This window comes from Callionymus lyra, chromosome 11 (genome assembly GCF_982586985.1).
Source record: "Callionymus lyra chromosome 11, fCalLyr1.hap1.1, whole genome shotgun sequence".
NCBI lineage: Eukaryota > Metazoa > Chordata > Actinopteri > Syngnathiformes > Callionymidae > Callionymus > Callionymus lyra.
In genome coordinates this window covers 7,139,788-7,362,287 of record NC_141828.1, presented here as the reverse complement: position 1 = coordinate 7,362,287, position 222,500 = coordinate 7,139,788, and the positions used below count along the sequence as shown (strand labels likewise).

Below are 222,500 nucleotides of genomic sequence, written 5' to 3'. Positions count from 1 at the left end.
CGTTTCTTCACTTCTAGACTATTTAAAGATTAATCGATGATCTTCACTGCAACATTTTTAACTGAGGCAAAAAAAACAAAAAACAGATCCACCAAACTGTCCTCGTCATGATCCTCTTCCACGTCACTGATCAGGTTCTTCAAAAAGATGAAGTTGAAATTCTTTTATTGTCAAATCAGGAAGAGAATATTCATTGTGCGACTGTGTTCCACAAAGTTACTTCCAAGAGCTGTTAAGCTCTTTCTTATCAAGAATATTTCAAATTTGTTTCTGTTTTTAAATCTATCAATTATATATTTTTTAATGCTTTGATGTTGTATACCTTGTCTTTGTTTAATATATATATTTAGCTCTTTCTTAATCAATATTTTTACGTCTATTTTTATGAATAAGCTCGACAGACGTTGAGTTTTTTCCCATTTTTATGATTCATTTTTCAACAGTGGTCCCCATCCATGGACCCAGAACCGGTGCAGGTTGGTACCACACGGCATCATTTTTTATTCTATATTACTGCTTAAAAACGTGTTTTGTTTTTCTATGAAGTAACATTCGTGTGTAGCTTGTTTACTAGAGAAAGAGTGATTTATTTTTTAACGTTTTTTTATTGGTCGGACCGTGAATTTAACATGAAACTCATGGTTTCATGTAAATGTTTGGGAACCAGAAGTAAGAAAATGTCTGTGTGTATTTGTGTGTATTTGTGTGTATTTGTGTGTATTTGTTTCATAGATAATCTCCAAACCATCCTCTGTCCATTCATCTGTCACCGCCCTCCTCAAGAACCTCACCTCAGTTCTGTTGTACCTGGACAGGTGTTCTTGGTGACGCCGGCGTGGACACAGGTGAGAAGGTCACCGGATCCTGGAGTCCAGACGGACTTCGGTCCTGCGGCTGGAAACGTGACTGAAACGTTTTACGACACGTGAACCATTAGGACCTTCGGCGACGTTCAATCTCGTAAGTGATCCAGGCGTGGACGAGATGATCTCAGCCTCCCTGGAGAAGTGACTTTTTACAAGTGTGCTGGTCTCGTTAACGACTCACTTCATCAAACCTCAGCTGGAGCCGTTGATGGTGGAGTAAATATTCCTAATACGTCTGTGACTTTTACAAGAAACCCATTCTTTTGTTTTGATGACACTTTAGCAACATCTGGACTGTTTTATCGTCTCGGCTGAAGGAGTTTTAATTCTCCTCGCATCAACATGCTCGCTGAATTATGGCTTTCTTTTGGAGCGAGCGATCAGAAGCTGCAGAAGTCCACCACGAGCTTCTTTCCTCAGGTCACTGAGGAGTGTCGTGGAGCTGCACCACGTGACGCGGCTGTCACACGCAGGACAGCAGTGGCCTCTAGTGGAGCTTTGCTGCAACTGCGGCCAGATGTAGCTAAATAATGGAAGTTAGGTTAGGTTAGGTGTAACTTTATTGATCCCTCAGGAGGTCTCCTTCGGGAAATTGTTTTTTCCAATTAGCCACAGCCATTCAGCAATTATTCATAAAAAATAAATAAAAATAAAATAAGAACAAGAACAAAGAGAAATAAAGAAAAGAACAAGATGATACAATCTTAGTCTAAAGATAAAGAACATATTAAAGAATAATAACAAAGACATCATGATGCCTTTACTCCACTCCTGCCCCCGAACTCAGAATTGTATATATTGTTTATTGTTTATTGTTACATTATTTATATACACTGACACTCAAATGCGATTAATTCCCACTCAGAAAAGTCAGTGGAATTTTTTTCAAACGTTCTTTAAAGTCGATACCTCATTCGAATTCTTCGTATCCATTGGTATTGCTTTTTTTATAAACGTTTTTATTCTTAAACACATTTTGATATGCTGTTTTTCCTATAATGTGTTTAATAAAACAGCTTTATTTGTTTTCTTTCTTGCATGCATTTGTGTAATTACTTAAATTAACAATATGTTTTGATTGTGTGCTTTACTGTATATTCTTCAACACGATTTAAAGTGATTTTTTTTGTGATAAAATAGCTTCCATACCCTCCTTACCACCGACCAGACCCTCTCCCTCTCTTGTCTCGTCCGCCCTCGTTAGATCTGGCAACAAGATGGCGCCCTCGGGCCTGGGCGCCACCTGATGCAGATCGAGCGAAACTGTGAACCCCCCCCCTATGTCAGTCTCCGCCGTCCCGCCACGTCCATCCATCACCTCCCATTTATCACTCCGGTCGACTGGCAGGACCATCCGTCAGAGCCTGAACGTGTCGGGCTCGCCCCGAGGACTCCACACGGCGAGGTTCCAGATCGAACCAGGTCCACGTCCCCCGTCGGAGGAATGTCTGGAGCCTCTTATTTTTAGTCCTGACCACGGTGGAGGGAGAGCGTGACCCCTGACCCCGAGGTCCCGCACTGACATTCAGTGTGACATTTTTTTGCAGAGGGACGTCACGACTAAAAGGTCGCTGCCGTTCCCGGGTCTGAACGGTAGACTCGACCCCTCGTTGGAGAAAGACAGAAGGAGACTAGCTTTGGAACGATCTTCTCTCTCTCTTTGCGTTTGATGATCTACTGACTCTTTCAAGAAACATCTTAAGACGTTTTTATTTGTTCAGGCTTTTCCTTGATTTTCTGGAACTCCTGTTGTGTTATCAGTTTCATCTTGATCTTTAAAGTATATACTTTATTTAATATTGTTTTGATTGTTTAAGCGCTTTGTGACCCTGGTCTGGAAAAGCGCTATATAAATAAAAACGACTCACTTACTTACCAGAAGAAACGGATGAGGTGCGAGCGTCGCCGTGTCTGGTTGTTATTCTTGAACCACTAAGAGACTTTAGGCATCATCTTAAGAGTCAGTAATTTAAGCAAAACATTGACAAGTATCTTAAAACGACGGTCTTTCGTTGAGCTCCGCGCAAAGGAACTGGACTCCGCCCTCCTGGAGGGTACAAGAAGACGACGACGACGAGGATGATGACAACCATGATGATGACGACGATGATGATGATGGTGATCTTCACAGCTGCATCGCCGAGGACATCTGGGACGAGCGACACACTCGCCTGCACACACTCTTCTTATTAGCAGCTCCAGATTGGTGGTCCCGAGGCCCAGATGCCCGTGACCTCCCCGCGCCCCCTAAACACACAGTCTTTGTGATTAAAGCGTGATTGGCAGCGCCGGTTATTAGTTCTAATCTTGGGCACATATGCGAGGTGGTGGGCAAAGGGCAGGCGGCGGTGTGTGCCAGGCGGACGCCACACGGAGGCTAATTCACTCTGACACACGATCAGAGCACAGTGTCATTCTCACACACACACACACACACACACACACCTTTAATGCACAGGAGAGATTATCCTTTGGCAACACACACACACTCGCTCTCATGCAGCACTTCAACACAAAAGTGGCATTACTTAAGCGTCGCTGAGGAGCGGCACTTCTTCACCGATCAATTGAATCTCAAGACTCCATCAAAGGTCTTAGATCTGAGCCTCAGGAAGGTGCGGAGGTTTTTCTACCTCTGGCGTCGTCATCGAGACATGTTGGACACGTTTGTAATCATTAAAACGCTTGTGTCCGTCGCTTACGATAAGGCGGCCGTATGACTTGCAGTCTCAAGTTCAAACAGGTTGTTTTCAAATACTAGCAGAGAAATATGAAATTCTTTCAAGCTTCATCTGTAAATATAAATGTAAAACCGTTTCAAGTTAGCTCTGTTAGCTTGTTATCTGATGCTAGCAACAAAAGACTTCATATAGAGAGTTAAAGTTATCTCAAGACACTTGAGAGTTTCAATAACACAGTGGCAAGGGAAAAGCTTTTAACAGGCAGAAATCTCAAGTAGAACCAGACTGTGTGATTTGCAGACGGTTGGGAGGAAGGAGAGGGAACCGTGTAGAGAAGGGAAACGTGAACTCAGTGCAGTCAATAATCGAGGCTAGCTAGCACTGGTACTTCCAGTAACTCTAGTCTACTTTTTTCTACAAACTTCAAGTTCTTGGATGTAACTTTTAATGTCTTGAGGCTCTTTTTCTTTAACTAAATCTTACAACAACAGACACATTTGTTTTTAAAAGCTAAATTAAAGTGCTGGAAACCCAGCTGCAGCTAACAAGTGCTAGCTAGCAACTGCTAATTGTTTTGTTTTTTATCTCCATATTTCTGGAATACACTAACACTACCACCCCAACTCAGAAACATTGACTCATTCCCCCATTTCAAATCAACAACTCAAAACACATCTGTTTAAAACTGCTTTTTCCATTTGATGCTATTCCTCTACTCTTTTCTGCTACTTTTTATGTATACATATTTTATTGTTGTGTTTTAAAAGTTTTATGTATGTAGCCTATGTATGGTGACCTTGACTGCCAAGAAAGGCGCCTTTAAATAAAATGTATTATTATTATTATAATAATAATAAATATAGCTGCCAACCCATTAGATTTTGCAACTGATTGATTTTCTACTCTTTTTCTGCCATTCTATTCTCTTTCTATTGCTGCTTTAAGGCTGTTTTAAATGTATATTGCGGTGACCGTGAGTTTCCAGAAAGGCATCTTTAAATAAAATGTATTATTACTGAATAATCATCGTTCTCTCCTGGTCCTAAACATAAGACAATTCAATTTAATCTGCTCCTTGTTATATGCAAGTGACATCTTGAGAATCGGGAATATGGAAGTTTGTGAGCTCAAAGTCCAATATATCTTTTTATTATTGTTAAAACAAACTTTGTGGAAATTGGGAGGAGGTCCTGGTGCCGGCACATGACACACCTAACAATTAAACAATCAAACAATTTCCCGAAGGAGACCTCCTTAGGGATCAATAAAGTTCTACCTACCTACCTCTGGGACTAGTTTGAGACGGATAAGGAGAGAGTCTGGGGCTCTTTACATGTGCCGCTGCCCCCATGACCTCGGTGAAGAAGAAGATTATCGTAATGGATCAGCATTTTCTTCACCTATAACCCCCCTGAGTCGAGGTGCTGACCACTGCAGGATGAGCAGCAGAAGTGGCTTGTAAATATCATCAGGCGTGCGGTCATAATGTAACGGCGGACCCGCTTGTAATGAATCCATCATTTGGTTTCGGCTTCATGAGGTTTTAATGTGTGTTTTCTTCTGAACGATGATGGCGTCGTAAAAGCGTCCCTCTGCCGGCGCCCCTCCCTGCAGTCACACGAAGGTGCGGACATATTGCGGCGGCCACGTTCCACCGCCTCGTTAATATGCAGACTCTTCCTCTAATTGCAGCGAGAACAACAAAACAACATATGTCAGGCCCTCGGAGGTCCTGCAGGCTCCGCAAATGAAGAGTGATGCTTGACAAATGAACGTGAGATGGCCCACATAAATCAGCTTCTGTCCTCACCCTGCAACAACAGGAGCATCTATCAGGGGGGACGCGGGAGGGGGGGGGGGCATTAAGGACCCTTTGTCTCCTTCAGGTATCAGAGCGAGAAAGAAATACCGTTGACTTGATGCTTCTTTCTGTCAGAGTTCATCAACGTCCTCCTTCATTTTAACAGTATGTGTGTTGGTTCTCTGGCACTTCAAGACCCGGACCCCCCGGAACTGTGATCCGATTTACATGCATTATAGACAATTAATATTTACACTGTTTATGTTTTCCCTGCAGATTTCAGGACTTCCTCTTAGTTGAGTTCAACGAGGAGGAGGCCCTGGAGCAGACCCAGGACTCTCAAGTCATGAGTGGGCTCGTTTTAATGTTTATTTCTACACAGTATTCTCTGTCATTTCCAAATGTTTGTAGGTAAAATAAATGTTTGCCTGCAAGTTACAGAAGTAGATGTATAGTAGTAGAAGTACTGACCTGCATAGAATACAAAAATAATGTTTATTTTATTTTAATATGTTATTTTGTATTTATTATTGTATTAACTATAAATAAAACTTGCCTAAGTGATTTGTTTAGGACTTTTTTTCCATTTTTCTGGGCCCGCAAAATTATTTTGAAAATATTAAGAAAAGTATTGTCTTATTTCGGTTTTTATATTTTTACTTGTTTTCATAAAGGTTTATTCATATTTTATTCAAATAATTAGGCCTCTCGTTTCGAGACTCATTTTCCCATCATAATTCATTTAGGCTTCTTTAGGCTTGACAGCCCCTGACAACAGTGGCAGTATATATATAACGTGGCCCCTTTATTTCTTACTATTTTTCTCGAAAGGTTTATCAATATTTTTTTCACACAATTAAGGTGATTTTGTGTTTATTTAATGAATTTTTTTTAAACGTTTTTCCATCATAATTCGGCTCTTTGTGTCTCTCTTTACGCGTGACGGCCCCTGACAACAGTGGCAGTACATAATGTGGCCCCTGAGAAAATGTAAGTGCCCACCCTTCCTCTAAGTAATATAATAGGTGACGTTATTTTATTTTGAAGATGCTTAGATGTATATTTTATATATTTTCTCTTTAGTTAAACAACTGTTTGCATCGCTAAATGACTTAAATATATTCTGGTTTTATTTTATTTTAAGAGCCTGTCTCATAAACTCACCCACCAAGGTCAAGTCTAATGTCAATCATCTCAGAATCTATTTGATTTATTTTGGTTCTCACGCCTGTATAAATACGCTGTACTTTTCCCAGTCCGTCACCAGATGGCGTTGTTGCGCCGCGGCCCGCCCAGTCGAAGCAAGTGCGTAGAAGAAGTAGCAGCTATCAAACGTGTACCAGCTGATGAGGCAGCTGTATTTCTCTCAAGTCGGTCGAGAAACTCACTGAGAGCTGGAATGGAGAATGACATTCTCGTGTCTTTGGAAGATTTAGGGTGAGAACGAACTTTGATTCAAAGCTGTTTCCAGGCAGATCTTGTCCGAGCAGCTGCGAGCCGGTATATTCGTGTGTAGCTCCTGTTAGCATTGGAAGCTAATGTGACAGCTCAGGGTCTATTTCTGGACTTGTGTCTTCTTGATAAACATCTTCAAAACCAACCACCCCGATGAGTACCACAATATGAGACTGTTATATGAATGTATTCAGACTCTCTGGAGGACGTGGTTGCGTTTCTCAGTCTAAAGTTCTGGTTTAAAACATAAAAAAAAAACCATAAATGATAAATAAAACTTTCATCTGTGCTGCAGGTACCAAGGCCCCCTGCTGGAGGACGGGGCCCTCGATTCTGCTGTGAATGGAGGTGCAACGTCACCTGAGTTCACAAAGCTGTGCAGCTGGATCGTCTCCGAGCTCAGACTGTACTGCAAGCTGGAGGAGAACGTCCACGCCACCAACTGTACGGGCGTCGATAAGTGTAGCCTTTGACCTTTGAGAGTCCGAGTTCAAACGTGCTGTATTCTGTTTCGCCTGCAGCTCCTGCTGAAGCCGAGAGCTTCCAGCTGGAGATGAGCGGCCTGTTGTCCGAGCTGGCCTGCCCGTACGCCGTCCTGACCAGTGGCGACGTCAACAAGAGGCTCCTGAGCAGAAATGACTCCCTGCTGCTCGTCGGTAATATATAGTCACACGTGCATCTGTTTTTATTTTTATTACTATCACAGAGAGCCAGTTGTTCAAAGGTAGGTCCTCTAAGGGCTGGGGTCGGTGCAGGTTTAATGGACAAGACCTTTTAAAATGGGTTGTTCAGGAAGGAAAGAAGCATTTTAAATCCTAGATTTAATCATAAAGTTGGATGTAGATAACTATGATTTAAAAAATAAATAAATAGGTATATCCATATGATTTAAAGGTAGATTTCACAATGTAAATGTAGCAAAACTACTAAAAGGGGTTGAATATCAACTTGTATCATTTTGTCTTATACTTTTTTTCATATTTATGTGTTCAACTATTAGCGTGGGGAAGTAGATAAAGTAGACACTACAAGTAAAGTAAAAGTTAAATAATCAATATGTATGTACTTCATCACTGTATATACATTCGCATTTCCAACACTATTTGTTCATGTATATATTTTTTATCAGATGAGTGGAAGTGAATGTTTATTTTATTTTTGTGTTGTGCCTCATTAAAAAGCACGCACGCACGCACGCACGCACGCACGCACGCACGCACGCACGCACGCACACGAAGGAACACCACTATCCATTGTTTTCTTTGCAAGTAGCCCACATGGTAAAATGTTGCAACTACCATGCCACAGGGATCTGTTAAGGTCCGTGAGGCATGTGTTACTGGGCCACACAGAACGAAAAACTAATGTATATCATTTCTGATCTATCGATTTATACTGTCTGAAATGTGTTTTGGTTTGAAATTTTGTTGGTTTTTTTTCCCCTCTGAAGTAAAATTATTGCGCGACTCTTGACAGATCAGTCAAGTTTACTCCAAAACCTTTAAACAAGTAAAAATCAGTGAAACACAATTTATTTGATTTATTTTTTGTGTTTGAAAATAATGTAGGCATTTAATAGGTCCAAGGTGCAGCAAAGGTTGGGGACCCCTCATTAAAAGCACCTAATAGTCATGCATGTGGATCAGGGTGATCCATAATTGAGATCATTTTGATTGAGATTACAACTGGCCAAGAGTGAATCACTCGTATATTTCCAGTCTTATGTTTTAAACGCTGCTTCACTCCAACGACGGCAGGTTTCCTAGTGTCTGAGTTGGAAGCTTCCAGGATGATCCTGGTCAACACGCCTCAGAAAAAGGCCCAGGAATCAGGCACCCCTGTGTTCCAGGAGCTGAAGAGCATCTGTGTGTCTCTCGGGATGTCCAAACCTCCAGCCAACATCACCATGTTCCAGTTCTTCAGTGGGATCGAGAAGAAGGTTGGTGAAAGCGTCACGACTCATGGTTGAAGGTCGGAATAACAAACCATGTTTCCAGCTGAAGGAAGCCATCGGCAAGGTTCCGCCCACTCACGTCGGAGAGCCGCTGATGAAGAAACCTCTCGGGCCGTTTCACATGGTGATCACTGACGGTGAGTCCCGGTCTCGTCACCAGTGGCTGACTCTGGTTGTCCCTGTCAGGAGACACTGGAACCCATCAATCAAGCGCTGATCAACGAGTATGAAGTGAGGAGGAAGATGTTGCTGAAGCGTCTGGACGTGACGGTGCAGTCTTTTGGCTGGTCGGACCGAGCCAAGGTGAGGTGTTCAAACCTGATCCTTCACCTTTTGACAATCAGAATCATGGCTGTGATCAAAGGGGTGAATGTTCTAAAAAAATGTTTTATATTTAAGAGTAAATGTCAAGAAATTGAACAAAATGATCCTTTTTAAAAGGATGTTCTGATCCATTGTGGGTCATTTCCTTTCAATGGCTTGCATGAGACCCCAGACCTATACAGTGGCCCCTTACAACAGCCACTGTTTATAATGTGCACCCTGAGTAAAGATCAATTGCATTCAGACTTGTGATTGGTTATTCCTGGCTTTGTCTTCACCATATTCCTCATCAATTTTCCTTTTCCCGACAGAGTCGAGCAGAAAAGTTGGCGAAGGTTTATCACCCCCTGCGCTCCAACCTGCTCACCAAGAGCCAGATCTCAGTCGCACATCTTCTGGCCGCCCGACAAGACTTCTCAAAGATCCTGAGAACCAGCAGTGGAAAGATGCGTGAGAAGACCGCCTGTGCCATTAACAAGGTGAGCTGGAACTTTTCCGCGCCTGTTGATCCGTTATCTTCCACCAGGGGGAGCTCTTGGGTTAACGGGTTTTGATTGAGGTATTAAACATACACATCAAATTAAGACGGAGTACTCATAATAAGAATTAAATCAATAATAAATATAAATAAATGGGCAAACAGTGATGCAATAATAAAACAATGGTGATAACATTTGATAAACACAATGATAAATAAAATGATAAGTATATCAGCAATAATAAAAGTACAGAAGAAAAAAAATTGGGGGAGGAATTATAAACGCCTATCAATCATTATATATTTTTATTTAATGAATTGACTGCAGTGGGCAGCATCAGAATCTCCTGTGGGTGCGAATCTGGCACCGGGTTCACTCCTTGTCTGTCTGTTTTCCCCGTCAGGTTCTAATGGGTCGTGTCCCGGATAGAGGAGGACGGCCCTGTGAGATCGAGGCCCCTCCTCCAGAGATGCCCTCCTGGCAGAAGCGGCAGGACGCCCCGCAGGGGGGAGGACACTATGGCGGGGGAGGACATGGAGGCGGCGGTGGTCGCGGTGGCTACGATCAGTATTCGCAAGGAGGCCGAGGAGGCTACGAGAGAGGAGGAGGAGGAGGAGGAGGAGGTGGAGGAGGAGACAGAGGTGGACGAGGAGGACGGGGTGGGAGAGGACAGGGGAACTGGAACAGTGGGGGCCGAGGTGGCTTTCATCAAGGTCACTATCAAGACACTGGAGGTCATCAAGGAGGTGGCCGGGGGGGCTACAGGGAAGGGGGCAACAACAACAACCACGGAGGCTTCCAGGAGCCGAACCACCCTGCAGCAGGTGGAGGAGGTTACCATGACAACCATCAACAGGACAGGGGAGGGGGTCGTGGGGGCCGAGGAAGAGGAGGACGAGGAGGCGGCTGGGGAGCAAGAGGAGGCCAGAGCTTCAACCAGGGCGGACAGTTTGAACAGTTCTTCCAGCACGGCGGGCAGCACTACAACCAGGCCGGCTTCAACCAAGGTCGCCAGTTCTCCAGTTGAAGACGGAGCGGGACATCACGGCGGAGCTCGGCTGCAGACCAACCGGTTCTGCTCCAGTGCGACACAGCGGTGGTGTCGACTCTGGACCGGACTCTGCTGTTTTGACCCGTCGGGACTGTTTAGTAGATAATAAATTCTCCGGAGGGTTCGAGTGTGTTGCGGCTTTCTGTGTTTCCGACATCGGTGTCGTGCTGCTGAAACCCTCAGACGTCTGAGAACTTCATCTTCATTTAGCTCCTGTGTTTGGGAACCTCTTTATTTCCTGGTTTGCATGGACGTGGGACTGAGAAATAAATGTTACAAATGAGTCTGCCTTGTTGAGCAGTTCTTGATCAATCTAAGTGTTGATGAAGCAGGAGTGTAGCGTATTTGTGTCTAGTTTTTTTTCTTTATTATTGAATAGGAAAATATCTCAATCAAAAGAAACTTTGCTTCAAGATTAGATTTTTTTTTGTCTGAGGATCTAACCACTTTGCCACCATTGCTTTTTTTAAGCAATGAAGTTGCTTAAAAAAACAAGTGTTTAACTGGTTGAAATGGTTTTCTTGGTAGTAATACTTTGTGTCTAGACCATATTATGATAGGACATCTTTTTAAATAAAAGTGAAATGTTAAATAGTTATTTTTAAATACATTTTTAATTATAACTTTTTTCCCTAAATTATATTTTTATTGGAGAACTGTATGGATTGGCGCATTTTGCTTGGATTTAATTTAACTGAAGCAGCTTTTTTTTTTTATTGAAGCTATATTTATGAAAGCTATCAATAAAGAACGATTCTAACGTCCATACACTACTACATTTTAGTATTTGTGACTCGGTATCTTTTTTTGAGAGTTTATCATAATTACGAACAAAATAAAAACCTTCAAAGAAATAACATATCGTATCTTTAGATTTCTTATTTCTTAAACTATTAAGACAACCTTTTTTGTTTGTTTTTTTTCCCAAACGAACATTTACAAAGTCTGCCCAGCAGGGGGCAGTAGAGTGTTCACAACAAAGGAAGTGACGTCAGCGGCGCGAATGGCTGCCGTCGTCCGGTGTTTTGGTTGAGAATCGTGTACTTTAGATAAACTGCTTTATTTCATGAGAAACTCCTGATGTTCCCTGGAGCACCGAGACGCGGCCCGCCTCCCTTTGGACCTCCGCCTCAACATGGAGCTGCCTTCGGTCCGAGCGGACTGTTTCCGAACCAGGCGGCGGGACATCAGTACCACGGTGGCCCGCAGAGAGGACACTTCTTCGGAGTACGTACCTGTCGGTGCTCCAAACTGTTAACCAGTTAACTAGTTAACCCAAAAACAACATCAATACTTCAACTGCTCACAGTCACGAGCGTGTTTTTTTGTCACAACTTCAGAATGACACGAGAAACTAGAGTGTAAATGTAAATAATGTGGTTTAGAAAATCAAAATATAAATAATACTTTTAGTTAATGACATCTCCATCCAATAATAACCCATTTTAACTCGTGCTATTTACGATATAAAATCTCTTCGATTTTAATAATACTACTAATAATACAATTTATATATTTTTTATTAAGTTTGCCGTCATTCATTCATGTTCTATCACTTATTTCATTTTGTGGGGGGTGGAGCCTATCCCAGGTTCTTCAGGTGAGAGGCAGGGGACACCCTGGACAGGATGCCAGTCTGTCCCGGGACACACACACACACACACACACAACCTATGGACAATTTTCTCCAAGTTCCTCAATAACTCTCTGAATATTTCTGGACTGTGGGAGGAAACTTGAGTGCCCAGAGTAAACCCACACAACACAGAGAGAACATACAAACTCAAACACAGAAATGTGAAAAGTTGCCTCCGTTCCGACTCGGAAGCGAACCTGCAACCTTCTCGTTGTGAGGCGAAAACCACCATAACCACAATTTGAAGCCGAACAACGTCTTCCACCAGGAGGACGTCAGGTAAGTTTTGATTTATGCTTTATTATTGTATTCACAGTTTAGTTTGCTATGGTTTTCTAATCATAGAATAGTCATTTAAACACAGGAAACGATAACTAGAGACATTGTCGGGCGTTAATGCATCTATAATAAGCACTTTAAATGATAAAGTCGTGGACAACACAAAATCATAAAGTTCTATGGATCGCTTTAACTATTGTTGTCATTTTCTTTCCTGCAGATATAAAGGACAAAAGTAAGGATTTTACCTGAATAAATGCTCGCCTGCGTCCACGGATTAAAGATTTGTATCGTAAACTGTTGATAACATGTAGAGCAGACCATTGTGAGTTCATTAAAAAATATGGAGGTTGGGAGGAAACAAAACTCAAGTGTGACAAAAACGGACGCATTTTAATGTTCACATCGTAAACGACATTATCATCATATTTTTCTTTGAGTAAATGAAATCCAGTCAGTGTTGCAGCCAATGTTTACACCGAGACCATCGTTGTTCCAAAATCCCTAATCATACGATAGTTTTCTCTGCAGAATCTAGAAGCTCAGTCATCCAGGAGCGACTCAGAGTAGAACCTCTGGTCCTCCAAGAGATGGCGGCTGCGCTGGTTCATCTTGTCGTGATGTCCTCTGGGCTAGTGTTCCTGTGAGAGGAGGTCTCGGGTCAGACTCGAAAGAAAAACCAAGAGAGGAAGGGAGGTGACTGGATGGAAGGAAGTCTTGGCTCTCTTTACTGCAGCTGCTGCCCCCCTGACCTCAGGTGACGGGAAGAAGATGACGATGATTGTTTTCATGTCATACATGTTTTTTGACTTGTTTTATAAGCTCTGTGTAAGGTCTTCATGAATGTTGTGTCCAATAAAATGTTGCTACTGTACGTCAAGTTTTAACAATCAAAAGTGTTTTTTAAGCTTTTCTGTCGGCCATTTTCCTTTTTTTTAGTAATGCTTTTAGACACTATTGCTGCTTACAATAATCAGTCCTGCAAGTCTATATGAATAAATGTAATTATTACCAAATAATTTGACACGTATCCCCAGCAGATGGAGCACCTTAGATACGTTGTTTAAGTGCGGTATGTTATTGACGCCCATTGCATCAGCTGCCTCCTCAATCCCTGAAGCAGGGGTGGGTAATTATAAATTCTTCAAGGGCCACATTAAATTCTGTCAATGTTTTTAGGGGTTGTCGAGCAAAAAGAAAGACGAGAAAATACCTCAAAAAAGGACATTCATCATTAGGCCGTGACTTTTATTAAGCTAAATAAGCTGCAATTTTATTCTTGTATATAGTTTTTTTCAAAATATTTCTTCAACTAACTTAAAAAAAATGGGGATTAACATATACTTGAAAAATTACACAAGAAAGAAGGGAAAAAGTAAATATGTGTGAAAATGTAAATTAATAATAAATACAAAATACATTTGTTAATGCATTAGAACCATTCATACATGATCATACTTTGACATTACGAGGGCCGCTTAAATATAGTTCAAGGGCCGCATAAATACAGTCAAAGGTCTGCCCTTAAGGAAAAAAAAAATCCCAAACTGGGATTTGGACTCAATTCGGTAGAAGTCCCGGGTGGTTTGTTGACCCAGTGCCTCTGGTATCCTTCAGGCCACAATGCGTTCAACGTGAGTCGTCGATTTGCGCCACACGCCACCGTGTCTCCTTTTTCAAAAATATTTAAATTGAGATTTAAAAGGAAAAACCAAGAGTAACACCTACCCTGACTGTGTGGGGCAGTATGTAGGTTCTAAGTCACAGTCGCTCCCAACAGAAGGAAGACGCCCACTCTGCTGTGATTGGTCAAGCATGAAGGGGCGTCATCAATCCAAAATCTCCACCTCCAAGGGACTCGTTGTATAAACAAAGCAGGGGATGATTACAGCTGGCTCGAAGAGAAGTTTAGCCATTATTACATCATAGTGGACTCCGCTCTCGTAACCTCTCGTCCGCCGATATTCCAGAGCAACTTTATAAAGTAATAAGTTCACAAAATGGTCTTGATGAAGGACTTACTGTATCTTGAAGAGAAAGACTTGAACATTTGAAAAATGTGAGTGAGTCCAGAGACTGAGAGAAACTGGATTTAGTTCTGCGGAAGATTGAGTTGCTACAGAGATGTTCACCAGTGAATCCTAAACTGTCTCTTAATTCAATTGGTTCATGAAAGTTTTACAATATTGATTATTCTAAAACAATGATTGCTTAAAAGCTGACAAACCAAACAGGCACAGTGGCCAATAGTTAAAATCACTCAGAACCCTTTAATAAGGTATCCTGCTGTGCTAATGTTAGCTTCCAACAACAACAACAACATCATGGACAAAACAAATGAAGAGAATACACTTTGGGACTTAAGAGTTTACTTTTAATTTTTTAATTTTGCCTACTTACAGTTGTTACCGTGGTTCTAAGAATGCATGCTCTGCCCCCTACAGGCTGTCGCCACACATTGCCTCAGGAGGTAATACCTATAGAGGGCAGAGCATGCATGAAGTGCAGCTGTTGTTTAAAGTTAGATAAAAATAAAGGACATCGTAGCACAGTTTAACCATTTTCAGTATCAATCAAGACAAAACTAACTTAACTTAAATCAAATTGATTTAGGAAACTCTCCGTCAGCCCAAGTGTCTAAATGATAAATTTGCGGCTCTCCGATTTGACCGCGAAGAGAATCTTGGTTTCCACTTTTATGGCAGGTTTTTAACTTCTTCAAGACGTCCATGTTCATGTAAGTAAAACGGTTGGCGTCACATTTATTTCTCAAGGAGCTCCTCGAGAATCTCTGCTGCAACATTCATCCACTGTTGTCGTTCTCATGATACAAAAATTAAGGTTTTTTAAAAATGTAATGTTTCATTCTTTCTTCTGAAGCAATTTAACAGCCAGCAGAGACCGAATCTACAACCCACCCCCCGGTGGAGACCCCCTCCAGTGGTAGCTCCTCCTCCTACAGACAGGTAAAGGTGTTTTTTATCTTCCAGATGTTCCGTTACCAACCGAGTTTGTTGTTGTGTTTTTAATTAAATTAATATTTCCAGCGAAAATCCTGGCGACGTGTTCCTGAGATGTCTCGCCGCCAACAAGCCGCTGCCCGACTACCTGAAGAGAGACATGATGTCCAACTTGGCCGACGCCATCAAGTCCGCCTCGGACCTGAAGGAGAAAATCAAAACGGACCCCGGCTTCCAAAAGCACGTGACGAAAAGCAGGAGCAGGAGTCGAGGGCGGAGCCGCGCCAAGTCTCGGGCCAGGAGCCGCAGCAGCAGCAACAGGGGCCGCAGCAGCAACAGGGGCCGCAGCAAGAGCCGAGTCCGCAGCAAGAGCCGCGCTCGCGCCAAGAGTCGAGCTCGCAGCAGGAGCCGACAGAGGAGCAGGAGCGACAGTCGGGACCGGAAGAAACGCCATCGGAGCAAAAGTCGAGCCCGGAGGTCGAGGTCGAGGTCGGGCAGCGCCGAGCGGAGTCGGGGAAGGGGTCAGATCCCTGGGAATGGCACCGGAGCCTTTCAATCACTGACCAGCACCAGCCTGTTGGAGGGACTGAAGCTGGTGCTGAAGGAAGATGTTCTGGCTAAGAAGGTAACTGACCTTCATACAGACGCTTGTCAATTATATAAAATGGGGAGAAAAACTAAACGCAAATATGTCTGTAGCTACTGCTTTATGTTAACCCCACTCTAACTGGTGGGGGTCTTTGAGGGTCGTACGGGCAAAACTGCTAGTTGAGCTTCAGACGACAGCAGACGAAGAGTTCACACATCGTTACAACTATAAGAAGATCCACGTTTGACCTCTGACCCCTCTTATCTCCAGGCCGACTCTGACAGACAGAGAATACACTTTGGGACTTAAGAGTTTACTTTAAATTTTTTATTTTGCCTACTTACAGTTGTTACAATGGTTCTAAGAATGCATGCGCTGCCCCCTACAGGCTGTCGCCACACATTGCCTCAGGAGGAAATACCTGTAGAGGGCAGAGCATGCATGAAGTGCAACTGTTGTTTGAAGTAAGAGATAAAAATAAAAGACATTGTACCACAGTTTAACCATTTTCAGTATCCAAGAGATTTGAATCGATTCAAACCTTGTGAATTTAACAAATTGATTTAGGAAACTGTCCGTCATACCTAGTCTCTCAGTGTCTAAATAATAAATTTGCGGCTCTCCGATTTGACTGTGAAGAGAATCTCGGTTTGCACTTTTATGGCAGGTTTTTAACCCTCAGACGACAGTGTGGCGTCAACATACGAAAAGTTCACACATTGTTACAACTATAAGAAGATCCACGTTTGACCTCTGACCCCTCTCCCCAGCTCCAGGCCGACTCCGACAGAGAGTCGCCCGCGGCGCGAGCGGCGCCGCACACGTTTGCGTCGGCGGAGGGCGACACTTGTCTGCTCCCGCACGAGCGAGTGGGCGCCGACTTCTCCTGGCTGCACGCCGGTCAGGAAAGCGTTGTCGCCCCAAAGCCCGACGAGTTCGACGAAGAGTCGTTCCTGTACGGGAGCCAGAACCTCGCCAGGAACCATCGGCACGAGCAGGAGTCCGAACCGCCTGAGTCCGAGCAGGCGGCGCGGCAGGGGGGACACGAGATGTTGGGCCGACAGTTGACCTCCCTGTTCCCCAGTCTGGTGGACGACAGAGAGTGCGAGAAAATAAAACAAATCTTGAACGGTTTAAACTTCAAAAACTCTGAGGAGAAGGTCCACGACGATAAGCCAGAACCGGCACCCGGAGAGCCGGATCTCAACAACCCGACTGTTCGAAACGCTCTGGAATCTCTGCAGTCGCTCATCAAAGGTTAGTTGGTTCATCATGTCAGTTCTCTTCCTGTCACATGACCTTCTGTGGTGGAGCAAGAACTAGGAAGTAGCGTAATCTACCATAGTAGTACAGATTCTGACGGTAATGTGATTTAAAAAAAAAAACGTTTTAATATAGAAAGTGTTTTTGTTTCTCAAAGATATGTACCACGATCAATGGGCTACGATATACTGTAGGAACAAGTATATACAGTATGTGAAGTATTGCCCCAGAACTTGACAGAATTTACAGACTGCTGCCATCTAGGGGCCAGAAATGTAATTGCAACACAATAGAGAACAAATGCTGTGAACATTTGCATGTGAATTAGTAGTAAAAATGATGGTAATTGAAATATAAACCATTAATAACTGTAACAAAAATAAAATGTGATTTAAAAGCCCCCAAAAATTTAAATTGATACAGTGCTGTTGAATATCTATACGTTATTGCAAAGTAAATAATGCAGTATTCAAGTAAATAATGCAGTAAATTATACAGTATTCAAGTAAATAATGCACTATTCAATTAAATAATGCAGTAAATGATGCAGTATTCAAGTAAATAATGCAGTATTCAAGTAAATAATTCAGTATTCAAGTAAACAATGTAATATTCAATTAAATGATGCAGTATTTAAGTAAATAATGCAGTAAAAGATGCAGTATTCAAGTAGATAATGCAGTATTCAAGCAAATGATGCATTGTTCAAGTAAATAATGCAGTATTCAAGTAAATAATGCAGTATTCAAGTAAATGATGCAGTATTTAAATAAATAATGCAGTTAAAGAAGCAGTATTCAAGTAGATAATGCAGTATTCAAGCAAATTATGCATTGTTCAAGTAAATAATGGAGTAAATGATGAAGTATTCAAGTAAACAATGCAGTAAAAGAAGCAGTATTCAAGTAGATAATGCAGTATTAAAGCAAATGATGCATTGTTCAAGTAAATAATGGAGTAAATGATGAAGTATTCAAAGAAAAAATGCAGTATTCAAGTAAATGATGCAGTAAAAGAAGCAGTATTCAAGTAGATAATGCAGTATTAAAGCAAATGATGCATTGTTCAAGTAAATAATGGAGTAAATGATGAAGTATTCAAAGAAAAAATGCAGTATTCAAGTAAATGATGCAGTAAAAGAAGCAGTATTCAAGTAGATAATGCAGTATTAAAGCAAATGATGCATTGTTCAAGTAAATAATGGAGTAAATGATGAAGTATTCAAAGAAAAAATGCAGTATTCAAGTAAATGATGCAGTATTTAAGTAACTAATGCAGTAAATGATGCAGTATTCAAGTGTCTATATTTTCTTACTTTTCTGAGTTTGCATGTTTTCCAATCAATAAATGACAGCATTTAAAGTACCACTTTGTCACTAGTATCAAAAATACCTTTATTGATAACTCATGGATGAAATGGAACATTTAGTTTCCTGCTTCAGTTTCCACTCTTGTTTTCCAGCTACAAAGGAGAAGCGCTCACATAGTGACTGCACAGCATCGCAGCCACATCAGGACAAACGCAAGGTAGAGTCGACTTTTTCCACAAACGTTCCCTCCTAAAGACCTGTAGGGGGCGCTCTGACCATCATCCATTTGTTCAGCCCTCCGAGCAGAAGGAGAGAAGGAGTGACAAAGAGATGAGGCTGGAAAGAGTGAAACAGCTGATGCAGGAAGTGGACGCTCTGATGAGACACGAAGGTAACGACGCTCGAGTCAAGACGCTCCAACATCCGTCCAATCGTGTGCGTCGTTACTTCCCTTCAGGGTTCAAGTCTCTCACCCCAGTGATCGGCTTCTACTGCCAGAGATGCGACCAGTTCATGGAGAACTTGACCAAAGCTGAAGGTCACGCGGCGAGCTGCCGATCTGACGACCGTCGCACGGTGAGTGTGGTTTGTGTCGCACGAAGATGTCATTGTGTGACCAGGAAAAAATGTCAATGTTGCTGTTGTACCTGTGCAGGTGTGTTTGTTGTTTGTGTGTAGGTGTGCGTCTTTGTGCATGTGTGTTTGTTTGCATGTGAGTGAGTGTGTTTTTCTCTGGTTTGTGTGCAGAAAAGAGTGTGTGTTTTATTATTTGTGCATGTGTGTTTTATTATTTGTGCATGTGTGCTGAGAGATTGTGTTTGTACATATAATACAGTATTCAATTAAATAATGCAGTAAATGATGCAGTATTCAAGTAAATAATACAGTATTCAAGTAAATGATGCAGTATTCAAGTAAATAATGCTGTATTCAAGTAAATAATACAGTATTCAAGTAAATTATGCAGTAAATTATTCAGTATTCAAGTAAATAATACAGTATTCAAGTAAATAATACAGTAAATTATGCAGTATTCAAGTAAATTATTCAGTATTTAAGTAAATAATGCAGTATTCAAGTAAATAATGGACTAAATGATGCAGTATTTAAGTAAACAATGCAGTATTCAAGTAAGTGATGCAGTATTTAAGTAAATAATGCAGTAAATGATGCAGTATTCAAGTAAATAATGCAGTAAATGATACAGTATTCAAGTAAATAATGCAGTATTCAAGTAAGTGATGCAGTATTTAAGTAAATAATGCAGTAAATGATGCAGTGTTCAAGTAAATAATGCAGTAGTAAAGTAAATGATGCAGTATTCAAGTTAATAAAGCAGTATTCAAGTGAATAATGCAGTAAACTATGCAGTATTTAAGTAAATAATGCAGTAAACTATGCAGTATTTAAGTAAATAATGCAGTATTTAAGTAAATAATGCAGTATTCAAGTGAATAATGCAGTAAATTATGCAGTATTTAAGTGAACTATGCAGTATTTAAGTAAATAATGCAGTATTCAAGTTAATAAGGCAGTAAATGATGCAGTATTTAAGTAAACTATGCAGTATTTAAGTAAATAATGCAGTATTCAAGTGAATAATGCAGTAAATGATGCAGTATTTAAGTGAACTATGCAGTATTTAAGTAAATAATGCAGTATTCAAGTTAATAAGGCAGTAAATGATGCAGTATTTAAGTAAACTATGCAGTATTTAAGTAAATAATGCAGTATTCAAGTGAATAATGCAGTAAATTATGCAGTATTTAAGTGAACTATGCAGTATTTAAGTAAATAATGCAGTATTCAAGTTAATAAGGCAGTAAATGATGCAGTATTTAAGTAAACTATGCAGTATTTAAGTAAATAATGCAGTATTCAAGTGAATAATGCAGTAAATGATGCAGTATTCAAGTGTTGATATTTTCTTACATTTCTGAGTTTGCATGTTTTACAATCAATAAATGACAGCATTTAAAGTACAACTTTGTCACCAGTATCGTAAATACCTTTATTGATAACTCATGGATGAAAAGGAACATTTAGTTTCCTGCTTCAGTTTCCACTTGTTCTCGCATTTTAGCAGGAAGTAAATGACTCGGTCAAACCTGCTGTGACTAAAGGGTTCTTGTCATTCGAAGGAAGCAAAGGTGAAAACTGAGGCGACTCAGGTTCACGACCATCATCATCATCACAGCAGCAGCAGCAGCAGCAGGTCCAACCATCACCACAGAGACGAGCCCAGTCGTGACAGGCAACCAGAACGAAAGAACTTCATCCTGAAGGAGGAGATGAGTCGAGAGAGGATGCTGATCACGGTGCCCAACGGACTGGCGGACACCGGCAAACCCAAGGAGGCCACGAAGGAGCCGCCGAAGGACAAGAATCACCCGCCGAAGAAAAACCAGGAAGAGAAGAACGACAGCAGCGAGAGCAGCGACTCGGACGACGATACAAACAGAAAATCGCCAAGAAAGAAGAAGAAGAAAGACAAGAAGAAGAAGGACAAAAAGAAGAAGAAGTAGGATGTTTTTGTAAAAGGTTTGATCCTGGACTCTTCTCTGGACGGTAAGGTAAACCCCCAGAAAGAAAATCTTTTCTCAGTTCTCTTTTTAGTCCTTCGCTGTTTCATCAAATGAAAATGTCTCTTTTCCATCCCTCAGTCTCTTTTCTAGGAGGTCGTGGTTGGGTTGCTATGGTAACCCAGCGCTTGTACTTTTTGAAAACATTGAAATAAATTTGTGTTTTTTTTATTTTTATTATGTCTCTGAAACGGTTGATGCAGCTTCAGTCTGTGGTGTGTTGCTCAGAGGAGAGAAGCTTCATCACATCATCATCACCTTCCACGTGTCAAATGGTCAAGAGATGCTGAGGAGGGAACTCTGCACCCCTGAGGACCTCATCCCTGATCTTCTGGACACTTCATGGAGCAACAACTGTCAAGAGAACGACTGAGAAACTCTCTGTGATGAGGAGGAAGTTTGATGATGAAGATCTTAAATTGCTGGACCTCAGGAAGTGTGTTTGTTTATATAGTTTTCAGTAATTCAGTTTATTTTCATACCTACTGTCTGTTACATCAAATAATTCCATTCTATTGTAGATCTTCTACATTAAAATGTGTCCTTTGTTGATGTTTTGCATGAAGAGCTTTTTTTGTCGCTTCACAAAACACTTTTGTTAAGTAAATTGAATGTTATTTTACTCTTTTAAACCTTCTAGTACAGCTATTTTATGTGCTTTAGAGTCCATCCCTTCAGCACGTTCAGTCATACACACACATTCATTAAAATGAAGATTTTCCTCGAGTGTGTAATTGCGATCGTGACCAGCAGATGGCGGCGTTTTCTGAGAAACTGCGAGACTGACATGGTTATGGCGGGTTGTTTATTATATTCCTTTACTCTTGCCACGTCATTTCAAATGATTCATATTACAGTCGTTTAATTGTGTACTTTTTCATTTCGACTTATGAGAGTTGGTTGTCTGTCTTTGTGTGCCGTGCGACAGACTGGCGTCCTGTCCAGGGTGTCCCCTGCCTCACCCTATGATTCTGGGATAGGCTCCAGTCTCTACCGTGACCCCGTGACCCCGGGATAAATGGGTCGAAGATGAATGAATGAAGACATTGATAACCGTGTTGTGCGATTGGTTTTTTTTCAACAGTTTCAAAAACTGATGAATCAGCATTTGTTCCTGCTTTTCCACATTCACCCCTGTGTGTGTCAGAAGAGAACATGTTTTCCGACGCTGGCGGTGGAGGTGTGTCACTCAGAGCAGTTAATGTGTGTGAACACTGGTGTGTGACCTTCACTGCTACTTTCATCTGCAACCACAGCTCAGATATTCAGACTCTGCAGCGTTTGTGTAGTTAAACATAAGGTGTTAGTGAAAGGGTTTTTTTCAGGGGGTTTTCTGTGTGTGGTTGTGTAAGAGGTTGTCTTTGTGTATGCATGTGTGCGTTTGTTTTGTTTTTGCGTGTCTATTTTCTCTTTGCATATGTGTGTGTGTGTTTGTCCTCGTGTTTTTTATTTTTTAACGTCTGAGTCTAAATCAGTATTTATTTCTGTTTTCTATTTTTTACTCTGTTTGTCGACGTTTGCATTTGTGTGTGTGTTTATTTTGTCTGTGTTTGTGTATGGGAGTGTGTGTGTATAATTGTGTATACATATTTATGTAGGTGTGTATATGTTTTGTATTCATGTGTGATTGATCAAGTTTGTGTATATTTATTACTTTGTGTGTGAAAGTGTATATTTGTGTGTGTAACCTCTGTCTTGGTGTGTGTGTGTATATTATGTGTAAATATTTTTGTATATTTGTGCACAAATATTTCTGTTGGTGTGTATACTTTTTGTATATGCGTGTGTGTGTGTGTGATCAAGTGTGTTTATATTTTTTACTTTGTGTGTGAAAGTGTATATTCGTGTGTGTAATTTATATTTAGTGTGTATATGCTGTATTTCTGTACGTGTGTATAGTTTTGTATGTGTGAGTGTGCGTTTGATCAAGTGTGTGTATATGCTGTATTTCTGTACGTGTGTATAGTTTTGTATGTGTGAGTGTGTGTTTGATCAAGTGTGTGTATTTCAGTCTGTATGTGTGTATAGTTTTGTATGCGTGAGTGTGCGTTTGATCAAGTGTGTGTATATGCTGTATTTCTGTACGTGTGTATAGTTTTGTATGTGTGAGTGTGTGTTTGATCAAGTGTGTGTATTTCAGTCTGTATGTGTGTATAGTTTTGTATGCGTGAGTGTGTGTTTGATCAAGTGTGTGTATATGCTGTATTTCTGTACGTGTGTATAGTTTTGTATGTGTGAGTGTGTGTTTGATCAAGTGTGTGTATTTCAGTCTGTATGTGTGTATAGTTTTGTATGCGTGAGTGTGCGTTTGATCAAGTGTGTGTATATGCTGTATTTCTGTACGTGTGTATAGTTTTGTATGTGTGAGTGTGTGTTTGATCAAGTGTGTGTATTTCAGTTTGTATGTGTGTATAGTTTTGTATGCGTGAGTGTGCGTTTGATCAAGTGTGTGTATATGCTGTATTTCTGTACGTGTGTATAGTTTTGTATGTGTGAGTGTGCGTTTGATCAAGTGTGTGTATATGCTGTATTTCTGTACGTGTGTATAGTTTTGTATGTGTGAGTGTGTGTTTGATCAAGTGTGTGTATTTCAGTCTGTATGTGTGTATAGTTTTGTATGCGTGAGTGTGCGTTTGATCAAGTGTGTGTATATGCTGTATTTCTGTACGTGTGTATAGTTTTGTATGCGTGAGTGTGCGTTTGATCAAGTGTGTGTATATGCTGTATTTCTGTACGTGTGTATAGTTTTGTATGTGTGAGTGTGTGTTTGATCAAGTGTGTGTACTGTATATGCTGTATTTCTGTACGTGTGTATAGTTTTGTATGTGTGAGTGTGCGTTTGATCAAGTGTGTGTATATGCTGTATTTCTGTACGTGTGTATAGTTTTGTATGTGTGAGTGTGTGTTTGATCAAGTGTGTGTACTGTATATGCTGTATTTCTGTACGTGAGTATAGTTTAGTATGCGTGAGTGTGCGTTTGATCAAGTGTGTGTATATGCTGTATTTCTGTACGTGTGTATAGTTTTGTATGTGTGAGTGTGCGTTTGATCAAGTGTGTGTATATGCTGTATTTCTGTACGTGTGTATAGTTTTGTATGTGTGAGTGTGTGTTTGATCAAGTGTGTGTATTTCAGTCTGTATGTGTGTATAGTTTTGTATGCGTGAGTGTGCGTTTGATCAAGTGTGTGTATATGCTGTATTTCTGTACGTGTGTATTGTTGTGTGAGTGTGTGTTTGATAAAGTGTGTGTATATGCTGTATTTCTGTACGTGTGTATAGTTTTGTATGTGTGAGTGTGTGTTTGATCAAATGTGTGTAATTTCAGTCTGTATGTGTGTATAAACTGTATTTCTGTACGTGTGTATTGTTGTGTGAGTGTGTGTTTGATCTCTGATCACTTCAGACCGACTGCAGTTGTGTGAGATTGTTGTTTACCGACGGCTGTAATTGTGAGTCTGCCGCACCTCCAGCCAACAATGGACGGCTGCTCAAACACACACACACAGGGATAAAGACGGGTTGAGGTGCTGGGTGTGGTCGCACTGATTAAACTGCTTCGGCCCTGTCCTCAGGCTTTCCCCTCAGGTAAGTGGGGGGGATTAAGGCACGACAGGAATTCAGCTGCAGCTCCTTCCATTTCATGAGTGTTGAGTAGACGAGCTCAGGAGTCTGAGCCGCGACAGCTTCATCCACTCGACACCACTGTGGAAACATGGTTGATGAACGGATGAATCAGTCAATGGAGTGATAGAGGTGAATAAATGAACATGTTGTTTAAAACTAGAATAGATGTTTTTGAGGCTGTTAAAGGATGAATGAATAGATTCATCTATGGATGGAATAATGGGGATGAATAGAGATGAGAACATTGATGGACGGATGAATCAGTCAATGGAGTGATAGAGGTGAATAAATGAACATGTTGTTTAAAACTAGAATAGATGTTTTTGAGGCTGTTAAAGGATGAATGAATAGATTAGTCTATGGATGGAATAATGAGGATGAATAGAGATGAGAACATTGATGAAAGGATGAATCAGTCAATGGAGTATTAGAGGTGAATAAATGAACACATTGATTGAAACTAGGATGGCTGGATTTGAGGCTGTGAAAGGATGAATGAATAGATACATCTATGGATGGATTAACGAGGATGAATAGAGATGAGAACATTGATGAAAGGATGAATCATTCAATGGAGTGATAGAGATGAATAAATAGCTTAGGTTAGGTAGAACAAATTGTTTTTTTCCAATTAGCCACAGCAATACAGCAATTATTCATCAAAAAAAAACAAAAAAAACAAGAACAAAGAGAAATAAAGAAAGAACAAGATGATACCATCTAAGTCTAAAGATAAAGAACTAAAAAATTAAAACATTGATTGAAACTAGAATGGCTGGATTTGAGGCTGTGAAAGGATGAGAACATTGATGAACAGATGAATCATTCAATGGAGTAATAGAGATGAATAAATGAAAACATTGAGTGAAACTAGAATGGCTGGATTTGAGGCTGTGAAAGGATGAGAACATTGATGGATGAATCATAGGATTTAATAACGGAGATGAATAAATGAACACATTGTTTGAGGCGAGCGTGGGTGGATTCGAGACTGAAAGGATGAATCAGCAGAGGGATGAATAAATGAACACATTGATTAAAGTCAGCCTGGAAGGATTGATGGCCGTGAAAGGATGAATAAACGAGTGGATGGAATGAGAGAAACGAACAATTGTACACGTTAATTGAAGCTTGACTGGTTGGACTGGTGGTTGTGAAAGAATGAATCCATAGATGGATTGAATGTAGGGATTGATTGATTGAAAGGATAGAAACTGGTGAATGAATGAAGATGACAGGTTAAGGTTTAAGTCATAGTCAGTCATAGTTCCACTTGTTCAAGTTCTCCCTCAGATGAGAAAGTTGTTGATTGTCTGTATGATGAGCAACATGTTCCTCTGCAGCGGTGAACACATGAAACCACTTCCTGTCTCCCCTCCTCCTCCTCCTCCTCCTCCTCCTCCTTCAATCTATTTTTACATGAGAACCATTTCTGAGTCTGAGATTTTTTTTGCTTGATGATCTCAAGCGTCCACGTTTGGTCCGAAAGGACAAGTGGTGGAGAAATGACTGTTCACCAAAAATAGAGGCGACAGGAAGTGACCTCTGCAGAGAGAAGTGAGACAGAGACGGCGAACGCATCACTTCCTCTATAGAGTCTTCTTTGTCTGGACGACATTTTTAGAACCTTCTGATCAATTATTACTATATTAAATACTTGAAAATACTGCAACAATAAAACATGTTTGACCTGAAGATAAAATCCTGGATACAGATCCAGAAATCAAAGTACTGTGTACACGTGTATAAATACACTGTTGTGTTGTTACTCTCTCATGTGTGTGTGATCAACAGAACTTTTAAGATCTTCAAATGAAGTTTTCGCTTTTTTAGACCCATGTTTTTGAAGTATTCATCCCTCTCGTTCATATTGTGTTTGTTTCTTATTCTCCTTTCTTGTCTTTTCTTTTCTCTCCGTCAGATGTTGGAGAAGTATTTCTGGGTTCAGGCCGAACGTCGTTCACCGGCTTCCTAAAGAGTTGCTTCCATGACGTCTCACTTCCACGTTCGGTTCCTCTTTTCAATGAAAACATCCAGAGACGAATGAGTTTAGTGAGCTTATATTTGATCTTTGTTTGACCACAGATGACATCCCTGACCTTATGTATGGTTTGTATATTCACTTATTCATTTTAAATTTAAATTGTTTTTATTTATTCCCAAATTAATCTTGTGTATTGTATAGTATTAGAATAGTACTACATTTTAACAATGTTTTACTTATTTGACAAAAAATAATCTAATTCTATTCTTAATATAATTTCTGTTAACAGAATCAATATTCTTTATAAACATTAAAACTAAACATATATGACTTGCGTAACTTAATAGATAAGATGTACTTTTTCAATGATTTAATTTTTCTCCAAAAATCACAGGATGAACTGTTTACGTTTGTAACTATATTTTTGTCATGTCTGGAAGATTTCTTGGTGCTTTTGTTGTTTCAATAATAAAAAAGGAGAATTTTTTGATAAAAACAATGTTTTTGTTTTGTTTTCTATAAAGTAAATGTTTAAATACACATTTAGGTTGAAAGATAAAAAGTGTAAATCATTTTGTTTAGCTATGTTCCCACAACAGAGGCTATGTTAGCATGATGCGTGCGCTCATGCTAGTTAGCAATGCTGCTAATGCTAGCTCCAACACTGTGATGTCATTTTCTTACACTACGAACTAAAGCCTGAAAATGTGTCTCTATTTATGTGAAAAACAATAACAGTATAGTACTAAGTGTGAGTACACATCTCTATATTCAGCGTCTGGTTAAATACGAGTTTTAATGTTGCGCTGCAGAAGCTAACAGTGATACTGTTAATCCAGCTGTTAACTGGATTATCTAAGTGGTTTATTGTTATTTAATTCGATCTCTCTCCCAGGGGTCGTCTAATGTGTTTACGTCGATCTTTGTCAGAGTCAGTAAAATCTTCTGAGTTGTCGTGTAAACAAAGTCACAGTTGAAACTGACGTTGAAGGATCATTCAGAGAAGAAGACGAAAAGCAAACAATCGTCAAGTTCCATTTGTGTAACAACAGGACGTCACGGCTGTGACTCAACACACCCGAACAGCAAGTATCGCGTTGCCCGAGGACACACAAACGTAAACACACTCACACACACACACACAGGAAGGAGGCGGTCCGAAGGATCAGAGTTTCGGGTCGACACCAAAACTGAGGTTGACACAGTACCTCAACTCTTATCTCAGAAAGGTTTTGCAGGTTAGCGGAAATTCAACCTCCAACTTCTCAGGTGTCAAAGCTGCACAGATGTGCAGAGCTGTGTCTCAAATCGCATACTTGCGTACTCAAAGTTAGTATTTTTAGTTCACAAGTGCCTCTCAATTCTTAGTATGTGAGATTTAGTGCGCCATGCACACTAAATTGTCACTAAAACGCCCATAAAACTGAGTATGGTTCAATGGACACTATCTACCCTAAACGGCCGCCATCTTAGTGACGTTGTAAATGGAAGTTACGTAATATATATATATATATATATATATATATATATATATATATATATATATATATATATTCATATACTTACAGGTGTATTTTCAGCAGCAGTAGAAGGATATAAATAGTAGTAGAAGAAGAAGCTGTCGCGTCATTTCCTGTTAGTGCGTAGCAGCAGAGTTTGATGTGAGACATACTATCTGTTGATAATTTGCGTACTAGTTAGTACGTACAATATCCTGACGCATACTAACTTCTAGTATACTAAGAGAAGTATGTGATTTGAGACACAGCACAGGTAAATCTCAACCAACATGGCCGCCCGCCGTCACAAAGAGTCAACTAGCATGGTAGCAATGAGATCACATTTTGATGGACATTAATCCCTGTAGCCATTAGCACAGTGATGGCAAAAAGTAAGTTAGCCGCCAAGGACTTGTGGGCTGCGAGTCCCTTCCCTTCCATCTTCTATTTTTTATCATATGTTGTGTTTGTAAAGTGCCTTTCTCAGACCAGGGTCACAAGGAGTTTAAACAACAAGACAGTACGCGGTTAAAATACACAAGAAATGTTAGCTGGCAGCTCATGAGCAAGACTGACTGTGTTGTGAAACAGCTGGCAACATTTTCTGAACATTTGTGGGAAGTGATTCAGTCGTGTTGGCATCATTGCCGAAAAAAAAAAAACCCTGCTTCATCTTGACTCATTTTTAATCTGTATCACGAAACTTTTATTACTAATATTTAAGATTTCTCGTCTGCAGTTGATACAAAACTCTGCAGACAGAATTCCGACCTGCTCTAGTAGAAGAACTCACATTTCTCTGATCCTTAAAACTCTTCACTGGCTTCCAGTTTCTTTCAGGATCAACTTTAAAATTCTGGTTCTTACTTTCAGATCTATTCATGGTCAGGCTCCTCCTTACATCACTGATCTGATCCAGACTTACACCTCAGCTCAGGCTCTGAGGTCTGTGGATCAGAATCTACTGATGGTTCCTGAACACGCTTCAGGACCAGAGGAGAGAAATCCTTCCAGACTGTTGCTCCTAAGCTTTGGAACCATCTCTGTGTTTGATGATCTACTGACTCCTTCAAGAAACATCTGAAGACACTTTTATTCGTGCAGGATTTTCCTTGATTCTCTGGAACTCCTCTTCTCAGTGTTATCTTGATCTTTAAAGTATATATTTTATTGAGTATTGTTTTGATTGTTTAAACGCTTTGTGACCCTGGTCTTACTTTAAAACACAACATCTCAGGATGAATGCTCTGCTCTTTGGAAATGGCGTTCGTTTTTTCAACCAGGTGTCGTTCATGAGCATAAGTCGACCAAACAACCCCTCCCCCATCAGACCTCCTCTTTAATGAGTCTTCAGGTGAATCTGCTCACATTCCAGGAAGACTCTCAGGACCTCCCCCTCCACACACACACACACACACACACACACTGAGCAGAGAAGGTTTGAGCCGGTGTAGACGCCCCGACACGCCGGGTCACGTGACTGTGAGAACGAAGAGAGTGAAAGCGTCCATAAAGACTTGATGGGAACTAAAAGCTTGCGATGATGGGCTTTTAGCAGCGAGATACTGGAGGCTGGAAGTGCTCTAATGCTCCTCAGACGCTGGACTCCAAGGCCCCTCAGGAGACGGAGCGACAAAGACGAAGGTCTTGATGGAGGTCTTTTAGTCTGGACCTCCATCTCCCAGCACTGTCCATGTTCCGAGCATAAAGCTAGCGTCCAAGAAGCTCCAGCGTCTCCAGGATCAACCTCAAAGTTGTTTCCTCGAACACATCGATCAGTGAGATGATTGTGTTGTTGTTGTTGTTGTTGTTGTTGTGTTCCATCTTCTTCAGACCACGATACATTTGTCTGGATCTTTTTTTAACAAAGTCTGCGACTTCATCGATTAAAAACCTTCAGTAATTCTTTCATTATAATGAGGAGCAAACGTTTAAAAATGTCTTGTTTTTCCACCATTTTGTGCAATTCTTTATCCTTCTCTAGGCAGCGTGTCGTTTTCTTGTTTGTTGCATTGGCGTAACAGTGCCTCCCACAGGCCTGGCATGTTACTACATTGGTTTTCCAGCGGCTTCGTGTGGACGCTTGAAATTTATGGAAGTAATATATCAGTGATCAGTTCCATCGTGACTTTATTTTGCATAATTTAATTCAATAATTTGTATATTAAGAAGGTTGAATTCATTTACATTGAATTTTTGTATTTTACCATTTTAAAGTTGTATAAATTGAACTGTGTAATTCGTTTTTTTCAAAAATTTTATAAAAAGCTTTTACTTTTTAATAAATTAATTAGTTTTTTACACACAGTGATATTCAAATACCAATCATTTAAAAAAATTTTTTTCTAAATTCAACACTTTTGTAGCCCTTGAAATGTAATATCACATTTTTAATATAATAATTCAACCAGACAACAGAAAAATAATAACAAGCTTCTTCGATCGAACCTTCAGCGAATCACGTGACGCAAAGATGATCACATGACTAATCGATCTGTTCAAATTCAATACAGAAATTATTTTATTCAATTATGCAAAACAGAAATTAAATGCCAATATGTTCTCCCAGTGTTACATGGGTTTACTCCGGGCACTCCGGTTTCCTCCCACAGTCCAAGAACATACAGAGGTTGATTGAGAATTTTGGGGAAATTGTCCGTAGGTATGAGTGTGCTTATGAAATGGTTGTCTTTCTTTGTTTGTCCTGAGGCAGACTGGCGTCCTTTCCAGGGTGTCCCCTGCCTCTCGCCCAAAGAAGCTGGGATAGGCCCCACCCCCCTGTACCCCAATTAAGTGGCATAGAAAATTAATTAATATTATGAGAATTCCTTCATCTTTACCTTTTAAAAAAACAAATAAGACTTAACTACTGTCCTTCAAACATTCTCGTCGACTCCACCTGTTCATTCATCTTCTTTGCAGTTTTCCCGTCGTTTATCTCTCCTGTCGTGTGATTTAATGTCTCGCCTCCTCCTCCTTCAAAGGGAACTTTCACACGACAAGACTCGGTCTCGGGACAAAGTGTGAAATGGCCTCAAGATTCAGTTTGAGCGTGAACATCTGAAACATAGTGACTTTTTGAATGACTTTTTCATCTTTTATTTTTGCTACTAATCAGGCGACTCCCTTCTTCGTGACCTCGGATGAAGTCTTCCGCCCGACCTCAGTCACCTCCTCCGCTCGATCACTGTGTAGCGGATTATGACCAGGAAAGAGTCATTTTTTCCATTTAAAGAAATATTTTTTCCACAATTTCGCAACAGATTTTTGTTTCTCTTTTACTTCCCCGAGCAACTGTTTTCTCTCCCACGACATGTTGACTGTGTTACGACTTCTTTCGTCTACTGACTCCTTTAAGAAACATCTTAAGACGTTTTTATTTGTTCAGGCTTTTCCTTGATTTTCTGGAACTCCTGTTGTGTTATCAGTTTTATCTTGACCTTTAAAGTATATATTTTATTGAATATTGTTTTGATTGTTTAAGTGCTTTGTGACCCTGGTCTGGAAAAGCGCTATACAAATAAAAATTACTTACTTACTTACTATTATTAAACACTTTATTTATCCAAATATTATCCTCTTATAGCTTCTTACATTATTTTGTTGATTTATATTTCCATTCTTCTTTGCCAGTTATTTAAAGTTTATATTCTTATACATTATTTCCATCTGTAATGAATGCATCACCTCTTCTTTTAGGGCGTCATGTCTTACAAGTTTATTTCTCTCTTGATTTAATTGTATGAAATAAAACAATTAAAAAACAAACCGACCGATCCTGCCGCGTCACCTGCACAGAAGGTGTGGAGCAGATCACATGTGAACCCGCGGGCGACGGCTGTCAATGATTTACCGTCGAGTTAGTGATTACGGGACGAGAATGTTCCCGGTAGAGAAACTGCAGCGACCGCAAACCACCTGGAAACACACAATGATATTATTGTTTGTTACTTTTTGTGTTATCTTAAGAGTCAAGAGCATTAAAAACATCTGTACGGTCGATTTCCAGATAGTATTTGACTTTTTTTTGTCCATCGACGTATCTTTAGATCAAAATGTTTCTCTGTGCGTGCATGTGTGTGTGTGTGTGTGTGTGTGTGTGTGTGTGTGTGTGTGTGTGTGTGTGTGTGTGTGTGTGTGTGTGTGTGTGTGTGTGTGTGTGTGTGTGTGTGTGTGTGTGTGATAACATTGAGCAAACAGAAAGTGAGACTAGTGTGAGAAGATATCTCAACGTTTTTATAGCTGCTGTTTCAACAGAGAAGCAGATGGAGCACGAATGCTCCTCCCATGATGCAACACTAATAGACTCAGGGACTCATTCCTTCCTCGTGATATAAGATGGTTTAAGTTTCAGTTTGGGGTCAGGAGTGAAAAGATGATATTCCATGTTATTCTTTGTATCCTTTTTCTTTGATCTATGTTCTTTATCTTCAGATGGTGTCATCTTGCACTTTATTTGTATTGCACTTTGTTCTTGTTTTATGAATCAATCGTCTGTGTTGCTGTGAGCTGGAAAAACAATTTCCCGAAGGAGACCTCCAGGGGGATCAATAAAGTTTATCAAACTAATCTAACAAGGCATTCGGCTGAGACTCGAAGCAGAGCCATCGAAGCACATTGACGCGTCACACCCTCACGGTCGCTCACTCCTCACTTCACTGAAGAGAAGTCAAAGAAAGCGTCAGAACTGTAACAATGTTGTTGGTGAAGTCGTTTCTCTGTCTTCTGTCCACATTCCACCGTGATAGTGGAACAACTCGGTCCGGCCTGAGACGCATGACATTCCTGCGAGGATAAGAACCCGCCTCGGAGCGCACAGAGATGCTGAAGGTCAGCGAAGTGTTTGTAACTTCTGTCCTCCTGTTTCTGGACGGAGAACCTGAGAACATTTCTCAAGAGGAACTAATGGTTTCAGATGTGAGATGTTCTGGTCCATTCTAGTCAAATGTGGACTCACCCTAGACCAGGAGCAGATCCTGATCCCAGTGTTTTATTAGGACTTAGCACTCCAACCACACTGCTAACACACACAAAAAAACACAGTGTCATGATGCCGGTGTTTGTGCAGGTTTCCAAAGAAATGGAAATTGAAAATAAAAGTAGCTTCAAATCGAGGAAACTTGTTGGAAAAATCACAAAAACTAAAAAGTTGAGAAAAAAAAATCAGTTTTAAAAGGTTCTGAAAAAAAACCCCACAAATAATAAGAAGGAGATCATTTGAGGAGATCAGTGAACAAACTACTGTCCATCATGGATGATGACAGTCATCCTCTGAACACTGTCATCAGTGAGCAGAGAAGCAGAATGAGAGCACGAATGCTCCTACCCAGGTGCAAAACAAATAGACTCAGGGACTCATTCATCCCTCGGGCTATTAAATTGTACAATTCTGAGTTTGGGGGCAGGAGTGGAGTGAGAGTATCTGGATGTTCTGTTCTATGTTAGTCTTTGTACCCTTTGTCTTTGTTGTTTTTCTTTGACCTATGTTCTTTGTCTTTATCTTTAGACTTACATTGTATCATATTGTTCTTTCCCTTTATGTTCTTCTTCTTGTTTTATTTTGTATGTATTATTTTTTATTGTTTATGAAAGATTGCTGGCTACTGGAAAAAAACAATTTCCCTAAGGAGACCTCCTGAGGGATCAATAAAGTTTTACCTACCTACCTACCTACCTAAGAAAGAGTTGGTTAAAAGAATCAGGTGAACAAATATAAAAGTAAAAGGTAAAAGAACAAAAACTATTTAAAAAAGAGGTAAATCAAGTCATGTGATTGAAATAATACAAGTAGGAAAAATAAATAAAAATATTTAAAAACTATGGTAAATAGAATCAAGTGAACAAATATAAAAGAAGAGCTATTACTTTGTCCATGTTTCAACAATAATACTGTGTCCATGTACTCATACTATTACTGTGTCCATGTTTCAACAATAATACTGTGTCCATGTACTCATACTATTACTGTGTCCATGTATTAATAATAATACTGTGTCCATGTACTCATACTATTACTGTGTCCATGTTTCAACAATAATACTGTGTCCGTGTTTCAACAATAATACTGTGTCCATGTACTCATACTATTACTGTGTCCATGTTTCAACAATAATACTGTGTCCATGTACTCATACTATTACTGTGTCCATGTTTCAACAATAATACTGTGTCCATGTACTCATACTATTACTGTGTCCATGTTTCAACAATAATACTGTCTCCATGTACTCATACTATTACTGTGTCCATGTTTCAACAATAATACTGTGTCCATGTCCTCATACTATTACTGTGTCCATGTTTCAACAATAATACTGTGTCCATGTACTCATACTATTACTGTGTCCATGTTTCAACAATAATACTGTGTCCATGTACTCATACTATTACTGTGTCCATGTTTCAACAATAATACTGTCTCCATGTACTCATACTATTACTGTGTCCATGTTTCAACAATAATACTGTGTCCATGTACTCATACTATTACTGTGTCCATGTTTCAACAATAATACTGTGTCCATGTACTCATACTATTACTGTGTCCATGTTTCAAAAATAATACTGTGTCCATGTACTCATACTATTACTGTGTCCATGTTTCAACAATAATACTAAAAAAAACAAGTAAGGTTGAAATAGAAGTTGGTGAAAATAAAATAAAACAAGACAATATAAGATAATAATAAAATAGGGTAATAATATTTAGGCGGGAAAAAGGCACAAAATGTAACCAGTTTCGACAAGTTGGGGAAACAATATATTTTCTAATTAGGGGGAATAAATAAAGGGAAACAATAATAGAAGTGGGGTAAAAAAAAATTCAGGTGAAGAAAAAAAATAAGTAAAAGAAGGGTCAAAAAGAAAAAAAATGATGTGTAAAATGGGTAAAATAAATAAAAGAATACAAATAAAAGTAGATTTAAAAGCAGGTGAAATACAAGAAGAAAAATAAAATAAAATAAAAGTAGCTAAAAAGGTGCAAACTAATGTGAACCATTTGACAACGTGATTTTAATTAATTGTTGCCCAAATGTGTAAAATGTTGTTTTCTGAGGCCTCAAAAAATGGTAAAAATCGACCTATTTTTACTAAAAAAAACAGCCAAAAATTGTCCAAACGTCTCTGAAAATGGAAAAACCATGTTGGAAAACTTAAAACTTAAAGTTATTTTCCCTAAACCTGTTTAGAAAAAGATGGTTCTGTCTTGTTCATTAAAGCACTTGACTTCCATAGAAAAGAAGTGCAGAACAAACGTGTCGTGGGGTGTTCTTGTCATGCCTTGTTGTCGTGTCAACGCGAGGGAGCTCAGAGCACGGAGACCATAACATCCCGACAGCTGCTGGACTGGAGCAAACGTTTGGTCACCGTGGCGACCTCGGCCAAGCAGAAAAACCAGGAACTGTTTAATAAGTATCCTGGGGGGGGTCAAGGTCAGTCAGAGACGTTTGACGAGACCTCGGCGATGAAAGCAAAGAGCTTCTGTTCTGGAATGTGGTGCATCAAGTTTTGGTCGAGGGGAGGAGGGGCAGTAATGGGGGGGTGGGGGGGGGGTGCTGTTCCTGATAACGCCATGAAGCAGAAGTTCACGATGTTGAACCTTCATCTGGATGAAGAATGGAAGCTTTGCTTTCGCTCACGAGGTGTTAGTGTTCTGCTCCAGCTCACGATCTTAAACAGTCTGTCCGGGAAGAAGTGGCATCGCTTTGTTTGGATACTCGCCTTACAAGGTGAAGACGATGGTGGAGGCCGACTCCGCCCCCCCACAAACATTCTTGTAGTGACGACGACAGAACCGAGACTAATGGGCACCGGGATGCTAATGGCTACAGTGAGCCGCCCTCAGATGTTCTTCTTCACGCGTCTCTGGACTCATTTGTTTTCCGTCATGTGGTCACAAGTCGAGAGCGAAACCTTGGAGTCTGATGATCATCCTTGTCATCTGAGCTGAAGAGCTTCCCGTCGTGGTGTCCTCATCTTCTCCTCCTCCTCTCCTCCTCCTCTCCTCCTCCGACCCACATCAGCAGCTGAGTGCTGGTCACTGTAATTGACCTCTCAGGACCAGATAACATCTCCAGCAGGAAGTCTCTCACTTCCTGGAGATCACACGTCCAGTCATGATGACATCACAATCACACGACCACCGGCTCTGGTGAGGGGAACGTAAAGTCAGGGCTCCGAGGTCAGAGGTCGCGCCGGAAACCCCGATTACTAATACTACTGACCAGAACCAACGTGGTCACGTGACCGCGATGACGTGAAATCAACTGTGATCGTACCGTGAAGTTCTCCAGACGACATCTTGTCCTTTTTTTCTGGAACTCCTGTTGTGTTATCAGTGTTATCTTGACCTTTAGAGTATATACTTTATTGAATATTGTTTTGATCGTTTAAGTGCTTTGTGACCCTGGTCTGGAAAAGCGCTTTATAAATAAAAATTACTTACTTACTTATTTTGTCAAATTGACATCAGGGTTTTTTTTGGAAAAACTGGGAACCACTTGTTGACCCTTGACCTTTGGCAAGAACACTGAATTAAGTGCACCATCAGCTGACCACGGACAATGAGGCGGAAGAGAAGGATGGAGGGATGAAGCCTCCCTCGCCAATGAATTATTGATGGAACGTCAGCGTGGAAAATGACCTCAAGAGCACATTAAGGCAGAGCTTCATCAACGTCTCTCAGCTCGTCGTCCATGAGGTCTTGAAAAGGAGCTGGACTTGTGTTTCACAGAGTGACGAGAACCCCGGAGATGGAGAACTCTAGTCCACTGGGTTTTTGAAGACATGTTCTCTTGATCATGTTTGAGGGTCCGAGCGTTGTGAGGGTCACACTCTAGGCCAGATTCTTCACGCACCACTTTATCGTTTGTTTTCTTTTTCGTTCTGAATCACCACGTGTCATGTGACGCTTTTGTTTTCTCTTTACGACCAAATTCCCCTTTTTTTTATACACACCAGTTACCATTCTACCTTCTTCCTCTTCGGCTCTCTCCCCTGGTCAGTGGTGCTGAAGGACTGAAGACACAGAACTGTTGCATTGAGAGTATTATCTTGACCTTTAAAGTATATATTTTATTGAGTATTGTTTTGATTGTTTACATACAAATTACTTACTTACTTAACAGTTAGCAGAACAAACTCCCAGACCTGGTTTAGCACGAGACCACCCACACCTCTGCCAGTGAGCTCTTGTCACATGACTTTAAGAAACAGCGAACAAATAAAACAAATTAAAGTTTAAGATTCTTTTTCCCACACAGGAACCTCAACTCACGTCGTACAAATATTTTTATGAATTATTTATTTATTAAGAGACACAATTAAAACCCCCACAAATGTTATGAGACACATTCTGATAAAATAAACAGTGAAGATGTAAATAATAAGTATTTAAGTGAAATAATAACAAAAACCCACCGTTTTATTATCTTATCCTTAACCCAGTGTAACAACATGATCAACTCTTGCTCATGTACATATTAATATTTTGTCTCTCAGATTAAATTCTGGCACTAATGTTTGTTTTGTATATTAAATAAGATTATATTTGACTGTTTTCTTTTTCCTATTTTGCTTTTTTTTTATTTGATTTGACGTATATATCTATATACGGCTTTTCCTTGATTTGTTTTCAGTGTTATATTGACCTTTAAAGTAAGGTAAGGTAAAACTTTATTCATAAGTCTTACAAATTACTTACTTACTTATATATATATATATCTATAATTAAAACGTTTTGGAAACAAATGTCATAAAGAATTAAAGAATACATGTTGAAACCTTGTTCTCTCAATGGTTACCTTTGAAGGTTCCTTTGATTTTTGATTATATGACGTCACGATTCCTTTTGTTGTTGTGGATCATGAAAGGCAGTCATGAGTTTTAAGAGGGTTTGGACTAGTATCTGTGTTAGTTTTTCTTTTTTTCCTCTTCAACTCACCTCGTTTTTTATTTAAAAATGTTTTTTTTATTAATAATGTATGATTTTTAGGGACACAATGGTACAGCGAACATGTAAATAACAATAATTATTTAAATAAAATTTAAACAAACCCACCGTTTTTAACTTGTCCTTAACCCAGTGTAACAACAAGATGAACTCTTGATCATGATCTTATTCTTTATGTTATTTTCCCTAAGATTAAATTTGTTTTTTACATCTGTATATTAAATAAGATTATATTTCTTTCACTGGCGTTTTATTTTGCTTGTTTAATGATATAATTAACAACGAAAATAAAGAATATATATAATTAAAAAGTGTTGGAAACAAAGGATGTTTTAAAGAATACATGTTGAATCTTTGTTATCTTTGAAGATTATTTGATTGTGCCTCTATGACGTCACGTCCCTTTGTGGTTGTCGACCATCAAAGGCAATCGTTTAAACAAAAAGGTTTCGACTGTGTTTGAGAAGTTATTCGACTTTTTGGTTCTGGTTCGATTGTGAAACATCGCAGTCAAGAGCTCAGTGAAGGAAGTGGGAGCGCGTGAGTGTGCGCGTGAGCGGGGAGTGTTCGCGCGTGTGTCAGACTGACAGTGGAAGCAGGAGGACGAGAAAAAAGTATCGGGACCAGAAGTCCATCAGAATGGGTCCCGGATCGGGCTGGTGAGTCACAGGCAGAACCGCGTCAAGAGAGTATCGAGCTCCTCCAGGTGCGTCACTCCGCCTCCCCAAACACGGAAGCAGCGCACCTGTGTGTGTGACGTCACTGAGCGAGAGAACCTGCTCGGGCTCGTCCGTCGAAGTTTCTCACTTTTCCTGAAGCTCCCGCGGGAGACGTGGACGCACCGCCGAGGATTTTCTACAGACTTACCTTCATTTTTCACCTGTTTTCACCTGGACTTGTTCGCACACATGGGGGCGGCTCGGTTCGCGGTTTGGGGAGTTTTTATCGTCTTGTTCCAGGTGAGCTTTTGGACGTTTGTTCACTTTTTTTTACGTTCTTTACTCGTAACAACATTCCAAAGAAAGTCTGCGAATGAAAGAAACGACTCTCGTCCATTTTGTTTTGACATTAAGTGTTTGTTAAATGAATAACTATTAATGCTAATTGAGGAGCTAAAATGGAGGACCTGACCTGTCCGTGGGCCAACAAGTGCAAACTACCGTTCCGTGTTTGTCGTTTAAAAACGCCTTAACTTGGTCAAAGTAGGTTAAATAAACTACATTTTATTACCTAGTTTTTTTTCTAATTCACACTTAAACGTTTTTAAACGCGGAACACGGCGGGGCCTCGCCCTGCTGGCCCGTTGATGACGTCACAAACGGGTTGAGTCGTCGCCACCAGTTTGTCACGTCAACAACTATTTATCTTTAATTATTAATTGATCTTCATGTCGACGTTGTTTGCCAAATGTTCGCCCTTTAACGAAAACAAACGCGTCACTGAAATAAGTGAAACACAATCAAACTTGATCTTTGTGTTCTTTAAAATTTAAGCTCAGACTTCAGATTTAAAATAAATGTATTTCTGTTTAAGGTAAGGTAGAACTTTATTGATATTGAAATAGTTTTTTTCCAATAGCCACAGCAAATACAGCAATCTTTCACAAAAAATAAATCAAAATAAAATAAGATAAGAACAGTTTGTTAGTTTGTGTTTCTGTGAGTCTCTTCTTCTAATTGACGTTCTTTGCTTGTGTGTTTCCAGGCCTGGGTTTCTGCTGAGGACCCGCCGTGTGAACCCGGATTTCAGTCGAAAGAGTTGGTTTTCAAAGTGTCCAGGAAGAACCTGACGGCTCACACCCGGCTGGGCAAAGGTACGCTCGATCGATCCAGGAAGTGATTCTGAGTCACCACCTTAATGCACATGATGAGACCGCGCAGGGTTTTTTTCATGCTCCCTCGTAATCTTTCGACTGGAAGTTTATCATCGGAAAGTTAATTATTAATGTTCGAAAGGGTGTTTGTTTCTGATTGTGGCGTCCCCAGGAAAAGGGTTAGAAGACGGTGTCGGTGGCTCGAGGGTGAAGTGTTGTCAGAGAATGGCCGACTGCAGATTGTCATCCCCAGATTAGACGCACTCATTGTTCAAACATGTTGCCCAAACAAGCTCAGGTCTCAGCTTGCACTCCGAACCTTTTAAAAAAAAAAAAAAAAAAAAAAAAAAAAAAGCACCTCCACGCCGTAGAAATGTCCCCGAGCCTGTTCTGCGAGATCCACTTTGAAAAGAGTCCCCGAAACAGCCAACGGGACTATAAGAAGGAACAAGTAATGGGGACTTAAACCATATAGATGGATCGATATAACTTTTTTGATCCCTCTTGAGGTCTCTTTCAGGAAATTGTTTTTCAGCACACAGCAACACAGACGATAGATTCATAAAAATAAGAACAAAGGTCCTATAAAAAAAGTACATGATGACACAAAGTCTAAACATAAAGTACATGGATCAAAGACAAAGGATACAAAGATCAACATAGAATAGAATATCATGCTTGTTTAAATTCTTGTCGGCGTCCTCGGCGTTAATTATTTACCTTTTGTTTGAATTATGGCTCCTTCTATGAAACCACAGTTGTTTCCACCTGGAATCCTGCTTTAATCTGACTCTTGGGTTTACTTGGAATTCTGCAAATGGACCATTCCTTAGCATTTCTGAGCCCATTAGTTCTTCCAAGGAAGAAGAGATGTTGACCAGCTGTGGTTAATGACTAATAATGGAGAAATACCTCTTTCTTCGTAATGGCATGAACATGTTACTGAGACAGGTGAGAGTTTTGAATACAAGGTTGTTGGTTGTTTTTGGTGAAGTCGAATCGTAAATTCTGCAATATGAGGACTGACAGTCCTTTACTCAAAGGGCAACAGTTCAACAAAATAATCGTAATAAAGGGAGAGAATAAAGCCTAAACAGTATAAAGGTATTCTAAGTTAACGTATCAAAGATGACACTGACATTGGGTAATATCAAAAAGAAAAAAGCTTTTCTGACATGTTTTGTGTTAAACTTTCACGTGTCCATGTTGTCTAAACAACACGCCAACATATTTATTTTAATCAAATCCCTTTTTTACAATTTAGTTTAAATTCTCAAAGTTATGAGCTCGAGTTTTATCGACAACGTTTGAAGCTAAAACAGTTTCATTTATAAACTCCTGATATGATGGAACTTCGCTATAATGCTTTGTTTACGATGTGTCGGCCATTTCCAGTGATATCTTGATGTCTTGAATGTTGCACAGCAGCACTTCCTTGTGTTAAGACACAATGTTTTCTGTTAATGACCATAAAAAGGCCAATCACCAGAACTTATTTTTCATAAATGATCAGTTGCTGTGTGACTGTTGTATGTGCGTCACTTGTCTGGATTGTTCGTGACTCGGCGACGCTTTGCTCAATATTGGACAAATGGTGAAGCAACCCTACGGTCTGCCCATCATCGTCCTCATCTTTTTCTAAAAAACAAAGTTTTAATAAAGAACAAAGGGAAAATAAAAAGGTCACAGGCAAGGAGATAACAAAGTGCAAATGTAAAGAACATGGCTCAAAGGAAATAATGCAAAGAAGAGGATGCAAAGATTAACATAGTTAGGTAGAACTTTATTGATTTTTTTTTTTCCAATTAGATACAGCAATTATTCATAAAAATAAGAACAAGAACAAAGGGAAAGAACAAGATGATACAATCTAAGTCTAAAGATAAAGAACATGGATCAAAGAAAAATAACAAAGACAAAGGATACAAAGACTAACATAGACTAGAACATCATGATACTTTCACTCCACTCCTGCCCCCAAACTCAGAATTGTACAATTTAATAACACAATAGAATAGTCAGATTCACTGATATATTTTTGACCTCGTCCTTTTTTGAGCCTAATTTTACTCAGTTCTGTGACTTGGTTACTTGACATCAGTCATAAGTTGATAACCATATATCATTTTTTTAACTTAAACCTCATCAACCGTACAAACCTAATTTTTCATTGATATTCAACACAACACAAGTCTTGATGTACGTGTACAGTTTCTTGTTGACTTGACTCAAACATTTCCTGGAAACACCACACATCCTGGTACTTAATGTGTGTCGTCTGGATGAAATCATTTATTTGCTTGACCTCGAAAACCTGCTGATGTAAAGATACCGCCTGATATTTAGACTGTGCCTTAAACATTAACTCGCTAAAACCACAAGAGAGAGAGAAGTTATCGACCCGGCTCATAGTTGCAGCTTCAGGTTTTCGCTACCATGTATTTTGTTTGTAAATTAACTGCTTTCCATGAAAAGTTCAGGATGGATTTTCGGTAAACTTAACAGGACATTTGATAATTAAACGATGCCAAAGTGATGAGAGGATGTTGGTGATCTGGATCAGTGTCGGAATATAAGGTTTTCATGGATTGTTGTTGGTTGTGAACAAGCACTCAGATGGTCGACCAACCTCACCTCAGTTGACCATTAACCCATTTATTATTTATTTATTTTGTTTTTTTTCCATGTCCAGTGTAAAGCAAGAAGTGTTCATAGATGCAGATGACAAGGTTTCATTGAATTGGCTGTAAAGAAAGTGCCATCTAGTGGCCTTTGATAATAAGATCACTTTATAATTCTGCATCTTAAAACCTCATCCAAACTATGACTAAAAAGCAACACAAATGTTGGTGCTCGAGTTCGGTATTATTTTGCCTGAAAAGTTACCTAAAACTGAGACATTTAACATGTATTTTTAAATGATTTGTTGAGAAAAAGTGCACGTTTACCTTTTTTTTTAACACAGTTTCAAAGTACCTATTTTTTAGCAGCAGTATCGGATAAAAACATTGCCCAGGACAAAGATGTCCCAGTCAGTCTGGTAACGGTTAATTTCTCAGCTGGGGGAAAGAGAAAGTTTTGCGTCTATTAAACTGTGTTTTAAGCTAGTGTCGTAGTTTGTTGAGCTGAGGTTGAATTAATTAAAATAAAGCTTTTTTTAGTGTGGTCTACCTCATCCACCCATCGAGCTGTAATGGAGCTCTGTTTCTCTCTCATTCCAGTCAACTTCAGCGACTGCTCAGGTCGCTCCGTCCACCTGTTCTCCTCGGAAGACAGTCGCTTCACCGTCCACAGGGATGGCGTGCTGGTGGTGAGTGCATTGAAAGACTTCTGAAACTTTTTTGATTTCAGGTGTAAACCTAGCAGCAGCTAGCATTCGACCTGTCGTGAAGCCTTCAGTCAGATTCACAACAGTAGATTTAATGACCGTCTCTTTCACCTTCAGGTCAAGCGAAGGGTCACTCTTCATAATGGACATCACACATTTTCCATCCATGCCTGGGACTCCAATGGCCGCAAGATGACGGCTCTCGTCAATATAAAGAACCAGAGACATCATCACCATCGTCATCGTCATAACAACGGCCAGATGCAACACCAACACGGTCACCAACACGGTCACCAACATGGTCACCAACACGGTCACCAACAGAGTGATGGTCAGCCAAGCGGACACCCTCATCGTCGCCATGACACGGAGCGTGACAATGAACATGGTCATGGAGGTCATCACAACCATGGCCACAGTGACGACCAGCTGAATGGAGAGCATCACCACGGCGGTCACCAAGGCGGTCACCAAGGCGGTCACCACAGAGGGCACCATGGAGGCCACCATGGAGATAACCAGTTGAATGGAGAGGGACACCATGGAAATCGCCACGGAGGTCACCATAGACGTAACCACGGAGACAACCAACAGAATGTCGAGCATCCTCATGGAAATAAGCAAAGTCATGAACGTCATCATCAAACCCACGAGTCTCACAGCAATGGCACACAGGTAGGACACACTTCCTGTCTTGACTTGACCTGTTCAAACTGTCTTCTTGATAATAGATTTGTCATTCAGAATGATGCTCGTCCCCAATAATCAGTAGAAAATGAATGAACAATGTTGCTTATCCACCTGCACACATGATCATGGTAGTTAAAACGCATTATGTGACACTACTGTTTGGAAAGAAGCAGGAAAAGTGATCCTTTCACAAAATGTAATTTATTAAACATATAGTCTAATGATTTCAGTTTTTTGTCATTGATAAAAGTAACTTACCAGACATTAATCAAACAAAGACTTGTACGAGCAGATACAAGTTATTTTGTTTTCATAGTAGTAGTACTACTACTAGTAGTTATGTCTTGGATTATCTTGGGTTCTATCCCAAATCTCTCACTTCCTCGGCACATTAAATCGCAAGATCCATTCATATGCACCAGGATTAGCCTCTTCCATAATCTTTGTCATATGACGGAATAAAGTAGTGAATTCATTTTCTAACCACTGCCCCAGGTGCACCCTATATGCCAAAATATTTTAGTTTTATTCTTGTATTACTACTTGCATTTCCATAGAGGGGTTTAACACTAAAAGTATAACCATTTAAATAAATTCTGAACTTTATTTGAAGCCAATTTTGTTCACTTATGCATAGGTATCAAACCAACTGGCAAATGTTTCATGCCATTGTCCTCGCCATCGAGGAATGACTAAAGGGAATATCTGTCAATCATTGTCACTCGTTCGTACACTTGATATTGACTGCTTTGGTTTGTGGCCTCCAGGTTACAGAGACTCATGACGTTCCAGTTCTGTATTTCCGCAAGTCCACCCAAGGTCTGAGCCGGAGGAAGAGGGACTGGGTCATCCCAGATTTGAGTGTTGTGGAGAATGATCGAGGACCCTACCCACTGAAAGTGTCTCAGGTAGATAGACCTGTGATCTCATTGAGCCTCAGGTTGGATAGTGTTTAACTCAGAACTACCGCGTCCGTTTTAGATTCGCTCCAATGAAGATAAAGCGAAGAAGATCTACTACAGCATCAGTGGCCCGGGTGCTTCTGACCCTCCTGTGGGCATTTTCACGATGGACAGATTCACCGGGCTCTTGTACCTCACGCAGCCTCTGGACAGAGAAGAGACTCCCCAGTTCACGGTGAGTGTTTAGGCCTTTGTTTGATGTTCAGTTAAAGATTTGTGCGTCCTGAGAAGAAAATGATTTTTCTCAACTTTAAGATGAAAAAAATCGATGAATTGGACAGAAATGTTCTTCAGTCTTCTCCCATGAGATATTTGTTAATTGAAAGAAAACTACTTCGGAGAAACGTGAAGACAAAGGTCACTAGGAAGTGGCGGGGAGCTTTAATGCAACCTAGGCAATCCAACTGACTAAATAATCTGTCCCGCAGTTCCAAGCGCACGCGGTTGCTGAAGGTGCCGGAAATGCAGAAGCCCCGATGGACATCACTGTCAATGTCATCGACCAGAACGACAATAAGCCCATCTTTGAGGAGAGCACCTACCTGGGCGAGGTCGCGGAGGCGTCGATAAAAGGTAGACTTGCTAAAAAACACGTTTTCCCATCACCACTCTCTCCTCATCTCACTCCACTGTACTGTCATCCCACATGTATGAGGTCGCATGTATACACCCTCATTGAAAATCACTACTATCAGTAACTATACCAATCTGTACCAAGAAGCCCGTGTAACCAGTGAATCATGTACAGGCTGGTCGGGTCGGTCTTTGGGTGCTCCTACTATAGAAGTTTCAGTTTTCTGCTTTAAGATAGATTTTTCTGGCTGAAACAATTGCTGCCGTCTCTTTCCAGGCTTTGAGGTGATTAAGGTGGTGGCTATCGACAAGGATCAGGAGAACACGGACAACTCCGACATTCGCTACAACATCATCAGCCAGGATCCAGCGTTGCCTTCTCCTGCCATGTTTACCATCAACGCTAACACAGGGGCCATCCGGGTGGAAGCCGGTGGTCTGGACCGAGAGGTGCGTCGTACAGGGGTTCACTTCAGTGAATGTCGACTGAAGAAACGGCTCCTCCTTGAACTGCATCCGACGATCACGACGAGCACAGACTGATCGTTTCCTCTGCTGCTTCTACAGAAATATCCAAAGTACACTCTTCAGGTCCAGGCAGCCGACATGGTGGGCAACGGCTTGACCGGATATACGAAGGTCATCCTCACGGTCACCGACAGCAACGACAACGCTCCAGATTTCACTCAGCGCACGGTAAGTCCTGCTTACTTACTCTCCGCAAACCCCCAATTCTGAAGTCGTCTCCACCATCCCTGCACTCTCTTCTTCACCTCCCTTACCTGTCGATCATCAGTTGTTCTGAACTCATGAGTAGCAGGAGAATTGGATTAAAAAATATTATATTAAAAGAAACTAAAAGGAAATTTCCTGTCAACAATAGATTATTATTTTGTAGTTGAGGGAAAAAAAACCCTATAGAGTTTGACACACTAACAGACTCTGCTTTTTCACTCTTCTTTGCTCCTCAGTACCAAAAATCTATACCGGAAAACAAAGCAGGTGCCGAGGTGGTCCGGATGACCGTGACCGACGGTGACCAGCCGCACTCTCAGGCCTGGAACGCCAAGTTTAAGATTGTGGATGGAGATCCAAATGGCCTTTTCTCCGTGAAGACGGGCCCCAACAAGCAAGAAGGAATCATCAGCACGGCCAAGGTGAGCGTCCTGCTGGTTTCTCTTGAGCACAGAGGCTGACCACGTCCATCTCATCAGGGTCTGGACTTTGAGAAGATCGGCAAGCACACTCTGCTGGTGGCCGTTGAGAACGAAGTCCCGTTTGCTGTTGTGCTGCCGACCTCAACCGCCACTGTGGAGGTCACGGTGCTGGATGTCAACGAGCCGCCCATCTTCGATCCCAAGGAGAAGGTGGTTTCCAAACGGGAGGATCTGGCGGTGGATTCTGATGTGGTGCAGTACACGGCCTTTGACCCCGACATCGCACGAAAACAGACCGTCATGTAAGGTCAAGCACTTTTTAGAAGAACTTTCAGTTGTTGAAGATCCTCACCCAGACCCTGTGTTCAGGTACAAGATCCTCAGTGACCCGGCAGGTTGGCTGAACGTCGCCAAACAGACTGGCATGATCACGGTGAAGAGCAAGATGGACCGAGAGTCTCACTTCGTCAAGGACAACAAGTACACCGCTCTGATCGGAGCGTACGACAATGGTGAGCGAGTCGACCTCTGCGCTCTTAACCGGAGCGTCGGTTTAACTCCGGGGTCTCTCTGCAGATGAACTTCCCGCCACAGGAACCGGAACTCTGATGATCCAGCTGGAAGACGTCAATGACAACGCGCCCACCATCGAGGAGCGCTCCATCAGGGTACGTTCTTGAGATAATATGCTACGAGCTAACATTAGCATTCATCAATTAAGTCGAAGCTTTGATGTTCATTCTTGCTGAATAACAATTTTGTTCCTGATGTTTGTGTCTTCAGGTGTGTAACAAGAAGACGGTTCAACAGCTGCTGTCGGTCACGGACAAAGACGGGCCTGGCTTTGCTGCCCCCTACTCGGTGTCTTTACAAGGCCAGTCCAAAAACAACTGGACCGCCAGGATGAACGACACCAGTACGTAAAAAAAAAAAAGATCCTGTCATGAAGGGGGTTTATGTTTATGTCGCGAACCTCACCGTCTCCTCTTGCTCGTTCCAGAAACTGGAATCATCTTGACTCTAGTGACGGAGCTGCCGCAGGACATCTACACGCTGGTGCTGCGCGTCTCCGACAACCAGGCTCTGTTCCAGGACAGCACGGTGACGGCCGAGGTGTGCGACTGTTCTGGAGACGAGGTCCACTGCAAAGACCTGAGGGTCGCCGCCGCAGGCCTTCCCATGATCCTCGGCATCCTGGGTGGAATCCTGCTGCTGCTGAGTAAGTCTGAGACCACTTCTTTCAAGTCCTTTAGTTTTTAGAGTGAAGCATGCCCCCCATAACCCATTTCATCTGATGTGACCTCCTTGTTTTGTGTTCACCTCCACCTCTATATATATATATATATATATATATAGATATGTTCTTTATCTTTATTTCTCTTTGTTCTTATTTTTATTTTTATGAATAATTGTCTAATTGCTGTGTCTAATTGGGGAAAAAGCTATTTCCCGAAAGAGACCTCTTTCGAGAAATAGTCCTAACCTAACCTAACCTCCTGGTTATAATGTTGTGAAGTGACCGAGTTTTTTGAAAGGCGCTTTTAAATAGAAAGTATCATTGTTGGCTCAAAAGCTCATGATGCTGCAGGATCAAAACAAAAAGGCTTCACCAGCCAGTCCTTCTAAAGTTCATGACCTGGTCCCTCAGTGCTGCTGCTCCTGCTGCTGCTGTTCGCCCGCCGAGGCCGGAGGGAGAAGAAGGAGCCTCTGCTGCAGGACGACGACATCAGAGACAACATCTACTATTACGACGAGGAGGGCGGCGGCGAGGACGACCAGGTAGCTTTTCTTTTTTTTTTTACGCCCGTTATACTGACATTTCTGTGACAAAAAGTCCTAACTGAGCCTTTGTCAGGACTACGATCTGGGCGTTCTCCATCAAGGCCTGGACAACCGACCGGGCGTGTTCAGGGACGACGTGGTGCCGGTCTACATGTCGGCGCCGACGTACCGACAGCGGCCAACCAACCCGGATGAGATCGGAAACTTCATTGATGATGTAAGAAGTCACATGTCACAGTAATGATTTCCCAATGACTACAGCAGCACCAACCATTGTGTTCTTCCTCAGAACCTAAAGGCCGCTGACAACGACCCGACAGCGCCCCCTTACGACTCCCTGCTGGTTTTCGACTACGAGGGGGGCGGCGCCTCGGACGGAGGAAGCCTGTCCAGCCTGAACTCGGACGGCAGCGGGGACCATGACTACGACTGCCTCCAGGAGTGGGGTCCCCGCTTTAAGAAGCTGTCCGACATGTACGGGGGAGGGGAGGACGACGACATGCTGTAGCGATGAACGCGTGCACAGCTCGAGATACATGGACTGATTGGCGTGGACTGTTCTCGCGCCCGCCGCTCGGAGCAGTTGCTCAAAAGCCAAAGTTTGTTTTTATGTCTCCACGCTCGCCCGCTCGCTCGCATTTCAGCCGGGGAAGAAATACTAGAGGTTCGTTTATTGTTGGGAGCCAGTCCTCGGCGAGTGGAAGCAAAGGTCTGACGAAGACCTGTCGGGCGACACGAAAGACTCGTCTGCGGCACAGTCGCCCGGCTGGACGGTACTTAATGTTTGTTTTGATGCTTGGCTTTCCTGCTTGTTTGTTTTCATGAAATCACATGTGACCGGAAATCAGTCTTTTTTTTACTTTGTCTTTTTGCTGTTTTTATAAAGTTATATTATTCAATCAACACTTGGAATGTGACTCATCATTTCCTTATACCTTCGTTGACTAGCAAACAAGTCACAATGGCGGCAGAAACACGGTGAACAACCGATCAAATGACTTAAGCAGTTTCCACGGACGCCGCATCGACTGCTGTGATAGAGCGGTGTGTGCATACAGGGCGGCCATCTTGGAACACTCGCTCTTACAGTACATTACATCTATAGAGGAGTGATGTGTTTACACTATCACTTAATCACTCTTTTGTTGAGCTATCACAGGGTTTGTTTGCTAGACGAACAGATGTAAATAAAACGAAAATAACCCAGAAAACATTCAGGTCTTTATTGCTTGAAGTTCTATTGCGTTTGAATATATTCCTCTTATTACAGAAGTTCCTATTTCAGCTCCAGCATGTCTTCAACCTCAGTCTACGGCTGGGGAAAGTACCAACTCTGTGGAAGACTTCCTGTATCGTTCCAGTCCCTAAAAAGATCCGACCGAGTGTGCTGAACGATTACAGACCGGTGGCAGCTGATGAAGACACTGGAGCGGCTGGTCCTCAAACATCTCAGGCCACAAGTCCAGCACGCGCAAGACCCCCTGCAGTTTGCCTACCAGCCAGCAGTTGGTGTGGAAGATGCCATCCTTCACCTCCTACATCGGACCTACTCCCACTTGGATAAAGGAAGCGGTTCAGTGAGAATCCTGTTCCTGGACTTTTCTAGTGCCTTCAACACTATCCAACCCACTCAGGCTGAAGGACATCAAGTCTGACACTGTGGTGTGCAGTACAGGAGCACCTCAGGGGACAGTACTGGCCCCTCTCCTCTTCACCATCTATACTTCCAACTTTTGCTACAACTCAGAGCTGAGTCTCGTCCAGAAGTTGCTGACGACACTGCCATTGTTGGATGCATCAGGGACAACAGCGAAGACGAGTATAGGAGTCAGATACATGACTTTGTGGACTGGAGTGAGAGGAACCACTTGCAGCTGAACACCTCAAAGACCATGGAGCTGGTCTTGGACTTCGGGAGGTCCAGGACAAAGCCACGTCCAGTGTCCATCAGAGGTGGAGATACTGACAACTATAAGTACCTCGGTGTGTGGCTGGACAGTAAACTGGACTGGTCCAGCAATACAGACCATGTATATAAGAAGGTTCAGAGTAGACTGTACTTTCTGAGGAGGCTTCGTTCATTTAACATCTGCAAGAAGCTCCTCTGCATGTTCTACCAGTCTGTGGTGGCCCGTGTCCTGTTCTATGCTGTGGTGTGTTGGGGTGGAAATGTGTCCAAGAGGAGTGTCAACAGGTTGGACAGGTTGATCAGGAGGGCTGGCTCTGTGGTTGGAATGAAGCTGGACTCACTGGTGACAGTTGCTGAGAGGAGATCATTGAACAAACTACTGTCCATCATGGATGATGACATTCATCCTCTGAACACTGTCATCAGTGAGCAGAGAAGCAGAATGAGTGCACGAATGCTCCTTCCTATGATGCAACACTAATAGACTCAGGGACTCATTCATTCCTCGGGCTATTAAATTTTACAATTCTGAGTTCGGGGGCAGGAGTGGAGTGAGAGTATCTGGATGTTCTGTTCTATGTTAGTCTTTGTATCCTTTGTCTTTGTTGTTTTTCTTTGACCTATGTTCTTTATCTTTATCTTTAGACTTAGATTGTGTCATCTTGTTCTTTCCCTTTATGTTCTTCTTCTTATTTTATTTTGTATGTATTATTTTGTATTGTTTATGAAAATTGCTGGCTACTGGAAAAAAACAATTTCCCGAAGGAGACCTCCTGAGGGATCATTAAAGTTTTACCTACCTACCTATTTGTCAACAACTTTGTTGTGGCTTGTTTTTTCAGAACATTAATTTCCAACAGCAGCTTCTATGGCCAGGAACTATCCAAGGTCTAGCCATAGTTCAGGGTTGGGCAATTATAATTCTTCAAGGGCCACATTAAATTCTGTAGATGTTGTTAGGGGCCGTCGGGCAAAAAGAAGAGACATTCGTCATTAGGCCATGACATTTATTAAGCTTAATAATCTGAAATTGTATTCCTGTATATGATCTTTTTTCAAAACATTTCTTCAATTAACTTTAAAAAAAATGTTTTGAGGGATTAATATATACTCGAAAAATTACACACAAAAAGGAGGGGAAAAGTAAATTTAATGTGAAAATGTAAATTAATTAATACAAAATACATTTGTTAATGCATTATTACTATTATACATGATCATACTTCCTGCCATAGTTGCTAAATTATCAGAAGGAATCTTTTTATTATTATTATCCAAGCACGCTGTATCATAGCTATATCTATGACGATTTAAACGGACCAAACCGTTTGAAAATCGGTCCAGGATTCAGCGAATAATTGTATTTTAAGATCGAGAAGTGACTCCTTCCCTGCAGCTGTTAACGCGCAGCTGCCTCTGACGACACTGTACCAAGATGGCGGCGCTCTATACACATTTATATATGTCTGGTTCGCTCTAGCAGGCGCCCATACTTGAAATGGCCTTACCTCCTTCCTGACACCAACGGAGACGGACACTAGATGTCGCTATTCTTTTTCTTTTTACCTTAGGATCATTTTCACTAATGTTGGTTAAGCAGTGCTTAATTCTGTGTTATAGAAAAATGACTGGAAAGGATAACTTAATTGAATTGCATTTTCCGTAAATGGATAATAGTACAGAGAACTAAGTCACCATTAGGATTAGTCTTGAGTTAAGTGGCTCTACTGCCCCCTGCTGTCTCTTTATTTCAATTGCTATCATAAAAGATAAAAAGTTGGAGATATAAATGACAGTATAGATGTAAATTGTGTTTTATGTTCTATTTCTATATTTCTTTGCTGTGTCTCAAATCGCATACTTGCGTACTCAAAGTTAGTATTTTTAGTGCGTAAGTGCGTCTCAATTCTTAGTATGCGAAATTTAGTGCGCCATGCACACTAAATTGTCACTAAAACGCCCACAAAACTGAGTATAGTTCGATGGAAACTATGTACACTAAACGGCTGCCATCTTAGTGACGTTGTAAACAGAAGTTATATACTTGTATATGCATATATATATATATATATATATATATATATATATATATATACTTACAGGTGCATTTTCAGCCGTAGAAGGGTGACACGTCTTCGGTACTGATACCAGCTTAAATATCTCGCGAATATTTCGAATCTAAAATTTTTTCTTTATTTCTTTTTCCAAACTTCCTACAGCTGGTTGCAAGCATCGTTAAATAGTAGTAGAAGAAGTAGCTGTCGCGTCATTGCGTCAAGTGTGTAGCAGCAGTGTTTGATTTGAGACATACTATCTGCGGAGAATTTGCGTACTAGTTAGTACGTACACTATCCTGATGCATACTAACTTCTAGTATACTAAGAGAAGTATGCGATTTGAGACACAGCACGAGTCTTCCACGGTCTAACAATAACCTACACTTCTGATAATGATGGTCCTCGAACAAATCTTTTCTTAACCCGCTCACGTCACAGACCAATAGACTAGAATCACCAGTGGAGGGCAGTGGGTAGTATTGGATCAAATAAACGCCGAGACACACCTCGGTTTTTACAGATGCAAGAGCCACCGACGAAGCGCTGAATACAACGACCAGAGTTTGCAAACCATCGGTTTATTTCTCCTTGATGCATAAAAAGAGTCGGATAAATGTAGAGGAGACCACGAGTCTTTGTTCACGATTCCGTTAGTGTTCCGTTTGTTACGGGTTCATAAATAGGTCGCACATGTTTCTGGGGGAAGGACCTGTGTAATGGGGCGCCACAGGACGACTACAGCGCTGCGATTTGCACTGACAAGGTTTCCAGGAAGTGATCAAAGCAGATTCTTGAATCAAGACGTTTAGGGAGAGTCTATTTACAGCTTTATATATCCAAACATCCCCCGCTAGGTTAAAAAAAAAAAAACACCTCTTAAAAGAACCACCGTCCATGAGCAGGTTTGTCGTCCGGTCAGACTCCGGTGTAGAGTGACAGGAAGTAAATGTACAAAAGGAAGATGGGGTAAATGAGAAGAGGCTTCTTGGTTTTAAACTCTTCTCCGACGAGCAGCGAGGCGGCGCTGTAGGCGGCCCAGAACACGCCGGACAACTGGAAAGACAGACAGAAGACCGTCAGAGCGACGACGACGACAGGAAGGCAGGTTTGGAAACTTACTTTGAAGAGAATAGAAATCATCTCGAAGCCTCCGATCACGAGCAGCAGGGGCGCGATGACGATGAGAGGGAGGAGAGAGTAGCCGATGACGCCGAGCACCTGACCGTAGCTCACCTGCGGCGGCACGACCGAGATCATGGATGAGAAGCTTTAAGATGGACTTATTCAACAATTATTATTATTAAACAATTTCCCGAAGGAGACCTCCTGAGGGATCAATAAAGTTTTACCTTACCTTACCTTATTCACGAGTAAACTATTAACAAAACACCAATCAAGTTGAGAGAACTTTTGATTTCACTTAATCATATTAATCCAAAAGAAATGGAAAAATAAAACTCTGAAATATACGATGAAATCTAAAACTGATATATGGTATTTGGTATTTGATTTTACAAAAAACTAAATGATCTTGCTAAAATGGAAAAATAATGAATATTAATAGAAATATTGTTTTTATTTTAAAAAGATGAACATTTATATTAAGACTAAATAAATATTTGAAATGGAACTTTTAAGGACACAAGAAGACCAATTTATTGAAAAATGGAAAAAGTGGACTCTGACAACAACGACACCTGTGAAATACTTGGACTGTATCAGTGTGTACTTTATATATTGAAAGATGCATGTAAGAAACATGAACAACCCCCATTTTTATTTTTATTATTTTTGTTTTGTGTTTTTGCGTTGTTGGTTTTTTATTTTCTGTGATGTATGTGTGTTTGCCTTAATGTGGAAAACTCTAATAAAACTTAAGTTTGAAAAAAAAAAGACTAAATAAATAAGTCTTTTGTTTAGTATTGAAATAAATAATTCTATTCTCAGAAACGAGGCTCTGTGTCGTCTCGGTCCACAGGACTCACCTCTCCACCCAGAACTCGAGCCAGAAGAAAGATGGTTAATGATCCAAATATCCAGATGGTGATGATCCAGGACACAACCTGCCAGTGACGTCACAGGAAACACTTTAATTCCTCCTCTTCAAATAAACAAATCCTGACGGTGACGTTCTCACCCTGAACTGTCCGTAGATGGAGATCATGGAGAAGAGCAGGACGACAGCCAGAGGGCCCCAGAAGTCCGGGTTGTCCCGGACAACCTGCCGGTTGAAGCCCAGTGACGGCATCGGCATTAGAACGCAGCGCACCTTGTAGTAGATGTCCTTCAGATCGATGTCCAACTCCTCGCTGAGAACGTAGCAGAAAACGGTAAAAAACATCCAAGGAATTTGATGGTGTAGTTAATTGGACAACCAGACAAGAGGTTATGTGGCTTGGAGCTCTCAGAGCTTCATAGAGATGATCTAGATCTGGAGGAAAACATACTCACAGCAAAGGTTTGCTCCCCTCGCTGTCGTCCTCCTCCACCTCCAGCAGCCAGCCGTACCCTCGCTGCCTCAGGAAGGTGGTGGCGTACGGGTCTCTGCCACTGTCGGCGCCCATATCCAGTTTGACATCTGGAGTGCTGATGGTGCCGCTGAGCTCTGTCAGAGAGATCCATTAACCATTAGTCAAAACTGCACAAGCAGAGAAAAATATCAAGCGGAGAATATAATGCTGAGCTCAAAGACTGATACCGAACACGAAAACATCTTGAAGAAGTGTAGGTATGTGTGTATTTTCCTCTTCCTGGTTATGGAGAGTGGTCAACTAGTGTAACTCTCACTTATCTATTATTTCCTTATTATCTACTCACTATCACTTACTCACTGAAGAGCTGCAGGATCGATGTATTCGCTGTCAAACTGCGTTTGCTTTGTTGAAATCACCAATATTTATTAATACTGATGACGTAAAAGACACGTCATAGTTTCTGTAGAATATTGAAACTCCTAGATTGGTCCAGTACACTTGCCACAAATCGCAGATAACTTTTGACCATTTTTTCACTCGACAAAACTCCCTCGCAAAACCTCTTAGGCGAGTAAAATATTTTTGGAAACCCCATTATATAATAAAGTATATATTTACCTGTAGGTTTCCCAAATATCTTCTAAATTAATCGATTCGCACATCGTTTTTTTTGGACCCCTCAATTTCCTGATGTTTACTGACATTTTCCATCACTTTTCCATTACTTAGTTCATGAAGTTCATCAATTCAATACAAATGAATTTGAATGTATTACTTTCCACCTAAACAATTTATACTTAAATTATACGTATACAACTATATCGCACTTATATCTATCTATATATATATATATATATATATATATATATATATATATCTCACAAAAAACATATATCTTTAGTGATTTATATCATAACAGTCATGAAAACAAAGCAGAAAACGTATGTGATTTTTATGTGTATGTGTGTGTGTGTTTGTGTGTATATATGCTGCTGAGAACAAATGTATATTATATTTTACATAATCTGGGTTGTTTACACTCCAACTCCAAATATCTCTTATTCTGTTTGAGCAATTGGGGTCACACCTAAAATATTGACCCCCATTGATTAGTATGGAGGAGGTTGACCATAAATTACTGCATTTTCAAGAGTTATATTAGTCCATAACTTTCTTAATATTTATCGGAGAAAAAATATACTTGTATCACTGGAATCGTCTTTACAATACATTTTATATGATACTGGTTTCATAAAAAATAATTAATATTTACAGACATACCTATGAAGTTTTTACGCAATCTAATGAATGTTATTGTCAACAGTCTGTTGATAGTCTGTTAACAATAGAGTTTATTGTTAACGCTATAATACTTTTTTTTAACTAGGAGTAACTCAATGAAACTACACGTCGATTATCCAGTTCAAACATGACAACAATGATCAGATGTTTTTAAACCACATACGTAAACACACGTGCCTCGCGATGACAATCCTTTTGACAAACTGCGATAGTTAAGATTCCCAGTTTAACACCTTCCTGTGGACGATCTTGATGTTGTAGAATATTAAAAATCGAATGACAAAACCACAAAAAGCTGGCAAAGAGCTACTTCCGGGCCCGCAGCACTAGCTACTGTTAGCTACTGTTAGCCTTAGCTTACCTTCAGCTTCTGTCGACGAGACGAAAGTGAAATCTCCGTTGTTGGGAGGAAACTGCATGTTTGAACAATGTCACTCGCTCACAACAAACACGACACACATTCACTTGAGCTGGTCGTGTCGAACCGATATGGCTGTCATTGGTCACAGCTTGACTTTACAAGTCAAACTCCTGCATATTGTTTTCCTTCTCTGCGCGATGAGGCGGAAGAGCAAAGCATTCTGGGAAAAATGCGACACGTCCGAAAACTCGGCCCAGACGTCAGTCATTCGTGACGTCAACACATTTCCATGTAATAAAGAACATTTAGAATCGTTGTTGAATGGTTTTGCCGGGTGTTAAACTCAACCGAGCTTTTGAGAAAATGAATGGGGAAGAAAATAAACCTTCAGTTAGTTCTGGTTGTCGGATGCGGCAAATGACGTCATCTGCGTCCAACGAAATCATCTGACCTCGTGACGTAAGAAAGTCAAGCGCTGACGCTCCCTGTCGATCACATAATATAGACTAGGTGTGACTGAGGGCAGGTGCGTCAGAAGCACTCGACTTTTGAAGGACTGGGAGTCACTTTGTCAACGTTAAAGTCGTGAGAAGATGGAGGAGAGTTGATGATGATGATGGTGATGATGATGATGATGATGATGGTGATGATGATGATGATGATGATGAAGATGGTGTCATTCATTTCAAGTTGAGAGGACATTAATGGTCCACCTGTAATAGAAGTGTGAGGAGCAACTGTAACCCATCATCATCTATGCTCTTCCTTCCTGTCCTTGCCCAGCCTCGGCGGTTCCTCGTCCAACAGGGATGCTCTCGGCCACCTCAACTATTTGCAGCCCAATACCGGGCGGTGATAAAAGATGCAGTTTGATGGAGTTGCACGGCAGCAGTGTTGGTGAGTTGTTACACTCCGAGATGCCTTTAAATTGAGGCAAATAGGGACGGGCTGAATAAAAAAATGGATGGAGAGACTCTTATCTCCATGTCAATCCTATGAGGTATCTTTTGTGTTTAACACAGATTATCAATCTTTAACATCAATAGACTCATTTCTGACAATTACAAAAATCTGATTTGAATCGAACATTGGATCAGACTTGGAAATTAGAATTAATGCAACTGTAAGGTGTTGTTATTAAGAGAGATTCTTTACCCTCTCTTAATATTAACAAATAACTACTTATGGGTCAATCTTTTCAGATAATGATCTACGCTATTTCACGACTAATATAATTTCTTACATACTTCTTTTAATCAAAATCAGAAAACGTTTTTACCAGTATTAAAGAAAAACACAATAATTAGTTGTGGTGTTTTAAATACAAAATAAAGAAATAAATATGAATTTAATAAAATTACATCAATACAATAAAAACAATTAAATAACAATACATGAAAAAACAATTAAATAATTTAATCAATTTAATTAATCTAATCTTTTAATACTAATATATTTTTGTATTGGATTTGATCTAAACATATCTGCTGCGTAGACTTTATTGAATGGAAGCGTTTTGCATTCACTTTTATCTTGTAATAAGTAAACCATTTTTCTCTACCCTGTATTGAATTATATATATCTTCCGCCCTGTTTAATGTAAAAGTATACCACGCAATTTTAGGTTATATTTTTGTCCGCATCTTTCTAGTTATAATTTCCCTTAACTTGTTTTTTTAGTATCTTGTTTATTCAGCAAAAGATATTTAACTTAAAACTTATTTATTTTCCAAGTAAATGTAATATACTTTCGTAATATGGTCTTTATATAAATTTCTGAAATATTCGCTTTGTAAAATGTTTTTTTGTTGCTGCACTGTTATATTTATTATATTTATATAATGAGATATTTATATAGTGAGAAGCTGGACTCACTGGTGACAGTTGCTGAGAGGAGATCATTGAACAAACTACTGTCCATCATGGATGATGACAGTCATCCTCTGAACACTGTCGTCAGTGAGCAGAGAAGCAGAATGAGTGCACGAATGCACCTACCCAGGTGCAAAACAAATAGACTCAGGGACTCATTCATCCCTCGGGCTATTAAATTGTACAATTCTGAGTTTGGGGGCAGGAGTGGAGTGAGAGTATCTGGATGTTCTTTTCTATGTTAGTCTTTGTACCCTTTGTCTTTGTTGTTTTTCTTTGACATATGTTCTTTATCTTTATCTTTAGACTTAGATTGTGTCATCTTGTTCTTTCCCTTTATGTTCTTCTTCTTATTTTATTTTTTATGTATTATTTTGTATTGTTTATGAAAATTGCTGGCTATTGGAAAAAAACAATTTCCCGAAGGAGACCTCCTGAGGGATCAATAAAGTTGTACCTACCTACCTACCTATATTCATGTCATTCGTCTCTACTGTTCCCGTCACTCGCAGTGTTCTCGCGAGAGTTGAGGGGCAGCAACGCTAGCTGGTTCACCTATCATGTAAGCGAGAGGAAGCCGAGCCTGGAGTTCCTCAGCGCGGATGGTGAACGGCCACTGCTGCGGTGACGGCCGGAAGACAAGACACCGCAGAGGGACACAGCAGTGGCGCAGGGGCCACATTTCCCACCCAATCTTTTTTTAATTTTGCCATACTAGGTGGATTGAAGGATCATTACAGAAGAAAGAAGGGACGGGGGGGGAATACAGAAAAATGGCGGCCGCGGCCTCGCCGGGCTCCGGCTCGTCCACCTCCTCGGACTGGATTGTCCTGAGAGACGGCTGCCTTCGCTGCGACGAGGAGGGACTTCGGAGTCTGACCTACCACCCGGCCCTCAACGCCATCCTGGCTGTCACCAGCCGGGGCAGTATCAAAGTCATTGACGGCACTTCGGGGGCCATTCTCCAGGCTTCAGCACTGCAGGGTGAGCTGCTGTCAAGACCCCAACACACTCCCACCACTGCCATCCACACACCTCGAGAGTAGGGGTCAAAGGGGGTCGAAAACCTCTAAATAACAAGAATAAGAATCACTTTTAAAACGGACTTTGTCATCAGATTGGAAACGTGTGAAAGCGTCGCTTCCTATTCCTGTCAGACGGAAACTGTCGAGAGTTAAACATGTCACTCTGTCGTGTCGCGAGGAAAATAACCTTTATTTTTAAAATATAAACAACTCGTCTTGGATCTGATCCGTCACTAGAACGACAGCTGTGTTGGAAGAAAAAAAATCATAGAAACACCCGAACGTTCCGAATAATGACCGATCCGTGGTGACCTTTTTTATTGTGTTTTTAATCCCATTTATTCAAAGAAAGTACATTACATTTGTGATAAAAGATGCGTTGAGATCCACATGCCGGCTAAACACGCAGACATCTCCACTTTGACAACAAACAGGACCAGGAAACCCTGGACCGGCTAACGTTAGCACCAGCTGTGTGTTGTGTGTGCGGGGGGCCCTTTGCGATGGGATTGTTAAAGTCAAACGTAAAGTGGTCTCCGGACCCCCCGTGAGGGCGAATAAAATGTCTTATCGACGAGCTTTGCGAGATAATAACTAAACCCGCTTCACTCCTGAGGTCAAGTTCGATTCGCAAGACATCTCGTCAAGTGGTTGTAGCATCGTGGCTAACGGCTAGCAACTTAGCACAAAGCTAACTAGCTCCTCGACATTGCCTATCACTTTCGGTTTTATTTACAATTCTTATACAATATACTTTTGACCCCCGAGTGTCGACGTTTATCAGACGTTAACATTGGAATAAAAAGGCGGGTCTGAAATGTGCTGTACAACACGGTGTTATGATGCTAACGACAGCTAAGCTAGTTGCTACTGTAACTTATGGATCAGGGAATGTCAGACGCTGGAGAATCTGGGCACGATTTTTTTTAAAGACCTGCCGCGAAGGATTGTCGTTTATTCTTGAGCTGGACTGACTTGACGGATTTATATAATCATTAGAAGGACTACATGTCATCTCTGTGTGCCCTGTCCCAGCCAGCTGACAGACTACAAGTGACTGCGAGACACTACTTTGTGAAACCCATCGTTGCTTTTATTATATTGATATATATTTTCTTGATGCGTTTAAATATTGGTGGTTAGTCTTTTTTGGTTGCAAAAACATATGATCCTCATTCCTGGTCCAAGGGAAGTTTCTGTCCACTACTGTATGTGTACTGTAACAGTGGGAACACAAAGATTAACTATATTATGAGACCGATTTCTCCTTCTGCTTCTTATAAAGATAACCGCACACAATTTTGAACTCCTGACGAGTCAGCCGGAGGAATATTCTACCTTCTGAGATGGATGGACTACTAGCTAAATAAACACTGCTGCTCCTGTCAGAATAGAAGCAGAATTGGCTGTGAAACACAAAAGCACCATAAAGTCCCCGCTCACCTCCCTTAAAACAATAAACGATAAACAATAAAAACTTCATACAATTTCGATCAATAAAGTTTTTACCTTAATCGGTGTAAATTGAACCGTTTAAATTGTTTCGAGTAAGTCCGTGCCTTTAGATGTAATTGCTTTGGTCTTTTTCCTCAAAGTATTTGCTTCAAACTACAAGTTGAGAGGCTGTGTTTACAGTAGTCATTGAACATGTAGGCAGGAATGAGATTCTTCGATAAAGCTTTAAAACCCCAGAATGATCTTAATGCGTTGATTTCAGTATCTCTTAAATAGATCTGGGACTTCTATTGTACTCATCGGTATGTGTCTCTTTGTCCAAAACTCTCGCAATTTAAATATTTACATTAGAAAATGATCTTAAGCCCTGCCCACTGAAGACACTTTTTTTTTTCTGTAAGTAAGTAATATTTATTTATATAGCACTTTTCCAGACCAGGGTCACAAAGCGCTTAAACAAACTAAACAATACTCAAAAAAGTATATACACTTTAAAGATCAAGATAATACTGAGAACAACACAGGAGTTCCAGAAAATCGAGGAAAAGCCTGAACAAATAGAAACGTCTTAAGATGTTTCTTAAAGGAGTAAGTAGACTCCATCAAACACAGAGGGAGAGGAAGATCGTTCCAAAGCTTAGGAGCAACAGCCTGAAAAGATTTCTCTCCTCTGGTCCTGAAGCGTGTTCAGGAACCATAAGTAGATTCTGATCCACAGACCTCAGAGCCCGAGCTGGGGTGTAAGGCTGGATCAGATCAGTGATGTAAGGAGAAGCCTGACAATGAATAGATCTGAAAGTAAGAACCAGAATTTTAAAGTTGATCCTGAAAGAAACTGGAATCCAGTGAAGAGTTTTAAGGATCGGAGAAATGTGAGTTCTTCTACTTGAGCGTAGAGTGTAGATTAACTCTTGTTTACCCCAACCTCGCCCACTCTGCTGTGATTGGTCAAGCATCATGGTTTGTCACCACATGTCATGAATCCCTGAAGTCTCCACCTCCAAGGGACTTGTTGTACAAACAAAGCAGGGTGTGATTACAGCTGGCTGGAGGAGGAGGAGTGAAGCCATTATTACGCTCTTATGGACTTCACTCTCGTAACCTCTTGTTCGCCCAGATTACAGAAAGGGGAGATCTTTATAAAGTAATGACTTCAAAACATGGTCATGCTGAGAAAAGAAAGAGACTGAAGAGAGACAGAAAGCAATTCATTCATGAATCAAGCTTAGCTTCCTACTGTGATTTGGCAGGAATAATCTTAAGGCTTCTGACAAAATATATATATTTTTTCGTCCCATTAAAAATCTTTATGGAAAACTTGAAAACTAAAATAATTCTCCCAACTCCTTACCTTTTATTTTATTTTTTACATTTAAATTGTTGAGTTGAAGGTGAGATTGAACCTAAAAACCTGTTTTGTCAGAACGGGTTTCTTGTGACTATTATATGTAACGGTTAAAGGCCACATGTGGTGCTTCTCGGTGTGTACAGTTCTTTAAGCATGACTTGAGAATAATGGAGGATTGTAGTTGAATTGCTAATGTTGTAGTCTATGGACAAGAATGTTTATCTATGCGAGATATTTTGTGTTAATGGTGAGTGGATTTGCTTATATGGTCATAATTTACGATATATATACTGTAGTTTTGACCCACCCTGAAAAAATCAACTTAAAACAAAACAAGGAGCTAATCTTTGTCCAACAACTCCGTAGCTTGGCATTCTTTTTCGTCGCAGAAAGCTTGTCCAGCTCTTTGACCTTTACTAAAGTCAATATAGTTCATGTGATCTTTTTATTGGTCTTCATTTTTGTATCAGTCCATTCGATACTCCCACAGAAGTAGGCCAGCGAAGTTTGGAAGTGCCAGAGTTGTCTTATCTGCATCTGAGGTGAACGTTGAAATGACTCCACTGCAGCTTGTGACTGTGGCTTTGACTCGAAAACTGTGCATAGGTGTTAATATCTTTGTTGATTTAAGCTGAGGAAATAGTTGGACCTCTCGTGGTTCAGTTTAGATTGTTGATATTGTGATTGAGGTCTTTGAAATGTTTTCGAATGATTCAGGAGTCCATGTTATAAACTTAATGAAAGTGGTCAAAACAATCAAAATGAAACGATTCAATTGTTCAACCGTCATGTGGCTCAAAGACAAATATCAAAGACTATGTATTTTCCTCTTCAAATATGCACTGTGTATGACTTTTGATTGTGTATTAAAAAAACCAAAAGATTGACCAAAAACCTTTAACTGACCACATTTGTCAAGTATCATTTGATCCACTGAAAAGCTCAACGCAATATAATCTTGCATTCTAGATAAAGCACCTTGTTTTGACAGCTGTTGGCGTCACATTTTCACAGTACAGTTAAATAACTTGTGACCCACAACTGTTGAGTTCTCAGCCTCACTCTGATGTCTCTCGTTTCCAGCGAAACCTGGCGGTCGTGTAAGGTGTCAGTATTTCCCTGCGGTGGACAAGGTGCTTTTTGTGGACGACTATGCAGTGGGCTGCAGGAAGGACCTCAACGGCATCCTTTTGCTGGACACAGCCCTGCAGCCTCCAGTGACCAAGCCCGAGGACCTGGTCCAGCTGGAGCTGCCAGTCACAGAAGTAAGACTTAATGCAGTCACAGTCTATCTCACGCACAAGATCTGTAAAAAAAAAAAAAAGATCGCAAGTCACTCATGGATGACGGCGTTCCAACTCTTCCCTTTCCTGTCTTCAGGCCCAGCAGGTGCTATTGGCCTGTCAGGACAAGATTGACGTGTCCAACACGGAGGGCTACGAACTCTTCATCACGCAGCTACAGGAAGGCCTGAAGAATACCTCACACGAGACTGCTGCCAGTCACAAAGTGGCCAAGGTGAGTCCCTGAGTGGGATTGACTTGCTGCAATAAAAGCTTCATTGTGTTCACACCCTTCTCTCCTCTAGTGGGCAACGATAACCTTCCACCTTCCCCACCACGTGCTGAAGCTGGTCGCCAGTGCCATCGTCAACGAGCTGATGAAGGTCAACCAGAATGCCGCTGCCTTGTCTGTGGCCTCGTCGATCATGGACAGACTCTCCTACCTCTTGTCAACCGCCCGGCCTGAGCTCGGGGTGGGCCCGGGCCGCTCCGTGGATCGGTGAGTTTCGACGGATGCACGACTGCTTCTGATCTAGAGATCCTATCCTCGCTGCTAAACTGTGTCCACGATAGGACCATAGAGTCTGAACCAGTGGTTCTTAGCTGCCTACTAGGACTGACGATACGATATATCGTCATATATTGTGTTACTGTAGTAACGACGGTATATTGTTTCTTTGAAAGATCTAACACTTTTTCTGGGTTTTGAAACAAAGAAATAAGCAAATACTTTCTCTAATCAAATGTGAAAGTGTTTCTCAAGATATTAACCAATATATAAACGTATATTAACAATAATGAAGTGCATTCACAGTCTCAAACAACCTGGATCAACATGCAATATCCAGTATCTGTCAGTGTTTCATTTCAACTTTAAACTTGGTTTTAAAGACAAAATCACCAAAATACAAGCATCAGATTTAATAGCTTAAATCGATATTTAACCTTTGAGATAAAATTTTACTTTAATTAACAACATACGATTTAACATTTATTTATTTTGTTAAAAATCATTTGATCTATGATCAACATGATTTAAAAGTAAGTTAGTAAAGTGTTTACCGGTGTTATGACTAAAGTAAACTTGTTAAACTTGTTCCTGAAGTTTGTGAAAGTTAAATTTAGCCAAACTGAGGTCACACACAAAAAAACAACACACTGTCAGCCTTTATTCAACCAGTATTAAACACACACTCTCTATTTGTTGGATTTAAAGCAAATTCCAATAATGAAGTCAACATTAACACTAGAACTTTTGTTATTGTTGACTTTCAGAAAGTTTCTTTCGTCTCTACGGAACAGCAACCTCACCTGCTCCGTTTTGTTTCGCCTTTCTTGTTTCTTCGATCTTCTTTGCTGTGATCCTTCTCTGGATACTTGATAAAGTCAGTAGTGTTGAATTGTGTGGAGGGATTTCTCCTCCAAACATCTGCTCAGGTGTTCACTGCAGCAGAGCCACTGTTGTTGGCAGCAGCTGCTTCACTGGCGCGTATCGATATTTTTCTAAACCCCTACTGCCTACAGTGGGTCACTGCCCTTCATCTGTTGAAAAATAGAACATTTTCTTTTCTTTTAATGTAACATTTAGTTTAATACGAGGTTCAAATATCATTTCTCTTTTCTTGAGTATATAGATGTAAATTACTGCACAGTGGTCCATTGTTTATCGTTGTTTAAATTCTAAAATATCTACTCTGACGGCTAACCTTGAATCTTCACCAGATCGTTGATGTACAGTGAGGCCAACCGACGGGAGACTTTCACCTCGTGGCCACATGCTGGCTACAGGTGGGCTCAGCCTGATCCCATGGCTCAAGCTGGTTTCTACCACCAGGTGAGTGTTTTTTTTGTTGTTTTTTAAATGGGATTTATTTTATCTTATCTTAAACGATGACGACTGTGCGTGTCTAGCCGGCGTCGACAGGAGACGACAGAGCCATGTGCTTCACCTGCAGCGTGTGTCTGGTGTGTTGGGAGCCGACGGACGAGCCGTGGTGAGCTAGCGTCACGAGAAGAGTCGGAACCGTCGAACGATGCTGAACTCACTTTCCATCACCCTCTCTCCGCTTCAGGTCCGAACACGAGCGGCACTCTCCCAACTGCCCGTTCGTGAAGGGGGAGCACACGCAGAATGTTCCCTTGTCGGTGACCCTGGCCACCAGCCCCGCCCAGTTTCCCAACTCCAAAACGGACAAGATCTCCTGCTTTGGTTTCGGGAGCTGCCCGCAGTTCCTGGCGGCCGCCACGAAGAACGGCAAGATCTGCGTCTGGGACGTTTCCAAGATGATGAAGGTCGGTGACGGACTCTCGTGTCGCGGCAAGATCGTTCACTGACACTTTGACATCGATCAGGTGCACCTTAAGTTCGACATCAATCCCTTCGACCCGGCCATCCTGAGGCAGCTGATCCTGTGCGGAGGCGAGCCGAGTCAGCAGACGCTGACGGAGTCTCGAAGACCAACTCTGGCCTGGCTGGAGGAGTCGTCCTCCTGCGCCGACCTGCCTAAGCTTGAAGGGGACAGGTACGAGTCCCCACTATGGGACGGTTACTTCGGGGGGTGAGGCGGGGGAGACCCTGGACAGGACGCCAGTCTGTCTCAGGGCACACAAAGACACACAACCATTCACACTCACACTCATCCCTACGGCCAATATCACAATCAAATTCTGTATGTTTTTGGACTGTATTAGTTCCCTCCTGACCTGGAAGCGAACCGGCAACCATCTTGCTGTCAGAACCTTGCAGAGCAAGTACTGCTCGGTTTTACGATATTTTCTAATATCGTAAAACCAATATTTCTTAGTGTAGAAAATCATGTCAAATCCTCACTGGATCTGGTATTCATGGCCTTACATCAGTGATCTGATCCAGCCTTCCTCTCCCTCTGAGTTTGATGATCTACTGACTCCTTCAAGAAACATCTTAAGACCTTTTTATTTGTGCAGGATTTTTCTTAATTTTCTGCTGTGTCTCAAATCGCATACTTGCGTACTCAAAGTTGGTATTTTTTAGTGCGTAAGTAAGTAATTCTTATTTGTATAGTGCATTTCTAGACCAGGGTCACAAAGCGCTTAAACAATCAAAACAATATTCAATAAAGTATATATTTTAAAGTCCGTCTCAATTCTTAGTATGCAAAATTGAGTGCTCCATGCACACTCAATTGTCACTAAAATGCCCACAAAACTGAGTGTGGTTCAATGGACACTATCTACGCTAAACGGCTGCCATTTTAGTGACTTTGTAAACGGAAGTTACGTCATATATATATGCATATATATATATATATATATATATATATATATATATATATATTTACAGGTGTATTTTCAGCAGCAGTACGAGGATGACACGTCTTCAGTGCTGATACCGGCGCAAATATCTCGCCAATATTTAGTTTCTCAGATTTTTTCTTTATTTTTTTCCAAACTTGAAAAACGTGCTGCCAGCAGGTGTCGATAGTGTTCCTACAGCTGGTTGCAACCATCGTTAAATAGAAGTAGAAGAAGAAACTGTCGCGTCATTTCCGGTTAGTGCGTAGCAGCAGAGTTTGATTTGAGACATACTATCTGTGGAGAATTTGCGTACTAGTTAGTACGTACACTATCCTTATGCATACTAACTTCTAGTATACTAAGATAAGTATGCGATATGAGACACGGCACCGTTTTTTCTTACATGGTCTTTGTTTAGCTTTTGATTGTTCAAGCCCTTTATGACCCTGGTCTAGAAAGATCTTTACAAATAACTATGACTTACTTACTGTTTTTTTTACCACTTGTTTTGTTACACTGGTCGACAGTTGGTCGTCTTCTCACTCATCCTCCTACGCAGACGCTTCTTCTCCAAGTTAGTCGTAGTCAGAAAGTCATGTTGTGACTCACGGTTGACTTCTCCTCCCCCAGTGACGACCAGTTGGAGGATTCCGACAGCGATGAGCATTCCCGAGCCGAGTCAGTAACGGGTAGGTCATCGTTGTTATGGTTTTCATGTGTGTGACGCGGCGCTACAAGATCTGTTCAGTTTACAAATGTATCTGATACTGGAGGGAAGCAGGTCAGGTCCTTTTTTTAAACGGGGCTTAAAGAATGAAAACAAAAACTTCAAGTTTATTTTTCAAGCTTAACAGGAAAGTGTTTAACAATTTGGGACAGTTCAAGGCCATCCATTGTGAAATGATTAAATTGACACCACTTGATAATTGATTGGATTCAATAGAATTGCTGTTGCAAGATGTACTGATCCATCATGACTGATACTGTGGAAGACTAAAAATATGTGACTAAAACTAAAAAGATGCTAAAAACATTTATCAGGGTATACGGAAAAAAAAAAAAGTATTTTAAGAATTGCGAAATCGAGTCAAAAAGGGTTTATGAAGATTATTTTGGTGTCATTTACCCATAAACAGTGTAAACTTAAATACTTCCAAAATTCCCTTTTTTTTTTCTATGTTCTTGAACGCACCATATAAAATCCCGACACATTTTGCGTGCAGCGGAAGTTAAGAGACGTGTACGTGTTTCTACCAGTACAACTCATCAACTAATTCATTGTGGATCGAAGGGTTACTGACATTAAGTTAGTCTATCATCGTATATGAATAATCATTAATCTAATAAATCAATATAGTTTGTTATATGAGCAGCTGATCAGTATGACGTCAAAAATGTCGGTGCAGCCCCAGCAGTACCGATCTCTAACAACCCTCTCCTACTCAGGCCAGCCGCCCCACCTGGAGACCGTGGACGTGACGGCGCTCAGCGTGCTCCAGCAGCCAGAGAAGCTCCAGTGGGAGGTGGTGGCCAGCGTGCTGGAGGACACGGTCAAGGACCTGGAGGAGCTGGGAGCTAATCCCTCTCTCAGCCAAGCCAAGGCCCACAGCCAAGCCAAAGCGAAGGACAAGGCCCCGGACCACCACAACATTCCTTTCCCCTGCCTGCTCGCCGGCGGTCTCCTCAGCTACCGCTCGCCAGTGGGCGCCCCAGCAACGGGACCGCTTTCCACATCCCAATCTGCATCACGCAGGGCCACGGAAGGCCCTCTCAGGACTCAGGCCCCTGGACCCCTTCAGGACCAGGGACCTATGGAAATAGAGACCTGTAACCCTCAGACTGCTGCCCAGGAGCACAACTTCTCTAACAATGCGGGATCTCAACCCTCAACCCCGCCCTCAGTCGCGTCCGTGCGCAGGATCCCCATGCTGCTGCTGTTCAGTATCAAAGAGGCGGACGACAAGTCCTCAGGGCAGGTTTTTGCACAGATGAACAACCTCATGAGCAAGGGCCTTCACGAGGAGGGCTTCACGGTTCCGCAGATCATCGAGATGGAGTTTGACACCCAAGAGCAGCTGCTGCTGCAGGACCCCCCCATCAGCTACATCCAGCAGTTCGCGGAGGCCGCCGCCACCCTGGCCGGCCTGGACGGTCACGTGGACAAGTGGAGCACGCTAGCGGCCGCGACCCACTCCAACCCACCTCGGCCCGGCGCTCTGGTGCAGTGCCTGAGGCTGCCCAAGCAGATGGAGGACGAGAACATGTACGTGGACTCCATCACGCCGTGTTGGGACGGCGTGCATCTCCTAGTCGTGCTGCAGCCCTGCAGGGCGGAGTCTCTGACCGCCACCAACCAAGTTGAGGCACTGAACAATCTCAACCGCCTGCACTCCGCCCTTTGCAAAGGTGACCCACTTCATCATGTGGCCAACGGGGTGGAAGGACACTTACCAGGGGGGTCACCGCCTCAAACAACCCTCATTTTGCCTCCGGGAGAACAGCAGCAGCCCCCCAAGTGTGTGAGTGGTGGGAGTGCAGCAGCAGCAGGAGGAGGAGGAGGAGGTTATCTTCTCCTCTACAAACTTAACTACTCGACCCACATCGTCACCCTCGACGAGGAGCCGGTGAAGGTGCAGCAGATCTGGGACTCTAGTGATGCAATAACCTCTCTCATATTGCTCCCTCCAGATGTTCTGGACAGCAGAGAGGACGACGGGGACGATGCTTCCGACGAAGCTCATTCCTCTAATTCAAAAAGTAGTTCATCAGGGTTCGGAGCCGCCACAGCAGGTTCTGCCGGCTCCAGCACAGGGACTACTACGTGTCCGGCGGCCACAGCCAGCAGCAGCTGCAGCAGTTCTGCAGAACCGGGCCCCTCCACCTCAACCTCTGCCTCCACCTTCGCCTCCACCTCCACCCAGAAGGAGAGCAAGAAGACGGAGGTGACGGGCCTGGGCCACCTGGTGGTGACGACGCAGGCCGGGTACATCATGATACTGGACCTGTCCACACTGGAGGTCCTGACCAAGGTAGAGCCGCCGAAGAAGGAGGGCTCGGCAGACGAGACGGACCCGTTTGTCTCGGTGACGTACTGCTCTGGTACGGACCGCCTTTGTGCCTGCACCAAAGGTGAGTGATGGATCTCTGAGAGGTAGCAGGCTGTTATGATGGACTTCAACAACTGTCTATATATTCACATCAGAGGAAAAAACTCATTTAAAAAAAATGATTATCTTACTTTTAATTTTAAATTTTTCTTCTTCTAATACAGTGCTGCGCTGTTAAATGTTCTCAGGTGCCATGGTTTATACAGTGGTTGTGAAATTTAACATCAAAATAGTGTTCTTTTTTTCATCTTTCCAAAAAAACCTTTTATTAAGAGAAGTCTTTCTCCCTTTTAAGCTTTTTAAAATTAATTTATATTTTGTTTTGGAAGTTAAAAAACCCTTTCTTTGACGGATGATTACTGTAAATTCCGGAGTACAAGCCGCTACTTTTTTCCTACACTTTAAACACTGCGGTTTATACTACGGTGCGGCTTATTCTTTTTTTTTCGTGGCGGGAAAAACATTTTACTCAGCAACAGTAGACCAATAGAATGAATGAGTAACTTTGTGTCAGCAGCTCCCTCCCGACTACGAGGAGAAACTTACTTCATTCCGCACATTCACTCAAACAAAGATAGCGGAGAATTCCATCGGGCCAGATGAAATCATAAATATGGATGAAGTACCTCTGACGTTTTGTAACGGACCTTCTCACATAACTCCTCGAGAGATCGTCACACACACATTCTTCATGGGGCGGAGCTCTGGTGCGGACTTGGTGACGCTCCAGAGTGACGGCATTCATTATAACAACACTGACCACACATGAAGCCGTTATAGAAGTTAATCATAATATATTTACTTAATAACATTTGACAAAAAGCGCTCCTTAAAGGAGGATCAATCAAACATGAACAAAACAACGAACACCCACGACACCCCACAGTCAAATCCCCGCGATCAGTGTCCAATGTTCAAGTCCATTATTGTCCAGAAAAAAGGCTGCGTTAAGTGAATCCTAGGTGAGGCGCAGAGACGCAGGACGGCCCGCCGTGAAGTCGCGTTTATCCGCGCAATCACTGCGTTACGATCAGGTGGAAAAAAGCAAACTACTCATCCGTGTTGTCGGCGTGATGAAGAAATAATTCCCCAGGACACGGACAGTTTGTCCACCTGCCTCGTGCTTTTGTCGCTGGTTCCTCGGACTGTAAATATCTGAACAATGCTTAAGAAGAATAACACAGTGCTTTATTTATTTAAGTGTAAGAAATGGACGTGAATTACCGGTAGTTCATTTTTTTGGCTGTTTAAACCTGCGGCTTAAAATCCGGTGCGGCTTGTATAATTACAAAATTGATTTTCTTTCTAAAATTTGAGCATTTCGGCTTTTAATCGGGTGCGCTCTGTAGTCCGGAATTTACGGTAGTTTCTCTGTCAATCCATCGTGGGCTGCTGTGTCGTCCTGATCCGTAACTGACTCTTCTATCCTGTCCTGAAGGTGGAGAACTTCATTTCCTTCAAATTGGAGGCGTGTGCGACGACATAGACGATGGAGACATGTTTATCGATGGCCCCCTTTCTAAAGGGGCTGAAGTGTTGCTCGAGGGTCTGAAGCCCTGCTCCAACCCATCCAGTCCTGGAATCACAGGTAACAGACTCACAACCCATCTGCCCCCCCCCCCCTCTCAGGGCGGCTCCTCATGCGGCCCCTCTGTGCAGGAGTGGACCTCCTGGTGGACCAGCCGCTGACGCCCGAGAGCCTCACGTCGTTGGTGGAGCTGACCTATTTCGAGACGTTGACGCCGCGCTTCTCGGCCACCGTGCCCCCCTGCTGGGTGGAGGTGCAGCAGGAGCAGCAGCAGCGACGTCACCCGCAGCACCTTCACCAGCAGCACCACGGAGACGCAGCCCAGCACACGCGCACCTGGAAGCTGCAGAGTGACAGGTGGGTCTCGTTGACATTCGTAGGGCGACGCTCTTGCTGTGGGAAAGCTGGACAGAACAACGGTTTAATTTTAAAATGATCAGAGGAACTGAGACGCGAAGACACACACTTGTTAAGATGCATTTGTAGATGTTGATGTATGGAAGTCTATCTTTGCCCTCAGAATAATAACTTTTCATTTTGAAACTTTAAATGTTTTTATTTAATGTTGTTTTTTTTAAGCATTGAAGTTAAAAAGAAAAGAATCAAGTTCAATAAAACGTATATCAAAAGGTTGATTTTTCTTATTTATATAAATGAAAGAAAATTAATTTTTCTAAATTCAATATTTTTAATTCATCGTCTTTTAAATTTAATATAAAAAACGTTCAGCCACTCATGGTGGAACTTTTATATAAAGATTAATTCAAATATTTGCAGACAAATTCAAATTGGACATTTCAATATACAAAATATCAAATTTAATTATTGATTACAAATAATTAAACCTTTCAATTTACAAATGCTTGAATTATTAAAAAATTTAATAAAATATTAAATTCTTTAAAAAAAATTGAAATGCTAAATTCAACTTTTCCATATGTACGTGCATACAGTACGTGTTGTTGCCACAAATGACAGACAGACAAACACAAGATGCGCACAGAAGCGAGACCCATATCAGCAACCAGGTAGAGGGGAGTTTGGTGGTAATATGCAGGAAAAGTAGACCACTGGGTCTGCAATCCTGACTTCACCACCACGTGGTTCTCCACACAACCCTGGATGTTTTCCTGAGCTGATGCCAGTGAGGAAACAAAAGAGTGAACACTTGAGGGAGATGGATGTGACAAGACTCTACAATTTGGAAGGATTTGATCCACCAAATGTTTGTCTTTGCAGCTCCAGCTGGGATGAGCACGTGTTCGAGCTGGTCCTGCCCAAGGCCTGCATGGTGGGCCACGTGGACTTCAAGTTTGTGCTGAACGCCAGCATCGTCAACATTCCTCAGATCCAGGTCACTCTGCTGAAGAATAAGTCTCCAGGACTCTGCAAAGTCAACGGTGAGCTCCACAGATTCCCTTCTCCCCGGGACCTTCTGCAACTTCCTTCTCACTCGGGTCTTCCCACAGAGACTGCCGTGGACAGACAGATTCCTTTTCCCCTCACGGCTCACCACGCCAACGGGGAGAGAAACGGGCAGCCGGTGCTGCACGACTTCACAGAGGACATCCAGTTCATGGACATTGAAGAGACACCAGGTCAGAACTTTTCATAATCCCCATGATCTGGACTCCTTGATTCACACCGTGTCTCCTCGCTACAGGTTCAGTGCTCTGTCAGTTCCTAGAGGACCACAAAGAGGACATCCTGTGTGGGCCTATGTGGCTGGCCAGTGGACTGGACCTCTCTGGCCATGCAGGCATGATCAGCCTCACCAGTCCAAAGCTAGTTAAAGGTCGGAAAGAAATTCTTGCATTCAGTTGTTTTCATTGGTGTTGGCAAAATGTAAACGTAATCAGACATTCGCCGTGTTATTCTAGTATTTTTTATATTTGAAAATTTAAATCTTTTGTGATATTTGGCTAAACGTATTTGTCAAGAGAATATTTGATTCATATCAAGTTTGAAACACCATGTTTTATAATCGGCTCTTGACTGTTGGTTACGATTAAAACCGAGATGTTTCATTGAGGCAGAAGGGCTGTCAACACCTGAACATGATTGATGACTAGCGGTGAAAGAAAATACTCTCATTATCCTGATATGTTTTTCACTATAAATATATCGATATTCAACAGCACTATCGATTTGATTTATTGTTCAATTTTCATCATAGTTTAGTTTATAGCAAGGTTTATATTTCAATGGTGTTTACAATATATATATATATATATAGTTTACTAATAATTATCATGCAAATATTACCAGCGTTTGTTCATTTTTATGGTGCAATTAAACACTCAGTCCCTAGATGGCAGCAGTCATTACGTGCTCCACAGCTAAAGAACCATTTAAGTCCTGCAAGATCCTGCTGAGGACAAGAGGATACAGTGGATTTTATCAGCCTTAAAGGTTCATGTTGGACATATTTTGGTTTAAAACAAAAAAAAAATAGCAGTTACAACTTTGTCAAGAGTCATTCAACTGTAAATTCTCCAATGCCAATGTGAAATACTCTGACAATAATACACGCATATCTTTGTTCCTACAATATTGCAATACTTGTCCCTGTATTGTGATACTATCACATGGCCTGATTTTTGCCAATGCAACCCCTATATAAGACGGTTCATGTTTTGTTTGTTCTGGGACTGCAGGGATGGCGGGAGGGAAGTACCGCTCCTTCCTGGTGCACATCAAGGCGGTGAGCGACAAGGCGATGGAGGACGGCCCCAGACCCGTGCTGAGGATGTCCAGTGCCAAGCCACAGAGCTCCAAAGCTCACTCGCTGTCCATCCTGCTGCAGAGGGCTCAGGCCTCCAAGGTCAGACACTTTGTGAAAACCACAACACCAAGTTTAGTGTTGGTCATGTGACCCAGTCTCACCTCATGTTAACTGTGCGCAGGAGAAGGTGTCTGTGAAGAGTGAAACCTCTGCACCCTCTAAGAAAGTGGAAAACCTGCGAGGCTGCGATCTGCTGCAGGAAGTGTCGGTCACCATCAGGAGGTTTAAGAAGACATCTGTACCCAAAGAAAGGTGGGGTCTCTTTTGATGAGACTCTCTTGTTTATTATTTTGGAAAGAGATGATTGTGGAAGTATGCCAGTGCCATCAATATTAAATGGCTTAATTACATTTGAAACTTTTTATTTTTTTTTAATTCTTCTTAGGCATTACATTATTTTTAATAAATGAAATCACTCATTTATAAATTCAAATACGATTTCGTTTTATAATAATTCAATTAAACAAGTGGTTGGCTAAAAGTACATTTATACCAACATTTTCTATAGAAATGAAATCGCTAGGAATTAAAAAACATTTTTAAATGTTGTATATGTTTGATATTATAATTATAAAGATTTATTTTTTGACGGATGATATTGATACAAAAAACAAATTACTATTTCAATGTACAAATGATTTAATTAAATTATTCTATAAAATAATTGAACCTGAAATAAAGAAAACCCAACATTTCCATAATAAAATGTTTTCAACTTTTAAAAAGTTAAATTCTATCATTCAATATTCTGATATCCCTTCATACATGAAAGATGTTAACAAAAATGGTAAAAAGATGGTAAATCTTTTTAAAGGAGGACAAACGCAGAGATAATTAAGATAAATTGAGCATCAAAGAATGACAAGACAATATTGAAATCAGAATCATACTTCCTGATAGGAAAATGTACATGTTGTCAGGCCTGCTCAAAGGTTAAACATCCCTCATTTAAGGAGTGAAGTTGGATGTTTTCTGCAGAAGAAAAAAAAGCGGTAGAAAAAACAAGATGTTGGTAAAAGTGATGTGGGGGATTCTTCCATTAAGTAATAAAGCTCAGACCTCTCGCCTCCTGCAGGGTGCAGCGCTGTGCCATGCTGCAGTTCCCGGACTTCCAAGATCGACTGCTGGAAGCGCTTGTGCAGCGCTGCGAGGACGGAGCGTCCTCTGAGCATGCTCAGAGCCTCATCCTCGACATCCTGTGCTGGCTCGCTGGCGTCTTCACCAGCGGACCTTGCAGGTGAGTTGGGACCGAGCCAAGAAGGACCTTAGACCAGCAGAGCCCATGGTTCGACAGATTTTCCTCTTTTTTCCCCAGCCTGAGAGAAGGAAGAGAAGGGCTGCTGGAGAAAACCAGAGTGAGGCTGACCAAGATCGTACAAGCGTGTTTCTTTGAGGCTGGACGTAGCATCGCCCACAAGTGTGCCCGCTTTCTTGCACTTTGCATCAGGTGAGTGCTGCTCTGTACAGGCTTGACCTCAGACGAGAGCCGCCTCTCACCGTATCAATGTTCCTGCCGCAGCAACGGGAAGGGAGATCCCAGTAATCAGGGTTTCGGTGCAAGTCTTCTGAAGGCTCTGCTGGACAATATGCCTTACTTGCCTGCAGCAGCGACCGGAGGTGAGTTACTGACCCGCAGCTGTGACGGTCTCGTCTGATCTCGTCTCTCTGGTTTTTTAGGTTCGGTCTTCTGGTACTTTGTCTTGCTGAACTTTGTGAAGGAGGAGGACCTGGCAGGCTGCAGCACAGCCTGTGCTTCCCTCCTGACTGCCATCTCAAGACAGCTGCAGGACCGACTCACGCCACTGGAGGCGCTGTTGCAGACCAGGTACCTACCTTCTCGCTGGTGGTGGATCCTGCAATCATGTTTCTCCCTTTTTTTTCTTTCTCGAGTCCATTTTTCTTTTTTTTATTATCCCTTTTTTCTCTCTAATTTTCCATTTTCCTTCTCTATCTCTCTCTGTCATCCTTTCTTTCTCTCTCGCTCACTTGTTTTCATGCTATTTCTCTCTCCTCAGGTACGGTCTGTACAGCTCCCCTTTCGACCCGGTGCTCTTTGACTTGGAGGTCAGCGGCTCTTCCTGTAAAAATGCCTTCAACAGCAGCATCGGAGTCCAGTCAGATGAGATCGACCTCTCTGACATTCTCTCAGGTAACAGCCGTGCCGAGAATCATGTTGTCTATTTGTGTACGACACCTGCCAAATGTGTCTTGAAAATAAACAATAGGACTTTTTATGTTTCGTATGACCAACACGACTTTGATAACATACAATTAACATCATGATGAAATGAGATCAACTGATGCATACATTGATATTTAACCTTTGACCATTAAAACAATAAAAACAACTTGAATAACCGTACAATACGCCTGGAATGAAAAAAAAAAAGACAAATAATTATAAATGCAACACAAAGTGCAAAAATAAAACTAGCTACACAGATGTTTATATATTTTTTGTTACAAGCAATAAAGAGAAAGGAAAAGCATTTTTGTTGAATAATTACATTTGATAATCTGATTATTGAAATATTGAATTCGTCTGTCTCTGACTCTTCAGTAGGTGGTTTAAGAAACGTTAACAGTTTTTGTTGAGTTTTTTTTAATGGCAGCCTCTGACAAAATTAAGTTCAATTACATCTTGATGTTTATTATAATACAACTTGAAGAACAACAACAACATCTGGTCTGGACTTTTAATCAGGCGGTCCAGAACAGCTAAGTCTGGGGTTCATTTCAAAGTTGACTGTTCCACGCCTATAAGGGAATTGGTAGAAGAAAATAAATGGATGAATGAGTTTTTTTAATGATGTCTCTCTGTGCCTTTGGCCTGTAGGTAACGGAAAGGTCAGCAGCTGTGCAGCAGCCGAGGGCAGCTTCACCGCACTGACGGGCCTCCTGGAGGTGGAGCCTTTGCACTTTACCTGTATCTCCACGAGTGACGGGACACGAGTGGAGCGCGACGACGCCAGCATGTTCACTGGTAAACACGTTTGCTTGTCTGATGCGTCATCTGACCCCCGTCTGACCTTGTCCCTGCGATTCCAGTGAGTACTTTTGGCGTCGCGCCCACGGTGGGAAACCTGACCACGGGCGCGGTGGGCGAAGCCTCGACGGCCCTCAGCTCCGCGGCCCAGGTGGCGCTGCAGTCGCTGTCTCACGCCATGGTGTCGGCGGAGCAGCAGCTGCAGGTGCTGCAGGAGAAGCAGCAGCAGCTCCTGAAGCTGCAGCATCAGGTGAGAGTTGAAGCTTCTGTCTCTGTGGCCGCTTGATGTCGGAGCGCTTCGTGTGACTCTCCCTCTCTCTCTGAGAGCAGAAGGCCAAGCTGGAGGCCAAACTCCACCAGACCACCTCTGCGGCCGCGGCCGCCGGCGTGGGGCCGATCCATAACTCTGTGCCTTCCAACCCCACCCCGTCCCTGGGCTTCTTCATCCACCCGTCTGACGTCATCCCGCCTACGCCAAAAACCACGCCTCTCTTCATGACCCCTCCTCTCACGCCGCCCAACGAGGTGGTGAGCGTTGCTTTCAGCGCGGAGCTGGCTCACCTGTTCCCCGGATCCGTCATGGACTCGGGGGCCGTCAACCTAGCGGCACAGAAGAACAGCCAGAAAGCAAAGCCGGTCAGTGACGAGCTGTTTTAACGTTCACTTTACAATATTTACTGTAGATCTATAGACCAATAGATTTACGCTTATTCTAAAAAATTTTTTTTTATTTTTTTTATTCTTTTAAGGTTATTAGGAGGACTCAATGAAAAATGTTTAAAAACAGAATCTAGCTACATTCTGAATTAAATATAAACACTGACATACAAAAATATGGATCAACTGTTAGAAAAAAAACAAGTGAGAAATGTGTTCAAGGCAGAGTTCCTGTAAATCCTTAAGTAAAAAACAAGTAAAAAAACCTAACTTTTCTGACTCGCATGTTTCAAATATTAAAGATGCAGTAAAGAAAAGAGGGTTTTGTAAAAACGGACACTGATGATACAATAGAGTCCAACATCTATTTTAGAGACAAAAGTATGAATGAAAGTATATTGATGCCAATCGTAATAATTGGATTCAATCATTTATTGTCAATCCATTCGCTAAGAATGGAGTGAAATGCGATACAAACATCCTTTAAATCTCAATTAACGTTGAAAACACAATAGATTAGTGGACATATGGAAATAATATATATATATTTTTTTTTTTCTAAACCTTCCCTTTTTTTCTTGGATAAAACTTTCTTTTGCTTCTGCTCCTTCAGAATCCCATGGGCAGTGGCCTGGCACTGGCCATCTCTCAGGCCTCCCACTTCCTGCAGCCGCCTCCGCAGCAGTCCATCATCATCGAGCGGATGCACTCTGGTACATGTCGTAGTTTGTTTGACCACCTAAACGAAAGGAACAAAATGCAACGTGATTATGTTTTTCCCCCCAACACTTTCTGAACAACCCTTGGCGAGGAGCATTTGCAAACTCAAAATCCCCTTTTTACCAGGAGCTCGTCGATTTGTGACGCTAGACTTTGGTCGTCCTGTCCTGCTGACCGACGCTCTGATCCCCACCTGCTGCGACCTGGCCTCGCTGTCCATCGACATCTGGACACTGGGGGAGGAGGTGGACGGGCGCAGGCTGGTGGTGGCCACCGACATCAGCACGCACTCCCTAATCCTGCACGACCTGCTGCCGCCCCCCGTGTGCAGGTTCATGAAGGTCAGCCGACTCGGACCAGGCCAGAAAAAGAGCAGAATCAGCAGCAGGACTTGACGATCTTTCCTGACTTTAGATCACCGTCATTGGACGCTACGGCAGCACCAACGCCCGTGCCAAGATTCCACTGGGCTTCTACTACGGCCACACGTACATCCTGCCTTGGGAGAGCGACCTGAAGGTGGTGCACGATCCGCTGCGCGCCGACAGTGACGCCACCTGTCAGCCAGATGTGGAGCAGCACCTGACCATGATGGTGGCCCTGCAGGAGGACATCCAGTGCAGGCGAGTCAGAGTTATTTGTTAGGGTTTGGAATTTTTTTTTTACGATATCAATTTGATTATTGGATCAAATATTTGTGTCATTTGAAACGCCAGGTTGAAGCTTATGAGTCCATATATGCCATTTTATAATCTTTACGGGTGTCTCATCTCATGTTGTTCACCTGGACTTTAAAATTAATAAAAATATCTTTATTAACGATATTTATTGATGTTATACAGGCAGTGCTTATACACTTAGAACCACATACTTGTATGTACAATATCAACAAACTGCAGAATGATAGAAAAAAGAGAAGCATGTTTAAGACTCAAGATCAGCAAACATGAGAACGAAGAGATTGGTTAAATGCCATATACTTTCCAAACAAAATAATTGGACAATATAATGCACGCAGTTATGAAAAACAATTGAAAACCAAATGGAACACACATTTAAAAAAAGGAAGAGTGTATATAAAGAAAAATGGATGAATAAAATAATGATGCCTTCCCTTTACTGCCACCGAAATCCAATTTTACTAGTATGCAAGACACTTTAAGACTTAAAGATTATGTAAAATAAATATTTCTACATTTTTATTCATATATCAAGGAATGTTTTAAAGGGATGGAGGTCATTTTGGTGTCTGCACTTGCTATAATGGCCACTTCATAACAGCGAACATTCTTCTCCAGGTACAACCTGGCCTGCCATCGGCTGGAGACTCTGCTGCAGAACATCGACCTGCCTCCCCTCAACAGCGCCAACAATGCCCAGTACTTCTTAAGAAAGCCAGACAAGGTGGTGGAGGAAGACCAGCGCGTGTTCTCTGCGTACCAGGACTGTATCCAGCTGCAGCTGCAGCTAAACCTGGCTCACCACGCAGTGCAGAGACTCCGAGTCTCCCTGGGCGCCAACAGGAAGTCTCTGTCCACCGCCAGGTCCTCGGACTCGCCCGAGCTGGTGCACAACTCCTCCACCGAGCAGCTGAGGACCATCATCCGCTACCTGCTGGACACTCTGCTGAGCCTGCTGCACTCCAGCAACGGTAAGAAGAAGTGCAACCGACGGACGAACATCTTGATTCTGATCCATGCGTTTGCAGGTCACTCTGTGCCGTCAGTCCTGCAGAGCACCTTCCACTCTCAGGCCTGCGAGGAGCTCTTCAAACACCTATGCATTAGTGGAACGCCGAAGATCCGTCTGCACGCTGGTCTGCTTCTGGTCCAGCTGTGTGGAGGGGAACGATGGTGGGGTCAGTTCCTCTCCAACGTCCTGCAGGAGCTCTACAACTCGGAGCAGCTGCTCATCTTCCCCCAGGACCGGTTCGTCCCGTCCTGTAGTTTCAACGCCATTAAGTCAACATTTCTGTGCATAACTTCTGCCTCTCTTTTGTCTCCAGGGTGTTCATGCTCTTGTCCTGCATCGGTCAAAGGTCGTTGAGCAACAGCGGCGTTCTCGAGGGTCTCCTGAACCTGCTGGACAATCTGCTGTCTCCTCTGCAGCAGTCGCAAGCAGCTGCGCAGCGCCGGACCGATGGTGAATGATTTATTACACAAGTGGTCGCAACAGGCGCTCATAGACTCACTTCTGGATCCTTTACTTTGCAGGTGTTCTGGACATCCCCATGATCAGCTGGGTAGTGATGTTGGTGTCCAGACTGCTGGACTATGTGGCGAGTATAGAGGATGAAGCGTCAGGTGGAAAGAAACACATGGGAGGAAAAGAAAGAGAAAGGTCGTTCACAGGTGAGCGACTGGCGGGATACACTTTTCATCGATCATTGAGAACATCCCTTTTTTTTCCTTTTGGTTTACATCTGCAAATGTATCATTGACACTTACTCTAAAATATATACTTTACTTAAAGTTATTAGGAGGTCTCAATAAAAAATGTTTAAAATTCTAGCTACATTCTGAATTAAATATAAACACTGACATACAAAAATATTGATCAACTGAGGCAGAGTTCCTGTAAATCCGTAAGTAAAAAACGAATAAAAAAAAAACGTATCTTTCCTAACTCAAATGTTGAAGATGCAGTAAGGAAAAGACGGTTTTGTACAAACAAACACTGATGATACAATAGAGTCCAACATCTATTTTTAGAGAGACTTAAAACAACACATTAGCTGCCCTTTAAAAAAAATCCTTTAAGATGTTAATTGGCATTAAAAAGTCTTCATTCAAGATTTTCTGTTGATTTTAAATCTCTCTCCCTCTTTCTCTTTCTATTTCTCTCTTTCTCTCTTTCTCTTTCTCTTTCTCTTTCTCTTTCTCTTTCTCTTTCTCTTTCTCTTTTTCTTTCTCTTTCTCTTTCTCTCTCTCTCTCTCTCTCTCTCTCTCTATTTATTTATTCTAATTCTAGGAAAAGGTTTTCAGTGGATTAAAAAAATAATGTTTATTTAATGTTTGACTGATTGCAGAGTTGGTCTTTAATTCCATTTCAAATGCTACTTAATTCTTAAAATGTATTGAATTGAAATTCCTGAAGATGTAGGAACCCTGCAAAGGAAGAAATAATAAATATTGTTCTTCACTCGGTTGCTTTATGATCTTTTTTTTATCATTGAATGTCAAAAAATATGAGTGTTGATGGCAAACTCTAGGCTGACATGATAATGAAACTAAAGTCTGGTTGTCTTGCTGTGGACAGGAATTCAGTGGAGCTTCATCAACAACAGCCTTCAGTCCTCGAACTCCATCCGCTCATCGAAGGGCAGCAGCAGTCTGGACCGACTCTACTCCAGGAAGATCCGCAAGCAGCTCGTCCACCACAAGCAGGTACAGCTGTCCTGATCCCACCAACAGACCTTTGTTCCAGCGTCTCTCCCGGGCCAGGTTACCATTGTAACTGACCAAGAGGGACGTCTGTGATATCGGCCTCGTGTTCGTCATGTTAAAGTTGAACCAACGAGGGCGATTGATGCTTCGTCTCTGCTCGCTTGTATTAATTCTTCCCTTTTCACTGCAGCAGTTAAATCTGTTGAAAGCCAAACAGAAGGTTTTGGTGGAGCAAATCGAGAAGGAGAAGATCCAAAGCAACAAAGGCTCCTGCTATAAGCTGCTGGTGGAGCAGGCCAAACTCCGTCACGCCACATCCAAGGTAGGACATTCAGGACTCTGTCCCCGCGCCTTATTATGGTCTTCAAACTGTCCTCTCAGCATCTTCAGTGTCTACTCACAACTTGACCTTTCATCGTGGAATATATGATCATTTCCCTTTTAAGATTTTGTAAAACGCTTGTGTATAATTAAGAGGGACATTGTGTTATATAATAATAATAATAATATAATAAATGTATTGTAATGATCTAAGCCATGTTTAATATTCTCATTGGTGATTGGATAAAGAAACAAAACTCTTCCTTCTCTCCCTTCTCGTCCTCCAGCACTTTAAAGACCTTATCCGACTCAGGCGAACAGCCGAGTGGCCGCGCTCCTCGCTGGACGTCGATACAACGGCCAAAGAAGCTCCGGAGGTGGAGCCGCTTCCTTTCACCTTGTCCCACGAGCGCTGCATCTCCGTGGTCCAGAAGCTGGCGCTCTTCCTGCTCTCTATGGACTTCACCTGCCACGCCGACCTGCTGCTCTTCGTCTGCAAGGTTCTGCTCGACCACATAAGAATGCTCATCTGTGTGTGCTAACTTGATTTCACTGCTCACCCCAGGTCCTCGCCAGGATCGCCAACGCCACCAGACCCACCATCCACCTGTGCGAGGTGGTGTCTGAGCAGCAGCTGGAGCGCCTCCTGCTGCTGCTCGTCGGGACTGACTTCAACCGTGGAGACATATCCTGGGGTGGTGCCTGGGCTCAGTATTCCCTCACATGTATGCTGCAGGACATCCTGTCAGGTGTGTGTCTGTCTTGAACTAATGGTGTGTGGTTTTTATAGGCGTTTGTAGACGGAACTTAAAAATCAGTCTGAGCTTCACTTGCCACTTCAGGAATGTACATAAATATAGTATTTGAAAAAGTAATTTGGTTTCCCAAAATATATATTGTATCCATTAACCTGCATATCCATCGGTGGAAATGTTAGCAAGGAAAAGGGTAGTGTTGGAAACACTGAAGCGATACGATTTTATCACGACACGATATATTGCGATAATGCCTTCTTGCCACCGGTATTGTAGAATTTACAGACTGGTAAAGTCTCAAATGCTTTTTATTTGTTTTGATACAAAAATATCAGAAAACCTTTAGCTTTAAAAAGCTGCTTGAGTCGACCGTATCCTCTCATCCTAAGTCATTGCCGGGATCTTGCTGGATTTCACTGTTGATTTGGCTGCAGAGTCTAGTGGCTGCTGCCATCTGTTGGCTGGATGTTTAGTTGCAACACAAACATGGACAACCACTGTGAATATTTACTTGTTAAAGTAATATAATTGTTTTATTTTATACTCACTTTATTGAAATGTTAGCCATGAAGCTACTAATATAGAAAAATATTATTTGAAATTAAAAATATATTTTCTTTGTATCAGGGGAAAACAATATTTAGGTTATGGAAACTTTCTTTCAGCCCTAGCAAGGATGTGCAAGTATTCGGATGTTGCCAGTTCGTTATGGTTCCACCTATTTGTGTTTCTTTTAAACTATTTAAGATACAAAACAGTTTGTGCATTATTGTACTCGTTTGCACAGTTTTGTTTTGGTCTGTGAAAAAAAAAAAAAAAGTTTTTGTGCTGAAGCTTGACTTTGTTCACTCAATTATCTTATAATTAACTTTGTCAGTTATTTAAGGGTTTATATTGGCAAGAATCTGGTGTTACGAGGCATGTCATGATGTACAGCCAACAATACAATGTATTGTGATACTGTAGTAACAAGGATATATTTGTAGTATTGCGTCGTTTCAAAGGCAAAAATGTTTAAATCAATTAAAACAAGTCCATACAGTGCTTTTGAATATTGATACCTAATGGGGGGTTAAAATATTACAATATTCAAGTGTATCAATATTTTCTACACCTCATTTCTAGCGAGATATTCAAAGACGGTGATGGCAGCGTAATGACCTTGTCCTCGTCTGACTCCTCCCAGGTGAGCTGCTGTCTCCCGGGATGCTGGACGTGATGGACGAGGTGGCGGCGGGCGAGGAGGCCGGGGCGTCGTGCTCGCTGTCGGTGACCGACCCAGAAGACTCCTTGCCCCAGCCAACACCCGTCCCTCTGGTGGAGAGCATCGACGAGGCGCTGGTGCCGGATATCATCGCAGGTACTCCTGGGACCCCTTCAGTGTTCCAAAGTGCGTGGGTTTGCTCCGTTCACACGCACACACCTTCACCATTCCGTTCACCATTTCTCAAGCTTTTATTGTGAGATGTCAATCTGCTGTTAAAGCAAGATAGTTTGAGTAGGTTTTGACAATTGGACATCAAATCAAACGTCATGCTGTGGGAGGTTTCGAGTCCAGCCTGACCGGCGTTAAAATTGCCCAGTAACGTGCAGAAGGAAGACTTTCTGTTGTTTGTTTGTTTTCGTATGTGCTTGCTCGGCAATATTAAAGCTGTTTTCGTTATCCAAAGGTGCTCCACCTCTGTCATCTTTGGAAAAAGATAAAGACATAGACTTTGACTTGCTACAAGACCTGATGGATGTTGATATTGATCCTTTAGATATTGATTTGGAAAAAGATCACCTCGCCGCCAAAGTGTTTAAGGTAGGTGTCGACTCCTTCTCCTTCTTCCCCTCACTCAGTTTCTGTCTTCACTCCCTTTTAAGCAGCCGACAATTGAAACTGCATGAAGCCCAGATGAATCGGGTTAATTTAAGACTAGAGCTGAGCTGAATTCCATTGCTATGACACCTTTCTGAAAATAATCATTTCATCTTGGGTTGTAATGTTAGCTAATTATGAGACTGTTTGAAAACTACATTTTCAATTAACTATCTGAAACAGACATCAGTAAGAAAGTCAAATATAATAATGATGTTTGATTATACTTGATCATTAAGACAGGGTCTTCATAAGGAGTTCTGTAGAGTAAAAGACGGTTCATAGGTTCATCCTGCATGAGCACGAGGGATTGTTCTGTTTTTCTGGGCTCACTCTGAGCATCGCTGGTTCAAGTGGCAAGTAGATGGTTTGGCATTTCTTCTTTCCCCAATGTCTTTTATCCCCCCCACCCCTTCTGTCTGTCCTCAGCCTATAAGCAGCACCTGGTACGAGTACTGGGGTGGTGACTACGATGCGTACGGCTACAGTCCGTATGCACACGGGGGGGTTGGAATCCCTGTGTCCAAACCTCCGGTGGCCACGGAGAAACCGGGGTCGCAGAGTCTCTCGGTGTCTGTGTCTCAAGGTGAGTGACCGCTCCCCCTCGTCCTGCCTTTGTCCTTATGCCACTGACCTCTTGACCTTTGGTCACCAGCTCTGGACGCTCGGTTAGAGGTTGGACTTGAGCAGCAAGCAGAGCTGTTGCTGAAAATGATGGCCACCCTGCAGGCCGACTCTATTCTCCAGGCCCTGACGTCGAGCTCTTCCACAGGTATCACTGTAACCAGATCAGACTGTTGTTAACAAATCTTTCATCTGGTGATTACCAGCTTCAGTTAATGTCACAGGTGTGCTGATGTGTTGACTCGGGCAGCAGCAGATAAAAAAAAAAAGAGAAAAAAAGCTGCTCATATGGTCAATGTCTCTATAGTTTTGATGTGTTTGAATGACTTGTATCGGAGAAAGGAAATATTTGTTTGACGATCATATTTGGACCAGAAGTTGAATAAACAAGCAACCCTGAGCTTAATGGGCCTCCATGCAGTCTAGAAAGTTGAGACAACATTTGGAGAATCAGAAATACTTTATTGATCCCAATAGGGAAATTGTTAACAGTGCAAGTGCAACTAAAAAGCTTTTACTTTGCCTACTAGCTTGGAACGGTTAGATTACCATAATATACATAAAGGTGGTGTTTTAGGAAATGTCAATATTCTTTTCCACAATATTGTATCGATAATCGACAGCACTGTATTGATTATAAAAACGATACGAAAAAGTACAAGATTTTATCATTTTTGTCTTGCAAATCATGTTTGTTACTGAGGACGAGAGGATACAGGCAACTCCAGCAGCTTTTAAAGCTAATGCTAGACATATTTTGGTTTCAAAACGAGTGAAAGCAGTTAGAAATGTAAATGAAATAAGATTCAATCTGCAGCTGTTGTGATAACTCATAAATGTGATTCATCATCTTGCGTTAGCTAACACTTTCCTGATGATTGCAGTGAATCAGGCCTCCAACGGCACAGACGACTCTCTGCTCCGAGCGCTCCACGGAGGCGGTTCACCTCCAGCCAGCAGCTTGATCGTGCAGTCGTCCTCCGTCCCCATGCTGAGCTCCTGCTTCAACAAGCTCTTCTCCTTGCTGCAGGTCCACCACGTTCAGGTCGGCCACGTTTATAATCCTCCACGTCCTCCTTATGCTCTTCTGTCGATGCTGCTGTCACTTCTCCTTCATCCCCGCTTACCACGGACCTAACCAACAACAATTTATCAGAAGTTGAAAAGTATATATCTTAAACTGGTAGCCGGTAATAAGAGTAAGTAAGTAATATTTATTTATATAGCGCTTTTCCAGACCAGGGTCACAAAGCGCTTTAACAATCAAAACAATACTCAAAAAAGTACATACTTTAAAGATCAAGATAATACTGAGAACAACACAGAAGTTCCAGAAAATCAAGGAAAAGCCTGAACAAATAGAAACGTCTTAAGGTGTTTCTTAAAGGAGTCAGTAGATCCATCAAGCGCAAAGAGAGAGGAAGATTGTTCCAAGGCTTAGGAGCAACAGCCTGAAAAGATTTCTCTCCTCTGGTCCTGAAGCGTGTTCAGGAACCATACGTAGATTCTGATCCACAGACCTCAGAGCCCGAGCTGGGGTGTAAGGCTGGATCAGATCAGTGATGTAAGGAGGAGCCTGACCATGAATAGATCTGAAAGTAAGAACCAGAATTTTAAAGTTGATCCTGAAAGAAACAGTGAAGCTAGTGAAGAGTTTTAAGGATCAGAGAAATGCGAGTTCTTCTACTAGAGCGGGTTAGAATAAATTATATATGTTATGTGAGTTATGTTGATGATTTTTTCCCAACACAATACAACAATAACAATCTTTTTTTATGTTGGGTATGCTTCAAATACATGTGCAAAATGCAACATTCTTTGTTACTTAAATGCTGTTTTATTACAGACGTGAACCTTTGTCACGAGTCGATACAATGAAACCACACTACTCATCTCATTGTATTGCTGTTCAAAGTATCAGGATAAATATCAGCGGCGACAGCATCCCAGATATTGACTCCGATAGGAAGGATAGCAGTGGACTTAACCTGAATACTTTGTCTCCCTCAGCTGGAGTCTCTCCTGCAGCTCTGGATCACTCTCAGCCCAAACACCAACCCTGCAACCAGCGAGGACAGCGGCTCTGACATCTTCATGTTCAACTCCTGCCGCGTGCCCACCATTCCACTCAATCAAGGTGAGATGTTCCCACCTGTGGCGGCCCTGCAGGTGTCTGATGCAAGTCTATGTGTCTTCAGCCTCTATCAGCAGCTTCCTGACAGCTCTGGCCTGGTACCCCAACACCTCCCTGAGGACCTGGTGTCTGGTGCTGCACTCACTCACCTTAATGACCAACATGCCAGCTACTGGTCAGTAACACACAACGTGGTCCCACGAAGGTCCAGTCGTTGGCGGTCCTGACTCTCTGTCTGAACCCTGCAGGCTCCGGCAGCACCATGGGTTCTCAGGACAGCACGGCCCAGGAGATGGTGTCCGACCACACCCTCGTCCACGTCCTGGTGCGCTTCCTGTCTGGCAGCAGCACCAACGGCAACAGCCAACACAGCTCGCAGGTGGGACCCACCGCCACCCAGGCCATGCACGAGTTCCTGAGCCGGCTGCAGGTGCACCTGTCCTCCACCTCCCCGCAGATGTTCAGCGAGTTCCTGCTCAACCTCATCCACATCCTGTCCACTGAAAGGTACCGTGTCCCTCACACACAGTAGGGTTGGCAACGTTAAAACATTTTCTACAGGGTTTTAACTCTTGTGTAACCGGTTGCTTTCAGTTGTGACGAGAGGGTTCTCCATTCTAACACCTCCTAGTCCCATTATAAGAAAGCCATTTTAGTAGATCTTAGATAAAAAGGTACTCTTGTAGACCAACCTCAAATAGGTACTCAATTATAGCGAACTTAACAAATGAATAAGAGAACTACATTTACTGTATTTTTTCTGACTTTGAGTTGCAATTGAGTTTCTTTAATTTTCTCAAGAATTGACAATGCGCTTTATAAACTGGTGCGCCTCATGTTTTGTTTCTGGTTGTAGTCCGAAAGGCTCCGTATATTACTTTGCGAGTCTCCCTTGTATCCATCGAATTATTCCGCTCGTCTTTGTGGTACTACTCTGTTGGGCTCCATAGCGTTACTCCACGAGGCTCTTTAGAAAACAAATCTCATGAAAATAAATAAATAAACCAACCTGCATATAATTGTAAACCTACAAGATCTGAAGATTATAAATTGTTGGTCTCCGTGTCTAGAGTCTGTCCGGTTCTTTCCTTCCAGGGGTCCGTTCCAAGCGGGTCAGGGTCCTTTAGATGCTCAGGTCAAGCTGCTGGAGTTTGCGCTGGATCAGAACTTTGAGGCCGTGTCCGTGGCCACCATCTCCTATGTCATCGAGTCCATCACCTTCCTGGTACATCACTACATCACCTGCTCCGACAAGGTGGTGTCCCGCAGTGGCTCCGACAGCTCAGTAGGGGCCCGGGCGTGTTTCGGGGGCCTCTTCGCCAACATCATCAGGCCCGGCGACGCCAAGGCCGTCTGCGGGGAAACCACCCGGGACCAGCTCATGTTCGACCTCCTGAAGCTGGTCAACGTGCTGGTGCAGCTGACCCTGTCGGGCGACCGAGAGTTCAGCGGCAGACAACAGCCTGCAGGCGGTGGATCCTCCGACTGCAGCGTGTCGGACGAGGAGAAGGTCCGAGGGAGCAAGGACGGCAGCGGCGCAGGGGCGTCCTCTTCCTCCCACGGCCCGGTCGCAGGGGTGGCGGATCTAGTCCTGGCAAACCAGCAGATCATGAGCCAGATCTTGTCCGCATTGGGTCAGTGCAACAGCAGTGCCATGGCCATGATCATAGGTGAGGTCCTTCAGGCGGGATGAGTTTTTAACACCGTGAATCAAATTTCTCTTTGCTGCTGCTCAGGTGCGAGCGGGCTCCACCTCAGCAAACATGAGAACATCCACGGCGGCCTGGACGCCATCTCGGTGGGCGACGGCCTCTTTACCATTCTCACCACCCTCAGCAAGAGGGCCTCCTCGGTGCAGGTCATGCTGCAGCCCATCCTCACCTACATGGCCTGTGGATACATGGGGCGCCAGGTGAACCTACTCTCGGCTGAAGACTGAAATCACTCCTGGAATCTCTACTCATAGTCTTGTGTACAGGGTTCTCTGTCCACGTGCCAGCTGTCTGAGCCGCTTCTGTGGTTCATCCTTCGGGTGCTGGACACCAGCGAGGCTCTTAAGGCCTTTCATGACATGGGTGAGTGTGTTCTTCAAACCTGCCTTGAGGCCAAAGTGCGAAGTACTTACCATTAAATTTGTTGCTTGTTTAAGTTATGGACCTTTGTTCAAACTTTCCATTGCATTACAAGAGGTGCCATCCCTCTCAACAACCTACTCAGTAACCAAGACCTGAACAGCTTCCATAATGCTTTGCCGCCCAGCCAAACAATAACATCTATTGATCGCTTTTGACAGAGCAACATGGATGTAGAATTTGTACACAGTATTGTAGCGAACAATCCCCTTTGTCTAAAAAGAGGAGTGTATAGAAAGGCATCATCGGAGTTCACTGTTCTGTTGGCACCATACATAGGCTAATTAATGCCCCCCACAAATTCCTGTGGTTTACCTGCCTTTACAAACAGGTGATTTATTTGAACACTCCAAATTCTGTTGTTATGTACAAGTTTAACTACTATTCAGGTGTGACGAGTATTTTTCTGTTCCTGCCTGCAGCTTAATATTATGTATTTAAATATGAGCTACCGTGTATAAAATAAATTCATTGAAACAGCAAAACCCCGGAAGGTGAACCGCAATAGGGCGAGGGACCACCGTACCTATTATAAAACATAAAATCTGCTGAGCTGGTCATAAATTCTCTGTTGTGTCCTCAGGCGGCGTCCAGCTGATCTGTAACAACATGGTGACCAGCACTCGGGCAATCGTCAACACGGCCCGCAGCATGGTGTCCACCATCATGAAGTTCCTGGACTCGGGTCCTGGAAAATCCGCAGACGGGAACCTGAAAGCTCGTGTGATGACATCCGAGCCTGACAATGCAGAGGGGCTGCACAACTTTGCCCCTTTAGGTGACTTACGGTCCTGATGGTGGCGTTTGGGATTGTTCTGCTCCTACTGACTCGGCTAAATCACTCTTCGCAGGAACCATCACCTCAAGCAGTCCCACAGCTCAACCGGCGGAAGTCCTCCTGCAGGCCACGCCTCCTCACCGCAGAGCTCGCTCTGCTGCCTGGTCCTACATCTTCCTGCCCGAGGAGGCCTGGTGTGACCTCACCATCCACCTGCCGGCCGCCGTGTTGCTTAAAGAGCTGCACATCCAGCCGCACCTCGCCTCGCTAGCCAGTGAGTCGTCTGCTCTTCGTCTTTCTGTCCACCAACCAGCTCCAACCTTCCTTTCTTCTCCCTTCTAGCGTGCCCTTCCTCCGTGTCCGTGGAGATCAGTGCAGATGGGGTCAACATGCTGCCTCTCTCCACCCCCATCATTACCAGCGGCCTCACCTACATCAAGATCCAGCTGGTGAAGGCCGAGGTGGCGTCTGCCGTGTGTCTGCGGCTGCACCGGCCTCGTGACGCCAGCACACTGGGCCTGTCTCAGATCAAACTCCTGGGTCTGACGGCGTTCGGCAACACCTCGTCGGCGACCATCCAGAACCCCTTCCTGCCGTCGGAGGACCAGGTGTCCAAAACCAGGTACTGAGGCTCATCTTTCTCTTTAGATCACAAGTTCAGAACTTTATATAATGTGTCATCACTTTTGTTGATGCTTATTTACATATAATGAACTGATGTTGATCATTTCAATGTGTTTGTTAATCTGTTTGCAGTGTTCACGTCAGGAAAATTAGTATTAAAATTAATAAATGGAACATGATATGTATTATTGACATGTGCAGTGCAGCAGCGTGTTTATGTCAGATTGATGCATACGAGTCTGCATTACTTACACGCACCATGTCTGACACATGCGTCTTAAACTCACTCAGAACCCACTTGACACGGTATGACACTGATGTAACATAATCTTAAACAAATGAAGCTGAGATCAAGGATTTAACCTGCTGATTATCTGCGGACCATCAGGATAACTGTAGGTTAAAACTACGCCCGTTCTCGGTATTGGAAAGCAAAGGATTCACAACAGTTTGTTCATGTACTTCGAACACATGCACAAATCAAACATTAGACTTTAACAGTCATTGCCAGGATTTAAGGTAAGGTAAAACTTTATTGATCCCTCAGGAGGTCTCCTTCCTTAAATTGTTTTTTTCCAATAGCCAGCAATTTTTCATAAAACTACAAAAAATAATAAATAAAAAATAAAATAATAAGAAGAACATAAAGGGAAAGAACAAGATGACACAATCGAAGTCTAAAGATAAAGACAAAGAACATAGGTCAAAGAAAAACCACAAAGACAAAGGATACAAAGACTAACATAGAACAGAACATCCAGATACTCTCACTCCACTCCTGCCCCCGAACTCAGAATTGTAATGTAATGTAATGTTCGTGTCAGTCATACACTTGTGACACATGAACATCCCTTTTTTCCCAGACAAGAATCTCGTCATCACCTAGTAAGAACAAAATTACTGGACTTGACTAAAGTTTTATATTAATATTATTACAATTATGTTACACTTCAATTACACTTTGAGAGTTTATTTTTTTTTCTGTACGGTTTTTATGCACATGAAACACCCCAGGCGGGAAACAAATGGGTAAATGCCTTCTAGGCTGTCGCTATGGGTTGCCTTGGAACATAATTTATAGCGACAGCCTGTAGAGGGCAGAGATCAAATTGAAATTAATCCGTTTTAAAACATAAGTCGAATTAATTGCGGGCAAACTGGTCAAGATTAGGGCAAGGTAGAATGGCCTACTATCAACAGATAATGTGGTCTATCGTCATGTTTGCATACTTAGCTCAGTCTCTGGTCACGATCGTGTCTATGACTGAAGGGTCTCTAAATTACACCATGGCATACAAGCCTCTTTATGACCCTCTCCTTTCTGTCCAGTTATTTCATGATATAAACTTGAGTAATTCCGAAGGACTAACCAAGGAGCTTGTGTTTGGTTCCAGCATTGGTTGGCTGCGTCTTCTGCACCACTGTCTGACCCACGTCGGAGACCTGGAGGCCATGATGGCGAGCGCGGCGGCGCCCACGGCGAACCTGCTGCAGACCTGCGCCGCCCTGCTCATGTCGCCCTACTGCGGCATGCACTCGCCCAACATCGAGGCCGTGCTGGTGAAGATCGGCCTGCAGTCCACTCGCATCGGCCTCAAACTCATCGACATCCTGCTGCGGAACTGTGCGGCCTCCGGCACCGACCCAGCTAGTGAGTCACACACTCGCGAGACCCAAAAGTCTCTAAAATCAAGACTTCTGTGGATGATTATGACTTTCATGAGTCGGCTTCAAAACTTGCTTAGCAGCAGCTGTGTCTGGTTAAAAGAGGTAGATTTAACAAAGGACTGTAGCCTTGAAAAACAGATTGTCATGTCAACTACGAGGAGCACTGTCAGTCTTCCTTTGAGTCCTGATGATGTGAAATTCTCTAAACCTTTTTTGTGTTGTCCAACAGACCTGAACAGTCCGCTGCTGTTTGGTCGGTTGAACGGTCTCTCCTCTGACGCCACAATTGACATTTTGTACCAGCTGGGAACCACACAGGACTCGGGCACCAAAGACAGGTATAGTCCTCAACTCGTACTTCTACTTTTGTTCTAATATCCACCTCCAGACAAGGGCGTCCTTCTTCACATCCTTCTCTGTCAGACACTTGTTGCATCTTAATCATCTTTGTGTTCATGATGGCTCCTCAGGATCCAGGCTCTTCTGCAGTGGGTCTACGATTCTTCTCGGGTCGCCGCCAACAAGGGGACAGCCACAGGTTTCTCCGGGGCAGGAAGTACTTCTTCATCTTCTTCGTCTTCTTCTTCTACTGGGTCCACCCGGGAGTACGGCCTCCTCATGCCATCTCCATCACACCTCCACTGTGTGGCCGCCATCCTGTGGCACAGCTACGAGCTTCCCGTGGACTACGACCTGCCAGCTCTTCTCAACAGAGAACTCTTTGAGTCAGTATTGTTTTTTTTACTTAGTTTCCAAGCATGTGACATAGATTTGACCTAAATTTGACAATAATCTGCTGATGGAATACTTCTGACGGTACAGGGGCTCACATTAAATATTACTACAGGAGCAAGCATATGTTTGTAGTACTTTTCACAGATATGACTGTTAACACATCATAACAGCTTTTATTTGTTTTGAAAACAAAATGCCTCCCAAAATCAGCTTTAATAGATGCTGGAGTCGACTGTATTCTCTCGTCTTCAGTCATAAAAGAACTATGTCTAAGAAGACTTTAGATTTTTTACCCAACTAACAAGGCAGAAAAAACTGACTCAGTACTAGAACCTCTGTTATGTTACACAGCATTGCTGTTCAAACACAAGGTCAAAAAGATCTACTCGGTACAACGTGTATTTCTGCGGCTTTAATGTCATCCTGGTACGAGTGTGTCAGTGATGGTGTCTTGTGTCGGTGCTCCAGGCTGCTGTACAACTGGTCCATGGCGCTGCCGTGCAACATCGTGCTGAAGAAGTCCGTGGACAGCCTGCTGTGCTCCATGTGCCACATCCACCCGAGCTACTTCTCGCTGCTCATGTCGTGGATGGGCATCGTGTCGGTGCCCAGCGCCAACCACTCCCAGGCGCAGCACCGGCGGCTGGCCATGACCGACGACGGCAAGAAGCAGCACGACGCCAACGCCAGCGCCGCCGGCCTCACCGACGACTCCAAGCACGCCCGACCCCCGGTCAACCTGTCCGAGTCCCAGCTGACCACGCTGGCCGCCGCCTCCCAGTCCCCGGGGGCCATCGAGCAGCTGCTGGAGTCCGGCCTGCCCTCCCTGTTGGTCCGGAGTCTGGCCCAGTTCTGCGTGGGCCTCCTGGCCAGCGCCGACCTCCCTCTTCCTGCCGCCATGTCGGACCGGCGGTACCAGCATTACCACGCGTCGCACGCCCGCCCCCCCCTGGCGGCCGAGCTGGCCGCTCCGGTGCTGCGTTTCCTCACTGAGGTGGGCAACAGTCATGCCATGAAAGACTGGTTAGGAGGCCCGGAGGTCAACCCGCTTTGGACGGCTCTGCTCTTCCTGCTGTGCCACTCCAGTGCCAACGCGGGCTGCCAGCCTCTCGGTGCCGGCTCCTCCTCCTCCTCCAAGACGCAGCCCATGTGCTCCCGCTTCTCCCTGGCCTCCTCTGGACAGAGCGGTGGACTGACGACGCAGCAGAGGACGGCCATGGAGAACGCCACCGTGGCTTTCTTCCTGCAGTGCATCTCCTGCCACCCCAACAACCAGCGGCTCATGGCCCAGGTCTGCTCCCGCTCTCTCCCCTCGGGTCTATTCTCGCCCCCCGGTCATGTGATCCGAACCCGTTTGTTGATCGTTGCAGGTTCTGTGCGAGCTCTTCCAATCGGCTCCCATGCGCGGCAACATGCCCATTTCTGGAAACATCTCGGGCTTCATCCGGAGGTTGTTCCTGCAGCTGATGTTGGAGGATGAGAAAGTCACCGTCTTCCTGCAGTCTCCATGTCCGGTGGGTCTCTCTCACACACACACACACACACACACACACACACACAGAGATATTCTAGGTGGGTCTCTTTTTTAATCGGGCGAAAATTGGGTGTAAATCAACACTTTAACAGCTCATGAGGAATAAAAATGTTTATTTTGCTCATTGTTGATATGAAATGTCAAAAAGCACTTTAATTTATACTGAGACATGCATAATAGTTTCCCTTTTGTTTAAAAAAAAAAAAGATTTTAATTCTGTATTTACAGCCTGTCCTCTGTATCAGGACATCAGAGATACAGAATGGAAAAGGGGTTGAGCTCAGCCACACTGATGCTCTACACACACTCATCACAAACGGACACTGCAAATAAAAAAAATGGTCAAATTCAAATGTTCAACCAGTGGAACCAACATGCCTCAAGTTAAAAAGTCTGTGAACTGATCAAGATCATAACGCATCATGAACGTGCACGGTTATTGGCAACTATTGGGGTCGCTTTAAAGAAAGCACAGCCAGCACTCATGCACGTTTGCTTTGGTCAACATGGGAATATGAAAATTCCTTAAAAATATGAAGTCTATCCACCATTGGCTGAAACCGTGAATGTCAAGGTTTATGAGGTACAGTGTTTTTTGTGCTGGAATTTTTTTTCATGCTCCATAAGGAGACCTCCGGGGGTATAAATAAAGTCTATCCATCTTCAATAATTGAAGGCGCTTTTCTATTCTTCAAATTTGGTTAATTGTCGAGTTGGAACTGTAGGATCCATGTGTAAAAGCATTAGCGATTTCATCTGTTTTCATCTCCGTTCTTTCTTTATTATAATAAAATATTATTTTTTTGTATCAATATCAGGAAATGGTTTAGGTGTAGTACACAAGTCCGGCAGCAGGGTGCAGTGCAGCAGCGTCTCCCACCTCCACCACGCCTCACTCAGACTGATGGATTTCTGTAACGTTCCACACCTCAGCAACTGCCTCTCGACAAAGAGTCGCAATACTTTGTTTAGTTAATGTGTCTGGGGGCGGAATACAGACAATCGGCTGCTAATTACCCTCCGCCAGTCGTCGTGCCCGCCGGGCGTCTCCTCGCGATGCTCTAATGGGCTCTTCTCGGCGCGCCCGCCCTCCAGCGGAGCCGGCGCACATCGGCAAGGTCTTTCTCTCGGTCCAAAGATGTTTTGGCGACAGCTTGCGATAAAATTTTATTTTGATATTTATTGAAGCCGGAAGACAAATCAAATTGATGAGCGCGAAGTCGTCTGAAGGTGTGATGACATGCTGGAGGCCCTCGCCGCTTTCATTAGCTTCACAATAAATCAGCCGCAGAAATGTTTACCAACTTTTTTTTTTTTCCTAACGACCTTTGTCTCCTTCCTCAGCTCTACAAAGGACGCATCAACGCCACCAGTCACATGATCCAGCATCCCATGTACGGGGCCGGCCACAAGTACCGGACCCTCCATCTGCCCATCTCCACCACCCTGGCCGAGGTCCTGGACCGAGTCTCCGGTACGTCCCGACGATAAACATCGAACGTGGAATGGGTTATCGCGATGAAATATGAGGATTGCGAGCGTGACTTTGCTGAAGGTGGAGGAGTCGCTCTCGCTCACCGTCGGGGAGGTTGATGAGGCAGCTTCATCAATGTTGTGCGGCTTCACCTGCTGTTGTATCGTCACACATCACACTGACACACTCAATGTCTTTTCCTTCTTATGCTGAACACTCAAGCTTTGATGTGCACTGGAATCCATTCTTTCTTCAACTCAACGTTCAACATTGTTGGACACCATTTGTCACAAGAAAGTTTCCCTCGTTTATTGCAAGTTTACGTCCTGAAAACCCTCATGTATAAACCTATAGTCGCCATATGAGTTACTTTTTAACTTAAATTAATAACCGTTGTTTCAACTTGCTGGCTCATTGCATTTTAAGGCGTCATCCCTCTCTGTAACCAAGACCTGAACAGCTCCCATAATTATTTGCCGCCCAGCTCATCAATCCCAGCTGTCAATCACTTGTATGGCAACATGGATAGAGAATTTAAATGCATTATTGTAGCGACCAGTAAATTATCTCTAAATAGAGCAATGTGTAGAAACGCATCATGGGAGTTTTTTGCTTTGTTGGCACCATAAGTAAGTAATTGTTATTTGTATAGCGCTTTTCCAGACCAGGGTCACAAAGCGCTTAAACAATCAAAACATTATTCAATAAAGTATATACTTTAAAGGTCAAGATAACACTGATAACACAACAGGAGTTCCAGAAAATCAATGAAAAGCCTGAACAAATAAAAACGTCTTAAGATGTTTCTTGAAGTTGAGATGATTAGTTTCTCCCACAACACAAGTTCTGTGGTTGGTCGAGTTAATAATGACGGCCCTTTCACATTCCTTACTGCAACCTTATACAATATAATTCAATTTTTTGTATTGTGTGCAAAAATAAAAATATCTGTTTAACAATTAGAGCTCTGGAGGTGAACTGTCATATTGTGACATGTTAACTGTTTTTTTTAACTTCACTTTACTGGTGTAAATGGACTTTTCCGACCGAATTGTGGCCATAAGATCCATTTTCTCCTTAAAAAGATTTAGTTGTTCGGAGGATTTGATGTTTGCACAGAAGCTGTTCCTCTGACAACTTGTTATAAAATTAAAAAAAACCTCTTGATTGCATTTTAAAGACAAACCTCTGACCTCGTACTCTTTGAACCTCCCAGACACGCCGAGCATCACAGCCAAGCTGATCAACGAGCAGAAGGAAGACAAGGAGAAGAAGAATCACGAGGAGAAGGAGAAGATGAAGGCTGACAACGGTTTCCAGGACAACTACAGCGTCGTGGTGGCTTCAGGTAAAAACCTGCGTCCTCTACCTCCGCCGTCTCACACCGGAGTCCTGACCTCATCTCCGATCACAGGTTTGAAGTCTCAGTCCAAGCGGGCGCTGTCCACCCCGCCACGACCACCTTCCAGGAGGGGTCGCGTGATGAGCGACAAGCTGACCGCCTCCTCCGGCGTGGACCCTTCTGCTAAGACCATCAGCGTACCAGTCTTCCACCTGTACCACAAGCTGCTTCCAGGTACAACAACGCACACACACCTGGTGTCACATCAGAGTGGCTTCAGCTCAACCCCCCCTTTTCCCTTCAACAGGTCAGCCCCTCCCCCCTGAGATGACTCTGGCTCAGCTGCTGATGCTGCTGTACGACCGGAAGCTCCCTCAGGGCTACCAGTCCATCAACCTGACCGTTAAACTGGGCTCCAAACTCATCTCCGACCCGGGCCTGTCCAAGACGGACTCCTTCAAGAGGCTGCGCACAGAGAAAGGTAATTCAAGGTTTTGAATCCTCTTTTCATCCGGGCCCCTCCCCGACTCAAGTCTTAATCCTCCTCTGACTTAAGGGAGACAGATGTGTATGAAAGCATTTTCATTTTTTTTTTATTGAGAGGTTTCATAATTTCTCACCGGCTCCTCTGGCCTCTCCACAGTGGACCACGCAGAAATGCTGAACAGTTGCCTGGAAGACGAACCCATGGCGGCCAGCGACGAGTGTCTGGACGCCGCCACGGACGAGTCCCTCCTGGAGATCAACCCCATCCAGTCCCCGCTGCAGGTGTTCGCCGGGATGGGAGGTCTGGCTCTGATCGCGGAGCGGCTGCCCATGCTGTACCCCGACGTCATCCAGCAGGTGAGGCCCGAGACGCACAGAGTGTTTATAGTAATGAGATTATTCCTGGAGCCCACTTGCCTCTGTCGTCATGGCGACCGAAGTGTTCCATTAGCGTCACGTAGCCGGACTCGTCTGGCTCGGCTTCTTATCATTCCGGGAGAGGACGAAAACACTTTGTCCTTTTTTACTTTGAGTCAGGAACTGGCTTTTAAACAAACAAACCACTGTTGAATCACTTTTGCTCCTCGTCTGCCACGATCGTCCAAATGTCTGGAGGAGCAGCAGGTGGTGACAACAGAATATTGATAGACATTCATTAAAAGAAAAACACTTGATCCAAATCATTCTTGTTTAAACTGTGTAGAGGTAAAACAACTACTGCCTTCAGGGAGAAATGTCCGTGCCATCAGAATATTGAATGGTTCAATTTAACATGAAACAATATAATCACTAAAAAAAACATTTCAATATGTTTTTGAATTATTAAATTCAGTGTATTCTATATTGAAAGTTTGACTTTTTGAGCTACATAATCATGAGCTTCTACGTTAACACATAATTAAAGTTGGATCAAGTAACTGTGTACTATTTGTTATTGTCTGGTGGCACTACTACATTTTTATATTGAATTCAAAAGTCTCTGAATTAAAAAATAAATATTAAGTTTAGTTTCAACGTCTTAGATTCTGAAGTTTCTGGTATTATTGGAATAAAAAGCTTTCATGTCTTTAAAAAAATTGTATATATATATATATATATATGTATATATATATATATATATATATATATAAAATATATTATATATATATATATGGTCTAGAAAGGCGCTATATAAATAGAGATTATTATTATTATATATATTATATATATAAAGTATATTATATATATATCAAATATATTATATATATATCAAATATATTTTATATATATATATATATAATATATATATTGGTTTAAATTTTGAAAATATTCACATTTTGAGTTAAAATGTATTCAACCTTTCAATATTTAAAAAAAAAAAAAAGAAAAAATAATTCAACATTTTTAATAATTGAATCATTGAACACAAAAAACAAAAAAATATCCAAAGCTTAAAGTGTCAACACATGAAATGTTAAATTCAACCAGTCAATATTCTGATGGCTCTGATGTACTTCCATAAAAAACAAGAGTCCAGTAGTTCCGGGGTCACCCGTGTGCATCACCTGCTAAAACCCGTGGTGAACCCCCACAGGTCAGCGCCCCAGTGGTGCCGTCCACCACGCAGGAGAAGCCGAAGGACAGCGATCAGTTCGAGTGGATCACCATCGAGCAGTCGGGCGAGCTGGTGTACGAGGCCCCCGAGTCCATCGTCACGGAGCTGCCGCCGAGCAAACAGCAGCAGCCGCCGTCCGCTGCCGCCGCCTCCTCCTCCGTGCAGACCATGTCGCCCATCCCCGCCCACTCGCTGGCGGCGTTCGGCCTGTTCCTGCGTCTGCCCGGCTACGCCGAGGTGCTGCTGAAGGAGAGGAAGCACGCTCAGTGTCTGCTGCGCCTGGTGCTGGGCGTCACGGACGACGGCGAGGGCAGTGAGTGCACTTTTAATGACCTTTTACACTTTCACCAGCAACTGAAATAATTCGCTTATGTACATTTAATCATTGATTTGAGGTGTTTATAAACTACACACAGAAAGAATGAGTTATAGAAAGAGGAATATTCTAACATTTTTGTTATTTCTGAACTCGAATGTTTGTATTTCATTGTATGGTTGTGTGTTATTATTAGTTAAACAGCTTCAGCCAATCAGAGGCTTTGTCACATGTAGCGCAGACACTTCCTGTTGGCGTCAAAGTCACATGATCGTCAGACCAGGAAATTAAAGAAAGTGATTATGTTGACGAAGATGGTCTTCTTGTCAATATAAAGGTTTTATGTGGTGAAAAGTATCAAGTTTACGTTCTGTTGACGTTGCTTTATCCCATAAACAATATTTAAAAGAGACGTTCGCATATGAAGCGTGTGATGTCATCACGGAGGAAGTGGGGGACGATATTGTAGCTACACCGGGAAAACTGAAGGAACACTTCTTGTAGACGGGGAATACAAGAAATCTTATTTTATTTTTCACTAAAGAGGGGTTCAGTGATTTCGCATATGAAACTGGTGGGGTTCGGTACCTCCAACAAGGTTAAGAACCTCTGATCTAAATAGTTGTGAATTATTTTCTGCATAAATGGGGAGAGATTTATCAGAGGCTTCGGAAAATCTTTAGAAATACAAACGTGTCCCTTAAAAAAACTCTTCATTATCCTTCAGGAAAATGTATAACTGCAGCATAGTGGTCCCTCGTTTATCCCGGGGGTTACATCCCCATTAATTGAAATCCACAAAGTACTTATCAATTGCTTTTTTCACTTGTTAAATAAAAGTTGTTGATTCAAACATTTATTTAACTTTGCAAACTAAACATTCCATATGAGGAGCCGTCCCTTGCAATAAACCTCTCGGCAATGGTGGCCTGAACGGCTCACATAGAAGAACTCACATTTCTCCGATCCTTAAAACTCTTCACTGGCTTCCAGTTTCTTTCAGGATCAACTTTAAAATTCTGGTTCTTACTTTCAGATCTATTCATTGTCAGGCTCCTCCTTACATCACTGATCTGATCCAGCCTTACACCCCAGCTCGGGCTCTGAGGTCTGTGGATCAGAATCTACTTATGGTTCCACGCACACGGCTCAGGACCAGAGGAGAGAAATCTTTTCAGGCTGTTGCTCCTAAGCTTTGGAACGATCTTCCTCTCTCTTTGCGCTTGATGGATCTACTGACTCCTTTAAGAAACATCTTAAGACGTTTTTATTTGTTCAGGCTTTTCCTTGATTTTCTGGAACTCCTGTGTTGTTCTCAGTATTATCTTGATCTTTATAATATATACTTTTTTGAATATTGTTTTGATTGTTTAAGCGCTTTGTGACCCTGGTCTGGAAAAGAGCTATATAAATAAATATTACTTACTTACTTACTTACATAATGCTTTGCCGCCCAGCCACCCCATCAATACACAAACACGATTGAACTAATTTCTGAAATGCAATTCTATTGAAAACTGCTGAAGAGGTTAATTGACACGCATGACCGACACGTTTTGCTTTTTTTGTCGCCCCCTCCAGGTCACATCCTGCAGTCGCCCTCCGCCAACGTGCTGCCCACGCTGCCGTTCCACGTCCTGCGAGCGCTGTTCAGCAGCACCCACCTCACCACGGACGACGGCGTGCTGCTGCGCCGCATGGCTCTGGAGATCGGAGCGATCCACCTGATCCTGGCCTGCCTGTCGGCCCTCAGCCACCACGCGCCCCGCAACCCCAACGCCAACTCCAACGTGTCTGAGGTAGGTTTCCCTTCGTGAGCTCGTCCGTCAGCAGGTGTGTTGTGTTGAAGTCATTGAAATCATTCTGTTTTCAAGCAGAAATACTACATAGTCACAACTTGGTAGCTTTCAAGAGTCCCATCTTAAGACGTTCTTATTTGTTCAGGCTTTTCCTTGATTTTCTGGAACTCCTGTTGTGTTATCAGTTTTATCTTGATCTTTAAAGTATATACTTTATTGAATATTGTTTTGATTGTTTAAGCGCTTTGTGACCCTGGTCTGGAAAAGCGCTATACAAATAAAAATTACTTACTTACTTACTAAAACATTTTGACTGATATTTGATCACCTGTGCATGAGGCGCATGTTCCCCCACCAGCGGCGGGCTTGGGGTGCTTGGTTTGTGGGTAGCACTGTCTATTTTTGAGACAATTTAAGGGTTTTTAGTTTGCCTTATGGTCTGAAATTGCAATACTGTAGTTTGCTAACATACAAGAGAGTTCTGAGCTTGTGTTGATGACATTTTTTAAGCATTTATACGATCGTTGCCAAACAGCAGGAAGATGATCAGGAATGAAGAACCAAACACTAGAATATGATGTTTTATTGAAGCAAACTTTTTTTAGTTTTGCAATGAGGGTTTAAACTGCAGGTGTGACATCCTAGTCGGTGAGAGACGGCATCACTTCGTCAACACAGCTCTACGTCTGCTGTTCACACTGATGGAGACACACAAAGAGAGAGATGGCTGGCATTATTAACGAGTGTGCGTCTGGTTGTCGTCACTCTCTCTGCATGTGTCTCCGTGAGACGCCGACAGATCACATAATTGTTCGCTCTGAACGATCACGGGCAGGCGGCGGGTTGTCGGAGACGCGCTCCTTTGTATTATCGGCACCTTCGGGGGAGAGGAGCTGTGCGAGAGGATTACCCCGCAGGGAGATTGATTTGTGGAACACCTCCAGATCCTCCTGCTCCGTCAGGAGATGGAACCGCAGCCGCTGGTGGTGCTTCAGTCACTGTTGCTGTTCCTTTGACAACATCTGAGCGCGGCTACGTGTTGAAGCTCTGGTGTCAACAAGTTGCTCGCACTGTTATTCACCCTAGACACCTTCAGTCATCTCAGCATGGGTGTTGTGTCGCAAAATTCTGGCGATACAATGCGTATAATGATCTAGGGGTGACAGTACTATATTGGGTGTATAGTGATACTTAAGTAAGTAATTTTTATTTGTAAAGCGCTTTTCCAGACCAGGGTCACAAAGCGCTTAAACAATCAAAACAATATTCAATAAAGTATATACTTTAAAGGTCAAGATAAAACTGATAACACAACAGGAGTTCCAGAAAATCAAGGGAAAGCCTGAACAAATAAAAACGTCTTAAGATGTTTCTTAAAGGAGTCAGTAGATCCATCAAGCGCAAAGAGAGAGTTAAGGAACAAGGAAGTATAAGTATTATAAAGTACTTGACTCTTGAGAAATTCATTATTGCTTTAATTTGTTTTGAAACCTGAATATGTCCAAACATCAGCCGCTGGAGTCGACCGTATCCTCCCGTCCTCAGTCATGCCCAGGGCCTCGTGGAATTTCATTGTTCGGAAGTTTTATTGCAACACAAAATATAAACCTAGCATAAAATATAAAATTGATATCGTATTGTTGAATGTTGATATGGGAAAGATGTATATATTTAAATAAGTGTTTTGATTATTTTTTTTCCCCCCAACAGCCGCAGATGTCCAGTGGACATGGCACCGGCACAAGTGAGGAGCAGCAGCTGTACTGGGCCAAGGGTACTGGCTTTGGAACAGGATCCACCGTGTCTGGATGGGACGTGGAGCAGGCGCTGACTAAACAAAGGCTGGAGGAGGAGCATGTCACCTGTCTGCTGCAGGTAAACCACGTTTTAATGTCTCAGTATCTCCGTTCGACCCGATAGACGAGTTGAAGTCTGCTCACGGTCAATCAATCACACACTGAGCCATAATCCTTTAATACTCTTGTTGTTGGTAGGCTGAACAAAAACATCAGTTTTACTGTCATTGGAAATTTCTGTATAATTGTTGACATATATTATCTCTGTTCCTCATCATGTCTGAATTACCGGCATCTTCTCTTTTCACTTGATCCACATGAGCTTGAATCTACCTTGATTTTGAGAAAAACTCGCGCCATAGAGGATTTGCTTCTGTGGATCCAAAAAAAAAAAACATGTTCATGATGTAGTTGTTATTGTCGGAGCGAGCGGAGAAGCAAACAAGACGGCCGCACTGACTCATCAATCTATTAATCCGACAACCGCATTGATCCCGGTGGACTAACATGTCAAACTCAATCACACAAGGAGACAGAAAAATGTCTTTTCATTGAAGTCAGGCATTCTTTAACGGGAAACGTAAGCATCAACGGAACATAAATTGTTCTTCCTGTCGACTCTTTTAACATAAATATTTCTGAGGTTTGGATCGACTGATCTTCTCTCAATCTGGTTTTTGGAAGTTTTCTGATGAATTGTTGGATTTGGCCCCCAGGCATCTATTTAGAAAGACTAGACTTTGTAGCTGTTGATTTCCTAGTTAACGTTTATTATCTTAATTTTCAAGTTCTTTTTATTTTGTCAAATAAACATTAATTCTTTTTTTGAACTTCACTTTTATTTTCCGCCTCAGTGCAGGAGTCCCTACTTTAATTAAATGATGTTCTTATGATCGAAATGTTCTTTTTGATTCTCCACATTTGAGTTTAACTGTATTTTATATTTTAATACGAAAATGTTGTGTCTTCACACGTTAAGTTTTTGTGACCTTTATTTACAATTATCTCATAAAAAAAAAAATACATCTTGGATGTAATTTGCAACTTACATGTCATTGCCAACATGCAAATACATCAAACACATATATAACAATTGATGTCACAGCAAATACTAGAAATGTTGGTGGTTTTATGGATCGTCATCTTCTCCATTAGGTTTTTGATAATTCATTAACTCTGTATGATAAAAACCTGCAGCCCTTCCTACGATTTGTTGTGATAATGAGTTTTAAAGGTACATGTCCCATTGAGCTGATCTCTGTTATCAACGATATTTGCTTCATAAAATGCTTGAAGTAGATTATATTTATAAAATAAAGGCAACAATATCTTGTAAAATCTTGTTATCTTACTGAGCTTTCTATGTACAGCAAATGCTGTTTAAGTAACTTGGCTGCTACAAAAGTAACTTAAAACATGTGGCTTCATAGAAACTTATTCTTCATTTTAATAAGTAGCTTTAACAAACTTTCTAACCCCACGAAGGCGAGGTAGTTGTCACACATGCTAATAACCGTCTCGTCCACCAGGTCCTCGCCAGCTACATCAACCCGGCCGGCTCCAGCAGCTGCCACGGCGCCGACGCCTCGTCAGCCGACAGCAGAGCCCACAACAGCTCGGCTCTTCCTGCCGTGCTGCAGGAGCTGCTGAGCCAGTCCTGTCTCATCCCTGCCATGTCTTCCTACCTACGCAACGACTCGGGTGAGCGCCGCGTTCGCCTGTGGCTGCCGCGAGGCAGGATTTGTCCGTCAACTGAGCATTTCTTAAGTTAAACTCGGTGATCTTGCTCATCACAAATGTTGTCCTTTTCACCTTCCTGCCATCTTAATACGAGTCATCGGCACAGTTTTTGTTCATCAACATTCTCGTCTGCTTTGACTGGTCCAGGGTGTCCTGCTTTAAAGCTGAGGTCCGCCGTGGCCTTGTTTTTCAGCTCACGTTTCATTAGAGTTTGTCTTGTATTTGAATGCTCAACAGTATTCTGGTAACCTCACAGTTGACTGGAATCGTTCCCTTCAGCTTAAGAGAAGAGAATTATGAGCGAGAATCTGGCGATACGATATGGTGGCAACGATACATTTCAGTACATTGTGATGCTGTAGGAACAAGGACATATTTGTAGTATTGTCGAGTACTTGACTCTGGTGTTGTAGTATTTACAGACCACATGACTCTTGACGAAGTCGTAACTGATTGAATTTGTTTTGAAACCAAAATATGTCCAAACATCAGCTTTAAAGGCTGCTTGAGTCGACTGTATCCTCTCGTCCTCAGTCATCGCCGCTTTGCGGTGGGATTATAGTGTTCCTTTTGCTGCCATCTAGCGACCGGACGTTTATTGCAAGAATAAGATGACGCAGACCTAAATAGTTTTTTAATAGTTTTTTTGGGAGAAACCCACTAGGGGTTTGCATTGCGAAGAAGCTGGCGATACGATACCTATCGCGACAGAGGCAACATTATGATATGATATTTTATGATACTGTAGTAACAAGGATATATGTGTAGTATTGTCGAGAACTTGACTCTAGTGTTGCAGAATTTACAGACCACATGACTCTTGACGAAGTCGTAACTGATTTAATTTGTTTTGAAACCAAAATATGTCCAAACATCAGCTTTAAAGGCTGCTAGAATGGACTGTATCCTCTCGTCCTCGGTTATCGCCGGGATCTCGCAGGATTTCGTTGTTCAGTTAGCTGTGGCAGACATATTCATTGCTTCCGGCTGAAAGTTAAATTGCAGCACAAAAATGAATAAACCTTGTGAATATTTTAGTAGTTTAATAGTTAGTTGTAAACGTAAAGTATCAACTGATTTTACACACTTTATTTGAATGTAAAACATTTGATAATTGAACTATGATAAATATAATTTGATTTGAAAGACGATCAAAAAATAAATGAATTACTGCTGTTGAATATTTACACGGTATTGTGAATAAATATTGCAATATTTAAGTATATAGACATTTTTTTACACAATGGCCCAGAATCTCCCTGCAGTGTCGAGCCGTGACCCAATTAAAAATATATTTTTTAAATTTAAATAAATTGAGAATTTGAGCGAAATCCAGCATTTCAGACCCAAGATATAAAACAATATAACATGTGAGTAACTTTTAGAAGATACGACTTTTTAAACGTTTCAGGTCAACTTTATTTAGAAGTCGCTAAAGAAAAATAATAAGTTGATGAACATCTTGTGTCAATGTTCTACTGTACATTATCTTCCAAGTAGTTTCTTCAAGAAACCTACCCAAGGGATTAATAATATGCTAACTAGATAAATAACGTTTTTGCAGCCCGACGGAAACATCCTCACAACCCACTTTTGGGTCCTGACCCGGCAGTTGGAAGCATTTTCTCTCTCATTGAGTCTAGTTTCGAGATTGAGATGCTCTTCAGTAAAACGGCTGTGAGTCCACTTGTGAAAGTCTGCTGTGTTTGGAGAGTCTGTCTTCACTCGGGTCGGCGCCTGGAGTCGGGTCAGCTCGGTCCACTCTTATTTCCTCGTCCCTCGAGGGGCCGAGCGGTTTATTAGTGCAGGTCTGACCCTCCGTGGTCCAGACTCTCCGCCGTTGAGTGCGTGTCTCACTTTTTGCTCACCCCCCTGGTCCTCCATGACAGCTCGCCGTCCAATAGTTTAGACTGAGGCGGGTCCGCAGCAGTCGGGTCACAAGTACCATCTTTGAGGAAAGTAGTCTCAGCATGATGTGTGTTATCCAACTTAAACTAAATCCAGATGTTTTTATGGTCTTGGAGACTCTGTCAGTATTTTTGAAACGTACTCTGTCACCTTCATGAACTTCGTGTGAGATTCTATCCGTTGGATTCTATCTCCACGTCATCTATAGAAGCTGCAGAGAAGGTGAGATTTCCTCAAAGAAAGTTGAACTAGTTTGGATCAGACATCATGCGTCGGCGCCTCGTGCTCCTGCTGCCCGGAGGGAACCGAGAGGTGACTGTGGCGCCGGCGTGTGTCGCTTCTCTCATAATTAAATAACAGCTGATAAAAAGCTTAGTCGCCGCCGTAATTGTTCATTAGCCGCGAAATGTCTCGCACACTGTGTGCGTGTGTGTAATGGCGGTTTATGGACCTTGTTCGATTCCGCATCACCTCGCCGCTCCGCCGGAGCATGAGCCCTAATGATCCCACAATAGCCTTTTAAAATGGCGTCGGCGCGTTTGCCACTCAGTTTAATAACAGATGACATTTCAGGGCGCTAAGTAGGCGACTCGTGTTCCTAATTGAAGTCGCAGGCGACGGGAGAAAAGTGGTGCGTCTCTCGTTCTGAACATGAAACTATAGACGTGACCTTATGACCTTTGATATCCTGTCGACGATCGGTGGTTGTGGAAGTGACGGGTCAAGTTTGAAAATCTAGTTCAAGTCAAAGTGAAATATAAATATAGTTGTATGTTTTGACTTTCACCTACAAACCACCAGATCATTGTTCACTGAGATGGTTACCACAAGTTTTTGTGGTCGGATTCTTCTAAAGTTAGGGCTCCATTTATTTATTTTTATTTTAAATTGACATTACAATTTAATATCAGGGATTACAGCAACTGTAGGTGGCGACAGACACAAAAGCAAACGGCAATGAAGCGCCCTTCAATGTTTTTTTTGCTTATATTTAACAGTGCAAAATATATATATATATATAAATGTATTTTTATTTTTTCAAATATTCCATTAGTGTACTGTTGACAGTTTTATTAAGATTTGTACAATCCCATGTGTGTCATTTTCTTTATATTTTCCATTATTGGTTTTTAATGAAGGTTTTTATTTGTATAGTTCTAAAGATATTTAACTAAAAAAAATAACTATCCATTAATCTCATTTCATCATAATGGTGAGTAGAAAGTGTTGTATGTTGATTCTATCAAATGTTTTGTTGGTCGTACTAAACAGTGACTTGTAAAGTTCACAAAATCACATATAATCAAATAAGTAATAATAATAAATCGCAATTGGACATTTTCCCTGCTTGACCGACACCAATGAAAGTGTTGCTGTAATGCAGCAGTTTTTTTTTTTTTATTGCTTAGTGAAGAGAAATAAATGAACTTTGGTGCCATATTTTACCAGTAACGTCCGAGCAAAGTGAAATGTTTTTAACTATAAAGCAGCACTTTTACTTGCAGTGGCCTCCAATCGTGTTGCCAAAACCTTTTAAGTCCTGCAGTGCATTCTGGGACACTCAAAATAACACTCAAATTGTATGGTATCGGATAAATAAATAAACTTGTTTTAAAGTGGTCATTAAACACAACAGTTGCTAGAAAAACAAAAATAATAATTTGCGATCAAACGCATAAAGACATCATGTCTGTATCTTAATGTAATGTCCTGGTCGTAGAGTTAGTGTTGTACGGTTCCTGGTGAATCTGCTCGTCCATTACTCGCACATGTTTCATGTCAAGTCCTGATGACATGAAGGTGATACGTCAACGATCCATCAAGTTTCCTCTCGATCAGCAAACCTGCTTGTTGTCGACATCAGGCGAGAACAAAGACACATCCCATGATTCCGTCAGTTTTTTTTTCTTTTTCACTAGAAGAAATTGGACGTCGTCACCGCAGGCTTGTTAATATCTCCTCCGCTCACGTGGGACCCGCTGGCAGGTGAGCGTGAGCGGACGCCCGGGTCTCGGAGGTAGTAGCGCGCGAGCATGGATTCTAATCCTGGCGGCACCACTGACTCGCTATCGCTCTACATCTGATATGACATTGCGTTTCCGTGTGTGCCCATGAATATTGCACACGCATGATGTCCTACAAAGCAGAGCCGCGCTTCCCATCTGTAGATGGATTTTAAGAAATTACTTGGCACGCGCACACACACACTCCAGCGACTTTTGATTTATCTATTTATCCTGCGCCGTGTCCTGTGTGTTGGTACCTTGTAGCATGACGACGTTTAAAAGATTAATGGATTCCGTCTGAGCCTCGTTTCTGCTCTTGTCTCACGCCAGCCGCTTCCAAAATCCTTGTGTCCTTTAGAGCAGGCGTTCTGGTAGATTTAAAGCTAATATGAGTTTAGAATGGCATCGAATAGAGAATTGCCTCTTCTTCCTTCACTCGCTCATTCACCCGCTCACGTCCGGGGTTCCCTCACCTGCTCCGAGGCCCTTCTTTTGAGGCTCCCCCCTCTGGCCCCCGAGGCGCCTCAGCCTCACACATCGCCTCACATTAATCATCTGCGTCTTGGCAAGTCCTTCTGGGATACATTAGGGTTTCCCGCCGTGGACCGGTGCTCCATCACCTGCAGCTCAGCCATTAGCACGAGCTAATACCTTTGAATGTCACCCGCGTGCTAATTCATCTTAATTGAAAACACAGCTTCGTTTTGTCATGAGTCCGCGGGTCTCGTTCTTCTTTGTTATCGCCCTGCGTCCCGGACGCTAATGAACATGTAAAAAAACTCCATATTTGAGCCTTTATTCTCCTGAATGTAAAATGTTATAAATGTAACTTGTGTTCCTTCTTTAAGCCTTAATTGTTTTGTCATAAACAACTTTATAATTGACCTTTAAATGTGGACAGATGTTGATTAATGCAAGTACAGTGTTTTCTCGCTATACCGTGGCTTTATCACTTAATGCAGCTTCACCACTTTATGGATTTGTTTCGGGTGTGTGTGTGTGTATAACACGGCACGCTATTGGCAGCAGTGATCGATCACTAAGGGCAGGAGTTTAGTATCCTTTGTGCCGATTGGCTCAAGAAGTGCCACATGTGACAGTTTCTGAAGATCTGCTCTCACGTTCCTTTAGTAAGTAAGTAATTTTTATTTATATAGTGCTTTTCCAGACCAGGGTCACAAAGCGCTTAAACCATCAAAACAATATTCAATAAAGTATACACTTTAAAGGTCAAGAAAATCAAGGAGAAGCCTGAACAAATAAAAACGTCTCAAGATGTAGTATTTGAGTATGTGTTGTGTACAAGTACGTGAAGTATCAAGCAAGTACACGATTATAGAAGTCTTCTTGTCGGTGCACAGAGTTGACGAGTTGAACCATCATCCTTGAGAGTCATGATCCAAAACACAAACGCATGAAGACGCTAAGTGAGCCGAACGTTGGTCACTGTTGTCCATACGTTATGGTGGAACATCCACGTGTCTTCTTCACGCCGACGGTGTCATGACTCTGGCACCTACCTCCAGTCCAGCTCATGAAGTCGGACAAAAAACCAATGAATGTTCCAATAGTTTTGTTTTCTTTACCGCCTTTTTTACAGTCCTTTTAAACGGCGAGTGCGACTTGGTACTAAAGCCTATTCTCCAGGGTTCCCACATACTGCCGGCTCACTCATTTGAAGGATTTCACCCGTCACAAGACACATTATTGGAGTCGGGACAAGGTGAAAGCCAAACAAGCCGCCATGCCACCCTCATTCATTACCGCTCCTTCTCTCCAGCTTCGTGAATTGGCAATTTATCGCTGCTCACCCGTGGAAGTGTTGATTCCATTCCCACCAGGCTTCCCTCCTCCAGCAGGCCAATATAGGTGTGTGGCAATTTGAGGGGGTTTCGTAACTGAGGCGAGTACTAGCGTGACAGAGCTGGAATCACCGCGGCGCACACTTCTGGCTGGAACACAGATTGTTACTGCAAACTAATATCTACTCAATGAAAATGATTCCTTCTCTATAGCAGTGTTTCCAGGGGGGATACGGAGCTGGAGTGATCTAAACCTGAAGGCGGTTCTTGTTTGTTTCAGGTTAAATTGTGAGTTAAACCAGCGTTTGTGTCCTTGGACGATCAACAATTCGTTTAAGATGTTAAAAAGAAGCTTTTCCTTATATTGTCCAGCCAGAGTACTTTGTTTTTTATCTACTGATATATAATGGTATATAAAACCAGAGCTGTCGGCTCTTCGGCCAAAAATGGCAACGGTAGCAAGCTGACTGGAATGTATACGTAAACATAAAACCTACTCCACACTGCAGAGATACAAATGTCATGCATGTGTAACATCTGTTTTCTTTGTCTCTTGTCAGCAGTGATGAATGCACTCAGTCATACGGAACGCCTACTATTTGTTAGCGTAGCATTTCTTAGCGTCTCGCTCCGAATCTCCCGGATTTATATCGGTGTTACTCTGTCTCGCATTAGACAATACGTCTATTTCTATTCTAGTTTTGGGCCTGAATCGATGTTTAATCCAGCCGCTGTAAGACTTCAAAGGAGTGCTCTCTTTGAGGCGATGTTCTGTGTCTTGAATACGAAGGAGCTTCTGGTAACCAGTAAATCACAAACATCACGAGGTTTGTGTTCAGTTTCTCCTGTGAAGAAGCACGTTTCTGTTGGCACATTTTAAGCATGTTTATTGTTCACGTCCTCCATCACAACACATTGATTATGTTATTCCATGTTTTTCTTATAAAAAAAAATCCCCCTAAGATCTGAAAAAGCAGGACTTGAATAAAGAGAGGAAAGTACATCTCATACTAGAGCAGTAAATGATATTGTCAACCAGCCATGTAATGCAAAAAAGTGTAAATACAATTTCCTGGAGATGAAACGTGAACGTCCTTGAAAGCAGTTTTCAGTTCAAGCGAGTCTTTCGTGTTCAGAAGTTACAGACTGTCCTCCCACATGTTTTTGGTGCCGACCTCACTGCAGACGTCCCTCGATATTGTGGTTATAGAAACTTCCAGGGCGTTAGATATAAGAACCATTATAAACGACATGAGAAAAACATTAAATATCCAATAATCAAGAAAGTAGGAGCCGAAGAGCGTACGCTACTGGAGGCCTCAACTCCAGCCTCGCCAGGTTCCCGCCTTCTTCTGCGCCCTCTGTTATCTGCCGAGGTCTCGTCCTGGACCGGACGTCTTGGTGTCCCTCTTGACCCGTCGACCCGGCCTGGCTTTTCGGCCTGCATGACCGGTTTTCATGGTCCCGCCTCCTTAGTTGGGGGGCCTCGCCGCCAGAGTCTTGTACATTGTCGTCTGGTTCGCTTCAAAGTGTTGTGTATATGTAGACGAAAACGATCACGAAAAGGTTGAGGAAGGTCCCGACGATGCCCAACATGGCCAGGATGGACTCCTCCTGCTCCTCCTTGACCTCCAGCCTCCGCACATCCTCAAGAGTGATCGTCGTGGTGCCCATCTTACCGCTGCTCCCCCCCTAACCCGGCCAGGTGATGTTTATCTGGAACACGAGGAAACATCATAATCATCGGTCATTCAGGATTTAGAGCAGCACTGACGTCACTTTGACCAACGCTTCGCTCCCCCCCCCCCCCCCCCCCTTGCTCTAGAGTCAATGAAAACGATGGACACACCACTCGTGGCAACATCCTCCTCGACTTGCTTTTTAAGATTCATCTCTGGGTCATTGTGGAAGTGATTTTCTATTAGGGATGGAGAGAATCACTTAGTTTTAGTTCAACAGAGTCATTATTAAATCCTGCCATTTATGGCCTGACTATCCTGGATAGTTTGTTCTTTGACAGGGGTCCACGAAATCTCATTTTGGATGAACTGTTTATGGGGGTCTTTAGTGAATCAAACTCTGAGTCACCACAGTTACCAAAAATGGCAAAAGGGGTACGACACTAGGTGGGACCAGGAGATGGGTCCTGGGGAAAAGGGAACTATTCTTGACCATACAAGATGTACGTAATTTGACAAGAGACCCTCCTGACCCCTCACTGTCCTCATAGTTGTGACACTACTGTCTTCTTCAAACGGAAGATGGGTATGAGGAGGCGACATCTGGAAGAAGGGAATGGTAGCTGCGATAACTTCACTGATATTTTTAAGACAACAATAGCAAAAAACGCCCGGGTGACGAGGGATGAAGCGGAGGCTTACCCTCAGGTGGCTCAGTTGTAAAACGCCGTCATCCGTCATGCTCTTGGATCCAGAATAAAGCCTTGAAAAGAGGGCAGCTTTCGTGTGGATTCCTGGGGAGGCGAGTGGGAGGCTGCTGCGTGTGCAGCCGTGTTCTCGGTGACAGCCTCGTCACAACAGCGTCGTTCAGCTCTGCCTTTAAGTGAATCTCAAAGTCTGTCACATCCGCCCCGACCTCCGGTGGTGGAACGACGTCCTTGGATTCCAAACTTTACTTAAACACAACGCGAGGTGCAGGTCGCTGCCACTAGAAGCCGTTGGGGGTTAAAGAGAGATCCTTTTCCTGGTTTGTCTCCTCATCGACTCTGACATCCAAGACATTATCTGAGAGGTTGTTTTGCCTAAACTACTTTGCTCGTGAGTTTAAAATAAGACCTTCACTCTTGGCATCCGTTCGTCTTCACATCAATTCCTTTGAGTGAACAGCGCGATAAGCAAAGCACGACAAAAGACCCAAAACAATCAGCGGGTCAGCTGTCTGCTCTGACAGTCCCTCGGCATGCGAGACCACAGCTCGGTCTGGCAGCGGATCTTCCAGGAGAAGATAAAAAAAAACATCCAGAATCCGGCACGTTGGCAGAAAAGGCAGAGGCAGTGGGAGACGGATGTCGAGGCAGACGACAGCTTCACCCGTCGCCTCCGACGCCAGCGCCGTGGTTCATTTCCTGCACCGGGTCATCGCCAGAGAGCCTCGCATCGGATCCCCCGATCTAAACAATGAGAACAGGAGGGATCGTGGCAGCGAAGGTGGAGATGGAGCGGGAAAATAAGAGGGAGTGAGAACGGGAGGAGAAGCGAGAGGAGAAGGAGGAGAAGGAGGGGGCGACATATTTTCGAGCTGGCTCTTGTCTCCACCTCTCCCAGCGCTGTGGGGGCTGGTTCAACACCAGCACAGTTTCCACCAACACTCACGACCAGGATGGACCAAAACGGCGGCACCAGAAAAATCATGACTGGCTGTTTTAAAGAGGGCTAGAGGAAACAAAAGAGCATTTGTGTTTCTGGATGACTCACAAAGACTAATCGATCCGATTCCACAGGACAATTTTAGTTTTTACCTTCCTGCTTTGTACCGTGACAATTTAGGATTGTAATACTTAAAACACAAACTGCACCCTAGAAAGACACGAGTGTGACGCAAGTGATTGATACTGTTGGCGTCAGTTGTGGCACTGAAAGAAATGGGTTGATCTACTGACTCCTTTAAGAAACATCTTAAGATTTTTCTATTTGTTCAGGCTTTTCCTTGAATTTCTCGAACTCCTGTGTTGTTCTCAGTATTATCTTGATCTTTAAAGTATGTACTTTTTTGAATATTGTTTTGATTGTTTAAGCGCTTTGTGACCCTGGTCCCGAAAAGCGCTATATAAATAAATATTACTTACTTACTTACTTAGGTGTCCATATTCCCTGTTCAAAACTTTTTCACTCCGTTAATGGTAATCGTCGATGTGGTTGAATGTACGTCACTTTGTTCATCATATGCATCACCGTGAGCTATTCAAGTTTGTGATAAAAGAAACGGCTCCTTCGCTCGGAGGCTAGCAGCGTTCTTATCACTGATGCTTTGAATACATTTTCTCGGCCAAATAAATCGGTGGTTCTCTCCTGCATGATATTGACCATCACACCAACTTCCACCCTCTCATCGATACCTGCAGGTGGATCAATAATCATCATTCTGACCTGGGTTAGCAGAGGTCAAAGAAAACATTTTTACCATCCTCGCACACACAGTAATGATCTCCTCGGGGTTGTTGCATAACCGTAGGATCTGCTGACCACTACTTTTTTCTTTTTTTTTTGTTTCATGTTTGATCTTAAGTGTTGGTACCTCAGGCTGATTTTCTGTTAAATAATTGGTTATTAGAGAGGCGGTCTTTGTGCAAGGAATGCAAGTCTCTCAGAGCCAGGAACTCGTGTGGAAGATTAAATGCACATACAGTATTATTATTATTCATAAATTAATCGTGAGCAGCACTGCATGAATATTGCGAAAATTGCAAAAATAGTGCTTTTAAAAGGGAACGATTTTAAGAATATGCATTAAGCACAAATGTTATGTTGTCAAAAAAACCCGACAACATATAGACATACTTCACTCTGCTTGGGTTTTGAAAACCATCCTTGAGGTTTGAGTGTCGTTACCTTCCTATCGTTGTCACATTAGTCCGAGGTGACACTCGAGTTCATGCAGGTTCACGACATTAGAAGATGAGTAACAGAATCTTGTTGCGTTCGGAGAAAAAAAAAGCTGTGCGGTGACCACGAAATGCGCGTTATCACATGTGTGGTTGTTGCTCTTCCTTATGTGGTGTGACGGGGTTTTGATGTGCAGCCATCACAGAGGTTTTTTTGGAACCGGCAACCTTGCCACTCACAGCCTCGGGGCTCAGGTTTCTGGTCATCCTAAAAGGCTTGATGCACATTATCCGAGCGTCCACTGAAGCAGAGCGTGTGTTGGCGGAGACACGTCAGAGTCGTGCTCCTTCAGCCACTCTCGTCTCCTCATCCAGAAGAGGAAAAACTAACCCGACACAGTCCGTCTGTTTATTTGCCGCCCACTCTTTGGGTGTCCTCTTGCGGTTGCCAGAGTTTAAAACAAAAAAAAAACATTGTGATGCCGTTTCAAAACCTGAAACAAGTTGATCTACTACCACAATATTCTCAAGTTGACGATGAGCCCATTTATTTCTTCTATTTCACCTCCTGACTTTACATAAAGTTTTTATTCCCCCCAAAAATATTTTTTTAGAAGAACTCTGGTTTCAGTGGACATTTAAAAAAAAGAACATATGGGTTGAAACTTTGCCTTCTCAAGAGATGCTGCCAGATCCAACCCAAAATTGACTTTAAAACGGAACAAAAACAATCCGAAACAAAACCATTGTGCATAAGAGGTAATTACTAAACACAAGAAAGCAATTTCTGCAGCCAAATTATGGTTAACGTGACCAACATGGCAATATTTCTTTGACTTCCAGCTCCTCCCTCGTGGTTTTTGAAGTTATTATAGCAGGATAAGAAAGTAAATCACTCCAGGGTTTTCATTTTTTCTGTTTCTGAGAATGTTGAAAAGCTATTGAAGCGTTCTCACGGATGCCGATTACGGGGATCGCCTTTATCGTCGACGATCCTACACCCACATTTAATGAGAGCACCGGATCCGCCTCGATCTGGATCTGAGACGATGTTTTTCGGGGCAGGGTCGTTTGGAAATGAGGAGAGGGTGCCTGAGCCGAGTTCAGTAAACTGATTAATGTTGTTCTTCTGGGGGAAAGATTGACGGGTTTATCTGAGCAGACGTGATATTCCTGCCGCCTCAATTACCGCTCGACCGGTTGAAGTCGGTCTTCTGTGTTGCGGTAAAATTAGCGGCCCACACTTGTTATTCCGCCCCGACGCTCGGTAATTAACGACACCTAGCTGTCTCCTCAAACCTCCGGATGTCTTCAACCCCTCCCCTGACTCGAACCCCCGTAAAATACCAAATGTCGGTCTGTCAGCTGTAATTGCAGGACTCCTCGGATCTCCACTAGGGACTGCCGGCAGAACCTGCTCTAAATTGGATGGAAAGGGAAGCAGGAGGTGCGAGTGGACAACAGGGTTGCAGGGTTAATTAGAATCTCTCAGTTCTGGTATTTGATGGCTACACCGGTTTTTTTGTGGGCTCTGCAACTGCAGGTGAGGAACCGACTGACTTGACGTCGGGCAGGTTTTTTAGGATTTTAACGTTGGGTTCGGAGTCGCAATTGATGAAATGATTCATGCTGGTGGAGATGATGCATCTGATGATCAGACACTGGAAGTTGTTGCTTTAGTTGTTGTGATGTCTCGTCTGGACTATTGCAACAGTTTGTTTTCATGTCTTAAAAAGAAGGATCTGCCTCGCCTGCAGTTGATTCAGAACTCTGCAGCAAGAATTCTGACCCGCTCCAGTAGAAGAACTCACATTTCTCCTGATCCTTAAAACTCTTCACTGGCTTCCAGTTTCTTTCAGGATTAACTTTAAAATTCTGGTTCTTACTTTACTGTTTCTTTATTTCATGGTCAGACCTTCCATCAGTGATCTGATCCAGACTTGCACCCCAGTTCGGGCTCTGAGGTCTGTGGATCAGAATCTACTGATGGTTCCACACACACGGCTCAGGACCAGAGGAGAGAAATCCTTCCAGACTGTTGCTCCTAAGCTTTGGAACCATCTTCTTCTCTCTTTGCGCTTGATGGAGTCTACTGACTCCTTCAAGAAACATATTATGACGTTTTTATTTGTTCAGGCTTTTCCTTGATTTTCTGGAACTCCTGATTTGTTCTCAGTACTATATTGACCTTTAAAGCATATACTTTATTAAATATTGTTTTGATTATTTAAGGGCTTTGTGACCCTGGTCTAGAAAAGCGCTATATAAATACAAATTACTTACTTACTTTAGTTGTGTGTTTGGTTGTCATGGTCATCATTCAACCATTTTGGCTTTCTTATTTTCAGAGTCTATGGTCCCCCACAGGGGGCCCTCGGTGCTTGGACTGAAGCCTGACCACTGGACCACAAGTGGCTCAATCATCATCCTCCTCGATAGGTTTTTTGTAAGGATGTTTCCAAGTCCCGGAAAACATATTGGAAAGAAAAACATGGACATGAAGTTACGGAAAACCATTGGAGAATTTGGATCCGTGCGTGAAGTCGTGTAATTCAATTAGTACTTTGGGGCAGAAAAAGAAGCGCCTCAGGCAGGATCGCTGATCCATTTCTCCAGAGCTTGTGTCCGTATGGCTCCCTGAGCTTCATATGATTCACAGTCTCATTTCAGAAACAACTTCCTGACACTTAACTCCGGCGAGCATATTGATCTGACGCGAGGTGTAGTTGCACTGCCGAGCAGGGAGACATTAGAGTCCTGCAGCGCCGCCGCGATCTCGGGCTCGTCCTCGCACGTGCCCCCCATTAATTCTTAGAAAGCTCCCCTCCTCAACCATCCATCAGGGCTGCGACAAAAACCCAACATTTATCCGTCGTCTCCGTAAGGCCCCCAGAAGACCCTAAATCAGGTCCCACAGATCACGGCTGACCCGGTTAAACGCTACAGGTCAGCGGGAACCTTGTCAGAGCTCGCTGAAGTACTTCTCTGTCCTGGCACAAAATCATCTCGACTTCACCTACAAGGAGACGGTTGATCAAACATTCTTCGGCAGATCTTTTATCGTATCTATTCACGGTTGCAGTTTGCAGAGCGTCGTCCTGGCCCAGTGGACCATTTTCCACTTTTAGTCAACTTTTTCCGAGGTCAGAGAAAAGAGGACAACAACTTCTGTGACTCGGTTAAAAGCGAAGACGGATGGTTCTTACCGGCTGTGATGTCATTTCCTGGTTCTGCAGACATGCGGGGTCAAGGCGTCGTCCTTGTTAAAAATTCCAACGGCGTCACCGATTTTTTGATTAAAAGCCCGACGTTGATTTTGGTGGAGGCCGACCTGCGTCGACTCAACGCAGCGGAGCACAAAAGACTTCCTGACATCGACCTACAAGAGCAGGAATTCTGATGTTGTGGTTAATTACGGCGGCGAGCTGTGCAGCGCGCCGGATCTCATGCACGGTGACATCGAGGAAACTGTTGAACGGATTCGAGCGCAGATTAAAGCCTCGGAAGGTCAGTGCCGCGGAGGAGCCGACGGAAAAGACAGAAAGGGAGTCGGGAGTTTCAATATATATGTAAAACAGCCCAGGAGGCACAAACAAGAGCTGTTCTATTTATTCTTGGAGGCTGTCGGTTAAAACAGGAGCACCCCCTCACGCTCGCACCCCCTCACGCTCGCACCCCCTCGCTGATGAAACTTATGAGGCCTTTTTGGTGCCTTCAAGTGTCCCGGGAGACTCTGGAGTTAGATTGACTTGTCTAGGAGCTGCTGACAGAAATAATCCTCGTGGTCTTGGAGAACAAGGGGGTCACCAACTGACTGGAGAACCCCTAAGAAAGTAAAACTCCAGTGCATCTGAGTAATGGATGAAACTAAATTTGAATTCTGTATTTATTCGCACACATGAACTGCAGTACAGGTGCTGACAGATGGGTGGAGCCAGCAAGACTCCATTAAAAGGGTCGTTTTAAAATTAACAACCCAGCGCCAGCAATCCTTTCTAGACCAGGACAAGCGACGTACGATAAATGGATGAATAATTATCTCATTATTCAGAATACAAGTGCAATTAAGAGGAGTTAATGGGGGAGTAACGGGTGAGTAATGGGGGTTACCAAATAGCCGGGACAGCGACCGGCGCCGTTATGAATAAAAGTCTCAACCCAACCTTCCTGTTTTTGGTCTGTAGTCTCGCTCGGGGAATTACGTCTTAATTCTATTTCTAGTTCTGATTTTGTTGACTAATTGACGCGATTCCCAGCATGACGGTGTGTGAACCTCAATCAACCCCGAGTAAAAAGCTGCGACTCCGTCAAGAAAAATAAATGGAGATTAGATTAGATGGACTTTATTAATCCCTCTGGAGATCTCCTTCCGGAAATTGGGTTTCCAGTTCACAGCAGACGATATTTTCATAAAAACTAGAACAAAGTGCAAATAAAAAGTGCAACATGCAAGGGATGACAAAGTGCAAATATAAAGAATATGGATCAAAGATTCCTATTTATTCATTAAAATTTATAACGGAATAAATCTTATGCTTGAACCTAATGTATATCACAATATATTAAGTATAATTAAATAATGGTTCATTTTCCTTTTCCCAGAAAAAAAGGTTTGCATCCCACTTAAAGACGGTATGTCCCACTATTTGACGACTTCGGTCATGGAGGATCAATTAATGCTATTGGGTTGTTAACTTCAAATTGACCATACGGTGTGAAGATAGGAGATGGTGTGTTCAAAGACTGTTGGGAGTGTAGGAAATGATGGTGCTTGTGATTGTATGAAAGTTGGACTGCCAGAAGCTTTTGTTAAAATCCGACTGTTACCAAATAGGTGTAGAACCTTGTCTTCCTTTATCCACTTTGAAAAGAATCTGTAAACACAATCCTCGGTTTCTTGGTGTTTATATGAAAATAAATACAAGATATTACAATCCAACTTGACAGTTGCAAAAACTTTACATTTGTGCTATCTCAGGGTCAAGGTGACCCGAAGCCTGAAAATCAAATTTTTACCCAGAGGCAACACAAGGGGATACCACGAACACATTTGTATCCAGGGCCTTCGATAAAGCAAGGTTTGAGAATGAAAATCAATATAAAGAAAGCATGAGAGATTTTAAAGGGATCTAATAATGTGGCTCTGCTCCGGACAAGCAGCCCACGCAGGTGCACCAACCAAACTGAAATCTGTGTTTTTATGACTCATCCCACCGAGGCTGCCAAGTGATTAGCCTAAATTTGAAGTCACTGACTCAGAGCTGCGAGCTGGTCCTTGTCTGTTATTTCAGACCCCAGGTCGGGGGCGAGACGGGAGGAGCTGTCAAGTCCTGTTTGTGAAGTGAGCAGGACTGTTGACTGTCAGCCTCTTGCTCAGCTCGCTGGTCCGGGTGATCTGCTGGTTTCCCTGACAGACGTGTGAAGACGATCAAAGGAAAGGAAAAGGAATGTCAGCACTAACTCTAGACCCCCGCTTTCCCCCTCCACAGTTCTGGACATGGCTCGCCACGTCCCTCTGTACCGGGCCCTGCTGGAGCTGCTGAGGGCCATCTCCACCTGCACGTCCCTGGTGCCCCTGCTGCTGCCGCTCTCCGGCGACCCGGGTCACGACGAGGACGAGGAGGACGAGGAGAACTCGGAGGGACAGACCTCCGTCGGGATGCTGCTGGCCAAGATGAAGACCTGCGTGGACACGTACACCAACCGTCTCAGGTCAGTCCCACAACTGTCGGTTGGAAGTGGAAGTGATGAATCAAGTAAAATAAAATATCATTTGAAAGCAAAAAAACGATATAGTGCTGTTGAATATTGATACAGTATCATGAAAACAATATATTGTGATATTTAAGTGTATCAATATTTCCTCACAGTCGTAGTCCCAAGATCAATTCAATTAAATTTTATTTAAAGTGTCTTATCATAACAAAGTTATCTCAAGACACTATACAGTTGAAATAAGACTACAGTTGATTAAGGAAAAATAGATCCCAGAAATTCAACAAAGAGCAAGAAACAAAACACTGTACAGTGAGCTGTACAGTGAGCAATGGCGAGGAAAAACTTCCCTTTAGAAGGCAGAAACCTCGAGCGGAACCAGACTCATTGTTGACGGCCTGCCGCTTTGACCAGCTGGGAGGAAGGATGGGGGGGTAGACAGATGGATGATCAGGGTTGACACAGTTAGACTTTGCTGCTTCAATATCGTCCTCAGAAGATCCACAGAATGTTCTGATCCTCTTGTGGCTTTAGCTCCAGTTTTCAGTTCAAGGCTAGAGCCTCAAAGATCTTGACGATGATCTGTGACCTGGTACCACATGTTTACCCCGATTTGTTTCCATGGCAACAATTACAGGCCGTCTGTTCCTGTTGTCACTTTGGATCGTTCATATTTGGCGACAGAAAAGCTATAATTCACTTTTTGTTTTATCAGAAACTTAATCCGTTCACACGTTCTGAACCTTTGGCTTCTAGTACGATGCAGGTGTTGTGTAAATAAAACAGCAGGAGCTTCAATGACCAGCACGTCTCACCCAGTCGATGTGGGAACACGGCATGAATAACGTATCTGCTGCTGTGACGGTCGAAGAAAATAAACCCTTGTTTTCAAAAATGACCACAAATGTTAGACTAATGAAAAGAATTGTGGAAATGAAATATTGTTCAACACACAACTATAGAAGTATATCAGTGCCATCAAAATAATAAATGGTTGAATTAAATTAAATTAAACTTTTACTGAAATATTGTTGTAGTTTGATCTACTAATTCCACTAATTAAAAACAAAAAATATATTTTTTATTTTATTCAAGGCCTTTTAAATTCAATAAAAAATGTTACATACAGTATAACTTGTATACCAACATCAAAATTGATTAAAAATATTGAATTTACTGAATTTAGAGTTATTGGAATAAGAATATTAAACTCTGCATGTCATTTTTTTTAATCGTTATTTCTGAGAAGATTCACATTTGTAACAATATTAATAATAATTTATATATATTTTTAACTTAACCTTTGATAAAAATAATTAGTGCAGTATTATTCTATAAATGTAATGTCGTTAAAATAAATTGAGTAAAAAAGAGGTTCAACATTTCTATTGTTAAATTCAGCCTTTCAATATTCTAATGGCGCACATGCATCCATACAGGACACTGCCATAAAATGTACTATATTGCATGTACTGCAATAAAATGGGTGCTTCAAGAGCACAAGAGTAATAAAATAAAAAAAACTAACGTTACATGTCGCCTGACCAACTTTAATAAATGCCTTCAAGTTGTTAAAAAAACCTCTTGAGGCTCTTTAAGGCTTGAAGGAGGGAGACAATAACAGTTTGGTTCTTCCTCTTTAAGTCGCAGGTGTGACGGTTCATCACAGGTGAGTTCAGCCTCTGATGCCACATGATCCGCTTTGATTAAAACAAGGTCTTCCTGTGAATGTTTGGTTGGTGTCAGCCGTTACACGTCTCCTCGAGGAAAGGTCACGCCGGTGTCTGAGCTGTCCCATAACGTGGACTAATGTGGGCTGTAATCCCGCGATCCGGCTATAATTCCAGCACTCTGGAAACACATCAGGCCATTATTGCTGCTCTGGGAACATCCGGAGCCGCCGCCGCTAAAAAACGCCTCGCGATTCTCGTGATTGCCGTCCAAGGAGTCACACGGAGGTCCGGCCACCGAGTCATGCGTGAAGTGGGCGGAGCCGTGTCGTGTCTGGAATACTGGTGATGCTTTTTTTAGCTGCCGTTCACGTAGACGCAGGTCACAAGAAGAGCCTGTGTTGTTCTTCTGCTCCTCCAAGGATCACACTTAAGATCCATCGTTTTAATGACTCATTTATTCTTGTGATGATGACAAAACTCAACTAGTGTGAAAACTCAACATTCCTGAATTTCATGCTTCCAATAGAAAAGTCGTCAGGATGAAAGACTTACAGCTTCTTGAAGTCGGCAAATAAGAGGTTACAAGAGTGAAGCCCATTATGATGTAATAAGGGGCGTGGTTAGTTAAACCAACCAATCTCCAGAAACAAAAAAAAGCATTTTCAGTGGGCGGGCCTTAAGATAATATTCAAATGTCAATACATATTATTATTATAGTCCAAGATGTATTTAAGAGACACTTAAAACAACATTAATTTAACTTTAAATAGAGAGAGGTTGATGTTTTCTGATTATGGTTTATCTCTCTTTTATCATCTTTGGCTTTGAACTACTAAATCAAAGCAATTCAGTTGTTTCATGAAACCTCTTCTGTCGTTTCATCAGAATCAAGTTCTTAATACAACGATAGAAGTATTTGTGTTGGCAGTACACAATAAAAGGATGCAATAATATAACACAAATAGGGAATAGAAAAACGACCTTCGACCTCTTTGAGAGCAAGTTGCTGCTAGATCAGTTCAACGTCTTCTGTCACTGGATCATCTTGCTGATCCTCCAGAATGAGGAAAAGGTCACTAAAGCCTGGGTCTCTTTACTTCAGCTGCTGCCGCCTTGACCTCAAATAAACAAAAGAAAACAGATGAATGTGGGAAAGAGAAATGTGTTTTTCTTTTCACTGAAATTTGTGTTTATTTCAGCAGGAACACGAAGACTTGGCGTTGCTATTTTCTTGAACACGTTTCCGTTTGTGTGTCGCAGGTCAAAGAAAGATAAGGGCAAAGGTGTGGTGAAGACAGATAACTCTGATCCAGAGCCCGAGGGCCTGACCCTGCTGGTGCCCGACATCCAGAGAACAGCCGAGATCGTCTACGCAGCCACAACCAGCCTGCGGCAGGCCAACCAAGGTGCGCACACACACGCCACAAACACACGCCACAAACACACACACGCCACAAACACACACACGCCACAAACACACGCCACAAACACACACACGCCACAAACACACGGGTCCAGGGGCTCTTTTTCAACAAAACACAGCGGCAGCAGATTTCTCGGTAGCGTTTGATTCAAATCCAGGCCGCGGGACTGAAGTTCACTGCAAACATAATCACATCAAGCCCGACACAAACCGGGTTACATGTTGAAGGAACAGAACGGGATATGCTGAGCTGCATGCACAGAGTCTTCGCCGCCTCCGTGTGAGAAATAAAAACCGGCGCCGACGGTTTCTACCTTCTTCCTGATCCTGACTGACTCGGACAAGTCCTGACTCTGCCTCTGCCGTCACGACGCTAACCGTGTCTCTCAGATCGGTTACCAAACCATCCCTCCGCTTTGACGGACTGGATCCGAAACCCACAGCGCCGTCTGTACGGCAGCAGGTCCAACTTGAAAGCCGGCCAGGCTGAAGTTTGACAAGTTTCCTCCGTAATCCGTCCCGTCTCACTCGTGGCAGGTCCGAGACGTGGAGGGATCGGCCGCCGCGAATCTATAATCTCACCCGTCGTTCTAATTAAATTTGGGTCAGACGGGTGTCGATCCAGGCTCCGTCTGAAGCTGCAGGACGAGTTCTATACGAACCGGCGTCCAGGTAATCCTGAAGTCGCATGAGGACTTTTGAGAAAATGTGAGGAACTGGGAATGCAGAAAAGTTTTGTTCCAGTTCAGAGGAAATCCCTCTCATTTCTGCTCCTAACGAGTGCAGCTCTAGTCCAAGTCTCTCACCGTTTCTTGGAAAACGCATCTGGTGAAAAGTTCCTTCTTTGCGTCGTTGGTGCTGCGAAATTTTATCTTTTCATCATGAGTCTGTTCTCTGACAAGAAGGTGATGCGGAACATTCTAAAGTTTGCCACTGAAATATTATTATTATATATATTAATATCTTACAAAAAACTGTAAAAGTCATACAAAAGAGTTGCAAACATTACTGCGTTAAATAAACACTGTGAAGATCAGGGTCACCGACCTTTGTGAGCTACTCTAGAGACGCCATGTGACCCGAAAGGGTTACCATCAGTTTGGTACACACTTCTGAAATAACTGAATGTAAATACAATGTATATATTATTATGGACAATATTATATTCCCCTTATAGACTAATAATTGTTCAATAATTACCAATTATTTAGGAAAAAAGTAAACAAAACAAACATAAAAAGGATTGTTATTTTATGAAAAAGTTGTCTCCGGGCACCACGTTGGTGACCCCGGTGTAGAGAGTGTAACTAACTTGTTACTGGTAAGTAACCAAGTAATTTATAGTTGTAAAGCATGCAGTTTTAAGAGGTTAGTGACTTAACAAAACTAGAGGTTAGCAGCTTCTACACAATATGACATGTATTTTATTGGAATCTGCTGTTATTCAATCGTGTGAATAAAAACAAGTCACTCCTCTTCACTCGCGTATAAAAGCAAATCAGTTTTGTAACGGACAAATTACATTTTTGAATATGATTAAAGGCGTGATGTGTGGCGCGTGTAAAGAGATGGATGGTTACGCTCGGTTATCGTCTCCAGGATGGACTTTGGAATGTAAATGAGATGTTGATTCTGTTTTTTTTTAATTTGGTTCTTTCAGGTGTAAGATCCAGACACTAAAGTTTTATTTGATGTAATTTCAATGATTGATGCCTCGCGAATTGATTACTTTTACGACATCTCGCCTGCGCTCGACACACGTGCACAGAACGGATCATGTACTGAACTGGTTAGCAGTGAGAAGAGGACGTTGTTGGATCGGCATCGCGAGCCAACGTAGACCAGTGCTGTGTCTCAAATCACATACTAGCGTAATAAAAATTAGTATTTTTAGTGCGTTAGTGCGTCTCAATTCTTAGTATGCAAAATTTAGTGCGCCATGCACACTAAATTGGCGTACTAACACGCCCACAAAACCGAGTATGGTTCGATGGACACTAACCACCCTAAACGGCTCCATCTTAGTGACGTTTTAAACGGAAGTTACGTCATATATAAATGCATAAATATTCATATACTTACAGGTGCATTTTCAGCAGCAGTAGGAGGATAAACACGTCTTCGCTGCTGATACCAGCTTAAATATCTCGCGATTATTTAGATTCTCATATTTTTTCTTTATTTCTTTTTCCAAACTTGCAAAACGTGCTGCCAGCAGGTGGTGATAGCGTTCCAACAGCTGGTTGAAACATCGTTAAATAGAAGTAGAAGAAGAAGCTGTCATGTGATTTCCGGTTAGTGTGTAGCAGCAGGGTTTGATTTGAGACATACTATCTGTGGAGAATTAGTTACTAGTTAGTACGTACACTAAACTAATGCATACTAACTTCTAGTATACTAAGAGTAGTATGCGATTTGAGACACGGCACAGCATTTGTTTGGTTTTCATCGTCGTCTTAAAGTGACAACACAACACCGTCTATAACACCTTGTGGATTTCACGGCCGGCGGCGTTTCGTTTGTGTTTTTACGAGCGAACTTTGTGTTTTGAGCTTATATAAGCCACCGTGAGAGAGAGAGAGGGATGGACCACGTCGGCGTGTTGGAGAGTAAATCTGGATGATGGAGTGTCTTCGTGGCGGCGAAGGAGTCACGGCTGTTATTTAGTTGTTGTACATGACTGACTGGAGCCTGTGAGCTCCTCGCTCAACATTCGTCACCGCGACAAAAGAGCGCCATCAATAAGATCGGCGTGATGAAACGCCGCCCCTCCCCCACCGGCCCCAACAATATTAATTATCCCCCCCCACCCCCCCCAACACGCGCCTGTTACTAAGGGAGACTTTTTATCATCCGACTGATCGCTTGGGCGTGGAGCCCGCCGTACAACATGGGGGGAGGGGCCGAGGGAAGATCAATGTCATGTTCCTCCGAGCGCACGGATCCCAACGATATCGGCCTTCGTAATGGTTTAATGAGTCGGGGGGTGTTTGGGAATATCTGAGGGGCCAATAATCATGAGCGGCTCATTATAGATCGGCGTCGGTTACACGACTGTATTATTCTTACTTCCTGTTGCATCTTAACCGTCTCGGTCATGAGGTCAATGTTACCGTATTTAAAACCACTTCTTCTTCTCTTCCCGGTCCAGAGAGGAGGCTGGTGGAGTCGTCCAGGAAGGCGTCCAGCAGACCCAAGACGTTGTCCATCCTGCGATCTCTGGAGGAGAAATACGTGGCAGCCATGAAGAAGCTGCAGTTCGGTGAGTGTCTTGTTCGTAGCCGGTGTTTTCGAAGCTTGTCAGGTCCACTCTGCCTCTCCGCCTCGTCTCAGCCCAGACCCTTTACGTCTTTCTTTGTGAGTCCGTCCGCTTCCTCTCCTCCTCGCTGGCCTTTTGTCTGGTCCATCGCTCTGCGTCCGTCTGCGTCAGAAGTAATTAGGCCACTTTGGTTTGTCACAAGAGATTCTCGGGGGCGACACAAACGCGGGGAAGTAATTGCTGGCGACTCTAAACTCTGGTGCCGTCGTTCGGATGCAGCACAGACTGCGAAGTGAGACAAACTCGGTCAAGATCACGTTTCACTTCGACTTGCCACATGTCAAACCGGCGAGAATGCCTGAAGCTAGTGATAACTTTGGCTTTTTAGTGAGCAGCTCTAAAGATGTTATGGAATGTTTGGGTTCCATCTACATGGATCAGCATCTTTTCCTGTAAGTAAGTAAGTTTTATTTATATAGCGCTTTTCCAGACCAGGGTCACAAAGCGCTTAAACAATCAAAACAATATTCAATAAAGTATATACTTTAAAGGTCAAGATAAAACTGATAACACAACAGGAGTTCCAGAAAATGAAGGAAATAAAAACGTCTTAAGATGTTTCCTGTCTCTCTGAGAATAAAAAAGTTGACCGGGAAACAGAAGATTTTACTGCAATGGACAGAAATGTATCTTCATAAAGCAAATGCTAAAGGTTTTCCCTCGTACCTTTTTTGTAAGTAAGTAAGTAATATTTATTTATATAGCGCTTTTCCAGACCAGGGTCACAAAGCGCTTTAACAATCAAAACAATACTCAAAAAAGTATATACTTTAAAGATCAAGATAATACTTAGAATCTTCCTCTCTTTGCGCTTGATGGATCTACTGACTCCTTTAAGAAACATCTTAAGACGTTTCTATTTGTTCAGGCTTTTATAATGTCTCTTTCGTCAAGGGTGTAACTTGACGATAAACGTGGCTATTTCAATACATACATGTACAAGTGTTAAATACATATTTAAAGTGCTATTTAAAACATTATATATCAGTTTTCAATTCAACACAAATAATAAATCCTACCTACAATATCAAATCGCCCTCGTGTAGAGACTATGATGCTAATGCTTTTGAGGTTTTGACTGAAGTCGGGTCGGCATTGTGAGGAACTGCCAGACAGAACTTGTGCGGATCAGTTCAATTTCTCTCTGTGGACAAACCCTTAGAATCAAGACATCTAGCAAAGTACTCATTATATCGTCATTAAACATCTTAAACTTTAGTTTAGTTAGTGTTTTGTGTGGACCACCTGTCGTCTGTTTCTTAAAGCCAATCTCACTCGGTCCGTGTCCTCCTCAGATACCTTCGAGATGGTGTCGGAGGACGATGACGGGAAGCTCTTGTTCAAGGTCAACTACCACTACATGTCCCAGGTGAAGAACGCCAGCGACACCAACAGCGCGGCGCGCTCCCGCCGCCTGGCCCAGGAGGCGGTGACGCTGTCCACGTCGCTCCCCCTGTCGTCGTCCTCCAGCGTCTTCGTCCGCTGCGACGAGGAGCGACTGGACATCATGAAGGTAAGCTCACCTCGGGACCCCTGGGCCGCCCGGAGGATGTTCCGTGTGCCTCCCCTCCGTCTGGTGCCGCCGCCGAGCGACGTGTCATTGACGTCTCTGACTCATTCCCCCGGTGACATTTAACAAATGGCTCTCAGCCCACCGCTTGATTAATGGCAAGGTCTCCTTCGCTAAATGTCAAATTCCCAATCTGCTCGCTTTCATCAGAAAAAAAGAAGGCTCTGAATGATTGCAGCAACAACAAAATCACCATCAAAATAGAAACATGAAGATGTCACCGAGTTGAGTCACCGGAGCGGAGTCGTCCCGATCAGAACCGGGCTCATTCAGAGTGAAACATAAATATTGTATCACTCTTCAGCAGACGTCGGCTGGATATGTGGAGCTCACTATCAACAAAAATAACCTAATGTGAGGGGGTTTAAAATGTGTTCGACCCAGAAACTTCAAGCCGAGTAATGACTTCAAAGATCAGCAACAGGACCAACGGAGCATGAATATCACCACTTAAATCTACCCCGAACATCAGAAGAAACATTTAAAGCAAAGGTTCTGAGAAGTCTCGGAGAATTCTGCACCTTTAGACCACAATATAAAGAAATATCAAGTAAAATGTAGATGATAAAATGCCAATACTCTTCGTGTATTGACGTGTAAAAGGTCGCCACAGCATTTTAGGTTCTCTAGCATCACAGTCTGGTTGCTAGGAGTATTCATTTAAATAAGTGTTGCCAGATCCAGCCTAAAGTCAACATAAAACCTGCCCAAGAAAACGAAAATCAAAAACGTCCATAAGTGCTCTCTAGCTCACTTTTCCACATCTCAAGAACACAAATGTTCAAAGAGTCAACTCAATTTTCGGTTCTGCAGGGTTTCCTCTGATCCTCCACAATTTAAAAAAAATCTAAATTCCAAAAATTAAGCATTGGCTGGTGTTAAAATGTCTTAAATCAGAATTTCAAAAGTGATCGCCCGATAAGTAAGATTTTGATTTCAAGTCTCAAAATATCTATTAGCATTTATTCTTTTTTGAATAATTTACAGATTGTCGGATTGAACAACACGTTCGTTGAACAATATTTCGTAAACGAGTTAATATTGGACGAACATTACTGAACTTAGTGTATTTTGTCTGATGAACACGTTCGTTCTGGTGTCCGTGAACGTCGCCACCATCTGTTCATCTTCATCTAGTAGGTTGTCAGATTTCTACAGAGACTCACTGTAAACGGGTCTAAATGTATCTCGTAAAAACACCCAATCTGGTTACTTGCACTTAGATTATTTAGATTTGTTTAATTGATTCTGTTTCTTACTGTATTCCACAACAACACATTCCCGAGTTGTTCTATTTCTGTTGTTTTTGATTTGAAAATGAAATCTGACAACCTTTTAATGTTAAAAAAATGGATATAATAATGGCTGACTTTAGTTACATGTATGATTTTGAAGCTTGTAAAACCTATTAAAAGGAACTTTTAAGTGGTAAACCTTTCAAAAAGTTCAATTATGAAAAAATGAACTGAAGTAGGTCATTTTAAAATTGGTGAATAAAACTTTGAACTAGTTCACATAGACTGAACTTTTCCAACACTGCATTCAAAAGAGTAAAACTAACAAACAAAAAGCAGATTTACGTCGCGTTCTACTTCAACCTGGTTCATGTATAGACTTCTGAAAGGGATTTTTGCGGCAAAATAGTGGAGTGTAAACTGTATAACTGTCTATCCAGCCAACCCCTTTTCTTCATGGTCTTTGAGGCACAATGTGTTTTGAGCTAGTTTAAAAATCTTAGCATCAATACTTGTGGTTTGGTGGGGTTTTGTTTAGATCTTTCAATTGAATTCAACTTGTCTTGAGCTTTAGGAAACCTGATGTGAGTGTGGAAGACTCGCTGATTGATTAAATAATTGCGATCTTAGGTTCATGTTAAACCTGGTCAGCAGGGTGAGTGACTTGTGTTTGTACACGAGTAAAAGGTTCTGTAATGTCTAGTTTAGATACATTTTCTTTTGGTCTGATTCTTCATACACGTTACTCTACGTTGTTCTTTAATTCAACCCCGGTTCCGTCCTGCACGGGTTCGTCTGAGCGCTAACTATTTTGAGGAACCAGATCCCTGCTTCACTTCTGTCTCATTAGCCGCTCCCTCGCTCGCATTCTTCAGTGTTGTCTTCTATAATTGAGTGAGACTTCAGTCCTAATCAAGTCCCGCTTGTTGTGGTCCAGAATCTGAGCTGGCGTGTCCTCCAACGACCCCCCCCCCCCCCCCCCCGGCCCACCCCGCTCCGAGTTCTGCTCCGCTAGCTCCGTCTTTACACCTGGACCCCGGCCAGAACATCTACATCAAGTCCGACTGCTTAGCGAGTCTGGAGGTCAGCGAGAGTGTCCGCGACTGTGAGCGATGGGATGTTTCGCCTGCCGACGCGTCCACGAGCGTCGAAGGAAGTCGCAGCCGGTTGTCGCGAACACGCACGGAACCACGTGTAGCTTTCAGATCCAGCATCTCCAGAGAGTGAGACCATGAAAGATTCAGAGACTTCTGTGACTCGTGTTTTCTGAGAGTTGCATGTGTAACAAGCCTCCAGATGACCAGCAACTCACTTGTTGACGCTCCTTTGAGTCTCACCGCCGTGGTCAGCGGAGAAGGTTAACCCTTCTTTGATTCGATCTTCTTGCTCACGGAACCAGACGTGCAGCAAACTCTAGACTAAAAGACAGAACCAGAGTTTCCCTCCTCGTCACTGTCCCCCCCCCCCGTTGAGACTTGACCCGGGACCATCCAAGTTTGGTCCATTTAGACTCCTCTGGATCATGAAATATTGACTTGTTTCTTCTTGCAATCCCGGTGGACGGTGGTGCTCATGAAGACGAAAAAGAGGAGAAAAAAAAACCGTTGTCAGTAAACATTTACTCAGCGTGACACACCATGTTGAATAATACAAAGTTAGACGACAGAGATTCTGGAGACTCTTTCACGCTCCCACGAGAGCAGGGACGCTCAAATTAGAGAAGAACTCGTCGTCATCCTGGATCACACTTCCTCCGGTCCACTTCCTGGAACACGACCGATCTTTGAGGAGGATTCAAAAACAAATGCTAAATAAGTCGTTTCAGTCAAACCGTATACAAACCATATATAAAACGAGCATTGTTTTTGTTAACTTTTGATAAATATTCGACTTTGTACAGCCACGTAAATCGGGCTTCTGGGTCTTGGGTTTGACTTTAAGAGCTACTCATGGTCAGGTTCCTCCTTACATCACTGATCTGATCCAGCCTTACACCCCAGCTCGGGCTCAGAGGTCTGTGGATCCAGGCACATGGTTCAGGACCAGAGGAGAGAAATCCTTCCAGACTGTTGCTCCTAAGCTTTGGAACCATCTCTGTGTTTGATGATCTACTGACTCCTTCAAGAAACATCTGAAGACGTTTCTATTCGTTCAGGCTTTTCCTTGATTTTCTGGAACTCCTGTTGTGTTCTCAGTTTTATCTTGATCTTTAAAGTATATATTTTATTGAATATTGTTTTGATTGTTTAAGCGCTTTGTGACCCTGGTCTGGAAAAGCGCTATATAAATAAAAATTAGTTAATTACTTACAATAACCATGACTCGTCCATGACACACTGGACTGGTGACCCTGGTCAGTCTGACTCTTCATGCATGATGATGTCCTCTGGATTCATCTCCAGCTAGTTCTTCAGAGTGGGCACGCGTCGACAGAATCATTCTGGTTCCGTCTTCATTTGATTGATCTTCACTGAAGTGCCAAGAAGATCTGGACCTGACACTTACTCCTCAGCCATGATTGTTTAAACGTCTTTGTTTTGTACACACGCGTGTGAACAGATCCCATCTCCTGCGTTTCCCTGATAAACGAGCCTGTCTCGCTCGCTGAGGATTTAAATTGGATTTTCCAGCAGATGCCACAAGTGCAAGAGATAGAACTGATGTCTTCCTCCGCCGGCCTCACCTTCATCTCTTTATCCAATACTTGTTTCTGTTCCGTGCGCGACGAGCGCGGAGGCTCCGCTCCGCTCGTCCTCTGTAGGTCTGTCACCTCACGTCGTGTCTCCTGCTCGTCAGGTTCTCATCACCGGACCGGCCGACACGCCGTACGCCAACGGCTGCTTCGAGTTCGACGTCTACTTCCCTCAAGACTATCCCAACTCTCCTCCTCTGGTCAACCTGGAGACCACCGGCGGTCACAGCGTGCGCTTCAACCCGAACCTCTATAACGACGGCAAGGTGAGCACGAACGACCTCGACGTCTAGAGGTGGAAGAAAATGTTGGTGCACTTAGATAGTGCCATATTGTTTTCATGATACTGTATTGATATTTAAAAGCACCATGTTGATTTGATTTTAATTTGATTTAAGGTAAGGTATGGTAGAACTTTATTGATTTATTTAAATTGATATTTATATTGATTAACTGATTTCATATCACATTTTATTTCATGTTTATTGTATTTTTGTTATGGTCTCAAATTGGTATGTATGTATATATATATATATATATATATATATATATATATAAACAAAATAATTACATTTTTATTTAAAAATGACATGAAAATATTCACAAAGTTTGTTCATTTTTGTGTAGCAGTTAAACTTCCTGTAACTAGATGTCAGCAGTCTTTACGTCCTCTGCAGCTAAAGAAACAATGAAATCCCAAGGAATGACTGAGGACAAGAGGATACAGTCGAGTCCAGCAGCTCTAAAGCTGATGTTTGGACAAATTTTGAAAGCAAATGCAAACGGTTACGACTTCGTCAAGAGTCATGTGGTCTTTAAATTCCGCAACACCAGAGTCAAGTACTGGACAATACTACACATATATACTTGTTACTAGAGTATCACAGTGGATCATACTGTTGCCCCTGTATCACGATACGTATCATATTGTCAGATTCTTGCCAATCCACACCCCTATGGACTAGAAACTGTGGAAAAAAACGGTCAATACAACGCCCCCTAGTGGTCCACGTGTGACCTGTATTTAAAATGTAATTATTTACAATTTTCTTTTTTTAATTGAAAATCACTTCTACAAATATTACCAGACAGAATATTATCCGCTGCCATTTCTTGTGAAAACTAGACATTTTGACTTGTTTTAATGTTTATTAATTGATTTTTCTGGCTCTTGGATGACCTTCAGATGTTTTAAAAACTCATCAAGCGCACGAGTCACGTGATCTACAGTTAAGTTTCAAACTCTGCAGACGGTTTACAGTCAGACGCCGGAGATCACGATGTGTGTAGTGAAGGGTGTGTATTTTAAGCACAGCGAGAGCATGGAGGTCTTTTTTCAATCTGACAAACGGGGGGCATCCCTCCTCGCGGATCGGGGTCAAGGTGCTGCTGCGCTTCATTAGGCAGCCGCTCGCAGTCCTGCCGCATCTCCATAATGGGTCTAGACAGACGCTTAAAGATGTACCTGCGGCTCCTCGTTGGCCGAGCAGGAAGCAGGGATGTGTCCATGGATGGCGTTCGCTTCATCGGCGGTCATTTAAGATTCGCACGTACGGCTTCTGGTCGGAGGAGCGTCTGCGGCCAAGACTTGTTGCTGGAACCCGTGCTTTCAAACTTCTCTCAGTACATACTCACTCCTGTCGTCTCCTCCACAGGTGTGTTTAAGCATCCTCAACACCTGGCACGGCAGACCCGAGGAGAAGTGGAACCCGCAGACCTCCAGCTTCCTCCAGGTGAGCCGCGGGATCAGTGACGGGGGGGGGGGGGAGTCGATCGTCCGATGGGATCAACCGTCGTCCGAGTCTTTATCACTCGCCTGTCGACTCCGTGCTAATGGTCTCGCTGCCATCGCGGGCGACGAGAAAGATCCTTCTTCGAAGCCAACTTGTTATTTCGCCGGTATCATCTGAGCCCGCGGGTCGTGCCTCGTCACACACATCGCTCACCTGAAGGTGGCTCCGCCGGATCTCCCGTTTGAAGTGCCCTGCTTTAGTCTGTGAAGTATTTGTTTCTGTGTAGAGGAATCTATCAGGAGATAAGACACGATTGTTACACAGTGATGTTCTCTTGCAAATGTTTGTGACGCGGTGGACGTGTCACGAGGAGCTCCTGATGAAGTCAGCAGTGCCAATATTGAGAGTTAAATTTAACTTAATTTGCTTTTTTTACGCATTTAATACATTTTTTATAATTGAATTCAAATATTTGTATATTGAAAGCATACATTGTTTTTCATATTTTTTAATTTGTTGCCTTTTTAATTCCATATAATGTATATTACAGTGCCATTTTACCAGATTAATGCAATTGAACACTGAGCCACTCGCTCTTACTATTAAATTCACACCAAGCTATAAAACTGCAATTGGATGGATGGATGGATGGATGGATGGATAGATCCCTCTGTCTGAAGATCTCCTTCAGGAAATTGTTTTTCCAGTCAGCACACAGCAACACAGACGATAGATTCATAAAAAAAGAAAATGTTCTGACCAGTGCTTTGTATTGATGAATCCACTCTGTACTCTATTGATATTTTCTGGTGGCAATATTATACCAACATTTTATATTGAACTTAAAGCTTAATTAAAGAACTTTACAACATTTTAAAGAAAATTCATTCATTTTTAATACATTGATTTTTGAAAAAAATGGAATTTTAAACCTTTTTATTAAAAAGTATTCAATAAACGAATGCAAAATTTCAATATAGATTATTATTGAATTCAATTATTCCCCCAAAAAATATTAAATGGATGAAAACCAGCATTATAATTACAAAAAAATCAGTTTCAAGATTTCAAATTAAAAACTTTAAAATCCATTCAATATTATGATGGCACGGATCTACTTCCCTGGGATGTGTTCAAGCGCCGTAGGACATTTGAGCGTCTGCCACAAGCTCAACTCGTGCCTTCTTTGGGTTTTGATCCGGAGGTTCTTCTCGCGCTCTAACGCCAAAGTTCACCTCCCTCCGGTTCACCGACGGCGCTGATCAATATTCCGACGGCGGATGAATCTGGTGCTTCACCGTCCCTGTGTTCGCCGCCTGAATGTTGACACGCGTTATCGGCTTGTTTGCCACGTACACACACTCATTCATTTTCCATATAGATCGATGGTGGCGCGGCGAGGATCCCTCCTCTGCTGCTATAATTCCCTCATTTGCAGGGTCGGACAGTGCATGAAGATGTCTCCATTGATCATCATCCCAGTTAGCCATTCCATCAATAATGGAGGGACGGTCCTGCCCGGTATCAAGAGCTCGTTAACCGAGCCGGACGGACGGTCGGTTCCTCGGGATCCGCCGGCCCGGTTTGCGACGCCAGGCTCAAGGTCACGGGATCTGTTTGCGTGGGCGTGTCTCTGCTGCCGGGCGCCGGTGACGAGGACGTCCGACGAGTCTCCTTCAGACGGGCCGGAGCATTAATTGAGCTGTTAATAAAGAAATATGGGTTTATACACTCGTCTCTGCTGCTCCATGTGAGGACGAGAACGCAAGGACACGGGAGAGCCGGGAACATCTTAGGTTAGGTAAAACTTTATTGATCCCTCAGGATCAGGATCTTGTGTGAAGTCCCACACGAGATGTTGTATAAAATCATCAGTAGCTCTAAAGAGGGTCAGAAATCAATGCTCAGTGACTGATGATCATCTTAAAATATTGATTCACCAGTGTGTGTTTATGTGTGTGTGTGTGATCATGGAGGCTCTTCTGACCCCCCTCTCTCTGTTCCGTCCCCCCCCCCGCAGGTGCTGGTCTCGGTGCAGTCCCTCATCCTGGTGTCCGAGCCGTACTTCAACGAGCCCGGCTACGAGCGCTCCCGCGGCACCCCGAGCGGCACCCAGAGCTCCAGGGAGTACGACGGCAACATCCGGCAGGCCAGCGTCAAGTGGGCCATGCTGGAGCAGATGCGCAACCCGTCCCCGTGTTTTAAGGAGGTAAGATCCTGAGAGCCCCCCCCTCCCCCGGCTGGTATGTCAAGAGCAGGGGGTCAAAGTTGATATTCCGCGGCTCTATGTCGTCCACGTTTTGTTCTTTGTCAGATGGAATGACGGCCCTCACGTCAAATGTTATTAATTCTATAGCGTTGATCCTCGACTCTTGACTCTTGTGCAGGAGAATCCGGTCAGTACTCTGGCGCTCCTACCGTAATGACAGGTGTATAAGTGCAAAGCCGAGGTCTTCTGCTTAGATGGATGGGTTGATTGACTTGATTGATCCCTCTGGAGAGAATTCCCCTTTCGGGAAATTGGGTTTCCAGTTCACAGCAAATATCATAAAAACAATGAAAAAGAACAAAGTGCAAACAAAAGAACAAGGAGTAAGGGATGACGAAGTGCAAGTAAAAAGAAGATGGATTAAAAGGAAATGACGCAAACAAAAGAATACAAAGGAAAAAGGATACTAAGATTAACATAGAATAGAATCATCTTTTCACTCCTGCCCACAAACTCATAATTAAACCGCCTAATAGCACGAGGAATGAATGAGTCCCTGAGTCTATTAGTGTTGCATCATGGGAGGAGCGTTCATGCAAATTCCACATGGTGTTTGGAAATTCTACAGTAGACAAACCTTCAAGATGTTGCCTCAACAACTCCTGGTGAATTCACTCGTTCACTTCGGTCATCGTGAACGTCTTCTCTTCTTCCTCGTCTTCTTTTCGTTCTCTTCTGCCCTTTAGAGTCAAAAACCAAACGCTCTGATAGATGTTAGCGTCGTCCGCGGGTCCGTCTTCATTGTTGCTCTGATTAAATGAAAACTAAAGTGGTCGTGAACTACCTCAAGGTCAGGTTTTGTTGGCAGCAAAAGTGAAAAGTGTGACGTCGGCAGCGAAAAAGAAAGCAGAAGTCGTTGCTTCCGAGCGATCTCTTGGATCAGAACGCTTTAATACCTCGCTGACCTTTGACCCCCCTGAACAAAAATACCTCCATCTCACCGAAGCCATTTAGTTACGCCGGCTGATGCTCAATTCCCTCATTAATTCCTCCAGGATGAGATTCCACTATCTAGCCTCCCTCTCTCTCTCTCCTCCCCCCCTCTGGGATCCTATAAATGGCTGACGGTGAGAGTGATGGCTCGGAGGAAGATAACAATCTCTGGAGCTGCTCATCCAGAGCAGACTAGTTCGGTGGAGGAGGAGGAAGAACACGAGCGCCGTGGAGAGGAAAATGAGACGAGAGGAGAGCGATCCCATCTCAGACTCATCAGAGACGTCTCACTCCGACTCCAATGCATTCAACAAACCTCTGTTTTCCATTCCGTGCATCATGTGACCATCGATCTTCGTTATGAAAGTTGTTTTGACGCGACTATGTGGGGTCAAAGGTCACCGTGAGGTGGCTGAAGGACCGGATGAGTCTCCGGTTCCTTCACCTGCCGAAGATGCAACTACGTTTTTTCCGACCCCCGCAGGATCCTACCTCGGCGACTCATCGCTCCTCCGCCGATCCTTTTAAAACCCCACGAGCCGTGACCTTTGCATGACCTTCACCTCGCCACGGGCGTCTGGCCCGACGGGCTCTGATCAATCTGCCGCCGCCTCCGCCGCTGTCCTCACGAGCCTCACGCCGGCGCCTTATCCATCACTTTGACCCGGTTCTTTCTGCTCGACTGCTCGTGTCTGAGCGCCGCGGCCGATGAAACCCATCATCCTGATCACCCGTATTGATCAGTGACATCCTTCGGCGCTCGACGGCTCAGAAACCCGGGAGTGTTTTCGGACGAGAACAAGGTTATTGCAGACGTACGAGTTAGCAACCTAGCGTTAGCAACCTAGCGTGCTAGCTCGCCAGAGGTGTAAGCAAACGTCGGTGCATTTGAACATCGCGACGTATCGTGTTGCGATTAAACTGAGGTTTATTTCTTCACGTGCACATGAAGAGCAGATGTTACACCGGTGATGTTGGGAAAGATGTTCAGAAGCTAAATTAGCAGTAGCATGATTTCCTGGCGAGGGGGTCGCGTGAGGTGGGCGGAGCTAAACTCATGCTGCAGTGAGTCGGTGTACGACGGCGAAGCCAGAATTCAGTTTTTATAATGGTCCGCGTGAGTAGGTCGACCTTGACCCCGTGCGTGCGCCTCCAGAATACTGAGTGGACGCCGGGTTTTTATCGGGGCGCCGCGATCTGCGAGTCCTTCTCCCCGGAGCGTGGACACATGTATTTGCTGAGAGGTCATTTGTCACACGGGGGCCGAGTGGACGTTTGATCAGAGACGCTCCGCGTGGCGGTGATGGATGAGCGCTCGCCGGCCACGCCCCTTCATCTGCATGTGCGACCACGTCTCCCCGCCAGTCTCTCTCCCGCCGCTGACCTTGAGCGCGCCGAGGTCACGGGAGGGAAACGAGGAGAAGAAAGACTCGTCGGCCGCTCTCGTCACGCTTCAAATAAAACATTTGTTGTGTGTGTGTGTGTGCAGGTGATCCACAAACACTTCTACCTGAAGAGGACGGAGATCATGTCTCAGTGCGAGGACTGGATCACAGACATCCAGCAGTACAGCAGCGACAAACGAGTCGGACGCACCATGTCCCACCACGCCGCCGCACTCAAGGTACCACTCAATACAGTCAACTCACTGCTTTAAACTGACTCACAAACGAGTTGAATCACTGCATGAAACTGACTCACAAACGAGTTGAATCACTGCATACAACTGACTCACAAACAAGTTGAATCACTGCTTTAAACTGACTCACAAACAAGTTGAATCACTGCATGAAACTGACTCACAAACGAGTTGAATCACTGCATACAACTGACTCACAAACAAGTTGAATCACTGCATGAAACTGACTCACAAACGAGTTGAATCACTGCATACAACTGACTCACAAACAAGTTGAATCACTGCATACAACTGACTCACAAACAAGTTGAATCACTGCATGAAACTGACTCACAAACGAGTTGAATCACTGCATACAACTGACTCACAAACAAGTTGAATCACTGCATACAACTGACTCACAAACAAGTTGACTCACTGCATACAACTGACTCACAAATGAGTTGAATTAATGCATACAACTGACTCAAAAACAAGTTGACTCACTGCATACAACTGACTCACAAATGAGTTGAATTAATGCATACAACTGACTCACAAACAAGTTGAATCACTTCTTGAAACTGACTCATAAACAAGTTGACTCACTACATACAAGTGGCTCAAAAACAAGTTGACTCACTTCTTGAAACTGACTCATAAACAAGTTGACTCACTACACACAACTGACTCAAAAACAAGTTGAATCACTTCTTGAAACTGACTCATAAACAAGTTGACTCACTACATACAAGTGGCTCAAAAACAAGTTGACTCACTACACACAACTGACTCAAAAACAAGTTGAATCACTTCTTGAAACTGACTCATAAACAAGTTGACTCACTACATACAACTGACTCAAAAACAAGTTGACTCACTTCATTCAAATGACTCAAAATCAAGTTGACTCACTACACACAACTGAGTCTTCACCACTAAATCCTGGTGTAAATCCTAACTGTGACGCTTGTGTCGTGTTAACAGCGCCACACGGCTCAGCTCAGAGAGGAGCTCCTGAAGCTGCTCTGCCCCGAGGGTCTGGAGCCGGACATCGTGGACCTCTCGGAGAAAAGCGGCGAGCTGCTCCTCAAAGACCTGCCGGGTCCAGAACCGGAGAAGCCCGGCGGGAGCCAGGACGGCCCGTGCAGCGACGGCCCTCTATGAGGCCCCTCTCGACCCCCCCCCCCCCCCCCAGCATCTTGCCCCTCCCCCCTCCTCCTCTCCGACAGTGACCACCTGAACAAGGCTGTCGGCCGCCATTTTGTCAATATTTGTATGTAAAGACGGCGGCGGCGCGGAGGAACTCTTTTATCGACCTGTACAAGAGTGTAAACATTTTGTGCTTTTTTCCAGTTGTGAGATAACCACTGACGTATGTTATTAAACTTGTTTATGTGTAAACGCAACAGATTATATGAGGGAACGACCTTTTAGAAGAATGTTTACTGAATCTTTTGTTCTGTCGGACTGTTAGCGCGGCGGCGGCGTGACGAGGACCTTGTTGATTATTTAAGAAGAGCTGGAGTCTGACCCCTGACCCCCCCCCCCCCCCCCCCCTCCCCATCATCGTCTGTCGCTTCATTTGATTTATTCGAGCTCCCGTTCTTTACAGGCTGTTTTCCCTCCGACCAGACTCGACCAGACTCGAGGCCGCAGACGTGTTCGGAGTCGTCGTTTTCGCAGTCTTGTGCATGTGTGTTGTTTCTTTTCGTGCGCGTGCTACAATCCCAGTGAGAGACGAAGCTGCGATGTGCCTTTGGATCGACGCCACACCACCAAAAACTCGCACCGAGAACCTTTTTGTTTTTCTTTTTTCTTTTCTTTTGATTTCTTTGCAGACGACAACACGTCTGACATCCGACTGCTTTTTTATTCTGTTGATCAAACAAATGCACTTTCTATTTTACTCACTCACTAGAAAAGTCGCATTCTTCTTTTGCTAGTTTATTAAACGGAGCTTGAAAATACACTCGTGTGGATCTTTTCTCTGGACCCTGATGGACCAGGAGCCGTGTGTGTGTGTGTGTGTGTGTGTGTGTGTGTGTGTGTGTGTGTGTGTGTGTGTGTGTGTGTGTGTGTGTGTGTGTGTGTGTGTGTGTGTGTGTGTGTGTGTGTGTGTGTGTGTGTGTGTGTGTGTGTGTGTGTGTGTGTGTGTGTGTGTGTGTGTGTGTGTGTGTGTGTGTGTGTGTGTGTGTGTGTGTGTGTGTGTGTGTGTGTGTGTGTGTGTGTGTGTGTGTGTGTGTGTGTGTGTGTGTGTGTGTGTGTGTGTGTGTGTGTGTGTGTGTGTGTGTGTGTGTGTGTGTGTGTGTGTGTGTGTGTGTGTGTGTGTGTGTGTGTGTGTGTGTGTGTGTGTCACAAAAAAATTATTTCTAATCCTAAAGTCATTTATTTTATTTATTGTATTTGATTTACTAATTTGTTTTTGAGGCCTAACAAATGAAATACGGGAGCAAAACTATATCAACAATATTAATTGATCTATTTGGTAAAGATGAAGTTTGGTTGCTTTTATCTCGTTTCATCTAAAATGTAATAAATTTAAAAAAAATTCGACTAGTTTCCATCTTCATGTCTCTTTAATACGCGACGTGTTCCCAGAATGCACCGCGCGTGTGTCATGGCCGCACGCTGGCGCTGGTTCTCCACATGTGTATTTGGACCGAGCCTCGTCTGACAGCATCCGCTCGCGTCTCCTATCGTTTGGGTTGCGGTTCCGAGGAGCACCGAGTCTCGGCGGAAGACGACGACGACACACTTGAGACTTGAGCGCAGCTGTCGGTTCTGTTCCGCCATGTTGTTGGACGTCCAGGCGACCGTCCTGCGAGGGTTCCTGCCTCCCGGCGAGGACGTGCTCGGGTCCGCGGGTGAGCAGAGCCGGGTCGTGATGGAGCTGTTAGCCGCTGCTAGCACGTTAGCATGTTGTTTATTGGCGGTTCTAAAGTGACCAGCGTGACGTCACATGGTTTTTTAATGTGTTCTATGAACTCAGCATCGTCACGCGCTCACTACGAAAGTCTTGTTTATTCATTTTATTTTTTAAACTGTCTCCTTGTTTACAATCTATCTGATGCATGATGGGAAAGAGTGAGACCTCCTGTCATGAACCAGAACCACACGCGCGTAAACGTATATAATTCGTATAAAAAATAAATGGGCAAGAATTTGGCGATACGATAAATATTACGATACGATATATTTCGTAATTTTGTTTGACGAAGTCGTAACTGCCTTCACGTGTTAAGAAAACCAAATGTGTCCAAACATCAGCTTTAACAGCTGCTGAAGTCGACTGTATCCTCTCGTCCTCAGGATCCCACGGCTTCCCTTTTTTACCGCGGAGTTCGTAATGACTGTTGCCATCTAGCGGCCAGAAGTTTAAATGCAACAAAAAAAATACTGAATGTTGTGAATATTTGCATGTTTATAAGAAAAATAATATATTTTATTACAATAGACACTTAATTGAAATACAAACCTTTAAATAACTGTAACTTAAAGGCCACATTTTCTTAAAGAAAAAATAATCAATAGAGTTTTGTTAAATATCACTACATTATCCTGAACATTTCTGTTGTAATATACATGTGTATCGATGTTTTCTTACACCTCTAGCAAACACCGACGTTATACAACCTCCAAGAACAATCCAGGAAGTTGAATCTTGTACGATTTGATAAACTAAGGAGCTTCACACAAGTTCTGCTGCCTGGGTGGAAATGAATGTAATCGCCATTTCGAGCCAGTTCTGTGTGTAGCAGCTGTGCCATGGTCTTTTGCTCATTGTTGTGTAAAGAAGTAAAAATAACAGTCGTTACGATGGTCTCACTGATCACAACGTAAAGAAGAATTTAATTTCTTCAGGGGCCACATTATATACTGTGACTGATGTGTACCATAAGATGATAATCTTGGTTATTTCTATTATATATTCATCTTATTATATTGAAATCATTTATTTCATCTAATTTTATTTACTTATTTTTTGGAGTCAAAGGGCCGCATGTGGCCCCGGGATCACATTTAGAAGTGGTTGAGAAGATCAAAGATCTGAAATAAGTAAATATTCGTGAGCTTGAAGAAATGGTTCTGGTCCAGAGTGAAGCTCTGGTTCAGACCCTGGTCCACATGAGTTGACGAACACATGGGTTAACTCGTCCCGGACGTGTGTGTCTCCTGCAGAGGTGGGTCCAGTGCTGGAGTCTCTAATGACCGGAGACTTTGTGGCGGTTCTGAGGAACCCGAAGGTTCTGGAACTGTTGACCGGCGACGACCGGTCCATGGAGGGAGACGACCTTGAAGCTTTTCTGGAGAGAAGGATCGTGTCGTACCTGAACGTCGCACCAGAGGACGAGGACAGGTGGGACCCACCTTTATAGTCTCATGATGATGAGGGTGAGGTTGATGGATGATAAGGATGATTATGTTGAGGGTAAGGGTGATGGATGATGGTGACGACGACGATGATGATGATGATGATGAGGGTGATGAGGATGAAGGTGACGACGACGACGACGACGATGATGATGGTGACGACAACGACGATGATGTTGTTGGTGAGGGTGATGAGTATGAAGGTGACGATGATGATGATGGTGAGTGTGATGATGAAGATGAGGGTGACGATGAGGATGATGAAGATGAGGTTGACGATGATGATGAAGATGAAAGTGATGATGAGGATGACGAAGATGAGGGTGACGATGAGGATGAAGATGACGATGAGGATGAAGATGACGACGACGATGATGATGATAATTAACGATGATGGTGACGATGATGATGTTGGTGAGGGTGATGATGATGATGAGTATAATGATGAAGATGATGATGATGACGATGATGATGATGATGAAGATGAGGGTGACATGATGATGTTGGTGAGGATGATGATGAAGATGATGTTGGTGACGATGATGTTGTGGTGAGGGTGATGATGATGATGATAGTGAGGATTAAGAGGATGATGATGAGGTGGATCAGGATGAGGGTTACGATGATGATGGTGATGATGATAATGGTGACGATGATGATGAAGACGAGGATGATGATGATGATGATGATGATCTACTGTCAGATCAGATATTGTCTTATTTTGACTGACAGCCGAGTCCAGTTGTTTGAGGACTTCATAGACTAGAGTCTTCATCAAGTCTTTCTCTCAAACCTGCTCACGAGTCGATGAGTCTTCATCCTCTCCTGCATCACAGGAAGCTGCTGGTCTTGGCTCTCCTGGTGTCCTGCATGCAGCTGTTCGTCCAGACTAACTGGACCGGACCTCCACTCTCCCTGCACCTGCCGGACCTTCTGCCTCCATCAATCTGCTCCTCTCAGGTATGACCTCATCGTGACCCTCAGCGTTTGGTTTGATTCGTCACAAGCTTGAGAGCAGCTTCGTGGTTTCTCCAGTCGACGAACATGTTTCCTTCATGTGAGCTGAAGCGTCTGCAGATAAACTTTGACAGTGGATTTAAATAATAATAATAAATAAATAAAGTTAAAGTAGTTGAAAGTTAAAACTTATCAAATGTTTTTAAAGCATTTAATTTTAGATTTATTTTTGATCATTTCATTTTATTTAGTTAAATTTGTTTTTTATTTAATAATTTAATTCAAAAACGTGTTTATTGAAATGTTAAAGTCTGTATTTTTAAATGAATTAACAGCATTTTCTAGATTTTTTCAAAATTATGATATTTTTATGCACATAGTATTTCATATTTTAATTCCAGTAATTTAGAAATACAATTTGTTAATTCAGTATATTTTAATTCATACCTCATCAGTATCAATATGTATTAAGATGCCATCAGACAAAACCAATGGAGTACCGAGCTACTCGCACTTTTATGTACAACATTTGAATATTTAATTTAATGGCCTTCGTATTAAAAATGTAATTAAAATGTTTTTAATTATATCATTATAATATCACACTTTGTGTAAAAAATAATTAATTACTTTTAAAAATATTCACTATGCTATTATTTATTCTTTCTATATTGAAATGATGAAATAAAATGATTAAGAAAATATTTAATTGCTTAAAGTTCAACTAATGTGTTGATGTAAGTGTGTGTTAAATAGATCTACTGCATCATCAGTGTGTTTTTGTACTCATTTAAATATTTTATATTAGTTATATTAAAAAACTATAAACGAAGCATCAAAACGATGACGTTTAGTCAGTAAAGTTGTGTTTTCAAGTTAGTCGAACGACAACATTTCAATAAAAACACAAAGATTAAAACGTTTTAAATGTTCAATATTCATAAACAACATACTAGAAAGTTCTGATGGGTCTGCAGGACTCAATCCTCTCCAGCCTGCTGCTGGACGGAGAGTCGGTCTACAGCCTGGTGTCCAACCCCGTCCTGCTGCTGCTGGCCAGGGTCGTCCTCACCAGGTGTTCACACCTGCTGAGAGACCTGCAGGTGAGACACGAGGAACATCTGCGACTCAAAACATCAACTGACTTTTTTTTCTGACTCAGCTGCTCCCCTGGTGGACGATTCGTTACATCAATCTGCACCAGCAGATCCTGGAGGCTCGATCTCAGCAGCTCTTCAGTTTGTTCCAGAGCAGCAAAGAAGAAGGTTTGTTGAGATGTTGTTGAGGTGTTCCTCACACACAACTACACAATCATGTCCTCACACACACACTCACAAACACACACACTCTTCTGTCTCAGTGCTGCGGCAACAGTCTCTGCTGACCGACAAGAACCTGAAGATCCAACTCCACCTGGAGTGCTTCTACACCAGCCTGGGCTACTACGAGTACCAGCCTGCCAAAGAGCACGTGGGCAGAGCCGTGGAGCTGTCGGGGGTGACGGTCAACACCGCAGGTGAGAAGAGGCGCAGGAGGTCGGAGGTCACCGGGACCTTCAAGTGTATCAGAATATTTAATTAACAAATGTTGAAATGTTGTCGTTTTCTATAATCATTATTATTATTTTAAAATGATTTAATTCAATATTTTGTATATTGAAATGTTATATATATATATATATTATTATATATTAGTTATATTTATATATATATATATATTAAAAGGTATGACTTTTTTTTCACACGCATAATTTGATATTGTAATCCCATTAATTGAATAATTGTTTTTCTTAATTCAATATTTTGTTTCTTCATATCCTTTTAAATTCAATAGTCACATGATCGTCTACGCGTCGCATGATTGGCCGAAAGTTCAATCAAGTAGCTCGGTGCTCGTTTGGTAGAGTCTAGTCGTGTTGTTGTACTAACATGTTATATTGAATTTAAAAGACTATGAATTTTAAAAAATGTGGAATTATTGGACTTTCAAACTATGTGTAAAAAAAAAACAATTGAATTAAATTATTGAATTAATTTATTTAAACTATATAATGAGCTTCAACATCTGACATTTTAACGTCAATATTCCGATGAAATACTTCCATAAACTTCCAGGTTCTGATGTTTTTAAACGCTGGTCCTCAGGTGCTCTCGGGAAGCGAACTCGTTTTCAGGAGAACTTCGTGGCCCAGATGGTGCTGGAGGTGAAGCGGCTGCAGGACCGGACCGATTCCGACCCGACCCCCATCCCAACCCCGGCGTCCAACCTGCCCAAGGTATGAGCATTTCGACCAGCAGGGGGCGCCACTGGTCCAACCCGACTTGTCTCTCCCGCAGGACTACAGTCTCGGAGACGACACCCTGCTGGACCGCGTCAGTCTGGCCGAGCCAGATCGGTTCCAGCTGCCGGACCTGGCGGCCGAGGAGCAGGCGATCGTCCTGGCTCTGTGGTGAGTCGCGGCGTCGGTGACTCGTCCTCCTGTGAGCTGACCTGTGTCTCCTGCAGCATGGACTTCCAGAAGAACAACCCGGTCCACAAGCTGACGTCGGAGGAGCTCCTGGTCTTCACGGCGGTGAGTCTGAGGAGGTCCGTGCGAGAACCGGGTCTCGTGACTGATGGAGCTCAGCGGCTCCGTGAGCAGGCATCTCTCCAGTCTCCATGTGGATCCTGGTCTGCAGGCTGGTTAGATGGTTGTCACGTATCTGCTCCACCTTCTCCTCCGTCAGTCTGTGCCTCGACTGTTGAAGAACTTTCTCCTGATCTCTGAGGAACCTGAACTTCTCCATCACAGATTCTATTTCTTCTTTGTTTGAACATCTCTCTCTCTCTCTACAGACTCTTCTGTCTCAGCCAAAGTTCTGGTCGGTCCACGTGGCTGCTCTGAGTCTGAGGACCAAACTGGAGCGAGGGAAGACTCGTTGTGTGGAGAGAGCCATGATGCAGACTCAGGTCGGTCCTGTCTGTGGTGGCGCCACACACACACCAGGTGAACGTGAATGTCACACTAGTGTCTTCTCTTCAGGCCATCGTGGACCACTTGGAGGACCAGAACTGTCCTCTGACCGAACGCCTGAAGGTCTTCTACTGCTGCCAGACGCCCACCAGGTGGCAGCTGCAGGTACACACTCCTGAGTTCACATGTACACACTGACCCTCAAGAACACACATGCATGCACTGTAAACAAAGTCATGTGAGCACACACACTCTACACAGCCACTACACACCTTCATTCACACGCACACACAAACACTACACACCCTCATTGACGCACACATTCAGAAACACAACCTCTTAGATACAAGCACTCTACACACAGACACACACATGCACTTAAAAACACATTCTCATTCTCTACTCACACACACTACACACCCTCATTAACAAAACACACAACATACACACACGCACACTAAAAAACACACATCCTCATGCTCTACTCGAACACACTATACACCCTCATTCATGCACATACACACAAACACTACACACCCTCATTGACAAAATGCACAACATACACAAACACTATACACCCTCATTGACAAAATGCACAACATACACAAACACTACACACCCTCATTGACAAAATGCACAACATACACAAACACTATACACCCTCATTGACAAAATGCACAACATACACAAACACTACACACCCTCATTGACAAAATGCACAACATACACAAACACTACACACCCTCATTGACAAAATGCACAACATACACAAACACTACACACCCTCATTGACAAAATGCACAACATACACAAACACTATACACCCTCATTGACACACACATTCAGAAACACACCCTCTTACAAACACGCACACTAAAAAACACACATCCTCATGCTCTACTCAAATACTACACACCCTCATTGACAAAACACACACTTTACACACCCTGGTGCACACATGCAAAAACACTCGCTATACACACACCAATATACACACACACACACACGCGTACTAAAACATACACACTAAACGCCCTCATGCAAGCACGATTACATACACACACTAAAACAAACCCTCATGCATGCAAACACACACTAAAACATACATGTATATAAAAGCACAATCTCACACACACTCAAACGTACAGTGTGTCCAGACAGAGACACACACACCAAACATGAGTCCACCCTCTCTAGTCTGGCTGGTCCAGTTGCCTCTTGATTCTTAGATTAAATCAATGTTATCAGTGAGTTTCAGCAGCTTCTCGATCTTCTCTCCACAGAAGCAGCTCAGCAGCCTGATGATCGACCTCGGCTGCCTCAGCTCCGCCTTGCTCATCTACGAGAAGCTGGAGCTCTGGGAGGACGCGGTCGTCTGCTACGAGAGGCTCGGCAAGCACGGGAAGGTAAGCTCACTCGTGAGGTCATGGAGGTCGCTGCAGGTCAGAGGTCACCGGCGCCTGCTCTCCTTGTGTCCAGGCGGAGGAGATCATCCGCCGGGAGCTGGAGAAGAAGGAGACCCCCACCTTGTACTGCCTGCTGGGGGACGTCCTGAGGGAGCACCGGTTCTACGACCGGGCCTGGGAGCTGTCGGGTCAGCGCAGCGCCAGAGCCATGCGCTCCAAAGCTCTGCTGCACCTCAAGGCCAAGGAGTTCCAGGAGTGCACCGAGTGCATGGAGCTGTCGCTGAAGGTCAACCACATGCAGGTACGAGGCGTCCAGGGGTCACCTGCACCGGTGGAGGTGGAAGAAAAATCCACTGAAATATCAAAATGATGACTGGGGACGAGAGGATACAGTCGACTCCAGGAGATTTTAAAGATGTTTGGACATATTTTTGTTTCAAAACAAATGACAGACGTTAAGAAATGCCAACTGTAAATTTAAGTATTCGCAGTACTATAAATATTTACCTCCAGTATCACAATATATCGTAGTATAATGTTTAGTTGCTTCTTTTAGTGTACTATCTTCAGCTTCAATACACACCTGTTCTCTGTGTGTGTGTGTGTGTGTGTGCAGCTGGGTGTGTGGTTCTCCCTCGGTTGTGCCTACTTCGCCCTGGAGAGCTGGGACAACGCCGCCAGAGCCTTCAGGAGATGCGTCGTCCTGGAGCCCGATGTGAGCAGAACCGACACCAGAACATCACGTGACGCTAGAGTGAAGCTAATGCTAACCATGCTAACGTGTCGTTGACCTCCAGAACGCAGAAGCCTGGAACAACCTGTCGACGGCCTTCATCCGCATGAACCAGAAGTGAGGAGGGTCGTTATTGGGGGGCGAGGACGAGGGCGACTCTCGGGTCTCACGGCTGACGTTTGTGCGTCGCAGGGTCAAGGCCTTCCGCGCCCTGCAGGAGGCGCTGCGCTGCAACTACGAGCACTGGCAGATCTGGGAGAACTTCATCACGGTGTGCGTGGACGTGGGCGAGTTCAGGGAGGCTCTGCGGGCGTATCACCAGCTGCTGGAGCTCCGGCACGACTACAAGGACCCCGAGGTAGAGGTCAAAAGGTCGCACTGGAGAGTGTGAACTCACTGAAGGACGTTTTTTTTTCTCTGTATTAAATCAACTTTGAGTCGATGACGTCGTCGTGAACATCTTCAGGGTCACGTGACTCATCAGCAGCAGGAAGCGTCTCATTATAGTCTCAGCAGAGAAGAAGGTTCTCGATCCGAAGCTTCATTTCCAGGATTATTAATTCTTCCGCTGGTTCTCGCCGCCGAGCAATCAAGTCCTGAGGAGGATCTTCGTTCCTCGCGGGACCTTCCTAATCACTCGGCTTCACTGCCGAAAGACTCGGTGCCGGTCCGGGCTCCTGGTCGCTCGAAACTGGGTCAGAGAGAGTGAAGAGAGAGAGAGAACTCTGACGCTCCTTAGACACTGTTGCCAGGCAACAGATTTATGTTGTTCCTGCAGGTTTCTAATGGAATTGAGTTGCTTGAGTGAAAGTGTGATGGAGGACGTTGAGGAAGAGAGTGGAAGAGAGGGAGGTGGAGGAAGGGTGGAAAATGGAGTAGGGGATGAAGGTAAAGGAGAGCGAGTAAAGGATTGAGCTGATGGAGAGGGTGAGGAAGAGAGTAGGGTGAAAGAGAGGCTGAGGAAGAGCGAAGAGGAGGGTGAGAAAGAGTAGAGGAGTATAAGATGGGGTGAGAAAAAGTGGAGGAGAAGGTTGAGGAAAGGGCATAAAGAGTTAAGGAGGAGAGTGAGAAAAGGAGTGGAAGAGGAGAGTGAGACCGCATTTGGGAAGTGGGTGAGAGAGTGGAGGAGAAGGTGGTAAGACAAAGTTAAGGATGAGAGTGAAAGTTAAGGGTGAGAGAGAGTTAAGGATGAGGGCGCGAGAGAGAGACAGTTAAGGATGAGGGCGAGAGAGATGAGGGTGTGAGAGAGAGAGTTAAGGATGAGGGCGAGAGATGAGGGTGTGAGAGAGAGAGTTAAGGATGAGGGCGAGAGAGAGTTAAGGATGAGGGCAAGCGAGAGATGAGGGTGTGAGAGAGAGTTAAGGATGAGGGCGAGAGAGAGTTAAGGATGAGGGCGAGCGAGAGATGAGGGTGTGAGAGAGTTAAGGATGAGGGCGAGCGAGAGATGAGGGTGTGAGAGAGAGAGTTAAGGATGAGGGTGAGAGAGTAAGGATGAGGGCGAGAGAGAGAGTTATGGATAAGGGTGTGAGAGAGAGAGTTAAGGATGAGGGTGAGAGAGAGTTATGGATAAGGGTGTGAGAGAGAGAGAGAGTTGAGGATGAGGGCGAGAGAGTTGAGGATGAGGGTGAGAGAGAGAGAGTTGAAGATGAGGGCAAGAGAGGGGCGTCCAGAGTTCACCACAGAAAGACCAGGAAACTGAACTTTGACCCAGAGAGACCAGATAAAGATAAACCCACCTTCTTTTCCTCAGATCCTCAAGATCATGGTCCAGGCGGTCGTGGAGAACCTCCCCGATAGCCAGGGGGCGCCGTCGGCATCTCTAGAGCCCAAACTGAAGGAGCTCCTGGGCCGGGTCACGGCCCGGCAGACCAGCGACGCGGAGGTCTGGCAGGAGTACGCTCGCCTGTACAGCAGAGACACCGCCAACGTGGAGGACAAGAAGAAGGTGAGATCCAGGACCAGAGCCTCGTGGATCCTCTGCTGACCCTCGTCTCTCAGGCTCTTCAGTTCCTGCAGAAAGCTCATCGCTGCAGACTGCAGGCCAGCGGGTGGGAGAAGGACCCGGAGCTACTGAAGACCATCATCGAGAAGGCCGTGGACCTCGGAGAAGGTGAGTCGAGAGGAGTCTGGACTTTGAATGAAGTTGGTGCAGTGTCTCTCTCCGCCAGTAGGAGGCAGCATTTATCAGAGGTTCTGTTCTTCCTCTGCAGCCACCGTCAGCTGCTGCAACATGATGACCAGTCCTTCAGAAGTTCTGCCCTGGTTGTCCTCGTCTCGCCTCAGTCTCAGGGGCGTGTCCACCAAAGCCAAGGTGGGTCGTCCTTCAGTTCGCCTTCGTGTCCCAGAACCCGTGTCTGACTCGTGTCCCTCCAGCAAACGCACACGGACCAGCTGACGGGTCAGCTGCGCCCGGACCTGCAGGACGGCGTCGCCGCTCTAGACTCGCTGGTCGCACAGATGCAGGAGCTCGGCAAGAACCTGCAGAACAGCAGCTGACCTCTGACCCCGCGGGAACCGAGCTCGTCTTCGTCGTGTCTGGAGGAGAACGTTTGAAATCATGCGACAATAAAGCAACTTTTTATGATAACAACTCGTGACTCATTTTTTATTTTCCTTCATCGAGGAGGCAGCATCTGCAGTCAAGAAGTCCAGACGTCTGTCTCACAAAACCATAATCGATATTCAACAGTACTATTGTTTTTTAATTATTTACTTTAGTGATCATTAAAATGTTTATTTTTAAATACATTTATATTTAAATATACTATGTATTACAAAAAATAATTCAATGTTTTAAATTCATGGTGTTATTCATTTTTGACTTGTATTTCAACTTCTGGCCGCTAGATGGCAGCAGGCATTTGTCCTCTGCAGCCAGAGGAATACTGGCAATGACTGAGGACGAGAGGATACGGTTGACTGCTGTTTGGACATATTTTGGCTTCAAAGCAAAGGAAAGCAGTTACGACTTCGTCAAGAGTCATGTGGTCTGTAAATACTACAACGCCAGAGTCTAGTACTCGACAATACTACACATGTATGTTATTATATTCGACCCGGTCTGACCTGCGCGGTCCGACTTCACACTCAGACGCCGCCGTCTCTCCCCAAGAACCCGAGCGAACGCTGTCCTTGGGGGAGCAGCTGCGCTCGCTACACTCCCCGCATTCCTGGTATGTCTGGATGATGTCATCAGCGCTCGCTGCCGTTACATCACGGGTTTGTCTTGGCCGGAGACGTCGAGACCGACTCGTCTGAGGAGCTGCTCGCTTCACACGGACGTCCACGAAAGAAGCGTTTGGACCGACAGTTGTTTTAGCAACAGCTCGTCTTTGTCTCGACATCATTGTCGCAGCCATGGCTACGGTTAAAAAAAAAGAGTGATCAGGGGTCACAACTCATTGACGCTCGACTGGTTCGAACAAAAACATGCACCATTTTGTCCCTTTTCTGGACGTGTCTGAGACCCCCCTGATCTACGTGTCTGAGACCCCCCTGATCTACGTGTCTGAGACCCCCCTGATCTAACACTATTGACGACGTTTAGCATCATGGAGCTAATGGCTACATTAGCAAAGATCAACCTGGTCATGTAACGTGAAGTGAAGGCGTTGTTCAAAGTTGGTTAAAATTGCTCCAAAGCTCTGCTGCACCTCCTCCTCCTCCTGAGGGATCAATAAAGTTTTACCTTACCTTACCTTACCTTACCTCAAGGCCAAGGAGTTCCAGGAGTGCACCGAGTGCATGGAGCTGTCGCTGAAGGTCAACCACATGCAGGTACGAGGCGTCCAGGGGTCACCTGCACCGGTGGAGGTGGAAGAAAAATCCACTGAAATATCAAAATGATGACTGGGGACGAGAGGATACAGTCGACTCCAGCAGCTTTTAAAGATGTTTGGACATATTTTGGTTTCAAAACAAATTACAAATGTTACAATATGCCGATTGTAAATTCAAGTACTCGGGCAATACTGTAAATATTTACCTCCAGTATCACTATATATCGTAGTACAATGTGTAGTTGCCTCTATCAGGAAACGTATACTATCTTCAGCTTCAATACACACCTGCTCTCTGTGTGTTTGTTCTGTAATATCGATATTTAAATTGAATATCTTTTTGTTTTTATAATTGAAGATATTTTTTATATATTTTCAAAATATATATATTTTTTACATTTGCAGTTTGATTTTCGAATTCCAACATATACATGTTTTTAAATAAATTAAATATTTACTCATTAGTTTTATGAACGTCCTGACTCACTCTGCTAGCATGCTATCGCTACCAAGACTTGGCAGTTCGTGTGTGTCTGTGTGTGTAGCTCGAGAAGATGTTACACAACAGACGTTCACAGATGTTTGAACGAGTCGTTCGACTCATCCATGGATCGGGTCAGCAGAGGCGTGAACACACGAGTCATAACAGTGAGTCACATCGAAGCAGGGCCGTGGACGTCCAGGCTTCTGCTCCGAGGTCATGAGTCTGGACTCGCCGACTCTGACTCGTGTCGTGATGTTTGTGTGTGTTTGTGTGTGTTTGTGTACGTGTGCGTCTCAGGACGCTCGCGGGGAACAAGGAACCGATTCAGAACAACATCTGTCAGTAAACGAGACGGAGTCAGGAACTCATTTGAGTTTTGGCCTCGTTTGAGTCGACTCGCTGCCCTGTGGTGTTGGACGTGTGCTCGGCTGACATGTTGGTTTCCAGGCCAGTGTGTGGTTGTGGTGGCAGCAGCATCTGCTGGGAGCTCCTCAGATCTCCAGATGTCTGAGCTAGTATGACTTCAGGAGAAGAGTCGGTTCATCAAACCCACGGAGCCGGACGGACGAGTTGACGGTTCGACTCCAGATCAAGTCATCAACAGAGACTTGTTGGAGAGACCACTCGTGTGTCTGGACCCTCTCTGGGAATTGAACCCTCACCTGCTCTTGACTGTGACGTCTAGTGATGAGTGGACAAGGTTTCATGACACAGTGTCACATTAAGAGCTCAGTAGGTGGCGCTGTCAGTTTAAAAAGTGATACAAAGTTTCATTCAACAAGTGGTTCGGAGCTGTCTTTGCCACACTGTTTCATGAAGCCTCATCAGCTGTTTCATGAAGCCTCATCAGCGGTTTCATGAAGCCTCATCAGCTGTTTCATGAAGCCTCATCAGCTGTTTCATGAAGCCTCATCAGCTGTTTCATGAAGCCTCACATGCTCTTTCATGAAGCCTCACCTGCTGTTTCATGAAGCCTCATCAGCTGTTTCATGAAGCCTCACCTGCTGTTTCTTGAAGCCTCATCAGCTGTTTCATGAAGCCTCACCTGCTGTTTCTTGAAGCCTCATCAGCTGTTTCATGAAGCATCACCTGCTGTTTCATGAAGCCTCATCAGCTGTTTCATGAAGCCTCACCTGCTGTTTCATGAAGCCTCATCAGCTGTTTCATGAAGCCTCACCTGCTGTTTCATGAAGCCTCACCTGCTGTTTCATGAAGCCTCATCAGCTGTTTCATGAAGCCTCACCTGCTGTTTCATGAAGCCTCATCAGTGGTTTCATGAATCCTCATCAGCTGAAGTCTAGACTGCTTGACTGCAGCTGCTGCCTCAAAAACTCATTACAAACATTGATTTTTAAATTGATTTTATTCACTTTCTTGAAATATAAACCATAAAAATAAGTTTTCATTCATTTATTACTAAAAACCCAAACAAAATGAACACAGTACTGTCTAATATTGATACAGTATCGTGTAAATATACTGCAATATATTAGTGTATCGATATTTTCTTAGACCCAAACTCTTTGACGGACAGATGAAGTCTTCGGGGTCACGGTGACCCACAGGTTTATCTGTGAACTGCATACATGTTGAGGACCAGATCAGACCTCGAGAACTTCTGAAGCAAGAAGACTAAAGTCCTTGTCAGGTTCTGCTCGGACCAGCAAGTCCAGGTGAAAGAAACCCTCAGGAGTCTGAGAGAAGGTTAGTCCTGAGGTCTCTTGGGATGACCCAGACAAACGAGGACCGCAGTGGTCAGGGGACGGACGAACAAGTGGAAGATTCTTGAGGAACATGTGGACCCGGGTCAGCAGTGTGCGGCGGAGTTGTGGGTTCAGCGGATTATGAGCAGCTTCTTCTGCAGCTTGGCCAGCTCCAGCTCGCAGTGCAGAGCCTTCTCCAGGATGGCGTTGGCCTTCCGCTCCATCCTCAGCACGGCCTTGAGCCGCGACTGCGCCTGCAGGTCCAGGTTCTCCTCGCCCCGATGCCACTCCGTCTCACGGACGTACTTCTTGATCCTCTCCCGGGTCACGCTCAGGATCTCTATCTTCACCGTCTCGGCCAGCAGCGGTTTCATCACTTCCTGCGGCGGCTCCGCTACATCCTGTCCAGACGGTTCCACCAGGGAGAAGTCTCTGCTCTCGCCCTCGGGGGCCGGCGGGGACGAGGGGACGTCTTCGGCCTCCACGCCGGACTCGTCCTCCGGCTCCTCGCCGGGCTCGTCCGCGGCCTCCACCAGCACGTATTCGTCGGCGTCGTCCGCCGTGGCCGCCGCTCCCTCAGCCGCCGTCGCTCTCGTCTCCTCGTCCTCAGCAGGAAGTGACGTGGACGTCTCTACGCTCGACATTCTGGATTCCAAACATTCCTGGTTCCTCTCGCCGACCATATTAATCAACTTCACCCACCATGATGTCACGCCGTCGCCTTTGATCGTCCTCGACCGCCTTTGTTCAGGTCGCCGGGTCGACGCCGCTCGGCTTTGAAGTCCTGAGTCGGGCCGGAGTTCCCGGTGACGTCGTCTGGACCTGGACCTCAGGAACCTTTACTGAGCCTGATGTCTTCTGGCATGTGGTCAGAACCGAGCACTAGTTTGGGAAACATTTCATAGGATCAGAAACACCTGCAGATGTGTCGCTGATAAAGTCCTGCAGCACGTGTCCAGACACGAGCTGCAGGACTTTATCTGTGACATCACTTCCTGCTGCGGAGATGATGCGTGAAGCCACCATGTTACCTGAGAGGAAGAAGTTTTACTGACCTAGTGACGTTATTTTTAAACATTTTAATCTCATTTTAAAAAATATGCAAAAAAAGAAAATGTTAGTTTATTCAACAACTATTCTTATTTACACCAAATATATATTTTTTAATTATATTTAATTAATTTATTATTATTTTATTTGTCAATTTTCTATCCTGCTGGACCAGAAATGTAGTCTTGAAAATAAATAAAGATTTTTTATATTTGTGGCTTTAAAATCAATCAGGAAAGAAGTTAAAATTAAATGAAAGGAAAAAAAATACAAGCTTAATAAAAACAAGAGATAAAACACGACTTCCTTTCTACAAAAAACAAAAAAAGTCAACTGGTTTTAATTGTTTTATAATAAGAAAACTTTTTAAAAAACGTTAAAGATGGAAATAGTGATAATAAAAGTACGGTCAACATCAGGAAAATAACTTAAAATAAACCCAAACGTCTCACATGAGAAGTGACACAAACATTTCAGAATAAAATGAAAAAACGTTATGTAAAAATGTATTTGTACTATTTTTAAATCCGGGATATGTCGAGCTAAATCTTAAATGAATTCAAAACAAACAGATATTTAAATGAAAGTAACACTTTCATAAATTTGACTCAAACATTAACGTTAAAATAAAACGAGTCTCCATCATGACGTCACATCAGATTGGATTCTATTTTTAGAAAAAATGATTGACAGTTGTTCATTCAGACGTGGGAGGGGTCAGGGGTCAGGCTTCTGTGTTAGTAGCCGGGAGGGGGGTGTTCGGTTCTGACTCAGTTCGGGCCCCGTTAAAGACGGCCCTGGACCCCCTTGTGACGTCACTTCTGGAGGCGGCAGCTTCACCTCAGAAACAGAAACTTTCCGGACTTGAAGCTCGGATCACCGGAGCGCCTCCAGAACCAGCACCGGAACACGGACGGCGGAACTTTTGACCTCCACGTTGTCATAGAAACGCCTTTTTTTTTTCTTCTTCTCTCGCGGGCGTGTTGGGTCCCGTTCGGATCAGAGCTCGGTACCTGCGCGAGAGAATGTGGATCAGCTCCTCGTAACTTCCTCCCGAGCTCGTCGAACTTTTTCTCTCCCTCTCCTCGCGGACATGGACCTCGCTGTGCTCCTGTGTGTCTGCTGCTCGCTGCTGGTTCCGATGAGCGGGTCTGCGGGCCAGCAGAGTTCCACAGGCGTCCGCAGGCTCTACGTGCTGCAGCCCGGCCAGGCGCCGGACCGCGGGCTGAGACTCGGATCCATCTCGACCAGGCCCGGACAACAACCGCAGACCTACAGCCTGGCACTGAGCGGCCAGGTTCGGACCCGCAGGATGGGGAACCCGGCGGGTGCTGACCCGGGTCAGACCCACAGGCAGAGCGCGGTGGAGCAGAGCATGAAGCTGTCCGGGTGAGTCAGAGGAAATATTTAAGTTTATATCATTTTTATCATAATTTAACTTATAAATAATATGTTGTGATCACACCAGGTGGTCCAATATAAATATGGATCAATACTGTAAGTAAGTTAGTAATTTTTATTTATAAAGCGCTTTACCAGACCAGGGTCACAAAGCGCTTAAACAATCAAAACAATATTCAATAAAGTATATACTTTAAAGGTCAAGATAAAACTGAAACAGGAGCAACAGTCTGGAAGGATTTCTCTCCTCTGGTCCAGAAGCGTGTTCAGGAACCATCAGTAGATTCTGATCCACAGACCTCAGAGCCCGAGCTGGGGTGTAAGGCTGGATCAGATCACTGATGGAAGTTCTGACCATGAATAGATCTGAAAGTAAGAACCAGAATTTTAAAGTTGATCCTGAAAGAAACTGGCAGCCAGTGAAGAGTTTTAAGGATCAGAGAAATGTGAGTTCTTCTACTAGAGCGGCTCAGAAGTCTCGCTGCAGTTTTGCAATTTTGACTGTGTTCAAAGGGGTCACCTGAGGTGGATGGTCTTGTTCAAGTGGAGATGTTTGTGTGAACCAGCAGATACACAACTCTAGGAAGTTTTCTCTTCCATTGTTGTTGATGTCAAATCAAGCCGCTCATGTAGTCGAGGTGCTGTCTCTGCTGGTAGCCTTGAAGCGGTCGTACTTGAACCTTCAGGGAGTCAGTGGAAGAACCTCCAGCTAAACATCTGGTCATGTTCTCATCGGGGCTGAAGTTACGAGTCTATCGTCCTCCAACCTCTGATGGAAGAACATCGAGGTGATCCAGGTCAACTTGATGAGACTTGGAGGGTCTTGGATCCGCCCCAGAGCCTCCACCCTAGTTGAACCCACGAAACCTGATCTTTGTCTGAAGGTGATTAGAGAGTTCAAGTGGTCCTCACGTTGAGGGTCTGAGGGGGCGTCCGAGAGTTTCCGGTGGTGACGTCACACTGAGAGCTTTTGTCCAGCAGATCTGAAGGTCATGTGACCTGACCTGAGAAACATCACCGGTGATGATGAGAGTTTGAAGGACACAAACTGCAGTGAAGGTTGGAAAAACTTGCTGACTCATGTCAGGATGACCAAGTTTGGCAGGAGAGAGAAATATTTGATCTCACCGATGACTGGACCAATGAAACGTGCACTAATCGCTCACAGACACTTCCTGTTCGTGACCTTCACATCTCAAGCAGGACGTTCTCACGGCCCAGCGTCGGAACTCTAGTCACCTCCAGCGGTGACTCTTACACATGTTCTCTAAACATCAAGGTGAAAAAAGTTGTGACTCAAGATCTCCATGAGTCTGATGTGTGTCAGAGAAGATGCTCCAGCTCAGTAGGACCAGTAGGATCCTGGACCAGTGTAGACTCAGCAGCTCCATCTGGTGGCCGAAGATGAACTGTATCGTGGACAGAAGGTCACGCAGGTGTTCGACGAGGATAGTTGAAGATATAATGTCATGAGGTCCATCAATGTCCTCCACTTTCTACGTCATCACACTTTAAGTGAACACAAACTCACAATGATGATGTCATAGTGTCACTAATGATGTAACAGTGTCTGGGATGATGAACAACTGTTCTAATGAAACATCATTTTTAAACTGATGGCGCCACCTACTGACCTCTGAACAACATGACACTGTTTCATGAAGCTCCATCAACGCATCACTACTACTAGTAATAGTGTCACTAATGATGTAATAGTCTCATTGATGATGCCCTATTTTCTTTGATGATGTCATAGTGTCACTAATTAAGTCCTAATGTAATTGTTGGTGTCATTGATGATGTCATTGATGATGTCACAGTAACTTTACTGACATCACATTGACAGAGATGGTGTCACCTTCATAGAAGAGTCTCTTGTGTGTTCTTGACCAGCAGAGGGTCATTGATAGTTTCTTGAATTACTGAAGATGTCACACTCTCACCGATGATGTCACACTCTCACTGATGATGTCACACTCTCACTGATGATGTCACACTCTCACTGATGATGTCACACTCTCACTGATGATGTCACACTCTCACTGATGATGTCACACTCTCACTGATGATGTCACCGTACTGGTCGGATCGAAGGAGACACTGAACCTCCTGAACTTTAGCCCACATCTGTCAAAGTCAAGACTGTGTTACTCTTTTGTTTGTTGAACCTCCTACTTGTTCCTGGTTCCTCTCAGATGTTTGACCTCCAGGATTCAGGGTCGCAGCAGCGACTCGTCCACTTGTGTCCCGATCACTCCGGAGGACTTGGCAGTAGATGCTAGAACTGCTGCGTCAGTCGTCTGGTTTACAGAGTCGTGTTGTCACGACCCTCCAGAGCCGAGTGCTGGCGCGAAGAAGACACTTGTCCTGTGGTCGATGCCTCTGAGGTGTTTCCACAGAAACGTCCTCCCTCCGTCTCCTCCGGCAGTCCTGGGAAAACATTTATTCTCTCTTCTGTAATCAACTCTGGTATGTGATGCTGTCCAGAGCCAAAACAGCCGAGTCCATTTATAACCTCTGTTAGGTTGCCAGGAGAGAAACCTTTTTCGGCGTCCTTGTTAATATTAGACGGAGACCAAACCGAAATAGTTTGCGGACAAACTTCCTGTGCGTGTTTTGAGTGGAAAACACATCTGTCGATCGCACGCATGACGGCGTCGATTCTTCTGAAGAAAAACTGACTCGCTCGCCGTGTTGATGATGTTGTTGTTGTTGTTGTTGTGTCTCCAGCGTCAACGTCTGCGGAGGTCACTGCTGTCACGGCTGGAGTAAAGCTCAGGGGTCCCAGCGCTGCACCAAACGTAAGTAGCCATCTTCTTGTCTTCTGTGATTGTCGTGCAACAAAAGTTTTGTGTTGTCGTTATAATAAGGTGGTCGTACAAACCAATGCTAACGGTTAAAGGCTAACGAGCGAGTTAGCTGTAAAAAACAAACTGAGAAGCGAGAAAGTCGTCTTGAAATGAAACGGCGAGTTTGAAATGACAGTCTGCAACCTAGCATGTTAGCTAGGTTAGAACAGATGTGAGCAACCTAGCATGTTAGCTAGGTTAGAACAGATGTGAGCAACCTAGCATGTTAGCTAGGCTAGAACAGATGTGAGCAGCCTAGCATGTTAGCTAGGTTAGAACAGATTTTAGACCCTTAGTATGCTAGCAAGTTTGAAATAAAAGTATGCATCCTAGAATGTTAGCTAGGCTAGAACAGATGTGAGCAGCCTAGCATGTTAGCTAGGTTAGAACAGATAGATTTCAACTGATCATTTTAGCTAGTTTGAAAAAACAGTTAGCAACTTACCACTCTAGCTAGTTTGGAAAATATGTTCAAAAATTGGCAGGTTTGCAAATTTCAAACAGCCAACTTGGTGTTTCAGCTTGTTGTAAAATATTTTAGCAACTTAGCATGCTAGCAAGTTTGAAATAACAGTATGCATCCTAGAATGTTAGCGAGGTTAGAAAAGATGTTGGCAACCTAGCATGTTAGCTAGGTTTGGACAGATGTGAGCAACCTAGCATGTTAGCTAGGTTAGAAAAGATGTGAGCATCCTAGCATGTTAGCTAAGTAAGAACAGATGTTAGCAACCTAGCATGTTAGCTAGGTTAGAACAGATGTTAGCAACTTAGCATTCGAGCTCCTGATACCTTCAAAGCTCTGCAGCATCAGTGCTAATATTTACTTGTGACTCTTTCTTCTGCTTCAAATATCTTTATTATTTTTAGAGCAAAAATAAAGTCATAACGGGCTTTTATGACGAGGATAACAAATGCTTGTCTAACCGAGGACAGGATGAGGACGTCAATACACAATACCAGGACATTATTATCAAAAACAAGAAAGTTTAAATGGATAAATACAGTTAAATAAAGATGAAAATAATACACCCTTTCCTTTCCACCAACAGTCTGTCAACCATGATAGATCAATTGTTTAAGATGCCACTGTTGAAATATAGAAAAGAGTTCATGAAAACGGGTCAAAAACTCTTTAATTGAGTTTGATTGATGTATCATTTCTATTTCATATTTTCATTCCATGGGTAAAGTACTAAATCTTGATTTGATGCATTTATTAAATCATTCAAGAAAAAACATCTTTTACTCCATTTTGAATCAAATCCCTTGATTGAAATATATATTTAACATTTGATGTTGTATTTTATGGGCTTTAAATGTATTGAACAACAATATTTTAAACTTGCCCAGACTTCAGTTTTTGCCGTGTTCTGGTGACATCTTTCTAAAGTCGGGATTCATGTTGTTCCTGGACCGTGGACCAGATGAAGGTTGAAGAAGAAACACAGCTGTTCTGGTTCACTTTCAATTGAAGGTTCACTTGCGTAGGATCAGAGGAGGTTCAAGAGGTTGAGGACAACATGGAGGACACTCTCATGACCTCCTGGTCAAGATTCATCATCGCAGGTGTAAACGCTCCGTGCTGTGATGTCATCATCAATCGCCGGCGAGATCATCTCAACACCAGAGCGCGTCTCTGATGGTCCAGTAACTTCAACTCACAGCTGGAACATGTTTCAAACGGCAGATCTTCTGAACCTCCTCCTCGCTTCACTTTCACACGCAGTCATGTGACGGCAGAAGAATCTGTAGCCGCCGCGCTAACGAGCCGCCGAATGTTTGCTTTAGACTCCGGCCCCTGAGAAGTTCTCCATCATCCCAGGACTCCCAGATGTGAGTCATGAGGCTTCGGCCTTGAGCCGACTCTCTTCCTCTGATAAGGAGCCGGTTGAGGTCCGGGGTTTGTCGCGGGACTTCTGGGTGGAGAGAGAGACATTGTTTATTCAGGCGCCGGAAACTCTGGAGCAGACAAAGACCCACAGCAGACCTCGACGGTCCTGCTGTGTGTCGCAGCAGAACATGTGTTCCTGCTTCTCAAGTCTGGAGCTTCAGACCCGACCAGATGAAAAGATACACTTTTCCTCCTTATTTGTCACTTTCATTTTATTACCTACGTGGAGGAGATGACGTGATCGTTTTGTTTATCTGTCGGTTCTACGTAGAAATTACGTGAAAATCGGATGATCTGATTAATTTGGTGTTCATTAGTTTCATCTGATGGTTCGCAGATGTTGGCAAAGTCCTCTAATAAGGGAAGTACTGAAGGACCACCTGATCTCTGAAAAATATACCAAAACCCTAACAATTGTTAACAACTCTGCATGCTAGCCGGTTTAATATAGCAGTTGGCAACACGGCAGGTTTGCGAATTGATAACAGATGTTCGCAACTTAGCATGTTGGCCATTGAAAACACTTGTTAGCAACGTAGGGTTTTAGCTAGTTTCGAAAAAAAAATTGAGTTTTCAGTAGTTTTATTTCCATCCAAATGACATGCTAATATGAAATAATAGCATGAGACGCTAACATGAGATGCTAATATGAGATGTTAAGATGAAATGCTAACATGAGATGCTAAAATGAGATGGTAATATGAGGTGCTAATATGAGACGCTAACATGTGATGCTAATATGAGATTCTAATATGAGACGCTAACATGAGATGCTTACATGAGACGCTTATATAAGACGCTAACATGAGATGCTAATATGAGATGCTAACATAAGACGCTAATATGAGACGCTAATATGAGACACTATCATGAGACGCTAGCATAAATAATCAAGTGAGTTTTCTAACTCACCTATTTATCTTCTCGCCGCTCATGTTAACAACTCAAAACTCGATTTAATGAAACCTTAGCGAGCGTGTGACAGATGCGACCAAATGTTTTTAACATTTTTTATTGTGTTGCTGAAGGACGATGAGAGAAAAGCTTTTACACAATGAGGGAACAATTATTAGGCTGTTTTATCGACTTGTTTTTCCTGCTTTGTTCTCCGAGTTCTAATCTAGTATTTAGTTTAACCAGGACTAGAGAGACCAACTAAATATGCAACAAATTGACACATAAAACAAAAGAAAAATGGCAGCAGAAACAGACACTTGAAAAGTAGAAAATGAAGACGGTTGAAAAGAGGACATGCACGGATGGATGGAAGTCAGACCTCCTGACAAGTGCTCCAGGAGAACCAGAGGAACCGGAAGTCCATCACCCATGGAAGTAAACAACATTTCTGTAGAAAAAGAAGAAGAAACTTTTAGTATAATACTATAAATATTAATGCCATCATGGAAAGTCAACGACACTGGCGTCCATCTTGTGCGTTTTCAAAGGCAGGTGGAGGAGACACGGAGGACCCAGAGGAGGTTCATGATCCACCTGAAGCCTCGTGAGCAGACATCTCCACCGAGGCCATGAATGATTGAAGGTTTACAGGAATCTCTCCGTCATCGGATGGAAAAAGTATCTGAGTCTTGACTCACGTGTGATCAGAAGAGTCTGGAGGTTCATATCTGTCTGGTTCCTGTTCAGACTCCTGGACAACATGTGATCCTGTTGCTCACAACATTCCTCCTCCTCCAGATCGAGGCAGACGTCAGCAATTATTGAACTGCCGGGGCAGAATAGCACAAACATGGCGGCTGTCGAGCAGACAACAACGTCTTTGTTGCTCAGACATTTCACCTCGCCTGCGTCAGAGTGCGCCCGCGAGGTCAGGTTGATATAAAAAAAATCGGTTTCATTTCTTCTTTGATGTTCTGCGAATAACTTTTCACGTGGTCTTCAGGGACTGTTTTGCGCTTTAGACAAGTTTTATAACCAACTTCATGAAGTCGATAATTTGTTCTCAGGACTTCTCGTGCTGTCAGAGAATAACTGGACGAAACGCTAATAATGGAAGCGACAGCACACCTGGTCTAAAGGTGTTTCTACTTCTGCTGATGGTTCACAAATGTTGGCAATCTTCTCCAGAGTTGACTGGTGTGGCTGCACTCACTCAGGAGCATCTGATCACTGGAAGACGCCGGATTAACCATAACAATGTTGACAACTTAGCATGCTAGCAAGTTTGAAATGACAGTATGCAACCTAGCATGTTAGCTAGGTTATAATAGACGTTGGCAGCTTAGCGTTCTAGCTAGTTTAAAACAATATATGAGCAACTTGGCATTCTAGCTAGTTTGAAATAACCGTATGCAACATAGCATGTTAGCTAGGTTAGAATAGACGTTAGCAACTTAGCGTTCTAGCTAGCTAAAAAGGTTTTAGCAACTTAGCATGATAGCAAGTTTGAAATAACAGTATGCAACATAGCATGTGGGCTAGGTTAGAACAGATTGTATCAACTGATCATTTTAGCTAGTTTAAAAAAGAGTTGGCAAATTTTTTTGCATGATAATAAACTAGGTACTTGTTAAGATGTTAGCAAGTTTAAAACAACTGTTAAGATGTTAGCAAGTTTAAAACAACTGTTAACATGGTATCAAGTTTAAAACAACTGTTGACATGTTAGCAAGTTTAAAACAACTGTTAACATGTTAGCAAGTTTAAAACGACTGTTAACATTTTAGCAAGTTTAAAATGACTGTTAACATGTTAGCAAGTTTAAAACAACTGTTGACATGTTGGCAAGTTTAAAACAACTGTTAACATTTTAGCAAGTTTAAAACAAGTGTTAACATTTTAGCAAGTTTAAAACAACTGTTGACATGTTAGCAAGTTTAAAACAACTGTTAACATGTTAGCAAGTTTAAAACAACTGTTAACATGTTAGCAAGTTTAAAACAACTGTTGACATGTTAGCAAGTTTAAAACAACTGTTAACATGTTAGAAAGTTTAAAACAACAGTTAACATGTTAGCAAGTTTAAAACAACTGTTAACATGTTAGAAAGTTTAAAACAACTGTTAACATGTTAGAAAGTTTAAAACGACTGTTAACATGTTAGCAAGTTTATAACGACTGTTAACATGTTAGCAAGTTTAAAACAACTGTTAACATGTTAGCAAGTTTAAAACAACTGTTAACATGTCAGCAAGTTTAAAATGACAGTTAACATGTTAGCAAGTTTAAAACAACTGTTAACATGTTAGCGGGTTTAAAACAACTTTGAGGACTGGTTATTACGCTTCTCTTTGTAATGCTTAATGAACATGATCCGGTCAAACCGTGTGTTGATGATCGGACTCTTGCGATCGACTTAACCAGGAGTTCAATGTTTCAGCGCCGACATCATAACGTTTCACCTGCACCTGTCTGTCGACTCAAGAAACATCTGTCTGACCTCCCGTGTGGCGAGACAGTCCACAACAAAAACGCTGGTCACACCGTATTAATCTTTTGGACCCGGTGAGCCGGGGCGACGTCAACGTTTCCTGTCCTCGCCACTGAACTAGCATCACTTGGCACTTCAGACTGTCGGTGGTTGGACTGTGATGTCGAGCTGAAGGAGGAACATGAGAGTCTGGACGAGAAAGTGGGGAAAAAAGCAGCTTCAGTCAAAGTGGAAAATGAAGTGCTGTAGTAAATACTCTGGGGGGGGGGCAGGAGGGGTGATGTCATCTAGAGGTGAGGTATGGAATTTCATGGTTGGTGTGACGCCCACCTGTAACCATCAAACACGCCGAACCTCAAACCTGTCTTCTTCGTGCCCAGACTCACAATTCACGTCTGTTTGATGGTGAGAGGAAACCAGAGTACCTGGAGAAAAACCTCCCAAAGCACGACAAGAAAAATCTACCAAGAGAACAACTCTAAAGTCCGACGGTGAACCTCTCTCACTTCCTGTCCGCCATGTTTGTCGTCGTAATTTCAAGAGACGGAAACAAACGTAGCAGCCACTAATAACCGGCAGAGGCGACGCCCTTTCGGACCCCGGGGAGCCGCCCGGGGGGGGGGGGGCCTCCATGTGTGGCTGCTTGTCCGTCCACTGGAACAGTCCTCGTATGTTTCCAACCCAGATCACAAATGTCACATTCAGCGGGTCGCGGGTTCGACTTCGGCAGCTTCTGAACTTCTACTATGTCACTTCCTGTCCACGCCAGACCAGGAGTCCAAACCCCCGCGACTCACGATGATGGTGTTGAATAGATGTTCCTACGCCAGAGTCGCCTTCATCCCTTTTGAGTGAACAAACTGACTCTATTTTCACAATTATTTCATATTTTACTTAACTTGTGTTTGTTTTTCGTCATCTGGTTATGACTTCACCCTTTTATTAAATTACTGTAATAAAAAAGGAGATGTTTGTAGTAAATAAATTCATATATATATATATATATATTTATATGAAAAAAAGGGGGAAAAAAGGAGTAAAATAAGATAAAAAAAATCATGATTTAATAATAAAAAGTCAAAATAGTTCATGACTAAAAATAGTAAAGGAAAACATCGCAATTAAAAAAAAAACAACATTTAAATGAATAATAACTGTCAGCAGAAAAGTCAAAATAATAATCTTTGCTGCTTGTTCTGTTGCGCAGGGATCAGGTGCGTCGCTGTTGTAACTCTAACTCTCAGGCTCGTGCCTGCATGTGTGAACACGTCCACTGAACACTGCGGCTCGGATACAATAGAAAATCTCTCCGTGGTCTCCTGAGGCTCCTCGGGTGGATCAGACCTCGGTTGCTAACGTTAGCTTTAAAAGCTACACTACTGATGAGGTTTCATGATACAGTGCTGTAATGTAGAGGTCAGTAGGTGGCGCTCTCTGTTAAAAAGGATTTCATTAAAGTCGTGGTCGTAAGATTAGTGCCATCTAGTGGCCTTTATAGATGAGAACACTGTATCGTGAAACCATCACTAGTAAATATCGCATTTGCGATATAATCAATATATAAAAAAGCGATATAAAAAAATGTGATTTATCGCAACTACTGCGCGCCACTGGGGTGTTTGTATGTTTGCTAATTCAATAGTTGCCTTCTAAAATCACACAATTGAAACTGTGTAAATTATTATATATGAATGTGTATCACAGGTGATGTACTTAAATACAAACTGTACAAAAATGTGCAGTAAAAAAGTCAGAATGAGTGACCAGTGTTTTCACTTTTCTTTACTCTGCATTGAAGTCTGTGTAATTTATTATTGTGACATATAAATATAAATGTTTCCATCACATTTTTAGCACAGTTTTGCAGGAGTTTTAAAGTATTTGCAGGGAATATATTATATAATTAAAGTAACTAAATTAACCTTTCTTCCTTTATTTCAATGAATGATTAATTTGCTTTAATCTTAAAAAATGCCTTAATAAATGTATCTTAACAATCACAATTCTTAATAAATAAAATAAAATAAAACATTAATACATTATTAAAAAATAAATAATTAATAAAACATGTTCTTTATCTTTATCTTTAGGCTTAGATTGTATCATCTTGTTATTTCTCTTATTTCTCTTTGTTCTTGTTCTTATTTTATTTTGATTTATTTTTTATGAAAAATTGCTGTATTTTCTGTGGCTATTGGAAAAAACAATTTATCGATAAAGTTTTACCTTACCTTACCTTACAAAGAAATACATTTTACTGTGCAGTGAATTATTTATTGTATTAGAGAAAAACATGAATAAAAAAGAGGACATTGAAAAATAATCGCATATTTAATCGCAATATTTAGGAAAATAATCGCAATTATTATTTTTTTCAATAATGGTTCTGCGCTTCTACTAAACCGTTTTTTGTCCGCAGTCTCACAAAAAACTTTATCGTAAATGCGAATTTGACTGAGATGTGTTCCTGTGTGACCTCTGACCCCGCCACTCATTGTCATGCGGCGTCTGTCCTTCCGTCTCCGCAGCCAACTGCGTCCCTCACTGCCAGAACGGTGGAATGTGCCTGCGGCCGCAGCTCTGCGTCTGCAAGCCGGGCTCCGGCGGGAAGGCGTGCGAGCAGAAGCCCGCGCACCCTTTCCCGCCGGGGGGCGGAGCCACGGCCGACCACAACAACGGTCACACGAACCGGCGCAACGTGGTCCCCCTGCGCCCCATCCCGCAGCAGGCGGCGCCCGCCAATCACGGACCCGTCCCGGCGCAGATGAAGCTCACGGTCAAACCGGCTCCTCAGCAGAGATACGTCCAGCAGCAGTAAGTCTCAACACTCCAGGGGGAACATGTATGATCTAAATATATGGTGTCAAACTGGTCCAGAAAAGGGCCCGAGACGGTGCAGGTTTTGGATCCAACCAGTCAAGCACATATAGTTGAACCAATCAGGCGTCTGAAGACAGTAATCAATTAATTGTCAGTCAGGTGTTGCTTGTTTAAGCCGACACCTGATTGGTTAACTCATATGTGCTTGAGTGGTTGGAACAAAAACCTGCACCGTCTCGGCCATTTTCTGGAACAGTTAGACACCCCTGATCTAAATATATGGTGTCAAATACTCTTTAATGGGAATATTTACTAAATGTAATTTCAGAATTAAGGTGTATTCTTAGGTCGGACACAGAGGCTAAAAATGGCCGACGGCCCCGCTTTAGATCATTGAAGAACGTTGACTTGAACCCTCGAAAATATTTGCTTCTATTTCTTCGGGTCCCCCCTTAAGGCCTCTACACGTCACTGACCTTCAGTAGGTGTTGTTTGTAGGGTCGTGTATTGTCAAGAATCTGGCGATACGATACTATATATTGCGGTACTTTAGGAACTTATAGTATATATTTTTAGTATTGTTTCAGTACATGACCCTGGCGTTGACCGCATGAAGTCGCAAATGCTTTCATTTGTTTTGAAAACCAAAATATGTCCAAACATCAGCTTTAAAAGCTATTGGAGTCGCTGTATCCTCTCGTCCTCAGTCGCTGCTGTTCCTTTAGCTGCAGGGGATGAAATTTACTGCCACAATACATCGGTATAGTGTATTTGCAACACAAAATTAAACTTTGTTGTAAAATTAACCATAAAAGTGTAATTATAAATATATATAAGTGTAAAAAGTTTTTATTTGTTCAGGCTTTTCCTTGATTTTCTGGAACTCCTGTTGTGTTATCAGTTTTATCTTGATCTTTAAAGTATATACTTTATTGAATATTGTTTTGATTGTTTAAGCGCTTTGTGACCCTGGTCTGGAAAAGCGCTAATTAAAAAACTTTGATTCAAAATGAAATATAATCCGAAAACACAACAAAAACAATTAAAAAAATCGATATAAGGCTGTTATTATATCGATACAGTATCATAAAAAAAAGATATTGCGATATTTGTTGTGTGGATATTTTCTCTCGCCCCTAGTCTTTGTCCTGCACTGGTGTCTCGGGGTGAAGCTCCTGTTTCTCATTGGAGTGGCTCCGACTGTTGAGTCAACAGACGAACGAGTTCTTCTGAAACACAAATCTCTGCTGCGAGGGCAGAGCAGCTTCTCAAGGACGTCTGGTAGCAATTACTGCCGCGCTCCGTGCCGCACATAAAAACTCCTCTGACATTTTACACAGCGCATGTAAAACACACAGCTCATAAACTATCTTCATTAGGACTCGAGATCTCCCTCGCTCTGCTTTTTCGCTCCAGGATGTTGCGCAGCTAAGACAAAAAAACTTCACTTAGCGAAACGTTTATCTGTGATTTTTTTTTATGATTCAAAATGTTTTATATTCATAGCTTTATATTTTAAATTTCAGACAAAAGTTGTGATATAATTTACCCATTTAATTTAAAGCTCTTTTTTTGAGGTAGAATTGTTTTAATGAAATTATAATTTAATAATGTAAGTTTGAGGCTGAACAAAATGTATTTTTTACAAGTGAAGGTCTAATAATGCATCATGAAACAGTGTCATTATTTTCAGAGTCCACTAGATGGCGTCTCTGCACTGTTTCCTATTGCTTTGAACGACTGTTCTAATGAAACATCATTTTTAAACTGATGGCGCCACCTACTGACCTCTAAACAACATGACACTGTTTCATGAAGCTTCGTCAACACATCACTACCGTCGCAAAGTTTCATTTTGGTGGTGATATTTTTGTTGACGTTACTTGATTCTTCCCCTGGTGGCGGACATCTGAATTGTCACAGTGTCATTATCTTCCAGAGTCCACTAGATGGCGTCTACTGCACTATTTTCCTTTGTTTTGAACAACTGTTCTAATGAAACATCATTTTTAAACTGATGGCGCCACCTACTGACCTCTAAACATCATGACACTGTTTCATGAAGCTTCATCAACACATCATTAAACTTCCAAAGGTTCAATATATCAGTATTTGTTATCCTTTACCATTCAAATGATTTACTTAAACACCAGTTTAACTGTTATTCTAGGATCTCTGTTTAATTGAAGCCATTGTTATCTTATTTTTAACACTTTTTCATCTCTGAAGGTCACAACATAAACTTAATTTACTTTAAGCAAACCATCTGGCGGGACACTTAAAATACCCGACACAATGGACAAAGAATGAGGAAAATTGAATATAAACCCAATGAAAAACAAACCACAAATGTAATAAAAAGAGTAATTTATAATAATTTCTCACGACAATGAGAACATGTTGCATCACAGAAACAGCTGGAAGTGATGATTTTCGGTTCTCCACCAAAGTGTTGCAATAAAAAAAAAGTTATTATTTCTTAAGAAAAATATGTGACACAGTTACTGTAATTGAAAAATCCTGCTAATATCGTGGGGTTTTTGTGCTCGTTCTTTAATTAATTTCACAAGTTTAACCGGCAAGTTTCGGTCGACGACTGGGAGAGCAAAATAATTGATGTATGTTCTGCTGACTCCAAAATGAAGAACAAACGAGCCAGCAGGGGGCATGAGAGAGTTGTGTCGGTCTAGACTCTGTCTTGAGCACCGAAGCTCAGACATCCAGGAGAGACTCGGAGGAGAACATCTGCTGCTCCGAGAGAAGACTGTTGTTGTCATGCTTGGCTAGTGAAGATCAGGAGGAGGTTCCTGGACAGACTGTGATCATGTGATGGTCTCCTGGACGTCTCGATGATGTCGTACCGACCATCAGTCCCAGGTAGCCAGGGTCAAAGCCTGCGGTTTCAGACTGAAGGCAGGAAACCGAACCGACCGTCACCACATGTCAGTCTGTCATTGATCCTCCTTCAGTTCTGATGAAAAGCAACGGTTCTGGATCTGGTCCTCCTCCAGACTGGTTTCCCCTCCTAACAATGGAGCTGCTGCGGTCGGGTTCAGCCGGTTCGCCGGCGAGTGTGTCGGGCCCTCGTGGGGAAGACTTGGCCGGGCCGGCAGCAGAGGTTGCGGTGGACTGTGGTCTGACCGGTGAAGGTTTGCGCCGAAAGACAAAAACACACCTCGGCACGATCGCGGATCTGTTTACGGAGAAGTGAGTGAGATCTCTGGATGTCGGGAGCAGCCGACTCTCGTAACATTCCCTGGAAGTCCTCCAGTCTCCACTTTTTGTTTTTTTCTCCGCTTTATTTTGCACGCCGGCTGCCAACACACGAGGCTGCCAGACATCCGAGCCTGGACTTGTGTGGTTCTACCTTCTTGTCTTGACCACACCGTCTTTGATGGTTCTGACCCGGTCTGCTGTGACGCTCTGAATGTGCTTCCAGAGTTCCGGCTGAACGGGAGAAAACCTCAGACTTCATGAGACTCGTCAAAGTGATGGAGTTTCCAACCGCCGACTCGAGTTTGTGTACTCGGGTTAATTACAAAGCAGAGTTGCTCGATCTGCCAGGGTTTCGCTGCACAACATGGAAACAACAAACAAACATTGAGTTTTCTGTTCACTAGACTTTGTCTGAGAACGTTCCAGAGCGAGGAACTACCAACAGAAGAACCTACTGTGGACTAGTGTTTTTGGCAAGAATCTGGCGATACCATACGTGTAAAGATACAAGGGTACAAGATACGATACTGTATGAACAAGGATATGTTTGTTTGACACAGAAATTAAAGACCACATGACTCTTGACATTTGTTTTAAAAAAACAAAAATCTGTCCAAAAATCAGCTTTTAAAGCTGCAGGAGCCGACCGTATCCTCTCGTCCTCAGTCATGGAGGGAATTTTGCAGGATTTCATCGTTTCATTGAGGACGTCACTGACCTTCAGTAGGTGTTGTTTGGTGTTGTTTGTAGGGTCGTGTATTGTCAAGAATCTGTAGGGGGATACGATACGATATATTGCGATACTTTAGGAACTTTAGGAATATATTTTTAGTATTGTTTCAGTACTTGACCCTGGCCGTTGACCGCATGAAGTCGTAACTGCTTTCATTTGTTTTGAAACCAAAATCTGTCCAAACATCAGCTTCAAAAGCTGCTGGAGTCGACTGTATCCTCTCGTCCTCAGTCATGAAGTCTTGCAGCATTTTATTGTTCCTTTGAGGACGTAACGACTGCCGACATCTAGTGGCCGTGAGTTTAATTGCTACACAAAAATAAACAAACATGCATTTTTTTTTTAGATCTGATATTTTTATTTGAACATACTTTGTGAGAATTGGTGACGAGAGAGAGCAGCGTTGAGTGTTTATTTGGTTAGAAAGTGATTGTTTCCATGGAAAAAAAGTCTGCTTGGGGACGAAGAAGAGACATGATCGTCTCAGGGACTCATCTTCTGTTCTGTCACTGCTGGACTTATTTTTAACCTCTCTGAAGCTGTCCAACATCATTTTAATGTCCAGAGCCTCCGTCTGCTAATAAAAGCATCTGCTGGTGGGTCTGAAAATAAACCGCCAGCTGAATGTCCTCCTCCTCGTCCTCCTCGTCCTTCTGTCGTTCTTCCCCGTCCTGGACAAAGCAGCTCCTTCACACCTGCACTCGCGTTGACATCTAAAAACAGGCGTAACGCTGGTGTCGACGAACACATCAGCTGCTGTGATTGAATGACTTCAGGGTCACTCAGATTCTCGCCGCTTCTATTTATCCACACCAGGTCACGTGATCGGCATTAAAGCGTGATGTCACACACGGCTTCTTCTTTTTTTACTCTCTCGCCGCGGCAGCTTTAACAGCTGTTTGGCATCTGTGAGATAGTCGGAGCGTTTTCAGAAAGCTTCTTGACCTTCACATCCCTCAACGAGCAATGGGGTGTCAGTAGGGGCCCCTCTTTTTCAGGGTGTCCCCCCCACCCCTGAGTGAAAACGGCGAATAAATTAATCTATTTTTTCTTAAATGGCTTTCTCAAGAACTGTCAAAACAAAAGAAAAGTTGAACTCAAATCCTTCAACTTCAATCATCATCAAGTCTCACAACCTCATGATAAACCTTCTCTTCTTTATCTCTTCTCAAACATCCACCCTTCTTTATCTTGAGTCGTATCCTCTTGTTCCTCTAAAAGGTTAATCTCTTGACTTTCTTAACCAAACTCATTTACTACTGGGCTGCACAGAAGGAAAAAGAAAATTGATTTAATTTCTGTTCCCTTGATTATTACTGTCTTAAAGGTGTTTTTGTTTTGGAAAGAAAATGGTATTTTTACTCTTAAGTAGCATTAGCCTGTGACTCTTGACACGCCAAGGCGCACATTGAAATTGGATGAATGTTCATGTTGATATGGTGACATAAATAGATGTTATTGTTTAATATTATTGATGTCATTATCTCTACAGAGTCGTACAATACAAATAAAAATCATGTTGAAGGAAGTTTGAATGGTGACTGTTTGGTAACGGAGGACAAACACACGGGTAACTAGGTGTTATTGAGCCTCCAGGATTAAATGTAAGTAAGTCATAAGTAATATTTATAGAGCGCTTTTCTAGAGCAGCGTCACAAAGCGCTTAAACAAACAAAACAATACCCAATTAAAGATATGCTTAAAAGGTCAAAACAACACCTAGACTAACACAGGAGTCTCAGAGAATCAAGGAAAAGCTAAAAAAAAAAAGATGTTTCTTGAAGGAGTCAGTAGATCATCAAACACAGAGATGGTTCCAAAGCTTAGGAGCAACAGTCTGGAAGGATTTCTCTCCTCTGGTCCTGAAGTTCAGGAACCATCAGTAGATTCTGATCCACGGACCTCAGAGCCCGAGCTGGGGTGTAAGTCTGGATCAGATCACTGATGGAAGGTCTGACCATGAATAGATCTGAAAGTAAGAACCAGAATTTTAAAGTTGATCCTGAAAAAAACTGGCAGCCAGTGAAGAGTTTTAAGGATCAGAGAAATGTGAGTTCTTCTACTGGAGCGGCTCTGAATTCTTGCTGCAGAGTTTTGTATTAACTGCAGGCGAGACACATCCTTCTTGTTAAGACATGAAAACCAACTGTTTAAATGTTTAAATTTAAATATTTAAAATGTAAATACACTTTTGCGATGGGACGCATAACATTTAGTAATTGAATAAATGTCCTAAGACGGATACGAGCTGCTTGTGTGATTGAGTTTAACACCCCTGATCTAAACAAACGACTGTCCTGCTGAGCCTGACTTCACGGTTGTCTCCACCCTTCTTTACCTCCTTCAACATGAGACAATTCAACTCATGTGTCAAAAGAGAAGACGTGTATAAAAGTTTATTTTTAAAAGAGATAAGGATCCTTAAAATGTACCCATATTTTTAAGTAAGTCAACTTTTTTGGTGGAGTTTTTACTTAGAATGATATTGTGGTCGACAAGTTGTTGATGGACGTCGCTCTGCCCAACCGACCGTCGTCCTCAGCCCTGGTTGATTGACGTGGACATGTGGCGTCTAAATCATTATTCCTCCCCTGATTTCCTCATTATCACCTCAGATCCCTGCTCAGTGTCCATTTGTGAGAATTGATCCGTTGGAGTTAGAGCGAGAAGTCGTCTCCTCTGAAGTCACAGTCGGGGTCGTTTGGCCAGAACATCTCTGGCATTTGTAGTTTCGACGACGCCACAGGCTTCTTGTAATTACCTTCAGTATCGGAGGATGCGGAGGGCGAGCGACGGTTCCGCTCGCCGACAGCTGACCAAACAGCGACGAGGGCCCCGGCGGAGGAGTTCACGCCGCTTTAATGTGGACCTCAAAGTCGGCAGGAATTTGAGGCTTACGAGCAAATACAGTTTTGAGCTGCGTACACACGCGAGGATCCACAGTTCATGTCAGTTCCCGGGCTTGTTGTCTCATGAGTGGAAGATCACAATGATCACAATGCTGCTCTGATGGTCTGCAGCAGGGGTTTTGTACTTCGTCCAAACGGGGCCAAAATCTTTTAAGTGCTTTTCTGCAAGTCAATGGCCAGACAAAATGTATATTTACCTAACAGGAACGTAGCCACACAGTAATGGTGGAGACGATGTCTGGCAGTGGAACCAGGATGACAGATGATACCACTTTGTTCTTCTCCGCAGGATCTGGCCGGTCCACCCGGGTCAGAGTCAGCAGTACATTTCCAAGCCCAAGTACTTCCACACGCAGACCCACGTGCAGCCCCGGCTCGAGAGGCCCATCCCGCTGAGCGCCGGACACAAGCCCACACTCGGTGAGTCGTCCTTCCGTCTCACTCGTCGATCGAAAGACGTTCCAAGACTTTCTCCGCCGTTTTCGGTCCGATCCGTCCACGCGCCGAACGATCAGATCCTCCGTCATCACGCCGTTTCTCGGCGCTGACGGACGCGTCCTCGCGACGAGTTCACGGTCGAAGCGTATGGAATCATCTGGAACGTCTTGAGGGTTCCTTCACTCTCCACCAGAGTCCAGTCGCTCTCATTAATCATCCTGTCACGTCAGGCAGGAGGTCGAGGTCGATGCTCTTTTCTCGCTGGGCCTCCCTGAAAGTTGATCTTGTTAATTTGTTGTTTTTAATCAAATATTTGTTTTTTTAGACTAAAAGAAAGACATCCAAGCGGACACAAGTACAGACATGAACATAACGAGATAGAAAAACAACCTTAATTGTTCCCATAAAAAGTTACATTCTCTTTTTAAAATTCTGATCATTTAGAATTGCCTAAATTGGGTTGGGAGGTGGTCTTGGAAATATTTTTGTAACACGCTCATGCCCCAATCCCGCATTCCATCACACACTCACGCAATTTAGCCACAAAAAAATACTGACAGAACCGGCAAGGTCTGTTTCCAATAACATTTAGAAATATCTCTTTCATGCGTGAAAACAAAACTGATGAAACATGTTTTTGGACAAAGTTCCGGTTCTGAGGTTCCAAAAAATGGAACCTGGACCACCAGTATCAAACTCATGGCCTGGGGGCGCAATCCGGCAGACTCGAAATCAAAGTGGAATAATGTTCAGGTTGATCTTGCGACCTATAAACTATTTATGCCAGATAAGGGACAGTGATTGTGGACATCAAAAATATCAGTAAAACTGGAATTTGTTGTGAAAATGAACATTTAGTTTGACACCGGTCAAAGATTTGGCCCCTTGTGTGATTAAGTTTTACACCCCTGACCTCGACGATATCCACCTCTTGTTGGATCCATAAGACAAAGAGTCTTCAGCAGGATCCTTCACCTCCATCTGGACCTCCTTGTCTTCACCACGATAAGACTCACTGGTCCTCAAGACCGGCCCAGGTGGACTGCCGTAGGTGGTCCACTCCTCACCGGCGTCCTCTCCTCTGAGCGTCAGCAGCTCTGACGTGTCTTCTGACGGCAGCGCTGTAATGGCGTAAAGACTTAAGCGTTGCCGGCTGCTGTGGCTGTCCAGGATGAATTATTAGTCTCATTTTCGGAGGGCAATTTAGAGAGAAGGCGTGTAGTGAGAGTCGGAGTGAAATAAGCGAGTCATCTCCGGCGAGGACCCTTCATTTAGTCGAACAAGTGGCCGTGGACGGGATGAATGGCGGAGGCGGTCGACGGCGGCCTTGAATACCTGTTATCCAGCCTCCATTACGTGAGTCAGCGCTCGGCTACAGAACACACATTGTCTGCGGGTCGCAGTAAAACACACACAGGAGCTTCTGTGGAGCAGAGAGGCCGACTTCCTCTCATGATGTCACTGGCGTTTCCCTCACCAGAAGGTTCTCCAGGTCCTCCCACAGGAACATCCAGAGACCAGAAGGTTCCAGAGAACAGCTGCTGGAACTGTCGACGGTTTTGGTTTGTGTGTCTGTAGGATCGGGACTGAAAACCAAATATAAAAGTCACGCTTTACATTGACATTATGTATCGAGCACAGATCCAACAATTCAACAATCACTCTCTGACTTAAACTTGATTTAAAACGTCCATAAACGTGTTTGGACAGATTTTTTGGCCAAAAACAATCCAAACAATCTAAAGTTTTATTCTTACTGAACGTCTCTGTATGATTATTAAAACATATTATATATTTTCCTTCACTTATCTTAAAGAAAATAAAGTTCCTGTTCTGATCTGGACTGTCTTCTAACCTTGTAAACTTTTTTAAAAACAAAAATGTTTAAAGGCAGACAATCGTAGTGTTGAACCAAACCGGCCTGGACTGTTTATGAGTGTTTATTTAGGAAAGACGTCCAGGAAGTTGTCTGGCTACTTTCCCGCCACTTTTCCTCTGGAGTGTTTCCTCGCTGCTGGAAAGATGTGGTGGGATCATTGCTGCGCGCCGGCCTGGGAAAGTGTCAGGACCTCTTAGTCTGACGTGCGGGGGGGAAGTTCTGCAGGTACGAGGGGGACCAGATAAACGGTCCGGACGGTCGTGTTTACAACTACTTGTCGGCTGGACATCCGACTTCCTCCTCGTTGAAGAAACATTGAGATGGTTTGACGTGAACTGCAGCAAAACCTGTTTGTTTTCCAACACGACGACTGACCCAGTTTCTCTGAAGCTCCTGAATTTCCTAAATCTGCTCAGAGAAGAAACTTCAAAGGAAGAGACTCTCTTCAAAGTCTTCTTTGTCCTCCCGTGTCTCCACCAGGGACGTTCATGGTGTGTCCAAAATCACGCACTTCTGCACTTACACTTAATATTTTGAGTACACAAGTGTGTTCACACTGAGCAGTGCACTCGAATGGACAGAAAATTGAGTGTGGATCGATGGACACTTTCCAACGTCCATCTTAGTGACGTAGATGAAGCTAAACTGAAGCTAAACTGAAGCTACGTCACTGACTACGTGTCTTCGGAGCAGATACTGACGTAAATGTCTCCAGAAAACACTCATTTTACCACAAAATAACACAACAACAATAATAACACAATGAAACACAACTTAATAACTTTTTTCAATTGGTGAAAAGTGTTGTCAAGTGTCAGTGATAGTGTTTCAACGACTGGTTACAATCAGTGTTAAAAAGTAGTAGAAGAAGAAACTGTCGAGTCATTTCCTGTAAGTGTGTAGCAGCAGAGTTTGACTTGAGACAGAACTACACTGTCGAAATGTGCGCACTGCGCAAGTAAGTGCATGGTCTTGCAGTGCACTTAGAGAAGTAAGTAAGTAAGTAATATTTATTTATATAGCGCTTTTCCAGACCAGGGTCACAAAGCGCTTTAACAAATCAAAACAATACTCAAAAAAGTATATACTTTAAAGATCAAGATAATACTGAGAACAACACAGGAGTTCCAGAAAATCAAGGAAAAGCCTGAACAAATAGAAACGTCTTAAGATGTGCGCGATTTGAGACACAGCAACAGTGTTAATAGGCTGGAACACACATTTGGGTTTTCGCAATCGTACAAACACCAAGTTACAATTGGAATATTTGTTTTCAAATTCAAAGTTTCAATGACATGATTGTAACAATTTTCTGACAATAAGAGGAGCAGGAAAAGATCTGCCTAGATCTGCTAGAGGCCCCACACATAAAGGAAATGATTGTAATAATCTGGACACAAGAAGATTTAGCTCACCCTAAAAACCCAGATGTGTTGTTGCCAAGACCAATCTTCAAAAGATCTGTGGATCCAGATGGACCTACTGAAGGCCCAGATGTGTCTTCTTGGCACTTGATCAACATTACCTGAAGGCATCATTGAAATGAGTTTTGTTTTTGAGTTATAACGGCGAACAGATGGACAAACAAGAACGTCGTTGGCAGAGGTTATAATCTGAAATTCCGTAAACTGACCTTTAGCTGACCTCTGTTGGGAGCAGTCATGTGACGCCTGACTGTGAAGGTTCACATTAGTCATGGCAACAGTTCTGGTTTGGAACGTCTTCCTGAGATCCTTCTTTTTCTTACATTCTGCCCCGCTGACAAAAACTAGGGCACTGAGACAGTAGATACATCTGGCAAGGAGACTTTAAAAAACACAGCAATAATCAAGTTGAAAACATTCCATCATTAAACATTCATCGCTCAAGTCTAATGTATAGTTAAAGTTCAACTAATGTGTTGATTTAAGTTCCTCTTAAATAGATGTGTGACTCTATTGTATCATTAGTGTGTGTTTGTACAAAACTCTCTTTTCATTGAAATATTGACATTACAAAATTATCTTAAGCCCCGCCCACTGAAAACGCTGTTTTTTTTTCTGGAGAGGAAATCTTGTTTACCATAACCACACCCACTCTGCTTTGATTGATGAAGCTTCAAGGTTCGTCATCAATCCAAAAAGTCTCCACCTCCACCGGACTCGTTGTATAAACAAAGCGGGCGTGATTACAGCAGGTTCAAGGACGAGTGAAGCCATTATTGCGTCATTTTAGACTCTCGCTCTCGTAACCTCTCGTTCGCCCATATTTCAGACCAACTTCATAAAGTAATAAGTTGAAAACATGGTCATGATGAGGAACTTACTGCATGAGAGGAAGACTTTAACATTTGAAACTTGAGTCAGGAGAGTTGGGTTAGTTAGTTTAGTTAGTTACCCTTTAACAATATCCAAAAGAAATGTGTCACCACAGAAAGTGATGAAAGTTAATCCTTCAAAGCCTGTCCGTGGATGAAACTACAGATCACTGTCAACAAAAACTTCAACTTTTGTCTCATAACTGGAGGTTTCATGAAAATACGTTCACTTTATGAATCATGCCAGCGACGGTATTATTACTGCAGTGGCGCCCTCTGTTGGTCACCTTTTGGCTTTATAAAAGATGAAGGTTTGATCACATGATCACTGATGGTCAAACGGTTAAGCCACACACTGACTGACACCGTCACCACCAGGGATCCGTTTGGACTTCCCGAGCGGGTCCAGGCCGCTCTCACCAGCGTTTGATTCCGTCTGTCACCGTTTTCTTCTGCACTTGAAGTGTGTTTGACCCGGGTCGACTCATCCGGCGGGCTGAGGTTCGAAAACATTCCTCCGACAGCTCGGATCAACTGTCTGGTTTGAACAGCTGACAGCAGCAGACGCCGGAGACGAGACACCACACGAGGAAGACGCTGTCGTGAAGCTGTATATTTTCTCCGTGATGCTTCTACCATCTTCACCTCAGCTGTTCAGACTGTTGGGATCAAAGGAGCTAAAGTCCTAAATCACTCGGCGAGTCCTCACAAGTCAGACCTGCTTCCACTGGCTGATCCTCCAGCACCGTTTCTCAAACCATTCCAGCATGTTGAAGACCTTCACCCTCGCGCCTGTCTCCGAGACTTCCTGAGCCGTTGAAGGTTTTCAACTCTGGTTCAAACTTTCACTTTTATTTCACTTCTGACTTTTACAAAACAGATGAACTAAAATCATCTTGTATCCTTTTCAAACATAGATGGAAAAAATGTTACTGTTACATAAATAAATGAATAAATAATGTTGAATTTATGGAAAAAAGTAGCAAAAAAACACAATACACACAAAAACATTAATAGCCCACTTAGGACAGCCATGTCCAAAGTCCAGCCTTTGAACAATTTTTTATTTTATTTTACTTTTTACTCCAAAAATGTTCTCAAGAACATTTTTATTAAAAATCTTGTCAACTCTACCTCTAAGGGTCAAAAAATGTGTCCATGGATGTCATTAATGTTTCACTAATAACAGTAACATTTTTTATTATTACATATAATTATTATTACTCTTACATTATAAATGTATTAAACATATATAAAAGGTGTAAAAAGAAAAAATTAAACCTAAATATCAACTGTCTTTTTTATTATTTTTCAAAGGTCTATGAGCTTTGATTATACTTCAGTGTCCCTCTAATGGAAGTTAAAATTTTAACCCTTGTGTTTTCTCTGGGTCAAGGTCAAGGCTACCAGAAATGGTGAAGGTCGCACAAGGGTTAGGAACCAGTGTTGGTCTGAAGAAGCTTCATGAAGCAGTTTCATTATTTTCAGAGTCCACTAGATGGCGTCTCTGCACTATTTTCCTTTGTGTTGAACAACTGTTCTAATGTATCATCATTTCTTAAACTGATGGCGCCACCTACTGACCTCTAAACAACATGACACTGTTTCATGAAGCTTCATCAACACATCACAAGGTTTCAAGCCATGAACCAGCTCCAGCCTCCACAATGACTGACTCTAGGAAACACATGTTCTTTTCACGTAAGATCATGGAGCTGGAAACTGTCCTGTCAGGAGTAAACTGAGGTTTTTGTGACACTGACGGTCAGAGAGGAAGGGGGGGTGAGACGGGGAGGGAGGTGAGACAGGGAGAGGGAGGTGAGACGGGGAGAGGGAGGTGAGACGGGGAGAGGGAGGTGAGACGGGCCACATGCACCGCAGAAGGTGGCATGTTGCTGTTTGTGGGTCGGAACAACGCTCTGGTCTGGTGTGGCGCCAACATCCACCTCTGAGACGATGAGGAACTGGATGACGTCCCAGAGTTCTGTACGCCGACTCGTCTCCCCCTCTTTCTTTTTTTTTTTCTATAGTCCTGCTCCCGTTTCAGAGGCGCCACAGGATTTAGGAGCCGGCGCAGGAGAAGCAGATCCACGACGCGCTCGCATTCACAGAGTGTTTTTTCTCCTGTGGAGACGAGCGCGAACTTGTCGACGATCAGAACCTGATGGATCTAACTCTGCTCTCCCTCCCCCTCCCCTGGCTGTGCGCTCTCCTCTCCTTGGCAGTGGGGAACCACACGGGCCGGATCAAGGTGGTCTTCACTCCCACCATCTGCAAGTTGACCTGCGTCGGAGGACGCTGCCACAACAACTGCGAGCAGGGAAACACCACCACCATCATCAGTGAGAACGGCCACGCCACCGACACGCTGACGGCGCCAAACTTCAGAGTCGGTAAGATCCTCGTGTCGTCACCTGAGAGCCACAGACACTTGACCCCTGCCCGAGTCCAGTTAACTGCACTTTATATCCACTTTATATCCAGTTAACTCCAGTTTACATCCACTTTACTCCAGTTAACTGCACTTTATATCCAGTTAAATGCACTTTATATCCACTTTACTCCAGTTAACTGCACTTTATATCCAGTTAACTGCACTTTATATCCACTTTACTCCAGTTAACTGCACTTTATATCCAGTTAACTGCACTTTATATCCAGTTAAATGCACTTTATATCCACTTTACTCCAGTTAACTGCACTTTATATCCAGTTAACTGCACTTTATATCCAGTTAAATGCACTTTATATCCACTTTACTCCAGTTAACTGCACTTTATATCCAGTTTATATACAGTTAACTCCAGTTTACATCCACTTTACTCCAGTTAACTGCACTTTATATCCAGTTAACTGCACTTTATATCCAGTTTATAAACAGTTAACTCCAGTTTACATCCACTTTACTCCAGTTAACTGCACTTTATATCCAGTTTATATACAGTTAACTCCAGTTTACATCCACTTTACTCCAGTTAACTGCACTTTATATCCAGTGAACTGCACTTTATATCCACTTTACTCCAGTTAACTGCACTTTATATCCAGTGAACTGCACTTTATATCCACTTTACTCCAGTTAACTGCACTTTATTTTCAGTTAACTCCAGTTTACATCCACTTTACTCCAGTTAACTGCACTTTATATCCAGTTTATATACAGTTAACTCCAGTTTACATCCACTTTACTCCAGTTAACTGCACTTTATATCCAGTGAACTGCACTTTATATCCACTTTACTCCAGTTAACTGCACTTTATATCCAGTGAACTGCACTTTATATCCACTTTACTCCAGTTAACTGCACTTTATTTTCAGTTAACTCCAGTTTACATCCACTTTACTCCAGTTAACTGCACTTTATATTCAGTTTAAATCCACTTTACTCCAGTTAACTGCACTTTATATTCAGTTTACATCCACTTTACTCCAGTTAACTGCACTTTATATTCAGTTTAAATCCACTTTACTCCAGTTAACTGCACTTTACTCCAGTTAACTGCACTTTACTCCAGTTAACTGCACTTTATATTCAGTTTAAATCCACTTTACTCCAGTTAACTGCACTTTATATTCCGTTTACATCCACTTTACTCCAGTTAACTGCACTTTATATTCAGTTTAAATCCACTTTACTCCAGTTAACTGCACTTTATATTCAGTTTAAATCCAGTTAACTCCAGTTTACATCCACTTTACTCCAGTTAATTGCCCTTTATATTCAGTTTATATCCAGTGAACTCCAGTTTACATTCACTTTACTCCAGTTAGCTTTATATTCAGTTTAAATATTTTACTCCAGTTTACATCCACTTCACTGAAGTTTACGTAGAGTTTACAACCATTATTTTCCAGTTTACATCCACTTTACTCCCATTTACATCCTGTTTAAATCAACTTTACTTCACTTTACATTCAGTTTAAAATCCACTTTAATTAAGATGACATCCACTGTATATACAGTTCACTACGTTTATTAAGTTTATTAAATCCAGTTTAAAACCAGTTTACATCGACTTTAAATCCACTTCACGTTGACATCCACTTGAGTGTAGTTAACATCTAATTTACTCTAGTTTACATCCAGTATTTATCTACCACTCTCCAACATTAATTCACTTTATATCCATTAATAAATGCAATTTCATTTTTCTCAAGTTTACCTCCACTTAACTCCATTTTACGTCAACTACATATTCACTTTATATCTGGTTACCTCAAGTTCTCATTGTTGACATGCAGTTTACTCAAGTTTGTATCCAGTTTATAAAAATTTTTGTGCATTTTATCTCCACTTTAGCCAGAATGACATCCACTGTATAGTCGGTTTACATCGTTTTTATATCCACTTTACTCAGGTTTACATCCATTTTACATCCGTTTTACATTAAGTTTACTCTGCTTCCGGTTAGTTTTAATGTTTCAATGTGTACAAGTGTTTGAAGTTTCAATGATTTCTCTAATAATATGATGCTCTTGAAAGAAATATAGTTCAAACAACACTAGTCCGGTAGAATGACTCGTCTGATCCACTAAGTCTCTGTTTGTCTGACGGTTGCACCACATGTGGAGATTATCCACTGATTCACACATTCAACATTGTTGTCATGAAGCTTGAAAAAAAGTGTGACTCAACAACCTATATATGTTCTTAACTGTAGCCATGAGCTCAACCATGCTGTAATACCTCGAAGACCCGGCGGTTTCAGGCCGAGACGTGTGGTCTTGGGTTCAAGTCCCGTCACGTCGTGAGAACGTGAGTCGGATCTGACTCAGCGTTCCTGACGCCGCCGGTTGAGAATCGGACACGATTCTGGCCGAGACTCGCTCCGTGGACGTGGTGACTCGGAGTTCGAGTCACTCTGCCGAGCCTGGAAGGAGGAGGAGGCTCGGTTCTGTTTCAACTGGCCCTCAGACCGACGACACGTGGGCTGGGTCGGGTCCAGACTCCGAGCCGTGAGATGTCTTCATCACTTTGGATTCGGCGAGAACTGGTTCACGAGTCTGCAGAAGTATTACGTTAATCCTGAGAATAAACCGGGAGCTCCAGTCATAAACAGCTTTTAAAGCAAACTCGCTCTCCTTATGTCTTCCACAGATGTCGGAGAGCTTTACACCGGCTTTGGATCCTTGCTGGGACGCCGGCTCAGTTCTCCGGGCCAGACCGGCTCAGTCGGAATCTTTCAGTGCTTTAAGAAAAGAAAACTGTGGGTTCACTCTGAGACCCGTGTTTTGTTATTACTGTTGGGACTCGCATCAAGTATGGAAGCACGAGTCACGTGACCCCGGAACAAAATTCTCCACTGACTCGTTTTCTACCGTCACGTCCCGTCACTCCATTGTTCGACTCTATTGACTTTGATTTTGACTCACTCCTCACTCTTAATGACTCACTATCCAGTATCTTGCGCTCTGGTGACATGCACTTTTGTGACTCACCCTCCAGTGACTTGGGTTAGTGGCGATCTCCCTTCTGAATCAGACCCATAAAATAGTGACTCATTCTCAATTGACTGACTCTCTAGTGACTCATGCTTCAGTGAGTGAGTCAAGAGTTTTAACACTCGATTAGTTTCCTTTGACTTGGGTTCTAGTGACTCACTGTTCAGTGACTCGTTCCCCAGAAACTCGCTCTCTTGAGTAACTGACTCTCCAGTTTCTTCCGCTCTAGTGACTCTTGTGACTCATTCTCTAGTGACTCATGTTCCAGTGACTTACTCTTTAGAGACTCAGGTTCTAGTAACTTGCTCTCTTGTTACTTGCCCTACAGTTACTCTCTTCCAGTGACTCATTCTCTAGTGACTCATTATCCAGTGACACTCTATTGACTCACTTTCCTTTGAATTGGGTTCTAGTGACTCACTGTTCAGTGACTCGTTCCCCAGAAACTCGCTCTCTTGAGGAACTTGACTCTCCAGTTTCTTCCGCTCTAGTGACTCTTGTGACTCACTCTCTAGTGACTCATGTTCCAGTGACTTACTCTTTAGAGACTCAGGTTCTAGTAACTTGCTCTCTTGTTACTTGCCCTACAGTATCTCTTTTCGTGACTCATTCTCTAGTGACTCATGATCCAGTGACACTCGAGCGACTCACTTTCCTTTGAATTGGGTTCTAGTGACTCACTGCTCAGTGACTGGTTTCCCACTTGCTAACTTACTCTCCTGAGTAACTCAATCTCGCTCCACTCTTGTGACTCACTCTCTAGTGATTCTGCTTTCTTATGACTCACATTCCAGTGACTTGGTCTCTTTTGACTCATCCTAGAATGACTCGCTTTAAAGTAACTCAAGCTTCAGGGACTGACTCTAGTGATTCTTGGTTGAGTTCTTCACTGACTCGCTCCCCAGTGACTCACTCTCTAGTGATTCCGCTTTCTTATGACTCACATCCCAGTGACTCGGTCTTCGAGATTCAGGTTCCAGTGACGCTGGTTTGTGACTCACAACCCAATGACTTGCTCTCTTTTGACTCACCTTAGAGTGACTCACTTTCAAGTAACTCAAACTTCAGGGACTGACTAGTGATTCTTGGTTGAGTTCCTCACTGACTCGCTCCCCAGTGACTCACTCTCTAGTGATTCCGCTTTCTTATGACTCACAACCCAATGACTTGCTCTCTTTTGACTCACCTTAGAGTGACTCACTTTCAAGTAACTCAAGCTTCAAGGACTGACTCTCGTGATTGACGCTTGACTTCTTCACTGACTCGCTCCCCAGTGACTCACTCTCTAGTGGTTCCGCTTTCTTATGACTCACATCCCAGTGACTCGGTCTTCGAGATTCAGGTTCCAGTGACTCTGGTTAGTGACTCACAACCCAGTGACTCTTTTGACTCACCCTAGAGTGACTCTCTTTCAAGTAACTCAAGCTTCAGGGACTGACTCTCGTGATTCTTGGTTGAGTTCCTCACCGACTCGCTCCCCAGTGACTCACTCTCTAGTAGTTCCGCTTTCTTAAGACTCACATCCCAGTGACTCGGTCTTCGAGATTCAGGTTCCAGTGACTCTAGTAAGTGACTCACAACCCAATGACTTGCTCTCTTTTGACTCACCCTAGAATGACTCGCTTTCAAGTAACTCAAGCTTCAGGGACTGACTCTCGTGATTCTTGGTTGAGTTCCTCACTGACTCGCTCCCCAGTGACTCACTCTCTAGTGGTTCCGCTTTCTTATGACTCACATCCCAGTGACTCGGTCTTCGAGATTCAGGTTCCAGTGACTCTGGTAAGTGACTCACAACCCAATGACTTGCTCTCTTTTGACTCGCCTTAGAGTGACTCGCTTTCAAGTAACTCAAGCTTCAGGGACTGACTCTCGTGATTGACGCTTGAGTTCCTCACTGACTCGCTCCCCAGTGACTCACTCTCTAGTGATTCTTGGTTGAGTTCCTCACTGACTCGCTCCCCAGTGACTCACTCTCTAGTGGTTCCGCTTTCTTAAGACTCACATCCCAGTGACTCGGTCTTCGAGATTCAGGTTCCAGTGACTCTGGTAAGTGACTCACAACCCAATGACTCTTTTGACTCACCCTAGAGTGACTCGCTTTCCAAGTAACTCAAGCTTCAGGGACTGACTCTCGTGATTGACGCTTGACTTCTTCACTGACTCTTTCTCTAGTGAATCCTTCTGTTGACATTCTTGAGTTTCCAGTCTGAGGATCTCGTGCTCCTCGGCTCCGTCACGGCGGTGATGGACATTATTTGGGGAACATTCTGGTCGTACGAGGGTTTGTCTGAGGACGACTGTGAACAGCAGACTTCACGGTCTGCAGCAGATGTTGGGAAAGATCATTCACAGATGACGGGCGGGATCCCCGCCAATCCCTGATGGTCTCAAATATTCGGCAAATGACCTGATAAACCGCTGCTGGGGATTATTTGTGAGTCAGAGTCAGTCAGCCTGTGGTATTTGGCGCGCCGCGGCCCCCGGGACTCCAGTTAAGTGGTGTTTTTCCAACTCGTCTGGCATCCCGTCTCCCAGGTGAGCGCAGCGTCTGGCCAAAGACTGAGAGCTCTTGGCCGCTCGCGCTGGCTTCCGTCGTTACGCCTGAACCTGCCAGCTCGTTTGTGTCGGTCTAGACCTGATCTGGAGGGAAACAAATTGATCCGAGCGGGAAAGAGAAGAGAGTAGGTGACGTTCAGCGGAAAGCAAAGGTGAACTCGACACCTCATGTTCGGACTTTGTCGTGAATTTAAAAGGAGGATTTGTAGGTGGAAAGAAAGGTTTGTTCAAACGTCCTCATGTCGTGGTTGATGTTTGTTATGTTAGTCATCATCGTCCTCTGCAGTTTGACCTCCTGTCCTGAGGGTGGCGATGTTGGTGACACTTCAAACTGTGTTTTTATAAACATTTTATGATTTCATGTTGATTTTCCTGATCAATAATGATTTTTTATCTGCTCAACTTGCTATGTTTTGTTACTCTCCTGAGTGACTCACACTGCAGTGGCTCCTGCACAAGTGACTCATGTTGCACTCAATTGCTCCCAAAAGATTCGCCTCTTTTGTAACTAGTTTACTCCTTTGTGACTAGTTAGTGTGGCTAACTGTCTCTTGTGACTTGCTTTATTTTGACTTCATCTCAATTGACTCCTTGTGACTCGGCCCTCAGTGGCTCACACTCCGGTAATCTTCGCTCCAGTGACTCATGTTCCAGTGACTCCATTTCAATGGACTTCAGATGGTATCTTATGACTCAAACCCCAGTGCGTTGTTTTCTTCTGACTCACACTTTTTTTTGACTTGAGTTCTAGTGACTCAATCTCTAATGATTAATCTCCAGTCACACTCTCTCCAGTTACTCCAAATACTCGGGTTCTAGTGAATCGCTCCTGTGTGACTCACACTCTAGTGACTCAGGTTCCAAAAACTCTCTCTTTCATGACTTTCCCGTCAGTGACTCGCTTTAAAGTAACTCATTCTCCAGTGACTTGTTCAGTACAAGTAACATTTCAAACACAAGAGTATTTTTATGAACATTTTTGTCATTTCGTAGTAACTTTCCTGGTCAATAATGGTCGATATGTGAAACCATTTTCCCGAGACTCTCTTGAAGTCCAGTTCTGGTCTCAAAAGATCCGTTCTCCTTCCTCCATGCACGCTGTTGAGATGTTCTTTCTCCTGCTCTCCTCACAGTGGTGTGTCACCTGCCGTGCATCAATGGAGGGAAGTGCAGCGCCAGAGACAAGTGCCAGTGTCCCCCCAACTTCACCGGGAAGTTCTGCCAGATGCAGGTCCAGAGTGGACACCAGCAGCATATGACGGGCAGCTACGGTCAAACCCAGGTCCACTCCACGCACACGCTCCCTCTGACCTACAGCAACGGCCAGAACCCAGGTGAGTCCAGGCGTGTGCGGTTCTTCTTGGGGGTGTCAGTGCGGGGGTCTCGGTTTTGAGGTCTCAGAGTGGAGACCTTAGTTTTGAGGACTTGGTGTAAATGTTTTCTTTTTAAGGGTCTCGGGATGAGGGTTTCAGTTTTTAAATCTCAGTGTGGGGGTCTCAGATTTGAGGTATAAATGTAGGGGGTTCAGTTTATGAATCTTAGTCTTGAGGTCTTACTCTGGTGGTCTTAGATTTGAGGTCTTAGTGTGAGGTTATCAGTTGGGAGTTTTTAGTTTTGAGGTCTAAGTGTGGGGGGTCTTAGTTATGAGGTCTCTGGATAAGGGTTTCAGTTTTGAGGTCTAAGTGTGGGGGGTCTTAGTTATGAGGTCTCTGGATAAGGGTTTCAGTTTTGAGGACTTAGTGTGGCGGGTTCAGTTATTTAATCTTAGTTTTTAGGTCTTAACCTGGGGGTCTCCGTTTTCAGGTCTAAGCATGAGGGTTTCAGTTTTTAAACATTCTTTTTTTAGATCTTAGTGTGACGGTCTTGGTTTTAAGGTTTTGGTCTTAGTTTTGAGGTCTTAGTGGAAGGGGGGGTTGTTAGTCTTAGAGCCCCCCCCCCCCTTCCAGTTTTTAAATCTTGTTTTGTCTAGATCTTAGTTTGGTAGTCCTATATTGTAGGGTCTTGGTTTTGTGGTGTTAGTGTTTGGTTCTCAGTATTGAGGTCTCTACATGAGATACAAGTGTGGGGGTCTTATAATTTAGGGGTCTCCGCACAAGGTTTCAGTATTTAAATCGTTGTTTTTGACGTGCCATGGGGTATTCGTTTGAATGGGTTAGTTTGAATGGTCTTTAACTTCTTCTGAGGTTCCGCGAGCTCAACCTTCTTCTGTGCATCAGTCTACAGCCCAAACATCGTGAACATCCACATCAAACACCCCCCGGAGGCGTCGGTCCAGATCCACCAGGTGTCCCAGCTGGACAACTACAACAACAAGCTCAAGGGGTCTTCAGCAGGCTCCTCGTCGTCCAGCAGCTACACCTACCACCACAGCGAGAGCCAGAAGGTCCAGCACCACAGCTACAACGTCCTGTACCCGGGCCAGCACGGGTACCAGGTACCCCAGTACCCGCCCGTCACCAGCAAGAACTCTCTAGGACGCTGCTTTCAAGAGACGGCTGGAAGTCAGGTAGACCAGGTTCAGAACTTCTCGTGACTCAAAGTTTGTTCTTCATGAAACGATGTCTCTTCCTTCAGTGCGGCAAAGCTCTGCCTGGGCTCACCAAGCAGGACCAGTGCTGTGGCTCCATGGGGACCTCCTGGGGCTTCCACAAGTGCCAGAAGTGCCCGAAGAAACCCTGTGAGTCCACTTTAAGTCTCAAAACTAGATATGTCAAGTTCAGCACAGTCGAGTGTTTCCTCATTATTTAAATCTTCAACACATCTGTAAAAGTGGGTCAAAGATTATTGTTAAAAATGTTCATGTTGTCGTGTCGTGACCTCTGACCTCTGCTCCCCCTCAGCTATTCCTCTGATTGATTGTCCCCACGGTTACAAGAGGGTCAACAACTCCCACTGCCAGGGTGAGACTTGTGATCACTGCAGCAGTTCTTCCAACATGTTATGAGAGTCGTGTGTTTGTGTGTTTATGTGTTTATGTGTTGGTGTGTTTATGTGTTTATGTGTTTGTGTGTTTATGTGTTTGTGTGTTTGTGTGTTTGTGTGTTTATGTGTTGGTGTGTTTATGTGTTTGTGTGTTTATGTGTTGGTGTGTTTATGTGTTTGTGTGTTTGTGTGTTTATGTGTTGGTGTGTTTATGTGTTTATGTGTTTGTGTGTTTATGTGTTTGTGTGTTTGTGTGTTTATGTGTTGGTGTGTTTATGTGTTCATGTGTTTGTGTGTTTATGTGTTTATGTGTTCATGTGTTCATGTGTTCATGTGTTCATGTGTTTGTGTGTTTGTGTGTTTGTGTGTTCATGTGTTTGTGTGTTTATGTGTTTATGTGTTTATGTGTTCATGTGTTCATGTGTTCATGTGTTCATGTGTTCATGTGTTCATGTGTTCATGTGTTCATGTGTTCATGTGTTCATGTGTTCATGTGTTCATGTGTTCGTGTGTTCGTGTGTTTGTGTGTTCGTGTGTTCGTGTGTTCGTGTGTTCGTGTGTTTGTGTGTTTATGTGTTTATGTGTTTATGTGTTTATGTGTTTATGTGTTTATGTGTTCATGTGTTCATGTGTTCATGTGTTCGTGTGTTCGTGTGTTCGTGTGTTCGTGTGTTCGTGTGTTCGTGTGTTCGTGTGTTCGTGTGTTCGTGTGTTCGTGTGTTCGTGTGTTCGTGTGTTCGTGTGTTCGTGTGTTCGTGTGTTCGTGTGTTCGTGTGTTCGTGTGTTCGTGTGTTTGTGTGTTTGTGTGTTTGTGTGTTCATGTGTTGGTGTGTTTGTGTTTTTATGAGTTGGTGTGTTTATGTGTTCATGTGTTTATGTGTTCATGTGTTCATGTGTTTATGTGTTGGTGTGTTCATGTGTTTGTGTGTTTTTGTGTTTGTGTGTTGGTGTGCTCATGTGTTCATGTGTTTGTGTGTTTATGTGTCGGTGTGTTCTTGTGTTGGTGTGTTCATGTTTTGGTGTTTTCATTGGTTAATGTGTTCATGTTTTGGTTTGTCCATATGTTGTTGTTTTCATGTGTTGGTGTGTATTGTGTTCATGTAGGTAGGTAGGTAGAACTTTATTGATCCCTCAGGAGGTCTCTTTCGGGAAATTGTTTTTTTTCCAATAATCCACAGCAATACAGCAATTATTCATAAAATTAAATAAAACTAAAATAAGAACGAGAACAAAGAGAAATAAAGAGAAAGAACAAGATGATACAATCTAAGTCTAAAGATAAAGAACATAGATCAAAGACAAATGACAGAGACAAAGGATACAAAGACTAACATAGAACAGAACATCATGATACTACTTTTACTCCACTCCTGCCCCCAAACTCAGAATTATACAATCAAATAGCCCGAGATTGTTGATTAGTAACCCATGTGTTGGTGTTTTTATGTGTTGGTATGTATTGTGTTGGTTTTTTTGGTGTACTCATGCACTCACTTGTTCATGTGTTGGTGTATTTAAGCACTCGTGTTCATGTGTGTGTGTGTGTGTGTGTGTGTGTGTTGTCTGCAGACATGGACGAGTGTCAGCTGTCGAGCGTCTGTCCAAACGGGAACTGCATGAACACAGTGGGCAGCTACAGATGTCTGTGCAAACCGGGCTTCATCCCGGACCCGTCCCTCAGCACCTGCATCTGTGAGTTCCTCTGAGCGTGACACGTGCCTGACATCCCTGTGTGACTGCAACTGTTCTCATGAGCGTGTAACAAGATGGCGATGAAGCATGTCTGCTCTGGTGCATGTCCTGCTGGGTCTCTGAGGAGGCCCACAGCATGTGTTGGCTTGAACGTGGAACACTTTGTTCCTCCTGGTCATCGACTCACACGGTTGCTACACAAACCAGGTCTAGAAGCTGCTCGGCCCAGACAGCGTGAAGGAGCTTTCAGTTGTTGTTCTGTGATTATTTAACTTCTCTGGCTGCTGCTCTCACTGAGGAGGACCATGAGTTCTTTAGTGAGTCAGTGAGGAATCCATCAACCATTACATTCATCCTCCCTTTCATCCCTCCATCCAACTTTTCATCCAGCCGTCTATTTCTCTAGTACCGCAGACCTCCTCTCTCCTTCTTCCAACCCCTGATAACTTTGCTGATTCACTGTCGAGTCAGAGTCCTGCAGCTCCTCCTCCTCCTTTTTCTACTTCTCCTTCTCCTTCTCCTGCAACACTTCCTTTGCTCTATGAACCGATACTGTGACTCCAGAGTTCATTCAAACTATGACTCTTGTCGTAATGACTCCAGCTGTGACTCAAACGTTGACTCTCGTCGTAATGACTCCAGCTGTGACTCAAACTATGACTCTCGTCGTAATGACTCCAGCTGTGACTCAAACTATGACTCTTGTCGTAATGACTCCAGCTGTGACTCAAACTATGACTCTTGTCTTAATGACTCCAGCTGTGACTCAAACTTTGACTCATGTCTTAATGACTCCAGCTGTGACTCAAACTATGACTCATGTCGTAATGACTCCAGCTGTCACTCAAACTATGACTCTCGTCGTAATGACTCCAGCTGTGACTCAAACTATGACTCTTGTCTTAATGACTCCAGCTGTGACTCAAACTTTGACTCATGTCTTAATGACTCCAGCTGTGACTCAAACTATGACTCATGTCGTAATGACTCCAGCTGTCACTCAAACTATGACTCTCGCCGTAATGACTCCAGCTGTGACTCAAACGTTGACTCTCGTCGTAATGACTCCAGCTGTGACTCAAACTTTGACTCATGTCTTAATGACTCCAGCTGTGACTCAAACGTTGACTCTTGTCTTAATGACTCCAGCTGTGACTCAAACTATGACTCTCGTCGTAATGACTCCAGCTGTGACTCAAACTATGACTCTCGTCGTAATGACTCCAGCTGTGACTCAAACTATGACTCTTGTCGTAATGACTCCAGCTGTGACTCAAACTTTGACTCATGTCTTAATGACTCCAGCTGTGACTCAACTTTGACTCATGTCTTAATGACTCCAGCTGTGACTCAAACGTTGACTCTCGTCGTAATGACTCCAGCTGTGACTCAAACTATGACTCTCGTCGTAATGACTCCAGCTGTGACTCAAACGTTGACTCTCGTCGTAATGACTCCAGCTGTGACTCAAACTATGACTCTCGTCGTAATGACTCCAGCTGTGACTCAAACGTTGACTCTCGTCGTAATGACTCCAGCTGTGACTCAAACTATGACTCTCGTCGTAATGACTCCAGCTGTGACTCAAACTTTGACTCATGTCTTAATGACTCCAGCTGTGACTCAAACTTTGACTCATGTCTTAATGACTCCAGCTGTGACTCCAACTATTAATCTCGTCATAGTGACTCTAACTGTGACTCAAAGGATGACTCGAGGCATAATGACTCCAGCTGTGACTCAAACTCTGGACTGAATCAAAGGGTGTCTCTACAGGAGAAGCAGCGATGAGGAGAACACACTAAAAAGGAGGAACATGACGACTAACGACTGGTCGGCCATATTTGAATGCTCTGACATCACTAACCTCTCTAACGCTGCTCTGAATGTTGTGACGTCGCCTCCATGTTGTGGATGGGTGTGTGTGCTGGGTGAAGGGTCTCTCTCCTCATGTGTGTCTCCTTCACTCGCACCTCCTCCTCCGTCAGCCAACACGCCTGTGGTCCACGAGGAGAAGGGCGCTTGCTTCCTCCTGGTGAGCTCGGGTCGCCAGTGTTTGCACCCCGTGTCTGCGCAGCTGAGCAGACAGCTGTGCTGCTGCAGTGTGGGTAAAGCCTGGGGGCCACACTGTGACACATGCCCACCTCCAGGAACAGGTAAGGCAGCACAGCTGCTCTCTGTCTGTAGACCTTCATCAGTCTGACCAGCAGCCCAGTTAGACCTTCTTTTTTGAGGAGAGATAGATTTTATTTAAGTTAGTTATTATAAAAAGTACTTGTTGAACTGAGATCTTTGATTAAATTGTGAAATATTGAAGAAAATAAAATGAACATTACATTTAGGCACCACATGCTCGTCTGACCTCACTGACCTGTTTGTTCAACTCTCTGTGCAGACACTGTTTGTATCTTCATCATCATCATCATCATTAGCATCTTTATCATCTTCATTATCGCTATCATCTTCATCATCACCATCATCTTCCTTATCATTATAATTATCATCATCACCATCAGCATCATCAGCATCATCATCGTCATCGGCATCATTATCTTCATCATCATAACCATCATCATCATCATCATCATCTTCCTCATCATCACTATCATCATCATCATCTTCCTCATTATCACCATCTTCATCATTATCACCATCATCATCATCATCATCACTATCATCATCTTTCTCATTATCACCATCATCATCATCTTCATCATCTTCATCATTATCATCATCACCATCATCATCATCATCATCATCATCATAACTATCATCATCTTTCTCATTATCACCATCATCATCATCTTCATCATCTTCATCATTATCACCATCAGCATCATCATCAGCATCACCATCATCACCATCAGCATCACCATCAGCATCATCTTCATCAGCATCACCATAAGCATCTTCCTTGTCATCTTCATCATCATAATCATCATCATCTTCATTATCACCCTCAGCATCATCATCATCCTCAGCATCATTATCTTCATCATCATCTTCCTCATCATTATCATCTTCATCATTACCAACATAAACACTCTTCATCATCATTGTCACCCTCATCATCACATCATCACTGTCATCATCTTCATCATCATCAGTAGGTGTGAGTGACGAAGGCTCCTGTTGTAGGATTTATGTTAAATATGAGAAAAGAAACTTGTCTGCATGTCACAGCTCAGTAGCATCTCTACCTCTCAGTGCTGGTCTCAGAGTCCAGATCTGGTGCTGCGTCCTCCAACATGGTTCTTCGTTCTCCATGTTCCTCGTGTCTGAAGCTGGTCATACTTGTGTCATGGTCTGGTCGTCAGAGCAGCAGCAGGAACTCATTGGTTCCAACTCTGTGTCTGTGCAGCTCAGTTCAAAGAGATCTGTCCTGGTGGGCGGGGCTACACGGTGCTGCCCAACCCGCCCTTCAACAGGCCGGCCCAGCAGGTGCCCCTCGAGCCGGTCACTCTGCCCCCCCTGCCGGAACCACAGAGGCCCGTGGAGCTTCCTGAGGAGGAGATACCAGGTGAGTCCTGATCAGTCTGTAGTTTGTCTCTGTGGGGATGTATGACATTTGACATCGTAAGAGTCGTGGAACTGACGATACACTCTCTGTGAACTATGAACTGCTGTCTGCTGCTGTGACTCGAACTATGACTCGAACTATGACTCTAACTATGACTCAAACCATCACTCGAACTGTGACTCGAACTATGACTCTAACTATGACTCAAACCATCACTCGAACTGTGACTCGAACTATGACTCGAACTATGACTCGAACTACGACTCGAGTTGTGACTTAAACTACGACTCGAGTTGTGACTTAAACTATGACTCTTACTGTGACTCAAACCATCACTCTAATTGTGACTCAAACTATGACACGAGTTGTGACTTAAACTATGACTCGAGTTGTGACTTAAACTATGACTCTTACTGTGACTCAAACTATGACTCGAGTTGTGACTTAAACTATGACTATAACTGTGACTCAAACTATGACTCTAGCTCTGAATCAAACTATGACTCTAACTGTGACTCAATTTGTGACTTAAGCTACGACTATCTTTACTATCTATACTTTCTTGATCTTTAAATTATATACTTTATTGAATATTGTTTTGATTGTTTAAGCGCTTTGTGACCCTGGTCTAGAAAAGCGCTATACAAATAAAAATGACTTACTTACTTACTTACTTATTTACTATAGCTGGGACTCAAATTTAGACTCTTGCTGTGACTCAAACCATCACTCTAACTGTGACTATGACTTTAGCCAAGACTGAAACCATGACTCTAGCAGAGACTCTATAGCTATGGCTAACTCTGGCTCTTATTGTGACTCAAACAATGACTCTAGCAGAGACTCGACTGAGAAGGTTTATAGAGTGACTCGGGTCACTTGAGGATGTGAACTCTCAGTGAAGCCAACAATGGACGCACACTTGATCAGCAGAGTCTCAGACTGTGTGTTTCTCTGGTCATGGTTAGCGTTGCCGTCCACCGCGGCGCCGGCTCAGGTAGGCCCAGAGTTGTCCTGGGTGTCGCCGCATGCAGCTGCTGGTCTGTCTCTGACGCATGAAGCCGTGTCGCTGCATGAGCGCGACCTTTAGCTGCGTCCATCCGAACACTGCTCTCTGTCCGTCACGCTCCACGCTGGTCCGCTTCACCCACTTCCTGTTCGCTGCCGCCGACCTTATCCAGTCACATGACTCTGTGTTCTTGTTGAAGGAGCCCGTTAGCAGTCGTGGAGCCGACGCTCTGTCGCCACAGTTCACTGCAGGTCCCCCCACGGTCCAGATGCAGGTGGCGTACCCAGGTGTTGACTCGCCGCCGCCGCCACCGTCTTAGCGAGAACACGACGCGAGCGTTCTCAGGAATCGGCAGAAGCAACAACTTCGAAAGTGTCTGTCGATGTCTGACCAGGTGTTTCTCTCTCTTCCCAGTGGTGATCGAGAGAGATTCTCCTCCTGAACCCGTGGAGATCCTTCCGTCCAACGCCGGGCAGGACATCGCCCCGACGCAGTTTGCGGGTGAGTACAAGACGCTCCAGCCATAAAATGCATAATAAAGAAGGAAAAAACATATATAAGTATAAGTCGCATTTTTGGGGGAAATGTATTTGATAAAATCTAACACCAAGAACAGACATGTCATCTTTAAAAGCAATTTAAAATAAAAATAGAATAGAGGCGACAACCGGCTGAATAATTGTACGGTATGTTACGTTACATGACACAACTGAGAACCTGGTATGTTAACATAACATATTAAGGTAAGGTAAGGTAAAACTTTATTGATTGAAATTGTTTTTTACCAATAGCCAGCATTTTTTCATAAACAATAAAAATAAATAAATAATAATAATACATAAAAAAAAGAGTTTTATTATTTAGTATTTTATTTATTTATTTTTACTTACTTTACTTGTACTTACTTTATTTAGTATTAAGAGTTATTAGGAGAACTTTAGCATAAATAACATGCTAAGAAGTTTACCAAACCATCCGTGTAACTCCAAATAACTAAAATACAATGAAATCTTCATCCTCGGCGTCACTTTTAAACAACTAACTAACTCCGGAGGTAGAAGATGCGGCTCTTCCTCTTCTACGTCGAAATTATCAACACAGGCCTAGAGCGCCCTCTTGTGGTTTAGTGTGAAAATAACATGTGAAATGATATACCAGTAATAATGTGTTAATAATTTCACATATAAGTCGCTCCAGACTATAAGTCGCACTAAAACTGCGACTTATAGTCCGGAAAATACAGTAAATAAATGTATAAAAACATAACTGAATAAATAAATATAAAAATAGTGAAATAAATAAATGACTTCAGTTTTTATTTTTGTTGAAACTATTACTATGTGACTATTGATACTATGTGTGTGTACAGAAATTAAGTATATATGTATATATATATATATATAGTATTTATTTATTTATTTTATTTGAATAATAATTATTGGATTTTATTTATTTACTTACGACCAGAATACTCAATAGCCAGCGAGATGTAAATAATGAATAAAAGTAGAAAAATTAAAATGAATAAAAAGTATATATATATATATATTTACACACGATAAAATAAAATGAAGAACTAAATGAAAGTAAAAATGTATGAATAAATAAATTTATATATTCACTGAATTAACACTGTTCTTCAACAAAAATCAAATCAAAAGTTATTTATTTATTTGAGCATTTATTAATTCCCTTATTTAAACGGTTTTTTTTTAAATATGTAATTTATCTTATCTTATCATATTAAGACAAAAAGGGTAGATGAGGTTAAGTATCTAGTCGTCCTCGGGAGAGGGGATGGAAAAACCTGTGGAAGTTTACTTGGATCTCTCACTTGTGAGATGGTTAAAAGCTCTCCTGCAGGAAAAACAAGAGAAGAAGGTCGACTGTCGGAACAAAAAAATCACTTGAATGTTTACTAGATTGTAACTAACTACCCACACGGTGGAACTAACCATCCATCGTCCCCTCAGAGGTGGACGAGTGCCAGGTGAACCCGCTCATCTGTGGTCCGGGCGTCTGCTACAACACCTTCGACGGCTACACCTGCCACTGCGACGACGGCTTCAGGACCGACGTGGAGCAGACCACCTGTGTGGGTGAGTGTCCCCCTCGTCGTGAACGATCTTCCGTTGGATGCAGTGACCTCTGACCTCCTCCCCGCAGACGTGAACGAGTGTGCGGAGGATCCGACCTTGTGCTCCGGAGGTCGCTGCAGAAACACGGAAGGCGGTTTCGTTTGCATTTGCCCGCGAGGCTTCGTCGTCCGCGAGGACAGAAGCAGCTGCGTGGGTGAGAAGATGCTTTAGTATAGAAGTATATCAGTGTTGAATGGTTGAACTTTTTAAATGTAGATTTTTATTCAGAAAAATAACATTAAACTGAATTTAACATTTAAATAATTTTGAATTGTTGGACTTAGAATATGAAACTCTATGTGTACATTATTTTTTTTATATTCAAATAGTTTCATTCAATTCTTAAAAAGCTAAATAAATTCAACCTTTCAATATAAAAAGTATTCAAAGATTTCATGCTTTAAAAAACAACCTAATTTCAATTAAAAAAAAATATATCAACATTTAAAATGTTATATTCAACCATTGAGTATTATGATGGCTCTGATACAAGACAAAGTACACATGATTTAACTTTGATTATTTCCAAAAAGTCAAGTCATTAAATAATTAATTCATTATAATTTTCGATTTATAGCATATTTGACAATGACATGTATGAGTCACAGCGAAAATACTATGTTTGAATTATTGATTTCTACTTTAAATTCTACATTCAAATGTTGTGCGTTTATAAAATCTATCATTTAAATATTAAACCATTTTCTATAACTTAAAACCTGTTTATTGTGTGACGATTTTGATTACTTTTAAACACTGAATAGATTAAACGTATTATTTACTTATGTTACTGAGGCTCCTCCTCTACAAACCAGCAGATTCCTGTTGACGTTCCTGCTAATAGTATTAGCAGCACAGGTTTGGGAATGTTGGTCTGTCGACCACACGGTAACCAGCGTCTGCCGGGCCTGGATATAAATATGAAACGCTGTTATTTGGTGGTTTCCTGCTGTTTCTGCTCGGCTCGCTCCGAACATGCCTGAGAGGGCGAGTCAGCCACAGCTGCAATACAAGCTGTGACCATTAATACTGTTATCACCGGAGACCTGGAAGAGCCAGAACTAGAACCCAGTGCAGTAGAAGCTCTTCCTCTCTCAGTTGATCATTGGATTCGGAAGTGGAAGATGAGAAGATCCAGAAGAAACCTGGACATCCCAACATTTAAGAGTAGATTTAGGATTGAGTTAGCTTGAGTTGGTTGTCAATGGCTTTAGCTTGTGTCAGTGTATGTTACATTTATTTAACTTGAAGTAACTCGACTTCTTTTGCGACAGAGTTTGCTCGAGTTAGCTTGAGTTCAACTGAGTAGACTTGAGTTTGCTCAGGTTAGTTTGAAACAGCTTGAATTGGCTTGAGTGTGCTCAGGTTAGCTTGAATTAGCTTGAGTGTGCTCAGGTTAGCTTGAATTAGCTTGAGTGTGCTCAGGTTAGCTTGAATTAGCTTGAGTGTGCTCAGGTTAGCTTGAATTAGCTTGAGTGTGCTCAGGTTAGCTTGAATTAGCTTGAGTGTGCTCAGGTTAGCTTGAATTAGCTTGAGTGTGCTCAGGTTAGCTTAAATTAGCTTGAGTGTGCTCAGGTTAGCTTGAATTAGCTTGAGTGTGCTCAGGTTAGCTTGAATTAGCTTGAGTGTGCTCAGGTTAGCTTGAATTAGCTTGAGTGTGCTCAGGTTAGCTTGAATTAGCTTGAGTGTGCTCAGGTTAGCTTGAATTAGCTTGAGTGTGCTCAGGTTAGCTTAAATTAGCTTGAGTGTGCTCAGGTTAGCTTGAATTAGCTTGAGTGTGCTCAGGTTAGCTTGAATTAGCTTGAGTGTGCTCAGGTTAGCTTGAATTAGCTTGAGTGTGCTCAGGTTAGCTTAAATTAGCTCAAGTGTGCTCAGGTTAGCTTTAAATAGCTTGAATTAGCTTGAGTCTGCTCAGGTTAGCTTGAAACAGCTTGAATTAGCTTGAGTGTGCTCAGGTTAGCTTAAATTAGCTCAAGTCTGCTCAGGTTAGCTTTAAATAGCTTGAATTAGCTTGAGTCTGCTCAGGTTAGCTTGAAACAGCTTGAATTAGCTTGAGTGTGCTCAGGTTAGCTTGAATTAGCTCAAGTCTGCTCAGGTTAGCTTTAAATAGCTTGAATTAGCTTGAGTCTGCTCAGGTTAGCTTGAATTAGCTTGAGTCTGCTCAGGTTAGCTCGAAATAGCTTGAATTAGCTTGAGTGGGCTCAGGTTAGCTTGAATTAGCTTGCGTGTGCTCAGCTTAGCTTGAATTGGCTCAGGTTAGCTTGAATTGGCTTGAGTTTGCTCAAGTTAGCTTTAATTAGCTTGAGTGGGCTAAGGTTAGCTTGAATTAGCTTGAGTGTGCTCAGGTTAGCTTGAATTAGCTTGAATGTGCTCATGTTAGCTTGAATTAGCTTTAGTGTGCTCAGGTTAGCTTGAAATAGCTTGAGTTTGCGTGAGTATGCTTGAATCAGCTCAAATTTCCTCCAATCAGCTTGACTCATCTTAAACTGAGTTAATTAAAATAGTTTAATACATAATGTTACCTTAGATTTGTGTGCGTTAACGAAGAGTATCTTACATTAGCTTGCGTTCACGTACATTAGCTTGTCTTAGCGCTCACTGCTTTCACTTTCCTCAGACGTGGACGAGTGTGTGGATCCGACTCTGTGTCCTTCTGGAATCTGCACCAACACCGAGGGGGGCTACGATTGCGGGTCCTGCCCTGAGGGCTTCATCGGTCTGGGGGGTCGCTGTGTCGGTACGTCTGTCCGTCAACACACCAGACACGTGTCAGAAAACTACAAACACACACTTGTTTCCACGATGTTCTTTACACCTCAAGTTGTGTTTGTACGTCCATTCCAACATTCATAACACCGTCATCCTTACTCTGATGACCTTCTACCTTTGACCTCTGATGACCTCCAGACGTGGACGAGTGTCAGGACCAGAGTGTGTGCAGCAGAGGTCACTGTGTGAACACGGAAGGATCCTTCGTGTGCGAGTGTGTCGCCGGCTTCAGGCTGTCGTCGGCGTCGATGCACCACTGTGAAGGTACCTTCACCTCTGAATCTGAGCCTGTGGTGCTCCTCGGTTGCCGTGGCGACCGCTGACGCGGCTGGTCTCGTTGCAGACGTGGACGAGTGCTCGGAGCTGAGCGACCCCTGCGACTCCGTGGGCGAGTGCGTGAACATGGTGGGCTCCTACACCTGCAGCTGCCCCCGCGGGTACCGACAGATCAACGGCACCAGCTGCAGAGGTGAGGTCGGAGGTCACACCTGGCCGACACCCAGAACCAGAACCAGAACCACCGTGTCTGTCTCCTCAGATGTCGACGAGTGCGTGGAGGAGTCGGAACTCTGCTCGCCACATGGAGAGTGTGTGAACCAGCAGGGGTCCTACAAGTGTGTGTGTGAGAGCGGCTTCACCGCCAGCCTGGACACGCCGTCATGTGACGGTGAGAGCCAATCACGGAAGCTGCTGACTGCTCCCCTAGTGGCCAGAATTATCATTTAAATAATATTTACAGAAAACTTGCTCTATTAAAATATTAAAATAACTGGAAATCTTAAATTAGTTTCAGTTTATTTATATGATCTTAGCTAGCATAACTTGTGTCATCATATATAAGCTTGACTTATCTTAAATTAGTGTCAGATTATTTACATGATCTTAGCTAGCATAACTTGTGTCATCATATATTAGCTTGACTTAATCTTACATTAGTTTCAGTTTATTTACATGATCTTAGCTAGCATAACTTGTGTCATCATACATAAGTTTGACTTATCTTAAATTAGATTCAGTTTATTTACATGATCTTAGCTAGCATAACTTGTGTCATCATATATTCGCTTGAATTATCTTATATTATGTTACATTCTTGTACATTAGCTGGAGTTACCATACTATAAGCTTGCCTTTGCTTGAATGAGCTAACATTAGCCTACACTAGCTACGATTAGCTGGACTTGACTTTAAATTATACAAAGTTAATTATTATGATTATTTTTTATAGAAATATTACATTTTATTTAAGTTTTTTTTCTATTCTGCACTTACTTTCGTAGTAACTTTTTTCAGATCAAAATGTTTTATTTTTTCTTGTTAAAAACCCCTTTTAAAACGTAAAAATTATATATATAGGTATATGTTTTAATATTTAAAACGTATTCAGGTTTATAAGGTAATTTCTTTCATTGCATATTTTTTATTTTCTTCTGAATCATCAATTACCAAATTTATTGCACGTTTAAAAACCTTTTTTCCGATTTAAAAAAAAAATGTTTTAAAGGCAGGCAGACATTTTTAAAACCATTTTTTCAATTTAAAAAAGGATCTTTAAATTACAAAGAAAATGTTTTTTCTTATTATCTTTGATGAAAGATGAAGAAAAAACAACGAGACTCGCTCCGCGGCGACTCGAGTCCTCAGACTTGTTTCCACCACAGAGCAGAGAAGAACCAGACGACTCGTGATTTATGCTGCGAGCGACGTGTGCGAGTCCGAGAGCAGGAAATTAAAAAAAAAAAAAAAACCCGCTTAGTCGCACAAATCCTCTAAATCCCGCCGCTCACTTTTCACCTCACAAATCGTTTCCTGTCTTGAAGGTCTGCCCGAGAACCTTCAGGTCCGGCAGACCTGGAGCAGGAGGCAGCAGAGTTTCTCCTGACGCTTCCCTGTCGTCCTCAGACATCGACGAGTGCGGACTCAACGAGACGCTCTGCCATCCTCGAGGCTTCTGCGAGAACCGGCTCGGGACCTACCGATGCCTGTGCGACCAGGGTTACCAGGAGACCGTGGACGGGCACGGGTGCGAGGGTGAGTCTTGAGAACAGGTGACTCACATGTGGACCTCTCTCTAAGAGTGAGAGAGTGAAGCGGTTTCAGCTCAATAACAAGCTGCTGCCAGAACCGTGGAGCAAACATCCACTCACCGGCGGTGAACCACCAACCCCTCAGAATGTCTGCCGTCTCTCGGCTTTTCTTCCCTCCTCGTCCATCATCCGCCATTAACCCCCCCCCCCTCAACAGTTACACACAAATTCTCACACTCAAAAACACACAAAAGCGCACACACGTGTGCATATACAAACACACACTCACGCAAACACAGTAAAAAAGACACACTCTCAACAACATCTCAACTAACTCACAGTCTGACACAAACTTACAAGAACACATACACACTTGCACAAAAAAATCTCAAACACACACACACAAAAGCACACACACGTGTGCAGATACAAACACACACTCGCGCAAACGCAGTCAAAAATATACACTCTTAAAAACATCTCAACAAACTCACAGTCTGACACAAACTTACAAGAACACACACACACTCGCACAAAAAACTCTCAAACACACTCACAAAAGCACACACACGCATGCATATACAAATACACACTCGCGCAAACACAGTCAAAAATATACACTCTTAACAACATCTCAACAAACTCACAATCTGACGTACACACGCACACTTGTAAACTTACAAGAACACACACACACTTGCACAAAAAACTCTCAGACACATACTCACAAAAGCACACACACGCATGCAGGTACAAACACACACTCACGCAAACACAGTCAGAAATAGACACTCTTAAAAACATCTCAACAAACTAAAAGTCTGACGTACAAACACACACTTGTAAACTTCCAAGAACACACACACACTCGCACAAAAAACTCTCAAACACACTCACAAAAGCACACACACGCATGCATGTACAAACACACATTTACGCAAACGCAGTCAAAAATATACACTCTTAACAACATGTCAACAAACTCACAGTCTGACGTACAAACACACACTTGTAAACTTACACATACACATACACACTCGCACACAACACTCTCAAACACATACTCACAAAAGCACATGCTAACCTACTTACACACTCTTACAAATGCTGTATACACTCTCACAAACACACTTACATACATACACACACTCAAACACACAGACTCACACACAAATACAGGCACTCACTCATGTACACTGACAACTACATACACGCTCACAAACCCACTCATAGTAGCACACACTCAAACACACAGACTCACGTATACACTCTCAAACACAAATGCTCACAAACCCACACCTAGCACAGACTCTGTCGCACACACTCACAGTAGAACACACTTGCACATGCGTGAGTGTCTGTGTTTGTGTGCATTTGAGTTTGCGATTGTGTACGTGTCGTTGAGAGCGTATACTGTACATGTACAAGTACACATCCTCGAACTCACACGCACATACACAGACTCACAATCACACACACTCTCACGAAATAACTCGCACACATCTGACACACATACACTGATTACGGCATATGAACTTACACAGACCCACACCTTAACACACCCACTTACTCACACAGACACACTCGTACATGAACACAAACTGCCACACACACAAACACACAACACATACTGACAAACACTTACACACTGTTGGTTGTCAGTTTTATCTTGACCTTTAAAGTATATACTTTATTGAATATTGTTTGGATTATTTAAGCGCTTTGTGACCCTGGTCTGGAAAAGCGCTCTACAAATACAAATTACTTACTTACTTACACTGTGACAAACACACAGACGTGTCCTTAAGAATTGTGTACCAACAGTTGTGTTGTGCGTCAGACATGAACGAGTGCGAGCTGCTCAGCAGTGTGTGCGGCGAGGCTCAGTGCGTCAACGTGGACGGATCCTTCCTGTGCGTGTGTCCCAGCGGTCAGGAGTACGACGTGATGCTGGCCAAGTGCGAGGCGCTGCCCACAGGTACGTCCTCGCCCTCGTGGTCGACCCGGTGTTGACTGATCGCTCTCCTCAGCGTCGGCGCTGGAGCGTAAGGAGTGCTACTTCCGGCTCAACGACGAGAACCTGTGCGAGAGCGTGCTGACCAGCCACGTCACCCTGCAGGAGTGCTGCTGCACCCTGGGCGCCGGCTGGGGCGACAACTGCGAGGTGCACCCGTGTCCAGTCAACGGCACCGGTGAGAACGCCGGCGCCCGCCGCCTCCCGGATCCACGTTCCTTCCTCCTCCTCAAGTCTCTCTTCTTCCGCCTCCACAGACCAGTTCCAGCAGATGTGTCCGTCCGGGCGAGGCTTCATCCCGAGTCTGGACCTGATGTACGGAGTCCCGGCGGCCGAGAGTTACAAGAGTACGTCCTCGTTCTTTGTCTGTTCTTGAACTGAAGTGAATTGTTTTGTAGTTTCATCTGGATCCAAGGAGGTTTTGAAGGGTTTTTTCGTCCACTTAATCATTAGAAAGAGTCACTTTGACATGATAACGTACATGTTTTTATAAAGTCATCTGACATGAGCTCCTTGGAGGAGGTATGCACTCAGGAAGGACTGATTAAAGAGCATGTGATGATGGTTTGTTGAGTTGAATTTATGATTTGAACCTTTTTTTCGATTCTAGGCTTTATTGTTTATTATTGTGAAAACTTTTTTAGGTTGTTTTGTGTTCATATTATATTGTACCTTCTATCGTCTGCAATGAACAGGAAATCAAATTTCCCGAAAGAGATCTCCGGAGGGATTAATAAAGTCAATCTAATCTAATCTAATCTATAAACTCTTAAATGAAAACCTTACAATCTTAATTTTTTTAGGTTGTTTCTTTTAGTTTCTTTTTTTAAATTGTAATTTTTTTATTACTAACTTTTTGTTCTAATACCTTTTTTTCCCCTGTCTTTCATATTTAATATCTTATTATCTTATTATTATATTATTATTATGTACAGTAACTAGTTTTTGGAGTTTCAAAATGTTTTCTGTTATTATTTAAAAACCCATTTCGCACGGAAAACATTTTCTTATTTTTATTTTAAAATGTATATATTTTTTAAAATTTACAAATAATGTACGTCAAACGATTTTTTCAATTCTAAACTTTTTTATTCATATTTCAAAACATTATATTCAAAATGTAACCATAAACCAGCTTAGAGATTATTTTTTTAATGTTAAACTTATTAATTACCCTTCTCAGTATTATCTTGATCTTTAAAATATATACTTTATTGAATATTGTTTTGATTGTTTAAGCGCTTTGTGACCCTGGTCTGGAAAAGCGCTATATAAATAAAAATTACTTACTTACTTACTTACTTACTTACTTATATGTTATTCCTGGGTCAAGGTGACCCGGACGCTCGAAAACAAATGTGTCTGAGGTATCCCTTGTGTCGTCTCTGGGTCAAGCACACGAACACGAGGGATATTTTAGTTTTGTTTAGTTTTTTATTATTGTTATTATTATGATTAAATGCCTTTTAAAAATCCATTTTATTTTTTAATTTTTTTAGATTAAAGCTTAATTTATTTATTTTTAATTATGAAAAAGGTTTTTAGATCAGAAACTTTTGCTGAAGTGTAGACGTTCTTGGTCTTTTTTACACACTTGTGGTCGACACACAACAAGTAAAGACCCTGAACATGTTCCTGCTGTTGTGTTGATGTGTGTTGATGTTGTGTTGATGTGTGTAGACGCTGACGAGTGCACGCTGTTCGAGAAGGAAGTGTGTAAAGGCGGCTTCTGTCAGGACACGCCGGGCAGCTACGAGTGCTACTGCAAGAGCGGCCAGGACTACGACGCCGCCAGACTGGAGTGCAGAGGTGAGCACCCTAGTGACCCCTAGTGACCCCTAGTGACCCCTCGCTGAGCCTCTGACTCTGTTGGCAGACATCGACGAGTGCATGGACGAGTCTCTGTGCGAGGGCGGTCAGTGCTTCAACACCGAAGGGTCCTTCATGTGCTTCTGCGCTCAGCCCATGGTGCTGGACCCCAGCGGGACGCGCTGCACCTTCGTGCCCGCCATGGCAGGTGAGGACGGGTTGACTTGGTTGTCGTGGGAACGGGCGGTGGAGACTTCTCGTTTGGTTTTGACAGGACAACACGAGGCGGAGCAGGTGGACTACCAGGGCATCTGCTGGCAGACGGTGACCGACTCGCTGACCTGCACTCGCCCGCTGGGGGCCAACAAGAAGACCACCTACACCGAGTGCTGCTGTCTGCACGGCGAGGCCTGGGGCATGCAGTGTGCTCTGTGTCCGCCCAAGAACACAGGTGAGCCTCGCAGTCATGTGACACCTCAGACATGCACACGAGAGGTCAGGGGTCACCGTCGTCTTGTAAAATCATCTCTGAAAGTAAGTAAGTAATATTTATAGAGCGTTTTTCTAGACCAGGGTCAAAAAGCGCTTAAAAATTTAAAACAATCCCTGATAAAAATGTATGCTTAAAAGACCAAAAGGGTCTAAAGTTAGTGGAAAGTCAAAATGGTGGATCGGTCTGGAAGTATATCGGTGCCTTCAGAATATCAAATGGTTGAATTAAACATTCAAATATATATGTATTTTTTTTAATTCAAATTTTTTGTTAAGCGTTGAATTATTATCTAAGAAATAATTTCAGCCAATCATGTGACTCGAAGAGGATCATGTGACTGTTCCTATTGAATTTAGATTTTTTACTATTACTATTTGAGTTTCTGGAACTCCTGTGTTGTTCTCAGTATTATCTTGACCTTTAAAGTATATACTTTATTGAATATTGTTTTGATTGTTTAAGCGCTTTGTGACCCTGGTCTGGAAAAGTACTATATAAATACAAATTACTTACTTACTTATCTATCTGTAAAAAAAACATTAATTTTAAAAACATTCGCATTTATAAATTAAGTTCTTTAAAAAAAAAAGAAAGAAATTTAACCGTTAAATATAACAATTATTGAAATCAACAGCAATAATAACAAATTCAACATATTAATATATAAATGAATTTATTCTATTGTTTAAAAAAAACCAATATTTCAATAAAAAAGTGTAAATTAACACCGCCATGTGTTTCTTCTCCCTCAGAGGATTACGCCCAGATGTGTAACCTGCCGCTGGGCGCCGGGCGGCGAGCGTACGGCAGAGACGCTCTGGTCGCAGGTCCGGTCCTGGAGTACGAAGTGAGCCCGGACTACTCTCCGTCGCCGGAGCAGCTGCCCTTCTACGACAGCCAGGAGAGTGAGTCACGCCTCGGGTCGGCGCTGTGTTGTTTCACGCCGGAGCAGCAGGCGTGGAATGTTCCCGCGTCAGAGAGGAGACCACGAGACACGGTTCTAGAATCGGGTCTTAGAAGTCGTCGAAACGATTTTCACATAGTTGTCAACAGGAAAGCAGAGTTCGTGGTTTGAACTTTGATCAAGTTTTGTTGTTTATGAGTTTAATTTTATTAAATCCAATCTATCATGCGGCTCCAGAAACGACTAGAAATAACCAACAGTACATTTTTTACATTCAAGGTTAATCGGAACTTTGCTGCCCCCTTGGGACAGAAAGACGAACTTGTGACTCTACATAGATTACAATGGAGAAAATGACGTTCATGTTAAAAAAAAAGAAATCACAGTAAGAAATGAATAATTAAAAGTCAAGCTTACGATGGTGAAGTAGGGTCAGTTTATGAAACCAGTGTGACTTTTTAAAATCCAATTTCTTTCACAAATTATGTTACGTTAGAAAAATATAAATTTGAAATCAGAAAGGATAGTTTTGTTATTTCCTTCCCTCAATACAAGTATATATAAGCATGTATAGAAAATGTTACAGGTTGGTCAATTCTATCTCAGAATTTCTGCAGCAAGCATTGATAGCAACTAGCTAAACCTTATTAAAAAAGATGTATATTCAAGTGTACTCTGAGTATACTTATTTTATACTAAAATTGAACTAGTTAACTTGAAGTTTACTTGTAATAATAGTATACTTCAAATTAGTACACTGATATTATACTCAAGTATACTTTACAGGGCTGCCAAGTTTCAGCGAACGACAAAAGTGAGTGGGAGGCGTTATTTGATGATACATTGAATTTTTATATAATAGTCTCATCTTGTAGAAGATCTATGAGTGATGCTGGACCCGCCTTATGTTGCTTCTGATTGGTTGATATTGCGTGGTGGCTAGATTTACGAAAAAGGACCAAAGTTTATTATTATTAAAAAATATATATATATAGTGTTGAATGGGTTAATATAAGCGAGAGAAATGTCAAGTATGGTGTGAGAATGTTTCTGTTGCGTGACACTTTATGAAATGTACTTCAAGTACACTATGCTACCTTTTTCAAAAAGTGATCTTGAAGTAAACAGTGCAAAGGCTCATGGGAGTGTAGTCCGTCAAGTATAGTCAATTAACTGTGGGTTTATCATTGTTTATTTAAGTAAAACAAAATACATACTAGAAGTATATACTGTACCTCTTTCTTTGGAACTATTGACAATAGTGTACCCAGAGTATACTTTTGCAAACGTTAAATTGAGATCGTATACCTAGTACCCTGGAAGTATACCCGAGTATAATTCTGTGAAAGAAGTGTTAATAGTAAAAAACTTTGAGTAAACTTCAACTACATATACTAAATGAATGAATGTACTAATGAATGTTAAGTACATACGTTCTGCTAATTGTAAGTAAGTAATTTGTGTTTATATAGTTGATTAACCGTGGGTTGATCATGGTTAAGTTAAGTTAACCAAAATACTTACTAGAAGTATATACTGTACCTCTTTCTTTGGAACCATTGACAATAATGTACCCAGAGTTTACCTTTGCAAACGTTAAATTGAGATCGTATACCCGAGTATAATTCTGTAAAAGAAGTATTAATAGTAAAAAACTTTTTGTACACTTCAACTACATATACTAAATTAATGAATGTACTAATGAATGTCAAGTACGTATGTTCTACTAAGGGACACTAGCAGGAATAGCATGAGGTTAAAGATCTCCTTCCCATCCCATCGTGTGCCTCAGACTCCTACAGGGCGTTCGAGGGACTGCGGGCCGAGGAGTGCGGGATCCTGAACGGCTGCGAGAACGGACGCTGCGTTCGCGTGCAGGAGGGCTACACCTGCGACTGCTTCGACGGCTTCACGCTGGACCTGTCCCGCATGGCCTGCGTCGGTGAGGTCGCGACCCGTCGCTCTCCCCCCGTGTCCGCCCTTTGACCTCTTCTCCCCCCCTCCCCCGCAGACGTGAACGAGTGCTCGGAGCTGAACCGTCGCATGTCGCTCTGCAAGAACGCCAAGTGCGTGAACACGCCGGGCTCCTACCAGTGCGTCTGCCTGCCGGGCTTCACCGCCTCCGACAAACACAACTACTGCGTGGCGGCGGCGGCGGCGACGACGCGCAGGACGTCGCAGTGAAAAAAAAAACCACCCGACGACTTTGACTGTAACACAACCACACGCACAAGCTTGCATCACTATACTTGTGAGGACCGACTGAACGTTCTCACACGGACGCCATCTTTGAAACCAACATCTGCTATGAAGCCGTTCACGCCGTCTTCTGTGATCCAAGTCCAATCCCGACGTGTTGTGGAGGATTCCAACGGCTCTGATGACTCTCCACCTCAAGAAGGTTTGTAGGCGACGGACCAGGTCTTGTTTCAGATCGCATGTGAAACAAAAAGGTTGCTCCAGTTCCCCCTTCAAACCCTCTCGTGGTGCCGGACCCTCAGGACGTGGTGCCGCGGTCCAGTGTGAGTGAGTGTGGCCCAGATGTTCAAGGTGACGTTAAAAATCCAAAGAAATCAGTTTTTTATCCAAACGAAAGTTCTGGACACAAGATGGCGACTCTGCTAAGATGAGGTCAGAGTTCAACACCAAAGACTCGTCACCCTGTCGGTGTCATCGCTCACACTCACTTCCTGTTTGTTAAACTACACAGTGGGTCGATGAGGTTTCATGATACAGTGTTGTCGGATCAGAGATTCTCTTTTAATTAGTTGTTGATGAAGCTTCATGAAACAGTTTCATGTTGTTTAGAGGTCAGTAGGTGGCGCCACCAGTTTAAAAATGATGTTTCATTAGAACAGTTGTTCAAAACAAAAGGAAAATAGTGCAGAGACGCCATCTAGTGGACTCTGAAGATAATGACACTGCTTCATGAAGCTTCATCAACACATCACTGCTTTTCTTATCACATCGTGGAACCTCATCGACTTGTCACGACCAAAAAGTGTCCATAAACTGAGAAGAAATTTTCCCAATAAACGCAAATCAAACAGGCATATTTTTTAACGGCGCGTTTAAATCCCAGTGTCACCGGGTGGAAGGAGCTGACGACACACGAGTCACCGCGAGAAGCTCTTTGTTCTGACACTACACAAGTATTTATTTAAGGACATGAGAGTTTTTCCATCTATGGGCTTGTTTTTGTCTCGTCAATGTCTTTGTAAATCCACAGAGGGTTGATCTACACATATGTTTTTTATATCCACAAATCTAAATTCAATACTTTTAACTTATCTTTGTTAATCAACATGTAAGTAAGTCATTTATATTTATATAGCGCTTTTCCAGACCAGGGTCACAAAGCGCTTAAACAATCAAAACAATACTCAATAAAATATATAATTAAAAGGTCAAGACAACACAAGAAAAACACAGGAGTCTCAGAGATTCAAGGAAAAGCCTGCATTTATAAATATAACTATATTGTTTGAAAAATTACGTCCAGAAACTTGTAAATCGTGGCCACAAATATATGTCATGTCCGGGGCTCCGTAGAGAAGAGCCTAAGCTTATAGCAACACTGCTATCTAGTGGTTGTTATGTGAACTGGTAATTGATTTGAGAAGTTGTAGATTTTGCTCAAAGATTGTCTCAAAATTAAGTCCATATATGAAGGCGGTGAATGCGTGTCATCGCTGATTCACAAATGAGATTTTTATTTATATTTACAAATACACATTTGTACATCATACATGTTCGTAAAGACCAAAATGTACGTTTCAAATATCACATATACATTTGTGGATATTAAAAACATGTGCAAACCATTGACTATCTGTGTATTTTACAAATGTTATCGAGACAAAAAGAACTTCTGTGTTAATCTGGTGAGTTGTTTGTGTTTTTTAAATGGGGTCGTCATGTTTGTCAGTGGTTGTGTTTGTGGTGCCGCGGTCCTCAGAAGTATAGTCAGAAACTCACACACACACACACACACCTTCTTAATCCAAGCCCACATATCCTGCACTGTCGATAAAACACGCGTCACATTTTCTACTTGACATGAAGTTCTTTAATCCACGTGGTGCCTTTTGAGAAAATCCAGATGTATAAATGTACGTTTGCAAATGTCTATTCATGTCCAGATGTCTTTCTAGTTTTCACGTAACGTTGTCGACAAACCCTGCAGACGTGATGTTGTCCGGGGGATCCAGATGTACTTAGTGGAGGCGGTATTTAATTATGGGATGGTCCAGAGCTCTGCCTCCGTCTGTGCAGGTCCAGTTTTTTAAGAGGAGCCACCGAACCGGTCGTGGCTTCCTCCTGTCGTTCTTAACTCTATTCCACTGCGAAGTCTTGCCAGGTTGCAAAGCTGCTACGGGGACGTTGGTGCGAGAAAGAAACTTGTGTACATTTAGTGGCCGACGTGTTCGATTTGTACATGACTTTGAAAGAGCTTTTGTTTTTGTTTTTCTATGACTTCATATGACGGTGAACGTTCAGCCTGCTCTGTAATAAAAACACACGTTGTGATATTTCTCCAGACGTCACTTCTTTGTCTGTATTTAACTCAACATGAAGGGAAATAAAGAAACAAAAACTTTCTCAAAGAAACACTTAAGAAAAGAACAACAAGTATTTAGAATTAACTAGTTGTACCTGGACTCGTGGAGATGGAAACACATCAAAAGAATGAATGAACAAAATACAATATCTTCAATGTCCAAGTACAACATTGTACAATAAAATTCAGTTTTACTTGCAGCAAAAAGTAAAATACAAACAATATGGAAAAACGGAATTTAACTCTTAAAATAAATAAACAAATATTTATAATTTGTAAAATAGAAGGACAAATAACTTTGGATAAATAAAACAATAGTAAATTAATAACAACCAGTACAACTATATGTTCAGTGTGAAGATGAACATTAACAGTTAATTGCATCTATTTATTTTTAATGTTACTCAGTCACATTCGTCAGCTGCATCACTAAAAACGTTCTTTAAAAAAATAACATTAAAAGTAGTAAACAAAACTCTGCAGCCAGAATTCTGAGCCGCTCTAGTAGAAGAACTCACATTTCCTCCGATCCTTAAAACTCTTCACTGGCTTCCAGTTTCTTTCAGGATCAACTTAAAAATTCTGGTTCTTACTTTCAGATCTATTCATGGTCAGACCTTCCATCAGTGATCTGATCCAGACTTACACCCCAGCTCGGGCTCTGAGGTCTGTGGATCAGAATCTACTGAGGGTTCCTGAACTTCAGGACCAGAGGAGAGAAATACTTCCTGATTGTTGCTCCTAAGCTTTGGAACCATCTCTGTGTTTGATGATCTACTGACTCCTTCAAGAAACATTTTAAGACGCATTTATTTGTTCTTTATTTTTTTAATCTTTGCTGCTGCGTTTGTCTCTATGTTGTCTTGACCTTTTAAAGTTTTTAAAGGTGTATGTATTTTAACTGTGTATTGTATATGTATCTGTTGTTTAAGTGCCTTGTGACCCTGGTCTAGAAAAAGCGTTTCAAAAAATATAAATGACTTACTTAAAATACAAACTGTGGTCGTGACGTCACATGTAAATACGGAAGTGGACTGTCGAAAAAAACGTCTCGGTCAGAACAAGAACATCAGTAAAAAGTTCATAGTAAGCTTTAAAATAATAATAAAATGATCTTTAAGTATAAATTCAAGTCCTTCTTCTGCTCCACCCGGGTTTACTGTTAACAGCGCCTCCTGGTGTTAGGAGTACAATAAACATTCATTCATTCATTTAAAGGGACGTCAAGATATCTACACACTTTTTTAGAAGCGAGTGAGATTAAATTAAAATATACATTTATTTAATCAACTGATATATATTTATGGCGTTTTATTCCGTGTTTCTAAAGCAGAGCAATATTTCCAAAACACTCCTCAGAGACGTTTGTTTCCACTCAACTGTGAGTCTATTAATAGAGTGTGTGCGCGTGTCTGTTTATGTGCGTGTGTGTGTGTGTGTGTGTGTGTGTGTGTGTGTGTGTGTGTGTGTGTGTGTGTGTGTGTGTCATCTGGAGCAGGTCTGTGTTTTCACGAACTCTTATCAGCAGATACGTTAATGTTTGATGCACAGAGACCAGCTGTGATGCTGAAGGCACACACACACACCCCCCCACCCCACACACACACACACACACACACACACACACACACACACACACACACACACACACACACACACATTGATACACACAACCACGCACACATTGATACACACGCACACAACCAACCCCACTCGCATACACCTTGATACACACAAACACACTACCACCCACCCATATATTGATACACACACACCTTGATACACACAAACACACACAACCACCCATATATTGATACACACACACCTTGATACACACAAACACACTACCACCCACCCATATATTGATACACACACACCTTGATACACACAAACACACACAACCACCCATATATTGATACACACACACCTTGATACACACACACACACACAACCACCCATATATTGATACACACACACCTTGATACACACAAACACACACAACCACCCATATATTGATACACACACAACTTGATACACACAAACACACACAACCACCCATATATTGATACACACACACACAAACACATTGATACACACAAACACACACATGCAGATACACACACATTGATACACTTACACAACAACCCACTCACACGTTGATACACACAACCATCAACCCACACATTGATACAGACACACACATTGATAAACACAATCACACAACCACCCACATATTGATACACACACACACACATTGATGAACACAATCACACAACCACCCACATATTGATACACACACACACATTGATGAACACAATCACACAACCACCCACATATTGATACACACACACACATTGATGAACACAATCACACAACCACCCACATATTGATACACACACACACATAACGATAAACACAAACACACACAGCCACCCACCCACACAATGATACACGCAGATACTCACAAACGCACACACATGTATACATATACACACATACACTGACTCACATTGATACACACATACACTGACTCACATTGATACACACATGCATTGATACACACATACACAGACATACACCCAAAACATATATGCATACCTTGATAAACACACACAACCACACACGCACATATTGACACACACAAATGCACGCAGATACACACATTTATACATATACACACATACACTGATAAACTGACTCACATTGATACACACATGCATTGATACACACACACATACACTCAAACACACATGCCCTATTGATTCACACACACAACCACACACACACTCATTGATCCGCACACATTAATACACACAGACAGTGAGAACCAGACAGAGGCTCATGTTTAGTGACGTCAGTAGAAAGTTCATCCATGGAGTCGATCGAAAGGTAAAAGAACAAGTGTGGTTGTGTTGAAGTGTTGAATGTTGTGTTGAAGTGTTGAATGTTGTGTTGAAGTGTTGAACGTTGTGTTGCAGTGTTTGAATGTTGTGTTGCTTCACTGTCCAGCGTCCATGACAGACGAGTCTCTCGGTCCAGGAATGACAGCAGAGTTTGGCCTCGACTCGGTGAGTCACTGACATTCCTGCCTCTCGGTCCGGTTGATCCGAGCCGGTGCCGGATTGTTTGTGTCCAGTCAGGCGGCAGGAAGTCCATTCTCTGGTTCTGTCGAGCAGACGCTTTTAGAAGAGCATGGAGACCAAACAATGTGTGTGACGTCAGCGGCACAAACTTTGTTTGTTTCTCCGATGAAACGAGTGTCAGAGTCGACTCCTCAGAGCGTCCTCGTCCTCTGAGAGATCCGGGTCTGTCCCGGGGCCTCCTCCCAGTTCAACCTCCATCTCTATCTTCTCTCTCATCTCCAGCTCCTCACACCCTTCATCTTCATAACTTTACAAACGTTTTAGTCGCAGGTGTTGACATTGAGTTCAACCATTTCCAGGAAGTTTAACTATTTTTTAGTTTAATCATTTATACAAGAAAAAGATAGCATTCGTTTTTTATATTAATTCGATTTTAAAACTTTTTTTTTTTTTTTTCAAAATAAATTAAATTTTTTAAATTGAATTTAAATAGCTACAAATTAAAAAAAAAACATTGAATAAAAAAAATCTCATTTTTTAAATTCGAATTAATAAACATCGAATTTAGAAAATCTTATTCTGAAATCGAATTAAAAAACATTGAATTAAAAAAATCTCTTTTTTATTTAGAATTATTAACTGCGTAAAAATTCAAATTCTGATGGTGGTAAAACGGAGCCTCCAGAATGAAAATATTGAAAGATTGAACTGAATCGCAAAAGTTGAAACTTTTAAATAATTTAATTCAATAATTATATCTAAAGCTTTAATTTATAATCAGATTCCTTTCATTGTCATTTCACAATGAACAACGAAATGATAGCAGCGACCGAGTTTCAAAAGTAAAATAAAGAACAAGTTGTTTAGTGCAGAAAAAGGGATAAAAATAATAGATAAATAGATAATATGTACAGTTTTAGTTACAAAATAATGCCATGATTTAATAATTCACTGTTATTGCACATTATCCTTGTGTGTGTGTTTGTGTGAGATTGTGTTCAGTGTAATAATAATGAGTGAAAGGATGATCTTATTCTATGTTAATCTTTGTGTTCTTTCCTGATTTACGTTCTTTATAGTTGCACTTTGTTCTTTTTATTTGTTCTTTGTTCTTGTTTTTATTAAACGAATCGTCTCCATCCATCCATCCATCCATCCATCCATCCATCCATCCATCCATCCATCCATCCATCCATCCATCCATCCATCCATCCATCCATCCACCCTTCCTTCCTTCCTTCCTTCCTTCCTTCCTTCCTTCCTTCCTTCCTTCCTTCCTTCCTTCCTTCCTTCCTTCCTTCCTTCCTTCCTTCCTTCCTTCCTTCCTTCCTTCCTTCCTTCCTTCCATCCATCCATCCATCCATCCATCCATCTCCATCCATCCATCCATCCATCCATCCATCCATCCATCCATCCATCCATCCATCCATCCTTCCTTCCATCCATCCATCCATCCATCCATCCATCCATCCATCCATCCATCCATCCATCCATCCATCCATCCATCCATCCATCCATCCGTCCTTCCGTCCTTCCGTCCTTCCATCCATCCTTCCATCCTTCCATCCTTCCTTCCACCCATCCTTCCTTCCATCCATCCATCCATCCATCCATCCATCCATCCATCCATCCATCCATCCATCCATCCATCCATCCATCCATCCATCCATCCATCCATCCATCCATCCATCCATCCATCCATCCATCCATCCATCCATCCATCCATCCATCCTTCCTTCCTTCCTTCCTTCCACCTACTTGACCTGCTCACTGAGCACCATGGTCTCACACGGTCTGGTCCATCATCAAACGGAGCAGCAGGTTCTCTTCAGTGGTCACGCCTGCTGCTCCGAGTGGAACCTCACACAGATGTCGTCACGCTGGATGAAGTCACCCGACTGTGCGACAGGAAGTCCAACATATTGTGGTTCACTTCCTGTCAGATTTACCTTTTGTCTTCCCTATATTTAGCTGCGCGGAGAGCAGCAGGAAAACTAAGTTGGGAAAGAATGGAAGGAAGTGGAGCTGGACAAACAACTCCCACCCAGGCGGGCGGAGGGCGCGGGAGCCTCAGTCTGCTGTGGACCTGAGCGGCTGCTGACCCCCCTGGACCCTCCACAGGTGGACCCTGGAGCCTCGTCCGGAGATCACAGGTACGTCCTCTCGTCTGACGGACATAAGAGATCATGGACGTCAACAAAGATTCACAGACTTACAATAGAAATGATGTTTAATGAGAATTTTAACACTCGTGGTTAGTGATGTGTTGATGAAGCTTCATGAAACAGTGTCATTATCTTCAGAGTCCACTAGATGGTAGTGATGTGTTGGTGAAGCTTCATGAAACAGTGTCATGTTGTTTAGAGGTCAGTAGGTGGCGCCATCAGTTTGAAAATGATGTGATTTCATTGGAACAATTGTTCAAAACAAAAGGAAAATAGTGCAGAGACGCCATCTAGTGGACTCTGAAGATAATGACACTGTTTCACAAAGCTTCATTAAACCATCACTACTCACGTAAATAAAGATATGTTAAAATAATATGAATAAACACATAATCCCTGAAGATCTTTGAGGCTCACAAACCCAAAGTTTGCTGGTTTGGTGCTGGAGTCTTTGAGGATTGTTGTTGTTGTTGTTGTTGACGCAGCTAACGAGGCCGCTCCGCTAACGAGGCTCTCATTAGAGTCTCACAATCACACGATGGTGACTCGCGGTGACAGTCGAGGTCGGTTCAAGGTCGCAGCAATTAAGCGGTTCCGTGGGTTTCGGACAAAACTAAGAGCGATTGTTTCTCTGTGAAGGATTGAACGATGACATCACTGGTGGAATAACACTGACGTTAGCATGTAGCCGCCGTTAGCATGTAGCCGCTGGTTTGGTCCCAATCTGATCTCAAGTTGTTCTTAGATCTAAGTGGTTGTATCTGTGTCCTTTGATGAAGAGCTTTCCAGGGTGTCCCTCCTGCATTCTTTCTGTGAGCGTCATGATGAAGATGTGTGTATCAATGTGTGTGTGTGTGTGTGTGTGTGTGTGTGTCAATGGGTCTATTTCAATGTAAGTAGTAATAAACAATTAAGTTATTATGTTTGTGTATCAGTGTAAGGTAAGGTAAGGTAAAACTTTATTGATTAATATAAAATTATTTTTTTCCAATAGCCACAGAAAATACAGCAATTTTTCATAAAAAATAAAAAAATAAATCAAAATAAAATAAGAAGAAGAACATAAAGAGAAAGAACAAGATGATATAATCTAAGTCTAAAGATAAAGAACATAGATCAAAGAAAAACAACAAAGACAAAGGATACAAAGACTAACATAAAACAGAACATGTGTTTCAATGTGTGTGTATCTGTGAGTGTAGCAATGCATGTGTGTATCAATGTGTTTGCATGTATCAATGAGTTTGTGTTAATGTGTATCAACCTGTGTGTGTGTGTGTTTGTGTTTATCAATATGAGTGTGTGTATCATTTAGTTTGTGTGTGGTGTGTTTTTACCAGTGTGTGTGTATATATGAATGTGTTAGTGTACGTGTGTATCAATATATGAGTGTGTGTGTGTCAATGTGTGTGTGGTGTGTATTGCTGTCCATGTTTGTGTGTGGTGTGTATATCCATATGTCTATGTGTATATCCGTGTGTGTGTGTGTATATCTATGTGTGTGTGTGTGTATATCCATATGTCTGTGTGTATATCCGTGTGTGTGTGTATATCCATGTGTGTGTGTATATCTATGTGTGTGTGTGTGTGTGTATATCCACATGTCTGTGTGTATATCCATATGTGTGTGTTTATGTCCATGTGTGTGTATGTATATCCATGTGTGTGTGTGTATCCATATGTCTGTGTGTATATCCGTGTGTGTGTGTATATCCATGTGTGTGTGTGTGTATCCATATGTGTGTATATCCATGTGTGGGTATATCCATATGTGTGTGTATATATCCATATGTGTGTTTATATCCATGTGTGTATATATCCATGTGTGTGTATATCCATA

At 42.9% G+C, this 222,500-nt stretch overlaps 7 protein-coding genes across 12 annotated transcripts; 6 read left to right on the top strand and 1 right to left on the bottom strand.

Moving 5' to 3' along the window:
- Positions 1 to 6,665: 6,665 nt before the first annotated feature.
- Positions 6,666 to 10,895, top strand: tslig3a (tRNA splicing ligase complex subunit 3A). The gene is made up of 8 exons (XM_087802442.1): positions 6,666 to 6,785; positions 7,099 to 7,247; positions 7,325 to 7,459; positions 8,561 to 8,742; positions 8,801 to 8,881; positions 8,944 to 9,060; positions 9,393 to 9,560; positions 9,964 to 10,895. The coding sequence occupies exons 1-8, from the start codon at positions 6,748 to 6,750 to the stop codon at positions 10,585 to 10,587; spliced, it is 1,494 nt and encodes a 497-aa protein (XP_087658568.1). The 5' UTR covers positions 6,666 to 6,747; the 3' UTR covers positions 10,588 to 10,895.
- A 720-nt stretch (positions 10,896 to 11,615) lies between these two features.
- On the top strand, positions 11,616 to 21,727 carry LOC148069143 (uncharacterized). The gene is made up of 8 exons (XM_087802486.1): positions 11,616 to 11,838; positions 15,407 to 15,492; positions 15,574 to 16,111; positions 16,846 to 17,332; positions 18,801 to 18,865; positions 18,943 to 19,039; positions 19,106 to 19,224; positions 20,790 to 21,727. The coding sequence occupies exons 1-8, from the start codon at positions 11,692 to 11,694 to the stop codon at positions 21,171 to 21,173; spliced, it is 1,923 nt and encodes a 640-aa protein (XP_087658612.1). The 5' UTR covers positions 11,616 to 11,691; the 3' UTR covers positions 21,174 to 21,727.
- Positions 21,728 to 38,803: 17,076 nt separating this feature from the next.
- On the top strand, positions 38,804 to 49,498 carry LOC148069142 (B-cadherin-like). The gene is made up of 18 exons (XM_087803185.1): positions 38,804 to 39,249; positions 39,995 to 40,103; positions 43,325 to 43,413; positions 43,549 to 44,106; positions 44,889 to 45,029; positions 45,103 to 45,258; positions 45,512 to 45,656; positions 45,934 to 46,106; positions 46,224 to 46,352; positions 46,628 to 46,813; positions 46,871 to 47,115; positions 47,183 to 47,325; positions 47,390 to 47,481; positions 47,597 to 47,729; positions 47,814 to 48,032; positions 48,462 to 48,592; positions 48,669 to 48,812; positions 48,885 to 49,498. The coding sequence occupies exons 1-18, from the start codon at positions 39,199 to 39,201 to the stop codon at positions 49,101 to 49,103; spliced, it is 3,063 nt and encodes a 1,020-aa protein (XP_087659311.1). The 5' UTR covers positions 38,804 to 39,198; the 3' UTR covers positions 49,104 to 49,498.
- A 3,622-nt stretch (positions 49,499 to 53,120) lies between these two features.
- On the bottom strand, positions 53,121 to 56,920 carry yipf4 (Yip1 domain family, member 4). 2 transcript variants are annotated; one of them, XM_087803070.1, is made up of 6 exons: positions 56,699 to 56,917; positions 55,013 to 55,166; positions 54,699 to 54,870; positions 54,547 to 54,624; positions 53,681 to 53,794; positions 53,121 to 53,614 (listed from the first exon to the last, which is right to left on the bottom strand). In XM_087803070.1, exons 1-6 carry the CDS (start codon positions 56,754 to 56,756, stop codon positions 53,477 to 53,479), a joined length of 714 nt encoding a protein of 237 aa, XP_087659196.1. In that variant the 5' UTR covers positions 56,757 to 56,917; the 3' UTR covers positions 53,121 to 53,476. The 2 variants fall into 2 exon arrangements, with proteins under 2 accessions (XP_087659196.1, XP_087659195.1); XM_087803069.1 differs by having other exon boundaries at positions 53,121 to 53,794; positions 56,699 to 56,920.
- A 2,171-nt stretch (positions 56,921 to 59,091) lies between these two features.
- Positions 59,092 to 142,266, top strand: birc6 (baculoviral IAP repeat containing 6). Of its 2 annotated transcripts, none has more exons than XM_087803160.1 (73): positions 59,092 to 59,554; positions 63,482 to 63,663; positions 63,779 to 63,916; positions 63,987 to 64,180; positions 65,404 to 65,515; positions 65,593 to 65,675; positions 65,754 to 65,973; positions 66,034 to 66,203; positions 67,588 to 67,646; positions 68,404 to 70,086; positions 71,503 to 71,652; positions 71,724 to 71,949; positions 72,832 to 72,992; positions 73,062 to 73,190; positions 73,256 to 73,387; positions 74,250 to 74,416; positions 74,499 to 74,629; positions 75,453 to 75,614; positions 75,693 to 75,824; positions 75,897 to 75,994; positions 76,055 to 76,202; positions 76,393 to 76,526; positions 77,214 to 77,360; positions 77,426 to 77,613; positions 77,694 to 77,999; positions 78,634 to 78,733; positions 78,867 to 79,081; positions 79,155 to 79,363; positions 80,039 to 80,391; positions 80,449 to 80,668; positions 80,746 to 80,882; positions 80,954 to 81,091; positions 81,999 to 82,126; positions 82,317 to 82,448; positions 82,735 to 82,947; positions 83,013 to 83,196; positions 84,389 to 84,562; positions 84,873 to 85,006; positions 85,493 to 85,649; positions 85,719 to 85,835; positions 86,572 to 86,732; positions 87,698 to 87,824; positions 87,886 to 87,996; positions 88,070 to 88,328; positions 88,917 to 89,491; positions 89,558 to 89,733; positions 89,800 to 89,896; positions 90,537 to 90,731; positions 90,805 to 91,005; positions 91,074 to 91,353; positions 92,750 to 93,006; positions 93,253 to 93,361; positions 93,494 to 93,748; positions 94,227 to 95,049; positions 95,129 to 95,272; positions 96,637 to 96,766; positions 97,983 to 98,114; positions 98,181 to 98,342; positions 98,416 to 98,589; positions 98,752 to 98,951; positions 100,168 to 100,501; positions 102,086 to 102,303; positions 104,014 to 104,178; positions 105,629 to 105,800; positions 121,606 to 121,828; positions 124,765 to 124,910; positions 128,079 to 128,189; positions 129,542 to 129,759; positions 133,848 to 134,009; positions 135,399 to 135,476; positions 137,497 to 137,685; positions 140,168 to 140,302; positions 141,284 to 142,266. In XM_087803160.1, the coding sequence occupies exons 1-73, from the start codon at positions 59,344 to 59,346 to the stop codon at positions 141,461 to 141,463; spliced, it is 14,973 nt and encodes a 4,990-aa protein (XP_087659286.1). In that variant the 5' UTR covers positions 59,092 to 59,343; the 3' UTR covers positions 141,464 to 142,266. The 2 variants fall into 2 exon arrangements, with proteins under 2 accessions (XP_087659286.1, XP_087659284.1); XM_087803158.1 differs by having other exon boundaries at positions 84,389 to 84,592.
- Positions 142,267 to 142,921: 655 nt separating this feature from the next.
- On the top strand, positions 142,922 to 153,289 carry ttc27 (tetratricopeptide repeat domain 27). The gene is made up of 20 exons (XM_087803126.1): positions 142,922 to 143,163; positions 144,479 to 144,656; positions 145,507 to 145,630; positions 146,605 to 146,730; positions 146,790 to 146,892; positions 146,988 to 147,143; positions 147,772 to 147,902; positions 147,964 to 148,076; positions 148,133 to 148,199; positions 148,463 to 148,576; positions 148,650 to 148,745; positions 149,864 to 149,986; positions 150,060 to 150,287; positions 150,603 to 150,701; positions 150,784 to 150,836; positions 150,912 to 151,077; positions 152,470 to 152,664; positions 152,718 to 152,829; positions 152,930 to 153,030; positions 153,093 to 153,289. The coding sequence occupies exons 1-20, from the start codon at positions 143,091 to 143,093 to the stop codon at positions 153,213 to 153,215; spliced, it is 2,481 nt and encodes an 826-aa protein (XP_087659252.1). The 5' UTR covers positions 142,922 to 143,090; the 3' UTR covers positions 153,216 to 153,289.
- Positions 153,290 to 158,594: 5,305 nt separating this feature from the next.
- Positions 158,595 to 215,393, top strand: ltbp1 (latent transforming growth factor beta binding protein 1). 4 transcript variants are annotated; one of them, XM_087802092.1, is made up of 31 exons: positions 158,595 to 159,124; positions 161,867 to 161,937; positions 169,793 to 170,078; positions 177,232 to 177,362; positions 183,781 to 183,948; positions 190,688 to 190,888; positions 191,771 to 192,060; positions 192,129 to 192,231; positions 192,395 to 192,454; positions 194,046 to 194,168; positions 196,157 to 196,324; positions 197,530 to 197,688; positions 198,657 to 198,685; positions 198,897 to 198,984; positions 199,112 to 199,198; positions 200,671 to 200,796; positions 200,864 to 200,989; positions 203,453 to 203,572; positions 203,743 to 203,868; positions 203,948 to 204,073; positions 204,143 to 204,271; positions 205,507 to 205,635; positions 207,472 to 207,609; positions 207,662 to 207,823; positions 207,903 to 207,992; positions 209,326 to 209,454; positions 209,522 to 209,662; positions 209,729 to 209,905; positions 210,700 to 210,852; positions 212,644 to 212,793; positions 212,863 to 215,393. In XM_087802092.1, the coding sequence occupies exons 1-31, from the start codon at positions 158,829 to 158,831 to the stop codon at positions 213,033 to 213,035; spliced, it is 4,455 nt and encodes a 1,484-aa protein (XP_087658218.1). In that variant the 5' UTR covers positions 158,595 to 158,828; the 3' UTR covers positions 213,036 to 215,393. The 4 variants fall into 4 exon arrangements, with proteins under 4 accessions (XP_087658218.1, XP_087658217.1, XP_087658219.1 ...); XM_087802091.1 differs by having other exon boundaries at positions 209,522 to 209,905; XM_087802093.1 differs by lacking the exon at positions 196,157 to 196,324 and having other exon boundaries at positions 209,522 to 209,905.
- Positions 215,394 to 222,500: the final 7,107 nt, after the last annotated feature.

Bases quoted from the DNA above. Each gene is read 5' to 3' on its own strand.
- ttc27 (XM_087803126.1), top strand. From the start codon at position 143,091: ATGTTGTTGGACGTCCAGGCGACCGTCCTGCGAGGGTTCCTGCCTCCC. The intron at 145,631-146,604 runs GTATGACCTCAT...ATGGGTCTGCAG, and splicing joins CATCAATCTGCTCCTCTCAG to GACTCAATCCTCTCCAGCCT. The intron at 148,200-148,462 runs GTGAGTCTGAGG...CTCTCTCTACAG, and splicing joins AGCTCCTGGTCTTCACGGCG to ACTCTTCTGTCTCAGCCAAA.
- yipf4 (XM_087803069.1), bottom strand. From the start codon at position 56,756: ATGCAGTTTCCTCCCAACAACGGAGATTTCACTTTCGTCTCGTCGACA. The intron at 54,871-55,012 runs GTGAGTATGTTT...CTACGTTCTCAG, and splicing joins GAGGGGAGCAAACCTTTGCT to CGAGGAGTTGGACATCGATC. The intron at 54,625-54,698 runs GTGAGAACGTCA...CGTCACTGGCAG, and splicing joins CCATCTACGGACAGTTCAGG to GTTGTGTCCTGGATCATCAC.
- LOC148069143 (XM_087802486.1), top strand. From the start codon at position 11,692: ATGTTCCCTGGAGCACCGAGACGCGGCCCGCCTCCCTTTGGACCTCCG. The intron at 15,493-15,573 runs GTAAAGGTGTTT...TAATATTTCCAG, and splicing joins GCTCCTCCTCCTACAGACAG to CGAAAATCCTGGCGACGTGT. The intron at 19,225-20,789 runs GTGAGTGTGGTT...TGTCATTCGAAG, and splicing joins GATCTGACGACCGTCGCACG to GAAGCAAAGGTGAAAACTGA.
- birc6 (XM_087803158.1), top strand. From the start codon at position 59,344: ATGGCGGCCGCGGCCTCGCCGGGCTCCGGCTCGTCCACCTCCTCGGAC. The intron at 78,000-78,633 runs GTCAGTGACGAG...CTGCTCCTTCAG, and splicing joins ACAGCCAGAAAGCAAAGCCG to AATCCCATGGGCAGTGGCCT. The intron at 93,007-93,252 runs GTGAGTCACACA...GTTGTCCAACAG, and splicing joins CTCCGGCACCGACCCAGCTA to ACCTGAACAGTCCGCTGCTG.
- tslig3a (XM_087802442.1), top strand. From the start codon at position 6,748: ATGGAGAATGACATTCTCGTGTCTTTGGAAGATTTAGG. The intron at 7,248-7,324 runs GTACGGGCGTCG...TTTCGCCTGCAG, and splicing joins GAACGTCCACGCCACCAACT to CTCCTGCTGAAGCCGAGAGC. The intron at 9,561-9,963 runs GTGAGCTGGAAC...TTTCCCCGTCAG, and splicing joins CCGCCTGTGCCATTAACAAG to GTTCTAATGGGTCGTGTCCC.
- ltbp1 (XM_087802091.1), top strand. From the start codon at position 158,829: ATGGACCTCGCTGTGCTCCTGTGTGTCTGCTGCTCGCTGCTGGTTCCG. The intron at 204,074-204,142 runs GTGAGGTCGGAG...CTGTCTCCTCAG, and splicing joins CAACGGCACCAGCTGCAGAG to ATGTCGACGAGTGCGTGGAG. The intron at 207,993-209,325 runs GTACGTCCTCGT...TGATGTGTGTAG, and splicing joins GGCGGCCGAGAGTTACAAGA to ACGCTGACGAGTGCACGCTG.
- LOC148069142 (XM_087803185.1), top strand. From the start codon at position 39,199: ATGGGGGCGGCTCGGTTCGCGGTTTGGGGAGTTTTTATCGTCTTGTTC. The intron at 45,259-45,511 runs GTGAGTGTTTAG...TCTGTCCCGCAG, and splicing joins AAGAGACTCCCCAGTTCACG to TTCCAAGCGCACGCGGTTGC. The intron at 48,033-48,461 runs GTAAGTCTGAGA...CTGGTCCCTCAG, and splicing joins TGGAATCCTGCTGCTGCTGA to TGCTGCTGCTCCTGCTGCTG.